The 255568-nt window shown below is 47.2% G+C and overlaps 16 protein-coding genes, 1 long non-coding RNA gene, 2 other non-coding genes and 1 pseudogene across 62 annotated transcripts; 11 read left to right on the top strand and 9 right to left on the bottom strand.

The window, feature by feature from the left end:
* Positions 1-503: 503 nt before the first annotated feature.
* Positions 504-18640, bottom strand: CD4 (CD4 molecule). Its single transcript, XM_033117791.1, has 10 exons — positions 18359-18640; positions 12368-12472; positions 12055-12234; positions 6324-6482; positions 5643-5888; positions 4251-4583; positions 3269-3469; positions 2587-2711; positions 2217-2284; positions 504-1834 (listed from the first exon to the last, which is right to left on the bottom strand). Exons 2-10 carry the CDS (start codon positions 12414-12416, stop codon positions 1804-1806), a joined length of 1392 nt encoding a protein of 463 aa, XP_032973682.1. The 5' UTR covers positions 12417-12472; positions 18359-18640; the 3' UTR covers positions 504-1803.
* Positions 18641-26889: 8249 nt separating this feature from the next.
* On the bottom strand, positions 26890-33883 carry LAG3 (lymphocyte activating 3). Of its 3 annotated transcripts, XM_033117557.1 has the most exons (9): positions 33815-33883; positions 32356-32552; positions 31946-32093; positions 31287-31564; positions 30385-30648; positions 29698-29973; positions 27842-28084; positions 27433-27563; positions 26890-27112 (listed from the first exon to the last, which is right to left on the bottom strand). In XM_033117557.1, the coding sequence occupies exons 2-9, from the start codon at positions 32411-32413 to the stop codon at positions 26948-26950; spliced, it is 1563 nt and encodes a 520-aa protein (XP_032973448.1). In that variant the 5' UTR covers positions 32414-32552; positions 33815-33883; the 3' UTR covers positions 26890-26947. The 3 variants fall into 3 exon arrangements, with proteins under 3 accessions (XP_032973448.1, XP_032973447.1, XP_032973449.1); XM_033117556.1 differs by lacking the exon at positions 33815-33883 and having other exon boundaries at positions 32356-32753; XM_033117558.1 differs by lacking the exons at positions 27842-28084; positions 33815-33883 and having other exon boundaries at positions 32356-32753.
* A 364-nt stretch (positions 33884-34247) lies between these two features.
* On the bottom strand, positions 34248-38919 carry PTMS (parathymosin). The gene is made up of 5 exons (XM_033118444.1): positions 38355-38919; positions 35459-35530; positions 35161-35239; positions 34960-35021; positions 34248-34799 (listed from the first exon to the last, which is right to left on the bottom strand). The coding sequence occupies exons 1-5, from the start codon at positions 38397-38399 to the stop codon at positions 34749-34751; spliced, it is 309 nt and encodes a 102-aa protein (XP_032974335.1). The 5' UTR covers positions 38400-38919; the 3' UTR covers positions 34248-34748.
* A 9720-nt stretch (positions 38920-48639) lies between these two features.
* On the top strand, positions 48640-53196 carry MLF2 (myeloid leukemia factor 2). 2 transcript variants are annotated; one of them, XM_033118581.1, is made up of 8 exons: positions 48640-48801; positions 49347-49425; positions 49676-49802; positions 50055-50090; positions 50680-50733; positions 51128-51256; positions 51425-51584; positions 52181-52368. In XM_033118581.1, the coding sequence occupies exons 2-8, from the start codon at positions 49376-49378 to the stop codon at positions 52366-52368; spliced, it is 744 nt and encodes a 247-aa protein (XP_032974472.1). In that variant the 5' UTR covers positions 48640-48801; positions 49347-49375. The 2 variants fall into 2 exon arrangements, with proteins under 2 accessions (XP_032974472.1, XP_032974473.1); XM_033118582.1 differs by lacking the exon at positions 48640-48801 and adding an exon at positions 52645-53196 and having other exon boundaries at positions 49376-49425; positions 52181-52393.
* Positions 53197-65729: 12533 nt separating this feature from the next.
* On the bottom strand, positions 65730-71927 carry COPS7A (COP9 signalosome subunit 7A). Of its 4 annotated transcripts, none has more exons than XM_033117287.1 (8): positions 71783-71927; positions 71093-71297; positions 69343-69418; positions 69026-69114; positions 67847-68049; positions 67072-67177; positions 66757-66908; positions 65730-66600 (listed from the first exon to the last, which is right to left on the bottom strand). In XM_033117287.1, exons 2-8 carry the CDS (start codon positions 71252-71254, stop codon positions 66561-66563), a joined length of 828 nt encoding a protein of 275 aa, XP_032973178.1. In that variant the 5' UTR covers positions 71255-71297; positions 71783-71927; the 3' UTR covers positions 65730-66560. The 4 variants fall into 4 exon arrangements, with proteins under 4 accessions (XP_032973178.1, XP_032973176.1, XP_032973177.1 ...); XM_033117285.1 differs by having other exon boundaries at positions 71756-71906; XM_033117286.1 differs by having other exon boundaries at positions 71670-71896.
* Positions 71928-72723: 796 nt separating this feature from the next.
* On the bottom strand, positions 72724-82845 carry LOC117028743 (40S ribosomal protein S21-like; annotated as a pseudogene).
* A 6032-nt stretch (positions 82846-88877) lies between these two features.
* Positions 88878-95603, top strand: PIANP (PILR alpha associated neural protein). Of its 2 annotated transcripts, none has more exons than XM_033116077.1 (6): positions 88878-89029; positions 91278-91337; positions 91598-92112; positions 92850-92931; positions 93749-93970; positions 94323-95603. In XM_033116077.1, the coding sequence occupies exons 2-6, from the start codon at positions 91321-91323 to the stop codon at positions 94342-94344; spliced, it is 858 nt and encodes a 285-aa protein (XP_032971968.1). In that variant the 5' UTR covers positions 88878-89029; positions 91278-91320; the 3' UTR covers positions 94345-95603. The 2 variants fall into 2 exon arrangements, with proteins under 2 accessions (XP_032971968.1, XP_032971969.1); XM_033116078.1 differs by lacking the exon at positions 88878-89029 and adding an exon at positions 90807-90828.
* Positions 95604-100131: 4528 nt separating this feature from the next.
* Positions 100132-119013, top strand: ZNF384 (zinc finger protein 384). Of its 11 annotated transcripts, XM_033116482.1 has the most exons (13): positions 100132-100335; positions 100544-100593; positions 101466-101525; positions 107049-107119; positions 107707-107944; positions 108180-108227; positions 108429-108762; positions 109611-109703; positions 113595-113819; positions 114516-114698; positions 116228-116306; positions 117271-117429; positions 118101-119013. In XM_033116482.1, the coding sequence occupies exons 4-13, from the start codon at positions 107054-107056 to the stop codon at positions 118527-118529; spliced, it is 1854 nt and encodes a 617-aa protein (XP_032972373.1). In that variant the 5' UTR covers positions 100132-100335; positions 100544-100593; positions 101466-101525; positions 107049-107053; the 3' UTR covers positions 118530-119013. The 11 variants fall into 11 exon arrangements, with proteins under 11 accessions (XP_032972373.1, XP_032972372.1, XP_032972376.1 ...); XM_033116481.1 differs by lacking the exon at positions 100544-100593; XM_033116485.1 differs by lacking the exon at positions 109611-109703 and having other exon boundaries at positions 100133-100335.
* Positions 119014-121833: 2820 nt separating this feature from the next.
* ING4 (inhibitor of growth family member 4) lies at positions 121834-128624 on the top strand. Of its 5 annotated transcripts, none has more exons than XM_033116489.1 (8): positions 121834-121970; positions 124670-124741; positions 126423-126589; positions 126769-126883; positions 127046-127154; positions 127387-127534; positions 127793-127854; positions 127969-128624. In XM_033116489.1, the coding sequence occupies exons 1-8, from the start codon at positions 121934-121936 to the stop codon at positions 128006-128008; spliced, it is 750 nt and encodes a 249-aa protein (XP_032972380.1). In that variant the 5' UTR covers positions 121834-121933; the 3' UTR covers positions 128009-128624. The 5 variants fall into 5 exon arrangements, with proteins under 5 accessions (XP_032972380.1, XP_032972383.1, XP_032972382.1 ...); XM_033116492.1 differs by having other exon boundaries at positions 126769-126874; positions 127969-128439; XM_033116491.1 differs by having other exon boundaries at positions 121835-121970; positions 127049-127154.
* A 141-nt stretch (positions 128625-128765) lies between these two features.
* Positions 128766-137082, top strand: ACRBP (acrosin binding protein). The gene is made up of 10 exons (XM_033116488.1): positions 128766-129600; positions 129882-130100; positions 130273-130367; positions 130870-130987; positions 131623-132079; positions 132563-132695; positions 134719-134898; positions 135044-135211; positions 136277-136360; positions 136960-137082. The coding sequence occupies exons 1-10, from the start codon at positions 129402-129404 to the stop codon at positions 137080-137082; spliced, it is 1776 nt and encodes a 591-aa protein (XP_032972379.1). The 5' UTR covers positions 128766-129401.
* A 1492-nt stretch (positions 137083-138574) lies between these two features.
* Positions 138575-149547, top strand: LPAR5 (lysophosphatidic acid receptor 5). 2 transcript variants are annotated; one of them, XM_033118628.1, is made up of 2 exons: positions 138575-138839; positions 146512-149547. In XM_033118628.1, the coding sequence occupies exon 2, from the start codon at positions 146721-146723 to the stop codon at positions 147834-147836; it is 1116 nt and encodes a 371-aa protein (XP_032974519.1). In that variant the 5' UTR covers positions 138575-138839; positions 146512-146720; the 3' UTR covers positions 147837-149547. The 2 variants fall into 2 exon arrangements, with proteins under 2 accessions (XP_032974519.1, XP_032974518.1); XM_033118627.1 differs by lacking the exon at positions 138575-138839 and adding an exon at positions 142582-143921.
* A 1057-nt stretch (positions 149548-150604) lies between these two features.
* Positions 150605-161474, bottom strand: LOC117028507 (uncharacterized). The gene is made up of 3 exons (XR_004424132.1): positions 161345-161474; positions 160046-160177; positions 150605-150762 (listed from the first exon to the last, which is right to left on the bottom strand). It is a non-coding gene; the product is annotated as an uncharacterized LOC117028507 (long non-coding RNA).
* On the top strand, positions 158551-188039 carry CHD4 (chromodomain helicase DNA binding protein 4). Of its 10 annotated transcripts, none has more exons than XM_033117171.1 (40): positions 158551-158704; positions 159588-159770; positions 163283-163404; positions 163601-163816; positions 164033-164151; positions 164276-164517; positions 164776-164903; positions 165146-165281; positions 165423-165601; positions 165790-166029; positions 166664-166867; positions 166996-167201; positions 167574-167705; positions 167786-167882; positions 168607-168798; positions 169277-169477; positions 169667-169804; positions 170065-170186; positions 170314-170487; positions 170834-170975; positions 171067-171198; positions 171313-171430; positions 172542-172666; positions 173013-173250; positions 173413-173588; positions 176808-176985; positions 177070-177156; positions 177248-177336; positions 177436-177569; positions 178091-178235; positions 178349-178514; positions 178770-178867; positions 178977-179106; positions 181459-181530; positions 181832-181969; positions 182223-182331; positions 182443-182575; positions 186150-186348; positions 187080-187243; positions 187418-188039. In XM_033117171.1, the coding sequence occupies exons 2-40, from the start codon at positions 159671-159673 to the stop codon at positions 187433-187435; spliced, it is 5739 nt and encodes a 1912-aa protein (XP_032973062.1). In that variant the 5' UTR covers positions 158551-158704; positions 159588-159670; the 3' UTR covers positions 187436-188039. The 10 variants fall into 10 exon arrangements, with proteins under 10 accessions (XP_032973062.1, XP_032973059.1, XP_032973068.1 ...); XM_033117177.1 differs by having other exon boundaries at positions 158570-158704; positions 163622-163816; positions 165462-165601; positions 176805-176985; positions 187418-188029; XM_033117172.1 differs by having other exon boundaries at positions 158570-158704; positions 163622-163816; positions 176805-176985; positions 187418-188029.
* LOC117029492 (small Cajal body-specific RNA 11) lies at positions 178549-178688 on the top strand. Its single transcript, XR_004424231.1, has one exon. It is a non-coding gene; the product is annotated as a small Cajal body-specific RNA 11 (non-coding RNA).
* Positions 188040-188900: 861 nt separating the features above from the next.
* On the top strand, positions 188901-197684 carry NOP2 (NOP2 nucleolar protein). Of its 2 annotated transcripts, none has more exons than XM_033117179.1 (16): positions 188901-189043; positions 189319-189428; positions 190443-190488; positions 190618-190706; positions 190893-191125; positions 192193-192248; positions 192368-192528; positions 192627-192826; positions 192975-193064; positions 193926-194013; positions 194090-194230; positions 194801-194940; positions 195071-195160; positions 195316-195438; positions 195551-195779; positions 196903-197684. In XM_033117179.1, exons 2-16 carry the CDS (start codon positions 189323-189325, stop codon positions 197559-197561), a joined length of 2451 nt encoding a protein of 816 aa, XP_032973070.1. In that variant the 5' UTR covers positions 188901-189043; positions 189319-189322; the 3' UTR covers positions 197562-197684. The 2 variants fall into 2 exon arrangements, with proteins under 2 accessions (XP_032973070.1, XP_032973069.1); XM_033117178.1 differs by having other exon boundaries at positions 190881-191125.
* Positions 197685-198197: 513 nt separating this feature from the next.
* On the top strand, positions 198198-210974 carry IFFO1 (intermediate filament family orphan 1). 10 transcript variants are annotated; one of them, XM_033117184.1, is made up of 10 exons: positions 198198-199026; positions 203059-203119; positions 203267-203362; positions 204173-204313; positions 204623-204631; positions 205250-205428; positions 205544-205664; positions 205954-206049; positions 209399-209529; positions 210258-210974. In XM_033117184.1, the coding sequence occupies exons 1-10, from the start codon at positions 198254-198256 to the stop codon at positions 210352-210354; spliced, it is 1704 nt and encodes a 567-aa protein (XP_032973075.1). In that variant the 5' UTR covers positions 198198-198253; the 3' UTR covers positions 210355-210974. The 10 variants fall into 10 exon arrangements, with proteins under 10 accessions (XP_032973075.1, XP_032973079.1, XP_032973073.1 ...); XM_033117188.1 differs by having other exon boundaries at positions 198199-199026; positions 204626-204631; positions 205274-205428; positions 205957-206049; positions 210254-210974; XM_033117182.1 differs by having other exon boundaries at positions 198199-199026; positions 205957-206049; positions 210254-210974.
* Positions 210975-211874: 900 nt separating this feature from the next.
* GAPDH (glyceraldehyde-3-phosphate dehydrogenase) lies at positions 211875-216092 on the bottom strand. The gene is made up of 12 exons (XM_033118355.1): positions 216009-216092; positions 215718-215757; positions 213977-214076; positions 213788-213894; positions 213580-213670; positions 213353-213468; positions 213180-213261; positions 212799-212950; positions 212641-212719; positions 212455-212538; positions 212269-212366; positions 211875-212138 (listed from the first exon to the last, which is right to left on the bottom strand). The coding sequence occupies exons 2-12, from the start codon at positions 215738-215740 to the stop codon at positions 212069-212071; spliced, it is 1002 nt and encodes a 333-aa protein (XP_032974246.1). The 5' UTR covers positions 215741-215757; positions 216009-216092; the 3' UTR covers positions 211875-212068.
* A 2597-nt stretch (positions 216093-218689) lies between these two features.
* Positions 218690-247184, bottom strand: NCAPD2 (non-SMC condensin I complex subunit D2). 3 transcript variants are annotated; one of them, XM_033116988.1, is made up of 32 exons: positions 247046-247184; positions 246025-246174; positions 237717-237792; positions 237380-237438; positions 236729-236904; positions 236282-236424; positions 234074-234201; positions 233879-234002; positions 233566-233713; positions 232322-232519; positions 231846-231980; positions 231662-231749; positions 231373-231550; positions 229360-229484; positions 228776-229015; positions 228404-228578; positions 228036-228120; positions 225864-225997; positions 225405-225537; positions 225225-225309; positions 224980-225147; positions 224511-224677; positions 223184-223295; positions 222985-223123; positions 222748-222903; positions 221968-222145; positions 221789-221883; positions 220667-220747; positions 220351-220534; positions 219504-219630; positions 219250-219405; positions 218690-219014 (listed from the first exon to the last, which is right to left on the bottom strand). In XM_033116988.1, the coding sequence occupies exons 2-32, from the start codon at positions 246149-246151 to the stop codon at positions 218929-218931; spliced, it is 4206 nt and encodes a 1401-aa protein (XP_032972879.1). In that variant the 5' UTR covers positions 246152-246174; positions 247046-247184; the 3' UTR covers positions 218690-218928. The 3 variants fall into 3 exon arrangements, with proteins under 3 accessions (XP_032972879.1, XP_032972878.1, XP_032972880.1); XM_033116987.1 differs by lacking the exon at positions 247046-247184 and adding an exon at positions 246923-246962; XM_033116989.1 differs by lacking the exon at positions 247046-247184 and adding an exon at positions 246923-246962 and having other exon boundaries at positions 222985-223108.
* Positions 236981-237309, bottom strand: LOC117029511 (small nucleolar RNA U85). Its single transcript, XR_004424248.1, has one exon. It is a non-coding gene; the product is annotated as a small nucleolar RNA U85 (small nucleolar RNA).
* Positions 247185-247820: 636 nt separating the features above from the next.
* MRPL51 (mitochondrial ribosomal protein L51) lies at positions 247821-249158 on the top strand. Its single transcript, XM_033116990.1, has 3 exons — positions 247821-248093; positions 248168-248278; positions 248670-249158. Exons 1-3 carry the CDS (start codon positions 248015-248017, stop codon positions 248864-248866), a joined length of 387 nt encoding a protein of 128 aa, XP_032972881.1. The 5' UTR covers positions 247821-248014; the 3' UTR covers positions 248867-249158.
* Positions 249159-255568: the final 6410 nt, after the last annotated feature.

Below are 255568 nucleotides of genomic sequence, written 5' to 3'. Positions count from 1 at the left end.
TGGGCCTAAAAGGATGCAGGGACACACACACACACACACACACACACACACACACACAGCTTCCTCCTCCTGGAACACAAACACACGCTCCTTTTGGGGATACACACAAGTTGCATGCACACATTAGTTTCTTATGGTCCTTGCTCTCCACCACACTCATACACACGCTCTCCCCCTCAGTGTATCACACGTGTGTGACTGACTACAAAGTCTTAGCCTCACAGACCACACAGGGCCCTTTGGGGATGGGTAGGTGAGGAATCAGCTTCCAGAGAACTTTTCCCTCCCCAGAGAAACCTCATCTCCTTCCTGGGCAAGACTGGCAACCTCTCCTCTGGGTCTGACACCACAGATCAGAAGGTTCTGGGTCCCCAGAGAAGAGTCCATGCATATCTCTCTCTCTCTCTCTCTCTCTCTCTCTCTCTCTCTCTCTCTCTCTCTTCCACACACACACACACACACACACTCACACAAACACATACACACACACAAATGAAGAAGAGTAAGTTTATAGTAAGTTTATTGTATTTTTCTGTCAGCTCAGGGAGGCAGAGGTGGGGAGTGGGCAGGAATACAAAGCAAGCAATGGGGAGCCGAGGCGGCAATTGGGTGTTTTTGGAAGAGGCAAGCTGGGAAGAAAGGGAAAGGGCATAGGGATTGAGGGAGATGGTGAGAAAAGAATGGAAGGAGAGGCAGAGGAGGCTAGGGATCCTGAAAGAACTGGATCAAGAACTTGTAACCTCAGTTTTCCTGTATCCTGAATGGTTTAGGTGAAGGATGAAGGAGGGTGCAGGGCAAGGGGACTAAGGCAGAGGGACTAGGCCCAGGCTATCACCCTTCACAGGAGGTCCTGTCACAAGGTTCACTCTCAGGCCAGTGCCAACCCCATCCCCCTGGCAAAGCTCACCTTCCAGAAGGTTCTGCACAGGGTGAGTGGCAAATCACTGGGTACTCTTTCCCACAGGGCCTGTGCTCCCAACCTGTGCTCTGATTAGGAGAGCTGAAGGCTTTGTCCTTTGATAACAGGATTCTGCTGAAAACAGGTGATAAAGGAAGGACTTCGTGGGCAGGGAGGCCCTCCTCCATGTTCCTGAACTCTCTGAGGTGATGTGCTCCTACCTGTGGTGGTGTGCTCCTGAGAATTCTAAGGTACATACTGGGCATCTGTGACTAGCCAGTTGCAGAGAGCTTTGTGGTTATTTGTTCCCATGTTCAAGAAACAGCAGAAGTAGAGGTCAAGAGACCTGGGCCAGTCCTGACTCCAGCACTTACCAGCTGTGTGACCTTGGGCAATCATCTGACCTGGCTTATAAATTGAATTTGCTGCTTGGGTGACAAGAAATTGTGTCTGTGCACAAGTGTGAGCTGTTACCTGAGTGTGTAGCAGAATGGAATGGTGGAGGCTGGCAGTCAGGAGCCTTTAAATCTAGATTTATCCTTGACTGGCTGTGTGATCTTGGACTAGTTCCTGCTCTCTCTGGTCCCAGCATTCTCTCCTGTAAAATGATCGTTCTGTGCTTCAGACACCCAGCCTCACCCTCCATGCCAGGCCAGACTGGTTCAGTATGCTCCCCTGGGATCTAAGTGAGCAGTGAGAGAGAGAGTTGAGAAGAAATAATCGAAGAAGGGCTAGGGTTTGACTGAAAAGGGAATGGGGAAGCAGTGGTGTGAGTAAGCCTCTGGAAGAGGAGACCCAGTGGGGTCTGCCACATTCATTTTGTCCGCAGGCCCAGGAGCCCAAGAGGAATGCGGGGAAGACAGCTGGGGCGGCTGCAAGTGGGAAGCTCCCCCTGGCCTGGCGCCTCAAATGAGACTACATGTCTTCTGGAACCGGCTGGAGGAACAAAGAATAAGAGGAATAAGTCTATTCCTCCCTGACTCCTTTGAGTTCTAGGATCTACCTCCATGGCTCCCGGACCCCACTCTTCTCTTCCAGTTGGGCGATGGCATCTGGGCCATAGCTGCAGTGCCACATCCAGAAATATCCCAGGCCTACAGCTCTTCGCCTCCACCCTCCACCTTCTGCCTGCTTCCTACCTCTTCAGCCATCCCTTTGTACTGTTCTCTCCCCTCCCATCACCCTTAGCCTCCATCTCCTCACCTCCTCCCCACTTCCTTCCTCATCTCCTTCCCTTTCCTCTTTTCTTTCCCCCACCTGCCCTCCTCCTACTCTTCTTTTTCTCACCCCTCCCTTCCCCTTCCCCCCAGTTCCTTACTGAGGGCATTGGCAGGTCTTCTTCTCACTGAGGAGTCTCTTGATCTGAGACATCCGCTCTGCCTGGCGCTGTCCAGGAAGAAGGAGGGGAGTTGTGAGGGTCCCAGGCCTCCAGAAGGGAGGTACCCCTTGGAGGGGGAAGGGGGGAAAGCTGGGAGAGGAGAAGCAGGTACTGTGGCTGAGGCCATCTGTCCCAGAGTTAACTCTGCTCCTTCCTGCCTCTCCCTCCATGGGATCTGGGACAGAGCCCAGCCTGCATTAAGGGAACTCGGCAGTGGGCAGATAGAAAGAGCAGAAGCAGGTCACATAGACAAGGTACTCTTGGTGCTATATAGGAGGAGTGAATGGGTGGTCTGTGGAGGTTCACTCACCCTGCGGTGCCAGCACTTGACACAGCAGAAGATACAGAACCCAGTGAAAATCAGGAAGCCTGCAATTCCCCCCAGCACACTGGCCAGGAGCTTTGGCGAGGCCCAGGTGAATACAGTAGGCAAAACTGAAAGAGAGAGAGAGATGTATTCAGCTCACTGTCCTCCATCAGGGCACCGAGCATTCTGGAGGACTTGAGGAAGGCCTCGCTGCCCAGATATTGTTGGGTGTGATCCTTGGGCTGGGAGAGCAGGGCAGGGTACACTGGGCTCTCATAGTCCACCGGGGCTGGAGAGGAAAGGCTGGGGAAGGAGTCTTAAGGTTTAGAGACTATAGGGCACTCTGGGGAGCTAGGAACAGCAGTCCAATGTGTGTGCCCCACGTGCATGCACACACGCATGAGTGCTTGTGGCTGGGTTTGGAAAGGAACTAGGAGCGGGGCTCTTGGTCAGGGGGGACCCATTCCTGGGTTTAGGGGAGTAAGGACTTGTAGGACTATAGGTGGGTGCCTAGGGCCCAGGGCCACACTCCATCTCACCTCATCTCCGCTGTGTCCAGGCACTATACACATAACCCACCATATCAGGGGATTTGGGAGGCTGGACTCTGGGTGGTCTCCACCAACACTGGGAAGGTCCTAGAGTTAAGGGGACAGGGACTTGGGGTTAGGCCTCACTCACTTACCCTCGACCTTGGATTCCAGCAGGACTTTGTCCTTGTCACTCAGTAGACACTGCCATGTCCCTGAATCAGGGTCCTGCATCTCCACTTTCTTTTGTTGATTTGAGAACTTTACATCCTGGTCCTCCAGCTTCAACCTCAGCATCAGGTTGCGGGAGAGGGGCCCCAGCACCTCACAGGTCAAATGGTTCTGGGACTTAGTCACTGCAGAGGGATCAGAGCCTGAGGCTGGGATCCCAGACCTCTGGGTTCCCCGCGCCTCCATGCTCTAAGTGGATTCAGTAGAAGAATCAAAATGACACTTTACATGGGCACTCCTCTTTTAGCCTCTAAGAGTACATTTTCATGCACTTCTAATAGAGAAAACACAGTTTTTGAAGTCCAACGGTTTTGGATTCGAATCCCAGCCCCACTGCTTACTATCTACGTGTCCCTAAGCAAGTTATTTAGCAACCTGAGACCCAGAGAATTATTAAATGTACAAATACTTGTACATTTCTTGAATGGGGACTGGCATGTGGGAAGCTCCTAGTATTAGTCGTTATGACCTGTGGGGTTGTCATGATGATTAAGAAGGAGGAAAGTGAAGGACTCTGTGTGGAGCCTGACATCATCATCACTATTAAACTCAGAGCAGATTTTGTTATCCTCATTAGGAGAAAGGAGACCCAGAGAGATAGGGGGCTTAGCCAGGGGCATAGAGGGTGAGGGCAGAGGCAGAACTAGAACCCTGGTTCTTAGTGCCTGCCTTCTGAGGATTCTCAGTGAATCGTCCCTCTAGGCTGGCTCATAGATGTTAGGGAAGAGCATGCGGATTCCAGTTTCAATTAAAAACCAGCCCCCAAACCAGTGAGCCCTCCATCAGCTCCATCAGACAATCAAGGCCTAAGCATCCTTTTGTGGGCCTGTCCTGCCTTGGAAGGAAACTTGGGCCAGACCCCTTCACCTCCTGCCCAGCCTTCCCCTTCTCAGCCCAGCTCCTCACTTCTCATCATCACAAGTTTCACTTCCTGATGCAACTGCCTCTTGCTGAGAAGCAGGGTCAGGTTTCCAGAACCAGCATCCTGATGTGAGGCCTGGGGCAGGCTGATGTAGAACGGTAAGGTTTCCTTCATCTGGAACTTGCAGTCTTGGTGAACGTTCACAGACACCTTCTTGTTCTCCAAGGAGAAGCTGATGCAGGACTTAGGGGATGATGCCCCCTCCTTCTGCCACTTCAGCTCTCCTTTCAGGTTTATATTTTCACAGGTAAGTCCTAAGGAGAACTCCACTTGCTCCCCCTCTTTTGCATACACTGTGTCAGAGACCTTCTTGAAAGCTGGGGGTAGGAAGGGGAAGAAAGGGGGTAGGAAGGGTCAGAAGGAGATAGAATGGATGGAGAGGCATGTGGTGGGGACAACACAGGCACGGAAGGGGCCCAGGTGTGTCCAAACACCTAGGTTGCCCTTTCAAACCCTTAAATTCCCATCTACCTCTCCAATCTTGTCTCTCTGTCTCTCCACCTCAGCATGTTCCCATGGCAGTGCCCCCTCCCGCTGGAAGCTCTCATAGAACAGCCAAGCTACAGGGGGGCCTTGCCCTCTTCAGGATCTCTGGAGCACAGAGGGTATTTAGCGCACTACTTAGATGTGTAATTTGGCACCCTTCACAAGATAAAAGCAAATATATAGGGCTTGCTACGTGCCAGGCACTGTTCTAAGTGTATTACATGCATTAATTTTCACCATAATGCTACAAGGTAGTGTACAAGGTAGGTACTATCACAGTGAGCATCATTCCCATTTTACAGATGCAGAAACCAAGGCACAGAGAGATTGAGTAACTTGCCCAAGGTCACATGGTTAAGTCAGAGTCAGGATTTAAATCCCTAGTCCATGCAGTTAGCCACCACACCACCCTACTTGTGTCCCATAAGCACCTGGAGGACAGGAATGGGTAGAACCTGCATTCTGGGCTCTCAGTTTCCCCCACAGTGCCTAGCTCAGGATTTTAAAGGTGCAATATAGAATTTCCTCAGGGCTGGCTTGCCGCTGTTAGTGTCCCTGAGTAAGTAGATTTGCCAGTTTGGTGGGCATGGGGAGCGGAGGCAACAAAGAAAATAGATGCCCTTGACACTCCTCCTTTAGGGCCTCCTCCAGGGCTCTCTGGGGTCCCTTCCATCCTTACATTCCGTGTCCCTTCTTTCCTCCAGGTCCACCACCCTGAGGAAGGGAGGGCCCAGTGTATCCCTCAGGACAGATTTCACCTTTAGGGAGCCTAGCCCTAGCCTCCCTCTGTCCCTTAGTATGGGACACAGGAGCAAAGCTGTGAGAGCAGAGGAAGCGTCTGTCAGCTGCTGAGGCAGTGGGGAGCCTGCAGGGAGGTGAGCTCCTCTTACCCAGCATGTTGATGTTTCTGCTGAACGCCAGTGTCTTCCCGTCCTTGGAAACGGTGCATGTCCAGGTGCCACTCTTCTGCAGCTCTCGCTGGGACAGTGAGAAGCTCTTGCCCTCTTTATGCGTTATATTCCCTGGATCTTTCCATTCTACTAAAGGGTCACTACCAGGAGGGCTCTCCAAGGTCATGGTCAGGCTTTCCCCAGGCAGTAAGCAGATGGGGCTTTTGTTGCCCAAATTGGGATTCACTGTGGAAGGACCAGGCCACCTGTGTCACACACACACTATACCCAAGGAGACAAGCAGAAGCCAGGAAACCAAAAGTGTCTCTCCATTACCCCTGTCCCAACATCTCTCTTCCTGCCAACACCCAGCTGCTCACCCCCAGACTCAGGCAGGGCTTCCTTCTCCCTTCCTCCTCCTCCCCATCCTCTCTTGTGTTGTTTCTTTCCCTCCTTCCTACAGCTCCTGCCCTTCTTCTCCCCCTTCTCTAGGTCTCTTCCTCTCCCCCTTCCTCTTCCTCCCAAGGCCTGAGGAGGGTTTGAAGAGTTGTGGCCAGTTTCATCTGCCTCTGGACCGTTGAAGTACTGCCAGCACAGACCCTGGTTTGGTTTCAAGGATGGGAGTGGGGGAATGGAGGAAGGGAGATTGGCTGGAGGTGTCTGCACCCCACGGCTACTCACATTTGAATACCATCAATTGCACCTTTGTTGTCCTGCCCTCCAATTCACAGTGGTAAGTCCCTGAGTCTTCCATGTCAAGATTCTTGATGATCAGAGGAAAGGATCCTGTGTCCCACTGGAGTTTTTTTGATTCGACACGGTCTTTCAGCTTGGAGGAACCTGCGAGTAGAAGCCATATGGAGGAGGTTGGGGTACCCTGGAACACGGCCTCCCTGATGAAGACAGTGCCTACAACTCTTCTGATCTAAGTTGCTAATTTCCTGCCATTGTCCTAGTCAGAGACACCCAGACTAGCAAGGAAGTCCCATCAAATTCATTTACCTAACCAGGATAATATCTCATTAATCCAAAATACAGTAACATCGTATTTAAAGAACACCAACATGCCAAATACAGAGGGTGCCAAAAAAATGTATACACATTTTCAGGGTTTTTTTGTTTGTTTGTTTTAAGATTTTATTGGTGCAGGGGAACAGGACTTTATTGGGAAACAGTGTGTTTTTCCCAGGACCTATCAGTTCCAAGTCAAGTTGTTGTCCTTTCAATCTCAGTTGTGGAGGGCACAGCTCAGTCCCAAGTCCAGTCAGCGTTGTTCAATTTTAGTTGCACAGCCCACCATCCCTTGCGGAAGTCGAACCGGCAACTTCGTGGTTGAGAGCATGCGCTCCAACCAACTTAGCCATCCAACAGCCTGGGAGCTCAGCGGCAGCTCATTGTCTTCATTCTAGTTGCGGAGGGCAGCAGCTTGCTGGCCCATGTGGGAATCGAACCGGCAGCCCTGTTGCCCAGAGCTCGAGCTCTAACCAACTGAGCCACCCGTCCGCCCTTGTATACACATTTTAAGAAAGGAAAAAACTATTAAAATTGTAATACTCAGTATATACTGATAACAAAAGATGAATGCAAGTAACGTTTAACTTCTGCAATTACAAGAGGTGCTCAAAGTGTTTACCATCAGTGTTATTTTAATACAGTTTTTTAAATATGTATACATTTTTTTGGCACCCTCTGTAGTTTACATGCATCATCTTAAATAGTCTTCACAACAATTCCAAGAAATAGGTAATGTTTTGCTTATTTTGCAGATAAGGAAACTGAGGCTCAGAGAGATTAGATAGTTGCCCAAACTCTTACTTACACATCAGCAGGAATATAATTTGTATGTAATTTGTAATATCTACCAGAATTACAAATGCACGTACAAAACTAAATGTCCACCAAGAAAAATAGATAAATTATAGTCCACCATTCAGTGTAATGCTAGAAAAGAAGAGTGAGGAAGCTCTTTATAGGTTGAAATGGAGTAATATCTAAGAAACATCATTAACTGAATAAATCAAGATATTAAACAGGCTACCATTTGTTTAAAAAAGAGGGGAAAGTTTATCTATCTATCTATCTATCTATCTATCTATCTATCTATCTATCTACCTACCTATCTATCTGTCATGCGGGAGACCCTGCTCGCTGCGCCATGTGTCGTGTGGGGCGGCCTGCGCGGTCTCAGCTCCCGCTCCCCACATAAGAACGCAGGACTTGGTGAGGCCAAAAAGGAACACCCACGGAGCCATAGGTACGGCAGTCATACCACTATGGTCTCACGGGAGGCTGGGTTGGAGACACAGGAAGCAGGAGCCACAAGACCTGCAACCTGCCATCCACTTTTCTACCAGCCAACCAACCCCACTTGCTAACTGCAATCCACGCTTGCCAGCTCAGCCATCTTCTTGGTAGCCCCCATTTTTTGCTAGCATAGCCACAGCAGTTATATTAGTGGCCAATGGCTCACTGGTTACAGCTGACAGCCAACTAGCCACAGCTGATGGCCATCCAATCACAGTTGATGGCCATTTACTACCCTAGTGAGCACCTTTCCACATGAGGCTGAGAGCCTGGAAATTGCACTCCTGGCTCTGTCCCCACTCTATCTATCTATCATCTATCTATCTATCTATCTATCTATCTATCTATCTATCTATCTGTCACCTATCTGACTCGCATATGAACAAATATTTCTAAAAGTAAACATAAGAAAATGGTAACTGGTTGCTTCTGGGGGAGAGGAAGTGAATACCCTTGAGACAGATGTAGGAGGGGGCCTTTTCACTATATACCTATTTCTACCTTTTGAATTTTGACTCGAGTAAGTGGTGGAATGGGATTAAAATTCAGGTCTGTTAGGTACTGAAAAAAATTTGACTGTGGTTCAGAAATTGACTGGGGGGAATCGGGAAAATGATACTCCTTTGTCAGAGATCAGGAAGTTGGGAAGGGGAGCTGTTCTGGAGGAAACTCAAGTTATAGAAATAGAACAAAAGCACTGACACAAAAGACAAGAATTTTTAGAAAGGAGCACATTGTTTCACTCTCACAGTTGATCAAAGAAATGCAAATTAAAATAATGATATATTTTTGAACTACCAACTATATTGGAACCTGGACATTTGAGTGTTGTGAGATTCTGGATCTTATTTAAACCTTTTATTTTAACGGGTTTTCTTTGACACCAGTCTGTCAAGGGAAGGGGCAATGCCACCTTATTACTACCAGGCTACCAGGGGTAGGTAGAAATCTAGGTTCCTTCCTTATCCTCCATTGCCACTAGAGGAGGATACTCCTCATTACTGTTGGGTAGGAGTGAAAGTTCCAGCTACTGGTCTCCTTGGACCCTGCTGTGGAGGTGGTGAAAGTTATTGCTGGGTGATGGTGAAAGTCCTGTCACCTCCACTAGGCCTCCTCTGACACCACTCCAGCAAGGAGGGGTGCCTCCTGACTGCAGGGAGGGGCTGTATGTCCAGGCTCCTCGTGTGATCTCCACTGACATTGCAGGGGTTGAAGAGTCACTGGCTGGTGTGGATGAACATCCCGGCTTCCTACTTTGCATTCCCTGACACCATCCCAGTTGGGGTGTTGGGCTGCCTCATTACAGCCTTAGGAGGGTAATGCTGGCATGAGTGGGGGGAGGGCCACAGTTTTTTTTCTCTTGTGTTTGACTGGACTAGAGCAGTTATTATCTGAAAGTGTTTTGTCTTGCTAAGTTGCTCCTTTTCTGGTCCTTTGGCTAGAGAAAACAGACTTTTGTTGAGGCTTATTTTTGTCTGTGCCCATTGGCATTTTCAGATTGTCACCTTGATCAGCTCCAAGACTGGGATATATGAAGCAACAAGAAAACTTACCACCATGTTGTTCCTTAGGTCCTGAGGCCCCTACTAGTCTACCCTCTTCTCTACACCTTTCAAAATCTTTTTATGTTAGTTCTATATGTAATGTCCAGGGTTTTCAGTTGTACTTAATGATAGGAAAAGCAAAAAGCATGTTACTATGGACTGACTTATGGACCTCCAAAATTGATGTGTTGAAGCCCTAACACTCACTGTGATGGTACTTGGAGATGGGGCCTTTGGGAGGCAATTAGATTTAGATGAGGTCATGAGGGTGGGGCCGTCATGGTGGGATTAGTGCCTTTATAAGACACCAGAAAGCTTGTTTTCTCCCTTTTCCACTATGTGAGGACACAGCAAGATGGCGCCATCTGCAGGCCAAGAAGAACCCAACCATGCTGGCACCCTGATTTCAGACTTCCAGCCTCCAGAACTGAGAAAACAAACTTCTGTTTTCTGAGTCACTCAGTCTATAGTATTTTGTTATAGCACCCAAGCTGACTAATGCATACATCTACTTCCTTTTCCTAAAAATCCTCATTCGTTTTCTTTAACTTGTATCATTTTATTGTACAAACACAATGGAATTTGTATGCACATACTGTGCTGAAGTATTTCACCCTTTAAAATGTAAATAAGCATACTTGGATTAACTTTGGTCACAGGGGTCAGAACTAATAACTGCCTCATAAACAAGTATGCCCCCGAAGTCTTTTAAGCCTGTGGTTATGTTTTAGGGGGAAGGATGTGATTAATGACACTCATCAAGCTCTGAAGAAAGGAGTCATTTTATAATAATATTCTATTGTATTTACATATATACATGTAAGCTCTCATTCTTTTTATTAGCTACATAAGTTCCCACAGTTGTACCCATAGTTCAACTCTTTCTTCACTGATTAGTATTCAGGTTGAATTCTAGTCTCTCGTATTATAAACAATGCTTATAACAACATCTTTGCATAAATATCACAAAATATTCACAATTTTATTTTTGTCAAAAGGATTTTCCAGAATAGCTATTACTAGATAAAAGGGTTTAGAATTTTGTATTTATTAAATATTGCCAGATTATTTTTAAAAATTAGTCTAATAACTGATCATCCCATCATGATATAATTTTATAAGGGAGTAAGATAAAGGTATCTACAGTATAATATCATGTATTTAAATAATACATATTGTATTTTCCACAGTAAACAATGATTGGAGGAAAATAAATCAAATATTGACAGAGCATATCTTTGAGAGGTGCTAGTACGTGTGCATTTGATTTTCTTCCTTATTCTTTTCTGCATTTGCCAAATATTTTATAATGAGCATTTAATACTAAAATCTGAAAAAACAGTAATATCAATCAAATTTGTATAAAGGAAGTAACATTGGATGGTACAAATCAATAGACAGTCAAATCTTATTAAGCAGATGCCATTTCAGCAAAATTTGTATAACAAAAAGATATCGAAAGATCAAGCTGACCTGGCCCACTAATTTCACTTCTAGGAATTTATCTTACAAAGACATTTGCACATGTGTCCAAAGATACAAGGTTTCATTCCCTGCAGAATTGTTGGCAGCAATAAACTGAAAACAGCCTAAACGTCCAACAACATGGGATTAGTCAAGTAAATTGTGGTATGATTATACAAAAGAACTATACAGTCACTGAAAAGAAATGAGGGAAAAATATATACAGATATATTTGACCATATGTATGGTGCCAAAAAAATGCACTTTAAGAGAGGAAAACTGTGTTAAAATTGTAATACTCAATGTATACCGATAAAAGAGAATACAAATCATGTTTGACTTCTGCAATTACAAAAGCTGCTCAAAGTGGTTACCATCAGTGTAATTTTAATACAGTTTTTTTCCTTTCTTAAAATGTGTATACGTTTTTTTGGCATTCTGTGTGTGTGTGTGTGTGTGTGTGTGTGTGAACATATACATGAATAGAGAACAATCTTCAAAATATCTGTCTAATTTGAAAAAAACAAGGTTAGAGACAGGTATGTTGCTTGAATGTGTCTTTTGTTTTTCACTATACATATTATACGTATTCCCAGGATCTAGAACATTACTTAGCAATTTTTAGAGAGAGAGAAATGTATTGATAATTTAAGAGAAGAAAGAAGAAGGGATTACTATATACATACGGGCTTCTAAATATGTGCACAGTTAATCTCTTGAAGGAAACACAGAAACTGGTTAAAACAATTGCCTCTGGGGAAGGGAATTAAGGTACTAAGGAGTAGGAGGGAGATTTATTGTCACTGTATATCGTTTGCATGGTTTAAAATTATTACCATGTACATATATGACTTTCTCAAGTTATTTTAATTTTAAAATTAATAAAAATAAATAAAGTCCCAGATGAAAGTCAGCTTATTTCAAGTAACTAAGCAGAATAAAATTCTAGGACAGGAAAATCGCTTGCAGAGTTTGTGGGAGTTGTGGTCCTGAGCTCTGCCCAAGGGTGTGAATTACATAATGGGCACCAGGAGCTCTGACATCCTGGATGTTTAATCCGGAATGCTTTTCTCCAGGGATGGGGAGCCAGGCCACCCTACCTGTCACCAAGAGTACTGGTGCGGAATTGGAGCTCTGAGTTCCCAGAATCATGGTCCCAGAAGAATGTTTCCAGCTGAAGTAAATGCTTTTCTTCTGAGGAGACTTGCAGGGCAGCTCTGCCATGCCTCCTGCCTCACCCAGCACCAGTTCTTGTCCCTGAATGACCACTGGGAACAGGGCTAGGTGGAAAAGAAGGAGGTGAGGCCTCAAGCCCCTCGCTTCCCACCTCCACCCCATGCCCCACTTTTGCATTTCCCAATCAGCCCCTCCTCCCAGGCCATCTGCATCCAGATCCCAATTCTGAGCACTCACCCAGTTGCAGCAGCGGAAGCAGGTTCCTAAAAGAGGTTCCTCCGTTCATTGTGGCCTTGCTGAGGCAGGCCAGGACCTGGGACTTCCCCTGCTTAAGGGCAGGGCCTGAGGGAGATACTAAGGGTTAGGCAGCATTCATTTATTGGGCCTGGGCTATAGGGGGATGATATGCAATCTCTCCGTTAAACTGAGGGGTGGGTCTAGCAGTCTGTGTTTGCACAAACCCTTATCCTCCAGCCAAGCCAGACACCTGGACATGCGAACCGCAAAGCAGACACCCACCAGTATGTGCCATATAATGCTGTGCCCAGGCCAGGGGTGGAGTCTCTGCCAGCTGGCATCAGAAAAAGATGAACAGAGAAGGTGACAAATTGGTGGGGACTGCGACCAGAAAACCAAGCCAGGTCATGAAGGTCTTTGAATGTCATGATGGGATGCTGGGACTTGACCCTGGGCCCTGGGGAGCCAACAAAGGACTTTATGTAGGGATGGACAAGACTAGATTTGTAAAATGGCTCTCTTGAGCTTGTGTGAAAGATGAGTGGGAGGAGGCGAAGCGCAGGAGGCAGGATTATAACAATCCTGACAGAGAAGAGGCCTGAACTCAGGCAGTGGTGGTGAGATGTGGGGAAAGAGAGTGACCTCAGGGACAGTTCTGAGATGAAATTCCCAGGGGTTGGGGCCTGATGGAGTGTGAGGGGAGAGGGAGAGAAAGCAGAGGGCAGTGCCCTGCTCTCCAGCAGACCAACCCTGTAAGTCCTTTGAGTGTGACAAGCATAAGATGGAGGAGCTGGAGCAGGTTTTATGAGCTTAGAAGACTGTCGTTGGCTGCGGGGAGGGGGCTGCAGAAGAGTTCTGAATAGACCTTGAGGCACTGGCAGCATTAGGTTAGAGCAGTGATTCTCAAAGTGTGGTTCCAGATCAGCAGCAGCAGCAGCAGCAGCAGCAGCAGCAGCAGCAGCAGCAGCGTCACCTGGGAACTTGTTAGAAATGCAAATTCTCAGGCCCCACCCAAGACCTGCTGAATGAGAAACTGGGGGTGGGTCTAGCAGTCTGTGTTTTCACAAACCTCCAGGTGACTGATGCATGTTCAAGTTTGAAAGCCTGGGTTAGATAGAAAGGAAAGGGGCGGGGCATCCTGCCATTTTGGTGTTCAGAGGTGCAGGGGGACGTGAGGGGTGGGCTGTGAAAAGAGAATTGAGAGTCACTGGGCTCACGGGGGAAGTGGTAGCAGGGGATGTGGGAAAGGCCTTTGAGGATTGATTGCAAATCTTGACACACAGGCTAGGGAGCTAGGGAGCTTTGTTCTGCAGGTGACTGGGAGTCACTGCTTCTTTTTGAGCAGAGATGTGACATGGCCTATGCAGAGCTGTTAGGAAGCTTGACGTTAGGAAGCTTGACGTGGCAAGTCAGAATCAGAGGACATGCAAGAATTAGAAAACAGAGGATGGCCACTGGCTAGTGCCTCAAAGACAGGCAGGAGCAGAGCTCAAGTGTTTTGGAACTCTAGGCCCAGACTGTAAGTAGGCTTCAAAGAGGTGAATGCCTTGGGAAGAGTGTCAGCATGGACCTGATCCAGAATTTGGCAAGATGATAGCCTGCATCCAGACTTATTTTTCTCTCCCCCAAGCCTGGTCTTTCTTTTTCCTAGATGCCACCTTTGTTGTTTGAGTTCTGCACTGATCTGCCCACTCTAAACTCCCACGACACCCTGTTGACACTCTCTTGGGCATGTCCCACCTTCTACCTATGGAGCAATGAACTGGGTTCTCATCTCACCCTTACCAGCTTGATCTCCTCTAGGACAGAGATGATGGTTCAGCCAGATCTGCCGCTACCGCAGGCCTGGCACCAGCTGCAGCATAGAGAAGGGACTCAGGAGGTGTTTGCTAAACTTAAACCAAATTGAATTGAATGGAGGAGAAGAAATCACTGACTTCTTTCCGTACTCGACATGTTAATTCTGTTACTAAAATGGGTCATTTACCTGTGTGTGCACCCCCCACTCCAATCCCCACCCCGCCATGGGCCATCCTCTCAGCCCTGCCCTCTACAAGGAAGATGACTCTTACAGGCTGCATAGCTCAGGCTCCTTTGCCCTCCAGCTACTAATTGGTGTTGGCCAATGGGGAGCACCCACAAGATATCAGAGAATCAGGGAGAGAGGCTGGGGTATTTTTCCTTACCCTCTTCCTGCTCTGGAAGTATTTTCTGCAAATGGCTGTATTCCCTCTGTTCCCCCTTCCTCTCCCTGCTGATTACAGCTCTTTTCTGGTAGCCCCTTATCCACAGCTCAAATTCTCACTGAGTTCCAGAAATACCATTTTGGCCTTTGTTTCTTCAGGACCCTGCCTGCTGTTGCTAGTGTTAGTCTGCTGCAATGTGCTGGTTCGTTCCCTGTCTATACCTTTCTCTGTGAAAAACCCCCTCTCTGCAGTCTCTTGAACCATCTGAGGCAGACTGTTTCCTGTTGGGCACTGGTCCATGATCAGATGTAGCATTCAGATGGGTGCTGGGGGCTTGGTTCTCCGAAGAGGTTTGGGGGAAAATTTTTTTTAAAAGTCCCCTCCAGTCACTCCATCTGTCCAAAAGAGTAATGACCCAGGGCCTAGCACATGGTACAGGCTTGATAGAATTGTTTAAGCAGGTAAACAGGAAGAAAACATGTCAGGAAGAAGGGTTCCAGGAAAGCAGGGAGGCTGCTCATGGGTGCAGTTGTTTACAAGTTAACTTGGAGCACAGAGGTATTGAGGGAAAGGCTGGGGTGAGAAAATGGGGTAGGGCACCCCTATTATCTGAGAGTGGTTCCCACTGTCCCCGCATCCCAGACTCACTGTGTCTTTGGTGAGCAGAAAGTTAAGGTGTCTCCTAGGGGATACCTCTTCCCTGGGGTCCAAATTCAGCTTAGATGTTTGAGGAAGGCTGGGACATTCCTGACCTTCCCCAGATGTGCTCATTTTTCCTTCCCCACTCCATGATCCTGAGGTCTGTGCAGAGGGCCACCTTCCAGCTCCCTGCGCTGCCTCAACCCACCCCAAGGGCTCAGCTAGGTGAAAGAGGCTATGGGTTTCCAGCTGCTGCTTGCTTTGGTGCTACGGGTTTCCGCTGCCACCCTAGAGAGCTGGCCTTTGATTCCCACACCCTCAGCCTCCCCAGAGACACTCTGCAGCAGTACCGTAGCAGTCGCATCCTGTACACCACAGCCCAGAGAGAGCCTTGGAGGGCTCGCTGGTCCCCGAGGTGTCCTGGCAACTCTCTCTCTCTCTCTCTCTCCCTCCCTCCCTCCCCCCTTGTCTCCCTCCCTGCCTTGTTTTTCTGCTCATATCTGTGCATTTATACATCTATGCCTCCCCAAGCTGATGCCTCTGTCTTCAACTCCCTGCATTTGTCTCTCCTCCTCTGTGCGTCATACACCAGGAGGCAATTCTGGCTCTTCTGGTTTCTCTTGGAATGCCCTTTGCCTCTTTTCCTCTTTCATCTCTCCCTTCTCCAGCTGCCACCAAGCTCTAGTTCCTTTTCTTGCCTGTTAACAGGCATCCAGGCCTCTGGCAGGAATGCAGGCTTTCAACAAGCTTTGATCTAAAGGGAGCCTGCAGAGCACAGTCTGGAGCCGAGGGATGGATACAAGGGAGATGGCTGCAGGGTGGACAAAGGGAAAAGGACAGATTCTGAGAAACAGAGGCCCCAAGGACTGATAATGGGAGGCTGGGAGGGAACGCAGAAGGTAGGGAGAGACCCAGAGCAGCTCATTAAAGTAACAGTTACACTCCACACAATCCACGATCACACACAAAGCCCAGGGGAGTACAAACAAGACAGAGGAAGAGGAAAAGTGAGGAGGAAATTCTGAGACGTAAGCTACATGCACAGCGCAGTAGACCAAAAGAGAGACAGAGACCAAGAGAGCGATGAGACCAAAATGGCAACACACACCCGCATACTCAGAGCCGCCGAAGTCCTTGCTGCCCTCACCCTGGCCCCCCGAGATGGGATGAGGAGTGAGACTAGGGAGAGGAAGAGGGCACAGCCCCACCACAGCGACAGTCTGTGGTCCCACAGGCACTTTTATCTTCTCCCCATGGCCCCCAGTCAGCCCCCTCAAGCCCTGTCATGGGATGTGCCCCCACAACACACACTCTCTCTGCTGCTTACTGGCTTCATATAAACTTCCTAGAGACCATGACCTCTGTAAGGGACCCTTGTGGTTCAGTGGCTGCAACCTCCACCATCCTCTCCTTTGCCTCAGACGCCCACGCTGGGGGAGCTGTGCCCTCCCTCTTCCCTCATCCCCCGAAAGGTGCAGAACAGACTTCAACCTTCGAGCCTTACAAACCCAGGCCCCCATCTGCCCCCTCCCAGCACCCACTTTCATTCATAAAACTTACTTTGTTAAACATTTATTGAGTGTCTAAAATGTGCAAGGCCCTTGGTCTACCCAACTCCCTCACTGCCACCTTACCACTATGGCCAGGATCAGGGCCTAAGGCACTGAGAGGCTTTTTCTGCCTAGAACCGGTTAGTGAGGGGAGTTTTTATTTTGAGGTAGACCTCTTCTATATAAGTGCCCCCAAACTGAGAGAGGGAAATCATCTGGTGAGTTATCTATGACCCTATTCTCTGGGAACTCTCTTATTTGAGGTTAAGAGGGCGGCCATTTTGTATGAACCTACAGAATCTAACACAGCCCGAGAAATTATTTGTCAAAACACGAAACAGCAGTGATCTCCCCTATCAACTTCTACTCTCAGCCCCGCACCTCTAAAAATTTGCCCCACAAGAGTAGGACATTCAGGAGGAGAAATTCCAGCCAGAACAAATTCTTTGAATTAGGGAGAATGGGGCCTTTCTATTTTGAGACATCTCACTGTACCAGAGGAGACCTCTCTCCCAGAATACATCTACAAAGGGAAGACAGAAGATGCCTGGGGAACAGGGCTGCAAGGCCATGGAGGTCTTAGAGAGCTAAGGACGAAGGCTGTGGAGTTGTACAGGCTGTCCCATCTTGAGAGGTATCACCTCCTAAGTTGCCCCCACCACGCCTGACCAAGCCCAGGGTAGGGAGGAGGTCTGCAAATCCTTTTCTATCTCCCTAATCTCTTTTTCCAGAGCAGCTAAGACACCTAAAACCAGTTCTCTTAGAACCAATTGTTCCATTGACGTATTTACCTAAAAATACGTATCTATCACATTTACAGCATTTCATACATAAGAGCTCAGTTTCAGTCCTTTTGAGAATGTTAGCTTTCTCATTTTATTAATCATTTTAAAGCTAATTAAAGGGGAAGTGCCTTTAGACATATTGTTCAAAAATCCTAAAAATGCACAGAAGTAGACAAAAATGCACATAAACAGAAAAGACAGTTAATAGAGGCTTCATCAATCATGTGGCTTATGAAATGCTGCAAGTATGATTTCTGGTATGACTTTTTGGTGACTGTGTCATTGGGAAAATTGATTTTGGGAGAATTATCTCTGGACTAGATTCCACTTCTTTTTCTCTTTTTCTTGCTTTTCCCTTTGTTTTCCCCTTTTTTTTGTATAGGCCTCCTCCCTCCTCAATGTTTCGTCATTCTTTCTATTTCTTTCCCACTCCTTCTTTCCTCTTCTTTTCCTCTTTTCCTCTCTTCCTATCTTCATCTCCTCCAGTCCTCATGATTAATTGCCTTCCACTGCCTTTCTCAGCCTGGGGTGGCCTTGAGTCCCCATTTTTTCTGCGATCTTGTAATCCGAGTCAACACCCCTCCGAGGAGCATCTTCTGCTCTGGGCACTGAGCTGTGCCGGCAGGGAGGTGGAGAGGCGCTTGGCATCGGCCCGGCCTCTTGAAGCTCACAGTTCCAGTGGCAGATTGCTGCTCATGGAATGCAAGAGAAAGTGACCAGAGTTGTGGGCAAAGAGCAGGAAGTCCAGCACATTCCAATGCACCTGCTGCCACGTTCTCCTCCCCTTCCCAGGCCCACAGAAAAGAATGAAGCTGAGTCTATCCATCTTACCTCTGGGCCTGTGTCTATCGTCCCCTCTACTTCTGCTTCTGCTTCTCGCACAGGTGTGCCTATGTGAAGGCTGGGAGCTCTGGCACCAGGAGCCCACTGGGGAGAGCGCTTGTTACTCCTGCAGAGACAGGAAGCCCGGTAGTGAGGCTCCTCCAAACCCCAGGCCTGGGCCAGCCCCCAACGTCACCATCTGGGGCTGGGGTCCCCACCCCTTGCCTCTCAGGGAAGATGTCAAAGTGAAAATGTCAAAGTCAAGGGAAAAAGTTAAGCAGAACCAGGCTGGAGCCCAGAGCATCACTGCACTTCTTATTGGGTAGCAAGAAAAAGTGTCACTGCACTTTTTGTTGCGTGGCAAGAAAAAGATTGTGTCAGTGATTCTGCAGTCTGGCCAGGGTTTCAGGGAAACAAGAAGTGGGAGGCAAGTGGAGGGCATATGAGAGCAGTTATGTTAAGACCTCAAGAGCTACTTCCTCCTGGGCCCTAAGGGCACTTGTTCATCACCAGAGGCATTGTAGATGGCCCAGTGTGGCAGAAAGGATCTGGGCTAGAGGAGGATGTCTGAGACACCCAGAATGACAAGGGACCAGACTCTTTTCCTCAGGGCTTTCGTCTCTGGTCAACCCTCAAATTTTTATCTCTAGCCCAGATCTCTCATGAGCTCCAGATATGTCTACCCATCTTCCCACTGGACATCTCCACTTGGATGTTCACCAGACATAGCAAACTCAACACACCCCAAACTAAAGTTATCATCTGCATACTACCCCCCTCTGTTAACCTAAAAATAAAAGGACTTTCAAAGTGAGAGGCAACAAGCATTTATTTGAGATAAAAAGAATAGCTATTCGGGAAGCAATGATTCAGGCAGAAGCCCAAATAATGTTCCAGTTAGGAGACAAAGGCAATGGGTATTTATGAGAAGGGAAAGGAGAACAATTACATTAACAGAAGGAAGGCATTTCTATTGGTGCAGATAACATAACATAGGGATGTTTATTCTAAAGCATCTTTTAATTTTCAGTCCGTTAGCCATCAGTCCAGTAGTCATAATATCTGCTTTCTTCTTATCTTTGCAAACAGTTCTTTGGGAAAAAAATGTTGCTCAGGCTTAGTCCAAAGGTTATTTTGCCCTGTTTTTAACCTTCCACAGGTCTGAGGTATAAGATGTGCAAGGAAGTTCCTCTGGTATAGCAGCTCCAGTTCCATTTTGTTTATTTACATCTTCAATCTTACTTTTCCTTCAAGTCTCCCACTCAGTGAGGGTTTCACCATCCAAGCTGCTCAAGCCAAATAAACTAGGTATAATCTTTGACTCCTTCTTAACCCAGCATCTCCCATGTATTTATTTACCAATTCTGGTGTCTATCACCTTCTAAATAGTTCTGAAGTCTATCTAAGTCAACTGTCCCACTGCCACCATTCCCATCCAAGGTGCCATCATCATCCTTTACCTGGACTATGGCTCCTACCTCCTCACTGGTCTCCTGGCTTCTCCATTCTTCTTCCTCCAGGCCATCTTCTGCACAGTAGCCTGAGTGATCATTTAAATGTGTAAATGTCATCATGCCATTGCCCTACTATGAAAAATAGTGGCGAGTTCATCTTGCAACTCCAACAATTAATACAAGTGTTTCCACTTGAAACAACCATTTGCTTCATTTGCGGCAGAAGTGCTTCTCTCATTTCATAACATTTCATAACAAATGAGAAATGTTATGTCCCATTCCATAACACAATGTACTCAAGGGTTGAAATTTAATAAAATTAATATTTACTGCTTCATCAAGGAAATTCTTAAGTAAAACTGGCATGTTTTTTTCTGTCCTTCCTTTTTTTACTGCAAGTGTCTGGCAGTGAAGAATAAAATGACAATAGTATGGTTTGGCGCCACTGCCTTGATTTGTGCTAAGACAGCAGTCTATCCCAGATTGCTTTTGCAATGTTATTGCAATGTCAACATAGTGACAAAAGCAAATAACATCCCATTATTTTTATAAAAATAGCTGGACCTCCCAAACCCCTTGACAGGGTCTCAGGGACCCCCATGGGCCACACTTTGAGAACTACTAATCTAGAAAATCTTTATTCATTCTTCAGAACTTAACTACCCCTCTGTACAGAACTTTCGTTGTCCCCATAATTTATTTTCTTTTTCTTCCTTAGTAATTCTCTTAATTTTTAGCAGAGCTCATGGCTACCCAGATTTAAGTTATACTTCCCAGCCTCCCTTGCAGCTGGATGTGGCTAACTGAGTCAATTTTGGTTAATGGATGTAAGTGAAAATGTTGGGTGCACCATCTAAGGAGCATCCTTACAGGGAGGGTCTAATTCCCTCATGGGAGGGTGTATGTCCTTCCTCAGGTCTTCAATTCCCTCTTGCAGACTAGAATGCAAACACCCTCCCAATTTTTTACAGGCCACCTGCTTTTCTCATTTACGTTACCTAGCAGGCTCCTATAAGCATTTGAATTTATAATCCCTTATCTACTCTGGTTCTCTCCATTCACTCATACATTCAACAAGTGTTAAGTGTCTATCAGGCCCAAGGTACTCTGCTGGATGCTGGGGATGTTAAGTAAGCTAGACATTGTCAACTGCTCTAGTCCATGACACTTTTACTTAAGAATGTCCTTGATGAAGCTGTAAATATTAATTTTATTAAATATCATACATATAGACACTCACCATTTAATAATTCCATTATGATTGGACAAGTGCTACAAAGGGAGAAGCAGAGTGTTGAGAGAGGTTATCCTAGGGAACCTTATTTCAACTGAGAAAGGCTTCCATGGGAAGTGTATATCAGTAAGCATTGCTACAAATGAAAGAAAATTCAACATGATAGAGGATTGCATGAGACTTGAGTTGATTTCTCAACTGAAAGAAGTCTGGAGGCAGGTGGTTGAGAGGTGAGGGAGGTGAGGGGGCACCACACCACACCCCAGAAGCTGGATTTGTCCTGTTTATATCTTGTTGCTCCCCCATCCTCTACCCATGAACCTTCCTCATAGTCTGAGAAGGCTACTCGAGCTCCTCAGCTGGTATCAGGGTCCCTTATGGTAAAATCTCCCAGTACCCTGCACTGTTTGTCTCCTGGAAACACTAGTCCAAGTGTAATAACTATGGCACTATTGAGTTTTTAGTGTCTGTCTCACAGATTAGAGTAGTGACCATGTCTGCCTTACTTAGCACCCAGCAGGGTGCCTTGGGCCTGGTAGATCCTTAATACTTGTCAAATCTTTGTTTAAAAACATATTAAATTTTATCGATATTTATTGATATTGTTTGTTATGGTAAAATATACATACCATCATAAAATTTACCACTATAACCATTTTTAAGTGCACAGTTCAATGGCATTAAGTATATTCATGTTATGGTACAAACATCATCACCATCCAGCTCCAAAACTTTTCATCTTCTCCAGCTGAAACTCTGTACCTGTTAAACACTAACTTCTCATACCTCCTCCCGCCCCCAGCCCTGGCTGTTGAATACTTTTTGAATGAGTGAAAGAATGAATGAATGAATGAATGAATGAATGAATGAATAGAGAGGGACTGGATTGGATCACAAACTTAAATGCCTACAGGAGCCTGCTAGGTAATATAAATGAGCAAAACAGACTGGTTGTGAACAATAGGGAGAAATGGGGACTGAGATAAGCTAGAGAGTACCTGCCTCATTTCATGAGGGCAGCCACTAACCACACAGCTCCAGCTTTGTACCAGAGGTTGTACCAGAATATGAGCCCAGAGTTGTCAGTTCTGCCAAAATTTTGAGAGAAGATAGAAAACCAGACGTTTATGTAGTATGTCCTAATTTTAATGTTGGCAATTAATTTTGTTGTTTTGTTCTAATACTGGGTAAACCAAACAAAGCATTCCAAGGGCTGTATCTAGCTTAAAGCCCAGCAATTTGCACCTCATGGACCAGACAGACTGTGTGACACCATTCAGCTCTTGGGTCTCTGACCTATGAATGCCTGTGCAGATGGGTTCCCAGGAGTCAACGGGTTTCAAGAACCTGGTTCTCTCCCTGGGATTTCTAAAGAGTTTGTGAAAAGAAAAGAGGAAGAGAGGGCAAGTTTATATTGAATATTTAGAACTGCTGTTTGTTTCATATGGCTGCGTATTTTATTTAATTCTCACAATGATAGGGTACAGGTGTTATGCTCCAGACCGTACAGATAAGGAAACAGAGGCTCAAAGAGTTTAAGAAAATTGCTGAATGTCACAGAAATAGTAACCATAACTGATGGAACTGGGATTTGAACTTTTGCTTGGACCCCATGCCTGGATTATCCCCCTCACCCCACTGCCTCTTCTCTGCATTAAGAAAGGTTAGGATGGGAGGCTGGTTAGCTTAGTTGGTTAGAGTGCGATGCTCGTAACACCAGGGTTGCCTGTTCGATCCCTGCATGGGCCAATGTGAGCTGCGCCTTCCACCACTAGATTGGGACAACTACTTTACTTGGAGCTGATGGGTCCTGGAAAGACACAAAAAATAAATAAATAAAAGTTTAAAAAGAAAGAAAGACAGAAAGACAGAAAGACAGAAAGACAGAAAGACAGACAGAAAGAAAGGCTAGGATGATGACTAAGATGTTTTCTCCCATAACAGTGGAGAGGTAGGAGGCCAACAACCTCATCTGGAGCATCTGAGGCTTAGCATCACCATGATCCCTGATATGTGTAGAGTGATTTTCCATTTTCAAAGCACTTTCATATACATTAGCACATACCACACCTTTTTGGCAAGTATTACTATCCTCATTTTACAGAAGAAGAAACTGAAGTTAATCTGCCCCATGATATGACTGTAAGCATAAAGCATGGGGATTTCTAGAAGTCTTCTGATTCCTGGTTGAGAGATATTTTTGCTGCATGGATTCTGTCTCCAGGCTGGAAGAAGAGGAGAAGGTCAAGTGGGGAGAAAGAAAGGGGAAGCAGAAGGAAGCCAGCATCAAGGCTGACAGAGTGTTGGAGGCCTGCCATTGGGGAAGGGGTAGGGCCACCTGTGGAAGCCTGTGGACGGGAAGTTGGAAGCCCCAGGTGCAGTCCTGTGGTGGCCTCCTTACCAGAAACATCTACAGCTGCACTGACAGCCTTTGCAAGGGGGTTGGGGGAAGGGCTTGAAAATTTGGGAGGTGGGGAGGGGCCACAGAGGCTGTTCTCTGAGAAGCAGAGTCTTGGAGAGCTGACCCACTTCCACCCTGGCCACATTCTCCCTAGCTCCATAACCACTTTCTGCATCTCTCAGAGGGTGGTTCCTGGGCCTCCCGCACTCCATGGGAGCTATGAGCAGGCAAATTTCAGAGCTCAGCCTGGGTTCAGCCAGCTGGCACCTGCAGTCCTTTGGAGAAACTGTCAGCCACAGAGTTGAGCGGATAGAACCCATCCTCATCCCCACCCCAGCCGCATTCCTTTCAAAGGGCGAACTCCATCTTGGGGTGGGCCCAAGCAAGACACCTAAGCTCCTTGCTTACCTCCTTTGTGGGAGGAATTACAACAGGGGCCCAGGTCTGAACTCTAATACCTCTGCCTGGTGAGGGAGGTGGGGCACGGAAATTTTTGGGCCTCCCCTGCACCATATAGATAAAAAGACGAGGTTAAGGGTGGGGGGGACACACTGGCAAATGTGACCACAGGTCTGAATGAGCACAGCATGGCCTCTTGCCTGACCCACTTGACTTGGCAAGGCTCTGGACCTCATTTGGCATCCAGAACTTCTGGAGAGTGGACAATAGAGTAGGCTATCAGGTCCATGGCAGGACTGGGGGTAGAGGTACTCAGAGATACCTCTTCCTCTCTCATGGCCTGTCTCTCTTATGGTGAGTGTTTCCCACTGTGATAGCCATGATGCAAGATGGCCCCCAATGATTCCTGACTCCTTCATTTCACATCCTTATGTTTTCCCCTCCCACAGTGTACCAGCCTTGGTCTGTGTGACCAATAGAATAGGGCAGAAGGGGCAGTATGTCACTTTCCAGATTAGGTTATGAAAGCATGGTAGCTTTTGTCTTGGCCATTCTCTCCTTCTAGGAGAAGCCAGTTGCTATGTCATGAGTGACCCTAAGAAGAGGCCTATGTGGGGGTGGGGCAGAACTCACTAACATCTCTGGCCAGCAGCCACCTAAGGATCCTTCTTGGAAGCAGATCCTTCAGTCCAGCCAAGCCTTCAGCCCTGGCCCACATCTTGGCAGCAACCTCACTAGAGACCCTGCTTCAGAACTACTCAGCTCAGCTGCTCCTGGATTCCTGACCATGTGAAATAATATGTTTACTGTTTTAAATTACTGAGTTTTGGAGTGATTTGTTATGTACCAATAGAAAACCAATATACCCCTTTCTTTTTAACCGGGACCTAAGATGATTCCTCCCCCATCCCCCATGGGCCCCACCTAGCTCCCTGCCTCCTTGATGTTTCTTCCCCTCCAGGTCGCCAGCCTGGAACACTGGTTCACAGATAAACTTGGAGATGCTTGATGAATTAACCTAGCTCCCTGGAAGGCCTTAAGAGGAAGTGAAAAGTGGGGCAGCCGGTTGGCTCAGTTGGTTAGAGCACAGTGCTCGTAACACCAAGGTTGCCAGTTCAATTTCTACATGGGCCAGTGAGCTGTGCTCTCCACAACTAGATTGAAAACAACGACTTGACTTGGAGCTGATGGGTCCTGGAAAAACACTATCCCCCAGTATTCCCCAAGAAAATTTAAAAAAAAAAAAAAAAGGGAAGCGAAGAGGACAGGAGGTTATCTTACTGGAGCTTTGGGGGCAAAAGGGGAGGAGCAGGAGTGTCATTCTCTAGGAGAGATCCCATAGGGAAGGGGGCAAGAATTAAAAGGAGCACTGTATGCACAAGCCTCACGTCCCCTCTTCCTTCCGCCCTTTGCTCTTCACTTCCTTAGTGGGTGGAGGAACAATGTGGCCCTTCCCTCTGCCCCTTTCCCCTCCCTGTCCCCTTTGTGTATAAACATGGGGAAGCCCCTGTATAGACAGTGGTGAATCCTCAGTGACTACTCTCATAAACCCAAAGGGCATAGGATGTTACCTAGTAGAAAGGAAAAATGCCACCCACAAAAAAGTCCAGGAAACCCCTGCCCCACTAAAACATGGGGCCTCCTGCAAACTTGTTCCCACTCTTTCAATATTTTTTTCACTCCTACCTGGGGTTAAAGTTCCCTGACAGAGCCGTCTGTGGCCAAAGTCCAGAGCCCTATACACACTGCAGGTGAAGATCTAGGTTCCTATGGGGCCTCTGCAGGCGGAGGCTGTGTGTGTGCTCTGCTGAAGGATGGTCTGCATGGCCCAGGTAAATGTTCTCTCCAAGACAGAGACAGAGTAAGGGGGCAGGCAGGCTGATGGGTCTTCTATATCATTCTGCTCTATGACCAGAGCAGGACTGCTTCCCCCTTCACAAATGGATGATCAGACAAATACATCACATAGAAGAGCATGTCACAGTTTTCCAGGCCCATTTATTATCCGATATTTTCAACAGCCCATTTGGGTGGGTTATTATCATCCCATTTAATAGGTGAGTAAACTGAGGCTCAGAGCGATTAGCTCTGGTCACATCAGCACAGCTCGGATCAGAAACCAGGTCTCCTGACTCCCAAAGCTGCAGCAGCAGCCAGCTGTTTTGCTGGCTGTTCTCCCCCATGTGGGGTCTTTGTTCACAGCACCCTCCTTTGTCAGACTTGGATTATAACCTTGCCAGGGCCAGGGCTGTGTCCCAAGGCATGTATTGTTCAGTCCCTCTCCTGGTGGGTGCACAGGGCATCTGACAGCTGCTGGGTGCGCACTCCTATGTGGACCATAGCAAGTGCACCCCACAAAGGCAGTGACTGCACGTGGGGATATGTGCCTCCCTGTCCACAGCACTGCTAATCTCGGGCCTGCCCCAGCCTACCTAGTGACCTCCAGTAGTGTGTGACACACAGTGACCACTGGGTGGCAGTGTGTTCTCATGCCAGGAACGAGATAGGGCCCGAAGAGCTCAGGAACAGGGGGTGGGGCAGAGACAGGCATGAACCTCAGCTCAGGCCCAGAAAGGTTGCAAGACCTGATCTCCTGGAAGACTTGACATGGTAGGGTTGTTCCATGTGTGTGTGTGAGCACGCGTGCGCACGGTACAGCTAGAGGGTCAAGAACAGTGCTGAAGTAGAGCTGGGTGTGGGGTGGGGTAGGGTGGGCCACAGGAATAAATATATAAAGGAAACCAGGTCAGCCAGCACGATGTGAGCCACAGGATTGAGGAAAGGGCTGTAGTGGTAAGGGGTGAGGGCTTTTTGGAGCTTCAGAAAAATGATTACCCAGGACAGAGAGAGAGAGAGAGACAGAGAGAGAGAGAGCAGGAAAGAGACCAAGGAGGAATGGATCATGGAGAAGCCAGGAACAAAAAGGCGAAGTTAAGAGAGCCGGGTTGGAGAAAGTAGGTCGGAAGGCTAGGGTGGGAGAAGGGAAGCCCCAGAGGCTGGGGAGAGACAAGAACCTTCACTGGAAAAAAAGGAGCCAGACTCGGGCTTGCTGCTAATGGGAGTTTATTTGGACTGTGCTGTGGAGATCTGCAGGCTGCCTCAGCTCCAGGTCAGGGCTGCTGTGGCTCTGGATCTGGCTCCAGCTCTGCCTCTGGCTCCAGCTCAGGCTCCAGCTCCGGCTCCGGCTCTGGTTCTTGCTCTAGATCCCCTATCTTGCTCGGAGCCTGAGGTGGGTGAATCCCATGCTCTAAGGCAGAGAATCTTCTTGGTCGCCACTGTAGGAAGACATAGAGAGGTAGGAGGAAGAGAAGCATGAAGAGAAAGGGTATAAGAAGGATACTGAGTCCATCTGTTCTCTCTCAGCCCCCAGTCCTCCCTATCTAATCCCAGGCCTTTTCTCAGCCCCTCAAGACTCCCTTGAGTTTTTTAGGCTCAAGGGGTCCCTGGAGTGCAGAAGCTTAAGGAGAAGGGGCTCTAAAGGCAAGTTCAGGTTCACCTTCGTCATCTTCCCTGAGGAAGGGGAGCCAGACAACATTCCAAGAACTAGGGAGAGCGGAAGCCAGTGACGAGGGGTGGCGGGGGGCGGGTAGCTCACCTGTCTTCTCCAAAGGTGAAAGCCAAAGGCTCCAGTCACCAAAAGGAGCAGCAAGAGGACACCAAGGGTGAGAAAGATAGGGAGATGGCCTGTTTTTAGGGTACCTGGGACTCTCCCAGAGTGCTGGGCACCTACAGAGAAAGTACAGTATTAGGCATAGGGTCACAGTTGAACTGACATCTTGCCACACCCTCATATTTTACAGATGCAGACAACGACAACGAGGCCCAGAGAGTTTAAGGGACTTGTCCAGGATCACTAAGCTTATTAGTGGCAGAAGTGAGTCAGGCCTAGACAAGAGCTGAAGGTCAAATCCCTGATTGAAAAGAAAAAAGCTGTGAAGGGGCGGGAAAGTGGGATCAAGAGGACTGGTCTGGAGTTGGGGCTATGCCATTGCGGGGTCTCAAACCTGGGCCAGACAGCTTAGTGAAGTATACCGCTGTTCCGAGAAGCCTCTCCCCCTGATACAGATGACACTGCCAGGGCTGGGAAAGGAGGCTGGCCTCCTGCACCTCCAGCCAGGGTCCTGGGGAACTCCTCCAAGATGGCTTATCTAGGGGGCTCCACACAAAGTGCTCTTGTCCAGATGCTGGAGTCACTTCACAAAGCAATTTTCTCAGGTTGCCAGGTAACCCAAAGGATTTGGGAGTCACTGAAAACATTAGAGGGAAGAGATCTTTTGAGGCCTCAGCCCCCTTACTTGATACCATAGATTCAACTCCCAAGTCTCAATTGCCCTGCTCTCTCTCTCCTGGGCGCTGATTGGGTGAGGTTGAGGGGAGGAGATCAGAGCCATAGGCAAGTTAATCCTATCAAGACAAAGCTCTGGTCAGATCACTCTGCTGCTCAAAAACTTTCCAGGCTCCCTACTGCCTTCAGGGGACTGTTCAAACTCACACTGGCCCAGAAGGCTCACATAAATTTTATTTCAGATTCTTTTACATTACTGTCTACTCAAATGCTCAGAACGCCCAATATTGTCAGGTGAGTTGGCCCCTAATATACTTTGCACTTTTCCTGCTTCCACAACTTGGTTCACATCAGTGCCCCTGCCTTGTGGTGCCCCCGAATGAATTCTCCCCCTTTCTGAATGTTTGAAGAACAGTGAACTGACCAACTAAACTAGAGACAGAGTATCTCAAAGCTGAACAGTGAGACACTCTGTGGCTAAGAGGAGACAAACAATGAAGGGCCTTGAGCTGCGCCTGGTTTACAAAACCTGAAAATTTGGTGACACAGACACCTGAGTTTAGACCCCAAGTCTGGCACTTTCCAACTGTGTGACTTTGGGAAAGTTCCTTCTCTATAAAACAACTCCATGGAGTTGTCATGAGCTAGCATGGGAAAAAGACACAAAACAGTGGACCCTCAAGAAGGACTTGGACAGAAAGAATTGGTAGGCTATAGTGATTGATTGGACATGGTGGAAGGAGGAGGCCATGTTTCAGGGTGTGTGGGATGACAGTGGAGTTATTGACGGGCTAAGTCAGCAAGAGGATTGGGCATGAGGAAAAAAGATGGGGTTCAGAGTGAGGTTGAGGTGTAGCTACAATATCTACCTAGAGATACCCAGGAAGCATGTGGAAATTCAGCATTGGCCCTCAGAAGATGTATTATTTGTTAGCATATTCATTTATTCATTCAACCAATATACATTATTAAGCACCTCTATAAGTAGTGGTGCTACTATTTAGTGGGCTCAGGTGAGTACTGCAGACATAGCCAAGATGTCATGGCTGATAGTTACCAATCAATCAACACATTTTCCGAGTTCTGAGTTGGTTGTTTTTTTTAATGTGTGCTTGTTTTACACTGTCTTGATAAGCCCATGCTCAGTAAATATTTGCTGAGGAGGGACTGATTTATTAACTCCTCCCAAATCCAGGCCACTTCCTGCAACTTTAACCCAAGCCATGGCCCCAAAGTGGGACAAGGATTCTAGAAATATATTCCACCCCTTTGGAACCATTCAAACTTTTGCCACCTCTCTAACTTCTCAGACCCTCCCCAGAATTCACAGCAGGGGATCCCCTTAGATAAGAATGGAACATTCATCTAGTGACTCAGGGGAGATTTTCAGTTTCAGTTCCAGTTCTTTAAATATGGGGGCGAGAAAAGAGGAGGCTACCAGGGGCAGCCTCTGAAACTTGTGTCCTGTGGCCTGGCATCGTGAGGTGGATTTTCCCAGTCTTTGCCCAGCCAGTTTTCCCTCCCTGTCCCAGCTCCCCTGGGATGGGAGCTACTGCTTTCCCACAAGGGGCTGACCTGTGATGACTGCCAAAGTGACAGTGGCGCTGAGCTGCTGCCCCTGAAGATTGATGCGGCAGATATAGGTCCCAGCCTGGGCCTGGCTCTCAGCTTCCAGTTGAAGGGTAAAGTTTCCATCATCTCCAGTCACCAGCAGGTCAGGGCCTCCCCCAGGAGGGGTCCACTTGGCAGTGAGGGAAGACTGGGTTCTTATACCAGGAGGCAGGTGGCAGGGCAGCTCTACCCGGGAACCTGCTCCAGCGTACACTGTCAGAGGGACTGGGGGCTCCAGACCTGGAGAGAAAAGGGAACTCAAAGTTAAAGCAGAGGTAACTGAGGCGCTGGAGCGCTAAGTCTGCATTGAAGGGAGGCAGCAGAGTGAAGGAGGTGGTCCAGCTCTGCTGAGTTTTAAGGAGCAGAATAAGGTGGATGAACTGGGGTGGCTCAGAAACCCAGGATGTGGGCTAGGCCAGCTGCAGACCAAAGGCTGGCAAGTGAGGCTGGATGGCCAAGGGAAAGACGTGAATGAGAGAAGGTAACTGAAAGGCTGCAACGGGAGGGAGAAAGGGGTTGGGCAGTGAGGTCCAGAGTAATTATAGGTGGCATTAGAAGCCAAAGACCTGCTTTGCGGACCCAAAAGTCAGAGGGAGGTGACGGGGCAGGAAGGGCTTGTGGTCAAGTGTGAAGGCACACTGGAGGAGTTACCCAGAACAGTGAGGTTGTACATGATGGAGACATTGAAGCCATCTCTGTAGGTGAGGATGCAGCCCCAAGGCCCAGAGTCCAAAGGGCTGACTTGGGGCAGGAAGAGGAAGCTTCCGACTAAGTGGTGATAGGGGGACTCCTGGACAGGGACTCTGCTCGGGCCCCGGAACCAGTGCACAGAGACTGGGAGGTCAGGGCGGCTGAAGGAGCAGTTCAAAACGACCCAATCGGAGGTCCTCAGAGACCCTGGAGGGCTGGCAGTCACTGGGCAAGGATAAAGAAAGTTTGATCAGCTCCAGGGCAAACACTTTCCTAACAGCAAGCCAACTAAGGTGGAAGCTCCTGGAAACAGGCATCAAGCTGTAGATTTCTTTGTCTTCTCCTCCCCTCACCCCACCCTTCATCTCAGTGCCTGGCACTTGGAGATGCTTAAAATGGATGCCCAGAGTCTCCTGCCTACTTTTCCTGCTCCCTGCCTCCAATTTACTTAGCTTGGTCTACCCTTCCCTTTCTCCAGGCCTTGCCTGAGGATCCACACTGAGCCCACCCCCTGAGCTACAGATGTCTGAAATGAATCATTCTAGCCCTGCACCCTCTCTCCCCCCAAGAAGTGCCTCCCCTCCTCCACCCAGGCACTCCCACTATGGGTGGAGGAAGGGGAGCTCAAGGGGTGATACAATCTCTCTACAGAGCCCTCCCCCCACACACATGCTTCTCTGGGGGCACCTTCCACTTCGCAATCTGGATCCCCACCCTCTTCCGCTACCCTTCTGGGTGCTCTCTGGCGGGCCTCGGGTGCATCCTTAGAAGCACAGCCTCTGCCCAGCCCTTCCTGCCTCCGGGCGGCGGGGAACCCGGCGTCCTCCTCCTAGCCCGGCGCCCCTCGTCCTGCCCCCACCTACTCGAGGCCTGGCCCACGCGCAGATGGAGGCGGCAGGAGAGGGCGTGGTTCCTGGAGCGCACAGCGGCGCGGTCCCTGAGGCTCACGAAGGCGCGATATTCGCCGGCGTCGGCGCGTCGGGCCGGACGCAGCCACAGCGAGAAGTCCCCGCGCTGGAAGCCGCGCTCTTCCAGCTGCACGCGGGGCTGCAGGGGCAGACGCCCGCTGCGCAGGCCCCCGGGAGCCAGCCTCAGCACCGTGTAGAAGGAGGGCGCCGCGGGGCGCGAACCGGGGGCCGGGCTGGGCGCGGGAGAGAGATGCGATGGAGACATTAAGGGGCAAGAAGTCCTGAGGGAGATGCAGTCCCCCCACACTTTGAGGATGAGGAAGCCCACCCAAAGGGAAGATCTCTTGACCACTAATTGTCTCCGTTCCCCTTCGTGTTGGGCCAACACGATCCGTTGCTGAAGAGGCAGGCATCCTATGGGATGCAGGGATGAGGGGAGCAGTTCGTGGAGGAATGGCCGAGGGTGCATAGAGGCAGGGGAGGAAGGCCCTTGGCTTCAGAGGGACTGACAGCTCAGGGGAGGGGACAAAGGGCTGGCTTGGGCTTTGGGTTGTGAATCTGGATGCCGTTACTGTTGGATTTAGGAGTTCTTTGCCCAAGTTTGGGGTGCATACCTGTCTGGTTGATGCTGCCAAATGACCTCTCCTGTTCGAAAAAGGCTGAAATCCTGGAGGGGGATTATGGAGCTGCAGGATAGCCGGGCAGGAGCCCCCTCCTGGGCCCACACCACTGAGACTTCTGCCCCAGGCCTTGGAGCCTCCACTAGGGTGGAAAAGAGAGGCCAAGGGGAGGGGCCGTGAGCCAAGTGACTTAGGAGTAGAGAAGAAGCCTGAGGAAGACCAGGGGTTCTGCCCCTTCCCTGCCAAGGGGGAGCTTGAAGAGAGGCTTTGGGACTGAAGGACTGCCCCAGGTAAAGCATGAGAAGAATCCACCCACGCTAAGGACCTTTGCCTCCAGAGATCCCTGCTGCTCCCTTACTGTGGATCTGGAGGTCAGCCCTCCCACAAGGTCATCCGCACCTTACCTGGAGCCACCCACAGCAGTTGTAGAAGCAGCAAGACCAGGAACTGGGCCTTCTCCATCTCCCTTTAGGCCTGGGCCAAGCTGAGCCCTCCAAAGGGAAGAGGTCAGAAAGTGGGGAGACAGTCAGACAAAAGACAGGGTCTGCAAAGAGGGAGGCGGAGGAAGGGAATCTAGAGGAAGAAGGACAGGGACAGAGACCTGGAGAGAGAGGGGAGGAACCAATGACTAGAGGCTGGAATCCAGAGGAAAGCTGGCCAGATCAGGCAGCCAGAGGGAGGGCGAGGGGGGTCCCAGGGCATGGGGCAGGGCAGTGGCAGAGAGCTGAGGAGAGGCAAGGCTGCTGTCTCGAGCTGGGAGGCTGGTCTGCTGCTCCCAGGGCCCTTGCCCCTGTCCTGCCTTCCCTCCACCTTCCCCACTTCCCCTCCCATTGCCCCCCCACACACACCCCAGGGCTCACAGTTTCGCTTCGCAGTGGAAAGTCTGAGGGGGCTGATTCCCAGCAGCGTTACCCTCCACCCCTGTGGTGGCGCTCCCCTTGTTTATTTCCTCAGTCCTGGGTGTCCCCACCACCCCCTCCATGCCCTCCCCCACCCTCCTGTTCCCTTTGCCCGGGTCCTTCTGCCTTTCTCTCCCAAACCATGTCTGCCTGAAACTACCCGCTTGCCATTCTGTAAACTGCCTCAACATTCTGTACGTCCCAGCTATCACACTTGCTTCTGGCCAGTCCTTTCTTTGGCACTCATCCCCTCCCTCATTCCTTTAACTTCCCAGAACTTCATTACCCCTGTAAACCTGCCTCTCCACCCAACCAGACAATGACTTCTGGGAATAAGGTGGACAGGAAGCTTTACTGGACCCTAAAAGATGGTAGGTTTAGAGAAGGGCACCCCAGGGCAAGCCCAGGGAAAACAGATACTAGCGACATTGTGTTGAGCCTTCACTATATGCTAGGCACTGTATTGGACACTTGACATATACATACAGTAACTCATGAAATGTTAGTCCCCCATTGTACAGATGAGGTAACGGAGGCAGGCTCAGAGATTAAATAATTTGCCAAGGTCAAATAGTTATGGTGTGGAGACAAAAACTGTGTGGGTGGTCCCGATCCTGGGTGAATCATGGATGTCTTGTGGGAAGAATGGTGGCATCAATGAGTTGCATACACTCTGCCCCTGTGTGCTTTGCAGCTGCTCCCAATCCAGAGGTTCTGAACTGAGAGGACAGGGTGATATGGAGAAATGCAGAAATCCTGCAACAGAGATCAACCTCTAGAAAAACAGAGGCAGAAGTACTAGGGAAGGAAGCCTGAGACGGTCAGAGAGGAACTCTTGCTCCCCACCCCACTCAGCCTGAGGAGCCCAGCCGGGAGAGGTGGAGGGGGGGGTGCCAAACACTTGCAGCCAGCCTGGGAACCACAAGAGGCTCTGGAGTTCTCCCCTGCTTGACCAGGAACTCACTTGCTCAATGCCAGGCAAAGGGGCAGTTCTGATGCCAGGCCAACTCTCATTCCAGGTCCCAGAAGGTTGAGACCCAGGCCTCCCAGCCCTCTCCCACTGCAGGGGTGGGACTTCCTGTTTCTGAGGCTGTTTCATTGCCTGGTTCAGCATAATAGGGCTGGTAGCTTTCCACTAGGCTCAGCAGTGTCTAGACCTGGTGTGGGCTAGCAGGTAAGTGTGTGTATGCATTGCTGTGGTCGGAGCATCCCTAAAAATCCAAAAACAAGACAACAGTTCTCAAAGAAGCTAAGCTCCACGTCCACCTCTGGTGCTGACCTTGTCTTCTTGGGTAGTGGGTGGTAGGAGGGTGCTTTTTTATAGAAAGAAAGAGTCATGACACAATATGACATGGCCATCCTCCCTCCTCCCTCTGACCCGGAAAGCAGGAGACAGGTTAAAAACAGAAGCGCGACCATTTCTTTATTAAATTATACAAAAAGGGGAGAGGGGCAGCTGTGGGGCTCAGTCCCAACCCTGGCCCCACCCTGGCCTGGCGCTGTCTGACATAAGGGGATCTGAGGGAGACCCAGGAATCAGGCAGGTAAGGATGGGCAGGACAGGAGGCTGGGTAGCAGAGATTAGGAAAGAGAGGCTATGGGGGGGAGTCGGGGTAGGGAGGGAGGGAGGGAGGAAGAGAGCAAGGAAAGGGACGGGGGCAATTGGGGACCAGCTGGGGAGCTCAGATGGAACAAGTCAGGAAGTGGAACGATGGCAGAGTGAGGATGGAAGGACAGTGTCTGGAGAGGTGGATGTGTGAAGGCTAGGGAGAAAAAGGGTGGCAGCTCTGATGCAGGGTTCAGATCAAGGAGCCAGGTGAAGAGAGGCTGCACTTATCTGTTCCTGCCCCCACCGCCAGACCCTGAGGGCCTCCCACCCCAGCCCATTGGCAGGGGGCTTATGCTGATGCCCCATTTTCTGTCTTCTGCCGCTTGGGATCAGCTTCATCCTGTGGAGAGGGAAAGAGCTGGGGTAGCTGTCAAATGGGAGAGGGACCTCCCAGGTCCGGCCCCGCCCATGCACCACAGGGATCTGGGTCCAAATCCAAAGGGCTCCCAGCCCCTGCTGCATCCCTGACAGCCCCTCAGGCCCCACAACCCAGCCCAAACCTCCTCTTCAGCAGCTCTCTTCAGCGCGGGCCCTTCGTCGTCATCTTCTTCTTCTTCCTCATCTGAGGAGCCAGAAATGGGTCATTGGGGAAAGGCAGGAAGCTCCAGCAGACCCCCTGTGGTGGCCCTCAGCCCTGCTTGAGGTCTTCATGCCCACCCTAACTCTGTTCCTTGGAGCCCAGCCTCCATGCCCATCCCCACCTTCTTCTTCCCCTTCATCCTCCTCCTCTCCATCCTCAGCAGTTTCTTCTTCCTCCTCCTCAGCTCCGTTCTCCTCCTCCTATGGGGAGCAGGACAGGGAGCTGTGTCAGGCTGGCTGTTTGCCTCCACCCACCATCACCACCAAAGGCAAGGGGCACTGGGAGGGCCCAAAGGTTGGGGCAGGGAGGATGGGAGGAGGCAGAGGAAAAGACAAGACCCAGCCTCCCAGGAAAATAACTGAAGTGGGGGATGGTGGACAGGTATGGTCACAACCCCCAAGCTGCTGACCCCTCCACACCTCCACCACTTCTTTCTTTCGCTCTTTCCGGCTAGCTTTTTCCTCCACCTTTTCTTTCTTCTCCTTCAGGTCCTGCAAGAGAGAAAGAGGTCACCTTTCTCTCACTACAAATGATCTGTAGCCTTGAAGTCCCTCTAGCCCCAGTTCTCCCTCTGCAGTGAGTTCAGAGGAGTGTGAAATGGAGAAGGTGGCCAGAACAGCTTAGAGTCAGAACAGAGGTCCCAGGGTCCTTAAGACCACAAAGGGGCTGAGACCAGACACCTTCCCCAAGACTCAGGGAAGATGAAAAGTGAAGAAAGGGGACTAGATGGCCCAGGTAACTGCTCACCATCCCCATCAAGTTCTTCCAAACCTCACTGGCTGAAGTTTAGCTCAGCAAAGCAAATTCCCTCCATCTGCTCACAGCCCTGATGCCCCACCCCCTCCTGAGGTCCCTCCGCCTCCTTCGCCTGCCCTGCTCTGCCTTTTGTCTACCTCTGGGGCCTTTTCCTGGTACTCTCCTGGGCATCCCTCCCAGCTTCCCCCCAGCTTCTGAAGCCTTTGTTTCTCTCTTTCTCTGTGCCTGTTCCCAGAATCCTCAGGCTCCTACTTGGGCAAATACCACAGGAATAGAGAGAGCACCCTAGCCTGATTCCTGGCACACCCCTCTCACTTTTTCCCACTCCCTCAAAAAACAGTTCAAGTAGTTTCCTCCTCCGCAGCTCAGGGAGTGTGCACGGTATGATGGAAGGGTAGAAGTAATCACTTCCAGGGATGTAGGTCAAGCGAGATAAAAGAAACATGGGCAGAGTGTGGGACAAATGAGATGAAGAGACTCAAACAAGGTCTATGTCTAGGGTGGGACAGGAAAACAGATGAGGAAGGTAGCTGTATAGAGGACCCTCCCTTCGCACTGCTTCTCTCCTTCACTCCAAGATCTCAGCAAGCACACCCTGATACCCTATTCTGATGTGGCAGAGGGAGATGTTCCGGAGAGAGTCTCCTCTCTCTGGACACACCAGCCCATCCAATTTCAATTCCAGTTCTCTCCCTACCCCACCTTTGGCAGACATTGAGTGGCAATGTCTCCGTGTGATCCGATCTGGTGCTGGTGTGCCTCTCTGTGTACCTGATTCTATGTGGATGAAAATTTTCTGTGTGAGTAGATCACCCTGGGAGGGTGTGTCCTTTCTGGAACAGGACTGGGGATAGGAGAGAGGGTTGGTGCCAATGGGTGGCCTAGAGGGATACTCAGTTCCCTTCTCCCTTTCAGGGGAGTGCAGAATGCTTGACCCTCTCACTCCAGCTAGGTTTCACTTGGCTGTCCTCATTTCTTTGCCACATGGTCAGTATGGCATTTCTATTACCTGGTGGGCTTTCCCCTTCATCCTGGGCCTGGAGATCCAGAAGCCAGTCAGCTTCTCTCTGGCCACAGCACCAGGTTTGTGTGGCCCTGGCCTGAGTTTCCCATCTGGGCTGATGGGGGGAGGGAGGGTGGGAGAGAGAGTGCCAGGGAGAGAGGGAGACTACTAGAGACCAAAGTCCAAGGGGCAGGGCCCTCTCCTCCCTGTCCTTCTGGTCACTGTCCTTCCATGATCTCTTTTCCAGCAGGGTATGTAACCCAGGTCTTGTGCTAAGCAGCTCCCTGGCCTCATTTACTCAACACAGGCACAGTGACACAGGCTGACACTGATTCACACACACAGCTACAGAGGCGCACCCACGCGACCCAGAGACACATGGCCTGGTGTTTGGTGTTTGGGCATTCTAGCACACTTGAGATAGTACAAGAACACAGTGGAGCCACTCAACACTCACAAAGAATACATGGCTCCAGAACATGTACGTCTCCACATGCACACATGTAACTGACACGGGCAGTCTCACATACTCACTGGATTTCAGACATACAAAGACACCTACTCAGTGAAATCACATGTGACCGCACAGCCCATCGGAAGGCCACAAAGCATATCTTGTCAGATCTCACATGTAGCCCTCTCTCTCACAGTCTTTAATCCCACTGGCTCCCCCTTTTCACTTCAAGGCCTCCAGGAGACCTCTGTGACCTCCTCAGCACCCCACACACACCCCCAAGGTCAGGCTCCCAGCCTCCACGTCCTGGCCAAATTAATTTCCCAAAGCGACACTCAGCAGGTTCCCTAGGGAAATTAAAGGAAGGCTAGAAGAGAGGAAAGGGCAAAGGGATGGGGCCAGGGAAGGGAACTGATGAGAGCAAGGACAGCTCCACACAAGGCTATGAAATGCTGAGCTTAGGCTTTTTCGAAGGCTGTTCCAAGTCTGCTTCTGATTTTCAGGGACTCAAGAGTCTTTCAGGTTTGGGGAGAGACTGGATGAGGGACTATGGAGAGAAAAAGCTGAAGGCCATGGAGGAAGCAAGGAATAAAAATGGAAAACAAGGAAATAGAGGCAGTAGCTGTCCTAGGAGAGAAGAGGCAGTCGGGCCTCGAGGGGAGGAGCAGAGAGGAGCAGCCTCCCGGGCGAGTCCTGTTTACACTGGAGGATCTCAAACCGCTTAGCCGAGGAAAGCTGAGGACAAACTGGAAGGAGAGACGAGGAAACCGGACGCGCGGGGAAAGGGGCGCGAGGGAGGGAGAAACCGGGCGGAGAGCTCCGACGGGAAACCGGCCCGGACCAGGCGCGCGGGCCTGGCCCGGAGAGGGGTGGGGACCCAAGCGGGGCCAGAAGCGGCGCTAGAGAAGCTAGAGGGCGCTGGCGGGTGGCGCGCAGAGTCTGGTAGGCAGCGCCAGGCTGAGGCGCGGGGGGAGGGCGGAGAGGGGTCCACCGGGACCCGGCGCCAGGGCAGCATGGGGCCGTCGGGGGCGGCCTGGGGAGCCCGACCGCGCGGCGCCCAGGAGTCATGCGGGGTCCGGGCCGCGGCCGTCCCCGCCCGTACCTTGGCGCTCAACTCGGCCGCTGCCTCCACGCTCTTCTCCGACATGGTGCCGGGGCCGGGGCTGGCGGGGAGCCGGGGTCCCGGGGCCGGGACGGAGGGGCCCTGGACGGCAGAAGGTGGCCGCGGCAGGAACCTGGCGCGGTGGCGGCGGCGGCGGCGACAGCGGCAGCGGCGGCCGCTCAGCAAGCTGGGTCTCTGGAAGAGGCGGCAGAGGCGCGCGGGGTGGGGCGGGGGTGGGTCTGGAGCGGGGACCCGCAGGGCTGCAGCCGTCCGGAGGACAGGCGGAAGGACGGTGCGGGTGGTGGCCGGCGCGCTCCGGCCGCGGTCGCTAGGTCCTCGTTTCGCCGCCCCCGCAACAGCAGAGCTGCCGCCGACCAGCCGCTGCCGCCCCCGAGCAGGGAACCCGCTTATAAAGGCGGCGTTGTCCGACGGGAGGGGCTTCCCAGGGGTGGGGCTGGCGGGAGCGGGGAGGAGAGGAGAGGGGAGGAGGATGAAAACGGAGGTTGGAGAGGTGGGGATAGGAGGATGAAAGCTAAGGGAGGGAGAGCGCGAGAGGAGGGAGGGAGGACGAGACCGGGAGGGGGAAATGGAGAGACTGACGGTCGCGGAGAAAGGAGTGGGGCGAGGAGGTGGGAAGGGGTGGGGTTCCTGCGGGGAGGGACCTCTCCTAATCCCGACCTACTGCCTGCAAATGTGGAGTCTTGTCTTTTGGGGGCGGACTGAAGGGATGGCCAGAATCCTACTGATTCCCCCACCCCCCACCCCAAAGCCCTGAGATTTTGCCAAGGGACGGTGGGGGGAGCAAATAGAAAGGATGGGCAGGTATTTGAGAAACCAAAAGCCTAACGAAGAGGAAGAGGGTGGGGAACTACTTCCACATCACGCTGGATTTCCCCTCACATCCTGCATCTACATTCTCTGCGTGGCCTTGAGAGGGGATGGGAGCAGAAAGAGCAGACCACCTTCCGTCCTGCTCTAGGCTGACATTTGTGACCCTGACTGGGTCCCTCCCTTCCAGGCTCCTAGTGCTCAGAAGGGAGTCAGAGGCCCTCCAGTGTCCTTTCTTCTCTTCTATCTCTGACCTTTCTTATCCGCCCATCTCACCTCACTTTTCTTTGCCTGGTCCTTCTATTCCTCATTCATCTGTACCCAGACTCCTCCCTAACAACAATTTATAACACACGTCTCTCTTATTCTTCTGTCACCTCTGTCCTGCTTCTCATTTGCCCTCTTCTACCCTTCCACCTCTGATCTCTTTCCCTCTCTTCCCCAAACAACTGTTCCTGTCAAATCATTCACCTGGCCCTATATTCTTAGCTGATTTTCCTCAATTCCTCTTCATGTGCTATTTTCCCTTTTTTCCGTTTCTCTTCCCCTGTGCTGCCATCTTCCTCAACCTTTTGGAATTATGTCTGCCTCCTTTGCAAGGGGTCCAGGTCTGGAGTTCCAGCCCCACCCTACCACACATATCCTCAATTCCTGGTTCTTAGTCTCAGTATCTTTGGGTCATTTTGAGAAGCTTGGGATTTCAGGAGGTGACAGGAGCTAGGCTGTGTATTAAAGGTCAGGAATGTGGATGGGGTGGAAGACTAGGGCTTGGAAAAAGGTATCTTTGGGGTGTGTACACTCCCATATTTGTCTATCATTATTCGTCTTTTATCATTTTCATTATCTTAATAAAAAGGCACATTGATCCATCAGCATCATTTAGTATTTGAGTGCTTAACTACACCATCTTTTGGTCCCTTGAGGTACACACCTACCAATTTCTCTTTCTGACTCTTCCATCGGTTTCTCAGTCTCCTCAAAAATCTTGGAGCCCCACCCAGGTTGTTCCTTGCTGAACTCTGTCTATCTTTCTCTGAGATCTTTCTCGCTCTCTCAATCTGTTTCCCTGACTCACTCACTGATGTCTTTAACGATCTCTGACCCTCTCCATCTCGGTACTCTCTTGCTTCATTTCTCTCCCTCTCCCCCCACCTTTGCCCCCGCCCCCAGTCTCCCTGTCTCGCTCCCTCCCCGTCAGTCTCTTTCCTCTCCCTCCCCCCCCCCACATCGCCACCTCCCAGCCCCGCCTTCTGTCTCAGACACCCTGCTGGGCTCTTACCCTGTTGCCCTGGTAACCGCCCCCCACTCCGGTCACCTCCATTCCCTTCCCCCCTCCAATCTCCGCCACCAAAACCTCCATCCACCTTCCTCCTATTTTTCCTGAGAGCCAATAGAAACCCTGTTGCCAGGTGGAATGCTCATTTGAATCAGCCAATCCGGGAGCCTAACTGCTTGCCCTGCCTTATATGGGGATTTGAGGAGGGCCACTCCCCCCACTCCAGCCCCACGGGGGACCGGCCCCTACACTGTCCTTTCTCCCCGCTCTGGAGATAGCCTGGGACCCTCTCTCACCCTTCTGTAAGGGCCTGGCCTCCCATTTCTGTAACGGGGACCACCCGGGTTAGTGTAGGGTGTGGGCCGGACTGTGGGTTGGGCCTCAGGGCCGGGGGTGGGAATGAGGTGTGATTAAGGATGGCGAGGCGGAGGGAGCCGGGAATTTTGCCCAGGGAGGGGTGTCTGGGAGCGGAGGCAGCTGCAGTGGAAAATTCCAGGGAGATGGAGAGGCAGAGAATGGGAATCCTGCCCCAAGGCCCAAGGGAACGCCTTGAGAATCCAAGAGTTTGGACACTAGGGTCTACAGAGACCACAGGAAAAAGACCTAGGAAACAGGAGGCCCGGATCTAAATCCCTTCCTGCGTGGGAGAAGCATCCCTTATCCTTCCCTCTCTAGTTGGACAACAGACTAGTCTCCTAAAGTCTTGGCTTCATGACAAATAAGCTAGAAGTGAAACTTGGGGTGAATTTGGAGTGGGTGGGATGCTAAAAGCCAACTCCCATAGTCCGTGGGGTTAGTATCTGGGCTCAACAATGTTAAGGGATGCCAGCCTGTGTTTGCTCCTTTCCAGAGAACTATTTCTGAGGCCTGTGGAGGCTATCCTATCCCTAGAGTTCTATTACTCCACAGTCCAATTCAGAATTTCTCCCACTAGCTGAATGGGAAAACCTGTTCTTCTTACACATTTTCTGGAGGTGGGAAAAAGGAGCTCAGGTGAGAACAGGGAGGAATAAATTCCCTGGACACTATGACTTCTGTCTGGCCTGACATCCTAGAAATTTACCTCAGTACTGTGTGTGTTCAATTCTAACTATTTACATCTCATTCTTAAGTGAATACTTCTCCCTCTCCAGCTTCCTGGTTTTTTCACTTTGCCTATTTATCTGATAGGTTAAGTGCTAAGTTATAATTCAAGGCTTTGGAGGACAGAAACCTGAGTTGGATCTTCCCACTCCTCACTGTACTTTTTAATCTCCATTCCACTCCCAATAACCTCAGTTTCTGGTCCTCCTTTATCCTTTGCTTTCATATATATATATCTTTAACAAACTCAAGTCAGTGGAGAGTTGAGAGGAGATGGACTCCTAGACAGAGGCCTAAACCAGCTTACCTTTTATCCTGTTTGAGTATGTTGCTTAAGAAATCATCTTCACAACAACATTAAGGCACATTCATTATGAACGCTACCAGTCAAGTTTTGTCCATCATTATATTCTACTCATTCTTAAGTAGAGTTAAACTAAAAAAAATTGTTTTCTTTTTGCCCTCTACATCAAGCTTGAACTTTTACACAACAAACTTTTATTGAACTCCTACTATGTCTTAGGCACGATGCTATGTGATGGAAACACAAAACTGAATGAAAAAGACATGGTCCTTGCCCTTAAGAAATAGATGAGGAAAGCTCAGTGAGAAGTTCAACTTGAAAAGGGACACGCATCCAGCACCTCTTTCCACCAGTCAGACCAGACAGCACATTGTCCCACCTCCATGGGTACTCTTCAGGAATGCCTCCCTGATCTCTTCTGATTTTACAAATCCTTATCCATTGTTCCCAATTCCAAACAGCCTACGTTGGTTCTTCCACCCTTACTGATCGTCTCCTTCTCTTGTACACAATATCTAGCACAATACTAGGCACCAAAGAGGAAGAGCTCCATAAATTGGATTTCCTAGCCCTGGCACACCATTTTGGACTGTCTCAGAGCCCTCTCATACTTCTTTCTTTGACCAGGTGGGGGAAACACACGGCATACTAACAAAGATATTGGCTTGCCTCTCCCTGTCTTGGGATCTTCTCATTAACTACTGACTTCCAGTCTTCTACGGAATCAGCATCACAACCGAAATATCTTTGCTTTCCTACTTCCCCATGAACTTTCTCCCCAGCAAAAAAGAATTGATTTTGCCATCAATACATCTCCTCCGGATTGTTTGTTTGGCTTTTCTTATTCTCCATGTCCTCTTTGTGACCTCCTTCACTTTTATACCTAGCATAGTTTGCTATGGCCCAACCTTCCACTGCCCTGCTTTCAATTTCTGCCCCACATGTACTCTTCCAAAAGTCCTCACAGACCTTAAAAAAAGTTCAGAAGAAAGATAACACTTATAGATGCTCTCTGGCTCTGTCCAATAAAATTTTCTCTGATGATGGAAGTGTTCTATATCTGCACTTTCCAATAGGGTGGCCACTCGCCACATGTGGTTATTGAACACTTGAAATGTGGCTAATGCAACTGAGGAAACTGCATTTTTTTATGTTGCTTAACTTTAATTAAATTTAAATAGCCACATGTGGCTGGTGCCTCCCATATTGGCCAGCACCACTTTAGACCTTGGCCCTAAGCTGTCTTTTTTTCCACTTCCTTTCCCTTCTCCATCCCCAGTGTTCTATACATAGAAAGTTAAGAGCACCTCTGGCTGCTATGTTGAAGGTCATCTGGGCCACTGTTGTCATATACTTCACCATAAGTACGTATTTGTTCAGGGTTTCCACACTTTCACAGATTAAACAGACTGTGGCTGATCCAGAGAGGAAAGTGAAAATGAAAAGGATAGCAGAAACGGGACCAGGAGTGATAGCTAGAGACTTATTTTGCTCAGAACGTAAAAGACTGAAGGAGGCCTTAACCAGAAGGTTAATAACAGTGTTGACTGAATCCTTCTAAGTGACTCCAGTCTCAGAGGTCCTGTCTTCACTCTTACCAGTCTCCCTAAATGACTCCGTCATGCACTTCCATAGTTTTAAGTCCCACTGCCAACTCATAGCTCAATGACAACTCTCAAACCTGCATCTCGAGCACTGGCTTCTCTCCTGAGCGCCAGAGTCATGACTCCAGTTCCCATCTGTTCATCTCTCCCAGGATCCTGCACAGCTCCTCAAACCCCACATGTTCCACCTGAAATTCCCTCGTTTTCTATTTCAGTTAGAGGTACTGTCCTCTAGTCATTCATTCATCTGAGATTCCACCTTTGTTTCCTTCCCTAGATCCTTCACTTTCTAAAGATGCCCGGAGTGCCTCCTCTTCTCTCCAAGCCCAGTCCCACCTCTGCTCCAGGAGTCAGTATCACTTGCTGACTTTAACCTTAATTGACTAAGGTTTTCAATCAATTTTAAGAATTTTTGTATCTTCAGCACTTACCTGCCTACCTGGCATGTGGTAGAAGCTCAAAAATGTTTCCTGAAATGCATAAACTGCCTTTTTATCTAAAATAAAAAATAGACTGTGGTAATTTCTCTGCATAAAACCCTTTGATAACTTCCCCAGGCCTATTGGATCAAATCCAGAAGCAAACAGGGCCCTTTAAGGTCTGGTCCTTTTAACCTCTGTAGCCTTATCTCTTACCACTGTTCCCTCAAAAGTTTTGCTTTAGCCATTTATCTTTATTTATTTTTTAAATTCCTCATAGTTCTTCCCAAACGGGGCATACCTCTGTGCTTTTGCATTGATCACATCTTCTGCCTGGAATGCTCTCCTAGCTCTCCGCCCCCAAGTCACTCCCTCCCTCTTCTGAACCACTTTTGTCCTTTTAATACACATCTTTCTATTGCAGACTTCAGCACCAGATTATAATCGATTCCATGGTCACCCTCTTGGGCAGAGATCATGTCTTACTTGTCTTTTCATCCCCAGCACTAGCACTATGCCTGGCACGTAGGAAGAGGTCAAGAAATATTTATTGACATGAACTACCACACAGGTAGCACAAAAATCAGTCCTCAATGCCCATGTTAATCACAAGATATACCGCCCTCCCTCAGGATGTCTTCTTCTTCTTCTTTTTTTTTTTTTGTTTTTTAGAGCTTTCATTGGGGAAGGGGAACAGGACTTTATTGGGGAACAGTATGTACTTCCAGGCCTTTTTTCCAAGTTAAGTTGTCCTTTCAGTCTTAGTTGTGGAGGGCGCAGCTCAGCTCCAGGTCCAATTGCCGTTGCTAGTTGCAGGGGGCACAGCCCACCATCCCTTGCGGGACTCGAGGAGTTGAACCGGCATCCTTGAGGTTGAGAGCCCACTGGCCCATGTGGGAATCAAACCAGCAGCCTTCGGAGTTAGGAGCACGGAGCTCTAACTGCCTGAGCCACCGGGCCGGGCCGGCCCAGGATGTCTTCTTGAAATGATCAAAAGATCTTAAGACAAAACTCCAATGCTAATGCCAACCATTAACATTAGCATAGCTACCCAAGATGGTTTAACATCTAACATCTTATGGTCAAACTAAGTATGGAAATCACTTATTCCTGTTGTCCACATATCCTCCTGCTTTAGGTGGCTAGCTTCTAAAGGTAAGACTGTCCAGGTCAGTTATCGTGTGTAGCCACATGGTCAGGATCTTCCAACAAGATACAATTTCAGTACACTATTCTCAAGCCAGTGCCTAGATATACTCAGTACAGTGTGGCACGCAACATGGTCATTTATTTCTCATTCAGTTGCCCAGATCAAAAAACCTTAAAGTCCTTCTTGACTCTTCTCCCACATACTACATCCATCCATCAGCAAATTCTCTGTTAGCTCCATCTTCAAAAATATATCTAGAATCTGACCACTTCTCATCACCTCCACTGTTTTTAACCTACTCAAAGCCACCCACTATCGTGTCTCATCTGGATTAAGGCAACAGCATGTTAATAGGTCTTTCTGTTTCTGCTGTTGTCCCCCAGTAATCTATTTTCCATCCAATAGCCAGAGTGATCCTTTTGTAGGTCTTATAAACTCCCACAAGATCTGGCTTCCTTCTTTTTCTGTGACTTTATCTCTTACTACTGCTCTTCCCTCACTCACATCTGTCTAGGCACATTGGACTCTGTTGGTTTTTAAACACACCAAGCATACTTTGCCTTAGGGCCTTTGTACTTGCTATTTCCTCTGCCCAGAAAGCTCTCAACCCAACTAGCCCTCATTTTGTTCAGGTCTCTGCTTAAATGTCACCTTATCAATAAGGACTTCCCTAGTGACCCTGAAAAGCAAACACCACCTCTCAGCTACTTACCTGTTCCTCTATCCCCTTCTACCTTGCTTTATTTTTCTCTATATCACTACTATATCTCCAGAACCAGGAACAGTACCTGACACACAGTAGGCATTCAATAAATGTTTGTTGAGTAGATGTACATATAAAAACAAATGGAAAAGCTGATTTAAAAGAAATGCTTCTGAGTCACTTTTCTAGTAAGTCACACTCACTCTGATCTGGTGTCCACTGTACAACTCACTCTTTCTACCTGGGTCAACTTAGTGCTAACTTTCAGGGTGTATCTCCCTCCCCCAGTGCATACACACATGTACATACACACATACACTCAGTACACCCATTCACTTTGGCTCAGGCAGGAAATCTAGTCTCCCCTAACTCCCACATCATTGTCCCCTCCTCACTCTGTTCCAGTATCCATCTGCTCTGGGATTGCTCCAGATGTGTGACCTCGCATCTAAAAAGGCCCCTTTTCTGGCCAAGCTCTACTCTCTCAAGGACTTCCTGACTTTGGCTCCATCAGATAGAGAAATAAATATAGGAACTACTTCTGTTTCTTCCCAACAATTTTTATCCTCCTTGTGTTATTTACGCCTCACTCCTAGCGGGGTCCACTCTCCTTCTTACATCTTATCATTTACAAGACACTCCAGTGACTCAGGAGTTTCTGTTCATCAGAGTTCACTGGACAGAGATGGATGGAAGGAAGGAAGGAGGAAAGGAAGGACAGAGAAAGGGAGGGAGGTAAGGTGATAGGAAAGGGATGGAAAAGGAAGACAGACACACACTCTGGTTGTGGGAACAGAAAGGTTACTTGTAAAATTACATTCCTTCAATTCCTGGAGTAAATGGCTGCCTATAGGGTCTATCTCTGGGGACTCTGGAAACGACCTCTTCCATCTCCTCCTTCATACCCATCCGTTCAAGGATTTCTTTTAACCTGAGACAAAGTTCAGGTTTGGAGCTTTGTCTTATAGTTAGAAGCTAAGTTGTAATTTGTAAATACTATTTTTTAATCTGCTCCATGGTTAGGAATCCATAGATGCAAAGGACCAACTTAAGTTAAATGTGGATTTTCCACTGTCTGTGGTGCACCTAAATCCTGACTATCCAAAGGTCAACTGTACTCCTAAGAGATATAATACATTGAAATAAATACATTTAAAATCATGCAAAGGTAAAAAGGACTGGGATCACATTCTTAAGTTTTGGAAGGAAGAAGAGGAAGGGTGCTAGGCACCTAAAGGCGGTAAGTAGAATACCACGTAATGGAAAAAGAAAAAAGGAGGAGGCTAGAAGCTAAATTGTATCTCCTATCAAATCTGTTGAAGGTTGGACATGATCATAAGAGAAGAGAGAAGCTTGAAGTTGAGGGACCACACTTAAAATAAGTCTGGGCTGCAGAACTCGCACTGGGATACTGTCGATCACGTCAAAGTGCTTTTGTTTGGGGCAAGAGGAAAAGGGACACTGCATGGTGGACTGTCCAGAGAGAGAGTGTCTGGAAGATAAATGCAAAAGATTTTACGAAGTTTCTTTCCCAGAAATATCAATGAAAAACAAATTCTCTTTTATTGTTTTTTTTTTTGGCCTTGCCAGTCTAACTTTTAAATGATTTGTCTCTGTACCCGTTTCCACTATTGTTTTTTCCTCTTTAAAAATGATCAAGTCCAAAGAAACCTGAGAAGCTCTGCCCCCAGTACACTTTCCTGAGTCACCAGGGACCCCCCCCCTTTTTCTCCCCCAGGAAGTATTGGGAACAACTCTCATTGTCAGGCTCCACATAGCACTAATATGGCTAGCAGCCAGAGTAAAGAACCAGGGAGAGCTAGAATTTGGATAAATCTGGTTTAAAGTCCATCCTAGACAGTCCAAATCCCCTGACACCCAGGGGGAGGGCCCTTCTCTCCAGTTGGGCCAGATTTTATGCAAGACGTGTACTATGTCAAAGTATCAGTCTTTGGCCTCGGAGTCAGGTCTCCTGGGTCTGTTTCCAGCTCAGCCCCTGGGTGATCCTGGTTAATGGAGCTCTCCATCCCTTTTCTTCCTCTCCCAATTTAGACCCTTGACCTACCCACCTGACTAGAGGCAAGAAAGATCAGTGCAGGATTGAGAGCTCTTGAGGACAAAGGAGTTAGAGAAAAGAAAGGGGAGACTGGCACTAAACTAAACGATTTCAGAACTAGAGCCTTTCCCCAGTCTGACCCTTCACAGCAGGGTAACAGAGGGGTCCAGGAGCCTGGCCAACTCCTGTTCCCTAGGGGCTGTAGTTCCAGCCTGGCCGAAGAGCGCCATCTGGCGGCCGAACTCCCCCAACCTAGATTCTCAGCCCCAGTCCGAGTTCTCGAAGCTGAAGACCTGGGCAGAACTGTCACCTCCTCCTCTACGTCACTCCGAGGACCACGCCCCTGCCTCACTAGCACCTCCTTCTGAGGGGACTGGCCCCTAGTGCTTCCCCCGTTGAATTGCCGCCCTTCCTACCTCTCGCGCTGAACGCTTCTCCGGTAGAAAATCTGCTCCAAGCTCCCCCCATGATCCGCCCTATTTGTCGTCCACAGGGAGCCCGCCCCTCCCCCAAGGGAATCTGCCCCTCGTCCTCTTTCTTCCTCTGAGTGAACGTGCCGCCCCGCCCCAGCCCCGTCCCTCGCGAGTAAAGGACTTCTCTGCTCCCCACCAAACCCTTACAAGGGAGCCTGTTCCTGTCCGCAGAACCCAAATCCAGTTTACCAATCAGGACCCCCCGCTTCTCCTAGCACACAGATGACCCCCTCGCCCTGCCCCCTGCGTTCCAACACCCCAGGAGCGGGTCCTCGCCTCCTCCCTACTCCCGCCAGTGGGCGGAGCTCCGCGAGCCCAGCCCTGGGGTGGGCGGTCCGACCGTGACGTCACTTCCGTCCGGGCCTGGCCGCGGTTCGAGCTCCGTGGGCGGAGGGGTGGTACGGAGGTGGCAGCTGTGGGAGGAGGCGGCGCGGGAGGCCGAGGAGCTCAAGTCCGGACCAATCCCGCGTCCCGGGCCGCAAGCCCTGATCCTGCAGCGCACCGAGAGGCGAGACCGGCCGGATGGGCCGCTGAGCCCGAATCGGGGACCGGTGAGACTCGAGCGGAGCTGGGCTGCAGGGTCTGCGAGGATGGGATGGATGCAGGGAGGGGAGAGAGTCAGGCCCGCCTCTCCTGCTTGCCTAGCGGGGAGGCCGGGGCTAGGGGGGCCTCAGTCGCGGTGGGGACTACGAGGCCCGCCAGGGAAGGCCTGGCTGCGGCTGGGTGTAAAGAGGGGGCGGGGTGGTTGGGGTCATTAATGGGCGTAGGGCCAGCACTTGGGATTCGTATCCGGAACAGTGGCGTCGGGGGAGGGGGAGTATGCTTCTGGCCTGGGCTTTGGGAAGAGGATGGCTCTGAGTGGGGGAGGCAGAAAACTGAGAGGCTTGAACATTTTTCCATGGCCCTCCTTGAGAGAGGTCTGAAGGGCTCTTCTTTCCCTAGAGGGTGGTGGTGAACACCTGGAGAAGGGCCTCACTAGAGTTTGAGGAGGGTCAGCTACAGTATTTGGAAGGGACAGTGCTCTGAGAGTCCCAACACTGAGCGGATGTGCAAAGCCTGGCGGCATCCAAGTATCTGAGCCTCCACATCTTTACAGTGTTGAGCCCCCCTGGAGCTAAAATCAGGATGTTCCGCTTCATGAGGGATGTGGAGCCTGAGGATCCCATGTTCCTGATGTGAGTATTCCCTCCCACTCAGGCTCTAGAGCACTCATCCCACTCCATTTCAGGTCTCGGAGTAGTTCCGACAAACATCTGGGTTCCCACTGCTGGCACTGATTGGAACTGGATGGATACTCAGTAACATCTCAGACTTAGAGGGGAAATAGGCATCTGTGCCATGTTTCCTTAGGACTGTTTTCTTTTGGGGGGAGGGGTAGTTGACTACTTGGCCCTTCTGTCATCATACTGTATACTCACTCCACAGGGACCCCTTTGCTATTCACCGTCAGCATATGAACCGAATGTTGTCAGGTGGTTTTGGATATAGCCCCTTCCTCAGCATCACAGATGGCAGTATGCCAGGGACCAGACCTGCCAGCCGCAGGATGCAGGTAATGGTGCTGCAGTGTACCCGAGACCCAAAGAAAGGTTGGAGGGTGGTTACTAAAGCGCTGGATTTTTCTTGCACTACAGCCAACTTAGCAAGTGGGATGATCAAGGATTGGGCAAGGTGTCTGGAAAAAGGGCTTAGTGATCCCCTTTTGAGAGGAGGATGGTAAAAAAGCTGAGGCCATGGGCTTGGTTTCAGATTGCAATGATATAGGATGTGGTCTCTAATTTCTGTTCCTTCCTTGTTGCTGTAGGCTGGGGCTGTCTCCCCCTTCGGGATGCTGGGAATGGTGAGTCCTCATCTCCTTGTGTCCTTCCATCTCAGACACATTCTACACCCGTAGGTATTTCCAAATGTCCCTCTTTGGAATAGCCGTATAGGTAAGCTTAGAATCTTTTTATAGTGTTCACAGAGCTCTGGGTGTGCTGTGTGCTATGAGTCCTGTGAGGTAAAGATGCTAACTTATTGATTCTTGTCCTTCTAGGAGCCATACTCATTAGGAAAATGTAATTGTCTAGCACAGTTTGTTCTTTTGAGGAGGGAGGTGCAGTTAAAGGGGCAACTAGACATGGTTTTTAGAAAATTTTTCTTACAATTTCATACCCAACCCCTTTATAGGTTAGAGTCAGTTGACTTTGGCATGCTTCCTAAAGAAAGGAAATAGGGCAGTCAGGAGAAGGAAAATTGAATCAGAGCAGCCATAGAGACTGAGGAGGTAGGCGGCAGTCTACAGGAAGAGAAACATGAAGAGAGATACGTTCACAAAGAATGAGAAAGAACAGTTGCTAGATGTGAAGGAAAAAGAGAAAGGGACCACGTAGCCATGTAGCTAGTGGGTCATCTCAGCATTGACTCTGCTTTCCATCTTTTTGCTGCAGTCAGGTGGCTTCATGGACATGTTTGGGATGATGAATGACATGATCGGGAACATGGTGAGACTCTTGCCCCATTCCCTTCCCTGACTCTGTTCTCAGTGACGACTGGCAACACCTTGAGTCCTCAGAGGCAGGAATGGGGAAGGGTGCGTTAGAGAAGAGGTGAAGCTGAATTAAGCAATTGCGCCTGGAGAGCACTGGGTCCCTGTATCTGCTCTCATACCTGCGTGAGAAGCAGCGGCAACACGCTTAAGTGTGTAGTTAAGGCTTGCTCTCTTAAGGTTCTTCTTTATTGTAGAGGAATTTGGGGAGTAACGGTGAGTCCTGATGTTTTCTGAGTTCTCACATTTTGTGAGGAAGATACGAGCAAGGACAGGCAGCTAAAGTATGGGAGCCTGTCTCCAGAGGGGAGCCCCTCCCCTTCAGTCCTGCTATACCCTTTCCTCTTCAGGAACATATGACTGCTGGAGGCAACTGCCAGACCTTTTCATCCTCCACTGTCATCTCCTACTCCAATACTGGAGATGGTGCTCCCAAGGTCTACCAGGAGACGTCAGAGATGCGCTCGGCCCCAGGCGGGGTGAGTTGGAGGGTTTCTCCTCTCAGAGAAGGCAGGATTGAATGGCAGCCACAGAAACCCTGACTTCTTTTTTTAGGACTGGGTTGTGGGCGGTTTGTCTGTCCCAGGTTGGTGTGGCCAGGGCTTTGGAAGGGGCAGCTCAGTGTGCTGTGTTCTGCCCCATCTCAGATCCGGGAGACTCGGAGGACCGTACGGGACTCGGACAGTGGGCTAGAGCAGATGTCCATTGGGCATCACATTCGAGACCGGGCTCACATCCTCCAGCGCTCCCGAAACCACCGCACAGGGGACCAGGAGGAGCGGCAGGACTACATCAACCTGGATGAGAGTGAGCCTTCCTTCTCGCTCATCACCTTTCCAGCTTCTTGGCCAGTGGCCACTAGTCCAGTTCCTGTGAACTAGGAGATACCAGCTTTCTCTTCCTATCTCCATACATATTTCTTGGGCAAAGTTATGGGTGAGCCCCATATTCTTATTTCACTTGGAGCCTTGTTGGCTTAGGAGCTGAGTCAGGTGCTGGCAATGTCCTAACCACGGAGGGGCAAACTTTGTCACCTAAGTCAGATATTGATAGTAATTTACCCTTTTCTACCTGGATCCATTTTTTCCTCTATTTCTTTTCAAATAAGCAAATACTTATTACCTACTTATTGTGTGCTTGGGATTATGCTCTTTAAGTAATTATCCCATTCCTGATTTCTTTATCCAGTAGTCATGTCTTAGGCCTGCTAGGGACTTCCAGGAACGATGTTGAGCCCCAAATTGCTAAATAAAGAAGTTGCCCTCCCCCACACATCCGCATGCACCTACTTTCAGCCTTTTCTGCTGTTTTTCAGTCTTAGAAGCTTGTGGCTCACTCTTGCATCTGCCTCCAGAAGCCAGGTTGTCCATAGATGTCAGGTCTGGTCTCTGTGTCCTCTTCAGGTGAGGCCGCAGCATTTGATGATGAGTGGCGGAGGGAGACATCTCGATTCCGGCAGCAGCGTCCTCTGGAATTTCGACGGCATGAGGCTTCAGGGGGTGGGGGACGAAGGGCTGAGGGGCCTCCTCGCCTGGCCATACAGGGACCTGAGGATTCCCCCTCCCGACAGTCCCGCCGCTATGACTGGTGAGGGCCCTGGGCCCTCAGCCTCTCTTGTAAGTATCAGAGGGGGAGGAATTGTAAGGTGTCAAGCACTGGAGGGTGGTTGGGGAGTGGGCCTGTGCACATTCCTGTGCCATGAGGCAGAAGCAGCCCAGGTGCCCAGCAAATACTGCCTTTCGTAGTAGAAGTTTTAGTTGGTATGGGAAAAGAGAAGAATGCTCTCACTGGAATAGGGGTTAAGCCCCAACTCCTGGCTGTATGTTTTCTTCCTTTTGACTTGTGCTCATCTCTCTTCCCGTTGTAGGTACAGGCTGAGCGGCTGAGAAATCATCCCCTGAAATAACTTTTTCCTCTCCAACTCCCACTCCCACTTTAATATTAAATTAACAGGCAAGCTGGCCCCCACCTCTCCCTGGGGGTCTCAGGGAGAACCTTTCACTGCCCCCTTTACCTACTTTTTCCTTCTTTAATCCCCTTGCCATGATGACTCCACTTCTCCTGTATCCGCTAACTTGATTTTTCATTTTGCTGCTTCATCTTTGAACCTCTTCACCTTCCCCATTCTTCCCCTGACGTGCATCGAAGGCTTTTGTGGGGAGCTCTGGGTTTAGGGGCCTCCTCCATCCCTTAGCTACCCTGGATGTTTGCCCACCTCCTCCTCAGATCCCCCGCTGCAGGGGCCATAGCCCTCATCCAGGGCTGTGTATGGGGGGAGAGGACTGCTTCCCAACCTTTTCTCCCTTCCCACCCCTTACACATCACAAAAATCTTCCCTATGCCCTTCTCTGCCTTTATTTTTTGATTTGTGCAACTTGTAACTAGGTGTTTATGGAATAAAGGAGAATGGAAAAAAAGACCAAGTAGGGTTCTGGCTTTACTTTTGATCTTTTCTCTATTCAATTTCAACCCTCCTGTCTCCTTCTAGTCACCTTACCTTCCCTCTGTCTCCACATGTAGCCTTCATGACTTGAGTTCAAGCCCAGTACCTCAATGGTAATAACACTGGCAGCAGTGGAGCTCAGCTGGGCTAGGCTAGGAGGATGAAACATAGGAGTTATCTTACTGGCTTTCTCCCTTGCTTTTGCTGTAACTTCATTTGTTGGGGAATATAGGGCATATCTCATAGGTGTTTGAGGAATTTGCTGCCCTTTGTCCCTTGGGCCTGGTCTCTCCCCTGGACTCTGGGTGGGAACACTTGTGGTACAGGGCAGGAAGGAGCCCAAATAACCCTACGCAGGCCTTCAGCGGGGAGGAACTCTGGGATCAGCAACATTCTATCACATATTCTTCAGACCCTTTATCCCCAGTAATTGAGAATTTGAGCCCAGGGAAGGAGACCAGAGAAGAAAACTAACCTGGAACCTGAGCAGTACTAGAAGGGCATGAAGTGCTCACATTTCTCAAGACATTCACGCTTGTTTGATCTGGCTCAGCCAAATGGGTCACTCTGCTCCTCTTGTGAACTTATTAATCATGGTAAACGCTTGTGAGAGTCTGATGATGGTTTTCTCTGTAAAAATCTTTAGTTCTTTTCAGTTGGTAAATCAAAGGCAAAAAAAAAGAAAAAAAATTTTAAAAATCAAGGCTCTGGGTCCTCTCAGTGAAGGGAGGTTTTCCCCCATGTCATTGATGGACAAATAGATTCAAGAGGGTTTATCCAGTTCAATGAGCCAAGGGATGAAGTTGAGCTCAACAACCAGGCACTGACTTCCTAGTCCAGGGCAAGTTTTAAATCTCATTAAATAGGGCTGGTGAAGATACATGACCAGGGTCAAGTGAACCAACCCAGTGGCTAAAGGATCCAGAAATCCCAGAAGTCAAATGAGTATAGATAATCCATCTCCACCTGGGTGCTGAATTGTGGATGATGGGACTCAAAGTGTCCACAGCCCTCAGTTTCAAGTGTAATCTGTGCTCTGCGCAGATAGACATACTTACTTCCTCTGGGAATGGGAGTAGCCTTCATCAGTCTCCTGAGGCAGCAGGGAAAAGAGCCCTGGAGTTATCAGACGGAGCCCACAAGCTGGGTCCTCGGCTAGGCTCAGCTCGGCTCTGCCACCAGCCTAGCCATGTGGTCTTGGGCAGGTCATTCATTTCCCTGGACCTCAGCTGTGTAGGTCCCTTCTAGCTACAAAATCTAAGGCTACAATTTGTGCCCAACATCAACCTGGATTTCAGTTCCAGTGCCCACACTCACGGGTGTAGTTCTGAATGGAGGCTGGAGCAAGGCAAGGATTACCTTTATTTCCATCTAGGTGAGTTGCTAGTGTTTCACAAGCCCTTTTGGGTTCTGGCTTTCAGACACATGAACTAGTTTTCACCCCTGCCCGCTATTCTTGGGTGAGGACTACCCTTCAACCCACCACTTATTGCTGGGGTTTGTGACAGTGATATGTTGTGGGAAATTTGTTGTTAGCAGCAGCCACTAAGTGAGGTGCTCAAGAACCAGCTCCCTGGCACTTCCTGACCTGTCTGCCATTATGGGGTGAGGGCCAGGAAGCAGAGACAGGAAAGGAACTCTCAGGAGGGACTCTGACATTTTATTTCTGGTCAGCTCTCCAACGGCCCAGACTCATTCACAAGGGCCGCCCGCTCAGCTCTTGGTTCAACAGATGTTCAGAGGATATGGTCAGACTCACTTAGGTTATTTCCTCCCCCTAGAAAATTATAGGTTGGAAGAGGCTGATACTTGGTGAGAGACTGAATTATATAGAGGAGTGAAATTATGAATACAGACTGACACGAACGAGACCTGGGTCCACCGCTTAGCTATGACGGGAAGATTCTTAATCTCTACATCAGTTTCCTGTTTGTAAAATAGGACTTTCTAGGCACTGGTGCAGTAGGGACATGGATTCATACCTTAGAATTGTGAGAATTAAGTGAGCTAGTACAGAGAAAGCATTTGACACAGTGCATGGGATAAAAATGACTGATTTCTCCCCAGTTTTTCCTCAGTCTTACTCCTTCAGTGTTTTCTGTGGTCCTTATCCCTGGTTCCATCCTCAGGACTCCTAAAATACTTCCAGACTTCCAGACACAACCTAGAAATCATCTTACTGGTCTTGAATCAAACTAGCCCCACTTGCTGGTGTTCCTCTCCCCCCACCCCGTGGTAACAAAGGGCTTTAGGTCCCACTAACACTACGCAATGCCCACGTCATAGAAACAGGTTTCTCAGAGAACCAAGATCTGATCCACAGAACACAGTAGTCTGGTCTCCCAGCGCTCATATTCCAGTCCGTTTAACTCCACATACCTATCTGCCCTTATGCTCTCAGTCCTGGAATGGGGCTGACGGAACCGCAAGGCTCAAGGATTGCTTCTCTCAGGCCATTCCAGTTGGGCTAGGGGTAAGAAAAAAGCAGCCTTGACCTCTCTTCCCCTTTTACATCACTGGGGTCTTCAGATGGAAAAGGTGGGAGCCAGGTGAGGCTGCACTAGAGGAGGGAGATGAAGATAGGGACAGTTAGGCATAGGAGGTGATGAGAGGTGAGAGAAATAACCAAGGAGACTAGGGGCACTGAGAGAGAAGACTTTGTATAGCCGGTTCCCCTAAGGAGCCTCCCAACTAGCTTCCATCCCTGGGGAGAAACGGGGTGGGGGCACGGAGCTGTCGTGACTTGTGGGGAGAGCACCTGAGGGGCTGGGATGCAGAAGACGGGCAGAGCTGCTAGAGAAGGTGAGCCTGAAGCCCCATGCAGAGTGTGACAGCTCTGAGCCGTCCCAGCCTGTGTCTGGCCCTGAATGATACCCCGGGGGATCAGAGAGGCAGGTAGTGCTTCCTGCTCTGGTCTTAGACAGCCCCCCCCACCCCTCCCCACCCCGCCTTCCATCTCCGACTTGACTGTCCCAGGGATGAGATGATCTGGGCTGGCATTCAGAGTTCCTTGCCCTTATCTGCTCTTTATGATTCTTTTCTTCTTATCTTTTGGATAGGAATCCGGTGCTGTCCCTGGTTTCTCCCACCATCCATTCCATCCTCTTTATCTGCTCTGTCACCTGTCATCTGGAGAGCTTGCAAGTTCTGGACAATTATCCCCACGATATCAATGTTCTCTAGCCAGGGGGCGAGCCAAGTGTCTGAGGGGTCTGAGGCTATGACATTTGGACACATGAAGCTGGAGGATGGGACAGAAGGGGGCCTGGGAAAGGGCTGTAGAGGTGGGACTGCGTCTCTAAAAGAGGGAGCAAAAGTACCTTTGGAAAGGTCAAGGTGACTGAGGTGGGAAATGGTTTGATGAAAGTACACAAAACTATGTTCTTAGAAAACTACTGGTGAACTTAAAGACCTTCTGGACTTGGCAGGGAGGAGTTCCCGATTCGCAGCAAATGTGGCGGGGAAGGACAGAGCCGGTTCCCAATACAATAGCCCTTGATTTAAGCAAACCAAGGATATGATATAATTTTAGAGTTGAAGGAAACCTTAGAGATCACCTCTGGACATTCCCAAATATGGCAGCAGATCAGAATCAGCACCCCAGACCTACTAAAGCAGAATCTCAAGGTTGAAGAGGATTCCAAGGCATCTTAGCAACAATCACAGATACCATCTAAACTGGCTCCTATGTTACTGCAGAAGAAACAGGTGACTTGTTGAACATCATACAGCTACCTAGGAGCACTGTAAGAGCCACGACTCAAAATCCAGTTGACACAAATGATATTAATATGGAGTGATTCCATATTAATGATGAGGGTCCTTTACATAGAAAGTTCCTTGGTGAGTTAAAATTTTTAAAAAATTTATATTAAAATTTACCCAAGTAATAGCACAGTGTTTAAAATGATGGACTGCCAGTAGCCCAGTATGTCTGTTTTTTTAATCTTGTATTTTTAAATATACAGCAAAATTGCTCTGTGTACAGTTTCTATGAGCTTTAACACCATAGAGATTTGTGTTAAGCTCCACCACAATCAGGATCAAAACAGGTCCCTGTCCTGCTGCTCCTTTGTAGTCACACCCTTCCTCCAATCCTAATCCTTGGCAACCACTGGTTTGTTCTCCTTTGCTATAGTTTGGCTGTTTCCAGAATGTCACATAATGAAATCATATAGTGTGTAACCTTTTGAGAGTGGCTCTTTCACTCAGCTTAATGCCTTTCAGATTCACTTATGTTGTTGCGTGTATTAATAGTTCACTCCTTTTTATTGCCGAGTAGTATTCTACTATGTGTTTATAATCTGTTTATCCATTCACTTGTTAAAAGACCATCCCACTTTTTGGCAATTATGAACAGAGCTGCTATAAATTTTCGTGTGCATGTTTTTACATGAACATGTCTTAGTTTCTTTAGGAATGAAGTGAAGTGGGATTGTTAGGTCATATGGTAAGTGTATATTTAAGTTTATAAGAAAATGCCACACTGTTTTCCATAGTGGCTGCACCATTTTGCATTCCCACCAACAATGTCAGAGAGTTCCAGTTGCTTTGCATCATTGCCAGCAGTTGATATTGTCAGTTTTTATTTTATTTCGCCCATTCTATTAGGTGTATAGGTATTCTTCTATTTATTCTAATAGATCTCTCATTGTGATTTTAATTTGTATTTCTGTAATGTCTAAGGATGTTGAGCACCTTTTCATGTGCTTATTTGCCATCATTACAGCCCCTTTGATGAAGTGTCTGTTTAAGTCTTTCGGCCATTTCTCAAAATTGGGTTGTTTTTTCTTACTGTTGTTTTGAGAGCTCTTTGTATGTTCTGGTTAGATATCCTTTGTTAGATAGGGATTTGCAAATATTTCTTCCCATTCTGTAGCTTGTCTTTTCCTCATCTTGATGTTGTCTTTTTCAAATCTGAATTTCAAATCTGAATTTTGATGAAGTTAAACTTAACAGTTTTTTTTCTTTTGTGAAGCATATTTTTGGTGTTATATCTAAGAATGTTTGCCTAACTCTGGGTAACTAAGATTTTCTCCTATTCTTAAAGTTTTATACTTGTACATCTTATATTTACATCTCTCTTCTTGAGTGAGTTTTGATAGCTTGCTGCTTTCAAGGAGTTGGTCCATCTCATCTAAATCATTCAATCTATGTGTGTAGAATTGTTTGTTGTATTCCCTTACTAACCTTTTAATGTCTGTGGAGTATGTATGTCGTGATCTCTCCTGTTTTATTCCTGATATGGGTAATTTGTGTCTCTTCTCTCTCTCTGTGTCTCTCGTCAGTATGGCTAGAGGTTTATCAATTTTATTGATCATTTCAAAGAATCGACTTTTGGTTTCATTGACTTCTTCTATTTTTCGTTTTCAATTTCATTAATTTCTGCTCTTATGTTTATCTTCTGCTTTGATTATTTTTGCTCTTGTTTATGTACCTTCTCAAGCTAGAAGTGTAGATTGTTGACTTTAGACCTTTCTTGTGTTCTATTATGTTTATGTGATGCTATAATTTTTCCTCTAATCACTGCTTTTTGCATCCCACATATTTTGTATTTTCCTTTTTGTTAAGTTCACAATATTTTCTAATTTCTCTTTGAGCCATGGGTTATTTAGAAATGCGTTGTGTAGTTTCCAAGTGTTTAGAGATTTCCCTGTTAGCCTTCTGTTACTGGATTCTAGTTATAATTCCATTATGGTCAGAAAACATACTTTGTATGACTTCAATTCTTTTAAATTTGTTGAGGATGGTTTTATGACCCAGAAAATAGCATATCTTGGTAAATGTTTCCTGTGCACTTGAAAATAAAAAGTATATTCTTCTGTGTTGGCGAGTGTTCTATAAATTTCAATAAGATCCTATTGGTCGATGGCATGATTCAGTTTTATATACTTCTATATATTTGCTGATTTTCTGTTTATTTGTTCTGTTGATTACTGGGTGAGGAGTTTTGAAATTTTCAACTCTAATTGTGGATCTGTCCATTTTTCCATTTGATAGCTATCAGTTTTTGCTCCATGTATTTATTTTTTTAAAAAGATTTTATTGGGGAGGGGAATAGGACTTTATTGGGGAACAGTGTGTACTTCCAGGACTTTTTTCCAAGTCAAGTTGTTGTCCTTTCAATCTTAGTTGTGGAGGGTGCTGTTCATCTTCAAGTTGTTGTCGTTTCAGTCTTAGTTGTGGAGGGCGCAGCTCAGCTCCAGGTCCAGTTGCTGTTGCTAGTTGCAGGGGGCGCAGCCCACCATCCCTTGCGGGAGTTGAACCGGCAACCTTGTGGTTGAAAGGACCAACTGAGCTCCAACCAACTGAGCCATCCAGGTTGCTCCATGTATTTTGCAGCTTTATAGTTAGATGCAGAGACACTTGGAAATATGTAATGTTCTTCTTTATTCTTGGTAAGTTTTTTTGATATGAAGTTAATTTGTCTCATTTTACTATATGCGCATATCCACTTCCGCTTTCTTTTAATTATAGTGTTTGCATGGTATATCTTTTCCCATTCTTTTACTTTTAACCCACCTACATCATACTTTAAAAATGTGTTTTTTGAAGGCAGCATATATAGTTGGATCTTCTTTTTTAATCTATTTTAATAATTAATATTTTAATTGTTGCATTTAGGCTGTTTACATTGAATCTAATTATTAATGTTTGGATTTATTTCTATAATTTTTTATTTCTGTTTGGTCCTCTGTTTATAATTCCACTATTTCTACTTTCCAGTCTTTTTTTGGTTGATGTGGATATTATTTAGTATTCTACTTTATTGATTTTTTTTTTCACTAAATGTTTTTCTTTTTCTTTGAAAATCTCCTTATGTTTTCAATCCTGCTCTAGGGCAGGATTGGCAAGTGTTTTTTTTTTCTGTAAAGTGCCAGACAGTAAATATGTTGAGCTTTGTAGGCCCACAATATCCGTTGCAACACTTTGAATGCCATAGCATTAAAGCAGTCATAGACAATATGTAAATGAATGAAGTGTAACTATGTTTCAATAAAATTTTATGTACAAAACCAGGTAGTGGGCTGGATTTGGCCTGTGGAATATGGTTTACTAGCCTTTTCTCTAGCTTAGAAAATGTACTTTTTATAGTCCATTTGGAATTTGTATTTTACCACTTCAAGTTAAATGTAGAAACTTTACTACTGTGTAGGTCCCTTTGTTTTCTCACCTTTATGTTGTAGTGTCATATGTATTACATTTACAGATATTGAAAACCCCATCAGGCAATCTTATAATTTTCATTTTCAACTGTTATAAACATTTTAAAGAACTTAAGAGAAGAATAATCTATATTTACCATTTCTGTTGCTCTTTCTTTCTTGATGTCCCAAGTTATCATTTCTCTTCTGTCTGAAGAACTTCCTTTAGCATTTCTTTTACAGAAGATCTGCTGGTAAAAATTCTCATACATTTCCTTCACCTAAGAATGTCTTTATTTCACATTCATTCCTGAATGATATTTTCATTGTGTATAGAATTTTGAGTTGACAGTTTTCTTTCAGCTCTTTAAGTGTTGTTCCAGTTCCTTCTGGCTTCCATAGTTTCTCATGAGAAATCTGCAGTAATGAGTCATTGTTACCCTATATGAAATGCATTATTTTTTTCTGGATGCTCTTAGGATATTTGCCTTTAATTTTCAGCAATTTGATTATGATGTGTCTAGTCACAGATTTATTTTGATTATATCCTGTTTGCAGTTCACTAAGCTTGTTTAATGTGTATGCTTGTCTTTTGCCAAATTTGGAACTTTTGGAGTAGCCATTATTTTTTATAACAATTTATCTGTTCCATAGTTTTTCTCCTCACTTTCTGGGACTCTGGTGACAAGAATGTTAGAACTTTTTGTATTATCTCACAGGTCCCTGAGACTCTAGTGTGGTTTTTAAAAATATATATTTTTTGTCTGTTGTTTAGAGTGCATAATTTATATTGATCTATCTTCAAACTCACTCTTTCCTCTGTCATCTCCTTTCTTCTATTAAACCTATCCAATGAATATTTTATTTTGGTTATTCCTATTTTTCAGTTCTAAAATTTCCACTTGGTTCTTCTTTGTATTTTCTATTTCTTTGCTGAAGCTTTCAATGTTTCCATTTGTTTCAAGAGCATTTCCCCTTTCTTCTTCCAGTATGATTACAGTGCTTTGAAGTCATTGCTTTAAATTCCAATACCTCTGTCATCTTGGGGTTGTCTTTTCCCTGGAGAGTTCTTTGTATGCTGAGTAATTTTATATTTTATTTTGTATCTTGATATTTTGAATATTGTTTTGAGACTCTGGATCTTGTTAAAATCTTAAAGTTTTTTGTTTTAACAGGCAATCGAGTACTTTAGGTTCAGGCAGAAACCTGCCTTCCTTGTACTGTGGTACCAATGTCAGTTTTTCAGTTTGTGGTGCTATTTGAATCAGTCCTGCACATGTGCCATCCAGTAGCCAGTCAGACCTGAACAGTGGTCCACCCTGTAGCTCAGTTCACAAAGCTTTGGTAAGCTGTTTAGGGTCAGGATCTATGCTTGTGCAACTCACAGATGTGCCCAGGAGTTGACACACAACTCTAGGGGACTGTTCTCATGATTTCCTTCGTCTCTGCGATCTCCCTGACACTTTCTGGTTCTCTGGGGCTTCCCTTCCCAATCCTCTGGCCAAAAATTTGGGGTTTTAGTTTCTCTACTCTGTTGGGCATTTTCCACTATGTGTCTGGGCCAAGCATCAAGAGAGAAAATAAAAAGCGAGGGAATTTGCCTCACACTCGTGAGACAACTCCTGTGGTCAGAGATAAGAGTTCTCCTCCCGCATAATTTTAAGTGCCTACCCAGCCACTATTGCTGTCATTGTGCTACTGTAGCTACCTGGGGCTGGAGGTGGAAGAGAAGGAAAAAAGAAAACAACAGGGACTTCCCCCACACTCTAACCCTTAGGAATCCCTTCCTGCTCCTCAGACCTGCAATAGAGGGCTCCAAGAGCAGCTCTGAAAGAGCTCCTGATGTACATTGCTAGGTTTGGGGCTGAGTCCACTCTGGGCAATACTGGAAGAGGAAAAATGGTGAACTCACCAATGGTTTAGTGGAACTCTGAATTCTGGTTTCTTCCTCTCTGCTACCATTTATTTCTCTGAGATCTCAGATAGCTGTTCCATGCATTCTGTACAGGAACATGGGAGAGACAGGATGTGTTGTGCCTTCTCCACTTATAATTTGTGTGACCCTGGGCAACTTACATACCAAATTTAATATACCTCTTTTGTCATCTTTATAAGAGGATAATAGTTGTATCAATCTCAGAAGGTTGTTGTATATAAATTAAATGAATTTATATACATAAAGCAGTGAGAATAGTGCTTGAACATGGTAAGTACTAATACTGGCTTTTATTATTAGCAATTATCGTAGAAAGATTAGAAAACACATAGGCAAAGACAAAAATCACCCCAAACCCCATAGCATATATGAGTACATTATGGTTTATATTATTTCAGCTTTTTTAAAAAAAAATTTTTTTTTAAATTGGGGAAGAATGTGTTTCTCCAGGGCCCATCAGCTCCAAGTCATTGTCCTTCAATCTCTTTGGTGGGTGCAGCTCAGCTCCAAGTCCAGTCGCTGTTTTCAATCTTGGTTGCAGGGAGCACAGCCCACCATCCCATGTGGGAATTGAACCGGCAACCCTGTTGTTGAGAGCTCGCGCTCTAACCATCTGAGCCACCTGGCCACCCTATTTCAGCTTTTTAAGTCAAGATATATTTACCAATTGTTTGGTCAAATGAATGAGTTAAAGTATAGGATTATATCCCCTGCCCCATCCCCTAAATTATGCCCTTCACATTAGGGGAGAGATCACAGAATGAAACCTTTCTGCCTCCAGGCCTTCCTCCCCACTATTTCTCCCACCCCAAATGCTCATCCTCCCTTCCTTTTATTAGGCCAACTGCTACTTGCGCTTCTAGTTTCAGTTTAAAGGTCACATCCTTGGAGGCTTTCCTGACACCAGGCAAGATATAGATGCCCGTTAAATGCTTTCATGTTACCCCATAGTTTTTCGCACTTATCCCTTTTAATTTTATAACCATATACTTAAGAACCTCAAAGGACAGGACAAGTCCTCTCTCTTGTCCTATACTTAAAGTTCTGCATTTTCTCATCCCTCTCTCCCAGATGATGACCCTGGGCCTCCTTACCTGTTCTCCAAGGCCCTGCACTAGAAGCCTTTTCAGCACTAATCTGGGGAAGTCTGCTTATGTAAGTGGGACTTCACAGCTCAGAACTGAGTTGATAAAGGCAATGAAGGCACACTTCCACTCTATATCCCGGAGATTCTAATAGAACTGGGGTAAGAGTGGGGTCCAGGAATATGCATTTTTCAAAAGCTCCCCTGATAATTCTGATGCTGGTGGCTTAAAGAAACACTGCCTGTAATAGCAAATTTCTGACATGGCTTCCAATGATCCCTGCCTTCTGAGTCACTAGACTGGAACTGGTGATTGGTAAAAGTGATGGGATGTCTCTTCTGTGGTGAGGTTACAAAAGGTTATTTCACCTTGCCGATGTGGCATCTTGCTCTGAAGGAGAAGGCTACCTGGATGCCCTCTGACCAACAGTCAGCCAGGAAATGAGATCTTCAGTTCTGTCACCTATGGGGTAGTGAACCCTGCTGACAATCACTGAGCATGCTTGGAAGCAGGTCCTTCCCACTGGGACCTTGAGACAATATGGCTCTAGTTAACACTTTGATCATAGCCTGTGAGAGACCCTAAAGCAGAAAACTCAGCTCAGTTGTGCCCAGAGTCCTAAACCATAGAAACTGAGTTAATGTGTGTTGTTTTAAGCCACAACATGTTAGAGTAATTTGTACACAGCAGTAGGTAACTAATACACTGCCTAGACTTGTCTCTCTAAACCCCCTTTTGGCCATCCATGTTGGAAGACACACCTAAGAGGACTCTCTGATCTTTCTTTAACAGGATTTCATGAAATACTGACTGTAGACATTGTCTCTGCTCTTCTTGTGCATAAAGATGTGCACCAATCCAACTGCCATTTTTAGCGTCAGAGACTTGGCTTAACCTTTTAAACGTTATCTGTTTCATGTGCAAGAACTCTGAATGCTTCTGCAGGTAAGTTATCTTCCTCTTCCTCTTACCATAGTGGCCCAACCCTAAGACCATCTAAATTCCTGTACAGTATGGATCAGCGTGTGAGTGCAAATAGTGCTAAGGTTCTTGGCTGGGAAGATTTTCCTGGTGCCCTGGGCTTGGTTATACATGGAATTTCTAAAACCTGAACCAAATTTCATGGTCAAAAACTGAGCCCACAAATAATCCGCTCCCCTTCCCCCATGCCTTGGTAGCCAGGAGCCCATCTTTATAATTCAAAGACAAATTGCATTTCCATGTCCTTGGGGCTGTAAACGGCATCCCTGCCCGCCCCCCACCCCGCCCCACTTTGGGTGTTGAGCCAGATAGTCCCAGCCCAGCCCACACTACACTTTACAACCACCCACTAAAGGATGGAAACTAGAGAGGTCAGGGAAGTTATGGAACCATCAGCTGGAATTAGCTTACAGGAAAATGGGATACTAAGTTCAAGAGAAAAACGGGCACGGGCAGAGGGATGGGGTACAGGTTCAAAGCCAGGAATTAGCAACTTCTACACATTGGAAGGTGTGGGAGGAAGAAAGGATTTATTGCAGAGGTAGAGACTGAGAATCAAGGTGCAACAGGCTCACCAAGCTTGTCTAGAGAAAAACTAAAATGAGAAGCCAAGCGTGTCAACTCCTGAAACAGGGCTCCGTGGACTGGGCCCATTAAGTTTCCATTGCCTCTCAAGACAATACACTCAACCAGCCCACTTTTAATTGAAAACTCAGGATCTTTCTAGTTCTATGACTGAATACCTTTAGGACCAGTGAAGAGTGTGTCCTAAATCTCCACCTACAGAATAGCACAAACTCTGGAGAGCAGCTCAGTCAACACCGGGACCCTTAGAAAGCAACTGCTTCACATGCAAGTGAGGTGCTCAACAGTCCCTTACACTAGAGCTTCCCAATTCTAGGGAGTGCACAGCAACCCACGAAGCCAAGGAGATCAATCGTCTCAGGACACTGCGAGGGAAGCTCTCCCTTGGGCAAAAGACAGTATCCTGACTCCTGCTTCTTACTGTAGATCTGAGAGTTCTGTGTGATTGTGAAGTAAAACCTCAAGTTTACTGGCAACTCTTCCCCCTTATAATTCTATAAGGTGGAGGGAAACAGGCTGAAGTCAAGCTCCTTGAGAGCAGGGAATGACCATCATTTTGCATCTCCAGTGCCTATTACATGTTGGTGTCAGTAAGTATCCACTACTTCTAAATGAATGTTGAGATACTGAGCATTTTGTCCAAAGTCATATAGCCCAGGACTCAGCACACAGTATCTGATTCTCTTCTTTTTCCAAAATTTTGCTTTAGAGTGGATTGGGAATGAACCTTCTTCCCATCCACAAATATCAAAGACAGAAGATACCCAGTTCAGGGCATGTTTGTAGATAGACTTCTCATAGATTTATTTCTGTGTTATGTTATATATAGATTTATGTATATATACTTTTTTTATACAATCTATATCCCTTTCCCTTCCCCACCAATTTCACAAAAGGAAGTATAAATCCTTCCAAGACTGCCATCAGGCTTTCCAAGATAGCCAGCGCCAAGAAAAAAGCATCTCTCAACATCTCAAGAAACAGCTACCCTTCTTAGGCTCTGGGGTCATTGAAGCAGCAGCATTCCCAGGACCCAAGGGGAGGTGCGAGGAAAGGAAACAACTGTCGTGTGACAGAATTCTAGGATGAAAGTGTCCAGTGACTCCTACAAAGGCGGACTGGCTCCTAGAACTCTCAGAGTGGGAATAAAAGTGGCTCTGCAGATGCTGCCCAAATAGGCTGGGGGTAGGGAACAGAACTGGGGATTAGGCATGCAGGGGTGAGGTGGTACAACAAGGAACATATGTGGGTTATACTGCAGGCATCGCAGCCCCACCTACTCAATGACACATAATAAACAAGGACACATGCTGGCTCTTAAAAATATACGGGAGAGAGCATGGCAGCGAAGATAAGTAGGACAATGGGACACATAAGAAAGTCACATAAAACAAAAAGTACCAACAAAAACATGACTTGTACTTGCCTCCTCCCTAGAGAAGGGGTGATCTATGCTTGGGGTTGGGGAAGAGAAGAAGGGAGGTGAAAGAAAGGTCATGAACCTAGGATTATCAGCTGGCCAGGGGCACAGGAAGGCTCTTTGAGGACTCCTAAGGGGCAGGCAGACAGCTGGGATCCCGTATCTCCAGCGAAGAAACGACAGTCCCTTCAGTTCGACTTGGACCAAATCTTGGCACTCCCTCGGAGCCTGGCAAGAGAAGACAGAGAGGCTGCAGGGACTCCCCAAATGCCTAAAGGCGCCCCCATCCCCTACCCCCATGACTAAAGGGAGTGAGGGCAGCCAGGTCTCTGAAGGAAAAGCAGGGCACCTTGGAAGCAAGCAGGTCCTGCCACATTGGCTTACCCCTTGCCTTTTGAGGCTTTCTTGCTGGGCTGGCGCTGGTTGGTGCCAGCAGCTGGTTCCCTCAGTTCAGTCAAGTGTTGCTCAGGGTCCTGAGATGTGGCTGCGGCTGCTGCTGCTGTTGTAACTTTAATGGTTTTTTTAAGGTTGGCGACCTGCCAGGATGAAAGGAGTGGAAGATAACAAGGAAGGTTCCAGAACCTGACAGTCCCTGCCCACCTTGCCTGTCTGCTCCAGCCCCTGTCCAAACCCCTTTGCACTGGACAACTGGCCCAGGCTGCAGGAGCCTGGGTCTGTCTTGCTGTCCTGCCAACTCACCTCACTCTCAATCTGCTGCTTCAGGCCCAGCTGCTGCTCCTTGTGCTGGTTGGCACGGCTCACCTGCTCCTCGATGCCTGACAGCACTACCTCACAGCCCACACACCTGCAGGAATCGGGAGTGAGAAGCAGCAGGAGAGCTGTGATGACAGACTCACTAAAAAAAGATTCAGAAAGGACCCTAGATCCTGGTATCCAAACCCTTTTCTGAGTTAGGAACCCTCACCAGGGCACCTGGAAACCACCTGCAACAATATTCCCAGGAGCCAGAAGGACACTCAGGTAGGAGAAGAGAGCTATAAGGAAGTACCTGGAGTGATGTATAAGATGGGATTAGGAACTGAAAACAAAATGGGATAGGAGAAGCTAAAGAGAAAAAAAAAAGGTGTATGAATTAACTAAGGTTAGGGAAGGACACAAGGAGAAAAGCCAAAGTGGAAGAGGTCCAGGACCTATGGACAATCAATGCTGGTTACAGATCAATGGGTTGAATCCAGCCTAAGAGGTGACCAACCTCCCAGTGAGGATCCTCTAAGAGTACCACTCCCCTTTCCCTCCCCCAATTACTATACCAAGGACACCATCTCCTGCCTCTTGCCTCCCAACCCCTCCTCCACTCCTTTCCTCTCTGAGAAGCCTTTGGAGGAACAAGCTCATTTCCCTTCATCCACCTGGATTCCACCTCTGCAGCCCAGCCCAGCCTTCACGCCTCCAAAGCACATCTCCCTTTCTTGGGGTGAGAAGAGAAGGGACAATGCCAGGACACAGGTCTCACCACTCCTGTAGGGTTCGGGCAATGGCACTGAGGTCCTGGCGCTGGATGTCCCGCCCAATGCTGTAGTCAACCTCTAGCCGCTGATTGCGCTGGTCCAGGGAGCCACGCAGCACATCGGCGTACACAGCCTCAATGACAAGGTCTTCCAGCTGCCTCACGTTACGCAGGGCAAGGGCCTCCAGCAACACTGCATATGGGATACACTGGGGCCCAGGGAGGTCGGGCTGGGATTTGTGAGGTTCTGCTGCAGAGAGAGGCTTCCAACATTCTTCTTCCTTCCTTTCCCCAGCCTAGGCTCCCCTGCCTACCCTCCCCTCCTACTCCTAAATATGTCTTCTAAAAGGTTGGTTCTAAAGCAAAATAAATAAAAGTATTCCCACCTGAAAAATAATAGCATGAGAAGGACAATCTTAAAATGGAAGATTTATGCTCTCCTCCCATCCTTACCTCCCACACCACAGAGGAAGAAAGTGACCTCTACGTGGGTGTCAATCCTCTGGCCACAGCTCAAGGTAGCACTCAGACCTTGGTCAAGATCAGCTTGACATAATGGGAGTGTGTGGTGAGGGAGAGGTCCGGAGTTACTGTTCACCATTTACACACTGCGTACTTCCAAAGAGGCTTCTCACAATAGAGAGCCTGATTTAAGTAAAATCATGAAAACAACGGGAGAGCCTAGTAACAATTGGGAGAGTGCAGATGGGCGGGAGGGGGATATTTAACGAAAAACCAAACCTAACAGGAAATATAGAGACACTTCCAGGTTACATTATTTCTTATTCTAGGAAATAGAAGCCTAGTATTCCACCAGCAGACAGAACCGTGTTCCCAGCTCTGAGCGTGGAGGCTGTTTGGATGGGAATTTCTATAATGGGGAGGAGGGTGATTGTTGAACAACACAGTGAATGGCATCCTAGTTGCTATTTGGACCCAAAACTAAAGATGTTTAGAATTTGATTAAAAAATTAAAAGAACAGAAAATTAAGAGAATATTTAGCCTAAAAGGCTGCAGGTAATGGAGTTCAAATACAGACCTTGGAGGGACATGGCGGGGAAAGCAGAAAGAAGCAACAGTGTGGTCAACGGCTGTCCAAGTACAAATTCTCTTCAGACAGGCCCTTGTGAAGGGCTATACAAAAGGATGCTCTTTGGCTCAGGACTGGGGGAACTATCACTCACCTTGACTTTGGCAGCCAGGGTGACGACGGACAGGTGTCGAAGCTTATTCTTCTGAGCCTCTGTGAGCGGGGGAAGATTCCGGGCTTCAGCTAGGAAAAAAGGACAAAGTATAGGAAATTCTGATTCCCTTCTTGTGGGAAGGCCTAGCCTCCTTCCACTGATTTTTTTTTTTTTCAGTTGTCCATGCCAATTCAGGCTTGACCCAAGACTCTGTGTACCTAAGGGATCTAAGTAGGGTACCCCAGGAACTTCTAAGTCCCTCCAGAAAATGCCCTTCTCCCACCTCCACTACTCTAGAGCTCCAGCCCTCTGGTTACCTAGGTAGTCAGCATATGTCCCATAAGCAAACACCGTGAGCAGGCGGAACGTTGAAGCAAAGTCACTCTCAGCCAGCTGCAAGAATATGAGGGAAGAGATGACAGGAAGAAGGGCCTCTCTGTTCACCTCCTCCCAGCCTTTCCCTGTTTCAAACCCCACTTTCTGGCCCCATCGTTCGTCTCCATTAACTCTCCCAGCTCACTGAGAGGAACTGTCTGCATCTTTCATCACTCTCCCCATAGGAAGGCCTCATTTCCACCGCTAGGCCTTTGCTTACACTGCTCCCCCAAACCTACAATGCCCTCTTCCTCCATATGCCCCCAATTCCTACCCTAAATTCAGAGTTTAAAACATTCATAGCGTTCAGTATCTAACACACACACACACCCAACATTGCAAATGGTGTTGTTTGGTCCTTAGAGTGTGTTTAATATTTGTGAGTTTGATTATCTTTAGGCAGTTTGTTATACTCCCCTATTCACCAGACTCCTGCCTCAGCCTCACTCATCTCTGACAGCTACATGGCCTAGGCAGTCATTGGAATTTGTGGCCTCTGCTTCAGACCTGCCTCACCCAGGGGGCTTTCTCATCCAGGGCAGCCCACCTAGATCTCCTTTTCTATCACTGATCACTCATTCTGGCACTTATTCAATCAAACCCTACCTAAGGTTGTTACCTAAGAATGTATTTCTTTCCAACAGGATTATAGACCTAGTCTCTGGTATCCCACTTAGGTCTAGCAGAGTTAAGTATGTAGTTGGCTCTCTCAATAAATACTTGCTAAATAAATGATATGTACATGTATATCCATTCGTCTGATCTCTGTAACTGGGAAGTAAGTTTCAGAAGGATAAGCTCTATTGTCTCTTACTTTTCTGGCATTCCCAGACAACTAGCAGAGTGCTAAATATACATACAATATGTGCTTTTTCTTCACCTTGACTGAATATCTTTAGTTCCACTGCAGAGGAAAGCAGGGAAAGAAGGCAGCCAGTTTTCTCCGTACCACAGAGTGATCCCAGAAGGCTAAATCCGCTGACTCAATCACTGGCCCTCAACAATTTAACTCATAGTTTGCCCACATACCACTGTCATAGCATCTCAGGACTTGGGCTGGTGTCATATATCTTGGCGACTCACCCACCCTGGATTTTAAACTCTTAACTCTGCCACGTCTGTGTGAATAGTTCTCTATGCTGTGTTTCTAGCATCTTGCCACATGTCTTTATGAAAAAGGACAGCTTCTACCTGATCTAATTTAAGTGAATTAGCATATGGTGCAAAGAGGGGAGTACAGGGCATGCCAATCTCATGTTACATTCCTTCCATTTATACCCGACTTCACACTTTCTCATAATTTCATCTGATTTTTATAGTAACGGTGAGGGGGCATTATCAGCTCCATTTTTAAAAGAGAAAACTGAGCCCCTAAAATAAAAGTATCCTGATCAAGGTGACATGATTATTAAGGGCTATTACATTGGTGGAGACAGGCTGGAATCAGGTCTCCTATTCTGAATAACAGGCTCTTTTGCTTAAGAATATCGGGTTTCACAGATCACTTATCCTCAAAGGGAAACTAAGAGGCTTACTTGTGTACTTAGTACTCTTGCAAGATGCCAGTTAATCATCATCCTATTCTTGTTCAACTGAATGGTTATGGGGTTACAAAATGAGCCCTGCCCCCCCATTCTCAAATTCAAACTTTAGCCCCAAGCTTCCCTGTGGGCTATCCAGGTCAGGACCCACCTCTCTAACATTAGGCATATCCAGCAGTTCCCCAAACACGTAGACACCAGGGGCCTCCAGCACTTGGTGGATGAGTGTGGCCAGTGCTGCCCCCTTGGCCGACTTGGCCAGGAGCAGAAATTGCTCCTGGTTCTGCCCTGTCACCTTCACCTCGGCACTCATGGCTGCACTGAGCTGGGGGTACTTGGGCTCAGGATGTCTGGACCTGAAAGGAAAGAGGATGTGAAAATGGAGGTCCCTAAACAGTGGGGGAATGGGAAGCACAGGGCTAGGGGCTGATTGCAGAGGCACCGAGTCACTTCTGCAAAGAGGAATCAGAGACGGAGCAGTCTAAAGCTCGGACCTCGGAATCCTAATACGGGGCCACTTTGATGGAAGCCTGGCTGATACAAGGTTGCCACGCCCACCCTCCTCCCACACTTGGGCCTAACCCCAAAACCCACCACATGCACCCCAATGAACCCCAAAGCACAAGATGCAGTGGGGGAATGGGTGTCACATGGTGTCCATCCCAGTGACGACGCTACCTCGTATCTCCACTTGTGTCCCGCAGGTGCCCCCAACCACGTGACCTCACCCTCAAGATCCTTCCACGTGGCTCCGCCCCCTCCCTTAAAGAGGCCGCCCCGGGACCGCGGGCTCCCGCCGACTGCTGTGTCGTACCCTGGAATAGACTCTGCGGGCCGCTACCTGGAAGCTTCGTCTTCCAGAGCACGGGGCGGGACCGTCGCTCCGTCACCTCCGGCAGCTGTTCCGAGCCTTTCCTGCCACCTCCATGCAGGGTCGCTCTGGCCACTAAACTCTATGGATGACTTCCGGCCGCACTTCCGCTCTTACTAGGCGGGTTTGGGGCGGGATATTCCTCGCTCTCGCCTTCCGACTGCTGAAGTAGCTGTGAGCGACACACGCATTCTACTCTCTGATTGACTGTTGAGGAAAGACTGACGGGCGCTTTTTTCGTGCTTTGTTTCAATAAAACTTTATTGTTGGCCAGCGCTAGACGCTAACTGTAGAGAGAACCTCTGATCTCAGGCAGGTACCGGGTGGTTCTGTGTCAGTTCCAAGCTGCCAGAAATCTGGAGACCTGGCTGCACGGGGGTCCCTGAGGCGAGAGGAAGGCTGTCATGGGAAAAGAGGAGGAAAAACAGGGGGGAGGGGCGGGAAGCGGGATTTGAGGAGGAGAGTGGAAGGAGACCATATCAATAATAGAAGTTTAGCAGCAGAGATCATCTGGGTAGTTCAACCACTCATTTTTTTGAGGAGCAAGAGAAAAGAAGTGGAAAAGGTAAATAACTTACATGTATTGAGTCAGGCATCTTTTAAAATTTTATCCCATTGAATCCTCATAACTACAGCGTCCCTAGTGTGACTCCTGGACACCATCTATCTTGATTACAACATGTACTTATAGAGTGATGCTTTCCTGAACATTGACTCTTTTAATTCTTTGGGGAGGAAAAAAACCTAGGTGTAAGGAAGGCATGTATTATTATCGTTTTACAGATGAGGAAACTGGGGTTCAAGTCTTTTCAAACCCGAAATCATCTTTCCACTTCACCATGATACTTTTTTTTGGGGGGAGGGTCACTATTTATTTAGGACAAATACTCCACATCTGTGATTCTCTCCAGTCAGAAGTTCTTTGAGACGATGCTGACAGCCTTGGCCAGTCGGAGAATGGAGTCATCTGACTCACCCATCCTGTGAATGGCCCCACAGATAGCGTAGGTTTTAAACGCCATTGAACCTGCCTGTCACCTTGTCAACCTCAGACACATTCATCTGGATGGATGTATGGTCCTTGGCGCCGATGATATGGTTGCTGGCGGGGCATTTCTGCGGCACATACAGGTCCACGAACTCGCCTGCGTCGTTCTGCACGTTGGGGGAGCACCTGGTGCCACCACGACGAGTGTGAGCACAGAAAGCTCACCATGATACTTTAGGGGAAAAAAATTAACTAACATTTCTATACTGTTTTATATTTCATACCGGGTTTGCAGAAGTTCAGATGAGAATAAAAGTTAATGACGTCTTGGAGGCTTTTGTGTTAAGCACTGAGCTAAGAGCTTTACTTAATTCGTTTGATGCTTATAACAACAACCTATTATTGTTTCCATTTTCCAGATTGAAAATCTGAGAGCCAAGGAAGTTAAGTAATTTATATGTAAATGAAAGAGGAGAACGTGGAAAAAGAGGACAGTAAATAAGAGAAAATCATAAGACTGGTAGACTACTGCAGCTGAAGGGACTTTAAACTTAAAATTTATGGTCCACATGGTGTGGTTTCTAGAAGAAAATGGGAAGCAGAAATAGGAAAGGAGAGAAAGAGAAGAAAAAGAAGAAGGAGAAAGAGGTGGAAGAGGAGAAAGAAGAAATGAATGGAAGAGATGACACATAAAAGTGAGAAGAAATCAAAGACATAATAAAATATCCAAAGTTTGAAGGAACCAAAGAATTATGAGTTCAATCTTATCAATTTAAAGAGGAAAAGAAAAAAAATGAGGAAAGAACGAGAAAAGAGCCAACTATGTTCTATTATGTTCTATTAGGTCTTTATTTTTAAAACTTTTAAAAAAGTCTTTATTTTTTTTAGAGTAGTTTTAGGTTTACAATAAAATTGAGAGGAAGGAACAGAGATTTCCCATATAACCCCTGCTCCTACACATGCATTGTCGCATCCAGCGCAACAAGGGCAGTGAGGGTGCGAGAAGGGGCGGTTTGCGTTAAGTTTTTAAGACAGAAACAAACGGAGACTTAATGCAGTTAAATCTCTCAGAAGGCCAGGGGTCTGTCAGTCTCAGAGGGCTGGAGCCCAGAATAAGGCTGACTGAAGGTTTTTATTGATAGGTATACAAACACAAGAAAGTAACATTGTTTCTTACACGGTCTGTGAGACTCATACATCATAGTAGAAAAATGTTTATTCCAATCACCCTTTGTCTATAAACAGCCGAAGCACAAGGTCCCATGATGTCTAACCTAAGGTATGTACCTTTTTAGGGTCAAGTCTCTCATATTGTAACAGCTCCATTGAGATAAGTGAGAGAACTGATCTTTGTTGTCTTCATGATTTTTCTCACAAACAGGTGCAAGGGAAAAGCCAGAGCCGGCAACAGACTTTCCCAGGCAGGGGGAAGGGGAGGCAAGGCCCCTTTTCATATTTCTCTAAGGCAGCTCATTAGGGGTCCCCACTCGGTTCCGCCTGGCTTAGGTTGTATCTCCCATGAGGTATCTTATGTCTTTGGCTGCAAACCATCTTTTGGGGACCGGACAGAGAGACATAAGGTGTAAACACAAGGATGGAACAGAGTCCCAGAAAGGCACAGTCTTACAGACTCTTCTTTCCTTAAGGAAAGACACGGGGGGACAGTTGGCTAGGCTGCTGTGTGACTACAATGCATAACTTCCCCCATTATCAACATCACTCACCAGAATGGTACTTTTTTTTTTTCCAAGGATGAACTTATATTGACACATTATAATCATCCAAAATCCATGGTTTACCAAAGGATTCCCTTTTGGTGGTGTACAATAAGTGGGTTTGTATGACATACATCCATCGTTTAATATCACACAGAGTATTTTCACTGTCCTAAAATTTCTATGTTCTCTGCCTATTTATCTTTCCCCACCCCCCACTCCTGATACCTACTAATATTTTTTTTTTCTTACTAATCTTTTTATTGTCTCCATAGTTTTACCTTTTCCAGGATATCATAGTGTGGGAATCATACAATATGTAGCCTTCTCAGATTGGCTTCTTTCACTTTAAGTTTCCTCCATGTCTTTTCATGACTTGATAGCTAATTTCTTTTTAGCACCAAATAGTATTACATTGTCTGGATGTACCACAGTTTATTTATCCATTCACCTACTGAAGGACATATTGGTTGCTTCCAAGTTTTGGCAATTATGAATAAAGCTGCTATAAACATCTATGTCCAGTTGTGTGTGTGTGTGTGTGTGTGTGTACATAGTTTTTTACTCCTTTGGGTAAACACCAAGTAACGTGATTGCTGGGTCATGAGTAAGTGTGTTTAATTTTGTAAGAAACCACCAAACTGTCTTCCAAAGTAGCTGCACCATTTTGCATTCCCACCAACAATGTATAATTCCTATTGCTCCACATCCTGGCCACCTTTTAGTGTTGTTAGTATTCCAGAATTTGGTCATGCTAATAGGTGTGTAGTGATATCTTGTTTTAATTTGCATTTCCCTGATGACATAAGATGTGGAGCATTTTTTCATATACCTACTTGCTGTCTGTATATCTTCTTTGGTGAAATCATTGTTTGGGTCAAATTGTCTGTTTTCTTATTGAGTTTTAAGAGTTCTTTGCATATTTTGATTAATAGTCCTTTATCAGATTTGCCTTTTGCAAATATTTTCTTCCAGTCTGTGGCTTGTCTTCTAATTCTCTTGATATTGCCTATCTCAGAGCAGAAGTTTTAAATTTTAGTTAAGTCCAGCTTATCAATGATTTCTTTCATCAATCATGTCTTTGGTGTTGTCTCTAAAAAAGGCATCACCATACTCAGGGTCATCTAGGTTTGTACTTATGTTATCTTCTAGGAGTTTTATAGTTTTGCATTTTACATGTCCCAGTCTATGTAGGTCTGTGATCCACTTTAATTTTTCTGAAAGTTGTGTGTGTATTCAAAGTCTGTGACTAGATTCATTTTTTTTGCATGAGAATGTCCAGTTGTTCCAGCACCATTTGTTGAAGAGACCATCTTTGATCCATTGTATTGCCTTTGCTTCTTTGTTAATGATTAGTTGACTATATTTATGGGGGTCTATTTCTGGGCTCTCTATTCTGTTCCATTGATCTATTTGTTTATTTTTTTGGCAATACTACACTAGCTTTATCACTATAGCCTTACAGTAAGTCTTGAAGTCAGGTAGTGTCAGTCTTCCAACTTTGTTCTTCTCTTTTAATATTGTATTGGCTATTCTGGGTCTTTGCCTCTTCATATAAACTTTAGAATCAATTGTTGATATCCATAAAATAACTTCCTGGGTTTGTGATTGGAATTCCATTGAATCTGTAGGTCAAGTTTGGAAGAACCTGACAATATTGAGTCTTCTTATCCATGAATATGGATTATTTCTCCATTTTTAAAGTTTCTTCTTTAATTTTGTCCATCAGAGTTTTGTAGTTTTCCTTATATAGACTTTATATATATTTTGTTAGATTTCTACTTAAGTATTTCAGTTTTGGGGTGCTAAGGTAGATGGTATTGCATTTTTTATTTCAAATTCCACTTGTTCATTGTTAGCATATCAGTAATTAATTTTTGTATATTAATCTTGCATCCTTCAATCTTATTATAATTGCTTATTATTTAGTTCGAAAAGAATTTTTTTGGTTGATTCTTTTGGAGTTTCTATATAAATTATTACATCATCTGCAAAGACAGTTTTATGTCTTCCTTCCCAGTTTATATACCTTTTATTTCCTTTTCTTGCTTTATTGCATTAGCAAAAATTTCCAGTATAATGTCAAAAAGGAATGGTGAGATGGGACAGCCTTGCCTTGTACCTGATCTTAGTGAGAAAGTTTTGAGTTTCTCACCATTAATTATGATGTTAGATGTATAGGATTTTTGTTATTGTTGTTGTTCAACTTTTTATAAGTTTTAATGACAACCCTTTGAGGTGCATATTAATATCTCAGTTAACCTGTAAAAATACCAGGGATCACAGAAGTTAATTTGTTGTGGCGGCCAGATGGTTCAGTTGGTTAGAGCGTGAGCTCTTAACAACAAGGTTGCTGGTTCAATTCCCACATGGGCCAATGAACTGCGCCCTCCACAACTAGACCGAAAACAATGACTTGACTTGGAGCTGATGGGTCCTGGAAAAATACACTGTTCACCAATATTCCCCAATATAATAATAATAATAATAATAATAATAATAATAATAATAATAATAATAATTTGAAGGTCACCAGTATAAGTGGTGGAACTGAGATCCAAATGCAAGTTTGTCGGATTCCAACACTGTGTTAAGAAAGAGATGAAAAAAGAAAGAAGAGAGGAAGAAGAAAGAGATAATTTGAGATCTAGTCTTGATTCAGCCATGAACTAGCTGTGACCTTAAAGCAAATTGTGTCATCTGTGGTATCTCCTCTTTCATGTTTGCAAAGTGAGAGATAAATAAAATCCCCAAGGCCAATTCTGATTCTGATGTTTTATGGTTCTGTGAGAAAAAGAGGAGGAAAAGGAGAAAAGGAGAAAACAAGTGGAAAAGGAGAATTTGGAGAAAGAGAGGAGAGGGATAGACAAAAGAAGTGAGATCAGAAAGAGCAGAGACAGAAGAGGAGGAAGAATAGATGTAAGAAAGAAGTAGAAATGGGAAAAGTGGGAAGAAAAGTAAAGATCTCCAAGGGGAGGATGGAAGCTAATTAAACTTAAACATAACCTAGGATATATCGTTCATTCATTTGTTACTAAGTGACAGTTGTGTACAAGGCATGTGCCAGGTGCTGTGTTTTTGTTGTTGTTTGTTTGTTTTTAATTTTTATTGGGGAATGTCAGGGAACAGTGTGCTTTTCCAGGGCCCATCAGCTCCAAGTCGTTGTCCTTCAATCTAGTTATGGAGGTCACAGATCAGCTCCAAGTCCAGTTGCCGTTTTCAATCTTAGTTGCAGGGGGCGCAGCCCACCATCCCATGCGGGAATTGAACCAGCAACCCTGTTGTTCAGAACTTGCGCTCTAACCAACTGAGCCATCGGCTGCTCCAGGTGCTGTGTTTTTAATGCTAAGGATAGAACACAAGATGCACTTAAATAAATCCAGAGAGGCTGACTGACATTCAAGGTGTCAGACACATAATAAATAAAATATTCATCATGGATTCAAAAGGTATATATTGAGCACCTCTTATTGCCAGGCATTGTTCTATCTACTAGAGATATAGACACAATTCCTGCTCTCTTGGTATTTACATTTTTTTGGTGAGACTCAGGCAATAAATACATAAATATACATATACATAAATATTATGTAGAAAAACAAGAGGGAGATGGAGATGTTTTCTGTTTTATATATGGTAATAAAGAAAAGCCTCTCTAATAAGGTAACAATGGAGCAGAGACCTTAAAAAAAAAAGAGCAAGTCATGTGAATTTCTTTGAGGACAGTGTTCTAGGCAGAGCAAACTACAAGTACAAAGATGAGAACATATTTAATGTATTTGAAGAACAGCAAGGGGACCTGTATGGCTAGAGCAGAGTGAGCAATGAGAGAAGTAGTGGAAGAGACCAGAGAGAGAACAAGCCAGATCATATCAGACCTTGTGGGCCATTGTAAGGACATTGGTTCTTCCTTTGAGTGAGATGGGCAGCCAAGGGAGGATTTGAGAGAGGAGTAACGGGATATAACCACCCATATGTTTAAAATATGATGGCTGCACGGACAGAAGTAACAAGTCCAATTAGGAAACTACTGCAATTATCTAGGCAAGAGATGGTGGTGGTAGCAATGGAAGTGAGAAGTGGTTGGGTTCTGAATTTGATTTAAAGCTAGAGTGAACAGAATTTGCAAATGGATTAGATGTGAGGTGTGAGAGGAGAAAGGGTTAAGAATAACGTCGTACAGGCAAGCTGCACCAAATTTCAAAATGCAGATCATTTTAACCTTATACAAACTTTTCCTGAAAAATAGGAAAATAAAGGACACTCCTCAACTCATTCTATGGGACCAGAATTACTTTGATAAGCCAACCAGAAAAGGCAATACTAGAAAGGAAAATTATAGGTCAATCTCATTTATTAAGAAAGATATAAAAATCTTCAATAAAATACTAGCAAACTGAATCCAGCTATGTGCAAAAGAGATCAAAATCCAAGACTAACTTGAATTTATATCAGGAATTTCAGGGTAGCTTAATATTAGAAAATGCATTCATTTTATTCATCACATTAAGAGACTAAAGGAATAAATCACAGAATCATCTCAATAAATACAAAAAAGCACGTGATGAAATCAACAAACATTTGTGATCAAAAAATCTTTTAGAAAGCTAGAAGGGCACTTGTTAATCTGATAAAGGAATGCCTGGTATCACCAATTCTATTCAGTCTTTTAATGGGGATCCTGGCCAGAGTCAGAAAAGGGGAAAAGAAAAGTTGAAGGATTACATAAAAACAGAAACAAAGCTGTTACCATCTATAGAAAGTGTGAAAATGTGATAGCATATGTAGAAAATTCAAAAGAATCTACAAATAAATTATTAGAAAAAGAGCTTAACAAAATTTCTTGACAAAAATGTACAAAATCAATTATGTATCTCTATATAAACAACGAGATGATGAATAATTTTAAGTTACCACTTGCAATAGAATGAAAAATATCAAATACCAAGGTATAAATGTAAGAAAATATGTGTAAGACCTATATGCAGCAAATTATAATTTGTTGTGAGACATTGAAGAGGGCCTAACATAAATGGAGAAATATTATCATGTTCATAGATTAAAAGTCTCAATATCAGGAGGAAGTCAATTCTCCCCACAGTGATTTATAGATTCAGTACAATCCTGATCAAAATCCCAACAGCCTTCTTTGTGATTGAGTGGAACTGACAAACTGATTCTAAAATTTACATGGAAATGCAAAAGGACAAGAATGGACTCTTGAAGATGAACAAGATGGAAAGACTTGCTTTTTACCAAATACTAGAATATAATTACAAAATCATAAAAATTGAGATAGTATTGGCACAAGATAGATAAATTGATCACTGGAACATAATACAGAGCCAAAGAACAGACTCACATATATATAGACACTTGGTTTATGAGAGTTTGCACTTTTGAGCAACACATTTCAATGTTGCTGTGACCATTGAGTGTCTATATGAAAAAAATAAAACAAAACCCCTACCTTAAACCATATACAAATATCATTACCTACTATACAATAGACTAAATGTAAAAGACAAATTAAAAGCCTTTTAGAAGATAATATAGAAAAATATATACATGAGTCCGGGGTAAGGAAACATTTCTTAAGACTCAAATACACTAACCATAACAGAAAAGATTGATAAATTTGACTACATTAAAATCAAGAACATCTGTTCATCAAAAGATAAGCCACAGAATAGAAGGAAGCATTTGTAACATATTTAACTGACCAAGGATATGTCCAAAATGTATAAAGGACTTCTACAAATGAATAAGAAAACCCTAACAATAAAAATTATTAATATAAACTAAAGACCTGAACTACCACTTTACAAGAGGAAATCCACAAGGTCAACAAACATTTGACAAGGTGCTGGACCTCATTCATCATCAGAGACATGCAAATTGAATCCATAATAAAATATCATGGTATGCACCAGAATAGCTAAAATTAAAGTCTGAAAAATATTAAGTACTGACAAGAATATGAAACAAGAGAAATTCTCATATATAATTAATGAGAGTACAAGTAGTTAAACCACTTTGGAAAAGAGTTTAGCATTATCTAACAAAATGGAAGATACCCCATGATACAGCAATTCCACTCCTACGTATGTAACAAATATATATAGTATTATTACATATATGTCTTCAAAAGCAGACAGAAGAAACTATATTGTTAAGTAATGCACACATATATGGGAAACTGTTAAGAAAAGCAAGGAAGTGGTTGCCATAAAAGTCAGAATACTACATACCTTTGGTGAGGAAGAAATGGTGTATGACTGATTCGAGAAACACAGTCCTTTTTGAATACTAGCCAGGTTCTTTTAGTTAGCCTGGATGGTGGTTACATGAGTATTTTCTCTATAAGTATTCCCTTTGTAAGTGTTCAATATACTTTATATTCATGTCTTGTTTTATTTATCTTTGTGTGTTATTATTTCACAAAATTAGAAATGGGCTTTTAAAAAGCATTTAATTCAACACCTACACATGACAAAACCCTTAGCAAACTAGGAATAGAAGTGGTCTTATTTAATTTGATAAAAGTTATTTTTTAAAAAGCTCTAGCAAACACCACTCTTACTGGAAAAGCTTTGGAAGTGTTTTTAAAACCAGAACAAAAGAAAGATACTAGCTATCACTACTCGTATTTAACATTGCACTAACGGTCCTGGCCAGCACAAGAAAAGGAAGTTAAAGCCATGGTATGGGAAAAGAAAAAGCAAATTGTCATCATTTGCAAATGACATGATTATCTTTGCAGAAAATTAAAAAAATCTATAGAAATACTATTATACAAAAGAGAGAGTTTATCAAGGTGGTTGGCTCTAAAATCAGTATTACAAATCAACTGCATTTCAAAATAGCAGCAAAAACAATTTGAAATGTAATCTTAAAAAATATCATTTACCATAAGAGAAAAGCAATAAACTACCCAGGAAGAAGAAAAGATGTGCATTATCTGCATGCAGAAAATTATTCAAATTCATTGAAAGACATTAAAGATGTAAATAAATGGAGAGATATCCCAAATCCGTGATAGGAAGTTTCAATATCAAAAAGACGTCAGTTTGTCTTGAATTGGACTTTGGATTCAATGCAACCCCAATTAAAATCCTATGGAACTTGACAGGTTGCCTCTAAAATAAAGCAATGGCCAAGAAGTGTACAATATTCTTGAAGAAGAGTTTATTGCCAAGGCGGTGTTTGCTCTGGGGGATATCTACATTTATTTTAAAGCTATAGGATTTAAGAAAGTATGTTATTGCTGCAGGTTTTTAAAAGCCGACCAATGGAACAGAATAGTGTCCAGACCAGATCCATGTATATGTGCAACTTTGATATATAACAGAATTAGCAAAGCAGAGCTGGCAGAAAGGAGGGACTGTTTAATAAATGAAGCTGAGATAACTGATTTTTTATATTAAAAATGAAAAAAATAGATCCCTATAATACACCATATAGAAAAATCAATTCCAGGTAGACTTAAGGCTTCAGTATAAAGAACAAAGGTTTAAAATCTTTTGGAGAATATGTAAGAAAATATTTTTCTGATCAGAAGGGTTGAGAGTAATTTTTTACACAAGATACAAAAAGCATAATCATAAAATAAAGGGTTGATAAATATGCTGTCGTGCGGGGCGGCCTGCGGGGTCTCAGCTCCCGCTCCCCACACAAGAACACAGGATATGGAGAGGCCAAAAAGGAACACCCACGGAGCCATAGGTAGGGGAGTCATACCACTATAGTCTCACTGGAGGCTGGATTCACACGAGGTGCGACCTGCTGTCCACTTTGCTGCCAACCGACCGACTCCCCATTTGCTAGCTGCAATCCGCCTCTCTGCAATCCGCAATCCACACTCCGCCACTTGCTAGCTTAGCCACCATCTTCTTGCTAGCCCCCATTTTCTGCTAGCGTAGTCACAGCAGTTATATTAGTGGCCAATGGCTCACTGGTTACAGCTGACGGCCAACTAGCCACAGCTGATGGCCGTCCAATCACAGTTGATGGCCATTTACTACCCGAGCCTGCACCTTTCCAGGTGAGGACAAGAGCCTGGAAACTGCACTCCTGGCTCTGTCCCCACATATGCCTATATCGAAATTAAGAACTTCTTATAATCAAAATACGGACAGTCCCCACCTTATGATGGTTCAACTTATGATTGTTCCATTTTAGGATGGTGCAAAAGTGATACGCATTCAGTATAAACTGTACTTTGAGTTTTAGATGTTGATTTTTCCCATGGCTAGCAATACTCAGCTCGTTACTTTCACGATGCCGGGCAGCGGCGGTGACTTGCGGCTCCCAGGCAGCCACACAATCATGAGGGTAAACAACTGATATTCCACAGTGTACTGTGTTGCCAGCATTTTTTTGGATCTTGTGTTTTGTGTTTTTGCATCCCGTCACGTGTACAAAACACCCATCTGTGTCTCCCGCTTCTGGTGAGAAGAGGAAAGCAATTACTCTTGAGATGAAACTCAAGATAATTGCCCAACTGTGGGCTGATGTAAGTGTGCTGAGCACGTTTAAAGCAGGCGAGGCTAGCAGTGATGTTCGGCCGGTGAGGCGTATTAAACGCATTTTCGACTTACGATATTTTCAAATTAGGATAGGTTCATCAGGATGTAAGGTTCACCGTAAGTTGAGAAGCATCTGTACATCATGAAGAAAGTGAAAGGACAGGTCACAAGTATCTTCACAAAGGAGAAAATATTTGCAATGTTGTGGGGACAGAGCCCCAGAGAGCAGTTTCCAGGCTCTCGGCCTCACGTGGAAGGGTGCTGGCTCAGGTAGTAGATGGCCGTCAGCTGTGGCTAGTTGGCCGTCAACTGTAACCAGTGAGCCATTGGCCACTAATATAACTGCTGTGGCTAGGCTAGCAGCAAATGGGGGCTAGCAAGAAGATGGTGGCTGAGCCTGCAAGTGGCGGAGTGTGGATTGCGGATTGCAGTGAGGCGGATTGCAGCTAGCAAATGGGGAGTCGGTCGGTTGGCAGAAAAGCGGACAGCAGGTCGCACCTCGTGTGAATCCGGCCTCCAGTAGACTATAATGGTATGACTCCCCTACATATGGCTCCGTGGGTGTTCCTTTTTGGCCTCACCATATCCTGTGTTCTGAGCAGGAGCTGAGACCCCACCGGACGCCTTGCATGACAAATGTGTAAAACTGACAAAAGATGAGTATCCAGAATATATAAAGAACGCCTACAAATCAATAAGAAAAACACAAACAACCCAAATGATCAGGCATTTCCAAGAACAGGAAATTAAAAAGGCTAATAAGCATATGTAAAGATGCTCAACTGCATTAGTAATTAGAGAAATGCCAAATAAAACCACAAGGAGATACTACTATACACTTTCTGGGCTGGCAAAAATTAAAAAGTCTAAAACTACAAGTGCTGGAGACAATGCAGATCAATGGGAACTCAAATATTGCTGGTAGGAGTGTAAATTGAGAAAAAAAATTTGGCATTCTTTCTCAGATAATTATTCTTAGACCTCCCAACCTAGCAGTTTCACTGCGAGATACAAGCTCCAGGGAAACACTTGCACATATACTGGAAACAAATACAATAATGTCCATAGCAACAGTGTTTATAATAGCAAAAAACAAAAAAAGGAAACAAATCACAAATCCATCAATAGAATAAGTTATGTGCGCACAATGGTGCATTATATGTATTCCAGTGAAAGTGTATGAGCGACATGCAACAATATGGGTAAATCTTGGCAATGTCAAATTCAGTGAGAAAACAAACATGTACAAGGAGATATAATATAATTTTTATAGAGCTGAAAAATAAGCAAGACTAAACAACATATTGTTTAAGCTTATACCCATTTGTGAGAAAACTATATTTAAAAAACAACAGAATAATAAAATAAAATTGGGGAGATAGCGATTATAAGGAGGGGCAGTGCAATGGGAGGATGGGGGACGACATAGATGCAAGTTATTGGTCAATTTCTAGTCCTTGAGTTGGGTGGTGGGTTCACAGATATTCACTTTATTTTTCTACTTTATAACTAACATATATATTAGCATCTTGTGCATCAAATTTTTATATGTAGAAAATTATATTTATATATAATATAAATACATATTATATTTGTGTACGTATATTTAAAGATAATAAAGTCAAATAAAATACTAGCCAGCTATAAAGACATTAAAAAAAAAAAAAGGTGACTCCAGGGTTTTTGTCCTGATCAACTAGAAGAATGGAAATGCCATTTCTTAAAAGAGGAAGTGCTAAGGGAGGGGCAGGTATACAAGTCTGGGAGAAGGGAAGGGGCTGGGCTGGAGATAAAAGTTTAGGGGTCATCAGTAAAAATTATATTTAAATCCCGGAAACTGAATGAGATCCCCTGGGTTGTGACCATAGATAGAGAAGAGAACCAAGATGCGGCAATCGGAAAGACAAAGAGGAACTGGTAAAGGAGAAGGAGAAACCAGTGCGGGAGGACAAAAATTAGGACAGTATAGCATCATAAAAGTCAGGTCAGAAAGCGTTTCTAGAATGGGACCTGATCACCTGTATCAAAGGCTGTTGACCAGCAAATAAAATGACACTGACAATTGACCTTTGGACTTGGAAACATGGAGGTCACAGGTAGCCTTGGCAAGAGGAATTTCAGCAGGGTAGTTTGGGCAGAAGACTGAAGGGGTGGGTTCAAGAAAGATTGGGAGCATGTCCATAAGTCAGAATACTATGAGGATGTATGAAAGGATGACAAAGCCCTCTCTTCATTGATATGGGAAAATAGCAAAGATCCACTGCTAAGTCACAAAGGAAAGATGTAGAACAGTGTATGTGGTATGCCAACTCTTATGTAAAATACATGGGGGAATAGCAATGTATACTACTCTTTGCTTGTGTATGCATAAAGAAATTCTGGAAGAATACATAGAAATTAGTCACAATGAGGGCAAGGATGGGAACTAGAAAGATGGTGGACAGGGCAAGAGTAAAAACTCATTATATAACTTTTTATATGTTGAAAGCTTTTTTGTACATATGAATGTATCACCCATTCAAAATAATGAATTACAAATATGAAATAGTTTAAGTTATTAAAAGAGAAAGAGAAGGAATAAGAGAAGTGGAAGAGATGGTGAATGGAGACAATCTCCTGAAATGCTTTGCTTTAGAAGGGAAACAGAGAAGGGCAGACACTGGATGGGGAGATGGAGCTAAGGAGGGTTTGTTTTCAGCTGTGAGAAATTACAGCCTGCTTACGTGCTGCTGGGAATAGTCAGGTAGAGAGGAGAAGAGACACGCAGGAGACGGAGGGACAGGCATTGGAGTAAAGTATTTGAAAAGGCCTGGGATTCCCCTCAAGCCCCAAGGAGAGGTGGGGCTGGGATATGGTGGTGCAAGTGGGAAAGTTCTTTTCTGTCTGCTTCTATTTTCTCAGAAAAGCAGAAAGTAAGACCAGCTGAGAGTGAGAAGAGTTCAGAAGTACGCTGAACATTGGAGGACAGGAAACAGAAATTTATCCTGACAAATACTGGGACACCCCCCCCCACCCGCCACACACATACACACCAGAAAATGAGCCCAGAGATAATGATAAAGAAACCAGCAGAGCCAGACACAGGGAGAGAATTTATAGACTGTGGAATGTGGGAAGGTCCTCAAATTATCTGAAGACACATTTATCTATCACTCTGTATTTCATTGTCTCCCTCACTAGCTCCCAAGTTCCAGGAAGAAAGTGACGGCTTTGTTCCTGCTCTCCACTGTTTCCCCGCCCATAGCACACTACCCAACATGTAGTAGGTGTTCAAAAAAGAGTCGTTGAAAGAATGAATCAAGAATAGTAGAAATACATGATAAAGATTTGAAGTCCTCAGAGTAAAAGGCATTTAGACTGGAAGTGAATCACTTGATAAATCTGGCCCACACACATCATATAATGAGTCCTCTTACAGTACATCCTCAGGATGCACTGGGGTTCACTGGGGCCCAGGATATGGTATGATTTGTGCAGCCTGCCTCACATGGCCCGGTTCATATCCAATGTGCACTGTCTTTCCCCTGCCACTGGGAGACACTAAGAGGATAGCTCACGCACTGCTGTGCTGACCTCAGAATGAAGAACTCTCAGGGACAGGAAAGCAGGAGGGCAGCCACTGCAGATGCTGGTCAGCACAGCAGGCTTCCTTCCGGGAGGCAGGAGTGCCAGGCTAATGATAGTAATAGCACAGGGGATGAAGGGCGATTGTCTGGAGGGGCGTGGGTGTAAGTAGAGACTCAGCCGAAAGCACTGTGCACAGATCATAGGGCAGAGATCAGGGAAAGCAGGCAGATAGAAAGGAAAGGCAAGTGGTGGGCGGAGGAGAGAATGAAGAGTTCCAAGTGGGCAGCGATCTCAGGTGAAGTTCAGTAAGCAATAAGTATTAAGCATCTGCTATATGCCAAGCACTGACATAGATTACAGGGGGAACAAGACAAATGAGATCTTTGTTTTCTAGTGTATGTGGGGATGGGGGGCAGGCAATAAGCAGTAGATAAGTATAAGATCACTTCAGAGTGATGAGTTGGAAAGACAATGAAACATATTGACGAAATAAGAGTGGGCGGCTGAATGGCAAGAGGGAGTCACCTAGGTGAAGGGCGGCACAGAGGATTCCAGGAAGAAGGAATCCAAAGTGCAGGGGTGCTAAGAGAATGACTTTGGATGTTCTGAGACATCAAGAAATCCAATCTGGCAGGAACAGGGTTTGAACATTGAGGAGGAGTACAAGTTGGAGGGTCCCTCCTAACAAGTCAGATTTATTCCATTTCCAAAAGCCACTCAAATATTTTAAGCAGGGAAGAGCATGATATGATTAAGATTTAAAAAATATATATTACTAGATATTGTGAAGACTAGTTTGTAAAGGGCAAGGGCAGAAGTGAGGGACCAGCTAGGAAGCTATTGCACTATTCCAGATGAGAGATGACTGTTTGGACCAGGGTGCTAGTAACAAAGAAGGAGAGAAGTAGATGGATTCAGGATGTATTTTAGATGCAGAGCTCACAGAACTTGCTGGTGAATTAGACACAGGGTGAGAATTAATGAGAAAAGGGAAAGGGAAGGAAGGATGTTTCCTAGGTTTTTAGCCTGAACAAGTAGGATGGGGAACACTGGGAGAAAAATGGATTGGCCAGGAGAGAATTCAAGACATGTATTTCAGCTGCATTAGCTTCACACGGCTATTAGACATCCAAGTGGAGATGTCAAGTAGGTTGTTGGATAAATGAGTCTGGAGCTATGGATATAAATTTAGGACTTGCTGACATTTACATAGTATTTAAGTCCTGGGACTGGATGACATCACTGGACAGAGAATGTGGAAATAGAAGAGGGCCAAGGACTAAGCCCTAGGAAGCTCTAACATTTACAGGTTGAGCAGAAGAAGACTCAGAAGGAAAAGCCAGGGAGGGAAACAAGTGTCCTAGAAGTGCAACCCGAATTAGACAGGGTAATGTGATAGAGATGAATGGCATAGGATGGGGTGAGAGTGGGGGCAGAGGAAGCTACTTTTGATAAGAGAGGTTAGGGAAAGCCTCCCAGAAGAGGTGACATCGGATCTAAGTGAAATATTAATGAAGAGTCATTGTGAAAAGCCAGGGCGGGGGAATGTTATAGGCAGCGGCAACAGCAAGTGCAAAGGTCCTGTGGCCAGTTAAGCTTCTCCAGTTCTAGGAACATAGGTCAGGTCCAGTGTAGCTGGGTATAAAATGTTAGGAGGAAACCAGAGAGCTACACAGAGGCTAAGTCACAGAGGGCCTTGTCAGTCACAGTAAGGAATTTGGATATTCTGAGTGCTAGAAAAGCTGAGTAATGCGGCTTGGTTTACTTATTTTAAAGATCATGTGGGTTGCTTTGCTGAGAACGCATTGTAGCAGGGCCAGAGTGGAATCTGGGGGATACAAGGATGGTGCGAGGTCTTCACTGCCACCCCCACCTTGATCCCTGGCACTCGGCACTCTCCACCAGGGACGAAACAGAGTTGAGGACGCAGAGCATTGGGTGATTCAGAATCTCAGAAACTAACTAAGGTGACCATGGGTGTCCAAGGAGTTGGGGGTGAAAGGGCTGCAGAAGCCCGCCGTTAGAACCCGGGGAATCATACGGTCGCTCACCTGCGCTGTCCTCTCCAACCCTCCACCTGGAACACAGCTGGGCGCGACTCCCGTGGCGCGGCAGCGGGAGGGTTAAACCGTGCGTGGCCTACAGGCGGGAGGGGGAGAGGCGGAGACCCAGCGCTCGGAGCTACCGCGCCGAGCCCAGCCGAGCCGAGCGCAGCCCGAGCCTTGCCGAGTCGAGCCGAGACGAGCATCTCCCGCCGCCGCCGCCCCGCGCCCCGGGCGCTAGCCCCCCACCCTCTCCAGCGCCCCGCTGCTGGCCAGCCCCCCCGACGATGCCCCATGTCCCACCCGTCCCCGCGAACCCCCAGCCCAGCTCAGCCCTGAGCGCCCGCAGCTGTTGCGCCGTCGCGCCAGGCATGCAGGTGAGTGAGAGGGACCCCCACTCCCCCAACCGAGGGAGCCCGGCCCAGCCCTTCCCGACTCCGCGCCTTTAGCCCGCGTCCCTCCCCGCGCGGTCGGTCGCCGGGGCTCCAGCCTCCAGCCTCGAAGCGCTCCTTTCCCGCCGTGCTCTCCGTCCCTCCTCGGCTTCTGGCTCCATCTGCCCTCCTGGCGCAGCGGCCGCGGTCCCCGCAGCTGCCTCCATCCTGCCTTTGGCTCAGGCTCTTTGCATCCTCCAGCTTCGGGTTCCCTGCCTGCTCTCGGCGTTCCCTCCCTCGGAGTCCCTTTGCCGACCTCCTGGTCCTCGTTCCTCCCACCCCCCTTTCTTGCCGCTTTCCAGCCCAGTACCTGGTGCGCGTGCCTGTGGGAGGGGTGGGCTCTGGGCAACGCTAGTGATGGGGCCGGGATCCCCCACCCCAAGGCTCCCGCCCCACCCCCAGCTCGTCTCTTGCGCACAACAGGTCGGTGAGGCGCGAGGAGAGGGTGGGGGTGGCGCGCCAGCCTGGGGACTGCGGGCTTCGTGGAAGGGATGGCTAAAAGGGGTGCGGGTCCAGGGATCGGAGTTGACGTCGGTGGGAGGGGGAGAATGCACGAGGCGGAGAGGCAAGTGAGTCCAGGAGTCAGCTGGTCACAGATGTCCCTGTGAGCCCTTCTCCACTTCACTGGTTCGCTCCTACACTTCTTACTCCCTCCCTCCAGCTTCCTTCGCTTGTCCCTTTCTCCTTTCTTCCCACCAAGCCCCCATCCCTATCTCTTCCCATAGCTCCATATCACTTTACCTTGGAAGAAACAATTTCCAGCTCCTCCATCTTTGCAGTTCCCATCCCTTCCTCTTCTCATTTTGTCCTCAGTATTATGCTCTGTCCTTTCCCATTTCCTTTCTCCCCTACCCTGCTCTTCTGGACCCCTTTCTCCCTTCCCCTTTTCTCTCTCTACTTCCCTTCCTGCCTGGACCTTTCCTTCCTTCTCCTCCTGCCATTCCCCCTCCTTCCCCTGCTCCTGTGATCCCTTCGCCTCAGTTTCCCTCCCTGACCTTTAACTTACTCTGTTCTCCCTTCAGCATCCTCTAAGCTCCCAGTCTTCTGTACCCGCCCCCCTTGCCAGGCCTTTCTTTTTCAGGACTGACTCCTGTGCCTCACCCTATGCGTGCGTGCTGTCTGCTTCCTCTTCACCCTTCTCCTCCTCCCAGTTCACTCTTAACTCACCTTCCCTTTCTGGGCCCTTCACCCCTTCACATCTCCCCACTGTCCACTTCCCTATTCCCTTCCCCAGATTTTCCCATCTTATTCCCATTATTCTCTGAGAGCACTTAATGTACAAATTTGGAACCCAGAAACCACAGGACACAGGGTGTCATATCTTCATTCACTCTGGGGAGCCTGGTCCCCCTGGATCCACCACCCTCAACCCTGAGAACATGTCCTTCCTCTTTCAAAGCCAATCATCCCAGTTCTCCCAGGACTCTTTACCCAAGGGAGCTATTAGGTTGGTGCAAAAGTAATTGCTGTTTTAAAGGTTAAACATAATTGTGTAAACCGTAATTACTTTTGCACCGACCTAATACATGTGAGTGGGTGGCCTCTCTCCAACTCCACCTCCCTTCAGAAGGCACCTATGTCTTTGGATGATTAAACATTGAGCAAAAGTGATATTCTGTAGTTTTTCTCCCAGCCACCTCTCTCTTTCACCAGCTCTTTCCTTTCATCTCTCCATCTCCTCTTCCCTTTCTCCTGAAGATGTAGATTCCTGGGGCCAATCATAAGAGAAATGCCTGGGACTACAAGTGAGTTGGACAGGCTGGGATCCTCCCCTCTGCACACGCCACACATACATTCACACACTCACTCAGATTGATTTCCTCTTCCCTCCCCCTCTGTCAGGCTCCCTCCCTAGCTGTAGGTGCTCAAGGAATCACAAGGTTCTTGGCTCTAAATTAAGATCCAAGAAAAGCTTGGAGCTGTGGGCCAAGGAAGTGAGAAGGAAGCCAGCTTTAGAAGTGAGAGTAGACCCTGGGGTGGCGAGGTCACAGGGACCTGGAGAGTTGTAGAGAGGGGCTGGGGGCCAGATTGGGAGCCACTCTGGGAGTTTTTCCCCCAAAGGATGTTCAGCAGCAGTGCCTCTATAGCTGGCAGTCAGCAGCCTGGGAGGGGACCTGGGGGTAGAATCTGTGGACAAAGGAGCTGGGGAAGTACCCAGGGCAGGGTGGGGATGACGACTCCCTCTCTCCCCCAGTAAAGGCTAAAAATCTGGGTCACAGCTGAGGAAGATCTCCGACATGGAGTCCAGGATGTGGTAAGTTTGGCACAGCAGAGGGAGCTTGGAGGTCACTTTCCCTGAGGTCTTGGTCCTTTCTCCCCAGGCCCACCCAGGGCCTCCCATCCTCAGGGCTACACCCTAGGAAGATAGGAAATGAGGCTGAGTCTTCCCAAGGCCCACCTGCTTTTGGAGAGACCTGGAGGGAGGTAGCTGGGGATTTCCAGTATGAGCCTGTCTTCCCCACACACAGCCCCCAAATGGGCTTCTGTCTCACCCTTTTTTCTCCCTTCTTGCAGGCCTGCACTGCTGCTGTCCCACCTTATCCCTCTCTGGCCACTGTTGTTGCTGCCCCTCCCGCCACCTGCTCAAGGCTCCTCCTCCTCTTCCCCTCGAACCCCACCAGCCCCTGCCCGTCCCCCATGTGCCCGGGGAGGCCCCTCGGCCCCACGTCATGTGTGCGTGTGGGAGCGGGCACCCCCACCAAGCCGATCCCCTCGGGTCCCAAGATTAAGGCGGCAAGTCCTGCCTGGCACTGCGCCCCCTGCAACCCCATCAGGCTTTGAGGAGGGGCCACCCTCATCCCAGTACCCCTGGGCTATTGTATGGGGCCCTACGGTGTCTCGAGAGGATGGGGGGGACCCCAACTCTGCCAATCCTGGATTCCTGCCCCTGGACTATGGTTTTGCAGCCCCTCATGGGCTGGCTACCCCACACCCCAACTCAGACTCCATGCGGGGTGATGGAGATGGGATCATCCTTAGAGAAGCACCTGCCACCCTGCGGCCATTCTTGTTTGGGGGCCGTGGGGAAGGTGAGTGGGAATGGAAGAGGCTGGTAGGGATATGAGGGTGGGGAGGCTGGTTGAAGACTCAAAGGACAGCAACAGAGAGCTTGTCTCTTAGCTCCTTCCGCAAATGTGTCAGGCACTAGCTGGCACAGGAGGCAGAGATGAAGATGTGTCTGAGTCCTCGAGGAGCTCAGGTCCACTGGAGAAGACAGATGTGTAAACACTTGTGGATGTCAGTGCAATAAGTGCTTGACCAGAGGCGCATACAGCATGGTTTTAAGAAAAGGGAGAGACTGCTTCTGCCTAGGGATCAGGACATCTGTCAAGAATTGACATATGAGCTGGACCTTGAAAACTGAGTGGGTGTAGTCCATGCAGAGGAACACCATGGATGAAAGACCTCCAGGGTGACATCTAGGCTCAGGGACAGCAGAGACAGGGCTAGTGGTTTGGGGGCAAGACCAGGGCCGAGATGGACATTTCCACCTCCTGGTTACAGAGGGCTTCTCTCTCACCTTGGAGCCCCCTCCTCATCACATGTATACAGAAGGTTTGAGAAAGTGGACAAGGATTCTGGAGGAGAACAGCTGAAAACTCTGGGGGAAGCTGATGGATAGAATAAAGGGCGGGGCCTCCAAAAAGAACTGGGCAATGTGTATTCAAGTGGCAGCCTTCCTCAAGCTTACCAAACCTGCAGCCTAGCTCTACTCTGGTTCCTTCCACCTCAAGCCTCCCTAAAACTTTCTTCCCACCCCAATCAGGTGTGGACCCCCAGCTCTATGTCACAATTACCATCTCCATCATTATTGTTCTCGTGGCCACTGGCATCATCTTCAAATTCTGGTAAGCTGGGGGCAGGAGGGTGCTGGCAGATGGGGAGTGAATGAAATGTTTGGCTGGAAGGAGGGAAGGAGCAAGCGCGGCAATTTTGCTGGGGGTGGGATAGGAAATGTTGGAGTAAAGCAAGACCATAGAGAAAGGTGGTAAGGATTTGGGTGGGGGGAAAGTGGAAAATCCTTCTCCCAGGGAAACACAAGGAAAATTGGAGAGGTAGGGGATCATTTATGTGCACTGAGGGCTTTGGTGGGTATCCCTTGTTTCCATTTCCTCCAAGACACAGAAAACTGACCCAGTCTTCATAGCCCTTTCTTAGGTTTGCCTGGGGAGGAAGGAGCAAATCTGGAGAGCTTTCTTTGCACGCATTTAATAATGGGTCAGAGATGAAGATACATTAGTCCTTCACACTTCACCGAGAGAATCATCAGACTAAGGTGTCCAGGTCATTAGCTGACTTTGAACTAGAACTAAACTTGCCAAAGCACCTACTGAGGAGAGAGATGGCTCTTCTGGGTATGCATGGCAGAGTAGCCCATTCTGGGTGACTCTACCTGTTGGTGGGGAGGAGGTACTAATTCTGTGGATCGCAACTAGGATGGGAAGATGGTTTAGATCCTGGAGCCCCAGTGGGATGGGGCAGGTGAAGTAAGTGGCTTTATGAACACACGGTCTCAGGAGATTTGGTGTAGGGAACTGTTAGAGGCCAGCTTCTCTGCTGTAGGATGTCAGGGGTTCCTGAGGGAGGCTAGGGGTGACCAGCCCTGCAGGCCCAGGATGGTGGCTTCTTAAGTGTGTGAGAGAACCTCTCTCCTTCTTTCACTAGCTGGGACCGCAGCCAGAAGCGGCGCAGGCCCTCAGGACAGCAAGGTGCCCTGAGGCAGGAGGAGAGCCAGCAGCCACTGACAGACCTGTCCCCAGCTGGGGTCACTGTGCTGGGGGCCTTTGGGGACTCACCTAGCCCCACCCCTGACCATGAGGAGCCCCGAGGGGGACCCCGGCCTGGGATGCCCCAGCCCAAGGGGGCTCCAGCCTTCCAGTTGAACCGGTGAGGGCCCAGGGCAAAAGGAAGGGGGGGCGGTTGGCCATTTAGTTCTCTGGAGCTGTGGTTGGGGGCACTTCCTCCTGGGTGGGTGGGGAAAAGGTAGGCCTGGCCCTTCCAGAGTCCCTGGCTCTCCTTCCCGGCTTGGTCCCTGGCCCTATCAAAGGGCCTGTACCCCTCCTCTCTGGGGGGACCCTTCCTTCTCCTGCTCTCTGTGGATCTATGTCCTGTTTTCATGCTGCCATTTAACTCCAACTCTGCCCTCTTAACCTTGATTCCCTTTCTTTGTCTTGGACTTCCCTTTTGATTCTGGCTTACCCCTTGGTTCCTGACTGTGCCCTTTCCCTCTTCCTCTCAGGATTCCCCTGGTGAATCTGTGATGCTCCCCCAATGTTGGGGTGCCGCCAAGCAGGAGGCCAAGGGGCCAGCACAGCCCCCATCCCACTGAGGGTGGGGCAGCTGTGGGAGCTGGAGCTGCAGGCGCTCCTGGCTCCTGCCCTTGCACACCAACCTGGAACACTCACTGGCCCCATAGGCAATCATACCTGCTCACCCTCCTTTAAGTGGGGACCTCACATATTTGTGGCTCTGGTCCCCCATCCCCACCCTTGCACACTCACATGAAAGCCTTGCACACTCACCTCCACCCTCACGGGTCATTGCACACACTCATGCTCTTGTGCAGCCAGTCTTCTGTATCCTCTCCCCGTCCACCTGTCTCCCCTCGTGGATCCCTCATATTCTCCTTTTTGTTTCACTTTTCACTTTCTCTTCTTCCCACATTCCAAGCTCAGCTCAGTCACTCAGTGGTCTGTGGGTGACTTTACCATTTCCTCTCTCATGCATTTCCTGGCCCCATGTTGTGGTGTTGCCTGTCGTGCCCACGCTGTCCCTCATGAACACCCACTGATCTAGTTACTGTGGCTCCTGCATGCTGCCCCAGAGGTGGGTGGGAGGTGAGCTGGGGGCTCCTGGTGCCCCCTCTGTCATGGTCCCATCCTGTTCCATGTCATGTGTTTCACAGTGTCCCCAATCCACTCCACGGGCACTCTCATTACCCTGAGGGCTACTCCATAGGAATGAGGGTAGTGAGGCCCCACACTTTTCCCCTCCCCCACTGCTCAAGTATTGTCTGGGAGATGGGTTTTGGGGAAGTCACCTGCTGCACTACCTGGGAAAGGGGCTCCCATTGTCCCTTCCCTTCCTCCGAAGTCTTTTGTCTTGTCTGTCCTGCCTGTCTCTGTGTGACACTCTCTGGAATTCAGAGCCCCCCCCACCCCAGCCAGTCTTCCCAGCCTCCCTGAGGGCCTCCCTAATTCCAGAGGCTGCCAGGGACTGGAGCCAGCTGGTTCAAGGCCATGGGGAGCTCTACCTTCCCATCTACCCCTCCCCTTCCCGGGCTCCCTCTCATCCCTCTCACCTTCCCTCCTTTGTTCTTCCACTCTCCCTCCTTTTGCCTCCTCACCCCAGGTTTGTCTCTACTTCTCATCGTTTCTCCCACCTTCCTTCTTTCTTCCTCTTACCTGGCTCCTATGCTGTGATATATATTTTTGTATTATCTCTTTCTTCTTGTGGTGATAATCTTGAATTCTTGTGGGATGTAAGTTTCAAAATTTTCAAATAAAGCCTTTGCAAGATACCTGAGTCCCTGGTTCTGCCTTGTGAGCCCTGGAGAGGACGGAAGAAGGGGAGATGGACAACCAAGAGGGAGGAAGAGAAGGATGAGCAGGGAGAATCCCTCCAGACCCCATGTGACCTGGAGTTAGGATTCTGTGGGTGTAACTTGGGACCAAATGGAAGGAAGAGAAACTAAGGGAGCAGCGGGAGCAAGAGAAACTGGAAGAGTGGCTTGCTTGCTACTTGCCAGTGAAGGTCAAGACAGACCATGCAAAAGGAGACAGAAATAAAATTACATAGAAGGACGGGCAGTGGAGCAAGCAAGAAAAGGAGAAGAGAGAGCTGATAAGATAGATGGAAGGTGAAGGGTGAAAGAGGAGGAAAATGGAGCAATAGGAAAGAGATGAGAGAGAGCCACAGGAAAGAGACTGCTCTGCTTGGTTTATTTTCAGTCACGCTCCCTAACCTGCCCCCACCCACAGCTGCCCCCGCCAAAGCTATGCAGCATTAGAAGCCCTGTGGTTAACTCTCATTAGCTTTCCCCACTCTGCCCTCTCTGACAAGGTGTGGGGGTGGAATCAAGGGGTGCATTTGGGGCGGGAACAGTCACCTCTGAGCCCCCAATTCTAGGTTTGGATCTTGTAACAGCCCTGCAAAAGCCTACACATCAACCTCTCAGCTGTTGCTAGGCTCTGTTGCCATGGTAACGGCCCAGGTCCCATTTCTCCCCCCACCCCCATCTGTGCCCCACTTGCTCCCTTGAAATGGGGAGCTCCAGGAGGAGAGGAGACTGTAATTTGCAAGAAGGCAGTCTAGGCTGCCCTGGGCTGTATATGCCTCCATGTGTTTATCTTTGCAGCTTGAATGAGGAATGTACATGGATTGGTAGGTATGTTTTAGGTGTTGGGGAGCTAGCCTATATACTCAGGGAAGCGTGGCTGAGTCCATGCAGCACAATGGTGAGTGGGGTGGAAGGAGAGGATTTCTCAGGACCAGAGCAGTGTGTGCACTCCCGGCATCAGACTCCCTAAGAAAAAGACTGCCATAGAGGAAAGCAGAGCGGGGCCAAGGAGTGATGAACCAACGGAAAGCAGAGGTGCAAGGCAAACAAGCTGCTGAGGAGGGCTCAGAGGCAACCCAGTGGGCCTGAAGAGACCCTAGCCTGCAGATGGTGGAAGGAAGGCCTGGGTGGAACCTGAGGGTGTAGGGAGGGGTACTGCGGGGAGGGGCTGGGAGTAGTGAGGGGGGGATCCAGAAGGATGGGAGAAGCAGCCTCATTAACCTTTCCCTTCTTTCCCCACTGGAATCTAGTCCTTGACAGGTGGGGGTGGGGAGAGGAGCTCTGGTAAGAAGGGGGAAAGAGCTCCAGTGCCTGGAGAGCACAATCGGCTCTCACCTTCCACAACTGTCTCTCTTCAGAGGGACAGTGTGACCCTGAGGCTCATCCATATGTAAAAGGTACACATGAAGTTCCCTAATGGAAGAGGGAATTAATTATTGCCTGATTAGACTGCTGGTTCTCTAAATTTAAATAAATTAAAATACACCAGCAAGACACTGGAAATCCTCACCTGTTCCCTCTCCCTAAATGCCCTTCTTCCCCATGGAAAGTCAGATAGGAGAGATGGAGGAGAAAGGAGGCATGCTAGTCTTCTGAGTTGTCCTAAAGGAACTAACCCAAATTAAATCACATTGTCACACTAACCAGGAAGAGTCTTGAGGCTACGGGGAACAGATCCTAACCTTGATCTCTCATGGGGTTGAAACTGAAACTACGGGGCTTTGGGAGGTCCTCAGAAGGCTGCAAGTGGTACAGCAGAGAGTCACTGCATAGTGACACACCAATAACATAAATAACGGCCATATACCCTTTTGGTTTTTGGAGGCCACACATCACAGGCACTACTGGGACCAGTATGTCTTATCACTATGCTTTCTTCGCTTCCTGAGCTGTGCATCAAGTGACTCAGCCAGGCTCCTCTTAAGCATTTTTTTCTGGAATGCTTACCATTGTGGCTCAGACCAAACCAGGGAATGGGGAAGCCCCCAGGAGGAGGGATCTCCCAAGCAGAGCTCAGGGTGTGGAAGTGATTCAAGATGGTAACAGTGTGCCAGCTGGAAAACCCCAGGCTAAAATTAACAGCCCCACATTTATCTCTCTAAAGCTTTTCTCTAAAGAGTTCAAGGAACTTAAAACTTGCTTCTTACAGCAAGGGCAGGAGCAGAGTTGATAGTTGGAGACACTGAGGCCCAGGGAGTGCCAGTTAATGTAAATATGAAAAGAACAAGAGGAAAACCAGGACTTATAGTGATTATCACTATTTTGCTCCCACTGTTCTATCTCAGCCCCCAAAGTCAAGTTTTCTCGAATCCTCAATCTCTAATTCATGCAGCAAATAGATCTGGTCACATGTGAGCCCTTAAGATCCTTATCCTGGCAACTGTTGCTACTGAGTTAACAAAGACTGAGTGCAGAGCCCAAAAATGTGATAAAAAGAGTAGATACTTTAAAAAACATGAACAAAAAAATAAAAATGAAAAAGACACAATTACAAGCCAAAGATACATATCTTCTATTTAAACATTTAATTTAAATGTTTATTTTTAGGTGTTCTTTGCTACTTTCTTCCTGTGACCTTGGGAAAAATCATGTAAATCTTCAGCCTTATATTCATTATCTGTAAAATGGGCATTATAGTTATTTCTATTAAGGTTATTTTGCTCTCTAAGCAAGGGGCTGTTACTGTTAATAGGACGGACTTCCAGTATGCCTTAGCCAGTACAAAGCTGAGTCCAGAGGCATTCTGGCCAGATTAGGGTGCAGGCCAGTGGCAGCATTCATTTATTCAAATAACATACAGTATAGTCCCCCTGACCCACACGGAATATGTTCTAATGGATGCTTGAAACCTCAGATAGTACTGAACCCTATGTATACTGTTTTTTCCTACACATACATACCTTTTCACTTAAAAAAAGCACTTCATGGTTTTTGAAGTGCCATATCTGAATTGCCAGCATCACTATTCGTGCGCTTTGGGGCCATCGAGTGTAAGGGTTACTTGCATACAAGCACTGTGATTCTTGGACAATCAATCTGATAACACAGATGGCTACTAAGTTAATTATTGGGTGGGGATCAGCTACTAAGTAACTAATGGGCAGGGAGCACATACATCTTGGAGATGCTGAACAAAGGGGTGAGTCACATCCCAGGCAGAGCAAGATGGTGTGAGATTTCATCACGCTACTCAGAACAGAACATAATTTAAAATTTATGAATAGTTTATTTCTGGAATTTTCCATTTAATATTTTTGGACCATGGTTGACCAAGGGTAACAGAAACCACGGAAAGCGAAACTACGGTTAAGAGGGTATTACTGTATAGTCAGTTATTCAGCATCTACTACCAGATCATCAGCTCAAATACGTCTTTTGGAGCAAAAATCAATGTCAGACCCGGTCTTATATTATATTAAAATAAGGCCGGGTCTTATATTAATTTTTGCTCCAAAAGACACATTAGAGCTGATGGTCAGGCTAGGTCTTATTTTCCGGGAAACACGGCATGTATTGAGCAAAGCAGTGGGAAGGATACTATGTATGAGACAGTTTCTTCCCTGAAGAACTGACAACCTTACTGAAGAGCCACACACATGAAATAGTTAAATAGTTAAAACATCAACAAAAGGTACAGACTAAACGCTGTGGGAATTCAGAGAAAGGGGCCATTATGGGTTGGAGCAATCAGGGAAGGCTTCCTGAAAGAATTCACATTAAGTGCTCATTTATGCAACACTCACCTACCACTTGCTAAGTGCCTGGCTGAGGATACAGTAGCAAACAATTCAAAGTCCTTGTCCTCATGGAGCCGACATTCTAGTGGGAAGAGGTGGTCAGCAAACAATATAGTATCGGGTAGTGATGAGTGCCGTATTTAAATTAAGTGAAGCAGGGTGAGGAGACAGTTCGTGGACGAGGGCAATAAGAGCTTAGTGACCAAAAAGCAAAAAGAATAAAGGGGAGTGGTCAGGGAAGGGTCGGATATTGATGGCCAGGAGAGATTAGTTACTCTTTGGGCCTATGCAGGGACCTCAGAAAACTACGGACACATCCTGTACTTTTCCGCATATTCAAAGCATTGAGACATTCTTGAGAGTACAGTATAAGAAAAAAGAACGGTTAACTTCCAACATCAGCCTATTCCTCCCGCCAGTCCGCCCCGCTCCCCGCCGCCGGGAAGGGAGCCGGAACCTTAGTCTTTAAGAATCCATACCTCCGTATGTACCTTGATACATAATTCATGAACCTGTCACGTTGCCACCCTCCCACTTCCCCAAAAGTCCCTTCCGGAAGCCTGGGGCCGCAGTTCCAAAGGTTCAGCTTCTGCCCTTAGCAGAACCTGCCTTCACTTCCGTTGTGGCGTCACATCCACAGAGGGTTCTACAGCGGCCCTGGGCAGAAGCCACTTCCGCCCCTCCCTGGCGTAACTTCTGCCCTGAGTATCCTGGAGCGCTAGCGGCGCCGGATGTGCTCTACCTCTCCCGGAAGTGACTCGACCTTTGCATTTCCCCCCTTCCTCACTGCCGCTCCCCCTACATTGCTATTTCCCTCCCTCCCCCCCTTTTCGTTTCCGGCGCTCCCGCCTTCTCTCCGCGGCGGCTCAACTCGGAGGCAGTGGGGGGAGGGAGGGAGGGAGGGGGCGTGGAGGACTTGGGGTTCTCGGGAGCACAAGCGGCAGCACCACTTCCGGGTGAGTGTTAGGGGAGGTAGGGCGGGAGGGAGGGGGCCACCCACTGCCTGGCGCCCCCGCCCTGCGGGTGTCTCGCGCGCATTCCGTGAGTGTGAGTGTGTAGGTCTGTCTCGCGCCTAAAGTGCGTGCCCGCGCGCTCCGCCGCGCGCTCCTCCTCCCCTCGCCCCCTCTGGGTCCTCCCACCCCACTCGGCTCCCTCCTTCCCCAGCCAACGCCGCCCCTCCCGCGCTCTGGCGCCGCCGCAGCCGTCGCCGCCGGGTGAGTCTCGCGCCGCTGCAGCCGGCGCGCTCCAAGCTCTCTGCTCCTCCCCCCTCCCCTTTTCCCTGGGGGGGCGGGGAAGGGGGGGTCCACGATGTGACTGTATGTGTGTCCGTCCCGGAACCGGAAGTGGTTGAGGAGCGGGCGATGAGGAGGAATGGGGGGGCTTAGGGGGCGGGTGTCTGTCTGGTGGGTGGCAGAGTTCAGCTCCCTGGAGGAGAAGGAGGGACGTCCCAAAGAAGGGTCTTTGAGGAAGGGGTTGGGGGAGACATCAGGAGAAGGCTCTCAGGGGCTGACTCAGGGGAGCGAGGGTTTTTTGGGGACAGCTGGGGTCTCCAATAGATAAACCACTGTGCAGGCTGAGGGAGGTACTTCTTGGCCTAAGGCCTTGGGTAGGCAGGGGCGAAGTCCTCGCAGAAGTGTGGGGGGGAGACCAGAGGAAGTGGCTGGGCCTGAACTGGCACTGTGCCTGACACAAGGGCTTGTGCATCCCCCCAGTACTCAGCTTTGCCTTTTGTGCCAGTCCTCAGGGGGCAGGGACCCTTCTCTTCCAACTCTTCTGTTCTCTGACCCCTGGTTACCTGTGGCCCTGGGGAAGGAAGAAGAACCAGTGTCGGAGCCCAGGAGTTGAACCCAAACCCTGTTGCTAGAGTTCATCTTAGTTTCTGGGAATTGGATTTATTTCCCTTGTATCTGCATAGTGGGTGGCACTGCACTCCTGTTATTATATATTTGCACCTTTGGATTATTGGTTGGGGATCTGCCTGCCTTCCCGACTGACTGCTGACAGTCAGAGAATTCCTGAGGTCCTCCACAGTTCTCTGGTGGCTGCACCCTCACTGACCCCTGTAACCCAGACAATTTGTTTACAGAAAGTTCAGGAGCCCTGGAAAGGAGAAAGAATAAAACGACAGGAGGAAGAGAGAGAGAGGGTAAGAAAATTTGGGGTTAATGGCTTTTCTGGTTTTGGGGGAAAAGGGGGTCATAATAAAATGGGTTTTTATGGGGACAAGATGACAGAATTCTTCAAGTAATAGCAGTTGCTGTGGGAGAAAAATCAGCCTTTTCCTAGTATTTCTTGTGGGTGCCTAGGAAGTTTTTGTGTAAAAAAGGCGGCTCTGTACCCCATCACCTTTCATTTCCACCAATACGCATCAGGAATGAGTTGTGAAATGCTCAAGTGAAATCACTAAGGAGTGTTGCATTGTGTCCAGATGAGAAATTCTACTGTGGGGACAAATGGGCCCTAGTTGTCAGTATAGCCCTTATGGCATAGCTTATGGAATTGCTTTCCTGTATTTGGAACAAGTAGAGTTGAGTTCAGAGGGGGGGTCGTATCCTTACTACTACAGCGGAGTAAGTGTTTGGAGTGTTATCTGTTGAGCAATTAGAATCTCACACAGGGTTATCTGAATTAGATGTGGCAGGGTGAAGTTTTCTGCTTCATAAGTAGTTTGAAGTAAAGTGGATAAAACTGTACGGTGTAGACTCCAGAAGTAGGTCTGGAAGAATTCAAAATATGAGGCTTGATGGTGATAAGAGTTTTAGGTAGCCTGAAAAAGCCGATGTATGATCCAAAAGATTTTGAGTTCAGAGCTTACGATCCTAGAGGTGTCTCCTAGGACCCCGTTCCAGGCTACGTTATAAAGTGTATCCCCGTAGGTTTTTCTGCCAAGTTCATGATTCAATATTAGTTGCATAGCACCTCTTCTCCAGCCTTTTTTTTTTTCCTGCCGCATATTGCCCAGATCCATCATTTGTAGTGGAATGGGCAGGGCAAGGGGAGCTACTGTGTTCTTCCCCCAGGGTACAAGGTGTGATGGTCCAGTGGTGCCCAGGGAAGAGGTGCTGGCCCAGATTGCCAGCTGGGTGGTGGTAGTGGTCCTGTTCTGTTTGGCATGGTGTTAACGCTCTTTGCCAGTAGAATTGGGATAGACCTGTTCTGAGTTATTTTGTACTTGGGAGAGTTTACAGATAGTAGGAAGGCCCCAAATCCTATTGGGATGGCCCTTTTTGAATGTCCTTCTTGAACCCAGGACCTGAGAAAAATTTGTTTCCTTACTGAGAAAAAAATAGTCTTCTGTTTCTTCACTTCAAGTCCTTAACTAATATTGCAACCTTTCTGTAGTTGTGCATTTTGGGATAGTTTTGCTCAACAGAGGGTCTGAGGTCCATGGATCAAGTTCTTTCTGTAGTTGAATTTGAATTGATTGTTCTTTGCATCTCTGTTTCTTGTAAGTGCTTCTAGTTGGTGATTACTAAGCTGGAGGCTGTAGAAGTGATACTTTTGGGTAGGTCCTTTGTAATTATGTGGTCTTCATGTAATTTTCACTAATAGTCCTCATCACATGGAAGTATTTCTCTTCCTTTCAGGAGCACTTTGAGCATTTTATTTTTGCTGCCTTCATCCCATTACCATATGCCTTATGAATTTATTTTAAGGGGTTTATTCTCCATCCTTTACCCACATAGACACTTAGTGGAGTAGTAAGTTATTCCCTTATCCACTGATGTAAGACCTAGAATTGGATTCCATAAGTCTTGATTCTTAGGTCCATTCCCTAGCTACTGAACTTGGTTGGTTGCAAGTATTTTGTGATTTTCTAAAGGTTGGTTGTGTTAAGAGAATGTCATTTTCCTGAGAAAAGAAAACAATGGTTTATTTGAAAAACAACAATAAAAAGATTACAGTATCAGGAAAGCGGTGGTGGTCTTCACCATGTCTACCAAAACCACATGCTGGGGGGCAGTGCCATCTTTATTCCTGGATGGCTGGTAGTACTGTGGAAAGATGGGCAAAAGGACAAAGCTCTGGTGAAAGAGTTCAGGTTTTACTTTGTGTTTCATGCATGTTACTTAATATTGTCTTTTTTCTTCATCTCCTCGGTGTTTCGCAGATTTCTTTTGAGATTGGAAAGAAATATATGTAGTTCCTTGAACTTCTTGAAAGAAAAGTACTGTCCAACTTAATTATAGTAAACCTCCCTTTTGATTAACAAAACAGTGGAGGCTCAGTACAGAAGTAAAGTTGAAATTAGAACCCAGATTTTCAATCTGCTAGTATACTTCCTTCCATTTATTATGTTTCTTCTTCTTTTTCTGTTGTTTGGGGCTATGATAGAAGCCTTCCACTTCATTCCCAGTTGAGGGTAAACCAGTTTGTTGTTTTTAATTTATTGGCATAATCATCAAAACTGGTACTCTGTGTAGAGATGAAATTTCCCTGGACTATCATTGTGTTCTTCAGGCTTAGGAATGTTGGTACATGTCTGCTTGGATGTCAGGATGATTTGGTGAGAGTTCCTCCACGAAGGATGGTTAAGAGGATAAATGGTAAAATGGACAGTAAACAAATATTTGAGTGACCTGGTCCCTGGGGCACCCTGTTACACAACTCCAGGGACACCATTTATATGTCTTCTGGCAAGAGCCTGCCTTCTTAGCTCTCAGTTTGATTTCATTTCAGGGATACAGAGATTTAAGTTATCCTCATCAGAACAGTGGTATAGCATTTCTCAGGTATCATTTTGCAAGCAAACATCGCTTCTAGTTGTCCAAGCAGTAGTTTCTCTCCACGTACCCCCATTTGGGCTGACATATTTGTCAGAAGCCCACAGAGCACATTTATCATTTCATCTTACGACCAGCTGTGGTTCTGATCTTCCGTTTTATTCTCTTAAGAACCAAAGCAGAGTGATAGACTGGGTATCATGGAAGTGACCTTTTATTGAGTTTACCCACTCTGGACAGTCTGGCCTTTTTACTCAGATTCCATCATTCCAAAATCAGTTATCTTAGTGGCCAAGAAAGGTTTCACAGGATGTGGACAGAGAATATAATCTTGAACTGCATTTTGCTGTCATCAGAACTTCATTTCTGAAAACAGTATTGAGAACTATCTGAAAAATGTATGGTCGTATCCTGGAAATATTCTAAATTTTAATTCATGAATTAAGTCACAACATCAGAAAGTACATACTTCAGTTGTATGGTTTTGGCCTCTTATAGAACCCCTTCCCTAACTTGCTCTGCTTTTTACTGTTTGCCTCCGATTTCCTCTTTTGAAAAATGGGGATTACAGTACCCTACTTCATAGAATCGTGGTGGAGATTAAATGATGTGATAGTTGTAAAGTGCTTAGAACAGTATATCGAACACAGTAAGGACTTAATAAATGTTAGTGGTGATATTGTCCACCCATTATTTTGTAGGCTTTCTTTATAGGAACCTATAGGCCATATTTTCCTCAGAAACTGCTTCACCTGAACCACTTGTAGGACAATATGAATAGATACAATCTTTTTTGGGAGGGAGGGGCCTCGTCACAGGAATCCTATCTGAGGACATTCTTATTTTCAGGCTCTCAGTTCCTCCTAAATTTTCACATCCGTAATGTGTTTACTTCCTTGACTCTTTAGGGGGAAATTATATATTAAACACTCCTTTCTTTTACTCTCCAGCCTAATTCTTTACTTCATTTCTACCATACATCACCACTCTTACCTGTTTCATTTCTCTCGGCTAAAAGGTTAGACAAACTGAGGTCATGGGATAAGGTTTGAGCCCCTAGCAATATTTTCAAAATCTGTATGTGTGAAGTCCACTGTTGTTCAGTTCATTAAATATGGAGTTGCTTACTGGGTGATGAGTCCTATATTAGAGACTGTGGGGAAGATCCCTGCTTCCTGAAAAGCTTGGCAAGGTTGGATCCTCTTGAATTGTGATCTGATTATTTCTTGATTTCTCTTGGCCTAAGGAGGACCTGAGGCCCCTTTATAAAGCTAACGGTGGAAGGAAAAGGTTAGCACTTATTTCGGGGCCTGTCTGGTATTTTATAACTTGGGGGCAGGATTTGCCTGTGGTCAATCCTCTGTCATTTAATATTGAGCCTTATTTGTGTGAAGCAGTTGTAGTAAGATTTGGTGCATTATTCTCCTTTCCTTTGCTACTTGTTAGGAAAAAGTAGGCTGAAATTCAGTTCTGCTTCCCTTATAGGATCTTTGAAAATTGAAGGTGCTGTTTAATAGAGCAAAAAATGTGATGAGAGTTTTGGAGAAGGATGATAAGAAACAGGGTTATGTTTAGAGGGATGTCCTTTCTGCTGTCCTTTGTTGAAGATCTTTCCTAGTTTTCTTAGTCACTACTTGAAACCTAGTTTCTGTGCCCAGTCTACCCTCCAGCTTTTAGTATCCCTGGTATCTGCCACCAGCATATTGTCAGTGGGACCTGTGGCTGTAAGTCACAGGTCCTTATTCCTAACCCCCACCTCCTCCACCCCCTCACCCCTGCGAATTGGTTGCTCTCGGCTGAGAGTAGCAACATGGTGATAACGTTTATTTCCTGCTGTTCTTCATTTCCCCATTCCACCAGTCTCATACTCCCTCTTCACCTGCTTTCTGCTGGGCTGGATCTTACCTGGTCCAGCATTTGGGGAAGCTACTCTTGACCAACATACTGCCAGTTAAGCATTTTTAGGAGGTGATCAGAGTGTGAAAATGAGTGTGAGTGGGTGGGATGCCTGGATTCTGTACCCATCTGTGACTTGCAGTGATTGATTACTTTTCTTGCTTATTCTTCACTCCCAAAGTTTTAAGCTTAATTATCATCTACAGAGCAGAACTTGACCTCTTAGAAGCCTAGTGTTTGAGAACTACAAAGCAGGAGTCTAGTAATGTGTATGTATTCTGGCCCACTATTGTCTCTATTCTGAATCCCGTTAGGTGGCAATCTGGGGTGCTCGGGCTACAACCCTTTTTTAAACTAGTAACCTCTAGGTTCTCACTGCTCAGCCCAGAATGTGTGGTACCCAGCGCAGTACTATGGATGTTCTTTCTTAGACCTTGGTGGGATCACTAGGGCGTGGCCCCAGGTATCATCTGGTACTGAAAAAATACCTTTATTTCGATTCCTGCCTATTTCATTCTTTAATTTTCCTAGGCAGTTTGTGTTCTGGCTTAGAACCTGTTCGAGCTACATAGAACGATAGATGTCTCCATTGGAACTCTTGAAATTTTTTATTTCAAGGAAGGTGGATTTGAGGGATAAAGGAAAAGAGGAACACTGATAGGTACCCTGCTGTTTGAAGCCAATTAGTAGTTTGCTTTGTGAGACTTTGCTTTGTGGGACATCCCTTCTTCTCTCATAACTTCAATTTCTCTTCTGTCCACAAAGGAAAGTAATACTCATTCTGTTTCTTTGGGATATGGGAAACGTTCTGTGGGTAAATGAGATGTGTACGAGTATGAGTTCTTCCACCAGCATCTTAACTAGGATGGCCTCTGAGTGGGTCTGACCAATGGGACTAATACGCTAGATCCTAAGGTCTTCACTGCAAGCTAGTTCCCACCATGTGCTTAGGAGCCAAAGAAGAGACCAGGATCTCCTTAACTCTTCTCCTCCATTGCTAAGTTTCTTCCGATCTATTCCTGAGTGTAATGTGGTCTTTCTTTCTTCAGGTAGAATGGAAGAATCTCACTTCAATTCTAACCCATACTTCTGGCCTTCTATCCCCACAGTCTCAGGACAGGTAGGTGGGGTTTGTTTTTTTTTTTGCTCCTCCATTGTGTGCTTTTTTTCAACTCAGTAAGTTCTATTACTGTGGAGGCTGAAGCAAGATAAACCATGCGCTTTCTCCCTGGGTCCCCATCACTGAGAATTATATAGTGTTTCTGTGTTGGCTTCTCTCTGAAAGCACAAAGATACTAACTGCACGTTCGTGATCTCCGAGGAGGAGGACAGACAATGCAAAGTGCTTAGGGAGCAGACAAAACCAGACTCTCCCTGAAGAAGCCACTCCCCACCCCTTTCCTTCACATTTATTTATTTATTGTTGGCAAAGAATATTATACTAGTTTCAGGTGTACATCATAGAGATTAGACACTTCTATATGTTATAAAATAAACGTCATGATGCGTCTCATGCCCATCTGGCATCATACCTAGTTATTACGATATTATTGACTATATTCCTTATGCTGTAGTCTACATCCTCCTGACTATTTTTATAACTCCCAGTTTGTACTTGTTGGTCCCCCTCACCTTTCTCGCCCATCCCCTCACCCCCTCGCGTCTAGCCACCAGCAGTTTGTTGTCTGCCTCTTCCATTTCTTTTAGATTGAGAACACGATGTTCATCAACAAGATGAAGGATCAGCTGCTGCCAGAGAAGGGCTGTGGGCTGGCTCCACCCCACTACCCCACCTTGCTGACAGTGCCTGCCTCCGTGTCCCTGCCCTCGGGCATCAGTATGGACACAGAGTCCAAGTCAGACCAGCTGACCCCACATAGCCAGGCGTCCGTTACCCAGAATATCACAGTGGTCCCTGTGCCGTCTACAGGACTGATGACTGCTGGTGAGCAACTCTGCTCTTCTCCAATCTGAGGTGTTGATCTCCCATGATCAGTACCCCAGGCTGGAGGGCTTCAGGGACATGGGGAGTGGGAAATGTGTTTGATTACTCAATTGGATTTTTATTAAGTGCCTACTGTATGCCTAGCAATGCACTAGGCATTGTGGGGGATACAAAGAAGTAGAAGATGCGGTCCCTGCCTTTGAGGAGGTGACATTCTTTCCTTCTCTGAATCAAGGAGTCTCCTGTTCTCAGAGGTGGAGAAGAGAAGGGAGTCAATCAAGGGGTAAATCTCACTGTTACCGGGGGTGGGGTGGGGACAGGGGTTAGGAGACCATTATTTTTCTACAGGGTTTGGGGTTTCCTATGTACTGTGGGCTGGGGGCGGTGGTGAGGGGTTAATTAGACAATGATCTGGGGGAAATAAAATAGGATTAGGATCAGGACTGGACAACATGACACCATCTCCTTTTTCTCCCAATCCTAGGTCCTGGTTTGGTAATCACGTCCCCCTCAGGCTCCCTTGTGACCACAGCCTCATCCGCTCAGACCTTCCCCATTTCGGCTCCCATGATTGTCTCAGCTCTTCCCCCTGGCTCACAAGCCCTGCAGGTGGTCCCTGACCTCTCCAAGAAGGTATCAACAGCCCTCACGGAGGAAGGAGGCGGAGGTGGTGGTGGAGGTGGCAGTGTGGCTCCTAAGCCCCCCCGGGGGCGAAAGAAGAAACGGATGCTGGAATCAGGGCTGCCCGAAATGAGTGACCCTTATGTCCTGTCCCCAGAGGATGATGATGACCATCAGAAAGATGGAAAGACCTATAGGTATGAGTCAGAGCTGGGGCAGGATGGGGTGAGGATCCCTGTCTCAGCTTCCCTACCTGTCTGTGTCCTGCCCCAGTCAGGCTGTCTGCTCCGCCAGCTTTCCACCTCAGTCCATGTGCATGTCAGGCGTTCTGTCGTGGGGCAGGAGGGTAGAGCTTCTGATACTTCTCTGGTGCCTCTTCCCCCAGGATACAGACCCATTTCACCCCTTCCTTTTGGGGTCCTCAGCACTGACTTATTTTTGAGTAGCATAATAGAGTTTATTTCTAGTAATGAGGCTTTAGAGTGGGTTTGAGACTCTCTCTAGCTCCTTTTTGCTTTCTACATTTTCCATTCCTGTTTTTCCAAGAAACCTTTCTGGTAAGCCCCCCACCAGTGTACTATCCACCGGTTCTTGGACCATATTTGAGCATTGAGTCTGTCTGACCCTGCATGGTTGGGATGATGGGAGAGGTCTACATAAAAAGGTGGGAGGAGTAGGATGCCTCCCTTCCCCCGCCCTGGAATATATGCTTATAAAATGACTGTTTGCTCACTTTCTAATTCATGGAAATCATTTTGATTCTTCACTGCCTTTAAGTGTCCATTGTCAAAAAGCATTATATTTGCATGTGGTGCTCTACAAAAATAATTACATAAGTAAACTTGCCTGCCCTTTGAAAGTTGGAAATCTTTCAATCCCCTTGAGAACTATCAAGGGCCCTAGTGGGTTTGGGGAGTTTGGACCCAGTGTACAGAGTGGGGTGACCACTGTCACAGCTTTGACGCAGACAGGGGCAGATGTGCATGGCTGGGAGACTGGGTCTGTCCTTAGTGTACCGAGATGGGCAATGTTGTTCCCATTTTAGGAGCGAAGGGAACTGCGGCACAGGAAATGGACAGAGCCTTGGGCTCATGGATTCAGTTCCCGGCTCCACCACGAACTTGCTGTGTGACCCTGGGCAAGTCCTTTCCCCCTCTCTGGGCCTCAGTTTCCTCATCTGTAAAATGGGGAGAATTCTGTTTCTGCCTCCCACTTGTTGGGAGTATATATCAGATAAGATGTGAAATGTTGGGAGCTTCAAAAGAGATAAGAAATAGTCATCATTTAGCATTTATTACTTGTGTTGTGCACTTCTACTGTGGAGAGTAGCTACGACTATAGAGCATTTAAATCCCTCTTTGTAAGTGAAAAGGAGGGGAGTGTTGCTATGTAGAAAGTATTGGGCACTTCAGAATTCCAGTTTATAATCCAAAAGTTCATTGCAGCTTTATTATTACAGGTGTACCCCACTTTATACAATAAAAGTGTTCCTGGAAAATGTTTACATCATATCATATTATAAAGGTACCTGACAAGTTTGATTCATTTAAGGGCATTCTTTTATATATTGTTTCATAAAATGAAAATCCCTCTTAAATATATTTTATAGAAACCTGGATTTTTATATATTTGGTTAAAGTGAGGTCATTGTGACGTAGAGAGACTCCTATCAAAATTTTCTGTGGTAGGAGTAGTAGAAGCGTTCTGACACCCTGTGGAGCCCTTCATGTGGATCAGTCCTCTGATTCTGCCAAGGGTTTTTGGTTAGTTTGGTTTTTGGACCCACATTAAAGCTGTCTCTGGACTTCCCAAACTGTATATAGGAAGAAATGTGAATGTACAGTTGGAAGGAAGCCCTGATGGGATTTTCCACACCTTCAGTGTTTTCAGAATTCTTGGCAGGCCCCATACCCAGGTGACTAAAGAGAACTCTGAAATTTAAGGGCGACTAATTATATTCTAGGTGAATGGAATTTCTTCAGAAACTCAGAACTCTGGAGTTCCAGAGGAATCTTTTTTTTTTTTCTTTTTTTTTATTTTTTTTATTTAAGTGTGTTTTTCCAGGACCTATCAGCTCCAAGTCAAGTAGTTGTTTCAATCTAGTTGCAGAGGGTGCAGCTCACAGTGGCCCATGTGGGGATCGAACCAGCAACCTTGTTGTTACGAGCACCGTGCTCTAACCAACTGAGCTATCCGGCCGCCCCTTGAGGAATTTTTTTAATCACAAAGAATCCCTCTTTTGATGCATGTGTAGGTCAACCACATCCATTCCTGTGGCCAGTGGCATTTGACTGTGTATTGCAGGAATTAGGTTCTGTTACCCTGGGCAAGTCAACTTATTTCTAGCTCTTTGTTCCCATCTGTAAAATGGGAAGATCAATCATGGCCCTCATCTATCTTGTGGAAATGTTTTGAGGGAAAAATCAGAGTAGTATTTGAAATTATTTTTGAGCATCTTAGGAAAAACTGGGATGATAATTCAAAGTAGTTACTGTAAGCAAGACCATTGCATTGCATGCCTCCAAAGAGGCACCGTTCTTATGTTGGATGTGAATGGTACCCCCTGGAGTTGTGTACCCAGTGATATGCGGTGCTGGCTTTTCTATTCCCTGCTAATTGCCCACTGCCACAGCTCTCCTAAATCAGATTTCTTTCTGACCACTCAGTACCTTGTATTAAAAGACTTGTACTCTTTTATTTGTCTTCATAGGATTTCAGAGGTGGAGGTACTTTAATGGTCTCCTAAAGCAGTCCCTTCTCTATAGTTTTAGTCTTCTAAACATTCCTGGCAGATGATTGTCAAGTCTCTCTTTAAATATCTCTAGTGTGAAGAATCGTAAATTAGGCTAGAAAGATGGCTTTGTAGTAAATAACTGCCCTTTGGCCAATAACTTAACCTTTCTGAGCCTTTGTATTCCTTTCTGTAAAACAGGGATAATATTTGCCAGATTGTTGTGAGGGGTGAAAACAGTGTGTTTAAAGAGCCCAACGCTGGTGCTTGGCAGGCAGTATCAGGCACAACAACAAATGGCAACTATTATTATTATCATTATCATTACATTATCATAATCATTATGCCTGGTGCTTTTTGAGACCGGCTTGTTTTGTTGCCTGTCCACTATCGATGAATATAACTTTTGCACAGTCTTCCCTAGTTGAAAACATTAACGAAGAGGGTTATTTTTTCTTCATAATTAATATCGTATTAAGGGTGCAGTTGTCTTTTCAACACTCGCAAACTAAATGAAATTCCGTTTGAGTTAAAGTGAATGTGTTCCATCTATCTGAGAAATTTTAGAAGGGAAATTATTTTGTAACTTTCGTACAGTTCCTGTCCAAGTGACACTATGTTGAGTTTTTAACCTTAGTGAAACATAGTAGCGTGAGCTCATCCATCAGCACTGGTGCTGTTAATGTACATTAATACAATTTTATTATTAGAGAGCACTTGGCTTACCTTGACTGTCCTGGGTGTTTGCTGGCCTTTCCAGGGCCAGATATTTATCTCTCCATTTTACAGACCAGAAAATTGAGGTCTAGATTGATCAGCAAGCCTGTGACTGAACCCTGAGTAGAGCCCAGGTGTCTAGACTTCCACTGGCTGTCTTCCATTGGCTGTGTCCTTTGGACTGTACTACCTATCAACAGAACCTCCCCACCTCCCATACGATGGTTGGGCATCCAAGACAATAGTCAGGGATTGGTAAACTGATAATTGGGTTTCCTTCCGTTGTCAGGTAACTAGAGAAATAGAAATTGGCCTTAATGATTGGAATTTTACTAGAAGCATTAATATAGGGACCACACCCCCAGCTGACAATGATGTATCTTTCTCTGAGGAACTCAGAGTTTGTAGTCTTGATCTCAGTTATTCTCTAAAAATTTTTCTGGGATCACAAAAAAGCAGAAATTATCCCTTGTAACAAGCCCCTCTTACAAAGACAAGTTGGGAGGATCCAAAGAATAGGGATTTGCCCCAGAGACTTGGCTTGCAGACTCTTACCCTTTGTACTAGCCCACGTTGTGTGCTGGTGACGTGTTTAGGAATGCTAGCGTTCTACTTCACATATGTATGGATAGCTTTTACCCAGTAAAGTCTGAATAGTTATGGCTTGTCCTGCTCAGAGGCCTCCTTATTTGATAGTGTCAGAGCAGGAAGAAGAATTACCAACTCAGTTGATGAATGAAAGTGTATTCAGATGCCACTGATGTCACCCAAAGTGCTGACATTGGCTCCATGTGTGAGGAAAGAGGAAAGGTTTAATTAGCATGGAAGCTCAGTGTTTTGAGAATCTTTTTCTCCCAAATATCTGAGGAATACAACCCACTCCCAGCAGTTACCTTGGCATTGCAAAAATAGTTCTCCTTTGATTGCCAAGGAGCTGGGGTTGGGGGAGGCTGGTGGAACATGACATACAGGGTGGAGGCCAGACATACATGGTTTGGAAAAGCCCCTCCAAATACTGTCATTCTGCTACTTCCCCACCCCCATTCCTCTAGGAATCCCTGGCAAAAAGGAAGAGAAAATCTGAGAGAAGGCAAATTGAGGAGACAGGAGAGAAGTCCGTCTGGGCAGTCTAGTCAGTTTGTCCTCATTATCGTCTCAGGAGCGTGAGGAGTACCTGAGGGATGCACATAGGAAATTGGGAAAAGTTGCTCTTTAGAAGTTTGAAATTAAGTTACAGGCAGAAGGAAAACAGAAGGTAGCTGATAATCCTGGCCCAGTGAAATTCACGTCGGCCCAGAGCCCATAAGATTTTCCTGTCTTACCTGGTTGAATTCTTCGTTTTTGTACACACTTAGGGAGTTCAATTATTCAGCAAACATGTATTGAGTATATTGTGCTGGGCTGTGTTAGAAGCTTCAGCTATAACGATAAATAAAGTAGAGTTCCTTCTCTCACAGGCCTTACAGTGTAGTTGGAACAGGAGAGAGAGCAGAGAGGTTGGCTTCTTTGGCAGTGGAGGGGAGGGTTCAACAGTGCCCTCTTGGTGGGAAGGGTTCTAACCGCTGCCCTCGCTTGGCCCAGGTGCCGGATGTGCTCACTGACATTCTACTCAAAGTCGGAGATGCAGATCCACTCCAAGTCACACACCGAGACCAAGCCCCACAAGTGCCCACATTGTTCCAAGACCTTCGCCAACAGCTCCTACCTGGCCCAGCACATCCGTATCCACTCAGGGGCCAAGCCCTACAGTTGTAACTTCTGTGAGAAATCCTTTCGCCAGCTCTCTCATCTCCAGCAGCACACCCGGTAAGGCTGCTCTTGGGTTTTCTCCTGCTACCTGGCCACGAACCCCTCACCCCAGGCCACGTTGCCTGTGCCTACTCTTCTTGCCACATGTTTTCTTTTTTGACTTTGCCCTTTGGGAGCCTCAATTCTCTCTCATTAGTGTCTATGAAAAATAAACTGTATGTCCTAGCACTTTGGCGGGGGGGGGCCTGGAAAATTGTGGTCTCCAATCCCAAAGTCTGGGATGATGTTGTGGTTTCTCTCTGTGTCTGTGTTTGGCAATCCTCTGCAGAGCAGGCCCTGCTTTTACTATATGCTTCAGTTCAGAGCCAAGGTGTGCATTCAACTTCAGGTCCATGGGGAACAGGCGGTATTGGTCTTTGTTCAAATTACTGTTTGGAAGCAGGGTATCTGTGGTGAGTGTGTAACCTTAGAACGAAGCGGAGGGTTGACGAGACTGAAATTTTTAAAGTTACCAGGAGCCAGGGGTTGCAGCTCTTCATCATCTCACTGCCATTCTAGCCACCGACTTCAGATCAGCAACAACCTAGATCTGGGTGTCCTCTTTATTAGCCAATCCAGGCCGGAGTATGTTTGGGAGGAGGGAGGAGGGGGTGCTCTCATCCGTCAAGCAACATCATTTCACCCAGCAGAGAGCTGAGCCCGTGGTGTCGAACTGCTTCCTCCTCCCCCCTTCCCTCCTCTCCTCTCCGGCAGGATCCACTCCAAGATGCATACGGAGACCATCAAGCCCCACAAGTGCCCGCACTGCTCCAAGACCTTCGCCAACACCTCCTACCTGGCCCAGCACCTCCGTATCCATTCGGGGGCCAAGCCCTACAACTGTTCCTACTGCCAGAAGGCCTTCCGCCAGCTCTCCCACCTCCAGCAGCACACACGGTAAGGGAGAGTGGCGGGCTACTGCCCCCGCCCCGCTGGCATGCCCTCCCCACCCCCGCCCCGGACACACACAACAACCCGCATGCGGGGGGCGGGGGAGAGACCTGGCTGGAGGAGAGACCTGGCTGGAGGAACACGACTGGCATCTGGAAGAAAGAACAAACGACAACACTGGAGAAACAAGTGGATACTTAAGAGTCTTTCTGGGGCAAAAGCTACATTGGGGAGATGCAATGACTCATGTTCCTGTATGCATGGGAGGAAGAGACTTAACCTGGAACAGAGACAACTTCTTTTCCCCTCATTTTCCTCCCTGAAAACACCCACACACAACGTCTTGCAAGATTTTCTCCTTGATGCCAAAGCCGGGGCATTTGATGGAAGAAGATGATACCTTTAGCCCTTAGGGCACACCACTTATGAACTGGAGATGTAATCAGACTTCAGCTGGGTATCAGCCTGGTGACACCTACAGCAACAAGCAAGACTCCAAAGGTTGCCAGGAGTGGAGAACAAAACCAGACATCCTGAATCTTCGCAGAGAACCGCAAACAAATTGGAAAAGCTCATACTTCGTAAGGATTCCCACTGTTTGTGCCGTGAATCTGGAGTGACTAGGAGGAAGTGAATCTATTAACTAGAAGAATTGATGTCCTTCCGTGGTATCTCAAGTTGAACTGGAGTCCACACTCTTAAGGGCCATGGGCCTCCTCACCCTGCTGCTTCTGGATGTGGTGACCCCCTTAACGTGGTCAGACCTTGTGCTTTGTGAAGAGGAGGAGTCGGGCTTTCCTCACGAGGAGACATGTCCTGTGATGTTTTCAAGGTTTTATACTAGAGGTCCAGAAAAGCACCCTGTCACAAAGATGATTCTCAAGTCCCTGATGAGGCGCAGGTGTCCACGCGCCCTCAAGTGCTTGGCTGTCTCAGTGGAGGGCCCTGTAGTGTTTGGGAAAGAGGTTAAATTGGTACTAACCTAGGCATTTCCTGCCATTAGGGGGCTGCACTGGAAAAAGCCCCAAGGAGTTTCCATAAGTATTCATAGCACTGCTACTTTCCACAATTAGCATAACTACTTTTCTTTGACACTAGAACTTTCTCTGGGAGTGTTTTTCAAGGCTGAGGGGATAGTTTCTGGCCCTGTGGTGGGGGCCAAGGAAGAAGTGTTATATGTTTTTTTTTTCTCTTTACCATTGTGTTTACCTTATGTTTCTGAGCATTCATCAGGGACAGTTACAGTAGGAGCTGACTTGTATACCAAATTATAGTCTGCTTGTCCCTTGGCTGCTGAGCCATCAGTCCTTTTTCCCCCAGCAGCAAGGAGCCCAGCTTGAGCTGAGTGATGCAGGCAGTGCGCAGAAATCAGGCACTACAGCCTGATCTATGTCAGAGGAGCTGAAGCCTGGAGACCCATCTCATACTCCTACTCCCGTGGGAGGGCAGGAGTGGCCTTGAGGCGGCTTGTTGAGCCAATCCCCAAGTATCCATACTGACATCCTTTCCCTTTCTTGTTTTCTCATCCCGTACAGAATCCACACCGGTGATAGACCATACAAATGTGCACACCCTGGCTGTGAGAAAGCCTTCACACAGCTCTCCAATCTGCAGGTAAATGTTCCTCAGTCCACATCAGGTGTTAACTCTTAAGATGTGGGGTCAAAGTGCCATTTGACGAGTACAGTAATTCTCAGACTTTTTCAGGGCCCCTCACACTCTTAATAATTATTGAGGAACCTGAAGAGCTTTTGTTGATGTGGGTAACATCTACCGTGTTTCCCCAAAAATAAGACCTAGCCGGACAATCAGCTCTAATGCGTCTTGGAGCAAAAATTAATATAAGACTCGGTCTTATTTTACTTTAAGATCGGGTATAATATAATATAATACTGGGTCTTATATTAGTTTGTGCTCCAAAAGACTCATTAGAGCTGATTGTCTGGCTAGGTCTTATTTTCAGGGAAACACGGTATCTGTGTAGATATTATGAAACTAAAAAACTGGGGAAAATATTTAGTAATTTGTTTAAAAATAAACCCATTGCGTGTTTATTTTCAGACACACCCCCCCAAAAAAAATTTAGTGAAGAGGGTGGTGGCATTGTTTTACATTTTTGCACGTTTCTTTAGTGTATGGCTTCCCAGAAGATGGCTAGATTCTGTTGTCTGTTGCGTTCAGTCTTTTGCAATATTATACATCATGTAATCTCTGTACAATCATGAAAGAGTGAAAAGGCAAAGATTGTCTTATTATGAAAATAGTTTTGATCCTGTGGGCCCCCTGAGAAGGTCTTAGTATTCCCTAGCGATCCCCATGCCTCACTTGGAGAACCACTGGACTACTGGGACCAGGCATAGCCATCATTCTAACTCTCAGGATCCTGGTATGTGCTGCATGAGGTATGCTTCTTCCCTTAGCCTGTGGCTCCTGAAATTTCATTTGAAGCAGTTTCTACTTCCTTCAGATGGAAAGAACCTAAGAGGCCTGACACTCATCTCAGGGCTTTCCATTAAGGTCAAGGAGGCAGGAGGGAAGAGTCCAGTGCACTCATCTTGATGGCTCCCAATTTTCTCAGTCCCACAGACGGCAGCACAACAAAGATAAACCCTTCAAGTGCCACAACTGTCATCGGGCGTATACAGACGCAGCCTCACTAGAGGTGCACCTATCGACGCACACGGTGAAGCATGCCAAGGTGTACACCTGCACTATCTGTAGTCGGGCATATACGTCGGTGAGTGCTCAGTGCCTTCCCTCTCCTCCCCTCCACTTCCCTCTTCTCTCCGTTTCCCTCCCCTCCCCTCCTTTTCCTCTCCCCTTTCCTCTCTTCCCCTCTCCTCCCCTCCCCTCTTCCCCATAGGCCAGTAGGACAGCAATTCACTTCCCCCATCTTTCTGGATAAAGATCTGTTGCGGTGAATCTGCTGCCTCCCTAGCTTCAACTTACAGAATCAGAAAGGAGAACAGAAACTAAATAGACCCATAGCTGAGGAATTTAGGCGATGCATGATCCCTTAAGCCTATGGAGATTGCTAAGCAATGATTCTTCATTTGAAGATGAGGCAAAATAAAGCAACTTCCAAGTTTGGGAGGAAAAAGATTTCAGTTAGACATTTTCTGTTAGACTCCAGAAAAAGGCTGTAAAGTTGTTCCATTCAAAGATCTTTGAGAAAATGACAACTTTCTCTGTGCCAATAGAATGCCCATGGTGACTCTAAAGGTCCCCAACTCCTTTCTATCCAACAGTGAGCCCTAAAAGTTGCTCAAGGAGTAAACTTGCCCATGGCTCTAGAATATCTCTGTGTAAATATTGCTCTATTTAAAGCAAAGTTAGAGCCTGGGGTGCTAGTTACAGATAACCTCTTTTCTTCTCTTTCCTCCCTCAACTCCTTGTCATCTCCCTCAGGAAACGTACCTTATGAAACATATGCGCAAACACAACCCTCCTGATCTCCAGCAACAAGTACAGGCAGCAGCAGCAGCAGCAGCAGCGGCCCAGGCCCAAGCTCAGGCTCAGGCTCAGGCTCAGGCCCAAGCCCAAGCTCAAGCCCAAGCCCAAGCTCAAGCTCAAGCTCAAGCCCAAGCCCAAGCCCAAGCCCAGGCCCAAGCCCAGGCTTCCCAGGCATCGCAGCAGCAGCAGCAGCAGCCACAGCCACCACACTTCCAGTCCCCTGGGGCAGCCCCCCAGGGTGGGGGTGGTGGGGACAGTAACCCCAACCCTCCACCCCAATGTTCCTTTGACCTGACCCCGTATAAGACGGCGGAGCATCATAAGGACATCTGCCTCACTGTCACCACCAGCACCATCCAGGTGGAGCACCTGGCCAGCTCGTAGAAACCTGTGCTGCCACCCACTGGGAAGAGGGGAAAGAAGTTCTGGTCCCGTCTTTCTCCAACTCCTCTTGGTGGGAAAAGTCCTCTTCTTCCTTGACAGGCCTTGGCTCCATCTCCTTGGGCCTCAGGCACGGCCTGCCTTCACAGGATACCATCCTTATTTTCAACTCCTCTTCAAAAGGAACATCAGCCCTCCTGATTGGCAGAGGAATACTGAGCTGGTAGTATAATCCAGCAGCCTCCCCTCCCAAGCATAGCTTAAAAATTGGGGGTTGGTGCTCAAGGGAGGGATTTGCTATGACCTCATAGAAACTTTTCCAGTGTGGGCACTTAACTCTCTCCTTACCCTCATAATCCTCAAAGTTCAGGCTGATATAAGACTAGAGGCTAGCCCTCCCAGATAACAGAGAGAAGGGAGCCCTAAATGCAACCAGCTTCCTGTTCTAATCTTGCCTGTGAAAGAACATGTTTTTCAATTGCCCCGATCCCTGGGAGCTGTTTTCTTTTCCTTGTGGTCTCACTTCAGTTCTTACATAATGCTGGAGGAAGAAGATGTGGGTGGGGGTTAGACCCCCTTTATTTGTAAAGGGGCATGGGCTGAGATGTGGTCCCCAAGGGGCCAGTGATCCCCAAAATGGTCGAGGGTTGCTTAGAAGTGTGGGTTACGGTTTTCCTTGGAGCCTCCTCTTCTCTGCCAACCAAGGCCCTGTACTTTTTCTGTCTCCCCATCCCAAAATCTAAGGAGCTGTGGGAGCTTTGTTTTCTTTATAAAATCCCAAAGCAAGGGGTGTTGCAGAGAAGGGAGAGTTCAGGGCAAACACAAGGACTGGACTTAGCTCTCTAGGTGCCACGGTCAGTTGCCGGACACGGATTTATATATAAATATATATATATATATATATATAAATATATATATACCCACTCATCACGACCATCTTTGTTGTAACCATTTCTGCGTTTATAAATGCATTATCTCTGAGAATTTTCATATTTGATGTTTTATTTTTGTCCTTTTTTTTTTCCCACGCTGTCTTCTGGCCAATGACATTTTTATTTCCTTTTGTCTTTTTTTTTTTTTGTCCCCCCCAAATCATGGCCGATTTCAGAGAAAAGAGAAAATGGAAAAAAAAATCAGGAAACCAGTTGTTATAAAGCAATTTAAAATGAAGAAAAAACTTATGTACAAACCAAGGGATGTTTTTAGAACCTTGTATAGAAATAAATTCGTGTAAAAGGATCAGAGGCAGTGGAGCTACTGATGTGAGTGAGCATGGGAAAAAGCTATTTGGGGACATGTTCAAGGCCAGTACTAAGGGTTTACACTAGAGTGTGTATATGTGAAGAACGAATGCTGTGTGACGAGATTCTGTGTGTATCCCCAGTCCTAGAAGGGTACAGCTTTGATATTTCTGAAATGAAATCTTCATGAGAGTTTCTACATACAAATCTTGTCATGAAGACTGCATCGCCTAAATATGTGAGAGCAAGGTTTTAGTCATGTTAAAACTACTAAGCTCCTTATCAAAGAAATGCAAGCATGGCCTCTTGAAAGGCTCTGCAGTCCTGCCTAAGCATCAGTGGGCTCGGTGCTAATTCCAGTTGGCATGTATGTACACACATAATTCATTATCCTGTGGCACTTCCAACCAGAGGTTTCCAGTGGTGGAAATCACAACCAGGAATGAATAACAATGTAGGACAGTTGTGCTGAGGAACAGAGCATGGTCAAAAAACCTGGACGTCAGCTCTGGCCCTGCTATCAACCAGTGTTGGCCAAGATGCTTCTTCAGTTCTTAAATGAAGGGATTGGGCTAGATCACCTGCGAGATTCCTTTTTGAGAATTAAAAGACCTTAAAGCACAGAAAAAGTGACAAAGCTCTCATGTCTGATAACATGGCTATCTGTGGGACTGCTGGGCAACGATGTTCTTTACCCAGTAGAGAGTGGATAGTCAGTGAAATAATGCCCGCTTAATTTAGAGTTCATTCTTGTGTGTGGGTATCCAAGATAGTCTCCACCTGTGGTGTGACACTAATGAATGTATTACACGACCAAATATGCCAATGTTTGTTAACTTCTGAATACCACATTTTCCCCTCCTGCTCTAACCAACTGTTGAAAAGACCCTGACATCCCAGGTATTAGAACCAGAATCTACTTTTTTTAAGGATATGCTCACTCATGGCAATGAAATAGGTACTGTTGTTCTCATTTTACAGAGAATAGGCACAGAGCTTAAATTACCCAGGCGCATGATACTGGGAATGAAGTCTTCTAGATTCTATTGCTGTTATCTTACCACCTGCTCAGTAGTAAACTGGGGGTTTCATCTTACTCTTCTTCACATATTTGGTCTAAATTATATGGCTGAAAAATCATTAAAAAGTGACCATGTGCCATCGATAATTATTAAGAATGTCTGAGGGGTGACAAATGATCTCCACTGTCATGCTAACACCACTTTTAGGCTATGGGCTTGTGCTGGTACCCTGTCATGCACTTGATTGCTTTCCATCCTGATGAAAAGCAGTTTTCATTGTGTTGCAGCTGACTAGGGTAATAGCTGGCATCTAACTGGCTCAGTTGGAACTGAGATCCATACCCCATTTCTTTCAGTCATGATGCTAGTTAACATCACGTATAAATTCAAATAAAAAGGGAGACAAACGAGGGCAAGGCCGGAAGTACTATGTCATTTTGTGTGAGAATGTATTCGAGTGGAAATGAACAGGAATCTTGACAAAAATAATTAGACCTTTATTGTGTGAGTAGTGCTTTGTACTTATAAGCTGAGTTTATAAGTAATAACCTTTCTCCATGTTAAAAAAATAATCCTAGGGAGTTGGTACTCGTGTGCGTGAAAAGAAATGCCAAGGGTTTAAATCTCAACACGGATTAGCCTCCGCAACTTCATTAACAAAATCTTGATTCAGGCAGGACCTGCTCTAGTCACCAGATTCATATTCTGCAAAAGGGAAAGATTCCCCAGTTACTGAAAAGGGGTGTTTATGCAATACAATCCTAAAAAGACAAGGTGTTTTGGGTTTTTTTTACTTCATTACCGCACTTTCCCGTTTTGGAGGGAAAAAAAGTTTGATAGAGAATGCAAAATGGCGATCTCCAGTGACGTCATGCCTGCCACGGTCGGTCGCGCATGGGGGGCTGAGGAAGGGCGGAAGCGGGTTCAAGCCGCTTCAAGGCGCCTCATTACGGGCGGTCCTGGCTACTTACGCAAAAGGACAAGCGTCAACAACGGGCGGATGTGTCCCAGCGGATAATTTACTAAGGGCGGAAGTTCTCCTTTTAAGGGCGGAAAGGCCCTAACCTAAGAATAATAGCTTCAGCGCTTATCGTGTTTCAGTTACTTCCGGGGAGGATCGGAAGTTGCTTTGTTTTGCTTCAAGATGGCTGCGGGGATGTATTTGGAACATTATCTGGACAGTAAGAGCAGGCTGGAGGAGGGGGTCAGGGGTCAACAGAGTGGTGGCGGGGATCAGGGCTGAGAAGATCTATGGCCCCGAAGTCCCGATGGTTAGAAGGTCACGATTGTGAAGGGGTTCCGGGAGAGAAAATATTGGAGGATATGAAGAAAGAGGGGGCGGGGCAGCGGGGTCTAGGCTGCGATTTGGGGTGTAGATGAGGGAGGGGCTGCGCGGCGGGGCTGATGTCTCTTGAAGGGCTAATGTGCAGAGCCGGAAAGATGTTTGCTGTCCCCATCTTCAGGGTCTCCAGCCTCGGTGTATTTTTTTCTCAGAATCGGTCGTTTTAGTATATCACCCACTGCCATTTGGAGCAGCGACAAAGACCTCGCGGCTCCTCCGCTAAGTTCTTTCTCAGAAGTGGCTTCTCATGGGTATGTGGGTTGTGAGTGACCACTGTCAGATGATGAGCTGGAACGCTTCTCTTGTTGGAGTAAAGATCCAATTCCCATCAAATGGAAATCTAGTGTTACGTTTATGCCGTTTATGTAACCCACCCCTTCACAAAGTATGTCACCCTATGCGCTTACATTTGTCTTCATGTTGGGAGTCATTCATTCATTCGTTCGTTCATTGAAGGCTTGTGATGGATCAGACATAATGGCAGGTGCTGAGGATATACAAAAATAAGTAAGACATAGCCCCTGCCTTCAAGTGCTCATAGTCTCTTGTAGGAAACAGATTCTGCTAATACGGATAAAATAGTGTGACAAGTGAAATACTAGAAATACATTGAAAGGACACTTGATAACACTGGAGAGAGACTAATTACCTGGGGATGGAGTTAAAGCTTTACAGAGGATGTGATGTTTGAATCGAGTCTTGAAGGTGGAGTCTTAATGGGTTTGTGGCAAGGTCAGGGAAAAGTGAGGTTAGAGTGTTTGATATATAGGACTCTAGGTGAAAGACTGGGAAGAGACACTGGAGAAAGAGGCTGGGGCTAGAGTGTGCAAGCTCTTTTAAAGTCACGCTAAGAAGCTTGCACTTTAAATAGTGAGGACCCAACAGATTTTTTAAATAGAGTGATTTTTATAAAGGAAAGTAACTGTATGTATGATAAATTGGAGCATAACATTGGTAATAGGGAGATCAATTAGTGATAACAGTCCGGGTCAGAGATGAGGATCTGATCTCAAGGAGTGACAGAAGTATTTAGAAGTTAATTATGACAGGACTGATTGGTGACTCAGTGGTTGAGAGAGAAGGAAGGATCTAAGGTGACTTCTTGATTTCCTGCTTGGGACGTGAGGTAGACAGTATATCATCAACAAGATAGGAAATTCAGGAGTAAAAGCAACATATTTAATTTAATTTAGACTTAAGCATAGGAATGGTAATTGTATCCATGAGAATGAATGAGCTCAGGATCATGGAAAAACAAGTGAGAAAATGAGAGGATTAAAGTGTAATCTCAAGAAAACATAACATTTAATGGACAGGCTATGGAAATGTCAATGTTGGAATTACCAGTAAGTATATGATGAGATTTGGAATCCTAAGAGGAAGAAAGTTACTCGAAGGAGAAAAGATGTTTCAGACACATATGTTAGAATAGGACTAACAATAGGTCACTTGCTTTGATAAGTCATTAGTGACTTAAAGTAATCTCAGTAAACTGGTGGTGGCAGATCTGAGGTTATAGGTTAAAGCAGTGCAGGCATTTTAAAAGTTTGAAGTGGAATCATGCAAAGAGATTTTTCTTTTATGGGAGAGACATAAATATTCATGCATTTATTCATGTATTTATTGAGGTCCCTCTGTATGCAAGTCATAGTTCTATAAACACTAGGGAAACAGAAGACAGGCATGCCCAGCCTTTCTGGAGAGTTGGGGACACAGATACCCAAAAACAAAAAAAGCCTAAGAAATTATACAATTAATTATTTAATTATAGCTGGATATGTGCCAAGCAAGGTAGAGACAGAAAAACTTGACAGTGTAATCCAAGACACTTGTTGGAGTCCAGAGAAGTCAAGGTTGAGCTGAGCTTTGAAGAATGAAGTAGGCCAAGAGGTATGGTGGAAGTGGGATCAGGAAGACCAGGCGGTGCATTCCAGGCAGAGAGCAGCATGTGGAAAGCCAAGTGGCAGGAGGAATGCTCGTAAGTTCCAGATACTCAGAGGAGGCCAGTATGATCTGAGCAGAGAGAGCACAAAGGGAGACTGACATGAGTGAAGGCTGGTGTGAGGTAAGCCAGGACCAGAAAGTGCAGAATAGGACAAGGAATAGTACTGTAGGAAGTTAACTGGAGGGTTATAAGCCGTAGAGTGGCTTGATCAGATTTTCATTTTTTAAAAGAATATTCTGGCTACTATACAGAGAGCAGATTGTGTGTATGTGATGAGTGGTGGAGGATACCATGAGAGTTTTTGTGAGTTGAGGGCAAGAAGCTTGGAGTCAGAGACTGAAAATGAAGAGCAAGGGCTTGTTTGTAGAGTAAGGTCACTGAAGGGAAAAAGGGTGGGAAAGCTGTGCAGAGATGGAGAGGTTAGTTGTGGAGAGGCAGACACAGCCTCTTCTGAGAAAGGAATGATGAATGCCATCACAGATACATCCAAGGGTTCAAAGGAGGGAAAACTGAGTCCTGTTTTAGACCTGTACTTTAAAAGCAGCTATAAGGCCTATGAAGTCCAGTGATTCTGTTTCTCCTCTTCTCCCTAGGTATCGAAAACCTCCCCTTTGAACTACAGAGAAATTTTCAGCTCATGAGGGACCTGGACCAAAGAACAGAGGGTACGTACAGAGTAAGGAATCCATGTGTTACACTGAGTGTGTGTGATCATTTCTTTTTCTGTTCGGTGGTACCATATCGTTTGGTCTGATCTGGAGGACTGTGGCTTCTCTCTTTTTCACTCTTGCATTTCTTAAAAGGAGAGTGATGATCTGCATATGTATATCAGCTTTTCCATAACAAATGGAATATTGGGACAATGCCTGAAGAATTCAGAGACGCTGTGTTCTTCATATCTTCCTCAAGAAGAATTCAATAAACCACAGTAAACTCTAGAATCATTTCTGTTCTCCATGTTCAATATATTTATAGGAAGGCTAGAATCTTCCTGCTCTACTGGATTGTTAATTTTACTGTCACAAAATTCAGTGTGGCTTTGGACTGCAACTCATGTAGACAGGAGCTTTGCTGTATGAGAAGTTCTTAAAGAGAGAGGAAAAACAGCAATTAACATCAGGATCTCTACTGTGTATTCAACCTTACAGAAGCACTAGATACCACCTGTGGCCTTGGACGTTGAGCAAGTTTGGCTGCATTAGGCATCCATTTGAAGTGTGAATGCCTCAAGTGAATACTTGGAATGGTCAGGTTGGTCTTTTCAAGGTCAAAGATGTTTGTTGGAGCTATCCCCCATACCTGCTGAAAGATATACAGGTCTTATCTTCCATCCTTATGTAGCCATGCTCAAGGATGTAACAAGCTGGTGTTAGAATACCTAAAACTGTGATTTAAGTTACTCTGGGTAACTTTACTCATGAAAAGGTGACCAGCATCTAAAATCCTGGACGTAGGCCCCTGAGAACTGCCTGCCGAATTCTGAGAACCAGCTTGCTTGCTTGCTTCGTAATACAGTTCCAACTCTTGAGTTGATGCACAGAAAGACTGGTTGGAGATCATTGAACTACTTTCTTTTTCAGCTTCCTCCAAAGACCTCAAACAAATGGGGCATAAGTATAGACTGCACACTTCGCGTTGTCTGTTGCTGCACACTGTTACAGTCATGCTTCTGTCTCTTCATGGACATTATTTATGAGTCCTACCAAATATTAGGTAGTAGACTCTGCAGTCTCCGTGTCTTGGGACATCACCTGCCTTCCAATATTAAAATGTTTGGAGCAATATTGAAGATAGCAAACAGAAAAAAAGTGAGGAGAAATATTAGCAAGTTGCAAATGATGAGCAAAATAGGGTGGCAGTAAGTAGAAGAACTGTTACATTAATGAACTAGGGTTTCATTTTAAATGGATGCACAGACTAGAAGCCAGCAGCAGTGGATGACCCAGCCTGGCTTACAGTACTCAGAACTGTTGTGGGATATTTTTGAGACAAGAAGCCAGGTGGTTTTTGAGACAGAATTCACGGTTCAAGAAGCAGCAGAAACCCTGCAAAGAAGCATCTTCAGACATCAACAAAGATATACTTCATATTAGTGCAATGTGCAAAGGATCCATCATTACGTTTCAATAATTTGTTTCTACTGATAGCAATGTTTTCAGCACCGGAAGTCACCCTTAAACAAATGTTGTCAGTATGTTGTATTACTTGAGTACATGGCACAGTACCTTCAGTACGTTTTAGTTGGAAGGTTATCATGGTCAATGGAAAAGGTCCAAGGAACAAGAGGAAGAAGTGTGTTTCACCTAGCCGCTCGGGCCATTGTGACCAGGCCTCTCTCTGTTGTAGACCTGAAGGCTGAGATTGACAAGTTGGCCACTGAGTATATGAGTAGCGCCCGCAACCTGAGCTCCGAGGAAAAACTGGCTCTTCTCAAACAGATCCAGGAAGCCTATGGCAAATGCAAGGAATTTGGTGACGACAAGGTGCAACTTGCCATGCAGACCTATGAGATGGTATGGCCCTGTTCATGGCTCCCCACTTACCTCCTATCTATTCCTTGGGGTCCTAGACCCCTCCTTCAGCTATGTCGGGATCTGTTTTGGGTCTGAGAGATCCATAGAATCTGTCTTAGCCTGTTTTCTTTTACTGGAACCAGACTTGTACCTCCTCCTTCTCCTCCCTTCCCATCCAGGTGGACAAACACATTCGGCGACTGGACACAGACCTGGCTCGTTTTGAGGCTGACTTGAAGGAGAAACAGATTGAGTCAAGTGACTATGACAGCTCTTCCAGCAAAGGCAAAAAGAGTGAGGAGGGGGGTGGGCTGTGAGAGGCGGGGTGAGGATGCAGAGAGAGAAGAAGCCAGCTCTCCAGCTATGAGGGAGGGGCATCAGGTTGGAAAGAAGAAGAAAGAGGTCTTAACCCGTCTTTCTGTCTCTCTGCCTTCTGGCTTTCCCCCTCTTTCCTAGAAGGCCGGACTCAGAAGGAGAAGAAAGCTTCCCGTGCTCGTTCCAAAGGGAAAAACTCAGATGAAGAAGCCCCCAAGGCTGCCCAGAAGAAGTTAAAACTTGTGCGCACGTGAGTGTATCAGGGAGCACTTTGTCAGATGACATGCTCTTCTCTCCCACCCCCCACTCCCACCCCACCCTGCCCCTTGCCACTTTCTCTATCTTCTGTGCCAGTATCTCCTCTCCTTATCATTTTGCTATTTGCTGGACGGAGAAGCCCCAAATCACTTGCCCCACCAAGGCCTCAAGTTGTAGTTACCTTTGGCATACAGATGACACTTTCTCTTCCTCTTGGCATGCAGAAGTCCTGAGTATGGGATGCCCTCAGTGACCTTTGGCAGTGTCCATCCCTCTGATGTGTTGGATATGCCTGTGGATCCCAACGAACCCACCTATTGCCTTTGTCACCAGGTCTCCTATGGAGAGATGATTGGCTGTGACAACCCTGATGTGAGAACCGTTTTGCCTCAGAATGGGGGATCCTAGGGGACATAAAGAGAGTGGGAACTAGAGGAGGGAAAATAGTTGAATAGTGGGACTTCAGAATAGGAAGAAGGCGGTTGGAGTTGTTTGGCCTTGGGACCTCTAAGAATTCTCCAAAGGGATGGGATAGGGGAATACTAAGGAATCTAGGATTGGGGACTTCTTTGCTTTCCTCTGCCCCACCCTGGTCCGACTTTTGCTTCTTCCATCCTGTTCCTTTTCTAGTGTTCCATAGAGTGGTTCCACTTTGCCTGTGTGGGGCTGACAACCAAGCCTCGGGGGAAATGGTGAGTGAGAGTTACGGCAAGAGCTGAGCTGCCCCTAAATGGTGTAACAGAAGGCGTTCTCCCTCACTCCCTTTCTCCCTCCCCTTCTCTATCTTTCCGTTCATTCCTTTTTAGGTTTTGCCCACGCTGTTCCCAAGAACGGAAGAAGAAATAGATAAGGGCCTTGGATTCCAACAGACTTTCTTCCACATCCCCGGACCCGGGCTAGTGGGGAGAGGAATGCCTGTGCTGGGGCCAGGGCGTTCAGGGAGAAGTGGATGGTGCAGTGTTAGCATCCCTTCTCCTCCACTCTCCCTACTCCTGGTGCTGAGGCTGCATCCAAATCCTGGTAGGGAGGGGTGCCGCAGCCACTGAGGATGTGTGCTCTCATTCAGCCCACCCCTTCAGAGGGAAGTGGTCTTGCCCACTCTCCTTTTGCCTCCATGCTGAGGTTGGTGCTGTATTTCTGAGGGATGGTCCTCCTTACTCCCCGTGCTTTGTATTTAAGGACTTGGGCAGTAGCATGGGGGCACTCCCCCAGCCCTCCTAATTCCCTACCCCCCGTGGCGGGGGGGGGCCGTGGTATAATAAACTTTCATCATTCTCTTCCTGCTTTTTCCATGGTGGGGGGGTCCCCCAGTTTATCTGGGCTGTGGCCCTAGTTAAAGGGGCACCCCTTCCTCTGTGCCAAGAGGAGTCACCCTGGCCCTGTGAATGGCAGAGGGGACAAGGTGGAATGCAGATAAGACACATGTGAAGGAATTTGGTAGGGGAATAAAAGCTATACCTGTCGGCCTGCTGTGTTTTTTGTAGAGACAGCATTTTAGTACATGTGCTAAGCAGTTTTTTTTGTTTTGCATCTCTGGGTTTGATATGAAACAGGACGATGACATGCCAGAAGTAGGACAGGACATGGAACCAGAAGTACCCCAGAATGCACAAGTTCTCAACTTGGGAAGGACAGAGCTGGCTGGGGGGTGCCTCAGACCCGGGGTTTCCAAAACTTTTTAAATTGTTTATCTTTTCTCCATAAAACATCTCTTTCACTTAATTTCCAATAAATGTGTATTTGCGTTTTATACATATACTATTATACTAAATATTAGCTTGATTTCTTATTTTAAACACAAAACAAAAATGTTTTCTCCCCTTCCAATTGTCTTGCTCACCTCCCACTGGGAAAGCACTTCTGTAGGCTGAGCCATTCTTACACCTGAGTGCCCCCTCACCTGCACCCTGCTTGTTTCCCCTTTTGGCTCATTTCCTACCTGGAGGCTTTCTCTCTGGTACCTCCCCAGGTAGGCCCTGACTTTGTTTTGTACATTCTGTGTGTGCCGCCCCAGAACCCTGTCTGTACTGTACTCACATGAAGCCTCACTGCCTACTGGGCAGACTGTTTCTTCGAGTCCTGGTTTCATCATCTGTAAAATAGGGATGAGAGTATCCACTCTAACGTATTACCTTGTTAATGGAAGAAGGTGAGGCACATAAAGAACAACACAGAACTTACTCCATCAAAGGTACTGCGTCAGTGATAACTTTGCCATCGCCCTATCCAGCTGGAATATATGACACGAGAGGACCCATACCCCCACACCCGTCAGTTACTGAGGCCCCGCCCCCGGCCCTCTGTGACGTCAGAAAGCCCGCTCCTGCCGGCTCTCTGGCTTGGCGGGTTAGAGGCCCGCTTTGGTCTGGGAAACGCGTGCGGGTTGTCTGGGGCCATGAGGAAGCTTGCCGCCGGCTTCCTTCTCTCACTCCTGAAGGGTGAGAATTCCCATCTACTCGGTCTCTTCCTCCCCGGGCTCGGTCTTCTCCCTCCGGAGATCCCTTCCTTTACTTTCTGAAACGTCTCTCAGGGAGGTTGCGTTGAATGTCCTCCCGATCTCCCCCGGGCTCACCTTTGTCTCTGCCCCTGGCAGCACCACTTGGCAGACATCCCCGGTTCCTAATTTGCACGGTGCCCCGCTGGCCAGGCTGGGTCTGTCCCAGGCCTGGAGCGGGTTTTGGAGTTGCATCCATCCATCAGTCTGTTCCCCACCTCGCAGTGCTGCTCCTGCCTCCATCAACTACCCCAGCCCAGGATTCAATTTCAGCCTCCACTCCGGGCAGCCCTCTCTCTCCCACCGAATATGAACGCTTCTTCGCACTGCTGACCCCTACCTGGAAAGCAGAGACTACCTGCCGGCTCCGTGCAAGCCATGGCTGCCGGAATCCCACCCTTGTCCAGCTGGACCAATATGAGAATCACGGCTTGGTGCCTGATGGTGAGGGCCCTACTAGTGGGGCAGCCCTGTGCTCAGGAGACAGGAAATGGTGTGGCTGGCCTCTTACCCTATGCCCGTATTCTTCACTCTCCAGGCCCAATATGCCCACTTCCCCATCCAGGACGGAGCTCCCCCTGGTGTGTTCACTTTCTCCATCCCTGCCCCTTCTCAGGCGCTGTTTGCTCCGACCTCCCTTATGCCTCCTGGTTTGAATCCTTCTGCCAGTTTACTCAGTACCGTTGCTCCAACCACGTCTTCTATGCCAAGGTGAGGCCCGGGACGAAGGTAAATCTGGTGTTGCAGGACTGAGAGAGAGGCAATGGCAGTAAGGAGCTGAGGGAGGGCTCTAGGAGGGCCATCCTTAGATTCTCCCTCATGCCACTTTGCCTGTTATTCACCCAGATTGTGTACGAATACAGCCTCACATTGGGCATTCCGACTGTCAGAACACTCCTGTTACTGCAAGAAAAGGAGGGAAGAGGGATGGGAAGAGGCAAAGAGATAAGCCCTTCCATTTCTTCTAATGGCCAGTGATTTCATTCAAGTCAAACACAAGAGACTGAAGGCAGGGGTGTGGCCTAGACACTGGGTTTTACCTTGCAGGGGAACCCTTTCTCTGGTGTGGAGGGTTCTACCCGGGACCATGTCCCTTCATCCCTGCCCAGGAACTGTGAGACAGAAGGCATGCTGGAAAAGAGACTGACGAGTAAGCTGGAGTAGAAGTCCACCCTTTGGGAAAGGCGTTCCCACATTCCTTCTCTTCTTGCAGAGAGTCCGATGCTCCCAACCAGTCTCAGTTCTCTCACCTAACACTCCCAAGAGGATAGACTCTTCTGCTGAAGTCCCACCCACCACCGTGACCTCCCCCATGTCATCACACCTCACAGGTGAGACCCTCCCAGCACCTGGAAGACTACCAGCAACTCCTTCCACAAATCCCCGAGCCCAGGATTTAAGGCATCAGGGGTAGGGAAATGGGAAGACAGTTGAGCGAGGGTGGGAGATGGGGAAAGGCCTCTCTTTACATATGGGAGAGGCTGCTTTTTATGAATACAAGTTAGAGCTTTCCTATCCCAGAATATCTTCTGACACTACTTACTACAAGTCTGCCCTGAATCCATTTTTCCTTAATGCTCAAAAACATACCCGTGTTTGGAAGTCCTCTGGGACTTTTATAAGCTAACATCTTCAGTCTGGAAAGGATTAGCTATTTAGAATATTGGTGTTTCCTAAGTGAAAAGGACAACAGGTGGTATTTGAGGTGGGAGTTAAGGAAGAGAATCACTTGTGAGAGAGGCGGAAAGGTGACATAACTACCAACACCACAATCACCATGGTAATCTGTTTTGATATTCATACTCTTTCTGTGTCTTTTATACTTGGCTGTGTGAATAAGTATGATTTAGGCTGCTTTCTTCTGTCTTGGTGTTTATGTGTGTGTCTCTTTGTGAACGAAGGCACTCGGGCGTCCAGAAAGCTAACCATTCCCTTCCTTCTCTTTCTTGATCCCTCCCAAACCCAGCTGCAGCCACAGAGCAGCAGGCCTTCCAGTCCTGGCCCGAGCGGCTCAACAGCAATGTCGAAGAGCTGCTGCAGTCCTCCCTTTCCCTGGGAGGCCAGGAGCCAGGGTCAGATCACAAGCCAAATCCAGGGCAGGAACACAAGCAGGAGGAGGAAGGGCAGGAGCAAGACAAGCAGGAGGAAGAGGAGCAGGAGGAGGAGGGGAAGCAGGAGGAAGGAGAGGAGACAGAGGAGGGACTGGAGGCCACGTCTGGGCTGCAGACAGACTCACAGCCCAAGTTCCAGGCTGAAGTTTTATCTTCCAACCCTTTTTCCTTCACTCCCCGGGTGCGGGAAGTGGAGACTACACCTGTGATGATGGAGAATATTCAGGAGCTCATTCGATCTGCCCAGGAAATGGATGAAAGGAATGATGTGTATGATGAGGACTCCACGTGGAAAAGCCAAAACTCTGGCAGGTACAGGAAGTCCTGGGCCCCCACCAGCCCTACCCTTCCTGCTGCCTTCTTTGGCAATGAGAAGCCGACTTTCCCAGCTTCAACTTCCAGACCCACTCAGACTTGGTTGGGCTTCAGGCACACGTAGCAATTACCTACCTCGCCTGTTCTTGGCCATCAGTGGTTTAAGCACCGCCCTTGAGTGCCTGTTTTCTATACAATGGAATGGAATGAGCCCTGTACCTGGAGCTACTGACTTGGGTTCCGGTCTTGTCTCTGGTCTTAATTAACATCGCAACTTTGAGAAAGCTACTTCCCCTTTCTGGACCTCAGTTCCTCATTTTTGGAAGGAGGCAGTTGGTCCAGATGCCTCTGAGGCTCCATCGAGCTCACTGACTGTGTGTGACCCAAGAACTGAGGCTGAGGGGAGGGGAAGAGAGTGGATGTGGCTTTCTGCCCCAGCCCTCTGGCCCACCCCCACCAGTCAGTGCTGTCTCCTTGCAGCCTCCTGCAGCTGCCCCACGTGGAGGCTTTGCTGGTGATGTGCTATTCCATTATGGAGAACAGTTGCACCATGACCCCCACAGCCAGGGCCTGGCGGCACGTGGAGGATGAGATCCTTGGTTTCGGGAAGACGGTATGCCCACCATGATGTTTAATGGATACATGCTCACTGGGCGTCCTCTGGGCCTGGCACTGGACTAGGCCATGGGAATGGGGGAGATGAGCAGGGATATAGCAAACGTGAGGCATCGCTGGAGAGGTTCTCTTCAAGTGGGAAACCTTCTCTGCAAGGACATCTCCAGCTCAGCTTAAAGGAGGAAGGCTCAAGACCTAGTCTGGAATCTATTCCAACCCAGAATTCATTCTTCAGCTCTCTGAGTTGTTAGGCTTGAGTCGTCTCCTGATCCAGTTCACCATCTTCAATACTTGGCTTTGCCGCAGATGCAGCTCTCCTTTCCACAGGGGTCATAGAACCCATTCCAAGGATCTGTAGAGAGATTTCAGTCTCACTGTGTCCTCAGCACCCAGCCAGTCCTAGTCCCAGAAAAATATCCTTTAGGTTTTCAAATAATACAAGTTAGCAAACATTTGTTGAGAGCTGGTATGCCATCCATTCGTCCATTTGTTCAACAAATATTGATTGGGCTCCAACTCTGTGCTAGGTATTTGAGATGTTGGCAATGAATACAGTAGATCCAACCGTCTTGGAGCTCTGGAGTCTAGCGGGAGAGACAGACGAGGAAACAGGCAGAACAGCATGCTGGGATAAACGCTGTGATAGATAAGTACAAAGTGCAGAGAGAGCGGAAGGGGAGCACGACTGTCTGCATTTGGGAGGATCGGAGAATGCTTCTTAGAGGAACTAATGTTTAAACTGAAACCTGAGGAGGCAAGACATTAAACAGGCAAAAGAAGGGGCTTGGTAGAAGGTTCCTGCTAGAGGGAATAGTACGTATGTGCAAGAAAGAGAAGAGATTTCATGAGGAACTAAGAATGAGCATATTGCTCCTGCCCTTAAAAGGCCTAGAGCCCAGGAGAGATTCAGCAGCATTATAAAAGCGTATGATAGGTGTTGAGAGAGTGTTTTAAGTGTGGCAAGTTCAGGAGTCATGGAGAGCCCACTGGATTTTGGGCTTTGGTTAAGGGAACAGTAAGGAGCCCATTTTGCCGGGAGCAAAGCAGTAGGAGTCAAAGATATATAATAGTAAGTGTCACAATGTGGAAAACCTCGAATGGCAGTCTGAAGCATTTGTTTTTAATTTGGTAGGAAAGAGGAATTTAGTAACCATTTTTGGTCAGGGACATGACCATGCATCCCTATGAGCTGTTGTGCGGAGTAAACAAGGTGATGTGGGAGATTTTGTCACTGTGAGCGTGCGGTACCTATGGGTGCAGCAGGAGGAGGATGCATTGACTGGAGATCCTCCTGGGAATTCGGAGGGGCTCGGGGTGGAGAGTCCAGCTAGGAGGTGAGTAGCTCCACTCTGAAGAATGTCTTCCAAGAACTTGGAGGTTTTGAACCTAGGTGCTTAGAGTATAGGTCTTGAAGTTAGAAAGGCTGTGGATCTTTGTCCCAGCTCCACCCTCTCTGAGACGTGTGGTTCTGAGCAAGTTAGCCTTACTGAGCCTGTTTTCTCATGTCAAATGGAGACATTATTAGTACCTATGCTAGTGTGGCGCTCCTGGGAGGGCTAATGAGATGATGGGGTTTATAGCCATGGTGCCTAGCGCTGTGTCAACTCTTTGTAAATAGCATTATCATTGGGGAGGAGGGAGAGAAGGAGCGAGAGATGGTTAGGAGTGCTATTCAGATAAGTTAGGGGTGGGTGTAGGCCACCCGATGGTAGACATCTGTCAGGCACTTGGCAATTGAGGATTTGGAGTTTGGGAAAGAGATCAGAACTGATGCTAAAGACCTGGATGTCACCTGCAGAGAGATGACGATTACCTGGGAGTAGATAAATCATCCAGGAGGAGGGTGAACAAATAGAGAGCGGAGGCGAGGTCCTTGAGGAACCCTTGGGGACGGGGGGAGGGAGAAAAGACAGAGAAGCTTTTTGAAGAACCTAAATGCAAAGACTTTGTGGGGATGGCTCTGGAGGGCTGAGGCGTGGGAAAGTCTCAGCCTCAGCCTCTTAGCCACACTCTTGTCCCAGGTCTGTGACAGCCTTGGACGGCAGCATATAGCTACCTGTCCGCTCTGTGACTTCTGCTCCCTGAAGCTGGAGCAGTGCCACTCAGAGGCCAACCTACAGCGGCAGCAGTGTGACAGCTCCCACAAAACACCCTTCATGAGCCCCTTGCTTACATCTCAGAGCTTGTCCGTTGGCATTCAGGTACCTAACTAGCTGGGCAGCCTGCAGTGGCAGGGGGTGGGGGGTGGGGTGCTCAGGCTCCAGGCAGATCTGGGCAGTGGGAAGGGAGGCCTGCAGGGGGTCAGGAATGTGCATGCCTCCCCTGTCCCTATCCCATGTGCCACAGATGGGGACTGTACAATCGGGCCGCTTTTATGGGATGGATTTTTACGGCGGTCTCCGCATGGACTTTTGGTGTGCCCGGCTAGCCACAAAGGGCTGTGAAGATAATCGAGTTGCCAGCTGGCTCCAGACTGAGTTCCTTAGCTTCCAGGATGGGGATTTTCCTACCAAGGTCAGCACCTTTCCCCAAAGTTCAGCCCAACCCCACTCATCCCAGTTCTTTCTGGTTACTTGCTCTAGGCAGCCCATTCTAGGGCATGGGCCCTTGGCTTCTGAGAACCAGTCCTCACTGAGCCTCCTGCCTCTCTCCAATAGACCCTGCACACACAGTAGAGCGGGACTGCATTTGACAAAGGAGGAGGAATTAGGAGGGGCGGTCGGGGCGGGACTCGGAGACAGGAGACAGAGGTTCTGGTCCCAGTTCTGCCAGTTACCTGCCGAGGGGCTTTGGTAGAGTCACTTCCCTCTCTAGGCCAAAGTTATATTCATCCCTGTAACAAATGACTAGGTGATGCCTGAGGGGCCACCAAATATTGTGACCCAGTATTTCACTGTCTCAGTTTGACAGTTTTATCCCTGGACTCTTCCTGTGCTTTCCCTGTTGCATCAACTTTGCTTCTCACTTCCCCAAAGCTACCTCCCCTTTGGAACTATCTGTTGTGCCTGAGACCAGGCCACTCCCTTCTGTGGTTTAGTGGAGGGACTCCTGCCCAGATCTAATCCCTGGGACCGTAGATCTGGAAGGGATCTCAGAGATCATCTCTGCTGCTCCCCTGGATTTATAGGTGGGAAGGTGAGGTCCACAGAGGGAAGTGATTCACCCAAGGCCACACATTAGAGATTGTTCTACCCTCTCCCTCATTTACCCATCATTAGAAGGCTCCCTGAGATTGGACCACCAATTGGGCCCCCTTCCCATGTTCTGCAGCCTTGTGCCCCCCTTCTCAGTTCCCCCTTCCTCAGCCATTTTTTCAGCAAGCTGACCGACAGAACAGCCACTTCCCACTCTCTGGCTCCTGGCTTCTTCCCACTAACTGAACTATGACAGAGTGGGACGGAAACGGCAGAGGGGACAAAGGCCTATTCCTCAGAGAGGGGGCACCCTAAGTATAGAAGGTCTGGTTCGGAAGGGCCACATTCCTGACCCTAGTGCTGGTACTGTGGACACTCTAGAGAGCTGGGGTTTTGTAAGGCTTCTGATATGTCCCCACCGCCCCCTCTCTGGCTCTTGGCTTAGATTTGTGACACAGACTATGTGCAGTACCCAAACTACTGTGCCTTCAAAAGCCAACAGTGTCTGATGAGAAACCGGGATAAGAAGGTGAGCCCCTCACCCTGCCCCCTCCTTCTCCCATCAGCCCCTCAATCGGTCACCTTGGTTGGGTCTGTTCTGAGCCAACCCCCATCCCCTCACCCCCTACTCCACCCCCCAGATCCCAGCCTCAGGGATGTGGAAAGCAGTTCCCTTCCTTGCCTCTCAGGGCAGGTGCCTCCATCAAAATGCTTCCTCTCCTCCACTCTTCCAGCCTCGGTGTAAGCAAGGTCCCCCTAGGCTGGAAGGGTCTGGGAGGGAGGCTACCTATGAGAGATGAGGGTTCTGAAGGCACCACAGGAAGATCCCCAGCTGGACTGAGAATTCTTGTTGAGGTCTCACCCTCAACTCCTGCTCTTACTCAGCAAGTAGTCTGGAATAAGTCACTTCCTCCCCCAGCCTCAGCCTCATTTCTAAAAACAGGGGTTGGGCCTCTTGGTGTCTCTGGCAGTTTGAAAAATCCACATCTGAGTTTTCTCCTTCCCTCTACTGCCCTGTGCCCATGCTTGCCTGCCTCTGGTTCTTTGGGGACTCCTGACACCTCCCCACCTCTACTCTCTGGCTCCTGGCTCTGTGACCCAGACTGTGTGTACCCAATCCCCATGTAGGTGTCCCGTATGAGATGTCTGCAGAACGAGACTTACAGTGTCTTGTCTCCAGCCAAAAGCGAGGAACTTGTGCTTCGATGGAGCCAGGAGTTTAGCACCTTGACTCTAAGCCAAGCCGGATGAGCTGGGGTTCGTCCTGTCCCCACCCCAGCCTGACATTTCCACATTCTCCATTGCTTTCAGACTCCATTTGTCAATTTGCTTCCAGGCTGCCCCTTTTGGGTTTTTCAACCTGGCCCCTACTTATGTTGTCCGTGGGTTGGGGCAGCAGTCCCAGAGAGGTCCATGATGGGAACTTAAAGGACGTCTTTGCATAAAGTGTTTATTTTCAACCTATGTGGCCTATTTTGGTTATGATGCCATCCTCAGCACAGTGTCCCATGGGAATAACCCTCCACCCCTCGAGGCTTGTGGATCCATCTGCTAGTAAAAGACTCTCACAGGCATGGTGCTTGGAGAAGCAGCCACCTGCCAGGAGAAGAAGCCCTAAAACATCGAGAAGTTGGATTGCAGAAGGCCACAGCGGGGGCTGAGGGGTCCTGTGGGCCATGAGGGTGTGTGTGTCCTCACCTGAAAAGTGCTGGGCCTCAGGAGCTCAGATGTGAGCGTAGAATTGTCCCTCTGGAGGACGAAGGCCAGAGCCTGACCGAGATCATGTCGGGGAGGGGTAGGGACCGCCCCAGGGAAGGAGGGCAGACTTGGATTTTATCAGAAGGGTGGAAACAGCTGGGGCCTGGAGCTCAGGAAACCCTTGTGTTGACGTCCAGTAATGGGCCAGAAGGTCTGAATGTTGAGGTGGTTGCGTCTTGGCAACATGCATTGAGATGTGATTCCAACATTGGCCTTTAATAACTTGGGATCTTCCAGAATGTGTCCTGAAGATACACATGTTTGGGAAACTGTATAGTCTCTCCCTCTCTTCTATACGTTCACAGTGATTAACAGTAGTAAGAAACATGATGGAAAAGTTCAAATGCACAAAAATAGAATAGTATAACACATCCGCATGTACACTTCACCCAGCTTGGATTATCAACACACGGTCAATCTTTTAATGGCATGTTAATAATAGAGAAGCCTGTTTAAGCCAGTGTTTCCCAAACTCATTTGACCATAATATCCTTTTTTACCTACCACTCAAAAACTTGAAGTTGTTTTTGTGTATTGAGATGGGACACTTGCTCACTCCTGTTGATACAGAAAATAAGGGGCTTAGCCTGAGGGTACAGAGAAGAGGGGCTGTCATCTGAGTTCTGCCCAGCCCCCTGACCCCAGCTCACAGCCTAGGAAAGAGACAGAAGCAAGGAGGAACCACCCAGCCCGGGAACTGCTGGGACGGAGGGGCTATGTGCGCTCTGCAGTGAGAGTTGGCCTAGCAGCTGCAGCTGGCACGCAGAGGAGCCCTGGACAGGATGAGGTATACTCCACGAGTGGCAAGAGCAAAACCACCTGCGGGGATCCAAAAGAGAAAGAAACACCCAAGGGAACTGGTGGGAACGGCGAGAGGCTGGTGGGTTAGTCATCGCATCAGTGGGTGTGTATACCAGTTAGGCTTCCCGGAAACTGTGGGGAGGGTGTGTGTGGTGGGTGGGGGAGTCATTAGTCGGCAGAGTTGGAGCTGAATGAAGTGCCATTATCTATCTGTTGGAGTTGCTTCTCCGGCCGTCTGTGAAGACAGCTGAAAGCACAGCTTCCTCTCTCTCTCTCCCTGCGTGTGTGGGGTTGGGTGAGTGCAGGGAGCTGGAATCTGCTGAGATCTGCCCAGGTGGGTGTGTCCCCACCAGTCCCAGGAGCAGGTCCTTCCAGCCCAGCCCAACCCAGCCCAGAGTAGGCAGCGGAAGTCAGCTTCGGACAACGGCAGAGCTCCACAGGGAACACAGGTATGGGGGGGGGGTCCCAGGTGGGCTTGAACTTCATGGGGGGATAAGGGGCAGCACCCTCCTTTAGTAATTGGGACACCTGGGTGGGATGGAGGAGAGTGTGGGCCATGGGCCCTAGGAAACCTTTCTGAATAGCGTAAAAAGCTAAAAGGGTCTGCCTCAGGCATAAAGACCTTGTCAGACAGAACACACCCTGGAGTGCCCCTCTGAAACTTAAAGCCCCACACTTGGGCCTCTTGGGGAGGCTGTGTCCTCCCTTTCACCCTTTAGGCCCCACTGTCATACTGAACCCTGGGCTTCCTAAGGCCAGCACGCAGGGACCTCTGGGGACAATTTCCAAACTTTTCCCACTCTCAGTTAATACTTAACTCCCCATACCCACTCACCTCCCAGGGCCAGGCCCTCTGCTAGATGACAATGGACTTATCTGATTAAATTCCATGAATGGGTTCACTGACACAAATGTGTTTTTATTGTTACCTTTCCCAGCTAACCAAGGGATATTCTTTTTTTTTTTAATTTATTGGGGTGACAATTGTTAGTAAAATTACATAGATTTCAGGTGTTCAATTCTGTATCACATCATCTATAAATTACATTGTGTGTTCACCACCCAGAGTCAGTTCTCCTTCCATCACCATATATTTGATCCCCGTAACCAAGGGATATTCTAATAGGATCTTCGAGAAACCCTGCCTTATCCCAACGCACTCATCTATATAAGAGGATTAGACCAAGATGGTCTTTAATGTCTCTATAGCTCTGATAGAATATGGCTCATGAGTGACATGAAGTAGGTGAAATTTCAGATATTGAGCACAGGTGGGAGAAATATTTGAGGGTGGGCAACGCCTTTTGATACCTTTGTATCATGTCAATGAGGGCAGATGCCTACCTATTCCCTATGTTTACAGGGGCCTCTCTGACAAGAAGGGGATCTCCCACTAAATTGTATCTCCAGCTCCTTTTAAGGTGAGCTGGAATCATGGCCCTGAGGGGAGTTGGAGGCAAGAATTGAGGGGAAAATCTGGAAGCCTCACCTCCTCGCTATTCAGAGACTCTAGAGCTCGGTCCGTCTGCCTCTGATGCCATCAGCTATCCCCACCCTGCTGCCCCCAGCGGATATCCCAACACAGAAACCTTGTGTGCCCAGGCCCATGGGGAAGGAAAAGTCAGAAAGGAGGAGCCAGTGGTGCTCACACAGTGCTGCCAGATTTCAGGGCTAGGTCAATGAGTTGAAAAGCAGGAGGCTCAGAGGCAGGACGCAGCCAGGCGCCAAAGCAGGGCAAGATGCATGCTGATCAACTTGGCACAGCTGATCTCATCTGAATGACTTCTCCTGATTGGGACTTTATTTCCTGTTTTTCCAGCTCTTGAAGCAGGGTGGAGGGAGATGTGCAAGTGGGGAGGTGACATTCCCACATTGGGGAACTAATTATTGAGCTGTAGGCCACTTTTTCTTTCTGCCTTTACCCAGAAAAACATGTAAGAGAGGAGATCAGAATACCCGCGGTGGGAGATCTGGCTAAGGGTGATGTTGGAAAGGCAGGAGGAAACAGGCTCAGATGGGGAGAGGGAAAGAGGCTGGAGCAGGGATTTTGTCTGGGGCAAGCAGAGCAGGCCTGGACCAGGGAGGAGGGAGGAGGGAGGATGGAGATAGAACACAACGACCTCCTGGAGCTTGCACCAGACAGGTGCCTCTCCTCGGGAAGAACATGGTCCCTGGGGCAGGAGGAAGGCGTCCACTGACCTTGGTGACCTTGTACTATCTCCACACACAGATCTCTCAGATTCTGGACAAGCTAATGAGCAGGATTCATCTGTGTCCCCAAAGCAGCCCCGGGGCAGAGCTTTTCACCAAATCTTTAGACTGTGTTAAACTTTTACTGGAGGCTCAGCACAGTTTGGATCTGTTTGGGAGTCTGAATATACAGATATCAAGAGGTCTTTATAATTAAGCCCATCTGTGTGTACAGGGTACATCCTCCTCCAGCAGCAGAGGAAATGGGCTTAGCTAACTAAGAAGGCACAGAGTGCACACAGTGGGGCGGCTGGGACGTGGAATTGGCCGCAACTCCAGAATCTAAAATGAAGTTGGGTGTCAATCAAGTGGTCCCATGCCCGGAATGCAACAGCCCATTCTAGAGAAAAAACTGTGCTGAGTATACTTTTTCTTTTAATAATGAGCCCTTGAGCCATTCTCTGCTTCTCGGGTCCGCTCCTATTTCTTTGGAGTGTACTATCTCTTCTAATAAACTATTCTTTCACCACTTTATATATATATATATATATATATGTATATATATATATACATATATATATATATATATACATACAAAATATATATACACAAAATATATATATATATACACAAAATAAAATGAAGTTGGGGCTATTCTAGAGCTGATTTTCTGGGGCACAGGGAGATCTGAGATTCCTTCTTTTTCAACTTCTGAAGGATGTGAATTACTAAAAAGAGGAGGCGAAGAGAGAGCAAGGCATTCGGTGAATATGTGGAAGGGGGAAGAGAGGATGTGCCTGGGGAGGGTGGCAGATGGGAAACTGGACAAAGAGGAGCTATATCTCTCCCCTCCCACTCCCAACACAGTCCCAAATCGTGTATTCCTTTGTCTTTAGCTCCTGTCTACCCTGCTGGTCAGATGCCAGAAGGGTGGATACTATGGGCAGGTTGTGTGGAGCAGAGAAAAAGTATGATCATAATCTAGCTTCCTGCCCACTTTTACTCACTAATTCTTACTTCCTGCCTGTGGCAGAAAATAGCCCTGTCCCTCTAGCTTATCTCAGCAAATAGCGGTGCCCAGCCCAGCTCAGAGGGCAATGGGACAGGTGTGACAAGCCCTGAGGACGTAAGGGACCTGGGCCTGATGTGCACGTGGGCAGAGGTGCAGGGAGGAGGAAAATGGCTGCACGTGCTCTGGTATGTGAGTGGTGTGACAGGCAGGTGATGTGCGCTGGTGCAGTCCCTGCTGCCTCCGTGTGTTTGGTGCGTTCTTTGCTCCTTAGTGCCTGGGGGCTGGTATCTCTGTTTGTGTACATCTGCATGGGTATGTGCTCCTGAGCTGCCTGACTACATGGGTATGTGTAAGGACGTGGTCCCGAAGGCAGAGGCCAGTTGTCCATGACTCCGTGCGTACACAGACTTGTGTGTTACAGGGGGTGGAGAGATGTTGATCGCTTTGTTACTAGGAACCTTGTGTGCACATCTCTTAGTGTCCCTATACCGCTGTGTGTCCTGTGTGTTGTGGTGTGCTTATGTTACCACATCTGTGTGTGTCGAGGTGATTAAGCCTGTGCGGGCCTCCATGTCATGTCCCTCCTTCTCCCTGGTGAAATGAAACCCCAGAGGCCGTCCTTTTCTGGGGTGGCTGCTGTTTCTGTACTTCCTACATTTCCCACACAACCTGACATCTTCCTCCAGGCAGGATTGGGGAGAGGGCAGGGCTGGCCCTTCCCCATGTCTAAAACCTTCCTTCCATTTCCCGTTTGCCTCCTTTTTGGCGGTTTTTCTCATCTTTGCCATCTGGCCTGGCACGGTGCCCATTTAGTTCCACTGACGGAAACCCCAGGGAAGCAGGCAGATGGGGTGGGGACGAGGGCAGGGGCCTGGCAGCTCTCAACGCCAGGCCATTCTGTGAGTCTGTCAGAAAGGGGGGACTTTATTTATTTATTACAAATAGGCTCCATTATGGAGAAACCAAGGACTTATTTCTTTTGGAATGAGAGCATTGTCATCTGCTTTACTAAAGGATTCTTAACTTTCCCTTTAAGTAGCAGTTCACCAAATACATTTTGGTCTGTTTAACATTGTAACTTTGTTGACAGAAAGACTTGGAATTCTTGGAAAATAATTATTCATTCGCTATTCAGTGTCTAGTACGTGATTGCTAGTTGTAAGGAGCTATTGATTTTCCAAGTAATGGTTAAGAATGATAAAGTGTTACTGTGAGTGTAGTGTAAACTGTTATTGAAATTTTAATGCAAGCTGTTTCCAAACAGGCCTTTTAAGAGACATGGTCTTTTACTAAATGAGTTATAGATGTGGGCAAGCTAGTCAGGAGTGTGACTAGATTAATACAAGAGATGTTGTAGCAGAATTACAGGATGGGTGTCCATGGTGGGAGGGGGCAGATATCCTACCAAGCCTGCTAGATAGAGAGACTGGAGTATGAGTGAGTGTGGGAACAAAAGCAGTGGACGACCTGGTCCCCACCCCAGGACCTTACCATCTAGTTGGGGAAAGGGAATACACAAGAAACAACTGAGGAATTCAAAGCAGCAAGCTAAGGGCTTAAGTAGGTAAGGGGAAATCATAAGGAGGGGAAGAGAGATGAGCCTGTGTTACCAGTGTTTGCAGTGGGAGAAAGAAAGAAGTCGGTTATTAAAAAGTATATATTTCAATCGGACAAATGAGGAGGTAAAACAATTTATCTATGGGCACAGATTTCATATAGGCAGCTGTAAAAGACCAGGTGCTCTGTGCACCATCCATCCTCATCTCCAACCATCCATTCCTGTGGGAAACAATGCCAGACAACTGGGACTTTGGAGCCGGTGGTCCTGGGTTTGAATCCTGACTTCACTCCTTACTGACTGAGCTTTTGAGCTTCTGTTTCCTTTCCTGTAAAAATGAGGATAAACATCAACCTCAAAAGACTGTTGGGAGGATTAGAGACTGTGCATATAAAACATCCTGGGATATGGTGAATGATCAATAAACAACAGCTATTTCACTCAACATTTATTGACCTTGGTGCTGGGGATCCGAAGATGAATAAGTCACAGTCCACGGGCCCTCCCTCAAGGAGCTCCCAGTCTAGTGGGAAGTGCAAACCAAGATCAGCTAATGACTCAGTACAGAGAGGAACAGCTATGGCAAACCTGTGCACAAAGTGGAAGTGCACAAAGTGAGGGGACCACATCTGCTCTGTGGGGAGGGAGGGAGCCAGGAAAGGCTTCACAGAGTCCTAAGACACAACTGAGTTTGCCAGATGGAGAATGGGAGGAAGTCCATTCCAAGCTGCTGAACCAGTATGTGCAAAGGCAGAGTCCTGAAAACATAAGGTATGTGCAAAAGTATTAGTTTGACCGAAGCGAGGAAGCATGGGAGGTGAAGCACGTGTCAGGAAAAACGCCTGGTTTTGTTTGCTTTTCAGCACGTTTAAGCCCTATTCTGTATTGTTTTTGTTGTTGATAAAATGTTTCTTTACTCCCTTTAACTGTTCTATTATATCTCTCCCAAGTGTTAAACTGCTGGTAGTTGTAGTTGGAGGGAGAACAAGCAAACAAAAACTCCACAAGAAAACTTGTTTAGTCAGGTTTACAACTTGGTTCCATATAAGAATTTAAGCAGTTCCTGTTGAAAGGAACAAGTCCAGTATCTTAGGATAATTGCTCAGGGTCTCCGGACAACTTCTCTGCCCATGATGGCACGTGCATGGCATGTTCATAGCAGTATTCACAATACCCGAAAGGTGGGAAAACCCACGTAACCATCGACAGATGAATGTATAAACAAAAATGTGTGAGATATATATATATATATATATATATATATATATATATATATATATATATATATATATAGTGGAATATATTATTCAGCCATAAAAAAAGAATGCAGTTCTGATTCATGCTACAACATAGATGGACCTTCAAAACTTTATGCTAAGTGAAATAAGCCAGACACAGAAGGACAGATATTGTATGACTCCACTCATCTGAGGTATCTGGAATAGGCAAATTCACAGAGACAGACAGTAGAATAGAGGTTACCAGTGGCTGGAGGACAGGAGTGGTGGTGGCGGTGTATGGGCAGTTGTTGTTTAATGTGTATAGAGTTGTTTAGGATGCTGAGAAAGTTCTGAAATAGTGATGATGGTTACACAACATTGTGAATATATTTAATGCCACTAAATTGTACACCTGAAGATGGTTAAAATGGTGAATATCAAGTTATGCTTATTTTACTACACATACACAAAATACAAGGTATGACAATTAAGTTCGTGAACTTGTGGCAATGCTGTGCTAACCTTTTTTGATATCAGAGGGATGATTCATTGTGAATTTGTACCAACTGAACAAACAGTTAACCAAGTTTACTATTTGGAAGTGCTGAAAAGGCTGCGTGAAAAAGTTAGACGACCTGAACAGTTCACCAACAATTCATGGCTCTTGCATCACGACAATGCACCAGCTCACACGGCACTGTCTATGAGGGAGTTTTTAGTCAGTAAAACTGTGTTGGAACACCCTCCCTACTCACCTGATCTGGCCCCCAATGACTTCTTTCTTTACCTAAAGATAAAGGAAATATAGAAAGGAAGACATTTTGATGACATTCAGGACATCAAGGGTAATATGACAACGGCTCTGAGGCCATTCCAGAGAAAGTTCCAAAACTGCTTTGAAGGGTGGACTAGGTGCTGGCGTTGGTGCATAGCTTCCCAAGGGGAGTACTTCAAAGGTGACTGTAGTGATATTCAGCACTGAGGTATGCAGCACTTTTTCTAGGATGAGTTCACAAACTTCATTGTCCGACCTCGTAGATGCCATCTGGTTAGGTTAGCTTGTGTGACCTTATGGCATTAAGGAAGGTGGGATCCTCTGGCTCCTCTACCTCTTAGCCATAACCTTGTCTGCCAGTTGTTGCCTGAGGACTGCAGCTGCTGCGGTCTGCTTTCTCTAGCAGCCTCATCAGCACCCATGGTACTTCCTCACCTCACTGCCCTGCTCCCTGGGCTTAGGGTTCCCTTCGAGCCTTCACTATCAAACCACCATCTCCCATCTATCCCAGAACCCCGTTTGGGAAGCTCCCTAGTCAGACCCTCCAGGGGAGCACCTGGAAAAGCTTAACCCACAGGCAGGACTGTGGTGGTATGCAGTCAGCCTCTAAGAGCCCCATTATATTATTATCCCCACTTTACAGATGAAGAAATAGAGTTGGAGAGGTCAAACAATCAAGTTGAACCCTGGGTGGTCTGAGCAGAAACCCAGCCCACACAGGAGCAACAGTGGATGTGATGAATGAGGCTGGGATTTTGGACTGTACTTGGGCCCTTGAACTTTATTCTTTAGATAACGGGGAGCCAGCAGAGCACCTGTTCCCGGGAGGTGCTCCATAGCACCCGTCACCACCTGACATACCTGTTTACTTGCACTTTATTACCTGCCTCCCTCCAATGGAATGAAAGGAGGTGGGGGCAAGACCTTGGTTTTGTTTACTATTGTGAACATGCCTGGAACCTTCTAAAGCCTCAGTAAGCATTTATAGAAGAAAGAAAGAGAGATTATTAGATAATAATGGCAGCCTAAACACTTTACATATCTCATTTAACAGACTCATGAAGTAAGAAACACCCCTCCTTTTTTTTTCCCCCCAGGTAAGGGAAAATGAGGGTCAGAGAGATTAAGTCACTCTACTGAGGATGAAAGCTAGGCAAATTGGCAAAGCCAGGATTTAAACCTAGGCAGTCTTACCCTGTGCTATCTAGCCCTGCTGCAGAAAGCTATTCTGGCGGGTCGGAAGGTGGGGAAAATACTTGAAGCTGAGAAAAGATCCAAGAAGGCAGCCAGTTTAGTGAGATAAACATTTGTGTCTTCAGCCCTGTCCTTGCATACTCTTGACTTCTGGCTTGCCTTTCTATTCCAGGTCTCCAGATGATGAAGCTATGACCAAAGGCATCCACTCCAGGCAGCCATCTGCCCTGCAGCGATAGCCCACAATCCCACGCTCTGCCTCTGCTTGCTTTCAGACTGTCGGTGCAGCCTCCAGGCCCTGCCCTGGAGATGGATGCGATGCCAGGACCCTGGTGTGCCCCATGATGCCCCCAGCCTAGTTCCTCCGCACACTTTGGCACAATGTTAGCCAACTTCTCCGTCAACACTTCTACCAACAGCTCTGATCTCCCGTGCCCTGACTACCGGAACACCCACTACCTGCACATGGTGGTCTACAGCCTGGTGCTGGCCACAGGGCTCCCGCTCAACGGGCTGGCCCTTTGGGTCTTCCTGCGTGCGCTGCGCGCACACTCCGTAGTCAGCGTGTACATGTGCAACCTGGCGGCCAGCGACCTGCTCTTCACCCTGTCTTTGCCCGTGCGCCTCTCCTACTACTCGCTGCACTATTGGCCCTTCCCAGACCTCCTGTGCCAGACGGCCGGAGCCATCTTCCAGATGAATATGTATGGAAGCTGCATCTTCCTCACCCTCATCAACTTGGACCGCTACGCCGCAGTCGTGCACCCGCTGCGGCTGCGTCACCTGCGGCGGCCCCGTGTGGCACGACTGCTCTGCCTGGGCGTGTGGGCGCTCATCCTGATGTTCGCCGTGCCCACCATGCTCGTGCACAGGCCCTCGCCCTGCAGTTACCGCGGCCTCCAGGTGCGCCTGTGCTTCGAGAGCTTCAGCGACGAGCTGTGGAAGGGCAGGCTGCTGCCGCTGGTGCTGCTGGCGGAGGCGCTGGGCTTCCTGCTGCCCCTGGTGGCCGTGCTCTACTCGTCCGGCCGGGTCTTCTGGACTCTGGCGCGGCCCGACGCCACGCAGAGCCAGCGGCGGCGGAAGACGGTGCGGCTCCTGCTGGTCAACCTGGTCATCTTCCTGCTGTGCTTCGTACCCTACAACGCCACGCTAGCCGTCTACGGGCTGCTGCGGGGCAACTTGGTGGTGGCGAGCCACGAGGCCCGCGATAAGGTGCGCGGGGTGCTGATGGTGATGGTGCTGCTGGCAGGCGCCAACTGCGTGCTGGACCCGCTTGTGTACTACTTCAGCGCCGAGGGCTTCCGCAATACCCTGCGCCGCCTGGGCTCTCCGCTCTGGCCCAGGACCTTGACCACCCACAGGGATGGGGAGGCCCTCTCCCAAAGGCCAGCTGAGAGCACCCATAACACCACGATGGCAGCTGCCAGGCAGGAACTGCTCAGGCACTCCGATCCCAGGACACCCTTCACCCAGTGCCCCGAGGACTCTGCTTTCTGAACCGCAGGCACATAAGGCCCTAGCTGGATCACCCCTACCCCCCACCCCGTCCCCTCGCTTCTCACTCGCAGACTTTCAGGGGGCACACATGAAGGAGGTGGATCGGACACTTGGACTTCTGGGTGGCGACTCCAGCTCATAAATGCAGAAAAGAACAAAGTGTGGGAGCAAGGGATACAGGGAAGGAAGAGTGCTGGTGGAAATGTCTTCTTTAAATTGGTAGTGATGGTGAGCATAGGTATGACCCCTTCCCTAATCCATAGGAAGTGATGCTGTGAGCCTGCCAGTGTAGAGGCAGAGGACTGGATGAAATGCTCTTGGCAAGGGCAGGAGGAGTTGAAACACTGCGGAGAGCTGGTCGATGGAGCAGAAAAATGGGTGTCCTGGATTTAGTCTTAAGGCCATAGATGTCACTTACTTTCATTTCTACCTGGGCTTCCCCTGCCCAGCATAGAGGCATAATACAAGAGTTTAGTGGATACAAGCAGAACTGGTTTCCTTCTTGATTAGAGACCTGACACCCAGCATGGGGTGGTTGGGGGCTGGGCAAAACAGTGAGTTAGGTTTTTTTTCCTCAAAAATCTTTGTCTCTGTTCCCCTTTTTAGGTCTTTTCTTCTCCTTCCACCCAAACTCCTTTCAAGACCTCCTCCATTCCAGGTCCTAAATCCTAGCGACCCCCCTCCCCCATCTACAATAAGGAAAAAATTCTTTGTACTAAAATAGCAGTTCTCAAACGTTTTGGTCTCAGACCCTTCTTTTACACTGTTAAAAACTGAGGATTCCGAAGAGCTTTTGCTTATACTTTGTTCTTTTAATTCTTACCATATTAGAAATTAAAACTAAGTTTTTAAAACAGAAATACACAAGCACACATTCCATTAGCTGTGAGAGCAACGGTAACACATTTCATGACGCCTCTGGAAAAATCCACTGTATACGTGTGAGAGGATGAGAGGGAAAAGGACAAATGACATCTTAGTAGTATTACTATGAAAATTGTTTTGACCTGGTGGACTCCTCAGAGTGGGTCCCCAGATCACACTTTGAGGACCATTTCAGAATTCGTGTGTAATTTCTTCCCAGGCATTATGTACATTGTTTTTTAGTACTGTGGGAGAGAGCAATGCTCAAGAAACCAATTGCTAATTGTAGTCTTGAAGGCTTGGGGTCTTTTTTTGGGGGGTGGGGGGTGGGGAGGCAGTAAGAGCTGCACACCAAATGGAGCACTGCTTTAGGCTTCCTGGAGCAGCCGCCCCGAAGGTGGGGGTGGAACTAGTCACACACACAGGCGGCGAGGGTGGGGCTTCTCTGGGAGGCAAAAGGAACTGAACTGTGCCACAGCCCAGGAAGAAGAGTTCACAGGGAAGTTTGAGTGTGATGGGAGGACAAGAACAGATAGGCTGGCTGCTCTTGTCAAGCTGGAGGCAAGGGAAGTGGAAGACTGGTTTAGGGGCCACTAATGTTTCTTTCCCTCTTTACTGGAATCTGGGGCTGGGAAGGATTGCAGAGTTGGCACTATGACATCTTGAGACCCTCACATTAGTGAGGGAGGTGTTGCCATGCATATATCCTGTGTGTATTTCTGTCCCTATGTCTCTCAATGCTGTATGTTTCTGTGTGTGTGTGTGTGTGTGTGTCTGACAGAGAGAGAGAGAGAGAGAGAGAGAGAGAGAGAGAGAGAGAGAGAGAGAGAGAGAGAGAGAGAGAGAGAGAGAGAAATAGAGAGAGAGAGAGAGAGAGAGAGAGAGAGAGAGATTTTCCTGTGTGTCTGTGAGTTTTAGTTTGGAGCAAGCCTTTTGTGTGTGTCTTCCTGCGATCGGTCCAGATGGTGATTTACAGTGGTAAAATGACCCCTGGTGGCCAAACCAGAGAACTGACCCAAATTCTTCAGTGATAGCCTTGAAGTCTGGCCTTCCACCATCTGGCTGGAGGTTAGAGCCCTGGGCCAGGCCCTTACCTCCTGCTGCTCTAGAAGAGGCCTGGTGGTTAGCACCTGCTCCATCTGCTAAATCCTTCGGATTCAGGACCCGTACCCTTCCAGCCCTGGGGACATTAAGCATCCTCCTAGTTTAAAGTCTCAGTATTTTGCCCTATCCAAACTGAACTGAACGCAATTTTTAAAAATTACTTGAGTGTTTTTATATTGCAGACCTGTGAATGAATTCCAAAGTAATTAAAACTCACATAGCAAGTATATCCTACATACTATATAATTTATTTATTTATTATGATTTTTATAGTTTATTGTCTGTCTCCCCCCTCCCCTGCCCCCAGGTAGAATGTAAGCTCCCTGGGGGCAAGGGTTTTTGTTTGGTTGGCTCTCTGATGTATCCACAGCATCTAGAATGGCACTCGTCACAAAAGAAGTGCTCAATAAATATTTGTTTAATGATGAACAGTTGGATCTTGCTGTGCAGCAGTTTACTCTCTAGTGGGGACCATAGAACAAGTCAACAATAATTACTACCATTCAAGACAAGATGCTAGAATGCAGGGTAAGGTGTTGGCAATTAATTGAGTGGGCAGTGGGAAGCCCCTAAAAGTTCTTTTTTTTTTTTTTAAGATATTATTGGGGCAGGGGAACAGGACTTTATTGGGGAACAGTGTATACTTTCAGGATTTTTTCCATCAAGTTGTTGTCCTTCCAATCGTAGTTGTGGAGGGAGCAGCTCAGCTCCAGGTCCAGTCACTGCTGTAGGTTGCAGGGGGCGCAGTCCACCATCCCTTGCGGGAGTCGAACCAGCAACCTTGTGGTTGAGAGCCCACTGGCCCATGTGGGAATCGAACCGGCAGCCTTCGGCATTAGGAGCACAGAGCTCCAAATGCCTGAGCCACTGGGCCGGCCCCTGAAAGTTCTTGAGTTAGGTTTTGCTCATCCTGACATACTGTCAGTGGATAAACTGCAGGAAATCAGGTGGGGAGAGTCTAAAGGGAAAAAAAGTACTGGTCAGGGATCTATTAAAAGAGTCCAGGAGAAGTGTGACCGTCGCCTGTGGAGGTGGATGGAATCCAGTGTGAAATCTCTGGTATTTAAGCTCTGGTGGACTGTTTCCCCACATTCAGTATATCCCAAGGGTTTCCACTTTGAGAATAGAGAGGCAAGAATAGATTAAGGAGACATAGCAGGCAAAGGAGGAATGAACAGACCCTGACAAGCAATTGGCTGGAGAAGGTTAAGAAAACCTGTAGCCCCTGCTTTTTTCACAGACAGAGTAGGTGGAAAGCACCTGAAAGCGAGAGGAGAGGGTGCATGGGATTTTCACAGGATTCCCCAATTGCTGAGTGGATAGTAAGATGGATGAAAAATGTGGAGAATCCAGAGCCCCCCAACCCATGCCCTGGAGTTACCCCAGTTGAGGTTTAGGAAAATCCAAAGGAGGAAAATGAGAAAATCATAGGTGGAGGAAGAGGAGCATTAACTTTTCTTTAAAATAACTCTGTATGCCAGGATCTCAGTTTAGTGCTTAAAATGCATTATCTTATTTATCACAATAACCCTCCGAGTTAGCGATGAGTATTATCTCCATGTTACAGATGAAACACCCTGGAGAATCTGAGGTCTTAAGGTCACACAACCAGGAAGTAGCACAGTATCTCTTTGGCTCCCAAACTCCTGCTATTTGCAGTACATCCTACTGTATCTTCCCTTCTTCTCATCCCATCCTCCCCACCCCTGCTTTCTTTTCTACTCCTTCCCTGCTTATGTATGTCAGCTCTCTCCATTGCCCCTCTCACCTTAGATCTGCTGTACCATCTTCTGCCCCTTTTCCCAGTTCTTCCTCTGTACTCTAACCCACTCAACTCTATCGCACACCTGTCCCTTCCCTCTCCACTTTGCCTCAGGCCCTTGTGCAGAACGCGGTGTGACTGTGGCACACACAGGTAGGATGGCTCAGCCTTTGCAGTTGGCCAAGACTCCCCTCCCCTAGCGGGGATATACCGAACATCTCCAAGCAGCACTATTGATTGTCCACCAACTAAACTGAAGAGGAGACCTCCCCTAGGTTCTCCTCAAAGTCTGTCTTCTCTATAGGATGGTCCCGCCACACGGTGAGATGAATTGGGGGAAGAGTAGCAATCATTGGTCCTGAAATAAATTCAGGAGAACCTGTCAGAGGTAAGAGATCTCAAAGGGGCAGAGATGCTTCTCTCTTAGCCCTGAACAATCTTGAGGAAAATTCTCGCAGGTTGCTACGTGGGGCCCTGTGGAAGAAATGGGGAGGAGAGGTTAATCTCACACTGGGCCTTCTTTCTCCATTCTTTTGGGAGACCCTGGAGACAAGGTAAGTCTAGGTAACTCTCAGTGTGCTGTCCTTTCCAGAGGAGCACTGAAAGTACTAAGACTTACCTCACATGGGTCTTGGGGGTATCCCAAAGGCTCTCTGAACTTTGGAATCTGACAAACCTGGGTACTCATTTCATCTCTGGTACTTGAAAATGTGACTTTAGAAAGTGAACCTCTCTGAGCCTCTGTTTTCTCCTCTGTGAAATGGGGATCATAATACCTATTTATTGGATTGTTGTGAGGGTCAACGAGCTCACCTTTGAAAGGCACCTGAGAATCGTCCCTTAAAGGGAGCTTTCTTTCCCATTAAGAGTGTGGGGAGGACGTGCCATTGGTAAAGTCTGTTTGTGATGCCCAAGGGGAGGGTTTCTGGAAGGTAGCCAAGTTCTCAGGTGAATCCTCACCCAGACGGAGGTCTGCCAGCAATCAGAACTAGGGCCAGGGGATGGGTGAGCAAGGCAGGCTGGGTGAGTTTCCATAATGCTAGGTCAAGTCAACAGTTTTCAGGGGCAGTAACTGGCCTGTTGCCCTCTGGGGGCACTCTCTTCCCACTGGACCTGAAGTCCACCCACAAACAGAGGAGTGGGTGGAAAGCGCCTGAAAGGGAGAGGAGAGGGGCCATGGGATGAAGAACCAAGCAAAGGAGAAGGGCAAGAGAAGAGGCTGGAGGGGAAGTCAGGGCCCAAGCAGGCACAGGGTGGGGCCAGGAGAGGGGCCCAGGGCAGGAGGGCGGGAGAGAGCCTGAGAGGGAGAGCGCCATGGAGGGCGGAGGGAGGGGACAGGGAGGGAGACCGGCGGCGCTGACACAGCCTTGATGTGTGGAACGGGCTGGGGTTTGGCCCACAGGTCAGGCGTCTGGCAGTATTATGGGATGGAGAGGCCTTAGGAGACAGGGAGAGTATTATGGGCTGGAACAGCCTTAGGAGACTGGGGAATATTATGGGCTGGTGAGGCCCGGCTCCAACTGGAGGCGGGAGGAAGGGGTGCGGGGCGGGAAGGGGGGGTGGTGGTGGAAGGGAATATTATGGGCTGGAGGCCTCCTGCGACCAGAGGCAAGAGTATTATGGGCTGGCAAGGCCTTCGGTGGCCAGAGGGGGGAGCAGCGGGGGATGGCACCGGCTGCATGTGACTGAGGGGGGGGCCAAGTTGGGGGGGTGGCGTGGGGGTGGGGGAGCATATTATGGGATAGCTCTTTGTACCTACTGCAGGGACTGCTTCTCCAGAAGATATTATGGGATGTCGTGTGTGGGAGGGGGAGTGGGGCTAGGGGGATTATTATGGGATGGTGGTGCAGAATGGGGAGGGCTGGGGAAGCTCTTTTCCAACCCCCCTGATCCCTTACTCTCTTGCCATCCTCTCTAAGGTCTGCCTTCTCCTTCAAACAGCCCAAGGGGAACACCTGACATCCAGCCCAACCCCCCAGCAACACACACACTTTGGCCACCTCAACCCATCCTAGGCATATACCCTAACTCTAGCAGCCACCTTCGGGGCGCTGAAGGGGAAAGGCAGGCCCTAGGGATGGGGAGAAAGACCCACAGCAGGGTTGTGATAGCTGGTGGACCACACCTCCCACCTGCGCACGGTCCCCCTGGCTCCCTATTCCCTTGGGCCACTCTCCTTCCCCTTCTCCCTCCCTTCCCCAAAGTGGGGTCCTGGGTCCTCCTCCCCTCCCCCTCCCCTCTATTTCCTTTCCAGCTCCCTCCACGGCCATAACCAGTAAAACAGGCGGCCAGCTATTATGGGATGGCTGCTCCCGGCAGCTCTGCAGGGAGGGGGCGGTCACCGCGGAATGTCTCTTGTGGGTGGCTATTATGGGATGGCCGCCTCTCTTTTTTGGGGGGGGTAGGGGATAGCAAGGAGGATTATTATGGGATGTGCCCTGAACAGCTGGGTGGGGCTGTCCTGGGTAGGTGAAGCTCTGGGGAAGGAGTGGGGGAGAAGGACAGGAAGGAAGAAGGAGGGAAGGAGCTGGAGAGGGTGGGTGAGCCCTGGAGCCAGACCTGAGGCCTGGCAAGAGTAACTGGCTGGAGAGGTTCTTCGGAGATAGCTGTTTGAAGCGGCCCCTAGGGCTGACTAGAGCTAGCCATCTCTGAACCCTGGACACCTGGGTCCTTGTAGCTCATACCTTAGCTTGGAGCTGCAGACTTGCTGAGTCCAGGACTTGCAGTGCTGGGCTGGCAGTGAAAACGCCTGTGTGGCACACCAAAGGGAGCAGTGCCCCTGGGTGAGCACAGTACCCAAATACCTCCCTCCCTCTTTACCTTCCTGGATTTGACCCTTGGGACCATATCAGGTATGGGGGTTGGGCCAGGGGAGCTTTGCCGCCTTGCATTCACAATCACGGAATAGAGACTAAGTTGGCTCCTGAAGGACAAACGCCTGGCCCATCACCCCCCAAACCCTGCACTACCTGCATCCTGTCTAGCCATCAGAGTGCACTGTCACTGTGGCTTTTCTTTTTTATGTTGTCTTCCCCAAACCCCTTATTCTAACAGATCAGGATAACACTGGTCATTTAGACCTCTTACAGAGTTTCTAGGGCTCACACAGAACAGAGATGTAGAGAGAGGAATTACAGAACATGTGCTGAAAACTCCAAGGACAACCACTCTGAGTGTTATTCTAGGTTCTTATGTACCATGGGCTAGAAACAAAATTCTAAGGTAACCGGCTAGAGAGGCTGTCCCCCCTGGGTGCATTAATCAGGAGATTATCCCACCCTTAGTCTCTGTGGACCAATCATGCTAGTGGTTTATTTATAATTTATCTGGGAGGATAGCATGGGGCCAGGGTAGGGAGGGGGAGCATGGATACATAAAGACCACAAAAGCAACACACAAACACACACATCCTAGCCCTCTCTGGAACTCAAGAAGAGAGGAAGGGACTTTAGCCTTCTCCTTGTGGTGTTAGGGAGAGGTGGAGAGTAAGAGAGGCAAGGGGGTAAGTGGGTAGAACCTGCAGGGATGAGGCAGAGGGCTGTGGTGCACAACAGGTATCAGTGTTTGCCATTATAGGCAAGAGGCTGTGACTACCCAGTTGTAAAACTCTTCCTGGTTTGTATTACGAATCACTGTAGTAATGTGGTAATATATATGAGAAGAAAAGGAGCCGATAGAGATATTACAGAAGGGAATATGAGGCCCAGAGGCAGGCTGCATCCCCTAGAGAAATGGGGAGGGAGGAGGACAGAATTGGTGTCTGATGGCTCTATATAGGGGAATCTTCTTGAAAGGAGGTATGCCCACATTATGGTATCTTAAAAGAGCTGCCTCCTCTCCTCCAGGTGAAGAACACAAGGCTCATTGTTGGTATGCAGAATAATCATGGAGGAGGGTTTGCATAAATAAATGGGGCCCAATCTTGAAGTCAAGAGAAGTTAATGAGGAAGACCGCAGCTTTGCAAAGTAGGAGCTACAGCCTGCACACCACAATGGATGTGGCAAAAGCGTGGACCAGGGAGTTAAGCTGGGCAGGAGCTGGTGGGAAGACTCATCAGCATCACTGGTGGTCTGCTTGGAAGCAAAGGGATACTGATTTCCTGAAGCAAGCTTTGCCTCTCCTGAACTCATTCTTCCTTGCCAGTTCTCCAGTTCTGTGGCTCCTAGAGGAGGGGAGAATCATCTGGTCAGGCTCTTTCTCTAGAGAAGTGAGATCAGAAGGGCAATGCAGAGATGGTATGAGGTTCGTCCCACTCACTTCTGGTCAGGAAGGGCCCCTCCTAGGAGGAAGTTCCGGTTTCTCTTCAACCTGTCCCACTGCCATAGGTCTTGGACTTGTGTGAAAAAGGCACATGAGAGCGGAGGAAGACATTACCTCTGGCTTGGGGGCCAAGGGGCAGCAAGGCAGTGGTGCTGGGACATTAGTTTTCACTCATGGAAAGGGAAAAGTGACAGACCTGTGGGCTCAGGTTCTCTGAGGGCCAAAGAGTTTTAAGACGGCACTCTCCAGCTTTCTCAGGCTCAGTCCCCGTGTGCCTGCAGGGTAGGCACAGTTAGGGAAGGGAATGGATATGTTGGGACGCTACCTTGTGGCATAATTGAATGACGAAGGCATCCTAGAATGTTGACTTGTACACGGGGAGGGGAAGATGGTAAATATTATACAACAAAGGTTTTTTTGGAGGGGAGTGGGGAATAGGGCCTCCATGCGATGAGGATGGGAGCAGTTGAAAGTATTATGAGACTTCAGGACACAAAATGAGAAACTGGCTGAAACATATGGGACATTGAGGGTAAGCAGAATTTGGTGTTCAAGAATGAGGATAATAATTCTGGCATGCTGATAAATCTCTCAAGAAGGAAGCACATGATGATACAGAATTTCAGTATTAGAAATGCTGGATGCATGAACATTGCTTTCCAATCAAAATCCTTTAGTATGTAGGGAACAGATAGATTATCTTGACTATCCATCTGTTTTGGAATACCTTCTAGCCTCTGGAAAGACCACCAAGAACGTCTACTGGAGTGCGATCTCTCCTGGGATTTGTTTCATTCTCTGTAACAGGAAATTGGGAACTAACACTTAGTTCTTCTCACTTGACACCAGACATTCTATCTGGCCTCATAGTTTGATTTATACTTCTTGGAAGGAGGAACTTATGGCCCTTGCATTCCCCATGGTGCCCAGCTCTGTGCCTTGCTAGGTATTCTGTCAACATCTATTGAATGAATGTGAGTAGCAGTGAGTAGAGGGAGAGCAGGTATTGTCTGTTTGTATGTATATAGCAGGATCCTCATCCCATCATGATGGGATGGATGTTCATCCATCAGAGTGCAATAGGGGTGTTGATGAATGGAGCACCTAACTCAGGAGATGGGGTGGGTGGGGAGAGGGCTGCTGGAATTTTGAGAAATAGTCTTTAGATGGGAGTTTGTAATTATTATGGGATGCTTGGGGTGAATTAAACTTTCACTTGGGGTGAATTAAATTCGCTTGGGGTGAATGTAAACATGTAAATGGCTCATCCGGCCAGCATGGTATTTGGTTGGTCTTACTCAAAACTTAAGAGCTGGAGGTAAGTGTCCGGAGAAACCTGAAGTTTGGTGGACTTTAGTAGGGACCTAGGTTGACTGGCAGTTCCTGAGTATCTGGAAAGGTAGGGTCTCTCATAGACATCAAGAGGCTTTATGCTAGGATACTGCTTTGGTCCAGAAAGGGATAAAGGTGTGTACAAGTTGAGGCAGGGACAGGGCAGTGTACGTAGCTTGTTTTCACCCTGGCTGCTCTAAGTGTTAGAATACATTGACAGCATCTGGAGATGGGGGAGGTATGAATAGTATGGGATGCCTGGCTGGAAAGGTATAGAGGTGGTGGAGTGGAGATGAAGCATTATGGGATGTGGTAGTGGGTTGTGCTGGGAATATTATGGTATGTTTGGTTGACTATGGACTCCTTGAAGTTATTATGGGATGTCAGGTTATGGGTGGGGAGTAAAAATTATGGAATACCTTTCCAGTATTAGAGAAAAGGAGATTAGATGTCTGTAGGGTGACAAAACTGCAGATCATTATGGGATATCTCTTTGATGGGGAAGAGTGCTTACCGTGTTTTCCTGAAAATAAGACTGGGTCTTATATTAATTTTTGCTCCAAAAGACGTATCAGGGCTTATGTTCAGGGGATGTCATCCTGAAAAATCATGGTAGGGCTTATCTTCTGGTTAGGTCTTATTTTTGGGGAAACACGGTATTATGGGCTGTGGAAATATATTGAGTGTGTGAAGGCTGAGGGTGGTGGTGAGAGGATCTAGACCCTAGCCTGCAGGGGTTGAGGGCAGCTCCAGGGGGTTGATTATTATGGGATGTCAGTATAGAAAGTGGGAGACTGATTATTACGGGATGTGTGTGGGAGGAGGCCCAAGTGTCCGTTGTTGCAGTGTGTGTGTGGTGGTGGGGGGGGTGAGTTTCTGACTATTATGGGATATCAAACTGGGGGTGGATGCAGAGTGGTTATTATGGGATGTCTGTGGGGGATGGGGATGAGTATTATGGGATGTGAGGCTGAAGTGCTGGGTGGGGTGCTTATTATGGGATGGCCACGGGGAGGGAGAGGTGACGAATTATTATGGGATGTTAGCATTAGGGCCAAGAGTGAAGAAGTTGGCAAAGGATGGCTATTATGGGATGTGGGGGGGGAAGGGTTAGTTGCAGAAGGTCTGCAATATTATAAGATGTCAACAGCTCTGGCATATATGTGTGTATGAGTGTGTGTGTTGGGGGGGGTGTCCATGTGTATTATGGGATGGCCAGGAGGTGGGTGGTTGCCCGGGTGACGCGCGCGCGCGCTCGAAGGGGGCGTGGCCAATGGTTGCCAGAGCGACGAGGGGGCGGGGGTTGCCCGGGAGACCTAGGGAGGAGGGTGGCGGTAGTGGAGGGGGGTTGGAGTTGGTTGAGGTTATTATGGGCTGTCCGTGGGGGGCGGGGCCTGTGCGGTGGGATTTCCCGGCCGGTGTTTCGGGCCCTTTAAGAGGCGACGCCGGAGCCGGAGCCATTTTCCCCCCTTCGGCCGCGGCGAGGAGGAGCCGAAGCGGGAGTGACACCGGGCCGGACCCTGCGCGACCTGCGGCAGCTCCGGGGTGAGGAGAGCGCGGGGTTCCCAAAGAGACGCCCCTCTCAGCCCGGCCAGCCCCGAGGGTCATCCTTCCACCCGCCCCTTTCTCAGGCGTCCTCCGACCCGCGGACGGCCCCCTGCCCGGAGGAGCCGACCCTTCCTCTCTCTTCCCTGCTGGGTGTCTAGCCCCCTTCCTCCCACCCCAACCCAGTCAGTCTGGCTCCCCGCGACTCCCACCTCGGGCTTGGTCTCCCACAATGCCCGGCGCCCGCCCCCACACCCTCTGCTCACTTGCCCCCCGGGACACGTGGCCCGACCCCCTACCGGGTGGGAGCCCTGTGACCCGTAAGTTCCTGCCTGCAGCCCCCCGGAGCGCCCGAACCTCCACGCCCCCTCGTCCCTGCGGCTCCTTGGGAGAACCTGAGTTGTCCCAGAGGACAGCCTTTGGAGAGCTGCCCTGTCTGGGCACTGGCCCCTCCCCAGGCGCAGGGAGGTGCCCCCCCACCCCCAAGTGACCTTGTGTCCCCGAGCGCCTCGCCGCCGGCCGCCTCCCGTGGCCCCCCCCCGCGCTGCGGCCACTCGGACCCTCCTCCCCCCAGTCACACCCCGTTCGGTCCAGCTGGGCTTCCCCCCCTCGCTCCCCACGGCTGCACCAGCCTGCCCTCGGGGGCGTCGCTGCCTCTCATCTGGGGGGCTCCAGTGGGGTAACCAGCTTCCGGGCTGTCCCCGAGGAGTGTGGAACTAAGTTCAGCCTGAGTGGTTCGGGTGCCCCACTAGGGTGGCTGTGGTGGGGGGGGCCGGTGGTGGTGGTGGTGGTGGTGGTGGTGGGCGGAAAGAGCGGGTGGGGGTGGGGGAGGGGGACTGCGCGTCACTGACTGTTCTCTCTTTCCCCCCCCTCCCCCGCACAGTGACTCGGGCCAGTGTAGAGGGCCCCAGGCCGCAGGCAGGAGCAGCTGGGCCAATTCCCTGGCCGTGAGCGGAGCGGAAGGGGATGGCGTCGGGCCTGGGCTCCCCGTCCCCCTGCTCTGCTGGCAGCGAGGAGGAGGATATGGATGCACTTTTGAACAACAGCCTGCCCCCACCCCACCCAGGTAACATCTTCCCCTAAGGCTCAGTGCAGGAAGGAGGCTTTTGGGCCCTCACGAGTGACTCTAGTGAGGCAGGGCTGAGTTTCTGTCTCTCTCTGCAGAGTCTGAAGTGGAGGGCATCCGAAGGGAGTGGTTCCCCTCTGCAGAGCTCTTGTGGGAGGGGGTGGAAGCCATGTGCCTTCTGGGCTCCGAGGACCCAAATGCAAGCTTTCTGCACTGTCTTAAGGAATGCTATGCAGTTCCCAGTTGAGGGAGCTCTTTGGGCTGGCAGGCCTTACCTCGTGTGGGTCCTTGGAGGAATGCAGGTAGCTGGGACCCCTGGAGGCTGTGGTGGTGGAAGGTAGGGGCTTGAAGATTGCTGTTTTAAACAGACCAGCTCCACATCTGTGCTGGTTAGGATTCTGGGGTTGCTGCTGTGGAAAGGAAAGAGGGAGTGGTGGTTACTCTCTATCTGATTATTTTTAGCTTCTGATCCGTTACCGGTTTTCTGCGCTGTTTCAACTGTGTGAAGTTTGAATTGCGCTCCTTAGCTGGGATCTGGAGAGCTTTTAGCCAGGCAGGTGGCTGGAATGTTTTGAGCGGCGAAATGATGGGGCTTAGGGGTAGGATGTAATAACCTGGACGAAATGCTAGGAGGGGTAAAAGAAGGGAGGTGACACCCTGGGCACCCTCCTCCCTTGGCAAGTGGACATAATCCCCGCTTTTTTTTCCTAGAGGCTTCTCTTCTGCTGTGCAGGTAGCCTGGGGTTTGGGCTGGTGGTGTAAAGTGTTTGTGTAGGTGGTGTTGGGGGTTGTGCTGTCTGTTTTGGGGTGGCTCCTTGAACTGGCCAAACCCGTATGGTTATAACCACTCCGTCTGATTGGAGTAGCCCTTGTTTACCCCCAAATGATAATTGAGGTCATGCTTCTAAGTAGATGTCTCTTTCATCTATCTGTCCTTCAGAGACCCCGGCTAAGTCACCTACTTGTTTCCTTGACCTTTTTTTCCTAGCTTCATTTTGTCTACGGGCCATCTCTTTATCCCCTCTATATTTTTCTTTTCATTCTGGAGACTGCTGGTCCTGTTTTTGTTTCCCATGGAACATCTTTTACTTTTGCCTTTTCTCTCAGCTCTAGTGGCAAGTTGAGGTGGTCTGGGAGAGAAATGTTTCCCCATTTGGCATTTTCTAAGTTGGAAGTCTTTATGTCAACCTTGAGGCCACTTAGGAGAGGGTTCAGTCTTTTTACTGAGTCTTCAGCTGTTGGGATAAGAAACTTAGGTTTGAGTTTCCTCAGTGTACAGGGCAGGGTAGCCGGTTTGTGTAATGTTGCCCAGGGTGGTTGTGGGGTGGTGGTGAGCCTGTCCTTGCTGAGGGGCATGCGAAGTAGTAGTGCCACCGAGCCAATGCTGGTTGCCCGTCTTCGCTTCCCACTGGCCCCTTGGTCTGGGGCTGCCCCTGTGTGGATTAGGAGCTGTATGGGCTCCACAGGTGAACTCTGTCCCAAGCTGTAGTATGACCCAGTTTTTCCACTTGCCACACCCCATTCTTACCCCTTTCCCAAATCCTCTATCGTATTTTAGCCAGTTTGCCGCTTACCTGAGAAGTTTGGGGGGTCTTCAGTGGATGGGAGGGTGTCTCCTCTGCCTCCCTGGGTTTGTCCTTGTGTCCACGTCCAGCGTTTGTGGAGGTGGTGAAGAGGAAGAACCCAGAGTTGTAGCTGACTGGGGCGGGGGGGGGAGGGCAACATGGGATTGTTGGGGCAAAGCCCTTAAAGAAAATGATTCTTTCTGGTGAGATCCAGGCTGGTGTTCCATTCCCAAGGGAATGGGAGGGGCTTTCTTGTGCCTGGCCTGATCCTGGGCTGAGTGGGGGGAGGCTGGTGGTGCTTTGTCTAGCCTAATGTCTCATGTTCCCTAGTATCTGCTTTGCTCAGGAAGGGCGGAGCCAGAGGCATTTTAGGGCTAGTTCTGGGGGTCAGGATCTAAGAGCATGGGTAGGATTCAAGGAAGCATATTGTTCTCCACCATTTCTTTTTTTTGGTGTGGACATGGCTCCCATATGTCAGGTAGGTGGCAAGAGATGGTTTAGGATATGTGGCCTGGACTCTGGGTGGGGGTGATGAAGAAACTGAGTTTCAGAGACTTCTTGTGGGCTCCCATTTCCCAAGGTAGAACAGTTGAGTATCAGAAATTTGAGGAGAAGGTTGTATGCTCTGACCACGGCTCCACTGAGCCTTTGTTAAATCTTAGTTCTGATGATTGAAAAAATAATTACGACTGAGGGAATAACCCAGTCCCTCTCATAGTATTGCCTTCATGTTTGTCTTGGGTTTCCTTGCCTTGGATGTTAGGGTGGCCTCTTGAGAACTGTGTCTTCCCAGAGGAGGTGTTAGGAGAGGTGGCATTTGGACCTGGGGCCAGGTAATAATTTGGGAAGTCTTCTTTGAGGGTAGTCTTTCCCCGGCTACCTCGCTCAGCCTCACCTCCCTCCCCTGCCACTTCCTGTCTGTCCTATGTTGGCAGCTGGGTGCCCTGGGCTGGCTTCTGCGGTCAGGAGCCATTTTCCCTCTCCTCAGTGGGTGAGACACTCCCTCCTTCTCTCCACTCCCTTCTCTACTCCCCCCCTCCTTGGGCGGGGGTGGCTTGGGAAGAAGGAAAGAGAGGAGGGAGGAGGGAGCTGGTGAGCTGGTGTGAATGTCTTACAAAGGAAGCTGCCTCCTGGCCTTCTCCCCCCCTGTGCCCCTTCCCACCTATCCCTGCCCAAGAGCTCTCAGTATTCCCCAGGCTTTGTGTGTGCTCCCAGGCGGTGGAGGAGGTGGAGCCAGATGGGAGGAGGATGGGGGGTGGAGGAGATGGTGACAGCTGGGCTGATTTGGGCCCCTGGGGAGAAGAGGCTACTGACCCAGGAGAAGCTGGGGAGGAGCAGGAGAGCTGGAGATGGGAAAAGAAATTGTGTTTGGGAGTGGGCGTGAGGTTGGGCTGGCAACTGAACCTGGGGCTTGCAGGTTCTGGTTGTTTTGAGCTGGGATGACCCAAAAGGGTGGGTGAAAGGTGTGGTTTCTGGGTCCCTTCAACTGACCATTGTTCTGGGAATGTGGCGAGGTATATGCTGTGGTTTTCACCATCTGAGTAGGACCTTTCATTCTCATTCCCTGATTGGTGGACTACCTGGTGGCCAGCTAGAGGCGGACTAGACCTGTTTCTATTATTTGGTTAACTCAAGCAGCTTGATTAGCTGCACTGGAGATGAGCATATAGAAGATTCCTGTTAGGGATGGGGGAGAGGAGGCCAGGGTCTGGACAGCTGCCTACAGTGGGCCTAGTCTGGCCTGGCAGGCCTATTTTGGGTCTATACAGCTCGCTCTTTGTCTGTTTTTGTCCTGAGTCTCAGCTTCCTTCTGTGGAGAGTATAGCGGTCTCTTCAGTGGAATCTGGGACAAGAGGTGGGGGAATACGTCTAAAGCCTCTGGATTAGGCCCTAACCTTTTGCTATTGATCTTTTCCCTGCCTGCCTCCCTTTGCCAAATAAATGTAGAAAACGAAGAGGACCCAGAAGAAGATTTGTCAGAAGCAGAGACTCCAAAGCTCAAGAAGAAGAAAAAGCCTAAGAAACCTCGGGACCCTAAAATCCCTAAGAGCAAGCGCCAAAAAAAAGAGGTGAGTGGGTGAGTAGGTGTTATTGGGAGTAAGAGGAAGAAGGGAAGGAGCCCTGAGAAGGTCCCCAGGGGCTGGGGCGTCAGTTTCTTCCCCTGGAGTGGCAGGCAGGTCCTGGGGGCGGGCCTCCGGGCTGTCCTGAGGCCAGCGTGTGTGCAGCCTGTGTGTGTCTGTCTCCCTCTCCCCCTCCCTGCTCCAGCGTATGCTCTTATGCCGGCAGCTGGGGGACAGCTCTGGGGAGGGGCCGGAGTTTGTGGAGGAGGAGGAAGAGGTGGCTCTGCGCTCAGACAGTGAGGGCAGCGACTATACCCCTGGCAAGAAGAAGAAGAAGAAGCTCGGACCTAAGAAAGAAAAGAAGAGCAAGTCCAAGCGGAAGGAGGAGGAGGAAGAGGACGACGATGATGATGATTCAAAGGTACCTGGACTTCCATCCTCTTCTCTGGACTGTTTGTTAACTTCTGTCCTTTGTTTCCCAGACACTACTGCCCCTTAGAACGTTTTCTCCCCGTCTATTTCTAATGATTTCCTCTCAATTCTCCTCCTCTGGTCTTACAAGCTTTAGTTTCAACTGAAATTCCTTTAGCAAGTGTGGGCACTGGGAGTCAGGTCTTTGACCTTGGTCTCTCTGCAGGAGCCTAAATCATCTGCTCAGCTCCTGGAAGACTGGGGCATGGAAGACATTGACCATGTGTTCTCAGAGGAGGATTATCGCACCCTCACCAATTACAAGGCCTTCAGCCAGTTTGTCCGGTAAACAGGACGGTCTTGGTGGCAGGGGGAAGAGAGTGCTTCTATAATCTCTTCTCACTTTTCTTTCCCTTCCTTATTCTTAAACTTTTTCTTTTTTTGCTGTTCTCGTCCATTTTTCCACCAGACCCCTCATTGCTGCCAAAAACCCCAAGATTGCTGTCTCCAAGATGATGATGGTTTTGGGTGCGAAGTGGAGGGAGTTCAGCACCAACAATCCCTTCAAAGGCAGTTCTGGAGCTTCAGTGGCAGCAGCAGCAGCAGCAGCAGTGGCCGTGGTGGAGAGCATGGTGACAGCCACTGAAGTTGCACCACCTCCTCCCCCTGTGGAGGTGCCTATCCGCAAGGCCAAGACCAAGGAGGGCAAAGGTGAAGTGGGACTCGATGGGAACAGGGACTGGTGTGGGCTTAGGATGGCGAAGACAGAGAAAGCATGGAAATGCTGTTCTGTCAGCCCAAAGACGGGAGAGAGGTGGGAGGAATGAATCTTTGATTTAGGAGGGAAATTTGGGAAGCTGAACATGGGGAAGCCAGCTTAGGTGGAACAAATGTTATTCTTTTCCCCATGTTCTGCCCTGTGGTGTGTATTTGGATTGTGTGATCTTACTTGCTTTCTCCTGATTTTAGGTCCCAATGCTCGGAGGAAGCCCAAGGGTAGTCCTCGTGTACCTGATGCCAAGAAGCCTAAACCCAAGAAAGTGGCTCCCCTGAAAATCAAGCTGGGGGGTTTCGGTTCTAAGCGTAAGAGATCTTCGGTAAGAGCCCAGCGCACCCCTTTGGTGAGGATGCCATATCTGGTAGCGAGCATGTCACATTATGTTAGGACTTAGCCTTCACAGTAGGTGCATAGGATGTGGGTGGTTGGCCACAGAACAAAGTGACTAAGCTCCGTGTACAACAGTCCTTGCTGAGATTCCAGTACCCTTAGAGAGGGATTCCTTGTCTACCCCTTTGTCCTTTTGAACCTCTAATCTTCTCTGCCTGTTCGTGCTTCCAGAGTGAGGATGACGACTTAGATGTGGAGTCTGACTTCGATGATGCCAGTATCAACAGCTATTCCGTTTCGGATGGTTCTACCAGCCGTAGTAGCCGCAGCCGCAAGAAGCTCCGAACCACTAAAAAGAAGAAGAAAGGTGTGTTTCTTTTCTGTATCTATGTGACTGAATGGGGTGAAACTGGGGAAGAATCTCCCTAAGTAGATAGGGGGAGGGGGGAGGGGGGAGGGGGGAGGTAGTTTTTTTCTAATAACTGGGCTTTCCCTCTTCCTTGCCCAGGCGAGGAGGAGGTGACTGCTGTGGATGGTTATGAGACAGACCACCAGGACTATTGCGAGGTGTGCCAGCAAGGCGGTGAGATCATCCTGTGTGATACCTGTCCCCGAGCTTACCACATGGTCTGCCTGGATCCGGATATGGAGAAGGCTCCTGAGGGCAAGTGGAGCTGTCCACACTGCGTGAGTATCCGGCCACTGTGGCCTGATGGGGCCCCTCGAGAGGTAGGGTGGCGTAATAAATCTCTTGGGCCTGTGTGGGAGGAGAAGCTGGTGTGGGCTTTGGGAAGCATGCAAAGGAGTGAGGAGCATGGTTCAGACTTGGGGGGTGGGGGGTGGTAGTAATCTGACTCTGTGGTCCTTTACTGCAGGAGAAGGAAGGCATCCAGTGGGAGGCTAAAGACGACAATTCGGAGGGTGAGGAGATCCTGGAAGAGGTTGGGGGAGACCCTGAAGAGGAGGATGACCACCATATGGAATTTTGTCGGGTGTGCAAGGATGGTGGGGAGCTGCTCTGCTGTGACACCTGTCCTTCTTCCTACCATATCCACTGCCTAAACCCCCCACTTCCAGAGATTCCCAATGGCGAGTGGCTCTGTCCCCGTTGTACGGTGAGTGACTGATCCCAGCCAGGGTGGGCACGTGGGAAGGGTTTACCCCTTTCATATGTAGGCATTGTGAGGCGGAGGTGCAGGAGAGGTCGTCGGAGAACTGGAGACCTTTTAGCCCTGAGACAGGCATTTTCCTTCCTCATGTAGTCGTGGGAACCTTTGTCCTGGAAAAATGTAGGACTAACTTTGAACAGATGAGCTGATGCTTCCCCAGCTCTCTTAAGGGGGCTGGAGCAGTGTTACTCTAGCGCAGATCATAAATCTCTGTCTTGACACACAACCTCGGGGGCTTGGTAGTTTAGAATGGCTTAGAAGGGCCATTATGCTTTTAGATTGCTTAAGAGAGGAATTCTGGGCTTCAGGTGTATGGGTTTTCTATGCTTCCTTGTTCTGGCTTATTGTCGAAGTCTAGCTTCTGGCTCTGTTAAGGCAGTAGGAGTGATCGTGTCACCCAAGTCCTGGATGGAGTCCAGAAATGGAGAGGGAATTCTATTATTTTCTCCGTACAAGGGTCCTGGGATTAGATGTTCCTTGAAATGGTATTTTAACAATCCTCGGATAAGGTTGACTCTGGGCTGTACCATCTCTTCCCCATGGTAATGATTTGGTGTTGGATCGACTCTTTTTCTCACAGTGTCCAGCTCTTAAGGGCAAAGTCCAGAAGATCCTAATCTGGAAGTGGGGTCAGCCACCATCTCCCACACCAGTGCCTCGGCCTCCAGATGCTGATCCCAATACTCCCTCCCCCAAGCCCTTGGAGGGGCGGCCAGAGCGGCAGTTCTTTGTGAAATGGCAAGGCATGTCTTACTGGCACTGCTCCTGGGTGTCTGAACTGCAGGTAAACCTGGACAGGCTGGAGATATGGGGGCTACAACAAAAAGGGTAATGAGAACACAGTCTCATGGGTGCAAGGAGTGACTGCAGAGCTGTCACTCCTTGGTGACTTATTTCTCTTTCTGCTTGCAGTTGGAGCTACACTGTCAAGTGATGTTCCGAAATTATCAGCGGAAGAATGATATGGATGAGCCACCTTCAGGGGACTTTGGTGGTGATGAAGAGAAGAGCCGAAAGAGAAAGAACAAGGACCCTAAATTTGCAGAGATGGAGGAACGTTTCTATCGCTATGGGATAAAACCTGAGTGGATGATGATCCACCGAATTCTCAACCACAGGTACCGGTGGAGCTGGGCCACAGTGTGCTTGTCTTGGACATACTGGGGTAGGCAGCATATCCACTGGGATTCTCCTGCCAGAGGGATTAAGAAAATGGACGTCACCAGTAACTTAACACTTGGAAGAGACACACCCTCAGTATATTGTTATTAAGTGACCGAATCATGGTATTTGAGCCCTAAGAGACTAGATTAGAGATAATTTTTGGTCCGAACACTGGTATAGTAAGTGGCTCTGAATACATGTGGTGTTTGGCAGACCTAGAGTTCTGGTTTGGAAAATACGTTATTGGCAGTTTTTGAGAGCAGGGCTGACTCAGGCGGAGAGGAGGGTGGCCTTCTGGCTCAGGGTTTTCTCTCTTGACCTTGCAGCGTGGACAAGAAGGGCCATGTCCACTACTTGATCAAGTGGAGGGACTTGCCGTATGATCAGGCATCCTGGGAGAGTGAGGACGTGGAGATACAGGACTATGACCTTTTTAAGCAGAGCTATTGGAATCACAGGTGAGGGACTTTGGTAAAGAGTGGAATCATTTCTCATTGAAAAGAACCCTAGACAGCAGTGTGATGTCTGTCTTCTTCAGGGAATTAATGAGGGGTGAGGAAGGACGACCAGGCAAGAAGCTCAAGAAGGTGAAGCTGAGGAAGTTGGAGAGGCCTCCTGAAACTCCAACAGTTGATGTGAGTTGGAGCAGAAGAGGGAGGACCCAGGTTGTTGGGTAGGACATTCGAATGGTGGTACAAGTAATAACTTCATAGCTGAGAATGCCTCAGGAAGTCTGCTTGCCTACTTGTGCACATCTCTGTACATCAGAGAAAACACTAGGCTTACTTTCTCTTTTCATCATCAGAAAAATAAAAACATAGGAGGTGGTATCTTACATGATTGAGGAATTATTATCTAGGGAGGGAGGGTCATACAACCAAGCTTTTATGAAACTTATATTGGAACCTGGGTCTTCTGACCCATAATTCGTGGCTCAGTTCCTCTGTGTGTGTGTGTTTATGTGTGTATGCACGCGCGCACACACACATGAGCGCATAATATGAGGATGGTTAAGGTTAAAAAGATGAATCTCGGGGGTGCGAAACATATGATCTTTTACCTGGTAGACCCTGACCAGCACAATCAATTATTAATGTATTGCCAGGGAGCCTATGATGTGTCTTTCCTCAGAGTTCTGTGAGACTAACACCTCAGTCCTGATAGGTTAGTTGCCTTGCTTCCTGAAGGATCCTAAATCAAACATAAAGTTACAAAAACCAGTGAGGATCCTTTCCCCACAATTTTTTTGTGGTGCTCTCAAGGAGGATCTGGTGAAGATGTGTGAGGAGGAGACAGCTGCTGTCTTATGAAAGGAAGGGAATTCCTTGCCAGCTCTTGACTCCTTTACTTCCTTTTTAGCCGACAGTGAAGTACGAGCGACAGCCAGAGTACCTGGATGCCACAGGCGGAACCCTGCACCCCTATCAAATGGAGGGCTTGAATTGGTTGCGCTTCTCCTGGGCTCAGGGCACGGACACCATCTTGGCTGATGAGATGGGTCTTGGGAAGACTGTCCAGACAGCAGTCTTCCTCTATTCCCTCTACAAGGAGGTAGGAAAGCTGGGTCTGTTAGTTTCTTGTGTGGGTATTTTGTGTTCATGGTCGCTTACACTGAGGAGAGAGAAAAAGGGAGAAAAAATTGATCACTGACCTTGAATTGAAAGTAAGATAGACACACACACACACAGAAAGATTTGAGGGATTGGGAGCCATGGGTAGAATTAGTGGTGGGTGCATAGAGCCTTAGTACTGGGGGATGAATGTGTGTTGAGATCAGCAGAACTGTGGGTGGAATTAATTAGTATGGAAAGATTGGACAGAAGAAGTAAGGTTTTGAGCTCTCTGTAATGGTGGGCATGGCTTTCTGGAAAGGAGTGGGTCAGGCATTTTCATATGTAGAGAAAAGTGAGGGTAGGAGCAGCAGTGCACATACCAGTCAGTTATCTCTTGGGGCAAGGGATAGTGGGCGCTGGGGTTGTAGGGGGATGGGCCTTCACTCCTACTTTGCTTTTGCTCTTTTTCCTCAAAGGGTCATTCCAAAGGCCCCTTCCTAGTGAGTGCCCCTCTCTCTACCATCATCAACTGGGAGCGGGAGTTTGAAATGTGGGCTCCAGATATGTATGTGGTGACTTACGTGGGTGACAAAGACAGCCGGGCCATCATCCGAGAGAATGAGTTCTCCTTTGAAGACAACGCCATTCGTGGTGGCAAGAAGGCCTCTCGCATGAAGGTACCTCAGTGAGAGGGAGACCACCTCGAGGGGGAGTTGTTGTTATGGGCTTAGTCTGCCTCCTTGTGACCTGCTCCCTGGGGTAAGCCAAAACGATGACTGCTGGGAGGGGGGAAAAACCCTTAAGGCCCTTGGGTTTGCTGACATGAGGGGAGTTGAACATTAGTGACCAGGTTGCCGTCTGTGCAGAAAGAGGCATCTGTGAAGTTCCACGTGCTGCTGACATCCTATGAGTTGATCACTATTGACATGGCCATCTTGGGTTCTATCGACTGGGCCTGCCTCATCGTGGATGAAGCCCATCGGCTCAAGAACAATCAGTCTAAGGTGAGGGGCAAGGAGGGGATCATGGCCTCCAGTGTTCGTTCTTAGTACCAACTGCTCAGGAGGAGGACACGTAGGAGTAGAGGGAAGGAGAAAAGAGCCTGTGCTTTTCTTCCTCTCTGATACCTCGTGGTGGCCATGCCTCGAGAGAGAGAGTTGGGGATGGTGGACTTACCACTGGGCAGTGAAGCCGCTCAGTTCTGCAGAGATGTACTGCAGCCCTCTTCTCATTGACTTTTACCTCTCCCCATGTGCTTCTCCAGTTCTTCCGGGTCTTAAATGGTTACTCACTCCAGCACAAGCTGTTACTGACTGGGACTCCGTTACAGAACAATCTAGAAGAGCTGTTTCATCTGCTCAACTTTCTCACCCCTGAGAGGTTCCAGTAAGTGTGTGTTTATGCACAGTCGGCTCATAGTTCTGTTTCTGATCTTCCTGTTGCCCGTTTCCTATATGACTTTCCTATCTTCCTTGCTCCCTCTCCAACAACGTTTTCCTTTCTCTTTCTGAAGCAACTTGGAAGGCTTCTTGGAGGAGTTTGCTGACATTGCCAAGGAGGACCAGATTAAAAAGCTGCATGACATGCTGGGGCCTCACATGCTGCGGCGGCTCAAGGCTGATGTGTTCAAGAACATGCCATCCAAGACAGAGCTGATTGTACGCGTGGAGCTGAGCCCTATGCAGAAGTGAGTCGGAGGGACAGGATGATTGACTCCTTTTTGCAGATACTGTTAGACATCTGCTAGTGTGCAAAGTATTTTTCATTCCTCCCCACACTCTGCTTCAAGGCATCTGATGATAGGAGCAAGCACGGCCTAAAGACACCTGATGCCAGGGAGCTGGAGCCAGCCCTTGGTTCTTATGTAGTTAACCTTATCTTGTTTAAAATGATGGTGGTGGTGCTTGTTGGGTTTCCTTAGTCCCAAAGTGGGATACTCATGTGTTGGAAGGAAGATCTCAGATCTTGAGACTGCATTATGAGTTGTGTGAAGATTCTTGAGACTGACCTAGCTTTCTCTCTTGCCCATATAGGAAATACTACAAGTATATCCTTACTCGAAATTTTGAAGCACTCAATGCTCGAGGTGGTGGCAACCAGGTCTCTCTGCTGAATGTGGTGATGGATCTTAAGAAGTGCTGCAACCACCCATATCTCTTCCCTGTGGCTGCAATGGTATACTGTGCCACCTCTTGTTCTCCTCGGGTTGGAACTGCTCTGTTCGGCTTTCCTTCAACGTTTTTTTCTTCTTTGCTTCTTTCCTCAGGAAGCGCCTAAGATGCCTAATGGCATGTATGATGGCAGTGCTCTAATTAGAGCATCTGGGAAACTATTGCTGCTGCAGAAGATGCTCAAAAACCTTAAGGAGGGGGGGCACCGTGTACTCATCTTCTCCCAGGTATTATGTGGACTGGGATGGGAGCTTTAGTGGACAGCACTAGACAGCCCTCGATGACATGAGGGAAGGGATTGTCATCTGACTTTCCCATAATTAAACTTGCTCCTTTTCCAGATGACCAAGATGCTGGACCTGCTAGAGGATTTCTTGGAACATGAAGGTTATAAATATGAACGTATTGATGGTGGAATCACTGGGAACATGCGTCAGGAGGCCATTGACCGCTTCAATGGTATGAGGGAAGGAGTGGCATCGCTCCAGGCAGGCATCCTCATTCACTGTGTCTTTGGACCAGTCACTTGTTCTTGTGCATCTGCTTTTCTGCATAGTTATTTTGGGTCTTTGTCAGTTGATATGGAAGAGTAAATCTTTTGAATGTCTTGGTTGGAAGAATGTATTGGACTTTCCTAGGAGATTTTTTTTTCCCTTTGGAGTCTTCTTTTTTTTTTTTTTGCTAGAAAGAAGAGCATTTTATTTAAGCCTCCTCATTGTATCTTGGGGGCTGGGAGGGACCAGGTCTTATCCAAGCTCAAATCGCAAGTTTTCAGTAGCCACTACCTCTTTTTTAGAAAATAATTTTGGACTTAAAAGTTGCAAAAAGTAGTAGTGAGAGTTCATGTATACCCTTCGCCCAGCTTCTCTTAATAATAATTTATATAGCCACAGTACAATTAGCAAAACAAGGAAATTAACACTGATGTCATTCTGTTAACTATAGATCTTAATTGAATGGCACCAGTTTTTCCTCTAATGTCCTTTTCCTATTTTAGGATCTAGTTCCAGACCCCACATTGCATTAAGTTGTTGAGTCTCTTCCTATCTGTGACAGTTCTTCATTCTTTTCTTTTGTTTATGACTTTGATACTTTTGACGATTACTGGTCAGTTATTTGTAGAATATCCTTAAGTTTAAGTTTGTCTGTTTTCTCATGATTAGATTGAGGTTAGATATTTTGGGCAAGAATGCAACAGAATCGATGCAGTGTCCTTTTCAGTGCATCATACGTCGGGAGGTGGAGAAGGACAGGATGATGTGAATGGCCAATTGTGGGTGATGTTGACATTGATCACTTGTTCAGGTGTTGGCTGGGTTTCTCCACTGTAAAGTTACTCTTTTTCCCATTGGTAAAGATCTTGAGAGAGAGCTGAGACAATGGTAACATCCTGTTTCTTCTTAAACTTTCACTCTGATGTCGTGGACCTTGTGTCCATCAGTGGACCTTGCTTCCAGTGATTATTCCCATGGCGTTTGCCTAGTGAGGATTTATATTTCTGACATTCCTTCTACATTTATTAATTGGAATTCAGAGACACTTCTAATGGTGTTTTTGGTTCCTTTCTTAGCACCGGGTGCTCAACAGTTCTGCTTCTTGCTTTCCACTCGAGCTGGAGGTCTTGGAATCAATCTGGCCACTGCTGACACAGTTATTATCTATGACTCTGACTGGAACCCCCATAATGACATCCAGGTGAGCAGAAGTAACAACCTTGGTATACAGTAACTTACTGGAATTGAGGGCTCCACCATCTGGTATTAGTTGTTTCAGGGGAAAATAATATACATATATATATACATTTTAATATTTTTTACTGTATTGTAAGCCGGAAAATTTGGGCTAGCTATGGTCCTATTTTGGATAACATGATAGAGGGTAGTGTTTGGGGCCAGAGGTGCAGAAGCATGTTTTATACGAAGGCAAGCTGCAGCTCCTGCTTTGTGCTGGATTTAGCTTATTATGTGGAAGTCAAGGCAAGAGTGGAAACAGGAGAATAAGGTTATTTCAATTTCTGGCTTTGTTTTGTGCCCAACTCTAGGCCTTTAGTAGAGCTCACCGTATTGGGCAAAATAAGAAGGTGATGATTTATCGGTTTGTGACCCGTGCGTCGGTGGAGGAGCGTATCACACAGGTGGCAAAGAAGAAGATGATGCTGACGCATCTAGTGGTTCGGCCTGGGCTGGGCTCCAAAACTGGGTCTATGTCCAAACAAGAGCTTGATGACATCCTCAAGTTTGGCACCGAGGAACTATTCAAGGATGAAGCCACAGATGGAGGTGAGCTTGTCAGGAACTCGTTTTGGTGTGGGGTTTGGCCTTTCTAAAGGGTATCTTTGATACCTAGGGTCCTAGGACTTGGACCTAGGGTCCTGTGGAATTTGCTTTTTCCCCTGCAGCTGCTGAAGCTGACTTGGGGTATGGACCCCTGATTCTTTGTAGGAGGAGACAACAAAGAGGGAGAGGACAGCAGTGTTATCCACTATGACGATAAGGCCATTGAACGACTGCTGGACCGCAACCAGGATGAGACTGAAGACACAGAACTGCAGGGCATGAATGAATATTTGAGCTCATTTAAAGTGGCCCAGTATGTGGTACGGGAAGAAGAAATGGGGGTGAGTATGAATCCAAGGAAATGCTGTGCTGGGTGATGGGTCGAAAAATTGGAAGTGAGACCAGGATGGTATTTGAGACAGGAGAAAATTAGGCAAGTTAGTAATTGATGAATTAACACCTCTTCCCTTGGAAATAAATACAATAATATATGACCAGTCACATTCTCATCTTTGCGGTGGCTATCGGGAAACCCACAAATTTCACATGCAAAACAGTTATATTAGCTCTTTATCAGAATCTCATTTTCTCTTATGCATTTTATTAACCCTAGAAATAAACTTTCGTTTGCTACTTCAAGTCTCTTCGGAGGAAAGGCAGGAAATAAGATACGTATCTGTCAGCCTGTGTCCCTGTGCTTTGCAAAACCTGAGAATTGTTGTTTTCCCTTTTTTTCTTTTCCTTACCTTTCGTTGGTCTTTCTTCATGAAAAACAAACAAAATACTAAAACAGTGATAAACGTGTGGCTTCTGTAATAATATTTTCCTCCAAATGATACAGTTGGGTGTAAAATGAAAAAAGAAATTGCTTTCTACTCTGATGCTCTTTTAAATTACTAAGCTCAGGGTTCTTTGAATTGATATACCATACTTTGCTGTGTGTAATGCCGTCCCGTGTACAATGCACACCCACACTTTTGGCCTAAATTTTCAGGGGGAAAAAATCTTATGTTTTAATTTTTTAACTCAAATTTTTATTTGCTTATATTTAGGTACTTGTTTTTTGTATTATAAAGCAATTTTAGCATTTCTTTTTTAACATACTTTGGTACAAGAAGTTTTATGTAACAAATAATTACAATACACAAGCAGAGACATAAGGTATAAGAAATTTTATATACCGGTAACAAATTTATGGTATTTACACATCATAGAAGGCCAAGAACTCTTGTCGTTGCAAGTTCGTCGTAAGTTCAACAAACTGATTATTGTATTCTAGTATCATTTTGCATACAGATATCGTTATTGATTTCTAGAGTTAGCACTTTTAACTTATAAGCATAAATAACTTAATATTTATATAGATATGGAATTAGTACTACTCATGTATAATGCGCATCCTTATTTTTCCGTCACAAAATTGGGCAAAAAAGTGCACATTATACATGGCAAAAAGTACGGTAGGTTTCTGGTGGTCATTACCATCTTGTCTCATTCTTCCAACTCAGAGCCATCCCTTTTGCTGTGTTTTCCTGATACGTTCCTATTATCTTTGTTCTTGAAGGTGATGCTACTAACAACCTCAGTTATGTGTAACTGGCTGAAGTCTGAGATAGGGCTATAGGTTTGGTCAAAACTGCCCTCCTGAAGGTTCCTGCCCTTCATGTTCCTGCCAGGGCAGTGACTGCACATAGAAGTGATTGGGGCAGCATGTGCTAAGTGATTGGGAAGGGAGGGGTGGTACTTTTCCCCCCCCCCTCCAATGATAACCTCTGCTAAGGATTATACAGGTATAAAAATGGCCCTCTTATTAGTGGCTGAAGCTGCTGTTTATAATACTTTTAAATTTTATTTTTTGAATAGATAGTAATTCACATGGTTCAAAATTCAAAAGACACTAAGGTATCTCTTTTCTACCCTTGTCTCGCTAGGGATAACTGATGTTTTCATATCTTACATATATATCCATACACACATGTAAATATACACACAAACACCTTTTTTTCGTTTCCTTTTGAACACAAAAGTAGTTTGTTGTTTTTTTTTTTAAAGATTTTTTTTATTGGGGAAGGGGAACAGGACTTTATTGGGGAACAGTATGTACTTCCAGGATTTTTTTCCAAGTGAAGTTGTTGTCCTTTCAGTCGTAGTTGTGGAGGGCGCAGTTCAGCTCCAGTCCAGTTGCTGTTGTTAGTTGCAGGGGGCGCAGCCCACCATCCCTTGCGGGAGTCGAACTGGCAACCTCTGTGGTTAAGAGGACGTGCTCCAACCAACTGAGCCATCCAGAGCTCAGTGGCAGCTCAGCTCAAGGTGCAGGGGGCAGAACCCACCATCCCTTGCGGGAGTCAAGGAATCGAACCGGCAACCTTGTGGTTGAGAGCCCACTGGCCCATGTGGGAATCGAACCGGCAGCCTTCGGCGTTAGGAGCACGGAGCTCCAACCGCCTGAGCCACCGGGCCAGCCCACAAAAGTAGTTTCTTATACATAATGTTCTCTACCTTGCTATTGTCTATTTAATCTTGAAGGTACAATGTAAATCAGCACATGAAGAGGCCCTCCACCTCTTTTTTGGCTGTGTTGTATATCCTTGTTCTGGAAGTACCGTAATTCATTTATTTTAAAAAATTGAGGTATGATTGGCATATAACGTAATAGTTTCAGGTATACAACATAATTTGATATTTGTGTATATATTGTGAAATAGATCACAATAAGTCTAGTTAATATCTATCACCATATAGTTAACAAAATTTTTTTCTTTTGTTGAGAACTTTTAAGATCTACTCTCAACAATTTTCAAATATGCGATACAATATTAACTATAGTCACCATACTGTACATTGCATGCCCACTACTGACTTAATTTATAATTGGAAGTTGGTACCTTTTGATCCCCTTCACCCATTTTACCTACTTCCAACCTCCAACGTTTATTTAATTAGTTCCGTAATGATGGACATTTAGGTTTCTAATGTTAGGCTTAATTAGTAGTTTAATTCTAATGTAAGGGATTTGGAATCAGTGGTCCTGAAATGTCTGAAAAAAATAAAACAAGACTTCTCAGAGGAACATAAACATGGGGACGTAAAATATATAATTATTTTTGTACATAATTGGTAAACTTTCATGAAGTTTATAAAGAACAGAAGTGCTTATGACGCTTTTATTTTATCTTATGAAAATCTTTTGCAGGTTTTCAGAAGCATTTCCATTCTGCCTTGCTAAGGCTCTAACTTCTCTTCTATGTTTTGCTGTCTCCCAGCTGTGTACGTGTCAGTAAAGGGTTAGAAGAAAACACACTTCTCTTCATCCTTCTCTTGTGATAACAGCTCCATCCTATGTTTTTCTTTATGTTGTCTGCTGATCTATACATAATTATGAGGAGCCATGTCCTGTCAATTCAATTTCTTTTAAGTTCTTAGGACCAATCAGGCACACCAAATTTTTCAGAGTCCAGTCATGAAAAGGAGCTAGCAGAATGGGAACTGTGAGGACCAGGGGTAGCTGGCGGTGCTGACTTCAGCACCCCTGAGTCCTGGCCCTCCCTCTGTCCCAGGAGGAAGAGGAGGTAGAACGGGAAATCATAAAACAGGAAGAAAGTGTGGATCCTGACTACTGGGAGAAATTGCTGCGGCACCATTATGAGCAGCAGCAAGAAGATCTGGCCCGAAATCTGGGCAAAGGAAAAAGAATCCGTAAACAGGTCAACTACAATGATGGCTCCCAGGAGGACCGAGGTGTGTGTGGCCGGCCCCGCCCCCCACCCATGGGCCGTTCCACTAGAGCAGTGGGCCCCGCTCATCTGCCCTCTCTCCCTCCAGATTGGCAGGACGACCAGTCCGACAACCAGTCCGATTATTCAGTGGCCTCAGAGGAAGGTGATGAAGACTTTGATGAACGTTCAGAAGGTGAGGACTGTGCCTTTCTGCTGGTTGTTTACTGCTTTGTCTAATATCTATCTCTACCAGGGTCACTCATGCATTTTTTTCCTTCTTGCAGCTCCCCGCAGGCCCAGTCGCAAGGGCCTGCGGAATGATAAAGATAAACCATTGCCTCCTCTGTTGGCCCGTGTTGGTGGGAACATTGAAGTAAGTGCCAAATGATTCTAAGGAGGTGTGGGTGAGTGCTGATGTTGGGTCTTTGGTAGTGTAAGACCTGCTCCCTCTCACCGAGGTTCTCTCCCATAGGTACTTGGCTTTAATGCTCGGCAGCGAAAAGCCTTTCTTAATGCAATTATGCGATATGGGATGCCACCTCAGGATGCTTTTACCACCCAGTGGCTTGTGAGAGATCTGCGAGGCAAATCAGAGAAAGAGTTCAAGTAAGTTGAGAGCTGGAATGACTAATCTTTGGTCATTCCATAGCACTGGTCCTAGCCCTGGTGGGCTGTTTCCTCTGCTGAAGTTGGCAGGTGAAGCTCTTTTGTTTTTTTTTGTTAAACTTCTTTTTAATTTACATAAGTGTGTTTTTCCAGGACCCATCAGCTCTAAGTCGAGTAGTGGTTTCAATCTAGTTGTGGAGGGCGCAGCACACAGTGGCCCATGTGGGGATCGAACTGGCAACCTTGTTGTTAAGGGCACCACGCTCTAACCAACTGAGCTAACCCGACGCCCCTGAAGCTCTTAGTAATAGGGCTCTGTGTTCCTAGTTTCTCTGGAAGAGAACCTGGGGCACTGCGTGTGGTCTGGAGACCAGCCTTTAATGCGATAGTGGGCTTTATCTCAGGATGGAGCCGTAGTCATTTCCTGGGATAATGTCAAACTTGGGGGTGGGAAAGAATCTGATAGAAGATTCTTTCTCATGATCACTGTTTTAACTCGTTTCTCTCCTTGTTCACTACAGGGCTTACGTCTCTCTTTTTATGCGGCATTTATGTGAGCCGGGAGCAGATGGAGCTGAGACCTTTGCTGACGGTGTACCCCGAGAAGGCCTGTCTCGTCAGCATGTCCTTACTAGGATTGGCGTCATGTCCTTGATTCGCAAGAAGGTGAGCACTCAACCTCTCTCCATTGTTCAGGGTTTCTAGGGGAGACTGGAGGATTACAGGAAAGGAGCCTTGAGCTGGCATTAGGTCTTCAATGTCTTGTCCCATTGCTACAGGTTCAGGAGTTTGAACATGTTAATGGGCGCTGGAGTATGCCTGAACTCGCTGAAGTAGAAGAAAACAAGAAAATGTCCCAGCCAGGGTCACCTTCCCCAAAGACTCCTACACCTTCCACTCCAGGGGACACACAGCCCAATACTCCTGCACCTGCCCCACCTGCTGGTAAGTCTGTACTGTCATTTCTGTCCCTCTCTTCTTGTCCTGGCCTATGCTCTCTCTGCTCCCCTGTGCTCAGTTCCAACAGGGGAGTCTGGCAGGACACACAGCAATCTCCCTCTCAGTTTAGGAGGGCCGTCCTGAGTATAGGGCTGGCTCTTAAAGGCACGAGAGGACAATTTAAGAGGAGACAGACTGAGAAAGCATGACCTCTCTGATCTAGGATCTTCTTCCTAATTAATTGTTTTGTATTGGTTGCAGAGGATGGAATAAAAATAGAGGAAAATAGCCTCAAAGAAGAAGAGAATGCAGAAGGAGAAAAGGAGGTTAAACCTGCAGCCCCTGAGGCCACCGTTGAGGTAAGAGATTGGGGTGACTGGATGCCATACCAAAGGCAAACGGATAAACCCACTCTTCCTTTTGGGTACTGGCCTGTCTGCTTCAACTTCTGTCTTTTTTCCTTTGAAGTGTACACAACCCCCTGCCCCTGCCTCAGAGGATGAAAAGATCCTTGTTGAACCTCCTGAGGGAGAGGAGAAAGTGGAAAAGGCAGAGGTGAAGGAGAAAACAGAGGAACCTATGGAGACAGAGCCCAAAGGTATCCACATTTTCAAGCACTACATATCCCTGTGTGAACTACAGCTGCTCTTGGACTTCCAGCCAGGCTGTAGTGCCGTCAGGAGAAGTAACACACTGAAGAATACTGCACCCTTGATTATAAATTGTGGATTCCCCCCAAGACATCTTTTAAGACTTTAATCATAAATATTTCAGTTTAGGATTGTAACAGTTGGAAATACTGTATTTCCCCGAAAATAAGACCTAACCATAAAATAAGCCCTAGCATGATTTTTCAGGATGCTCATAAAATAACCCCTACCCCAAAAATAAGCCCCAGTTAAAATCGTCAGCCAGATGGATGCATTTAGTACATCCGTTGCAACACACGACGGATGTATTGAATTATAAAATAATATTAATACATAATTAAATATAAATAATATTGACATTAATACTTAAATGATAATATAAATTATAATTAAGTATTTGTAAATACCCAAGTGGGCACCTTTGGATGAGACATAAACGCCTATGTAAACAGATGAACTCGAGACTTATTGCCAAATGACCAATCGGAGTACAGACACAACACACAAATAACTTGCACGCTCGATAATGAACGGACGTGGTTGTGTCTGATATGAATCTTCATAATTCAATACATCATGTGTTGTAATGGACGTACTTAATGCACTCGTGTGAAATAAAGCAACGCTTTCTGAATTTTGGTGCCTGCAATTTTTCGTGGACCATCATTCTTAATTGTCATCATTTTTGTTGCCACTCCTATCTCGTAAGTCTTCAATTAACACTTTTAATTTAATGGTAGATTTAAAGGGAATAATATTTTGACCCCCAGACAAGATGAGTGCAAAAAGAAAGAGCTATTCCGTGGAGTACAAGAAAGGAATCGTGGAGGACTCCCGGGGCAAGAATCTTACGGCTTTCTGCAAAGAGAAGAAGTTGGATCTCCGAATGGTCCGAAAATGGCGAGCAGAGTACGATATCCTCAGTCAACAGGTGGACGAGGGAAATGCTAAGAAGCGCAAGTGTGGATCGGGTCGGCAGCCATTATTCCCTGAGCTGGAAGACATCATCTGTGAATGGATTGCTGACAGGAGAGCAAAGGCTTTGGTTGTGCGCAGGGCTGATATTCAAGCATTTGCCCTTGCAGTGGCACCACAGTTAGAAATATCCCCAGAAGAATTCAAAGCATCACAACACTGGTTGGATGGCTTCCTTCAGCGATTATGAACTGTGTCTAAGATCGACAACACTGTTCAAGCTGGAAAATACTGAAGTTATTAAACGTGCACTTGCATTCAAGTCCTTTGTTGATGGTATCAACTTTTCTAAATACCAGCTCTCCAACGTGATTGCCATGGATGAAACTGCAGTGTGTATGGGCCAAGGATCTCAAACGGACAATTGATCAGAGGGGTGCCTCGTCAGTCTACATTCCCTCCATTGGTTACGCAAGTGCACGTTACCTGTATTTTGGCAATTCGTCTGGATGGAAAGAAAGCCCCACCTCTAATCATCACTAAGAGCAAGAACGATAAGGTTGAATGTGTTTGAGGCATTTATGTTCTTGAAACCTAAAAAACCTGGTGCACGCAAGCAAGTTATAAGGAAGTAGGTTGATTTAATGCTGCCACTTGTTTTGCGAGGTGGCCAAAGATGTCTGCTGGTCTGGGATTCAGCCAGCACTCACCGTGTTATAAAGACATGAAGAACTTCCTTGCACAGAGAAATAGATCAAATAATGATTCCCGCAGGAATAACTGCCTATCTCCAGACTCTTGATATTGCAATAAACAAGCCATTAAGGGACCATTTGCGCATAGAAATCAATGACTACATTAAAAATAGAATGAAAAGAAATTAGCGTGGAAACTTTGTGAAGCCTCGCCTGCAAGAGGTCATGACTTGGGTGAAGAATTCAGGGGATAAAATCACAGCTGTGTTGCCAATGCACTACGAGCACGCTACATGGACAAGAAGTGCTCATTTAAGGAGAGCTCTGTTGCTGGACACGAGAGATTGGGGCCAATGGTTCTACAGAAAATGGAGTCACAAGAAATTCAAACTGGAATTCGGGGTTTGGAGAGTTGTGACGATGTTCCAGAAGATGATGACTTGACTGTATTTGAATAAATGTAGAGTTTTGTACATGAATAAATGAATATACGTAGGTCGTACGTGAGTAAATGTAGATTGTTGTACATGAAAAAATAAGACATCCCCTGAAAATAAGCCCTAATATGTCTTTTGGAGCAAAAATTAATGTAAGAACCAGTCTTATTTTCGGGGAAATACGGTAGTGTGTGGAACAGAGGAAGACACTGTTCTTTAGATACACTCTCAATGCCATCTGTTTCCCCCCCAGTTGTTGCCGACGTGGAGAAGGTGGAGGAGAAGTCAGCAATAGATCTGACCCCCATTGTGGTGGAGGACAAAGGTGGGTGTTTGGAAAAGCTAATTGTGGTTTAGAAGGACTCTAAAACTAGAAGCAAGGACTTTATCTCTGGGACACCCCCCTCTTCCAACCCTTAACCTCCCTATCCACATCCATATAGCCATTTTATCCCAGCCCATTTGTCCCCACATTTATGTGTCATTGGGCTGGTATCACCTTTTTCTGGGTTTGAGAAACACCTGTGTGGGAAAGGGTGGAGGTGGATGATATCTTGAAGCATATAGTGCTGTGTGTTAGGGCCACAGTGTCTGGAGCTGAAATTTTCCTTCTGCATATCCTGTAGAAGAGAAGAAAGAAGAAGAAGAGAAAAAAGAGGTGATGCTTCAGAATGGAGAGACCCCCAAGGACCTGAATGATGAGAAGCAGAAGAAAAATATTAAACAGCGTTTCATGTTCAACATTGCAGATGGTGGTTTTACTGGTAGGAAAATGAGGGGCCCACTGGGGTTAGAAGGATCTGAGGTGAAATTAGAGTTGTTGTCAGAAATTAGAGTACGGAGACTTCGCCTCTACTAGATGACCAGAGGGTAGGCTGATTTGCATGTTCCCTTGGATTCCGTGTTAGAAAGCCATAGGCATACTATTAAGATGGAATCTGAGGGGCAGGAATAAATAGCTTTTTGAATTCTCACGGCAGGTCTTTTCTCCCCAACCTTCCCTAAATTCCTCTTCAGAGTTGCACTCCCTTTGGCAGAATGAGGAGCGGGCAGCCACAGTTACCAAGAAGACTTACGAGATCTGGCATCGACGGCATGACTACTGGCTGCTGGCTGGCATCATAAAGTATCCTTTGCCTGAGTCTGGGCTTAGATTCTTGGTGAAGGTTTCTGAAGGTCCCACAGTTTGAGGTTCTTACTTTCCTTGTTTTGTTTTTCCTGAGCAATTTCCCAATAGCCATGGCTATGCCCGGTGGCAGGACATCCAGAATGACCCACGCTATGCCATCCTCAATGAGCCTTTCAAGGGTGAAATGAACCGTGGCAATTTCTTAGAGATCAAGAATAAGTTTCTAGCCCGAAGGTTCAAGGTGAGCAGGATGGGGAGGAATACCGTGTTGAAGTGACAGCCCTTACAGTGCAGAAGGGACTGCAAAGGAGGGAATCTGTTCATTCTCCCATATTGTTTATCGTGTTCTCCTGTGTACTTCACTTTTTGTATTCCATGAAAGCCTTTGCTCCCAAGTATTAATTATTAGAGGTCTTAATTATTAGAGGTCAAGACATACAGACTTGAAAATTAACCAGCTGTTCAAGGGCTGAAGATGACTGCGTCTAATGAATGACACAGACTAGTCCAGTGTGTGTTCGGGGAACACTGTAGGTTGGAGTGTTCAGGAAAGATACAGAGGTGGATTGAACTGGATCTTTAAGGAGGTAGGGCTGTCAGTGGGTGGTACTTTATCTGGGTCTGAGAGTTACCTGTGTGGATAAGGGGTGGAGTGGATGCGAAAAGGAAATGCAAAGGTAGAACTCCGTTTTCAGAATCATTAGGGCTAACAAGTCTAGGACTGCAGGGAGTCTTACTCAGGAATTCAGCAAATGTGTGTTGAGGACACCGTGTGTGCAGACCATCAAAATGGGATACCACGAAGACAAGACATGTGGCTCGTAAGCTGAGTATAATTGGGGGAGTAAGAAATATACACTAATAAACCTTCAAACATTATGTGCCCAAAAATGAGTGGCACAGGATACAAAGACCAGACATGCATGGTGCCTGTTCTCAAGGAGCTTTCAGTTTAAATGAATACCATTCTGGGTATTGGGAGGGAAATTACTGAATCCATAAGAAAGTTCTCCAGAGGGAACTTGGTGAGTGGGGGGAAAGAGTTCATAAATGGCTTCATGGAGAAGGTGGCATTGGAATTAAGTTTTGATGAATGTAATAGAAATCGTTGGGTAGAAACAGAAGGTTGTTTGAACCAAAAGGGATTAAGTAGCAGAGCTTTTATAAACAGCAAATTAGCCCACTTGGGTTGTCCAAAGCACTTGGGTAATGGTGGGAGGTAGGTTGAAGAGAGAGGTAAGGGCTAGAGGTCAGTAGGTAGGTTTTTGGCAACAGATAACAGAGTTTGGACTTTACCCTATAGTTAATGGGTAGCCTTTGAGGTTTGTGAAGAGTTTTGGTATGACCCAGGGAAATGGAAACAGAAATAGAACATTCATGAAATTATAGAACTATCATATAGTCATGAGATAGTAAGGGCTTGGATATAATGCTAATTGTGGAAAATGAAAAGGATAAGGTAAAGGAAATAAAGCATCAAAGAATTTATTGATTTATTGTAGGGGTCAGCTAACCTTTTCTATTAAAGGGCCAGATAGTAACTATTTCAGGCTTTGTGGGACATAATGGTCTCTGTTGCAAATACATAACTCTGTTGTAGTGTGAAAGCAGCTATAGGTGATAAACGAGTAAGTATGTTGTAGTGTGAAAGCAGCTATAGGTGATAAATGAGTAAGTATGAATGTGTGCCAATAAAACTTTATCAACACTGAAATTTGAACTTCATATTTTTATGAAGTGTCACAAACTATTCTCATTTTGACTTTTTCCCAACCATTTGAAAAATGTAAAAACCATTCTTAGCTCTTGGGCCGTACAAAATCAGGCGGCAGGCCAGATGTGGCCCCTGTCATAGTTTGCTGACTCCTGACTTACTGGATTTGAGATGCAAAGGAGGGGCTGCCGGTTAGCTCAGTTGGTTAGAGCGCTAGCTCAGTTGGTTAGAGCGCGGTTCTCTTAACAACAAGTTTGCCAGTTCGATCCCCACATCTAGGGGGCCACTGTGAGCTGCACCCTCCACAACTAGATTGAAACAACCACTTGACTTGGAGCTGATGGGTCTTGGAAAAACACACTTAAAAAAAAAAAATCTGAGATGCAAAGGAGTGAGACTCCAAAAATAACAAGTTTTGAGCTCGAGTCACTGAGAAAGTTAAATTATCAATGGCAGATCTTGGAAGTGAGGAAACAGTTTGTAGAAAAGAATAAGTTCAATTTTAGGCAACTCATTTGGTGTTTCTCACGAGCTCACGCAGATAACCTTCCCACTACCCCCTTCACAATAAACAAGTGGGATCAAAGAGTGTTCATCCATACATGAGTGGGATCAGAACAGTCACTGCTTGAGCTGCAGGTTTGAAAAGCATCAAATCATTTGTATAAAGTTGCTGGCTGATGCTAGGAGAGGAGAGATTTCTTGGGAGAATGCTTTAATAGAACAGCAGCAAGCCAGGGGCTTATCCTGGAGAAAGCTCATAATTTGGGGGGGAGTTGGTACAAGAGACAGGGTGTACAGATTGAAAGTAGATGCTTGGTCACCCCAATAAATTAAAAAAAAATAGTCACGGGGATGTGAAGTATAGCATAGGGAATATATAGTCAGTTATATTGTAATAACTACCATGGTGTCAGGTAGATACTAGACTTACCAGGATGATCACTCAGGAAGTTATGTAAATGTCTAATCACTATATCGTACATCTGAAACTAATACAATATTGTATGTCGACTGTAATTAAAATGTTTTTTAATTTAAAAAAAGTACATACTTGGTCTGGGGATAAATTAGTAGGCCCTGATGGAGCCAGGTCTTGTTGAAATAATAGCCCATTATTCTCATACTGTCCTTTTTCCTGACCCCTAATGGATTCATTCTCTTTAAGAACCAGTGGATACTTGAGCAAATTAAGTCTCATAACTTCTGAATCAACATTCTGTCTCTTGGAATATATTTCAAAGAACCTTTTACAGAGCTCCATCAGGTGACAGGTACAAGAGTTTGTTGCAGTATAATTTTTGGTGGTGGGGCCTGGAGGCAACCATTGTTCAACATTGGGAGTGCAGATCGGTAAAATGTGGATTCATATCATGGAGCACTAAGCAACAGCTAGAAGCAACAAAATGCATGTGATATAACAACATAAATGAACCCTTTAAAAAGATATGTATGGAGAAAGGAAAAAAAGCATTTTACATGTACTGAACATTATTCTGTAAATTAGAAATGTGCACATGAAACAATACTCAGTCTTCAAGTATTTCACAAAAAAACATACAGTCAATATATTAGAAGGATTATCTATGGTGAAGGAAAGGAATGGGAGATGTAGAAACATAATTTTAAAGAGTAAAACAGTTGAAATGATAAGGTAGGTATATCTGGGATGGACTACTGTGCAACCATTAAGAATCTTATAAAGTACAGTCAGTAATAAAGGAAGATGCTTACTATGTAACTGAATGAAAACACATATATTCATATATATATAATTTCAATTATGTAGAATATATATACAAAGAAAAACCTTAGAATGTTATCTCTAGGAGGTGGTATTGTGACTTTAATTCTTTATACATTCTGTATTTTCTAAATTGAGTTTATCATTTTTGTATAAGAGTGAATCAATTAAGGGTAAAGAGTTTTAAAGATGTGGACCTCCACAAGGGAGTGAAAAAAAAAAAAAGAAAAAGGACAATGCAATGCTGCACTGCTTGGATGTGGGGGAGCTGTCGTAAGGTTCTTTATAGATTCTGAGGCCCATCAGAAATAAGTGAGTGTCAGTCCAACTCCCATCTCCTCTTTCTCCCTTGTCCAGCTCCTAGAACAAGCCTTGGTGATTGAGGAACAGCTGCGCCGTGCAGCTTATCTGAACATGTCAGAGGACCCCTCTCACCCTTCCATGGCCCTAAACACCCGCTTTGCTGAGGTGGAGTGTTTAGCGGAGAGTCATCAGCACCTGTCCAAGGAGTCAATGGCAGGAAACAAACCTGCCAATGCGGTCCTGCACAAAGGTAGCCAGTGGCTCCCCTGCCTCCTGCTGACTCAGCATCCTTCCTCCTCTGCCCCTCCCCCAACACACATTTCTTGTTTCCATAATGTTTTTTCAGAGCCCCTTTGGGAGCTTAGGATGTGCTGAGGATCTGGTGCTTTCCTCCTTGGGAAGTGATTATCTTAGAGGCAATCAAGGACAGTAATTCGTTGCCTCTTTTAACTCTTAACATAGTCAAGTTGTTGGAGGTGGAAAGCAAAGCAGAATAATATAGTGTCATCTGGGATACTTTAGAGGTGACTTCAGGTGTCTTTAAGATCCAATCAAATTCAACATTTTGTTTCTGATTAAAGTTAAAACATTGTGTGGGGGGGTGGAGGGTGAAGTGAGGAAAAGAAGGCTGTTACTAAGGAGAGGGAGACAGCTCCAAAAGGTGAGGAAAGACAGTGAAAAAAATGAAACAACAAGAATAACTTCTCAAGAAGTTGAAGAAATAGAGACAGTGGGAGCAAAGGACAGGATTAGGTGACTTTAAAAAGCATAGAATCATGGACTGGCGGAACTGGAATAGGAATAGAAATTTGAGCATGGTGGAGGCCAGGTCAGATGACTTTGATAAAAGGCAATATTAAAACACTCCAGCACACCAATCAATCACTTAGTCATTGAGAAGTCATGGGGGGCAGATCCACTATGGCAAAAAGGATCTCTGTCTTGACCACCACAGCTCACCACCTCTTTTATTTCCCTGTGCAGTTCTGAAACAGCTAGAAGAACTGCTGAGTGACATGAAAGCAGATGTTACTCGACTCCCAGCTACTATTGCTCGCATTCCCCCAGTTGCTGTGAGGCTACAGATGTCAGAGCGTAATATTCTCAGCCGCCTGGCAAACCGAGCACCTGACCCTACTCCACAGCAGGTAGGACCATTTTCTGCTAGCCTGCTGTTCCAGCAGAGCCATTCTGGATCTTGTAACTTTTGCTCTCTGTCCCTAACTGGGCAGATGGGGCTGTCTTACTAGTGAGTCCCCTTGGGATCTGGTGGATTCCTGTGGTCTGGAATTCTGACTCCTGTGGCTCTCTCTATTCTATAGGTAGCCCAGCAGCAGTGAAGATCCAGACTGATGATAAACACCTCCACCGCTGAGCAGTGACCTTCCTCACTTTCCCTTGCCCAGCTTCTCCCCTGGCGGCCTGAGAGACCCTCTCCTTCCTTCTGCCCATCTTCCATGTTGTAAAGGGACAGCCCCCACTGTACTGGGGGAGGGAAGGGAGTGAGGGGCAGTGGTGCCCTTCCTGCTGGAGAGACAGTGCAGCAGTAGCGCCGGCGCCATCTGCAGGGAGCTGGCGGGCTGGCCGCCTTCTGGGCCCTGGCTTTCCCCACTGTAACATCTGTTACACACAAACTGTTGTGGGTTTCTGCCAGGCTTGAAGAAAACGATCTGAATTTCTTCTTCCTTTTTGTTTTATTTTGTTGGTTTATTTTGTGTTTTCTTTTCTCCTTTTTTGGGGTATTCAGAGTGGGCCGGGCCCCTGGGCGAGACACAGCTACCTCTGTTGGCATCTTTTTAATACCAGGAACCCAGCGGCTCCAGCCACGGCTAGAATGAAATAAAATGGGGGAAAAAAAGAAAAAAAAAAAAAAAAGACAAGAACCAAAATCATAAAGCCACAGCAAATTTCTTGATGAAAATTGAAAATAAAAGTTTCCTTGTATTTTAGTGCTCTGGTTCAGTGTGGGTGTAGGTGCAAGTGGATGAATGTGTATGACCGGAGCCCTGGGAAATGTGTAATTGAAAACGAAAGTTTTTCTTGTGTTCTGATAGTCCACAAAAGCCATTTCATTTCATGTCTGTGTGCATGTGCCCTGTGTGCTCTGGACCAAGGCAAGTGGCATCCTATGGAACATGAGAGGCTTCAAAACGACCTGGGTTCATACCCTGTACTACCATTTAATGGCTGTATGACCTTGAGGAAGTGAACTTTTCTGGGTTGGGAGTTCTGTATAAAATAAAGATACCTTCTTCATAGAGCTGGGAAGAGAAAACCAGTTTTTAAAGCTACTAAGCACTACCTTAGTCCTTATTTGAAGGAATGCTTAAGGTTCTTTTTCGTGTGTGAAGTTAGCATGTAATGTCCTCCGGGCCTCCAGATGTGAACCTAAGCAGAGGAATCTTACCTGAAGGGCTGAGCAGGGGTCTCGGGTTAAGGAAGAGGGTTTCCTAATCAAAGGGTCGGGAGAAGGAAAACGACCGGATTCCTTGATCTTGAGGTGGGGCAGAGGGTGCCAGGAGGAGCGCCCCGCTATTACCTCTTGGTTTGGGGCGGCGGGGGGTGGGGGGCGGCTTTCAGGTACCAGTTTTTCTGACTGAAATCTGCAGTGAGACAAAAAATCAAGGCCGGGAGGGCAGGGCGGGGAAGCCGAAAACGGTTCCGCCCCCATGCCTTCATCCTCGGCGAGTAAGAGGGGAGCAGTCCGCCGCCGAATTTCCACCCGCCGCACCGCGGACAGCCTCGCGCGCGTTCCCAGGGCGCTCCGACGTTCCGGTTTCTGCCGCCGACAGGAAGCGACCGGAAGAGGCGGGGCCACGAGGCGAGCGCGCTCTGCGCCTGCGTGAAACGTTTCCTAGGTGGGTGGCGTTGGAACGCTAGCTTCGGATTGCACGTGGAGTGCTGTACCTCGTACGGAAGGGGTGTCTCGGGCCTGGACCCGCTTTCGGGTGAGCGGAGGCTTCGGATCGCCCCGGAGGAAGGCGGGGAAGGGAGTACTGACCTGGGCTAGGGCATGATGATGGAGACAGTACAAATGGCGTGGGATTCGGGTCTCATCGTGAAGGGAGGTTTGGTCAGGCTTCCCGTGGCTGCTGGGGGTGCTGAGTCGAGATTCTGGTCGAGACGATGCCCTTTCTTACTCCAATACGCTAAGGCTACGGTCTTCCTTTCCCTTTCCAATACGCGCGACTCCACCTTCTCCCATTTTTCTTTTCCCACTCAGTACCATGGGGCGCAAGTTGGACCCGACGAAGAAGGAGAAGCGTGGGCCGGGCCGAAAGGCCCGGAAACAGAAGGGTGCCGAGACCGAACTCGCCAGATTCTTGCCTACAGGTAAGGGTCAGGTATGCTTCTGGATTCTCCAGCTTTTACGCGTTCTTTCATTTGTATTTATAACCCCCTCCTTTTTTTTTAGTTTCTGTGTTTACTTTCTGTTCAAGTGGAATTTCTTTGTATGAGTTATTAGGAAGAATGAATGAAACGCTCACTGTCATCAGCGTTTAGAACTTAAGGAAGATGCGACAAGGACACAAGTACCCATGCAAGGAGGGGTGCAGTTTAACATTGAAGAAGTTCAGAGGAAGGGCGGTTCCATGCAGCTAGAGAACTTAAAGATTTTAAGAATCAGGGTTGAAAAAAGGGTGACACTTGAACAAGTGGAAATTGGGAAAAGGACAGGCTAGTCACTGTGAGCTGCACTGTGGAGGGGATGGGGATGGGAAAGCACAGGCCTGCTTTCCACATAGTGAATAGTCTGTGTGGAAGATGCCGTGGTAGTTTGTGTTGCACATTAGATTACAGACGCAGTTTATTGAGGTATTAGCAAGTGCTAGGCACTATACTGAACCTTTGCACACATTGTATCACTTCATTCTCTTAATGCCCTGTGAGAGAGGCACTGTTAAGGAAATGGATACTGAGAGGTTAAGTAACTTGCATATAGTTAGTAAATGACAGTGCTGAGATTTAAACCTTTTGTTTCTTGGAGCGTGTATGAAAAACAGCAGTTGTAAAGGTAAAATTTGCTGTGGTTGGTAACCAATTAAATTGAGGAAAAAGGAAAGGAAGAAGAAGAAAAGATAACTTTTGAATGTGTTATCAGGATGATGTATTATTTATTGAAATCAGAAGTCGGGAGGGAGGCCCAGTTTGGATTTGGTTGGTGAGATGGTGAGATCATCTCCTTACTTTTCTTATTCAGCTCCTGGGAGAGCACTGTAGAGTGAGTTACAGTTGGCTCCCTTTCATTAGTGTACTAATTCTCTCCCCACTTTATTTCCTCTACCTTTGTTCTTTTTCATATGCACTGTAACCTCCTGTTCTGCCTCTTTTTTTTTTTTATTATAGCTGGTGATGAAAATTCTAAAAGACTGTCTAGTCGTGCTCGAAAGAGGTGAGTGTGGATGTCCAGTCTTACGTAGATTAAATTGGTACTGTACGTCTTCAGCCAGATGATCTCCTGTGATGGGAAATGGTAGAACCTGGAAGTATGTTGCATTTCTTCACTCCTATATCTTTTCAGGGCAGCTAAAAGGAGGTTGGGCTCTGCAGAAGCCCCTGAGACGAGTAGGTGTCCTAGTGCCAACCCATTGACTAGAAAGCTACCAAAAGGTCAGTGAAAATAGTTGCTGGGAGCTATATGAGGTGTCCTGTGGGTGCTGGGTAGGGAATGGTTTGCTGCGCATTCCTGGAGAGAGGAACAGCCAAAGGACATCGTTGGGGGTAGAAAGTACAGGCTCCATCAGTGTGTGGCTATCATCAGTCCAGGATTCTTCAAACCCTTAGGGGTCTCTGCAGGAGCTGTCCGGACACCTGGGAAGAAGGGAGCCCAGTCCTTATTTAACGCTGCTCAAGGCAAGAAGCGCCCGGCACCAGCTCATGGCAGTGATGAGGAAGAGGAGGAGTGTGAAGAAGATGGTGTGGTAAACCAGGGGGAGTTGTGGGGCTCAGAGGACAGTGATGCTGACATGAAGGATGACTATGGAGCTGATTCCAACTCAGAGGATGACGATGACCGTGAAAGTGAAGAGGTGAGAGTTCTCTCTGGGTGTTCAGGAAGGGAGCCTTGCCTTTTAGAGTCTTTCCCAATCCTTATCCCTCAGTGACAAGGATAAAGATAAGCCTGAGTACAGAAAAGGGATCTCAATGTGTCGTCACTGTTTTCCTATCACCTCTACGTCCTCTTGGTGCACATGCAAGTTTTAAAAAGTTGTAGTAAAGCATTTTAGATATGAGAATGCTCAGTGCTGGTGAGAGTATGTGGTAAAGTGGACACTTGTATATCCCACTGATGGGAACAGAAAGGCACACACGTTTTATAAAGCATTTGGTATCTGAGAACCTTAAAATGTTTTCCTTTTGACTTAGTTATTCCGTTAGGAAGATGATCCAAAATGTGGGCTGGTTTATTTAGGTGTAAGAAATTACTTATGTATTCCACAACTAGTTTTTGGGTGTGTTATTAGAAAAATTCAAGCAATACAGAGTTGTGAACAAAAAGAAAGTTCCCATTTGCAGTCCTTTCCCACAACACCCCTTCTCTCTGCAGAGTTCCTATTATGAGATGTTGAGGCACCCTGTGGACTATAATGCCAAAAACTGAAAAATTCTAAAGTACCCAATAGGCATAAGTAAATTATGGTTCATTCATATGCTAAATTAACATTTCGCCATTATGTCTGAAAATGCTTGCGATCTGTGAATGAGAAAAGGCAAGAAACAAATTTGAAAATGCATCATGATTCTAATGATGTGAAAAATATAGAGTAAATCTGGAAGAAAACATGGCAGAATGGATGCCCAAGAGCAATTTTTGTGCCCCCCACATACATATGTGTGTATGTACTCGTGTTTTAAACTTTTTAATGGAAAGGGAAATATAAAAGTAGAACAGTATAACGAACCCTTTCAATTCATCACTTAGTTTCAACAGTAGTCAATAGCGTGCCAATCTTATATTTGCATCTTAAGGTCTATGTTTCCTTCTGAGAGCAAGTGTTACATTTGTACTTAGGAAGAACAATACAGAGATAGAAAGTGCTAGTGGGGTGGTGGGAGGGCAGGCTTTGTATCACCACCCACTTGTCTCTTTTTTCAGTTGCTGCCCATTGAAAGGGCTGCTCGGAAGCAGAAGGCCCAGGAAGCTGTTGCTGGGTGAGTTTTGGAAACTCTTTAGGATGGAGAATAGTTAGTGGCTGGGATGAAGGAAACTGTGAATAAGGAGGAAGTGTCTGTTTTGATCTGTGAAACACTGTTCCTGGACCTGTTTCTAGGGCCCTGTGGAGTGAGGAGGAGACTGATGAAGAGGAAGAAGAGGAGGAAATGTCCCCTGAGCCAGGCCCCGAAAAGGGCGATGAGACAGATGGGGGCCTGCAGATCAATGTGGAAGTGGAGGAGCCTTTTGTACTGTCCCCGGCTGGGGAGATGGAGCAGGATATCCTTCCAGTGCAGGGTGAAGGCTGAGGGAAGGTGCTGCAAGAGGGGACTCTTCAGGCCCTAGGACATTATGAAACAGTTCCTTAGCAGCTCCACATGCCCAGGCTCCAGACTTACAACGAATTCACAAGCGCATCCAAGATATAGTGGGAGTGCTGCGTGATTTTGGGACTCAGCGGGAGGAAGGTCGGTCTCGAGCTGAATATCTGCACCGGCTTCAGAGGGATCTGGCCACTTATTACTCCTATGGCGACTTCCTGCTTGGCAAGCTCATGGACCTCTTCCCTCTGTCTGAGGTACTGAATTGCCAAAGTAATGCCCATTCTGATTTTCTTTCCTTCTCTCTCCTTAACCTGTGTAAGGAAGGCAGTCAGCCCCCTTGCTCTCTTCTCTTCTGGCTGAGCTCCTTGGCCAGGCTGACTTGCTCCCTGCCATCTTTCCCAGCTGGTGGAGTTCCTAGAAGCTAATGAGGTGCCTCGGCCCATCACCCTCAGGACCAATACCTTGAAAACACGGCGCCGAGACCTTGCTCAGGTGAGGGGTAGGTTTTGAGGTTTGCTTATCTCTGGGAGGTACTGACTTCCGCTAACCCTATCCCACCCTGACTGGCTGGGTTCTTAGTACCTAAGTGTTTGTTGGTATACGCATGATCCCAGGAGGCAAACCTACACAGGCCGAAGTGTCATGTTGGGTCTGACCAGCTCAGGGCCCAGAACCTCTGTGAGGTGGGAAACTTATCCCTTTATTCTCTGCTCCCCGTGACACAGTTGAGGCATCTAAATCAGGATAAAAGTGCTGCCTCAAAAATGAGAGGGAGCTGTCTGCCTTTTAGACCGTTGAGAAACTGGTGAAACTGATTTCTGCCCTCAGGAAAAGACACAGCAGACATGTACAAACAGTGTTTTAAGCTCATAGTTTCCAAGGGTTCAGGCCCCCCAGATTAAAGGCCCCTGTTCTGACATCAGTGGTGTGGCCCTGTGTGTAGTGTATCCTGGTGCGAAGATAACCGGATACTGATCTTTAATGTGCTCTAACCAGTAGCACTAAATGTTAGAATGATAAGGGGGCTGAGTCTCTTGGAAAATCAGAGTCTACTTCCAGAAATAACTGAATAGGAGCTGATAGTCTGCTCTGTTGGGATGGAGTTCAGACCTTGAATTAGAGTCTGAGGCTAAGGAAAATGACACCAGGGGATGGGACAGGATGGGACCGGAAGGGAGGGAATGGGGGTGGGGGTGTGGGTGGGGATGGGAATTGTGTTTAGAGAGTCTGATGATTGTGTCTGACAAAGAGGTCTAGGAGTTGTGCCACAGACTTTGCGATAGGACCATACTTCTGTTTTCTGGGTATAGTAACCTAAGAGGTTTTAAAAATCTTCATGCTTCTTATCTTTAGGCGCTAATCAATCGTGGGGTTAACCTGGATCCCCTGGGCAAGTGGTCGAAGACTGGACTAGTGGTATATGATTCCTCAGTGCCCATTGGTAAGTATTCCCGGCCCAATAGCCCTTCTGCCCCTGCCCTTGTCCCAGCATGTCACAGACGGATCTTCCTCCACAGGTGCTACTCCTGAGTATCTGGCTGGGCACTATATGCTGCAGGGAGCCTCCAGCATGTTACCTGTCATGGCTTTGGCGCCCCAGGAACATGAGCGGATACTGGACATGTGTTGTGCCCCTGGAGGAAAGACCAGCTACATAGGTATGAGCAGGGTAGGCGGGGTAGGATTCATCTGGCTGTCCGCTTTTGAAAGTACTTGGGGTCTGTGACTCGCTAATACGCAGAAAATAGGCAGCTAGCAGAGCGGTGAGGAGCACAGGCTCACCCGTGGGTGCCATTGACTGCCCACTGGCCCTTGGGCAAGCCTCTCATTCTTTTTTATCACCTGTAAAATGGGGTAGAAGTTGTGCTTGGCTTAGCATTATCTTATGCTTGGGTTGTGAGGCTTGAGATAAGCATATAGAGGTCCTTGGCACAGTGTTCACGTACTTAGTTACCACCATTTTATTAACCTGTTATCACTTAAAAGACGTAACTTTGTAGGAGCAGAAAGATGTTCAGTAAAAACGGAAACCCCGCATCGGTAGGCTTGCTCCTCACCTGGGGCCAGTGCAGACTGGGAGACTGATGATGCTTAGGCGTGGGGAGTGGGGCTTGTGGGGAGGGAAGTTTACCTGTGGATGCCTGAGCTGGAGGGCGGCTAGCAAGTGTGGGCGCACAGGCGCTGGCTGCTGAGCACGGGGCCCTCCCTCCCGCCCTCTCTCCCCTCAGCCCAGCTGATGAAGAACACAGGTGTGATCCTTGCCAATGATGCCAATGCTGAGCGGCTCAAGAGTGTTGTGGGCAACCTGCACCGGCTGGGAGTCACCAACACCATTGTCAGCCACTACGATGGGCGCCAGTTCCCCAAGGTGTGACGCCCCTCATGCCTCTCTCCTGAGATGTCTTTCAGTTCATCTGCCCCCTTCCTGACATCAGAATGTTTAGACGTGCACCTAGGAAACAAATGGTATGGTATTTCCTATTACCCTTTGCCCCCAGGTGGTGGGGGGCTTTGACCGAGTACTGCTGGATGCTCCCTGCAGTGGCACTGGGGTCATCTCCAAGGACCCAGCCGTGAAGACTAACAAGGTGAGGAGTCGGGGTGGGGTTGGGGCAGCTGAGGCCTTGGCTGGGGCTCGCAGAGCCAGGATGGGGGGGTGGGGCACCCTCAACAGTCAGTAGCTCACCTCTCCTGAGGCTGCCTTTAGAAATTCTGACACTCTTGGGTCTCGTTCCTGGGACAGGATGAGAAGGACATCCTGCGCTGTGCTCACCTTCAGAAGGAGTTGCTCTTGAGTGCTATTGACTCGGTCAATGCCACCTCCAAGACAGGAGGCTACCTTGTCTACTGCACCTGTTCCATTATGGTGAGGCCTCTGCTGTGGCACAACAGGAGGGCAGGGCTGAGAGGCTGTTTGCCCCATAGGGCTTCCTTCAGCTCTGCCTTTCCGTCCATCTTTCTCTCTCCCACATATCCAGGTGGAAGAAAATGAGTGGGTGGTAGACTACGCCCTGAAAAAGAGGAATGTACGGCTGGTGCCCACAGGTCTGGACTTTGGCCAGGAGGGTTTTACCCGCTTTCGAGAAAGGCGCTTCCACCCCACTCTGCGTTCCACCCGCCGCTTCTACCCTCACACCCACAATATGGATGGTTTCTTTATTGCCAAGTTCAAGAAATTCTCCAATTCTGTTCCCCAGTCCCAAACAGGTAAGTGATCTGCTCTCTACGCACCATCACTTCCTTGTTCTTTGTGCCTTTCAAGAGGCTTTATGGTATGACTGCAGGGAAGGGAACTATTTCTGCTGCCCTCATCACAGCCTTTGCTGGCTTGGATGAAAGACCCCTTTCATCTCAACTAGATTTGTTCCTGAGCCTGGATCCCAGTATGTTAGAGCGTTCCTATAGATGGGGACCTTTACCTTTATTTTGTCAAGTGGCTGAGCTTGTTTGGCACTAAATGTGTTTTCAGTGGGGGTTGTGGTTTGTCTTCCTGGCCCAGGGCTGCCTTACTGGTAATGGACCTCTGCTGGTCCAGCTTTGTCAGCACTAGGTTGGCGTAAGACTCCTCAAAACTATCAGCAGTTCTCTGAGCCCATCACACTAATTGCAGATTGTTTTCTCAGCCATCTTGAGGAGTCTGGCCTGGATCTCAAGGGGAAGGGTGGGGTTTTCTGAAACAACCTTGAGAGCATGCTGGGATGTAACCCTGGGTTTAGTTGGAAGAGGGAGAGGTGAGCTTCTCTCGATGCAAACTGTTTTATTGAGTTGATTTCTTTATAAATCATGCCCCTTACAAAAGTCATATCTGAATGTTAACAAAAACCTTAGTTAAAATTGGTTTTAACTTTAGAAGTACATTTTTAATATGTCAGTCCTTATTTATGTCTTATTAGCTTGTTTCTAGTTGCCCTCTTATTTTCCTGCATCTCATAAAAATCCACGAGAAAAAAAATTCTTTGGCTTAAAGGAAAAAAAAAAAAAGCCCAGTGCTTCATGTTTATTCAGGATTCACCTCCTCCTTAGAGTGTCTTGTTATCTGCTATCCTCAAGGGGGCATAGCTTTCTCTAAAAACCTTTTGATCCAAGGGACGCGTAGTGATTCCTTCTCTTTAATGAAATGTTCAAATACGACCTGAGTGAAGGCAAGGTGATATAAAGTAATATGAATCTAGGTAATCTGCTCTAAGGCACTGTCCCAGTTGTGTGGAACACTTGGCCAAGAGAAATTACCCAGACAGTTTTCTTACTTTAATGCCTCTACCATCTCCTCCACTAATGATCAAGACCCAGTGATGAGGCCCACTTTCTCAAACCATCTGTTTAATTTCAGCTCCAGGAAATTCTGCAACATGCACCCCTGCAAGCCTAGGTCAGGTGACCCCTCAGCCTGAGAGCAGCAGCCAGCCTGCCAAGAAGGCCAAAGTGGCTGTGAAGACAAAGCAGCAGTTGCAGAAACGGCAACATCCTGAGAAGGCCTCTTTCGAGAAGCAGAATGGGAATGGCATCTCCAAAGAAGCACGCTCTGATTTGTCCACCGTATCTTCTGTCACAAAGGCCCAAGTTTCCTCCATGCTCCAGGATAGTCTGCCACCTAAAAAGGCCAAAGTGATCAGGGAACCAAAAGTGACTGGGAAACTAAAGCGACAGTCACCTAAACTGCAGTCCTCCAAGAAAGTTGCCTTCCAGAAGCAGAACGCTGCTGTCAAGGGCATGGTCACAGAGACACCTGCTGTGCTGTCCTTCTCCAAGACCCAGGCCACTCAGAAGCCTGAGAACTGTGTTCAGCCCTTTGGGAAGACCCAAGGGGCTGAGAAGGTAAAGCAGCAGTTGCCAGAGCAGCTTTCCAAGAAAACTGCCTTCCAGAAACAGAATGGCACCCCCAAGGGACCTAAGACTCTCACCATGTCCCCCCTTGGTTCCAGCTGGTCCCCACCAGCAAAGAGGAGAAAATCTCAGTCCAGAGGCAGCAGCCAGCCACTGCTGTCTTAGATGGATAGTTGAAACTAGACGGGGGTGGTTCCTTGCTGTTGTCACTGGGTTGGAACTCTTTAACCTCTGTGAGGGTAGTTTTCCTACTGCATATGAAATTTAATATACATTTTGCAATCTCTAGTTACTGTGTGTTTTTTGAGGGGACTGGGTACTGGCTTTGCTGCTTAAAGCGTGGGACAGTGATCCTCTTAAGAAAGTGAACAGTGTGGTATACTGAGAAATAAGGTAAATTTTAGGTTTCTAGGATTCCTCGGATTCCTCAGGGACTCAGGGAAGGAGAGTTGGGGAGTGAGACATAGGCTGTTGGGGAGAGGAGGGCAATAGGAGTGTAGGGAAGACGGGCTCCTGCCACCAGAACCCATGGTGTACTGGAGGACCTGGGTTTCCTACCCCTCTGTCACCCTGGCTGGATTCTGGGCACCGGCTGGGGTCTGGTCCACTCGGAGAAGGGCTGGTGGGATGTCACACAGTTCGGTTCAGCCTCAGACCCGGAAAAGTCCAGGTGCCAGCCTCAAATTGAGCCTTTCATTGGCTTCCTCTCTGCCCTCCCCCGCCCCCCTGACCTCTGCCCCTTTTGTCGTGCTGTCTGATTGGTTGTCCCGCGTCCGCCTGGCGCCTCATTGGTTCTTCTCCCTCGCCTGCATCCCTGCTCCTGCACTGGTCTCCATCTCCCAGCAGAAGGCGCAGCCATGAATCCGTTATTCGGCCCCAATCTCTTCCTCCTACAGCAGGAGCAGCAGGGCCTGGCAGGGCCGCCTGGGGACCCTCTGGGAGGCGACCACTTCGCCAGGGGAGGGGACGTGCTCCCGTCGCCGCTCGCCTCGCCCTGCCCGGCTTCCTACTCGCCGCCCGGGCCAGGCCCGGCGCCCCCCGCCGCCATGGCCCTCCGAAACGACCTGGGCTCCAACATCAACGTGCTCAAGACCCTGAACCTCCGCTTCCGCTGCTTCCTGGCCAAGGTGCACGAGCTGGAGCGCCGCAACCGGCTGCTGGAGAAGCAGCTGCAGCAGGCGCTGGAGGAGGGTAAGCAGGGCCGGCGGGGCCTGGCTCGCCGCGACCAGGCCGTGCAGACCGGCTTTATAAGCCCCATCCGGCCCCTGGGGCTGCCCCTGGGCGCCCGGCCGGCCGCCGTCTGCACCCCGTCGGCGCGGGTGCTGGGTTCGCCTGCGCGCTCGCCTGCCGGCTCCCTCGCGCCCTCCGCCTCCTGCCACTCGTCGCCCTCCACCTCCACCTCGGCCGCCTTCTCCTCGTCGGCCCGCTTCATGCCCGGCACCATCTGGTCCTTCTCTCACGCCCGCCGGCTGGGGCCGGGACTGGAGCCCACGCTGGTGCAGGGGCCTGGCCTGTCGTGGGTGCACCCCGACGGGGTGGGCGTCCAGATAGACACCATCACCCCTGAGATCCGAGCGCTCTACAACGTGTTGGCCAAGGTGAAGCGCGAGCGGGACGAGTACAAGCGGAGGTAGGGACCCGTGCCGTTGGGGACAGGGCTCAGTGTCCTGCCACACTCAGGGCTAGGACTTGGTGTAGAGAGAAGGGCAGCTGGGGCCCAAGAATCAGAGGGGAGTAAAGTAAGAGTAAAGTTCCTGCTGTGTAAGGAGGAGCTCGGAAGTGGATTGATGAAATTGGATTCTGGGAGACTGAATCCACGGAGAATGCAGAAGTCAGACTCGTGACAGGAAGGAGACTAAGCAGAATGCTGTGGGGCATTCAGTTTTCTTCTGGCTTGTCTTTCCGTCTCATCTAAATTGCAGTGTTTGGCTGATGGTGTTAACGGGTGTTTTGTGAGGTGTGAAAGGGTCAAGGGTCTGAGAGGTCCTCTTTGGGGAGCCATCGCTTATCCCCACCAGTCTCAGCTTGCCAGCAGTTTTGTGATACAAGCTCCACGTCCTGATCAGAAGAGGCAAAGGATACAGCTTTAATTTGGGTGTCTGAATGAAATTAGAGGGGGGTGGCGAGGAACGGGCTGTCCGCGCACTGTGGATGATCCTGCCACTGTGCAGGGCTTCCCAAAGTGATGTCCATCGAAGCTGGGTACCTGCTCTAGTTTCAAACAAGAAGCTCGGGGAACTTCAGGGCATTGCTTGGAGTAGGTTTAAAAAAAATTGGAAGAAGAAAGAGTAACAGGAATTCCCTAGGGAATGGGGAAGGGCTGGTGGTTGTGTAGGGCTAGTGGAAGCTGGGGAGTCTGTGCAAGTGCAGAGCCAAGGGCGGAGGCAGTGTGCACAGAGCCAGCCAGGGGCTGCCTAGGACAAAGTTGGGAATGTGGACACACCCTTTGAGTATGAGGCAGCTGGATTCTGCAGGGAACCCAGCGGGGTAGCACCAGGGGCCAGGTGAAGGGAAGCCTGTATACCAAGTGGATTCCTCAGAGGGTTGATAAGCAGGCTGTTCGGACAGGAGGGTGAGCACAGCCAGCACTCTAGGCTCTGTGCCCGATGCCCTGGTTGAGGAGAAAGATGACAGGTCAGAGGGAGGCTTTGGTTTGGGGACCTTCAGGTTTGACCTCTTCATGAGCTATTCTGATCCCTTGTGGACAGGCCTGGGAATTATCCCTGCAGCTCAGTGTAGCAGAGATCTGTGTCTGGTGGGGACTGGCTGAAAGTTCTGAGAAGTTATCGCTGGGTCTGGGGGTGACCTTCAGGGGTCTGTCCGCTGCAGAGTCTAGCAGATCACAGATCAGCAGGCCTTCTGAGGTTGAGTCTGTCCTCATGCTGGCGTCCTTGGTTGTAGTCCATAAGCCCCTAAGTGTCTTTGGGAGTCCCAACTAGCCTAAAAACATCCTTCGGATGCCACCCAGAACCAGCCTGCCCTTACCGCATCCCCAGCCCCAGCCCTTACAGGAGCTGATTGCCACAGTTAGCAGTGCAACATGGCCAGTTCTGGAATACATCCATAACCACAGGGACAACTGCTGTTCTCAGGGCCTTTTTTTTTTTTTTTTTTTTTTTTAACTGAAAGAGTATTTGTCCTTGGTCCAGCTGTCCAGGGCAGCAAAGAGTTATTCCTTGGGGACTGATGAGCTCATCGCTCTGCAGCAAGCTGCTGTGCAGAGGGCCCCACAGCTAGAGTTGGATGGTACGTGACACTGGCAGTTACTCATTCTTCCACCCCATCCCCTGCCCTCCTTCTGTTCTCTTTATAGCAACAATGTAGCTCCTTTCTATAGCCTGGAAGGCCTGGGCATAGCTTGTGCACTAAACTGGGAAGGGGCTGAGGCCTCCTGGGTTAGATTTTCAGTTCCCCTGCCTCGTGTGACCTTGGGTGGTTCTCTTTTCTCACTTCAGTTTTTCCGATACAGGAATGGCCCCTGCTTCCTCACTTCACTCAAGTATACTTTGTATTTGGAAGCTCTCTTCCAAATAGATGCTTGGTAAATGTAGGAATACATGGAAATTGCTCAAATCCTACCCATGTTAAGGGAACCTTGTAAGTGAGCCCAGATTGAATGGAGATCAAGATGAACCTATTTGTGGGACAGTATGGCTGGAGTACCAATAGAATTCTGGTGAGCTTCCGGAGGATTTCTTTTCAGATTTTTCTACCCTGTAAGATTTTATTAATCCTTATGTAACTTCCTTACTTAAGCTTCTACCCGAATTTGTTGAATTCACTGTCAAACAGTGCTTCCTACCCTTCCTGATGCATCGTGTCCAGGGTCATTGTCCCCTGGGCAGTCTTGCTTTCTTCCTCCAGGTGCTCACGGATTCCAGGGTCATGAAGGTACCACATCCCATGCCGTCATGTCATAGATGAAGAAAACAAGGCCAGGAAAGATAAAGGTGTTATCTAAGAAAATAGAGGGTGCCAAAAAAATGTATACGCGTTTTAAGAAAGGAAAAAGCTATTAAAATTGTAATACTCAATATATACTGATAACAAAAGATGAATACAAGTCATATTTGACTTCTGCAATTACAAGAGGCGCTCAAAGTGGTTGCCGTCAGCGTCCAGACACTTCTGATTATGACGAACAACTGCTTGAGCAACGCTGACCAAAGTATCTACTTGTATACATTTTTTTGGCACCCCTGGTATACAACCTGATGCCACTAGGGCCCTTCACTGGCCCCGAGTCCGAATGAGAAGGCCAGAGCAAAAGGGAGAAGGACATAGAGCAGCAGGGAAAGGTGGGCAGGGAGCCAAGAAGACCAGGCTCTGGGCTGTGTGATGAGCCAACAGGGTGGTGGCGGGCTGGCTGCCTTCTCCCTGCCCAACCGGGAGGGGCAGCTGTGGGGATGGAGAGGAGTTATTATTAGGAATACTGCAGTGCGGATGTGAGTGAGAAACAGGAGAACTAGGGGAGACGGCGATGCTGGAGGGGAGATGGGAGAGAAGATGGAGGGAAGAGGAAGAAAGGATTGGATCCTGTTCTCTTGGGTTTTCACTTTCTTGCTGTCTTCTTTGCTATTTCCTAACTGCCTTGCTTATGTTGAAGTTTCTTGGTACAGTTCCCCTCCTTTCTCAGACTGAGAAGCCTTTCCAGAATGTGGCAAGAAATGACAGGCTATAAGAGTGGGGTCTGAGAAGTTCTGCTATTCCAGACCACCTTGCAGGGTCCAGTGTTGCCCCCACCACTAGTCTTCCACCTCTGCTGTAAATGAACATGCACCGGCTTTACCACCGACTTTACCACCCTGTGTGAAAAGCCCAGCCCTGGGACAGAGACCCTCCCTGCCTGTGGCTGAGAGTGTCTGTTAGCCCATTTATGGTCTGAGTCTGCATTCCGCATCCCAGGAGAGGATACCTCTGGTTCTCACCCACCAGATTCATGAGGCACTTTTTCATACTCCAGTTTCCCTTTCCCCCTGGGTTCGGGTACCTAGGGATCTGCTTTCCACTACATTATGTCTCCGGGCCAGCCCTGTCACTTCTCTCCGGTTCACTTAGTGGGGCCCTGGGTGGGCAGTTTCTGGAGCTTGTGGGGATGGACTTGAGTGTCTCCTCCTGGCTCTTGAGCAACTCTGTTGATGCGGTGTGTGTCCTGCAGCTGCTTTTACAGGGTTAAATGGTACCACACGAGGCAGGGCCGCAGGCTAGAGGAGCTCTGTTCTGGTGCAGGCAGGAGGCGGGACCGGATCTGTGCCATTGAAGGTGGGAGACTGGGCCGGGTGGGCCTGGTGGTCTGGTGTGGGCAGGACATGGGGAATGAGGCCAGCCAGACAGCTGGTTGGGCTGGGGCCTGAGCGGGACGGGCACTGTGAAGGACTAGAGCAGCCGCAGTTGCTCTTAAATATAGTTGCTGGTGCGTGGCCCAGAGGTTCCGGGAAGGCCGCCGGGGAGCTTGGCACTGGCCCGGAAGCGTGGAGCCGCCCGACAGCTGCAGCTGGCCGCCGCCTGGCCAGCCAGACATTCCTGTCCACAGCTCCTCCCCATCTAGGGAACCAGACCCAGGGGCTGAGGCCTGAGCCAGACAGGTGGGGAACTGGGAGCTGCAGGGGCAGATAAGGACTCTGCACCCATAGGGCTCTCTTTCCCGTCCCATGTCTGCCAGGTGGGAAGAGGAGTACACAGTGCGGATACAGCTGCAGGAGCGAGTGAATGAGCTCCAGGAGGTGAGGGCGCCCCGCTGCCTGTGCTTCCCTCCGTTCCCCCCTGTCACCCCTCAGCCCTGGAGCCTTCTCTCTGTCCCTCTTTGTCTTGACCCTCCTCCCACACTGGCAGTACCACTAATGTCAGCCTGGTTTTCTGCCTGGCTGCAGGAAGCCCAGGAGGCGGATGCCTGCCAAGAGGAGCTGGCGATGAAGGTGGAGCAGTTGAAAGCAGAGCTGGTGGTCTTCAAGGGGCTCATGAGCAATGTGAGTGCAGCCACCGCACCCCTCACACGTCCCCTGCAGGCTCATCCCACAGGCTACCTGCAACCAGGCACAGCAGGCCTTTCCAGTTGTGGCCTGTTCATTTCCTGTCCGCTGCCCCTCCCCCCACTTTGCTGTGCTTCCCGTTTTTTTTCCCTTGCCACCTTCTAATTCAAGAGAAAAAGAAGGAACACAAGTCCTGGTGTTGTGTTTGAGAGGCAGCATACCTCCGTCCTCACCAGTCACTTAAGAACACAGATCCCAGGTCTGCAACTTGCTAGCATTGTGGCCTTGGGCAAATTCCCCCTTACTGGCCCGCCTCTGTGTCCTCCAGTGGAATGGATGGGATGATAAGGCATGTGCTTTGCAGAATCGTTAGGAAGATCATAGTATATTGAGGACGATGCTAGCTAAGTACTAAGTAGGAGCTACTTAGTACTAAATAAGTGTTAGCTATTGTTATCCTTATTACACTACCTTTTCCACTCTTGTAACTCCCAGTGGACTCGCTTTCTCTCTGGGAACATCAATTCTAAGAGGGACACCCCTTCCCCCCGCCCCCCTACCTCCATGTCCCAGGCACTGGGCCACGCCCTCCAAAGGCTCCCTGTTGGGCCCGGGAGCCAGTTACAGGAGCCCAGTGTATGAGCTGAGTGCTGTGGGGAAGGCACCCACCCAGCAGAAGGGACACATCATGGTGGAGGCGACGGTGATGTGTGACTGGAAGGATGAGGAAGATCTTGCCAGGGCCTATTGGCCCTTCTGTGGAGTGTGGCTGCTGCCTCCTCACTGCTCCGTGTATTCCCTGCACAGAATCTGACGGAGCTGGACACGAAGATCCAGGAGAAGGCCATGAAGGTGGACATGGACATCTGCCGCCGTATTGACATCACTGCCAAGCTCTGTGACGTGGCTCAGCAGCGCAACTGTGAGGACATGATCCACATGTTCCAGGTGAGGGCAAGGGGCCGGCCTTGGCCACGTCCCGCCCACTCCTCCCGGTGCCTGAGTGCCTCAGGGGAGGGTCCGGTCCCGGCAGGCCAAGAACCGTCTGGCATCGCTGGCCTGGAGCCAGGCCCCGGCGTCCTCCTTGGGGGACTCATCTTGGCAACTGGGGCCCTCAGTGGGACTGGCTGGGGGGCAAGGAACAGCCTCTGATGAGAAGTTTTGAAGCTGTCTCTAATGCCATCTCTCCCCTCCCTCTCTCCTCTGTCTGCTTCCTCTCCTCTCTCTTCCTCTCATCTTCTCTTGCTTTCTTCACAGAAGAAACTGGTTAGTTTTGCTCTCACGCAAGCTTGTTAATGGCCCACTCCCAGTCCCAGTTTCTAAACCACCCAGGCCTTCGGCCATTGGTTCTGACCCGCCGGGCTTTTCAGCACGGATTTCTTCTCCTCTTTCTCGTTCCCCTGCTCTTCCCCCTTTTTTCTTTCTTCTTTGCCCTGCTTCCTCTGTTTCTATCCCTTCTCCTTCTGGCTTTCCAGATCTGGATGTGTGACTGAGGTTCTTCTTTGTGGACACTGTATCCCCCTCCTCCTTGCAGCCTAAAACTTTCTTTTTCGTTCTGTCATTTCATGAGAAAGAAGTTCTCTTTTTTTAGAAAAAAAAAAAAAATCCTTGTTAGCCGTTGTGCACATCTTAACGTGGCCACAAGCCGTATCTCCCCTATCTCGCTGCTCTGTTTTCTCTGTTTCTTTTTCTTTCCTCTGGGTCTGCAGCCCTGTCCCGTCTGTGTCTGTCGGCCTGTCCCTTGGTAACTCTGGTGTTTCTGTTTCTGTCATTGTAACTGTATCTTCTCTCTCTGTCCACCCCGCCCTTCTGCTGGTTCCCGCTTCTCCTGCCCGCCCTGCCCGCCCGCCCTTTTTCCTCATGCACCCGGCCTCGTCTCTGTAGTCTCTGCACTTGTCTCCCATTAAGGTCCCATCCATGGGGGGGCGGAAGCGGGAGCGCAAGGCTGCCGTCGAGGACACCTCCCTGCCGGAGAGTGCCGGGCCCCGCCAGCCCGATGGGGATGAGGAGGAGAGCACAGCCCTCAGCATCAACGAGGAGATGCAGCGTATGCTCAACCAGCTGTGAGTCCCGCAGGCCCATCCTCAGCAGCCCCCCAGAGGCCGGAGCTCCCCCACCAGTCCCCTCCACCACGAGGAAGGCCCCACTCTCCTTGACACACGGGCTCCCTGTCTCTAGGAGGGAGTATGATTTTGAGGACGACTGTGACAGCCTGACTTGGGAGGAGACTGAGGAGACCCTGCTGCTTTGGGAGGATTTCTCAGGCTATGCCATGGCAGCTGCAGAGGCCCAGGGAGAGGTAACCACCCCTCCCGGCCTCAGGGCCCTCCAGCTCTACCTCTCCAGCTCGCTGCCCGGTCTCCTCCCCTCCCTGCTGTTTTCCCTCTGTGGCCATCATCCTTTACCTGCTTCTCCCCTTCCCCTTTAACCTTTTTCTTGTCTTTCTCCAGTTCCTTTTAACCTGACTTCCTATGTCTCTCTCTCTCCCTCTCCCTCTCCCTCTTCGGCCCTGTGGAACACACCCATCCCACCCCTTCCTGTTGTCACCCCATCCCCCACCCCCATCCTCGGTTCCTTTCCTATTCCAGCAGCAGGAAGACAGTTTGGAGAAGGTGATTAAAGATACAGAGTCCCTGTTCAAAACCCGGGAGAAGGAATATCAGGAAACCATTGACCAGATAGAGGTAAGGACATGAATGGAAGCCGAAGGGCACAGGTTCCCAGTGGGTTGTGAGTGGTTGTGAGTGGGGTGTCACTAGGCCTTCCCTTTTCCTTTGAGGGGGAGGAATGATCACCCAGCTGTTGTACTTCTGGTGAATTCTTAAGATCTCAGGCTCTGGAGGGAGACCAGATGTAGGTTCAATTCTCAGCTCTGTCACTTAATTACTACTACTCTAACTTTCCTTTTTTTAAAAATCTTTTATTTATTTTAAGTGTGTTTTTCCAGGACCCATCAGCTGCAAGTCAAGTAGTTGTTTCAATCTAGTTGTGGAGGGCGTAGCTCACAGTGGCCCATGTGGGGATCGAACCGGCAACCTTGTTTTTAAGAGCACTGCGCTCTAACCAGCTGAGCTATCCGGCCGCCCCAACTACTACTCTAACTTTCAACAAGCTTCTTATTCTCAGTGAGCCTGTTTCTTTATTTGCAAAGTGGGGGATCTTAATAATATGTCCCACGGGGGGGCTGGTTAGCTCAGTTGGTTAGAGTGCGGTGCTCTTAACTACAAGGTTGCTGGTTCCATCCCCACATGGGCCACTGTGAGCTGTGCCCTCCACAACTAGATTGGAGCAACGACTTGACTTGGAGCTGATGGGTCCTGGAAAAACACACTTAAAAAAATAAAAGTTAAGGAAAAAAAGAAAAACCCAAAAACCTCCCTCATAGGGTTGTTTGAAGACTGAATGAGCTAATACAGTTAGAACTTAGGACAGTGTGTCTTATAGTAAGCGTACCATATGGGGGTTTATTATTATTATTGTTAATGTTGTTATTATTATTATTCAGTACTATAGCAGAGTTCCTTCAGGTGTGAACTTGAACTTGGCTGCTGTTTCACCTCAGCCTTTGAGCTAATGAGGAATCTCCGTTCTTATTCTGTAGCCTTGAGAAACCTTCTAGAGATGGCAAGTGGAGCTCGTGCTTTAACTTAAACGCTAGGCCTTTAGGGGCTTCAGGAAGCAGCTGTGGCACCCCAGGTCGTAGGGAACTTTGGGGAGAGGGTTGGAGGTGATTCCTGTGAGCCCTCCTCCCTGTGGGAGGGGGTCCTTTCCTGAGCACTCTGACCGGGGATGAGGCAGGTGGGTCGCTGTAACTTCTCTTCAAGCCCACGTGGCATATTTATACTCACTCCTACTGCTCGCCCACATCAAATGGTGCTGCTCCTCTGCTTTTGTTCTGCCCAGGCAGACAGATGCTAAGTTTTGCAGGCACAGCCAGATGTGTACTGCTGGCTGAGGAGATGTGAAGGGAGAACTGACCTCCACTTTCCCATTTACACTTGGATCTCTGTCTCCTCTCTGTGCTCCCCCTACCCCTTATCTGACTCCTGCCTCCCTCTTCTGGATGGTGGATTTAAGGTTTGATATTTTCACTGTACCTTCAACCAAGCAGGGGCCTGGGAGCCCCGATCTGGGGCTGCACCTCTGCCTCGTTCCTCCCCTGGACCAGAAGGGCCTAGTTTAAAACACGGTGTGAAAAGAGAAGAAAATCTGAAAGGAAACATGCTTTTTAAGATGTTTTTAAGTCATCCAATTCCTCTTCTCTCCCAGTAGAATGACATTAGGAGAAATGTTAGGAGAGCTGACATGGTGGCTTTGGGTGCATTGTTGCTCCTGGTGACCCATCTGGGGACCCCAAGTCCCTTTATCTTTGTGACCTTTGATCTGTCAGGGTCAGTGCGATGGAGGCAAGGACCATGAGCCATTATTGGATGGTCAAGCCAAGGCCCAGCGTACAGGCTGGGAGGGAATTCCTGCTCCCTACCGCCTTTCCTGTCTCCATCTGTTCCCAGCCTTACCCCACCCCTCTGCTCAACCAGTGTTGCAGTTTCCGCATAGGTTGCTGTGGGTATCTCCTAATGTGTGCTCATCTCCTTACCTCAGTCCTGCTTGAAATGGGTGAATTAAGGGGGACACACAAATATGCAGAGACAGTTGGTGGCAATCCTAGCCTTATATTTTGATACAATGTATTCAGTTCATTTCCTTCTTCCCTGTCATGCTGAGTGGTGGGCTCCAGAACCCAGCCCCCTCCACTTTCCTGAGGTGGAGAAATTGGGGCAGAAGTGGCAGCTGGTCTGAAGAAGAGCTGGTGGCATCTTATTTTCTTCCTAGAGGGAACAGTCAGCACGTCTTGCTCCCTGGCTCACTGCTGTGGGACCCCAGCTGGGATTCTAGCTCTGGAACCAAGGCTGCCATTCGAGACATACACACCCAGTCCATCCTGTCATCCCACAGGTCACTCTCATGACCATCTTTTTCGTCTGTGACCCACTTACTTCTTTCTCTTAGTTCCCATCCTCTTCTGCCCAGTTCAGATTAGGTATGGGTGGTTTCCACTGTCCAGTTCAGATTATTCATTTCCTACCCTTTCTCTTTGCTCTCAGGCAGTCAAGCAAATCTCTAAGCGTTTCATTCTGTATCCCCTTCGGCCCCTGTCCTTTGTACCCAAAACAAAGAGAGGCAGCAGATTGTTTCTGGCCCAGATTTTTTTTACCACCTCTGCACCACCTCTCAGCTCTGCCTCAATGCCTGTGGCACAGAATTGGGCCCTGGGAGGGAGACTGTATTTCCTTGACTCCGAGCCCCACATTTTTTCACATGCAACATTTAAATTGGGATACATCTTAAAACCAGTAGGACATTCAGTATGGCAGGCGATCTTTCTTTTAGTCTCTGAAATGGCTTACACATGACAAAGTAATAGGGAGAAAACAGATGGTAAGAGAATTGAGCCCCTTTCAACAGTGCAGACAGGTGTCCTGCTTTATGCCGTAAGTCTTTTAGATACTTCATCAAGTTCATTCAATCGTTGCTCATCCAGGTGCCTGACACGCACACACAAAGATGAATGAGGCCTCCGGCCAGCCATTCCAGGAGCTCTCAACTTAGTGAGGGGCACAGACTGGCTGCGGAATTCTAGGGGGAGTGAGGCATGAGCCAGGCCATGTGCGAAGCCCAGGGAGGCAGCAAGGCCATCCGCAGATGATGCCCCGAGCTCGTCTGTCCTCACCCTACTGCCCACACGAACATTCCTTTCCAACATTCCTTTTCCTTGTTGCTCTCACCAGTCTGTTGAAAGAATGCAGGCCTGGGGCAGAAACCCTTTGCATTCCTCTGTAGCTGTCAGGAAAACTAGAAGGAATGATAGTATATTGTGGGCCTTCTACCTTGATCTGATTTCTGTTTAAATCTGAGCCCTCAGCCGTGGCTGCCTGGGTCCCCTGCCTGGCGGTGCTCTTAGCATGTTCGCCTCCTGGGGGTTGGGAGAAGGGGCACCGCTGACCCGACGGCCCTGCCCTGCCCCTGCCACAGCTGGAGCTGGCCACGGCCAAGAACGATATGAACCGGCACCTGCACGAGTACATGGAGATGTGCAGCATGAAGCGGGGCTTGGACGTGCAGATGGAGACCTGCCGCCGGCTCATCACCCAGTCTGGAGACCGGTAAGGGCCTCCCCTAGTGTGGGGCGCTGCCCACCTTCCTCCACACATCCCTCCAAAGGGTGCCTGCAGAGAGGGAGGGGTGGACCAGAGCCCCTTGGCAGGCAAGCACGGAAGACCCTCTGCAGTGATTCAGTCACATCTGGATGTAGGCTGTCAATTGGCGGTCACCTGGGATGTGTGGCCCAGCCCGACAGCCTTTTCTCCCTCAGCAGTTGGATGCCCATCCGTGGGTGGGCAGCTGAAACCTCCCAATGCCACCTACCCTGGTGGTTCCCCTGGTTAGAGGGAGCTAAAAACTGGAATAGAAGGGTTGTAGGGGCAGATTTTTATGTAAGGCAGGACCATGGTTCATGCATTTGACCATGTGAATTACACGTCCACAAAAAAGTAAATTTTAAAAAAAGTTACAAAAATACTGCACATAGACATGGAGCTAGGGCCATTGAGTCAGTGTACTTGGGCTCAGGCAGCATCTTTCTTACTTCCGAGATTTCAGATATTTCAGAACTCAGCCTCCCAAAGTTCCCAAGATAAAGAGGGGACGTCTCCCCCATCAGCGTAGCATGGGGGAGGTTTCCCTCTCTCCCTCGCCCTGTACCCACCCTCCTGCCCTTGCCTGAGATGCCATTCACCTGCCTGCCAGAGAATAAGGTCAAGAGAGGGGGATGCCAGCCTCTTCAGGACTCCTGCCTGCCCCAAGGTGACAACTGGTATTTTTTTCTAGAAAGTCTCCTGCATTCACTTCGGTCCCGCTTAGCGACCCGCCGCCACCGCCAAGCGAGACTGAGGAGTCCGATCGCGATGTCTCATCTGATAGCTCCATGAGATAGGGACCTGCCTCGGGTTTCCCTGGGTTCCCACCCTGACGGGAATGCACCTCAGCAGAGTGGGGTTCACAGAAAGGGAACTTGATTTGTCCCGCTGTACCAAGCCTGGCCCCTGGGGACAGGGCTGCTCCTCCCTCGGGCTTCTTCCCTTGGTCTTTGGCCTCTCCAGTGTTCTAGGATGTCTGGAGTGAGGCTTGGCCTGCCCTTCCCGGGCGACTCCCACTACAGCTGGGGCTCTCCTGCCTTCATGCGTGGGTGTCTGCTATTCCCTGTCTTAAAAATGCTGCCAGCACTATCGTGGCCCCATAACTTCTCCATTGAATATGGAATGTGATTGTCAATCTTCTTTCCACCTCTCTGGCCTAGAGTACCGGTGCTAACTGGGCCACGCACTGGTATGACGTGGGTTAGGCTGGAAGTCCCGTGGCTTGTGCAGCACATGCAGTGGGGAGAGGGTTCCCTCCGTGTTGCAGCTGGAGGGAAGCGTGACTGGGAAGGGCCATCTCTTCTCCCTCTTTGTCTGATGCTCTGGTCACTTGCCCGTGTGGATGGCGGTGATGTGACTGTGACCCCTTGTGGAAGTGCCATTCAGTGAAGGGGCCTCAGTGCCTCCGTTTAGGAGGCAGTATCGTGGAGGGAGACGGAAGTTCTTGCTTGTCTCCGTCACCACTGAGCGACACAGAAAAAGGTGAAACTGCGTGCACATAGGTGTGTGCGTGCGTAAGTACCAGCTGAAGATGTGCCTCTTTTGTGTCTGTCATACACAAGACCAACAGGCTAAGATGTCTCGAACTTGGAAAACCTTGGAGAAATTGGGGAGACATGATTGAGACCTCAGCATAACTGCCTGGGGGAGGCCGTGTTGAGCTGTTTGAATGGAATCTTTATTAAGAATGAAATTGGCAATGTTTATTGAACTTTTGTGTCACTGTTTCAAGTATTTCTGTGGCAGCTACACAATCCTGAGGCGTGCACTAGTTTTCATCTTGACATTTTACAAATATCAAGTGCAAAGTGAGGCATGGGAAGTTTTAACTTGCCCAAAGAGCCTCAAGTGGCAGAACCAGGGTCTCAACCCAGGTAGTGGGCACCAAAGCTGTGCTACCCTAAGCCCATGTGCCACACCCAGAGGATGGGAATAGTCATCCTAACACCTCCCCGAAAGCACAGGTGGGCATGACTCTTATTTTCCAGATTTACTGTATGTCGTGCGTACTGCTTATTGGGTGAAATTCTAAGTGTGTATACAGCCGACCTAATCTGGGCTGGAATTTGGTGAGAAAGAGGCCTGCCTGGTCCTCTGAAGTGGCCATGTTGTGAGATAGCCAAAGCGAGAGTCTGGGCACACATTTCTAAGGAATGCTTTCTGTTAGGCCAGCTCTAAACCTACCATGGAGGTCATGCCTAGTTGGGGTAAGGAAAGCCCTTCTTTGGCGACTCTTAAGAGCTGTTTTACCTGGTACCAGCCCAGCTTCCCTCCCCTTCATTCTAGACCCTGGAATAAGACAAAGCAAAAAGTTGGCTGGGTACAGTGAACTTTATTGATGGTGCATGACAAGGCTGGGCTTCCTCAGCCCCTTCCCTTTAGGGGCTTTGGGAGGGAGACGAGGTTAGGAGATTCTCAGTGTGTTGGGGGATCAGTTTGGGAAAAGGACTCCCCAGTAGTCGAGGGCCTCTCTTCCTCTTGCTGGGGCTGATGGTCCAGGGGGTTCTTACTCCTTGGAGGCCATGTAGGCCATGAGGTCCACCACCCTGTTGCTGTAGCCAAATTCATTGTCGTACCTGGAAAGAGATGAGTAGGTAAGGACTATTTTTCTGGGCTAGCCACCAGAGGGCGCCAGACCCACAATCAGATTTTCAAACATTGTCCCTCTGTGCTGCTCCCTCACCCCCTGCCCCGCAGGCCCCATACCAGGAAATGAGCTTGACAAAGTGGTCGTTGAGGGCAATGCCAGCCCCAGCATCAAAGGTGGAAGAGTGGGTATCACTGTTAAAGTCGCAGGAAACAACCTGGGGAAAGGAAAAGAAGGCCATGCATGGGAACTCAGTCTTGCTGAGTTGACCCGTGTGGACACCAATCTCCCTGTCCTGTCAGTACCTGGTCCTCAGTGTAGCCCAGGATGCCCTTGAGGGGACCGTCCGATGCCTGCTTCACCACTTTCTTGATGTCATCGTATTTGGCCTAACAAGGTACAAACAACATGGTTATTCAAGTTCCAATCTTGCCACCATTTTACCAGCGACAAGCCCTCAGCCCACCAACACTGTTCCAACCCATACTTACAGCTTTCTCCAGGCGGCAGGTCAGATCCACAACCGACACATTGGGGGTAGGGACGCGGAAGGCCATGCCAGTGAGCTTTCTATGGACAGGGAAGTGGGGTCAGTACCAGCTCCTGGTTGCCCAGGTCCCCGGGGCAGAAAAGCAGCACAAAGCCTTACCCATTGAGCTCAGGAATGACCTTGCCCACAGCCTTAGCAGCGCCAGTAGAAGCAGGGATGATGTTCTGAGCAGCCCCTCGGCCATCACGCCACAGCTTCCCAGAGGGACCATCCACGGTCTTCTGGGTGGCAGTGATGGCATGGACTGTGGTCTGGAAACATGGAGGAGGGGGTGAAAGCCCTGCATATTGCACATCACCCACCCTTCAACCTCCCTCCTCACCTTTGGGAGAAATTAAGAGATGCAGTGACCTAAGCCAATCCCAAGGACCCAAATACTCCACAGCCCCCACGCCCCAGGGCTATGCTCTAAGGAGGGCAGAGGAGCTGATCCTGGGTGAGAAATGAACGTGCTCTGGTCACTTTCCCCATCGCTCTTACCATGAGTCCCTCCACGATGCCGAAGTTGTCATGGATGACCTTGGCCAGGGGGGCCAAGCAGTTGGTGGTACAGGACGCGTTGCTGAAAAGTGGGAGGTGAGTCAGGGGCAAGCATGTCCCTCCCGTAACACACAGTACTATCCGACAACTTCTCCACCCCCCGCCATGCTCACCTGACAATCTTGAGGGACTTGTCATACTTCTCATGGTTCACACCCATCACAAACATGGGGGCATCCGCAGAAGGGGCAGAGATGATGACCCTCTTGGCTCCACCCTTCAAGTGGGCCTGCAGCGAAGGAGTTACAGATAGCCCCAGGCTCTGCCTTTCCTGGTCTGAGGCAGCTTCCCCCGAAGCCCACGGTCAATTCCCGTTAGCTGTAGCCTCCCTGCCACTCACCCCTGCCTTCTCCAAGGTAGTGAAGACCCCAGTGGACTCCACAACATACTCAGCACCAGCATCACCCCATTTGATGTTGGCGGGATCTCGCCTAGAAGGGAAGACAAGACAAAGTTCAGGACACGAGGTACCATGTATCCAAGGTGGCCACGCCATCCTAACACCCATGCCAAAGTAAATTTCTCCCTCTTCTGTCTTCCACACTTACTCCTGGAAGATGGTAATGGACTTTCCATTGATGACAAGCTTCCCATTCTCAGCCTTGACTGTGCCTTTGAACTTGCCATGGGTGGAATCATACTGGAACATGTAGACCTGGAGGGACAAGTGAGGGCATCAGGGGGCCGCACATCAGCCAGCCTCTGCTTCCCACACCAGCAGGATGGGCAACACTCACCATGTAGTTGAGGTCAATGAAGGGGTCATTGATGGCGACAATATCTACTTTGCCAGAGTTAAAAGCAGCCCTGGTGACCAGGCGTCCAATACGGCCAAATCTGAGGGAGTGAAGAGGCGAGAGGGCATAAGGAGGGAGTCGAGAATTTTGGGTATGTAAGCAGCCTGTGGCCCACTCATCCTTTCCGAGGGGAGATGGTACTTCCCTGCCACCAGAAAGCCCCAAAAAAGGCTAATTTACCTTCCTCCAGCAAGTCTGCCAGGCCACCCTGGCTTTACAGCATGGCCACAAAGTGAAGGCTCCTATCCTGCCCAAGAGGTGATTAGGCTCAGAGTTGTCCAACCCCCTAGTCATCTGAAATCTCTCACGAAGTGACAGTGTGGGTCACTGCTACTGCCACCCCCACTCTGTGCCCGGAAAAATGCTTGCTCCTGTCTGGCCCAGCTTTAGGATGCACACCCTAGGAAGCAAAGGCTAGTACAGTCAGCATCACCAAGCTCAAAGGGCAAGAGCAAAGGTCAGAAGTCAACCGGACGGGGAAAGCCCTTCCAAGTCCCTCCTACAAAAGGGAAGGTGACCGGGGAAATGACTCATTTCTCAACCCTCTAATTCCAAGGTTCTAATTGTTAAGCTACGTGTCCTCCCTAACTCTCTTCCAAAAATCAGGAACAGGAGCAACAGATGTGTGTGGGGCGAAGGAGGTAGGAGAGCAGAAGCCAGGCCTCCAGCTGCAGAAAGGTCAGGTGCTATATTTAACGCCCGATTAGGGTAGAGTTGGGATCTGGTTTCTGGAAGATGGACTGGGGAGAAGGGCAGGGTTCCCAAGGCTCCTGGACACCTAATCTTCCCAGTGACCTTTACAGGGTGGCCCTTAGGGTGGGGTCAGCTCCAGGCATGGATGGAAAGAAGGAACTTCCTTTGAGGGGAGATGGTGTGGAGGGGCTGCTGCCACCGGAGCCATTTTACGGTAGAAAATCTGTAACTACCATGACTCAGCTCCCCCAGCGTGGCATTAAGCCACAGCTACCACACCGTCACGGAAAGGAAAAAACGGAAAAACACAGAGGACCCCCATAATGCCACATTGGTGATTCATCAGAGAATCAGCTAGGAAAAGCATCATCCCCAGGGGAAATCTGGCTGACGGGTTAAAGGTGGTCCGAGTTCCGAAGGCCCGTTCTTTGAAGAGCAGCCCGGGAAAGCCTTGCCTCACCAGGTTTACGGAATAAAGGCGACTCCACCCCACTGAGGCAGGAGGAGGATTAGTCAAAGGCAAGGGAGGAGGCAGACTGGAGAGCTAAGGTAGGTTTCCTAACGGCGGTTCATTCATTTCCTTCCCAGTTGCAACATGGCGGCTGGGTTACGCAAAGGTGCCCTCCCAGCCGCGTGAGCTCACGGCGCTGCCTCCAGCATCCCCCCAGTTGTGCGGCCAGGTGGGGACGAAGGAGGCTGGGGGGAGGGGAGCACTCCTCTTCAGCACGTGACCCCGAAGGGCGCGAAAGGAAAACCCCAGCTAGGGGACTGAGGGGATGGGGTCCAGAGCCAGAACTGGGGACTATGCTGCTTATCTGCGCTGGTTGGAGGACACGAGGTTCTCAGAGCTCCACCAGGTCAGAGCTCTGACCTTGAGTTCTCCTTGCGGGGCGGTACAATCATTCCTCCACGTCCCCCCAACGCTTGCAGAGGTCCTGGAAGGACAAGACCTGCAGACGCAATTGGGGGGCACCCACCCCTAACTCACCCGTTCACTCCGACCTTCACCATCGTGTCTCAGGGTCGTGCTGCGGAGAAGGAGGGTGAGCATCAGAGGGCCGGGCGCGAGACGGCGGGAGTGCGGCCGGCTCTCTCCCTCCCCTCCCCCCGGCCACCATCCCTTCCCGGCGCCTCCGCACGTCCCCCTCAGTCGCTGCTCTGTGGCGCCTGACGCCCGGCAGACCCCGCCCGGCAGACCCCTGCGGCGTCCCCGGCCCCCGCGCGCCCCTGGCCTCTTCGGAACGTCCCCTAACCCTTCGTGGAGCCTGCCTGCTTTTACCTGGTACTGCGCAGGAAGACGCGGCTGTCTGTCGAACGGGAGGAGCAGAGAGCGCAGGGGGGTGGCTGCAGTCGCAATTTATAAGAAAGGGGCGCGGCGGGGCCATGAGTGACGCGGCCGCCTCCCGCCCGTTCGCCCAGTCCCAGCCCAAGGGCGCGGAGGCCTGAGCTACGTGCGCCCGTAAATCCCCGAGTAGCCGGGCCCCTCTTTTTCCTTTTGGACCCACCTGGTTCTTCGGCCGTTCACGCCCCGCGCGTGTGGGCTAGGGACTGAGAAGGGGAGGGGACTGAGCGTGACCTTAGGGAGCAAATGATGGGTGGTGGTGCCGAGGACGTGCCTGTGGGCATGCCGGAGACGATGGACTCGAGGATCGGGGCTATGGTGAGAACTGAGGACTTCCAGGAGCCAGAGGAGTTAATGTTGCCGCACGGATGAAACGGGAGGACTACGAGCTGGTGGGATGGGGAATTGGAGCCGGAGCCCCGGGCGGCGGGCGGCTGCACGCCGCCACTTCGTTCCCTTTCTTTCAAAGGATGAGAGGCGGGAAGGCTGAGGGACTTCTCGAGATTCTTCGGTAGTGACACAGGAACAGCAGAGAAAAAGGCCGGGGAGGGGCCATTGCGCCTCTTGCCGGGCCCTTTTCTGCCCCCCTTCTTCCTCCCCATCCCCTGGCTCCTGGCCTCTCTGGGCTGGGGGCCTGGGCCGGGCACGGCAGTGGGGCCTGGAGGGGCCGGAGGTTGAGAAGGGTTTCTGCACTGAAGGTCAAGCTGTCCTGCAGCTTAGCCTGGAGACCTGATAATTGGGGCAACAAACCGCCTTTTGTGCACCAGAGGCTGTCCCCCCAGGCCTGGCTGAGGCCCCAGAGGGAGGATGGGATCACTGCTGGGAGCCTCCCACAAAGTCGCTCCTGGGAAACCTGAGGGCTGCACCGCTTCGGCTGGGAGACAATGCTCCTTTCATCCCCCTTCAGCTCAGGGCAGAGCGCCGGACGTGAGGGAGGAAGTCCCTCCCCATCCTGGGACGTGCTGGCCAGCCCGGTAGCCAGGGACTCCCCTTCACTGGCTGCGCCCAGGGGATGTTGGGGGCAGGGTGAGGAGTCCAGAAGATAGGAAAGATTGGGAGGTCTTGGGCACATGGTGGTGCACACACAGGCCCCCAGCCCCTTCCCACACACAAGGTAGAGGAAGGGATCCATTCCCCTCCCAGGGGGTCAGGAACCCCGCCTCTGCCAGGTTTTGGAGCTTTAGATGGAGGGCTGCTGGTTCTGAGCACTTGAAAGGAATGAGGATTTAGAAGGGGGTGGGGCAAAATGGACATTGCCCATCAGCAGGTGCCGGGGGATGGGCAATCTGGGGCCTCTGCTGGCCCAGCGTAACCTGACGCCAACCCCCTTTTCTAGCTGAAAAGTCTGTGGCTAAGTTTAGCTGGTGATAACCTTTGCTTAAAAGGCAGAGAGCACACTGTCCTGCACCCCGACTCCAACCTGTCCCTTCCCTTTCTGGAATTGCCCGCGTTCCTTGGGGCTCCAAGCCAAGGCTGTGCATGTGTTGGGCAGCCATCTGCGTGGTTGGTGTCCAGGCTTTTTATAAACAGCAAGAGTAGGCCTAGAGAGCATCTAATGATGAGAAGAGGCGGGAAGCCCACACGGCAGAGGCTGGCGCAGTGTGGGGGACACAGCTGCTGCTGTTCATTCCTGCTCAGGCTCTGCCAGGACCATTAATCCCGGCCCGAGCCCCTCCATGCTCCTGCACTACCCAAGCGTGTGTCTGAGGCATGGGCCTTGCCTCTTGCCTGTCATTTTTCATTACTGTCTTCTGTCAAAAAAAGGGGGGGGAGTTCAGTGTCCACGGAGCACTATTGACGCAGTCTGCTGTTGTCATGACAGCAAAGAAACCAGAGTTGTCATGACAGCAGGCTCACTGCCTCCTGTTCCAGGTGACTCAGCAGAGACTTGGGGAGCTGGAGAGGGTGACAGGCTTCAGGTGGCGGCACACTAGCAGCACCTGTACCTGAAGGGCTCAACTTCCCATAGATGCCGTAACATGGTGAGGAGTCCCTGGGAGACAGCCAGTTTTGAGATATTGTCTAGCGCTGGAGGGGATCATGACCTGACCTTCCATCAGCCAGGCCAAGTCAGTCACCTGTCACCTGTCTTTAGAGACAGGATGAGAGAGCACGAGTGGGGGTGGGGCTAGGACATGAGGAAACCAGGCCTTGGGGGTAGGGGCAGCCTCAGCACTATTGACTGACATTTGGGGGCATATAATCTTTTGTTGTGGGGTCTGTCCTGTGCATTGTAGGATATTTAGCAACATTCCTGGCCTCTACCCACTAGATGCTGGTAGCACCCTTCCCCCTCTAGGTTGTGGCAACAGAAATAAAGTCTGTACACATTGCCAAGTGCTCACTAGAGGGCAAAACCGCCCTCAGGTTAGGAAGCACAGATCTATAGGCTAGACACTGCTTAATTCTCCACAGTGGAGCAATCTTGTCGTTTGTGCAGGGTGGGGAGGTAGGGAAGGGAAAGATGAGGCACTGAGGAACATGAAGTTATTAGATCCTGAGATGAGCCCAGGACGCCTGGGCTCGTCCTCTCTCTGGATTTATAACCCTCTGTCTGTCGCTGCCTGCCTCTGGGCCAATGAGAAAGAGGAAACAAAGACAAGCTGAGGAAAAATGTCTAAAAGTATATAAAAAACATTTATTCATTAGAAAACGAGGAGACTGGCAAACATATTCTAGTGAAAGCAGCTCAACTCAGTTCAGTTCGCCTGGTTTAAGAAAAATGCTTTATATTATAAAGATGATTTATATTTAAAAACCAAGGACACAGGCAAATAAGTATTTTACAAGGGGAATGGAATTCAGGGTCACCCAAGACACCCTGTACAGCAGGGATGGGAACAGGCAAGCCAATCTCCTAGGACCTGTGCCTGCGAGTAGATGCTCGGCGGATGGGGGTGGTTTTCTTGGGTGTCTCATCTTCTGTCATCTCTGCTGAAAGCTCTATTCCAAGAATTGGAAAAACAAGAAAAAGCTGAGTCACAAAGATGGTGAACAACAATCTCAGAGAACAAATAAGACAGGCCCAAACCACAGTGCAGAAATAAAACCCAAATGCAGGGAGGAAGAGGACTTTGGGGGAGTGGGTGGAGAGTCAACCCAGCAGGACCCCATCAAAACCAGCCCCCTACTCCCCAAGCTATGTTCCTTCAGTGCTGGCTGGGAGGGAGCACTGTACCTTCCTCGCTGGACTCATCACTTGAGAAGACAATTCTGGGTTTCTTTTTTGTAGTTCGCTTCTGGGTGTTCGGATGCCGACGGGTAGTACGTCGGGGCTCAGGTGTGACAAAGTCATTGTCTGAGGCTGCAGAAGCCAGATGCCGGTGCCTAGCGACTAGAAAAGGCAGGGCATGAGTCCAAAAGACAAAACAGAACCTCTATCTGAGAGGAGAGCCAGTCTGATTGCTCCACCTACAGGGCTGCCCTACATACCTGCGGATTGTTTCTTGGCTGGTGGGGTTTTCTGGCTATTCCCCTGGCCAATCTCAAGTTCCTCTATTGCATCCAACCCTCTTGTGTGACAAGCCCGAAGCTTCTGTTCAAATTCATCTATTATAGCCTGGAGGGAAAAAGAGATTAAGATAAGACCTGGAAATATGTTATTTCTATGATCAAAAAAAACCAAGGCCATGAAAAGACGTGGTTAAAAGTTAAAACGCGTATTACTAGGTGAAAGAAACCAGTCTGAGAAGGGTATATACTGTATGATTCCAACTGTATGACAATCTGGAAAAGGCAAAACTGGAAACAGTGAAAAGATCAGTGGTTTGCCCCCAGGGGTTAGGGGGAAAAGGGGTGAACAGGGAGAGCACAGAGGATTTTTAGGGCAGTGAAACTACTCTGCATGATACTACAATGGTGGACACAGGTCATTTGTCCAGAACCATAGTATGTACAGGAGCCAAGAGTGAACCCTAATGTAACCATGGACTTTGGGTGACAATGATGTGTCCATCTAGGTTCACTAATTATAACAACTGTCCCACTCTGGTGGGGAATGTTGATAACGGGGGAAGTTGTGAATATGTGGGGGCAGAGGGCATGGGGGGAACTCGATACTTTCCACTCAATTTTGCTTTAAACCTAAAACTACTTTAAAAAAGTTTATTTAAAAAGAACCACCAAAGAAACAGGAATTGGAGACAGAAAGATCTGGTCTCTGGTTACTTGGTTGCAATCAAGCTGGGGCTAAGTGAGGCAGTATGTGGGTGACTTCAGGAGCCTCAGGACTGCAGGCTGCATGGACTAGTGTGGGACCCACCGAGCAGGCGCTGCTCACCTTGCCCTCAGGCTTGGCCCCACGCCGCAGCTTGCTCACAACTGACAAAAAAGCACTGAAGATGGACTCATCTGACAGTTTGTCTCCAAAGCAGTCAAAGTTGTCCAGCATCTTGCGGAGGCCCCGCTCTGTGAAGGGCAACTGTGATATGCAGTAGGCCAGGTCCCGGTACTGCCGCTCGGTTCTGCAGATGGGAAAGGCTTTGTGAGGAGCAGCGGGAGGTATAGGAAGTAAAGGCCCATGCTCCTCCAGCATCTCCTCCTGTCCCTGCAGGGCCCCTCTCAGCACAAAGAACCCCCCAAGGAAGGCAGCATACCTGGCTGTGCGGAACCGCTGACACAGCTTCTCCACCAGGCTCTCAGTCTGCTTGTCCTTGGTGATGTAGGAGAGCAGCTGCCTGCAGAGAGGCGGGCTGCTGATGTTCCATCGCCGGGGCGGCTCTAACCCCCCACTACCACCCTCCCCGGGCCCTCCCCTAGCGCCAGTCCTCCTGCCGTAGAACAATCTTCTCTGCCATGGCCCACGCCTGCCTATCTGTAGGCAGCTGCTCTCCTACATCTGCCCTCTCCCATAGCCCAAAGGAGGGTCCACCCCACTCTCCTGAGGAATTTTCACAGTGAATGGAAATTTATAACAAGAACAGCTGCGACCTAGTGAATACTGCTACAGTATGTGCCTACCGCCATGTCAGGAACTTGAGCTTACTGAATCTTCTCGAGAACGAAGGGGCAAGTATTATTGGGCTCATTTCATACAGGAGAAAAAGGCCAAGAGAGAGGTTAACTTACTGCTGAAGGCCATACAGCTAACAAGTAGCAGATTCAGACAGTGGTGGTCCCATGAGATTACAATGGAGCTGAAAAACTCCTACCACCTGGTGATGTAACTGTCATAATGTTTGTGTTTGTGGTGACGCTGGTGTACACAAACTACAGCGCTGCCAGTTGTATACAAGTATGTACAGTACATAATACTTGATAATGAATGACCGTGTTACTGGTTTATGTATTTACTATATTATACTTTTTATCATTTTAAAAAGTGATGTGCTCTTTCTACTTAGAAAAAAAGTTTGCTGTAAAACAGTATGTCGTGTTACACTGGCACCAGCCTCAGACATCTCGTGTTTACTATCTCTTGATTGTATCATTTTCTCTTGCACTTGATTTACTCTCGTGTTGTTTTGCACAGTAACACGCTGTACAGGCCTGTAGCCCAGGAGCAACAGGCTATACCATACAGCCCCAGTGCATGGTGGGCCAGACATCTAGGTTTGTGTAAGTGCACTCTGTGATGTTTACAAAACGATGAAATTGCCTAGTTGACTCATTTCTCCGAACATATCCCTGTTGTTAAGCAGCACATGACTGTACAGGTTTCTTTGATTGCTAAGCCCGTGCTATGTGAAAAACATGCCCCAAGGCCCAGCAAAGCATACTTCATGATGGTGTGAAAAGGCTCTTCTTCCACCCCTCCCTCCGGGTCTGACAGGCGGCTGATGATATCTGGAAGGAGATTATAGATTGCATTGCCCTGTAAGAGAGAATCATGGTAAAGAGACAGGTGACCTACATGTTCCCTTGGCAGCAAACCCTACGCTACTGGTCTGCCTCTTACCTTGTGGGAAAGCTCATTGAAGAAGTTCTTGGCCAGGGCAGCAATCTGAGGCACAGGATCAATGAGCAGCACAGCCATCTCGCTAACCTGCCCCTTCACCTTCACCATGTCCTTCAGGATCAGGTGGGTCATCACCAGCCCTGCTGTTTTCCGTACTTGCTGGGCTGGGTCACGGAGGCTAGGAAAAAAATCTCAAGTCATTGGGACTAAGACCGTGGGCTACACCCTGACACTGGCAGGAAAGGCCCTCATTAGGAATCTAGGACCACTTCTTTTTTTTTTATTGGGGATTACTTGGGAACAGTGTATTTTTCCAGGACCTATCAGTCGTGTCCTTCAATCTAGTTGCGGAGGGCGCAGCTCAGCTCCAAGTCCAGTTGCCGTTTTCAATCGTTAGTTGCAGGGGGCGCAGCCCACCATCCCATGCGAGAATTGAACCGGCAACTTTGTTAAGAGCTCGCGCTCTAACCAACTGAGCATTCTGCCTGCCCCTAGTAGTACCACTTCTTAATGTGCCATTTTAGAAGCAGTTAGAAAACTGTCGAGTTGAAAGCTGGGATTGAGGAAAAAGGCCAAGGTTTAGCCAAGGCTTTATCTAGTTAGTTCATCAATCCCTGTGGGGCCATACTTAGCCAGTTCCTGTACAGGTCAAGTAACAAGCAGATGTTCCAGGTAATGCTAAAGACCAGGGTAATGCAGCTTCAGTGATTCTCATACTGACTTAACTAGACCTTCCCAGAGCTGGCGGGGGCTGCTAAAGCATTGTGAAGGATCTCTTACCGAGCATACAGATGAGGTGTCCAGGGGTCCACCAGGTTGGGGAAGCGGATGGCCAGATCCCCAGTAGCAATCATGATGTTTGAACGGAGAATGGGGAGTGAGGACTTTTCTAACATGGTGAACAGAAGACGGAGCTGGGAGTCACAGAAAGTGGCGCTAGGGGCAAGGAGAGGATCATCAGGGAAATGATACCATCCCCATCCCCTTTGAGAAGGCGGTGCCAACCCCAGGGCCTACCTGATCATGCAGAACTTGCCAAGCGCAAGTGACGCAGCTACACAGAGCTCTGGGTTACTGTAGAGGCCAGGGTTGTTGCAGACTTTAAGCAGAAGTGGAACAAAGGCAGCCAGTATCTGTTTGCCTGTTGGAAGAACAACTGCAGGTTTGCGATCGGTTATTTCATTTGGGGAGAAGGTCACTCAGCAATTCTTCTTACCATCTAATAGTTCCATCTCACAGATGCTGCGGATTAGTTCTGCCTCCATGTCATCAGCAGTGGCCCCTACCAGCCCCATCTCCTCCTCCATGGTGGTCTCAGTGCTTACATTCTATTAAGAAAGAAGCCAGGGATTATGGGTGATCAGAGACATTAGTTTTGATTCCACCTATCCTTCATTTTGCATGAATGGATTTGGGAAAAGGTGAATTCTGCAAAACCATTCATAGAATTGTTAACTGTATCTGTAGAGAGGAAGGAGTCCCAAATTAAAGAGGAAAAGAACTAGGTGCCCTATATTTGTTTTTTAAGTTGCCAAAGCATATTCCTATCTCTTCTTAACTCCCCATAGAAGCATATCATTTTCTGTATATGGGAAACAGACAGATCAAACCAGATAATGGTTCAAGGTCATAGAGAAGGTCAGACCTCACCCCACTGAAGCAAGGCTGTGTTTTGTCTGCAAGACATCACTGCCTCTAGTGGAGAACCCAAGGTCCCCATCAGGGGGTAGGCTGTCACCAAGGCTGATGTACAGGTTCTAACAAACACTACCTTGGGTAGAGCCTATTTTTTTTTTTTTTAATATTTTATTGGGGAAGGGGAACAGGACTTGATTGGGGGAACAGTGTGTACTTCCAGGACTTTTTTTTTCCAAGTCAAGTTGTTGTCCTTTCAATCTTAGCTGTGGAGGGTGCCGTTCAGCTTCAAGTTGTTGTCCTTTCAGTCTTAGTTGTGGAGGGCACAGCTCAGCTCCAGGTCCAGTTGCTGTTTCTAGTTGCAGGGGGCACAGCCTACCATCCCTTGCAGGAATGGAGGAATTGAACTGGCAACCTTGTGGTTGAGAGCCTGTGTTCCAACCAACTGAGCCATCCAGGAGGCAGCTCAGCTCGAGCTGCCATGTTCAATCTTAGTTGTAGGGGCGGAGCCCACCATCCCTTGCGGGACTCGAGGATTTGAAGTGGCAACCTTGTGGTCGAGAGCCCACTGGGCCATGTGGGAATCGAACTGGCAGCCTTTGGAGTTAGGAGCACGGAGCTCCAACCGCCTGAGCCACCAGGCCGGCCAGGGTAGAGACTATTTTTATGCTCAGGTCCCTAACTAATGCTTTGTGTTTACCTAAGACATGGTGATCAGGGACAGACTGGTCTTAGTTCTCATTCATCTTTTCTAGTGTAGTAGCACAAGGATGCGGAGTGTCATCTTCATTTCATTTAATAGTAAGGAAAAAAGAGATCCCAGAAGGAAACGTGAATGACCTGAGGTCATGAAACAAATCTGGGAAATGCTTGGGACACGAGCCCAAAAGCCCAGGCACTTCATTCACCTCTTTTGACTCTTTAGTCTTATGCTCCCGTTCTTCCCGAAGAACTCGGCGCCGACAAAGCTCTCCACTCACTGCGTATTCCAAATGAATCAGCTGCTGCAGGGCCACATCCCCAGCCAGGGACAGCAGGTTCATCAACAGGAAAGTGGAGAGCATGGGGGTCTCCTCTGGAGGGGAGAGGAAAGGCAAGAAGAAAACAACATAATCGAGTCTCACAAGACTCTGCATCCTGTTTTCACTGACCTGCCCCTTGCTCATGTGCTACACAAATGAGTAAAGAAGCTAGAGATGTGGTGGTGGGGTGGGGAATGGTGGTGATGACTGGCCCAACGTGAGCAACAAAAATGTGACAGTGAGGGCTGAGCGGGTCAGGCATCGTAGGAAGTGGTGGTAGCAGTGGCTTCTTGCCTGCAGGGAAAGCAGAAGCTGGCTGCTGCCCACGGGGCCCACCGACCCTTTGCCCACTTACTCGGGTCCTTCTGGGGGTTGCTCTTTTCCTCTAGCTTCTCCAGGGCCTGCTTTGCACATCCCTGTAATATCTGGGCACAGATCCCCTCAGGGCCCTCTGCGAGTTGGTAAATGAGGGTCACGGCCACCTCTTTGAAGGGGATCCAGAGTGGGTCTGGGTGGACAAAGCCTGAATGGGAGAACAGAGGAGTTGCCCACAGCACACAAAGAACCCAATTCTGCCCAAGGCTCTTCATGATAGCTCACCTTTAGTGACCATCTCCTGTAGTCGCTCAAACAACCTGTGTTCCTGAGGCAGCCGGAAGGGAGGGTGACATTTGTCCAGAGACGGCTGTTGAGAACAGGAAAGATAGTATGTGGGGGTGTAGAGGGTGGATAAGAGGACCCTCCAACTCCCCTTAGTGTGGATGTAACTACCCCACATACCTTTCTCCTGTCAGAGATGTTGGCAATGGCATGGCACACCTGTTGGGCCAGCCTGTAGTCCTGTGGGAGCTTCTCATCCAGCCCTATGCTCACCAGGGTGTCTAAGTTGCTTCCTACAATTTCTGGTTTTCCTCTAGGGGAAAGAAGCCATAGTTAAAGCTACTCATGGACATGACTGTTTGTAGGGACAATACCACGGGTACCTACACCCAACACAGGGCTTCCAGAGTCTGGAGCACTACAAAGAGGTTCTGACCCAGGGCCGCCTCTCGGAATCCCTCTTTTTCTATTGACTCCACCATTTCTGCTAGGCAGGGGATGCTGGTACTTTCACTATTTTATTTTCCATTTAGGTAGCCAACTCACACACAGGGCTCAGCTGCTATTATTAAAGGATAGGAACCTACTCAGAACCTTCCTTTCCTCTCATCCTACTGCCCGTCTGGATCTGAGCCTCACCGTGCCATCATCCCAAGAAGCATGACGGAGGAACAGCGCTCCAGAGCGGAGCAGGGGACCTTCTCAGTTGCCCGCTCCCAAAGCAGCTGGGTCACTGCTGGTTTCAATTCATCCTTCTGCACAAACTCACAGAGCTGAAGGAAAAAGAAAAAGGCCCCAGGCCAAAAAATAATGATTGCCCTGATCCTTGGTGTACTCCTCGGAAGTGGGGAAAAGCAATACTCAGGAATGGAAAAGGAAGGAGGAGGCTCATAATGGAAAGTGGGGCTTTGGGGAGGTACTTCCATAGCTACTACTCTTCTACTCTCATGCCTTCACGACTCTGTTCATTAAGATGAAATACTGAAACTGACCTTGTTGAGTTCCATGTGGCTCTATGGTTCTGACCACATTCTGGAGGTTTCTTGTAGGTTTTCTTGATGTTACCACAAACCCATTCCTTGCCTTTTCATTTTGCAATGGTACCAACACTCTTAATCACATATGCATAAAATTTCAGTCACCTAATTCCCTCCCCCTTCTTCCGCCTCCTCCCCCCACTCCAGTTTATGCTGTTGTTTCTCAGTCTAGTAGTGTAGGACACAGCTCCCGGACCCATGGTAGTATTATGAGCTTTGCCTCCCCCCCACCCCCACTGAGGTAGTCGGTTGCCAGTCATCAGTCAGTTGCTCACAGCAGTTCACCGCCAGGCTGCCAGCCGCTCACGCTGGCTGCAGGCCACTCATGGCAGCACACGGTAGCCCACGGCAGCTCACAGAAGCTCACCTCCAGGGTGAGCTGTTGTTCACAATCTTAGCTGTAGAGGGCGTAGCTCACTAGCCCATGTGGGAATCGAACCGGCGACCTCGGCATTAAGAGCACAGGGCTCCAACTACCTGAGCCATGCGGGCCGGCCTCAGTCACCTAAGTTTTTAAGAATCAGTCACTTAATCCTACCTATTCTTCCTTTAAAATTTGTCTTCCATTAAATGCAATTCTATAGATTTCTCTCCCACTCCCAGAGTCTAGCCCCTTCTTGTCATTACACACCTATGGCAGCCACCAGGGACCTTCCTGTCCCTAGTCTCCTCTCCAACCAACTTGTATGCTACTGCTGGATCAGTGTCCCGGACATCTATTTCATCATGCCACACTGTGGCTCATCATTTAGAAACCTGTGTCCTTTGCCTACTACAGGGGCTTGGACCAGTAGCTAGCCTGTGGATCTTAGGCCAGTCACCACCAGCGGCCTCTTTTCTTTTACCCAGTGGGGAGAAAAATGTGGCTGGCAGTAGTGCTCCTGTCAGTGGAAGCTGGTGGTCAGCACCACCTCCACCTTTTGTCCCCATAATCCAAAGGCGGCAGAGCAGGTTTACCTAAAATACTGGAGTCCCTGGCTAACAAGGTTAAAGTCCTGGACTCTGGAAGGGCATCCAGGGATGTTCCTAATTTAGTTCCAACTCACATTCCCAGCTTTATTATCTTTTCCAGCTATCAATTTTGAGCCAGAACACAATCTTCCTCATTCTACAACATTGACTCTGCTCTTTCTTGGCTTTCTGTCTCAAACGCTTTCCCTCCTTTCTCAAACTCACTAAATCCTACTCCTCAAGACCCAACTTAAGCCATACCACCTTCAGGAAGCTTTCCGCCCATTCGACTTCACACCGCTCTTTCCCACTCTGTACTCATCAGTATAACGTATAAGTTAGGAGTATGCTTTCTGGAGCTTTTCTGCCTGAGTTTGAATCTCAAACTTTGCCACTAACTGGCTGTAACTAGCTGAGTTCTTTAACGTCTCTGTGCGTCAGATTTCTCATTGTAAAATGTGGATAATAGTAGTATTACCTCATAGGGTTGTTGTGAGGATTAAACATGTTAACATGAATAAAGTGCTAAGACTAGTGCCTGGCATATATAATGTTATTATTCTATTACTACTGCTACTATAACCATTACCTGGGTCATTTATTCTGGCACTTAATTATCTATCTGTTGCATTATTCAGTAAGTGTTTTGTGTTTTTTGGCTACCAAGTAAACTGCCGGTTCCTTTTAAGTTGGAAACTTCGAAACGAATGATTTTATCCTTCTTTGTTAAGCTGTGTAAACTGCTGAACACACAGTAATCAATCACTCACTAATACTTCAGTCATGTTGAATGATTAAAGAAAGAGGAAGTGAGGAGACTTACAATTTCCTCAAGACATTGCATGGTCCCAACTGAGGCATCCACTAGCAGCAAAGAGAGATTCTGAATCAAAGCCTGGGCCTTGGCTCTGTGGGTACAGTAAACACCAGGGGACATTAAAGACTGATACATTGAACCTGGCAACAGGTGATTAGGACTATCCCCCCACAGCGTCAAATAATGGCTTAGGATGGGTTTCGCTGGATGGGTGTAGTTTAGCCCTACCCTGAGCCCCATGACAGACCTACTGTCTATGGACTCAGAACTCCTCTAGAAGGATGGCGCCCCCACTCTCAATTTCTTCAGGAGAATAGAAACATCCTGAGAAGCTGACATCAAAAAAGTCAGCAAAGGCAAGAGTACCCATATACCTGGCTGAGTCCCCTTTGGAGTTGAGGTAAAGTTGGCGGTAGGCGTTAAGCACAGCTTCCCGGACACCAGGCTCCTTAGACCAGATAAGAGGCAGCATGCGGCGCACCCCAAACAGGGCCTGAGGTACCCCAAATTGGAATGCCACCACAAAGAATTCAATCACCTCCTGTACCACTGAGAGGACAGACACAAATGTCACCCATCTGCTTGGCCAAACTTCCCCCCAATCTCAAAGATAGAACCTTTCTTGATATAGTACCATGCAAGTGGGGGCCTTCCTCCTTTTCCCCGAGAATGCTGACTCCTGTAATTCTCTATTGTTCCAACCCCAAGGCCCAGTCCTTACAGAAAGGGCCTCTGGCACACCGTACCTGTGGTTGTGTTTTCATACATCATCTTGCTGATGATGCCGATGGCCTCTGTGATCTTCAGAGAGAAGCTATACGCGTCCTGCAGATACTGGACCAGCATCTCTTGCTTCACCAGTGCATCCTTTCCCCTGGATCTCTCTGCCTCTGACACACTGGGCTTATCTTTGCAGTCGGTCTGTCCTGGGTCCATATTCTCTGCAGACCCCTGGGGATTCTTCTCCTGTGTGGAAGCTGCTGGGCCTAGGAATTAGAGAATGTTCAAGATGGGGAAATCCAACAAGTACAAACATCCCTGGGTATTTTTTTCCACAAAAAGAAGGTATAAATTTAGAACTTATTCTAAAATATCTTGGTTTGTTTCTCAAAAAAGATTCCTCTGGTTTGGAAATACCCTTTCTCACTCTGTGTCTATCAATTTTGGGCCCGTGGGCTGCTTCCATTTCAGGGCAGAAGCACTGCTAACTCCCCTTTGGCCTCTTTCAGCACCAGGTTCTGTTAGCTAGGCCAGTGTCTGGCATAAAGTAAATGGTCTGTAAAATACTAGAACTATTTTGTCTGTTGACTGAAGAAGGAAAATAAATTACCTTTGAAAATAGTTCCTAAGAGATTCAGGAACGTGGTCTCCTCTGACTCTTCTGGGTCCATCTGACTGAAGGGTTCAGACTCCTGGAAGTGGCCTATGGCTTCTTGAGTGAGAATGATGGCCCGCCTGAAAGAACATCAACCTGTCACCAATTCTGTACCCATAAAAACGTCATGGCAGCCTTTAAAAAAAAAAATTATAACTGACATACAAGAGTATCACTGTAGCCTTTTATAAGGGAGCCTACCTCATGATTCCATCAAGCACTTAGACTTAATGCCCCAAAGAAAACGAACACCTTTTCATGCTTAGAAATTTGTGAAGTACCTATGAAGGGGTGGAGCTCAAATACTTTTCCTATTTCTGAAGTGACAAGGCTTTACTATAGTCTTCAAAAAACTCAAGTAAGGCTTTTAAATTTTAAAAATCACAAACCTATTCCAAACATCTGTTTGAAAACTTTGCCAAGTGAGTTTAGACAAAACAAACTTTCAATAACTGGTTAATTCATGCTACATCTATACAATGGGATTTTATGTAGCCATGAAAAATACTGAGGCAGCTATTCATGTACAAATATTAAAAAGCCACTGGGATACATAGTTAAGTGAAAAAGGCAAGGTGGTAGGTCAGTGGGCAGAGAATTCTATCACTTGTGTGAAGGGTGGAGGAAGAACATACATTTGGCTATATGTCTACATACATGGTATCTCTAGAAGGACATTCAATAAACTGTGAACATTGCTTCCCTGTAGGACTAAGTAGCTAGGTGCAGGTTTGGAAGGGACTTTTCATGGTATGTCCTTTTTGTAATTTAAAGTTTTGTACCATGTGAATGTATTGTCTGGTTTTTTAAAAGTAAATTTCTGCTTAAAGAAACTGTTATTGGGGTGGCCGGATGGCTCAGTTGCTTAGAGCACGAGCCGGTTCAATTCCCGCATGGGATGGTGGGCTGCGCCCCCTGCAGTTTATTTGAAATTTGAAAACAGTGATTGGACCTGGAGCTGATGGGCCCTGGAGAAACACTGTCCCCCCATCTTCCCCAATCAAATTAAAAAACAAACAAATAAAAAAACCTGTTATTAAACTGTTACGACAGTTATTAAAAAACTTTGTTCTAATACAGGTTTAAATTTGTCGTCGGAAGCCAACACCTCAGTTATTATTAGCACCATACCCCATTACCGACTGCTGAGGATTTCGGAAGGAGAAAGTGACATTTTTAAATGAGATGAAATCTTTTTTACTGATAGGAGACACGAGCGTGCTTGGAGGCAGAAGCAGCAGTTATAAAACTACAGTATCTCTTTATGCTTTAGCAAAGGAAAGAGAGATGTGAGGGATAGCCACATTCTGTTCATAGTCAGCATTTTCTGAACAGCCTAATTAGGTAAAAAGTAAATAAATAACTGTGGCTGAGGTTTAAGAAAACCTGATGACAGCTCTAAGGGCTTTTTTTGCTAAGCTGCTCCAAAGTTCTAGAGTCACAAAAACACTGGAAGAAATTTTTTCTCTACGATCAGGATTCATATTAGGTTGATTTAAAGATTAAAGTAGGATTAAGCAAGTTTGATATTATTTATTAGCTCACAGAATTTAGAATTAGAGAGTCATTAGAAATCATATGATCTAATCAACTTATTTTACAAGTAATAAAACTGAGACTCAGAAAGTTTAAACAATTTACTTAAGATCATATAAATAGAATTATATTTACAGGCTTTCTTCTTCAAAGAAAGGAGGACTTTTGCCATATTCAATATAAAACTATTTACATTAGGTTGGTTTAGTAGTTTCTTTAAACATTTGTAAACGTAGAAAAGTACGTTTAATTGTGGACTATGCCTTTGGCATAAATCTGGTGTACAGACCATTACTATAGTGAAAACACCAACTACCATCATCTGGTGGCAGCATACTCTAAGTGCAGTTCATTTTAAAGCAATTTTGGTTCTCAAAGGTTAAACTCTAAACCTAAACAGGCCATTAAAGAATACCTCATTTTTTCACATACTTGTAACTAGCTTTGGCAAGCAACTGACGGATGCGTCCTTTTACTGCTTCAGTTGTCTCTGTAGTAGCAATTTTCTCAGGAATCTCTTCTTCCTGGGGAAGTTTCAGCAGTTGTTGCAGGGTAGACTTTAACTCTGGCAGCATGGCTTCCCACTCTTCCTCTGGGTCTAGCACTGTGGCTGAATGAGAAAGTCTCACTTAGACTCTTCCTTTAGTTTCTGCTGCAGGAAGATGACTGGGGGGGGGGGGTGGGTAGTGGGCAGTGGGACTCCTACACAGTAACTACTCACAAGCAGCTGCAGTTTGCCTCTTGGCCCTCATCTCTTGTAGTTTCTGGGTTTCCTTCTGTAGTGGTCCAGCAAGGTCGGTATCACTAAGCTATCAAGGTAAGATGACTATCAGGGTCACTAAGTCACATAATTTCATCCATTCCCATTTAATTCCTTCTCTTTTGGGTACCTCAAGCCTACTCACCTTGCAGGAAAAGGGATTATTGGCGAGAAAACTGGCCAGCAGCTGGATGGCATTTTTACATACTAGCACCGACTTGTCTGCCAGACGTCCCACTGCTAAGGCCACCACTGCCTGGAAACGTGTCAGGGGGAGAGCCTATTGGGATAGAAAAGAAAGGATCCACTCACATCCCACATCATTCTTCTGCTCAAGAGGATCTTGAAGTAAACTCTAAATGAGCTACCCATTCATTCTAAAGAAACTTATCTATTGGATATAAAATAGTAAAGGAGTTACTAGTTAAAGCACAGTATCGTCCTTAAAGCAGACATCCTTGCCCTTGATGGAGGAAGACCTTTTTTAGGAGTAGTAGCAACCTGAATTCCAGGCTCTTCTTTGGGACAGATATTTTCTTTGACACTAGATTCCTCTTTTCTTTGGCCTATACATAGAGAGGTACTGTATGTCTTTATCATGTAAAAGGCTGTTTTGTTCACCTTCTGCTGGACAATTCGGGTGAAGAGTTGCAAAACACGGCTCCGCACAAAGGAGCTGACATCATGGCCATGGGCTTGCAGGGTGTCTAAGAACTGGTCTCTGGTGTCTCGGGCTGCTTCCTCCAGCTGATCTCCATTCAGAACCTGCAGTACCATCTCTGCCATGGCTGCGAGCACAGCATTGCGCATCACATAATTCTGAGAGAGAAATGAAGTTAATATAAGTCTCTGCTCTCCCATAGTAACTCTCCTTTCCCTAAATTCTTGTGCTTTTCCAGGTACAAATAAGGGGCAAGGCCTTTAGAAAAGATTAAGCTTGCGTGTCTAAACTTGCTTGTCTTAGCTATAATTCTTTCTGGTCAACTGCCTAGGTATTTACCCCTGAGGTCACTGGAAAAAGCTGAATTCCACATGGGGCTTGTTTGCTCAGAGAATATAGGGACAAAAATAAACAGAGCCCCAAACCATTTTTCCTCATAAGGCTCACCCAGGTAATCATGATGGTAACTGAATATGAAATCATATCTACCTACCAATATACATTTGAAAAGCATTAATTACTATGTTTCACCTGAGGTCTCAATGCCTTTGACTTTTACTTATAAACACCCTCTTTCCCTCCCACAGCCCTATTTTACCAACAGAAAATGAGACACAGAGAAGCAAATATGAGTCCATTAGGGTGCCAAGCAAGTCCATTATAGAATTTGGTGGAGAACAGGGTTTGGGGTTTTTTTTGCAGACTAGAGCCAGAAAATGAGGTCTTGCACAAGAAGTTAAAGTAAATTAGATGAATGAGTGGACTGTCTTTGTCCTTGACATTCACCTAGGAGTGCCTCGCATCAGTTTGGAAAATGGCCAGGTTAATATTCCAAGATAAGAGAGAACTGAGGGAGATGATATGGGAAAACACATTGTATGGAGAAAGCAAGGCAAGTCAGGTGGTAGAAGAAGCTTCATCCTGAGAAATGGATGGGACTCAGAATCACAGCGGAGTCACTGTCACTAGACTTAAGCTGTGGAACTGTCATCTCCCCTACCAGACCTAGATAAAACCAACATGACATTGAAATAGGTGCTTTATTCAATAAACTTCTTTGGCTTCTCTACGGGAAGGAATTGCCACAGTGATAAAACTAGACAATTTGACTTCATGTGAAAGCTATCTTCTTGTCAAGAAATAGCCTTTCAACAAAGGACTATATACCCCCAGAAAAACCTGAGATTCCTAAGGTATTACCTACCTCTCCATCCAGATGATCTAGTAAAATGCACATGCTGGACATCAGGATGGCCGGGACACGTTCTGCTAGTTCTGTCAGGAAGGTTGCAAAGCCCTTTGCCCCTGATGTGTCCCGACTCAGCTCCTGGGAACACTTCTGTCCAATCTCTCTATGCAGGGAAGAAAACACAGCCATAGCAAGATAATTCAGTTCCCAGTAAGACTGGTATCTAACAGATGAAGGAATCTAGTGTTTGCAGAGAATATACTGTATTCCCAATCTTTCTTTATCCTCTTCCTGAGAAATGAGAATTAGAAACTCAGAGAAGACTTACCTTACAATCTCTCCCACTATGCTCTTCATGCCATATTCCGTTGCCCATAGACTCACAGCTGCCACCAGTACAGGTGCTAGATGTTCAAAGTGCTGCAGCATCTGGATGATCTTCACAGTGGCACCTGTGGAAGTACTACACATGAGAAATTATGGGCAAAATACAAAGGAGGGGCAAAGTGGAGGGCTGACTTACTGAGCATATGGTTGTAACGTGTCAAGGCGACACCAAGCAGGCATGCTATGGCATCCCGGGTGGGGCGGTTCTTCTGGTGATTAATGGTGGGATTCTCCAGGAGGCGGTAACAGCAACCAGTAACCAAACTGAGAAAGGAGGTAAGATGATGCTATCAACTGGCTAGACTCAATTACTTGGGGCTCTGCCTCAGCCTGCTGCCCCTAAAGTCAGGGTCTTCCCGTTTTCTTCTTTCTATCTACCACCTTCTACACTTTGCTTTGCTGATCCCAGATAGGTATTTGGTCTTTCAAGATCACCAACTTTCAACCAGTTATGATGCCCCTACAGAACCTGAATATGTAAGATAGGACAAAGTCATTAATGACTTCTCATTGTCAAATAATGGTCAATTCAGTTCTTATCTTACATAACCTTTCAGCTCCATGTGATACAGGTGATCACTCCTTTCACCTTGAAACATCTTCATCTGGCTTCCAGAATACCAGACTGCCTCTCCATTTCTTGGGCTGGTTCCTCCTCATCATCTCACCCTCTTAATCCTGGAGTACCCAGGGTATAATCCTTGGATTTCTGCTCTCTTCTAGCTACTTACTGATTTAGTCATCTCATTCAGTCTCATGGCTATGAATACCATTTATATAAATATTTTATGTTCCAAAATGTGTACTTCTAGGCCAGACCTCTCTCCTGTACTCCAGATCTATACATTCTGCATCCGAATCTGACATTATTTGGATGTTTAATAAGCACCTCAAACTTTGTATGTCTAATTGTCCCCAAACATGCCCCCACACACTTCTCCATATTTCAGTTACAGGCAACTCTACTTTTCCAAATGCTCAGGCCAAAACCCTGGGTGAGTCATCTTTGACTGTACTCTCCCTTGAACCTCACACATGTGTCAGCTCATCCTATGAGCTCTACCTTAAGAAAGAAGTATGGACTCCAACCACTTCTGCCCATCTCCACTGCCACTCTTTGGTCTAAGTTACCTTCATCTCTTGCCCAAGTTACAGCAATAGCCTTGTAACTGGTCTCTTGCTTCCCTGCTTTCCCTCCATGCTCTGTTTCAACACAACATCCAGGATGACTCTGTTAAAGTACAAGTCAGACCACCTATTGCCCTGCTTGGAACGCTTGAGCGGCCCCATCTCACTCCGAGAAAACGTCAGTCACTGTGATGGCTACAAGGGTCTGCGCAGTCTGGCTCCCGACTGCTCCCCTGCCCTCAGCCTATCTCTCTCACCCTCTCTCAGCTGTGGTGTCTCTGGCCTCATTGCTAGTTCTTGTCCATGCCAGACGCACTCCTTCCTCAGGGTCTTTGCATTTGGAGACTTTGAGAGAGATGTTCCTTTTCCTTGCCTTTGCCCTTCCTCCAGATAGTCCAGAGGTAATCATGGCTCTGATGACCTCCTCTGGGTCTTTGCTCAAATGTCATGGCTCAAAGAGGTCTTGCTAGAGCGGCTGACTTAAAATCATAACTCTCCTTCATAGTTACACAGAACAAACTGATGGTTGCCAGATGGGAGGAGGGTTGGGGGGTGGTGGGTGAAAAAAGTAAAGGGATTAAGAAGTACAAATTGGCAGTTACAAAATAGTCACGGGGATGTAAAGTACAACATACGAAATATCATCAATAATATTATAATAACTATTTATGGTGTCAGGTGGGTACTAGACTTACCAGGAGCATCACATCACAAGTTATATAAATGTCTAACCACTATGCTGTACACCTGGAACTAATATGTTGAATGTCAGCTATAATTGAAAAATTTAAAAATAAAATCACAACCCTCTTCCATCAAACTTCCCATCCCCCTAATTTTCTCCACAATAATAAACCATAAAACATACTGTATATTTTATTTATTTTAAAAACTGGCTTTTGCTCTATAATATACTCTACGAGGGCAGAAACTTTTGTTTCCATTCCCTATAATGACGCCAGCCATGCACCTAGGAGTGTCTCAGTAAATGCGGTTTCATGAATGAATAAATGGGCATTAAAGTTGAAAAATTCACAACAGTTTCTAACATTCATTATCTACTTCCTAATAACTCATTGTTCTGAGTATACTTCTATGTATTAGAGCTAGAACTTCATTTCATTAGAGATGAAATGAAGTATTTAAAGGCAGATGTAGCACCAGAGCCCTCATTCCTCACAGCTCAGCATTATCTGTAGTCATTTTAACTGCCTACCTGACAAATTCCTCTTCAATTATTGAGTGGTTCCACAGGTGACGAATGTCCAACTGGAGCAGCTGTGTTAAAAGCTGAAGAATTGGTTGCCTCTCCTCTTCCCAGTCAAAGCCATGGGCTGCCCTGGCCCGGGCTTTCTTACCCTAAAAATAGATCATGTATACATTTAGGAAAAAAATAAGAAAAAACGGACAGTCAAGATCTGCTAGTTTGAATGCCTAAGCTATCCAGTATTGATACAAGGTAGAAGGTAATACAGAAGTATTACAAGTTCCAAAATCTAAAAGAGCTGCTTATCAGGGAAGGATATGTTGTGATACTATTGAGCACTTCCTAATAACTAAGAAAAGAAAGGAGTCTCAGAATCATACGTTGGAGTCCTTTCTTTCCCATAATTCCTCTAATTCTCCAAGCCCCGTATTAAGTGAGCCAGGTACTCCTAGTTACCTTTCCACCAAGGTCGAGGTCCATGAGACTTGTCTGGCTGGTCTCGAAGGATTCCAAGAGGCGTATCAGAGCATAGCAGTTCATTTTGAGGGCGTTTAGGTGGGCGCTTCTATCTGATACATTCAAAGTTGCATTATCCAGGATAGCTGGAAGTTCCTGGGAATGGCGGGACACCACTGTGAGGGGCAGAATCTGGAGTCAGTTTCATTCACTTTCCTCATGCACCCCAGCCTCAAAACACCCAGCACTTGCAGCCATCAGATTACCAAAGATCTGTGTTTCATCTCTCAGTGGCCACAATACAAGCTAAGTCCTTTGGGACCCCTGACCCTGATACCATGAATATGTCCTGTCCCTACTCTCTCACTCCAGTTACCATAATTTCTTCCTGGCAACTGGAAGAATCACCTCTATTAAAAAGAGGCAGTTCAAAAGCAGGAAGAATTTCTTGTTGGTCTGCCCTTACAGTGAACACACATAACTCTGTATTGACCACCAAGATTACAGACCTTAATAGGTCAAAGGCCCCTGAACTTAGCCAAACCAACTGAATCACCACAGCCTTGATATCATCACTTGGCTGATAAAACGTGTAAACAAACAAACAAACAAACAACACCTTCCATCCCATACCCCCTAACCCATAAACACCTTTTATCAGGAATTCCAGAGTGTCTTCCTTGAGGCCAGGATCTATACTTCGAAAGTGACTGAGGGAAAGAAAGTGCGGGGGGTGAGACAGGAACCTGCAGAACCAGCCCATTCTAACAGATCAGATCTAACTTGAAGAATCTAGTGGCTAAAAATACATGTGAAATTGCTCAACTGAACAAATATGGGGGCCAGTTGGGGTAAATGCTCATCAGTGGCAACATCAGCACCCAGAACCATTTAGTAGTGAACTATAATTTGGAATTTCAGGACAAACATGCAAAGCGAGGGCAAATGGCCCCGAGTTCTTTAAAGTACCAGTGGGTATTTTACTTACTGTAGAATGCTGTAGACAGTATCAAAGTGCTCCAGCATAGCCAGGGGTCCCTGAGCTCGGAAGGCAGCCTGAAATGCTACAAAGATGAAAGAAACTGAGCAATACAGAAGGGAGAGGCCTTTTTGGGAAACTATTCATGGCAGAAAATTGAGTTAATTGCTCGTATTGGCAGAATCACAAAAGGAATAGTTCATTTCAGTGTAACCTATCATAATAATATCTTACATTTTGTCCTGTTTTACAATAAAAGACTTACTTGAGTTTCACCACATCTCTGAGCTAGACAAAGCAGACAGTATTATGCCTATTTTTATGGGAAAAGAAATGAAATGTCAGAGTAGTTATGTGACTTGTCCAACTTACAGTAAGTGGATACAAGCTCAGAATTTAAAAAAAAAAATTTTTTTTAATTACAAAAGTGGCAAAACCCGTAGTAGGTTCCTGTACTTTTCTCCAGGTAATGTTAACATCTTATATAACACAGTACAAAGATCTAAACCAAATTAACATTAGTTAATTCAATGTTATTATCTCATCTACTGACTTTATTTGAATGCTGCCCATTGTTCTATTTATGTCCTTTTCTGGTCCAGGATCCAAGCTAGGATACCACGATGCATTCAGTTGTCATGTCTCCTTAGTCTCCTCTACTCTTTGTCTTTCATGATCTTGACACTTTTGAAGTGTGCTAGCCAGTTATTCTGTAGAATGTTTCAGTTTAGGTTTGTCTGATAGTTTCTCATGACTAGACTGAGGCTATGCATTTTTGGCAAATTACCATGGAAGGGACGTTGGGCCCTTCAGATGCATCATACCAAGAAGTACGTGATGTCAATGTCTTATTACTGGTGGTGTTAACTTTGATCACTTGGCAGTGTTTGCCAGATGTCCCCACTGTAAAGTTACTATTTTGCCCCTTGCAATTAATAAGTATCTTACAGGCAGATACTTTGACACTACGCAAACATCCTGTTTCTCATCACATTTGCCCACTAATCTAAGCGTCTATTGATTGTTGCCTGCCACAATTACTACTGTGGTATTTACTAAATGGTGACTTTTCTGTCTCCATCGTTCCTCCCACACTTACTAATGGAAATGCCACTATGAGGATAAGCCGTCCTTTTCTCATTTACTTATTCAATTATTTATTTATATCAGAGTGGATTCATGGACATTCTGTGATTCTATGTCTCAGTCCATTCCTATTACTATTTATTTAGTTGCTCAAATTGTCCCAAACTTGACCACTGGGAGCTCCTTCACCTTGGCCTGTGTCCTGACATGCACCCTTCACTTTGTGCTCTCTTACTTTGTTGTACCACAAGATGTTCCCGCTCACCTTGTACTTTCTGCAGTCCTGTCCTGGCATCAACATTCTCAACCAACTCCTGGTTCCTTCTATGGGAGAATGGTATGTAGAAACCAAGCTCTAGGCTCTGGTTAGGCTCACTGCTATTGGAGTATCATTGCTTTTAGGACCTCTCAGTAGAGAAAAATAGGACACACACACACACACACACACACACACACACACACCCTACCTATTTTTTAATCTCTGTGTATATTAAACACACAAATTCATTTATGTTTTTGCTTAATCCTAGTATACACATAAAGCAGTTTCAGAATTGCTAACTCACACCTCTATAAAAATAAATTTACTAACTAGCTTATAATTGTGTAAGGTTCTTTTATATGCAGTATATAGGGAAAATAGGCTTTTCAAAGTACTTAGGTTAGTTCTTTTCTTCCTTACTCCTTTGGTGTGATTATGTCAATCATTTGTAATACACTTCATTTGTTACTATTTATATTACATTTTGAAAACCCAGCATCTTTTGATTCTCAAACTCAGTGCTCTTTTCATTGTGATTGTATTGCTTCTAGATAAAAACTTCAGCATAATCGGCAGTAGAGTCTCAATTACGTCTTACAACATGCAAGACTGGCAGGGCAGTATGGGAGTTAGATCATTTTTGAACCAAGTTGTATATACCTAGCTTTTTCTGTGAGGGAAAGAATTCCATCAAACTCTTCTTTTCTTCAATACCAGGTTGGTTTGCCTAGATAATAAAGCTTGAACCTTGTACTCCATTACCACTGCTGGTGTTAACCTGACTCATTACAGCATTATGTTGTCCAACTACGGCCTGGTCCTCTGTGATTTTTAACAAGCTATTTTATTCCTCCAATTCATACTAACTCCCTAGTGCTATACTCATAGCACGTTCTCTTTTATACTTTTTCTTACCTTTTGCCTCTCTTCCTTTAGAAGATGACTGCTTGCTACTTTACCAAAAAGAATGGGACCCAAAGCATGGCTCCCTCATATTATTCTGTCACCCTATGAACAAATCACTCTGCCAACATCTTCCCATTCTTTGCTTGAGTCTCAAGTAAAAGATGTTCTCTTCTAAAGCTATCTTGTCCCACTGACCTAAAGATTTATCTCCTCTTCCACCTTTGGTTTTATCCTCTCCCAGAGGGGTGGGTAAGACTGCTCTTACCCTGCCAACGTACTCAGGCCTCCCTTCTTTAAAACAAAGAGAAATGCTCAATGCCTTTCATTTGACCTTGCTATCATATCCCTTTTAAATTTTGTCTAATCTCTCTCTCAATTTCCTGAAATCTAGTTTCTGAGATTTCCCAATCCAACAATTATTCTCTCAAAGATTACCAATTAACAACACATTACTCCCCTGCTAAATCTGGATTAAATCCAATTGACAGCTTACTCCATTCATGTAACCACACAATTAAAAATGGCTTGAAAAAACACACAACTATGCCAACTATTGTCACTTTGAACTTATGATTTAGTATTTCCTGGTAAGCCCATTACAAATTCCCAGGCCTCTTTTCTTCCAGGCAATTATTTCACACCTTTCCTCTGCTCATCACATCAGGACTTTCTTCCCCAACTCACCCTCAGTTAAAGGCTTCACTACCTGTCTCACTGAGACAATAGAATTGGACAGAAGAGAACTTCCACTGCCCCAAGCTCTACCTGTGTCTGTCCTCATAGACTCTGCCTTCTCTTTTGCTACTGTAAATTGTCCATGATCGAATAAAACCACTTCCTCCCTCTGTGCACATCACGTACTTTCTTACCTACTAAAGGATATTGCTCCAACAATTGTTTCCTCTCCCTCCTGCATCATTCCCATTCATCATATACACATGGAATACTGCCCATCTTACAAAAAATATCCCCCCTCAACTCTATCTCCCCCTCTAGCTACCACCCCATTTCTCTGCTACTCTTTAAAGCAAAACAACTAGAAAGTTATCCAAACTCACCATCTCTAATCTCTCTCCTCCCATTTTCTCATAAGCCTATTCCTGTCAGGCTTTTGCCCCCACCAATCCTATGAAACAGCTTTTAACAAGGTTACCAGCAATTGCCACATTGCCAAATCCAGTAATTAATTTGCAGTTGATCTTGCCTTTCCTTTTTGAATTGTTCTCTTAATTTAGCTTCCATTTAGCTCCTTCATTCACTTTCTGCCTCAATGACTGGTCCTCAGTTTCTTCTACTAGTTCTTTCTCATCTCTCCAGCCTCCAAAAGTTGAACTAGCTCAGGTCTTATGACTTCAAATTGCTTTTCTTTTCCATCTACATTCACTCTAATCTCATGGCTTTAAATGCCCTCTATATGATGAGTGTTAAATCCCAAATATCTTTAGGTGGGACCTCTCCCCTGAATTCCACAATCATACAACCAACAGTCTAAAACCTGCTTCTCTCATATTCTACCCCGTTTAGGCAAATGACAATTTCATTCTTCTAGTTGCTCAAGTGAAAAAGCCTGAATCCCAGATTCTTCTTTCTCTAGCCCTATAAATCCAATCCAATCCATCAATAATCCTGTTGGTTCTATTTTCAAAACACATTCAGAATCTAACCTTTTATGATCCCTAAGCAAGCTAGCTGGTATTATTGTATTAGCCTCTTGGTCTCCCTGCTTCTTCCTTTGCCCCTTAGTCTGTTCAACAGAGTAGTGATTCTTTTAAAAGGTTAAACCATGTCACTCCTGTGCTCAAATGAACCCAATGGCTTTCAGACTCACACTGAAGCGAAAGTTTTTACCATGACCTACAAGACTCTAGATCAGTGCTTCTCCAACTTAAATGTGCATCTGAATTACGAGATCTTCTTAAAAAACAATTTTTTTTTTTTAATTTGAGCCCAACCCCACCTTTTACCAGCTGTGACTTAATCTTTCTGTTTCTTTCTATAAGAGAGTGACAAGACCTATCTTGAAGGGATATTGTGAGAATTAAATAAGGTAATATTTACAGTGCCTTATCAATCAATGTTAATTCTGCCATTTCTCTCCTTTCCCCTGGTAATTGGAATGGATAAAATAATATTGGTAAAAGTTTCTTTAACTCATTTAAAAAATAGTTTAATAAGTAAGTTTAAAGAAAATAGACATTAAAATACTTCTATTTGGGGGACTCTTAAGGTTTGGAAGTATATTTATTACAAAATGATTTTTATATATGATACATATAAAATACATACTATATGTAATACTGTTTTGGGGCCAACTGAGATGGTTTTTGGAAAATGGAAGACAATGAAGAAATTTAAAATAAACAGATTTTTATACTTTTCTTGAGCTTTCATACTTAAATGCATATTAATAAAACTGAGTATAATTATTGTTTCATATTAACAGAAAAGCATTATTATTAATATATAAAATGATAAAAGTAATTATGTATTTCCTATGAAAAAATTAATGGACCTCTGTTTATGGTGCTTGATGACTGAGACTGTTCTATAGCAAATCTAATGACTTATTGTTTCTCAGTAAATATTAAACGTTTAAACCCGCTCTCCCCAACTAAAATGGAGACGTCCTAGCTCTAAGGAAGTTGAGGACCTGTTTGGTAAAGTACTTGCGCATTTATAATCTTGATGTTGGAAGAAAGTCTTTGTAGGCGGTCTTAGGCAGTTGGGCTGCTAAGCAATATATCAGACTGGGTAGTTTGTAAACAATAGAAATTTCTCACAGTTCTGGAGTCTGCAAAGTCCAAGATCAAGGTTCTGTGTCTGGGGAAAGCCTAATTCCTGGTTCATTGACAGCCATCTACTTGCTGTGTCCTCACAGGGCAGGAGGCAAAAACAAATTTTCTAATTTCATAGTTCTGGGATGAGACGTCATCCTGCGTGTCTAATATGTCCAGAAATCTTGATACTAATGCTGCTGGTCTTGAAGACCACACTTTGAGGAACAAGAATCTAAAATAATCTGCACCACTTCCCACCGGATCTTTTTTCCCCTAGCTTACTCCACTCTAACCATACTGGCATTTTCCCACCTTAGGGACTTGGCACTGGCTTTTCTGTCTCTTTGTCATGTCCTTCCTTGAGAATCTGCATAGGTCACTCCCTCACTTTTATTTATTTTTTAAGATATTTTTAAAAATTAGTTTCAGGTGTACAAAACAATGTAATAGACATTTATCATTTAAAACCCTCACACAGTGATAACCCCTCCCCCCATCTACTACCCCTCTGACATCGCACACAGCCATTACATTTCCACTGTCTCTATTCCTAATGCTGTTCTCCACTTCCTATAACTATACATATATATATAAAATTGTAGTTGACATTCATTATTGTTCAGCTTCAGCTTCAGGTGTACAGTGCAGTGATCAGGCATCTACATCATATCTGAGGTGGTCTCCCTAATGAGACAAGTGTCCATGGGATCTTTACATTATTGATTACACACAATCTTTACATTATTGATTACACTCCCTAAATTGACTTTCCTATCCCTGTGGCAATTTTGTGGTTACCAATTGTGCTTTCTAATCACCTCACCTTCCCCCTTATCCCCACCCAACCGCATTTAGCAACCTCAGTTTTTCCTGTCTCTGAGTTTGTTTCTGATTAGTTCATTCATTCTTTTCTTTAGATTCCACATAAGTGAGATCATATGGTATTTGTTTTTCTCTGTCTGACTTATTTCACTTAGCATAATGTTCTCTAGGTTCATCCATATTGTTGCAAATGGTAAGATTTCATTCTTCTTTATGGCTGTGTAATACTCCATTGTATAAATGTACCAGTTTCTTAATCCAGTCGTCTACCGATGGGCATTTCGGTTGTTTCCATGCCTTGGCTATTGTGTATAGTGCAGCAATAAACATAGGGGTGCATAAATTTTTTCGAATTAAAGAGTTTTGGATTTTTCCAGGTAGATACCTGGGAGTGGAACTGCTGGGTCATAAGGTAGTTCCATTTTCAGATTTTTGAGATACCTCCATAATGTTTTCCATAGTGGCTGCACCAATCTGCAATCCCACCAACCGTGCACAAGGGTTGGCTTTTCTCCACATCCTTGCCAGCACTTGTTGTTTGTTGATTTATTGATAGCCATTTTGACTGGGGTGAGGTGGTATCTCATTGTGGTTTTTATTTGCATTTCTCTAATGATTAGTGAGGTTGAGCATTTTTTCATATGTCTGTTTGCCATCTGTAGGTCCTCTTTAGAAAAATGTCTCTTCATGTCCTCTGCCCATTTTTTAATTGGGTTATTTGTTTTGGAGTTGAGTGAGGTTTTTTTTTTAAATAAATTTTGGATATTAACCCCTTATTGGATATATCATTGGCAAATATCTTCTCCCATTCAGTAGGATCCCTTTTTGTTTTTTTGATGGTTTCCTTTGTTGTGAAAAAACTTTTTAGTTTGATGTAATCCCACATACTCCCTCACTTTTAAATGACACCTATCAGCAAGCCTTCTCTGATCATCCAACATAAAATGCCAGTCCCTACCCTGGCACACTGTATCTTTTTTATCTTGCTTTATTTTTCTTGTTGGCATTTATAACCATCTGACACACTTCATATTTATTACTTGTTGACAGCCTTGAGAGAACTTTGTCATCTTGTCTGTTTTGTTTACTGTTGTATCACCAGTGCCTGGCACATAGCATATCATCAGTACATGTTGAAAATTAAATGATTTGATCTTGTATATTTATAGAACTGGTATTTAGGGTTCTAAACACCAAAAGCAATGTAATTATATAAAAAAAGGATTCTTAAAGAGAGTAATCATCCATTTTAAAAAATAATATATTATAATAACTGAATAATAGTTTGCTAGTGTGTAGCCATGTGCAATTGGTGATACCCAATATGGAGAGAATAGTTTATCTGTGGACACTGTTGGTTGGCCACCCATCAGTCGACTTCCACATTCCACTTATTCCTTGTTTACCAAATGGTGATATGTTCAGGTTTAGGAAGCCTCCTAAGAAATCACTGATCAATTGAGCCAATCTGGGTAATTCCATTTCTCTTATTAGGAATTAGTTAGGGAAATAGCACATGATCCAATTCTGGCTAATCTGTTGGGATGCTTCAGGTAAAATTTTTAAAGGAAAAGAAGAAAAAGCACAAAATAGGAAAATCCCCTTTTCTACCTCTGGACATCAGAACAAAGAACTGCCACCTGGCAACCATCATGGGAAGGCCAAGAGGAGATAAAGATGGAGTGATATTCAAACTGCTGTATTAACTAACTCTTCTTGTTGTAGGATATAGTAAATGAAGTAGGTTATTATTCCTACCTTTACATATGAGGAAACTGAGGCACAGAGAGAATAAGTAACTTGTCCAAGGTCAGAGTGGTACAGCCAGGATTCAAATGCATGCAGCTTGGCTCTAGAGTCTCAAGCTCTACTTTGTGTACCTCTCTAAAGCAATCTAACTGATAGAAGACAACCTCTAGTAAGTATAGTGACATTATGGAGTCTTGTTTGATAATGCCTAAATTATTCTTGATCATCTATAGGTTTCCATGGATGGAAACATATATTGCACATATATTGTACAGTGTTGCAGCTGTACGTACTCTTATATATTGTTTTTTTCTGATTATTGCATACTCTTAGAAACAAGAGTTCCAGAATCTAAAAGTGTTACTTGAAATAGGTCAGGTAAAGTCCCAGAAATTTGGAGAAAGCTGTGTTCTCCAATAGCTCTTAAATCCACCAGGACTTTATTTTGGCATATGGCAGGAGATAAAGCTCTAAAATAATTTTTCCCCATATACACCAAGATTAATTATTGAATACTCAAGATAAGGTGGTCAATGAGTGCACTCTTCCTGTAATGCATCCCATGCAATACTAGGGAGAAAACAATAGGGAATAGGAAAAACATGTTCCTTGCCCTCAAGGCGATAGTGATGTAGTGGAACAGACAAACAATAGAATTTACATGTGGGATGGTTATTTTGAAATGCTAGGCACAGTGGCAGGTATGCACTCTTACCTCTAAGTTGTGATGGAAGATTTTTGATGGACAGTACCTCTTGCACAACATACTGATTCACCCCTCCACTTTTCAACAATTCCTCTGGGGCTAAGGGCAGATGGAACTCATAAAGTTGGGGAGACATCCTTCTCCAACTGGTTCACAGGGCTGGAAACCAAACAGCAAATAGGTCAGGATCTGCATCTAAGGACTGTCTTTTCTTATGGTTCTATTAGCCCCAACTCCCTCCAATACATAATGCTTTTTAGTCTTACATCGTGCTGATGACATCTTAGGGGATGTGAAATCAACCCTAGACGAATCTAATTTTAGTCATGATTCTATCAGTTGGTTATGTCACTTAACCCTCCGGGCCACACCTGTACAACGGGACTGCTAATCTCTGATCACAGTTGCTCATTTTCAAAGGAGTCAAGGGACATGAAAGTTTAAATAAAGTGGCATATCAATGCGTTATGTTTGCATTATTTCCGTTTTTATGGGCAAAGCTTTTTAAAATAGAACGTTTCGCCTGAGGCCCGAACAGTGGCCTGGCATGGGCTAGTGGGTTTCCTGGCTCCAGAATGGGAGAGCATTAACATTACCTGTTTATGTGCCAGGTTCTGTTAGGCTATTTGAATAGAGCATATCTGATCTAATTTTCCAAATCCCAATCTCCTGGAGTGATAATACAGCCCAATTTACAGATGAGGAAATTGAGGTTACAAAAGCTTACGCGATCTGCCCAAATTCTGCTGCGGATATGTCAGACTGTTTCTACCACATCGTACCCCAAAGATATACCCACTAGATTTCCCTGCCTCTCGTACGCTGCCTAGTATTACCCTGTACCCGATTTTCCCAGTTTTTTATTCCCTGCTATCCATTAACACCACACTGTACCGGAGAACCTCACCTGCCGTTCCTCAGACTTCGGTTGTGGGGCTGAAATGAAGGGAAAAACAGGGCGGGCACAAACAGGGCGTGCACAATACGCACCAATCAGAGAGGCAGCGCTCAAGAGGGCCGAGAAACCTACCAATCGCGAGCAGGAGGAGGCAAAAACCTGCCTCTGAGCCAGGCGCGGCGCCGCGCGGGCAAAGCCAAAATCGTGGACTTCAAATCTCAACGGTCGCAAGGTGACCAATCGCGACGCTCTCTGAAGAGACCGGCCAATCACAGCGCAGGAGCCGAAAAGCCCGGCCGCATCGCCTAGGGAGGGGCGGGACCTAGATTTAGGCTCCGACTCCCCGGGCTCCTGGTCTTGCGGGTGATCACTCCCCTTCAGGGTCTTCCTTTGTCCCGCTCGGTGGGGAGGAGACCCCGGCAGTTCCTGCCCAAGATGCCACTTTTCTAGCTGGGCAGTGGTAGTGTCCCTAGGGTGGTGACCTACTCAGTCAGCCCCAGGGCAGGATTTAGGTTTAGGCTTTAATCCAGGTTTCGCCATTTCCTCTGGTATGTGACATCTAGCAGGTCACTTCACTCTCTGAGTCTCGGATTCCCTCCCTTGTAAAATAGGGGTAATAGAAACAGCGACAGCTCAAAATTGCTGTGAAGCACAGAGAAAGGAAGCTCTGGGTTCCACGGTCTGGATATTCAGCTCCTTCATAGTAGAGGGACAGCCAAGGAAACGAAAGAATGAATTTTCTTGAAGCTCAGTTTTGGGACGCCCTAGGCGATGATGAAGCGAGCCCCTCAGCTCTTCCGGCGCTTCAAGATTCCGGCCCGCAGACCGGAAGCGCCTCGGCGGGGCGGGGTGCGTGAACGCCGGAGGGTGTGTGTCAAGGCCTCTGCCCCGGAACCCGGAAGGCGGGGCTTGTGGTTGGGGAAGGTGTAGCATAGGCGGGCCCTGCGCCCAGAGCTACTTGGGTAAGGACCAAGATGGCTGCGTCAGGTTAAGAGCCGTGTGAGGCCGCTACCTGACGTTTCCTGTCATCTCTTTGGAGGCCACGTCTGGCCCTCACTCTGTGCTATTGAGGTGTCCTGTTGTAGGGGAGAGACTAGAACAATGGCAGGGAGCCTCGCTGGGGGCGCAGGCAGGCGCCTTTGGGGCTGGGTGCCCCCGGCCTGCAGAAGCTTCTCTCTGGGTAAGTGGCGGACGTAGAAAGACGCCCCGGGGGAACTGCTTCTCAGATTCAGTCCCTTTCTTCTCCATCTCTAGGTGTTCCAGGATTGTTACACGTAAGACTCACCCTCCCGCCCCCCAAAGTAGTTGATCGTTGGAACGAGAAGAGGGCCATGTTCGGGGTGTATGATAACGTCGGGATCTTGGGTAAGACTCAACTTCATGGTCCATAGTTTAAGAATGGCAGTTACGCCTTGACAGCTCTTTTTTTCCACCTGTGTAGGAATGGTACTGTGCTCAATAGTAAGAGCACCTATGTGGCTTGTTTATGTTGTGTTGAGCACTGATCTGAGTGCTGTACATGTATTAACTCGTTTAATCATGATAACCTCTTCACTTTACAGGTGCTGAAACTGAAGCACAGGGAGGTTAAGTAATTTTTCCAAAGCTAATAAATGGCAATGGCGGAATTTGCGTCTCTTGATACTGTAATGTGGCTTGTCTATAGGTACTGTTCAGAAAGGTGCAACTGTGTCCTGAAGGCTTAGCTGGTCGAGGCTGGGTTGTCTGGGCTAATATGTGCTCTCATGTTACACAGGGAATTTTGAAAAGCACCCCAAAGAACTAATCAAGGGCCCCAGATGGCTTCGAGGCTGGAAGGGGAATGAATTGCAGCGTTGTATCCGAAAGAAGAAAATGGTTGGAAATCGGATGTTCATTGATGACCTGCACAACCTTAACAAACGCATCAGCTATCTCTACAAACACTTTAACCGACATGGAAAGTACCGGTAGAAGAGAAAGCTAGGAATTGTGGAAGAGGCATATCTATCACCCAGGAGAAAGGAAACAGTACTTTTCCTTATGAGTAAAGGGATTTGTGTGCTCTCCATAATAAAATGGGGCTTCTTTGGAATCTGTTATCCATATACTTTATTTTCCTTTAGATGCTACTTTTACTCATTCATGTAGACTATGAAGTCTGACTCATCCCTAAGTCTTACTGTCTTAGGTTTGGACTTCATCGATTGTCCTTTGCAGTCTAGCCATACTTATGGCCTTTAAAAAAGTAAAATTATTGTTGGCACTTCTTGTCCTTTGGGTTTCATGTATTGAAAGTGGTAATTTTTAAGTGCTCCATAATGCTAAATGTTAAATGTATTTTAAAAAACCCTCCCACGTTGGAATGAAACATAACAGAAAAATGGAATTCTGTACTATTCTCATCAAAAATACTGGGTACCTTTTCTGCGCTGAGAACTGTAGGGGGAAAAAAAGTGTCGTATATTCTTCCCCGACCAACATGCTTTTCTAGTTAGGGATATAAAGTCATAGTCTCACATGTACACTTTAATATGAGGCATTAATGGTTTGCATCAGTAGTTCCTAAGCATGACTGATCATCAGAATCATGGTGGTTTAACAATTTCAAAAGCCTGGTTCCTGTCCCCAAAGATCTGTGATCTGTAGAGCTGAGCTGAGTCTTATGCGTCTATATGTGTGTGTTTCAATAATTATAAAATATCCATACATACAATGCAAATTTAAAAATTACAAAAGGGTAATCAGATGAAAAGTTTTCTCACAGCCTTTTTTTGTGTGTGTTCTTTCACCAAGGCAAACACTCTTACAAGATTCTTTTTTACTCCTTTGGGACATACACTATGCATGTACAGGTTTATATTAAAGACTATATGTCTATCTCCTTAAAAAAATTGGATTCCATATACACTGTTCTGTACCTTGCATTTTCACTTAATATAACTTGGATATTATTTTATATCCTCACATGTGCCATAATGATTTAACCAATTCTATTTTGATAGACATTTAGATTGTTTCTAGGCTTTTGCTTTTTCAAAGTATGACGTCTCTAATTTTAGGTAATTACAATTTTAAAAGCCCTCAGGTAATTTTAACTAGCCATGTTAGGACACCATTGATGTGGACAATAAGTGACCTAGGTAAAAATTGTATTTGGCCTAATTCGGAGAGGCTTCATAGATGATGCTAGATTTCAGTAAGGAGAGAAAAAAGGGGTAGAACATTTTAAGGGGGGAAGAGAAGAGTGATCAGTGGTGCATAGTGAAAGAACACAGTATGTGCTAGAAGTTGGCGAGGTAGGTCTAGCTATAATGAAAACATGGTATGCCACTGTCTGTTTTTCTTTTAATAGTTTACTTGCCTGTGAATCACATTAAATAAGCTTGGCATTACTCAACTGAGAGGAGAAAAATGTTGCTACAGTTTCTAGAATCATGTACTGACTAGGATTAGATTTAGTATGCCTCCAGTGCCTGGAATAATGAGGCTTTCAAATATTTGCAGAATGAAATAAGGAAAAGTATTTGATGTGTTGCTTATAAAGAAATCTTTTATGTGGGTTAAAAGTGCTATTTGTGTTTCTTGGGAGGGTTATTAGGTTGATATGGGTAAGTCTCTGGTATAGACTATTGATCAATGACATGGCCTTTGGAGTGACAGGTCTGGGTTTAAACTCAAGTTTTACCACTCTATTCACGTGGCCCTACGCAAAGTAGCTAAGCCTTAGATTTTTTTTTTTAGCCTGTCAAGTAGGAATAATACAATACTTTCCTCATAAGGTAATTGGAGGAATAAATGAAATTATGCATGTAAAATATTTTGTAGAGTTTGGCAAGTGTAAATGGTAATGACACTCCTGGAATGTGTGTAGTTGTCAAGGATTAGAAAAACCTGAAGAAATGAATGGAAATGTTTTAAAAATTATTTTAACTTTTTATTTATAAAAGTAGTATTGCAAACTAAAGAAAATGAGTTACTTAACATATACAAGTTGGATTTGAAGGTAGAGGAATTAGGATGATTAGGCCTCTTATCTGATCCAGATCCTTTCAAGTAGATACTTGTTTCAATTACTTATTGTTATATAACTTCACCCTGAAAGTTAGTGACTGAAAACAAAATTTATTAATTCATATTCTCTGGGTTACCTGGTCTCAACAAGCATATTCTCCATTTAGTGTGGGCTGGGGTCAGTCATGTTGCATTCATTCAGATGGAAGATTGGCTGGAGCTAGAATGTCCAAGATGTGTTTGTTGACATGTTTGGTTCCAGTTGGGGTGGCTAAGATTTTTTTTTTAACATGGTCTCATTATTTTGTAGTTTAACCCAAACTCCTTTACGTGGAGGCTTGATCCCAAAGTTAAAAATGGAAGTTGTAACGCTTGATAGACATAGGTAAGAAATCACATGGTGTCACTTGTGCAACATTGTATTGGTCAAAGAAAGTCACAGGCCAGCCCAGATTCAAGGCTATGAGGAAATGCGCTCCATTTTTGGATCGGAAGCAGCATGCAATTGTAGGGATGTGATGAAGTATCAACAGCCATATTTCAGTCTAACCTCAGTAACATTTCATGTCTTTGTTAGGACTTTATCGATTAATAAGTACTTGTTAAAGTAAGTGGTAAGTGGGTTTTGGAGAAATGGATTAATGGGTATATGTGAATGTATATTATGATTCTGGGTCTTACGGAAATGTATATATGAGCGTGTCAGATCTCATGTGGGAGTGACTTGTCAAATGGATGGCTGGAGAGGAGGATATAAGAATGGAGAGATCGGTATGAAGTATGAGTGGCTCTGGGATACTTTACATGATTTGGTGAACTGGAGAGAAAAGCAAGTATTTGAGACTGCTAAGTGCAAGGTGTTCTGAAGAACATATGTGCACGTTTTAGTGGAATATGTGATTATTGGTGAAGAAATTGATAGTTCAACGGGCATTTATAGAATGCTTCCTGCTGTGTCCTTTGATTGCAAGGACAAAACACTTGTTTTAGGTGTGAAACACTATGTAATATTTTCATTCAGTAAACACTGAACCATTATGTGCAAACTTATTTGGAGGGACATCAATCACTAAGTCAGGATTGATTCCTAACCCTCAGTAGCTTTCATTCCACTTAAGAGAGATGTATGTAAACAATATGAATTTGAATATGATAATTGCATAGGAAAATTAGTTCTATGAGTTCTATTTTTGCCAGGGGTGGTCAGAAAAGGTATTTGTTGAAAAGATGACATTTGACCTAAGGCTTGGAAAATTTCAGCAGATGGAAATGGGAAATCCATTTCCCACTCATAATGTTAAGTATGAACAATAACATCTATGGGCAGGAGTTTTGAAGAACAGGAAATAATTCAGGTGGGTAAGGGAAGTCGGGGGACCTTGTCATGGGGACATAGACACATGAGCAAAGGTGGGAACTACTGACAGGTCCACAGGACTAAGTTAATGATCATTAACTCTTGGGTAGTCTTTCTCTAATAATAGGAAATAAGTTTGGATAGGAAAATAATGCCAAATAACCAGGAGTCCAGCCAGGATGAAGAGTTTAGATTTTTTAACCCTGTAGACCAGAGCTATTCAATCCTAGCTACATTTTAGAAAACTCAGAGCCTTAAAAACAAAACAAAAAAAACTAAGACCCATGCCAGACCAAGAAACTCAATCTGAGATGGGGTCCCAGGCATATTTTTAAAAGCTCCCCAATAGATTCTAAATTAGGGTTGGATACCACTCTTTTGGAAAATGGAAGAAGGCAAGGGAATACTTTTTAAGTTTCCTTTACTTTGATTTGGCTGAGCCTGTGAACTCATATTTTTGCTTTTTGATTTTGCTTTGTTTTGTGTGTCTCTGTGTCTGTCTTTCCCATTAGCTAAGCCTTATCCTCACTGAGGGCAGGGGCTGTCTTTCACATATTTGATTACTACAGTAGCCTAATATGTGGTATGTTAGATATCTTTGTATGTTGGCCCTTGATAAATATCTGTAGAAGTCATTCATTTAACAGCCATTTATTGAAGGCCACCAATAGGCCTTAGGGATACTAAAAAAAAATCTAAAAACAAAAAACCCTAACTCCTTTATTTAAAAAATTCCACCTAGTGTAGGAGGTAGACAAAGAAGCATAATTGTAAAATCCACTATATCATGGCATTTAAAGCTTGTTAATACCTACATGCATAGGTATAAAGAGTAGGGACGCTTATCTCATCCTGGGAGAGCAGAAGTGGGGTCAGGAAAGGCTTCCTGAAGGAGGCCCATTACTGAGTTGTCTTAAAGGAGGCTCGCAGGCTTTATAAGCAGATGGAACAGAAACAGGTCCAGAGGCTAGAAACAGCATGATGTGTATGGGAAATCTATGAATGGTATTGGTGGAGCTAATGTGCGGGGCAAAAGATAAGGCAGGAGATGGAGGCAAGAGTCAGATCATGAAGAAGACTGGAGAACTGCTAAGACTTAGCCTTTAATGAAATGGTGCAGTCATTTTGGAAAACTGGTGATTCCTCAAAAAGTTAAACATAGAATTACCTTATGACCCAGCAATTCTACTACTGGGTATATACTCAAGAGAATTGAAAACATGTCCACACAAAAACTCACACATGAATGTTCATAGCAGCATTATTCATAAACATCAAAAAGAAGAAACAACCCAAATGTTTATTACTGATAAATGGATCAACAAAATGTACATCCCATACAATGGAATATTATTAAGATATTAATAAAAAAGAATGAGGTACTGATACATACTACAATGTGGATACCTTGAAAACACTAGTAAATAAAAGAAGCCAGACATAAAAGGCTCCATGCTGTATATGATTCCATTTATATGAAATGTCCAGAATAGGCAAATCTAAAGAGACAGGAAGTGGATTCGTTGTTGCCACAGGCTGGGGTAAGGGGTGAGAAATGGGAGATGACTGCTATCAGGTACAGGGTTTCGTTTTGAGGTGATGAAATTGTTCTGGAATTAATGGAGACGGTTGCACAACTTTGTAAATATACTAAAAACCATCTAATTGTATACTAAATGAGCGAATTATATGGTATATGAATTATATCTCAATTTAAAAATGGGGTGGGAGACAATTTGTTTCTACATTAAGCTTTATTTTTTTTAAGCTTTATTTTTTTTTAAATCAAGGTAACGTGTGCATATAGTTAATCAAAAAGAAGGGAAAGTTGTATGACAAAAACAGCAGTCCCCTGCTTCACCCCAGTCTACCCTCCAAACTACCTTCCCACAATGAAAGACTTTCACTTCTTTCAACTACAGTTGACCCTTGAACAACTCGGGTTAGGGGCACTGACTCACGTGCAGTCAAAAATCCAAGTATAACTTTTGACTCCCCTAAAACTTAGAACTAATAGCCTACTGTTGACCAGAAGCCTTACCAATAACATTAACAGTCAACACACGTTTTGCAAGTTATATGTATTATATACTGTATTTTTACAATAAAGTAAGCTAGAAAAAAGAAAATGTTATTAAGAAAATCATAAGGAAGAGAAAAATACATTTACACTACTGTATGTATTTATTGAAAAAGAAAAGCAGCCACTATGGAAGGCAGTGTGGAGGTTCCTCAAAAAATTACGAATAAAATTACCATATGACCCAGCAATCCCTCTCCTAGGTATCTACCAAAAAAATCTGAAAACATTTATACATAAAGACAAGTGTGCTCCAGTGTTCATTGCAGCTTTATTTACGGTGGCCAAGATATGGAAACAACTAAAATGTCCTTTGATAGATGAATGGATAAAGAAGTTGTGGTATATATACACAATGGAATACTATTCAGTGGTAAGAAAAGATTAAATAGGACCATTTGTGACAACATGGATGGATCTTCAGATTATAATGCTAAGCGAAATAAGTCAGAAAAAGCAGAGAACCATATGATTTCACTGATACGTGGTATATAAACCAAAAACAACAAAAGAATAAGACGAACAAACTCAGACAATAGTTTAGTGGTTACCAGAGGGTAATGGGGGAGGGTAGTGGTAGATGAGGGTAAAGGGGATCAAATATATGGTGCTGGAAGGAGAACTGACTTTGGGTGGTGAACACACAATGTGATTTATAGATGTAATACAGAATTGTACACCTGTAATCTATGTAACTTTACTAACAATTGCCACCCCAATAAACTTGAATTAAAACATAAACAAGGAAAAAAAACATATAAGTGGACCTGTGAAGTTCAAACCCATGTTTTTCAAGGGTTAACTGAATTCTGGTATTTATCATCATAATTTGAAATAATACGCTCTGTTGTTCTTCATGATTTATCAGCTTTAGATACCAGCTTCCTGTTATGAAAGATGAGGGGTTATCTCTCCATGATTATCTTAGTTGACATAGAAAAGGGAACTAAAAAATTCAATTATTTATGATTAAAAAATCACAAAAAGTAGGAACAGAAGGAAATTTCTTTAATTTGGTAACTACCGTGTTTCCCCAAAAATAAGACCTAGCCGGACCATCAGCTTTAATGCGTCTTTTGGAGCAAAAATTAACATAAGACCCAGTCTTATTTTACTATATAAGACCGAGTCTTATATGATATAATAATATAAAATACACGGTCTTATTTTACTACTTATATTAATTTTTATATTAATTTTTGCTCCAAAAGATGCTTTAGAGCTG

Source organism: Rhinolophus ferrumequinum, chromosome 10 (genome assembly GCF_004115265.2).
Source record: "Rhinolophus ferrumequinum isolate MPI-CBG mRhiFer1 chromosome 10, mRhiFer1_v1.p, whole genome shotgun sequence".
NCBI classification, from domain to species: domain Eukaryota; kingdom Metazoa; phylum Chordata; class Mammalia; order Chiroptera; family Rhinolophidae; genus Rhinolophus; species Rhinolophus ferrumequinum.
The sequence above is the reverse complement of the archived record's forward strand: the minus strand, read 5'-3'. Positions and strand labels throughout refer to the sequence as shown.

Bases quoted from the DNA above. Each gene is read 5' to 3' on its own strand.
- CD4 (XM_033117791.1), bottom strand. From the start codon at position 12,416: ATGAACGGAGGAACCTCTTTTAGGAACCTGCTTCCGCTGCTGCAACTG. The intron at 12,235-12,367 runs GTGAGTGCTCAG...TTTTCCACCTAG, and splicing joins GCTTCCGCTGCTGCAACTGG to CCCTGTTCCCAGTGGTCATT. The intron at 4,584-5,642 runs GTAAGAGGAGCT...TCCTACCCCCAG, and splicing joins CAGAAACATCAACATGCTGG to CTTTCAAGAAGGTCTCTGAC.
- LAG3 (XM_033117557.1), bottom strand. From the start codon at position 32,413: ATGGAGAAGGCCCAGTTCCTGGTCTTGCTGCTTCTACAACTGCTGTGG. The intron at 32,094-32,355 runs GTAAGGTGCGGA...TTTCCACCCTAG, and splicing joins ACTGCTGTGGGTGGCTCCAG to TGGAGGCTCCAAGGCCTGGG. The intron at 29,974-30,384 runs GTAACTCCTCCA...TTTTCTCTCCAG, and splicing joins GTACAACCTCACTGTTCTGG to GTCTGGAGCCCCCAGTCCCT.
- PTMS (XM_033118444.1), bottom strand. From the start codon at position 38,399: ATGTCGGAGAAGAGCGTGGAGGCAGCGGCCGAGTTGAGCGCCAAG. The intron at 35,240-35,458 runs GTGTGGAGGGGT...TGCTCCCCATAG, and splicing joins GAAAGAAAGAAGTGGTGGAG to GAGGAGGAGAACGGAGCTGA. The intron at 34,800-34,959 runs GTTTGGGCTGGG...CCCTCTCCACAG, and splicing joins AGAGAGCTGCTGAAGAGGAG to GATGAAGCTGATCCCAAGCG.
- MLF2 (XM_033118582.1), top strand. From the start codon at position 49,376: ATGTTCCGCTTCATGAGGGATGTGGAGCCTGAGGATCCCATGTTCCTG. The intron at 50,734-51,127 runs GTGAGACTCTTG...TTTCCTCTTCAG, and splicing joins ATGACATGATCGGGAACATG to GAACATATGACTGCTGGAGG. The intron at 51,585-52,180 runs GTGAGCCTTCCT...TGTCCTCTTCAG, and splicing joins CTACATCAACCTGGATGAGA to GTGAGGCCGCAGCATTTGAT.
- COPS7A (XM_033117287.1), bottom strand. From the start codon at position 71,254: ATGAGTGCCGAGGTGAAGGTGACAGGGCAGAACCAGGAGCAATTTCTG. The intron at 69,115-69,342 runs GTAACCAGAGGG...CTTTTTTCCTAG, and splicing joins GACATATGCTGACTACCTAG to CTGAAGCCCGGAATCTTCCC. The intron at 66,601-66,756 runs GTAAGCCAATGT...TTCTCTTGCCAG, and splicing joins AAAGCCTCAAAAGGCAAGGG to GCTCCGAGGGAGTGCCAAGA.
- PIANP (XM_033116077.1), top strand. The intron at 92,113-92,849 runs GTGAGTGGGAAT...CACCCCAATCAG, and splicing joins GTTTGGGGGCCGTGGGGAAG to GTGTGGACCCCCAGCTCTAT. The intron at 93,971-94,322 runs GTGAGGGCCCAG...TCTTCCTCTCAG, and splicing joins CCAGCCTTCCAGTTGAACCG to GATTCCCCTGGTGAATCTGT.
- ZNF384 (XM_033116481.1), top strand. From the start codon at position 107,054: ATGGAAGAATCTCACTTCAATTCTAACCCATACTTCTGGCCTTCTATC. The intron at 109,704-113,594 runs GCAAGTCCTTTC...CGCTTGGCCCAG, and splicing joins AACTTGCTGTGTGACCCTGG to GTGCCGGATGTGCTCACTGA. The intron at 117,430-118,100 runs GTGAGTGCTCAG...CATCTCCCTCAG, and splicing joins GTAGTCGGGCATATACGTCG to GAAACGTACCTTATGAAACA.
- ING4 (XM_033116489.1), top strand. From the start codon at position 121,934: ATGGCTGCGGGGATGTATTTGGAACATTATCTGGACA. The intron at 127,155-127,386 runs GTGAGTGTATCA...CTTGGCATGCAG, and splicing joins AAGTTAAAACTTGTGCGCAC to AAGTCCTGAGTATGGGATGC. The intron at 127,535-127,792 runs GTGAGAACCGTT...TTCCTTTTCTAG, and splicing joins TTGGCTGTGACAACCCTGAT to TGTTCCATAGAGTGGTTCCA.
- ACRBP (XM_033116488.1), top strand. From the start codon at position 129,402: ATGACACGAGAGGACCCATACCCCCACACCCGTCAGTTACTGAGGCCC. The intron at 130,368-130,869 runs GTGAGGCCCGGG...CTCTTCTTGCAG, and splicing joins ACCACGTCTTCTATGCCAAG to AGAGTCCGATGCTCCCAACC. The intron at 132,080-132,562 runs GTACAGGAAGTC...GTCTCCTTGCAG, and splicing joins AAAAGCCAAAACTCTGGCAG to CCTCCTGCAGCTGCCCCACG.
- LPAR5 (XM_033118628.1), top strand. From the start codon at position 146,721: ATGTTAGCCAACTTCTCCGTCAACACTTCTACCAACAGCTCTGATCTC.
- CHD4 (XM_033117167.1), top strand. From the start codon at position 159,671: ATGGCGTCGGGCCTGGGCTCCCCGTCCCCCTGCTCTGCTGGCAGCGAG. The intron at 170,187-170,313 runs GTAAGTGTGTGT...CTCTTTCTGAAG, and splicing joins CTCACCCCTGAGAGGTTCCA to CAACTTGGAAGGCTTCTTGG. The intron at 171,199-171,312 runs GTATTATGTGGA...CTCCTTTTCCAG, and splicing joins GTGTACTCATCTTCTCCCAG to ATGACCAAGATGCTGGACCT.
- NOP2 (XM_033117178.1), top strand. From the start codon at position 189,323: ATGGGGCGCAAGTTGGACCCGACGAAGAAGGAGAAGCGTGGGCCGGGC. The intron at 194,014-194,089 runs GTAAGTATTCCC...CTTCCTCCACAG, and splicing joins TGATTCCTCAGTGCCCATTG to GTGCTACTCCTGAGTATCTG. The intron at 195,780-196,902 runs GTAAGTGATCTG...GTTTAATTTCAG, and splicing joins TGTTCCCCAGTCCCAAACAG to CTCCAGGAAATTCTGCAACA.
- IFFO1 (XM_033117181.1), top strand. From the start codon at position 198,254: ATGAATCCGTTATTCGGCCCCAATCTCTTCCTCCTACAGCAGGAGCAG. The intron at 199,027-203,058 runs GTAGGGACCCGT...CATGTCTGCCAG, and splicing joins CGGGACGAGTACAAGCGGAG to GTGGGAAGAGGAGTACACAG. The intron at 206,050-209,398 runs GTAAGGACATGA...CCCCTGCCACAG, and splicing joins AAACCATTGACCAGATAGAG to CTGGAGCTGGCCACGGCCAA.
- GAPDH (XM_033118355.1), bottom strand. From the start codon at position 215,740: ATGGTGAAGGTCGGAGTGAACGG. The intron at 213,895-213,976 runs GTGAGTGTTGCC...TTGTCCCTCCAG, and splicing joins TCATTGACCTCAACTACATG to GTCTACATGTTCCAGTATGA. The intron at 212,539-212,640 runs GTAAGTATGGGT...GTACCTTGTTAG, and splicing joins CCTGCCGCCTGGAGAAAGCT to GCCAAATACGATGACATCAA.
- NCAPD2 (XM_033116988.1), bottom strand. From the start codon at position 246,151: ATGTCTCCCCAACTTTATGAGTTCCATCTGCCCTTAGCCCCAGAGGAA. The intron at 234,003-234,073 runs GTAAGTCAGCCC...GTACTTCCACAG, and splicing joins ACGTTACAACCATATGCTCA to GTGCCACTGTGAAGATCATC. The intron at 228,121-228,403 runs GTATATGGGTAC...CTGTACCCACAG, and splicing joins TCCAAAGGGGACTCAGCCAG to AGCCAAGGCCCAGGCTTTGA.
- MRPL51 (XM_033116990.1), top strand. From the start codon at position 248,015: ATGGCAGGGAGCCTCGCTGGGGGCGCAGGCAGGCGCCTTTGGGGCTGG. The intron at 248,094-248,167 runs GTAAGTGGCGGA...CTCCATCTCTAG, and splicing joins CTGCAGAAGCTTCTCTCTGG to GTGTTCCAGGATTGTTACAC. The intron at 248,279-248,669 runs GTAAGACTCAAC...CATGTTACACAG, and splicing joins TGATAACGTCGGGATCTTGG to GGAATTTTGAAAAGCACCCC.